The sequence below is a fragment of the Scyliorhinus canicula genome, chromosome 20, assembly GCF_902713615.1.
Source record: "Scyliorhinus canicula chromosome 20, sScyCan1.1, whole genome shotgun sequence".
In the NCBI taxonomy this organism is placed as follows: Eukaryota; Metazoa; Chordata; class Chondrichthyes; order Carcharhiniformes; family Scyliorhinidae; genus Scyliorhinus; species Scyliorhinus canicula.
The window spans coordinates 26,059,246-26,303,038 of NC_052165.1; the positions used below are offsets into that span (position 1 = coordinate 26,059,246).

Consider the following 243,793-nt stretch of genomic DNA (forward strand, 5'->3'; position numbering starts at 1 on the left):
CACTCCACTTCACTCTTACATCCAGCCCAAGCAACACGTTCTCATTGAAGAAATGTTGCTTCATGTCAGGTAGAGGCATATATCATGCCTGCCCTGAGCATGGTGAGTTACATTATTTGATTGTCACCGATGGTGGCTTATTGCACACACAACCAAAGATAACAAAATATGTCACTGGCGCTCATAGTTTGAGAAAGATGGAAGAAAGAGTTCCTGTCTGGCTGTGGCACAAACTAGGGAAGAATATTTGGGCCATTAAGGATGCTTCTGGGCCTTGGTGCTCACTTTTCAGTCACAGAGTGGAGTCAATAGAATGTTTGACTCTTAAGGTTTGCCATCCATAATTTCAGTCATCAGATGAGCAGACAGCTTCCTGCATGTGAACATATAGACATTAGAAAGAAGAAAGAATACACCAAGTCACTAAAATATTTCTGGTTCAGCGATACTGTTAGTCTGCTAAACACTGTGGGTGCAATTATGCGGCCTCATCGCACCTAACTTCATGTCGTTGAATCTCCAGAGAGGCCTCTTGCGAGATTTGCAATGCTCGAAAAGTCTCACGTGATTGAACAAAATCTCGTGTATTGTCGCGATCTGGATCTTGCCCTCACTGGGCATTATCCAGATCAGCATAATTAAAATGAGCCTTATGAGTCATTTAAATGTACGCTCGCCAGATTTACCCAGCATCGGGATTCAACGGCCGTGCCTGGGAGACCTCACCAGGGCGCCGTTTAGTACTGGTCCACTAAAACGTGGACCAGTCGTATTGGCACTTGGGGTGGTCTCCTACACCATTGGAGACACCAGGTGGTCGGGGAGAGGGCAGTGTGACACGATGGTTCTCCAGCTTGGCACCCTGGAAGTGGGGTGGCATTGCCTGGCTGGCAGAGGCACTGATAGGGTGCCAGGCAGACACTGACGGGTGCTCATGTGCCAGGTTGGCACTGCCAGGGATTGGGCCCAGACAGGCATTGCCAAATAGAGAGGGTGTGACGGGGGCTCCTGCAGGCCTCCCCAAGGTTGTTTGGGTGAGGGGGCATTAGAAACGGGGGATGGGGCCTGAAAGCTTTCTGTCAGTCAGCCAATGCTCAATCCAATTGAGTACTCTACCCTCAATCCCCTGCAATCCCACCTTCTGGATCAGTCTTTTATGCGGCACCTTACCAAACGCCTTCTGGAAGTCTAGATATACCACATCCACAGGTTCTCCATTATCCACTTTGCTGGTTATGTCCTCCAAGAACTCAAGCAAGTTTGTCAAGCATGACTTACCCTTCATAAAACCATGCTGACAATGGTGGATTGAGCTTTATCTTCCCAAATGTTCAGTTATCTCCTCCTTAATGATTGATTCAGCAACTTCCCACCACAGAGGTCAAGCTAACCAATCTATAGTTTCTTACTTTTTTGCCTCTCTCACTTTATGAATAGGGGTGTTACATTAACATGTTTTCAATTCACCGGGACCCTTTCAGAATGCAGAGAATTGTGAAATATCATAACCAATGCATCCACTATCTCCGCTGCCACCTCTCTTAATACCCTAGGGTGCAGACCATCAGGTCCCGGAGATTTATCTGCCCTTATTCCCATTGGTTTATTCAATACTGTCTTCCTCGTGATGGTTATTGCACCAAGTTCCTCTGCATTAACTGTAGTTTTTGGGAAATTTTTATTATCTTCCAACATGATGACAGAGGAAAAATATTGGTTCAGAGTCTCCGCCATCTCTGTGTTCCCCATTATTACCTCACCAGTATCGTCCTCTAAAGGGCCAACATTTACTTTAACTATTCTCTTCCTCTTTGTATACTTGTAGAAGCTTTTGGTATCAGTGTCTATGTTTTCAGCAGACCTTAATCCAAATCCGCTTAATTGTGCCCAATATTACTAATGACCTGTGTCACATGTGTGTGAGAAAGAAGAATCTGCCAGAAATTAGAAAGGAGCAAAAGGAGTGCTAGCGATCAGGAAAAGGGATCAGCTGGAATGAATACCAAGAACTACCAGACAGAGAAAGAGAATGTAACCATTGGAAACAATCTAGCTTAGAGTGAAAACCGGTAGCTTTAATGAGAAGGGAGGCGCGGTTGTGCAGTGGGTTAGCCCTGTTGCCTCACGGCGCTGAGGACCCGGTTCGATCCAGGCTCTGGGTCACTGTCCATGTGGAGTTTGCACATTCTCCCCGTGTCTGTGTGGGTTTCACTTCCACAACCCAAAGATGCGCAGGTTAGGTGGATTGGCCACGCTAAATTGCCCCTCAATTGGAAAAAATATAAATAATTGGGTACTCTAAATTTATAACAAAAAAATAAAATAAATACATTTCAAAAATTACCATTGTGCAGTAATGGAGAGGGCAATTGCCCTGCCCCTTTTAGCAACCCCCACTGAGTGGGGGGGGGGGGGGGGGGGGGGGGGGATAGAATGCCTCCCTGGATGTTGCTACATAGAGAGTAGGAAGGGGTTCAATGATAGGACCAGCAGGGACAAACAGTGAAGCCATTACTGGGAATGTTTTGGCTCTGGTTTGATAGATGGAAGTAGAACCAAACAAGGACAGTCCCACTGTGCTGGACAACTCACTCCCGATGCCTCCTCACTAACTGTCTCTACCCTATGAGATACTGTGCTCCCCTTTGCAAGAGAATAACCCTCTACATATGCTTTTCAATCAAAATCAAATCTTTGCATCTTTTTCTGTTTATTAGATCTGGCTGTCTTGTAGCCAAACACTCCTTATTAAAAATGTATCTTCCATGGGTGATCCCTTCGATATTCACTCTGCTGTTCCCATTCAACTTTAAATTCCCTTTAAATTTGCTCCCTTTCCATTCTTCTGTTAAATTATTGCTTTGGGATTCCAAGTCAGTGAAGATCTCCCTGAATGAAGTACTTACCACGTTTCCTTTACCTTGAAGCAGAGGAAGATACAGGCCTGAAGGGAGGGGGAAGGAGGGAGTAAGGGAGAGAGAGAGAAGGAGAGAGAAGAGCAGTTTTAGATTGCTCTAGCAAAATACTAGCACAACCACTGTGGGATAAATGAGCCCTCTTTGTACTGTGAACTTCTCTGGTCATTCCCTTGTTCTGTGCATGGTCGCAATGTAACTCACCATGCTCAGGGCAGACATGATATATGCCTCTACGTGACGTGAAGCAACATTTCTTCAATGAGAACATGTTGCTTGGGCTGGGTGTAATAGTGAAGTGGAGGTGAATTTGATATTCTGAATTCTCCCTCTGTGTGCCCGAAGAGGTGCCCGAATGTGGCAACTAAGGGCTTTTCACAGTAACTTCATTGCAGTGTTACTTTTTAAAAAAAATAATTTTTATTGAGAAATTTTGATTTTATACAACATTGACGCACCTTAGTAAAATACCGAAAATAACAATATTAACAATCATATACATTCGCCCCATCCCCATGAACAACCCAGCATTTTAACAACAACGCATATTAACACACTATAAAGTTACAGAATAAACACTACAATAATGCCCCCCCCCCCCCCCCCCCCCCCCCCCCCCCCCCCCCCAGGGTTGCTGCTGCTATTGACCCAGTTACCTATCTCTGAGCCAGGAAGTCCAAAAAAGGCTGCCATCGTTTATAGAACCCTTGTATTCATCCTCTCAGGGCAAATTTGACCTTTTCCAATTTTATAAATCCCGCCATGTCACTGATCCAGGTCTCCACACTTGGGGGCCTTGCATCCTTCCATTGCAACAGAATCCTTCGACGGGCTACTAGGGACGCAAAGGCCAGGACACCGGCCTCTTTCGCCTCCTGCACTCCCGGCTCTACCGCAACTCCAAAAATCGCGAGTCCCCACCCTGGTTTGACCCTGGATCCAACCACCCTCGACACCGTCCCCGCCACCCCCTTCCAGAATTCTTCCAGTGCTGGGCATGCCCAGAACATATGGGCGTGGTTCGCAGGACTCCCCGAACATCTGGTGCACCTGTCCTCACCCCCGAAGAACCTACTCATCCTAGTCCCGGACATGTGGGCCCGGTGCAGCACCTTAAATTGGATGAGACTAAGCCTCGCACATGAAGAGGAAGAGTTAACTCTCTCCAAGGCATCCGCCCAAGTCCCGTCCTCTATCTGCTCCCCGAGTTCCTCCTCCCATTTAGCCTTCAGCTCCTCCACTGACGACTCCTCCACCTCCTGCATTACCTTATAGATGTCAGACACCTTCCCCTCTCCTACCCACACCCCCGAAAGCACTCTGTCCATCGCCCCCTGCGAGGGCAGCAAAGGGAATCCCTCTACCTGTCGCCTAGCAAACGCCTTTACCTGCAGGTATCTGAACATGTTCCCCTGGGGAAGGCCAAATTTATCTTCCAGTTCCCCCAGGCCCGCAAACCTCCCGCCAATAAACAGGTCCCTCAATTTGCTGATGCCCGCCCTTTGCCACCCCCTGAATCCCCCATCCGTGTTCCCCGGGATGAACCGATGGTTGCCACCCAGTGGAGCCTCCATCGAGCCCCCTGTTTCCCCCCGATGCCGTCTCCATTGTTCCCAGATTCTTAGGGTCGCCGCCACCACCGGGCTCGTGGTAAACCTCTTAGGGGAGAGCGGCAACGGTGCCGTTACCATGGCATCCAGGCTCGTACCTCTACATGACGCCATCTCCATTCTTTTCCACGCCGCCCCTCCCCCCTCCATCACCCATTTACGCACCATTGACACATTGGCTGCCCAATAGTACCCCAGAAGGTTGGGCAGTGCCAGCCCACCTCCATCCCTTCCTCGCTCCAGGAACACCCTCCTCACTCTCGGAGTCCCATGTGCCCACACAAAACTCAGAATACTGCTAGTCACTCTCCTAAAGAAGGCCCTGGGGATAATCATTGCAGTGTTACTGTATGCCTACTTGTGACAATAAAGATTATTATTAAAATTATTTTTGCTTTCTCAAACAGTTGGCATCTCTGCACCTCTATGCTCTGGGATCACTTTTGGAGTTTGCAGGGATTCCCCTTTAGAAAGGCCCATGTTGGTTAACCAGAAGTAGTGAATATTCTGACTAAAGATTGATTAACACGGAGAAAGAAATTAAAGACTTCCATTTATATAGTGCCTTTCATGCCCATATCAGGACATCTGATAGCACTTTATCCAATGAAGTATTGTTTTAAGGACAGAGTATTTGATATAGATTCACAACATAGAAACTTTTGTCCTTACTGGTCTAAACCAGTGTTCATGTTCAAGGTGAGCCACCCACCCCCACCACCGCCCCCTCTTCATTTCACCTGATAAGCATATCCTTCTATTCCTTTCGCCCAGGAAATTTTGCACTTAAACCTGAGTTTTAGATCATCTTTCAAAGAACAAAGAACAATACAGCACAGGAACAGGCCCTTCGGCCTCCAGGCTTCCGCCAACTATGGTACCTGCCTAAACTAAAACCGTATGAGTTTACGGAATCCGTATCCTTCCATCCCCACGCTATTCAGATATTTGTCTAGATGCCCCTTAAATGCCGCTATTGTACCTTCTTCCATCAACTTCCCTGGCAGTGCGTTTCATATATTTACCACCCTCTATGTTAGAAACTTGCCTCCAACATTAGTTCTAAACTTTTTCCCACGCACTTTAAACCAATGTCCCCCAGTACTTGACTCTCCTACCCTAGGAAAGAACACCTGACTATCCACTCTGTCCATGTCACTCATAATCTTGTAGATCTCTATCAGGTCGCCTCTCAACCTCCAGTGAGAACAGAACGTGTTTATCTAACCTCTCCTCACAGCTAATTCTCTTCATACCAGGCAACATCCTAGTAAACCGCGTCTGTACCCTCTCCAAAGCACCCACATCCTTCTGGTAGTGTGGCGACCAGAATTGTACACAATATTCCAAATGAGGCCGAACTGAGGTCTTGTACAGCTGCAACATGACTTGCCATTCTGTAGTAATCCAGGAGACATGGAGAGGAAGGTTTGAACAGATTTATTCTGAACTCAAAAGTAAAGCACCACCCATGGCATACCAGTCCAGTCCGGGACAAAAGGAAATCCTGGTCCGGATCTGGGATAGCATTTAAAGGGCACGGTAACGTGTCTTGGCTCATACTCCCGAATCCCTGGGGAGATCGATAAGTAATTCCCTGTGGTCCTCGTGAGGTTAACCACACATTTCTAGCACGACCATTTCAATACGTTATGTTAACTCTAGATAAAACAACAATATAAATATTTCCGAAACCTCTGCTCTGGTTTTATATTATCACTGGCATGTGTAGTCTGTACTTGGTGCTCCATGACCTTTATCACTATATTTTTGCAATACCATCAGGTTTTGTTTATTTTGACTGTGTTTATCTGCCTCATTCGTGACTCAGTCGCATTATTCATTCTCTGCTTGCTTGTACATTTTTGGAAATGCCAGCTCTCTGCCCTCTTAAGATCCCACAGCACTATTTCAAAGAAGACCAGAGGTGTTATCCTAGCTGTCCTGGAGAATGTTTATTCCTCTATCAACATCATCAAAACAGACTGTCTGCTCAACATCACTTTACAGTTTGTGGGAGGTAACTGTGTGCAAACTGGTCCCCTCATGCTACACTACAATAGTGACAATGCTTTGAAAATACTTAATTGGCTTTAATTTGGCTTTAGGACATCTTGGAGCCGTAAGAAGCACTTTAGCAATACAAGGCTTTCTTTACTTTATCTGTAACTCTATTCTAATCGCTAAACCATCAAGTTGAGAGGGCAAACCAACCGAAAGATTTGTATATATCACAAAGGTTTTTAACTGAAGCAAGCAACCTAGGCCAGGAGGATATTTGTCCTGTGTAACAGTTTGTTCGAATCTGCTTTTGGAAAACCACATCAGGGTGTTTTAGTTCTGTGAAGTCATAGATTGTACCTCTGTTTATAGTGAAAGGCAATTTCTTTATTTGGGCAATATTTCCTAGATTTTCCGGTAATTACTAGCTATGGAAACAGACAAATGTCTGCGAGTGCACCACGAGGTGTGGGAAGAGAATTGGAATTAGTAATGTCTAGTCAAATCTATCTGTCTCAAATTCTATGGGCGGGATTCTCCATTGCCCAACACCAAAATCATATTTGGCGATCAGGCGGAGAAAGGGCTCTGATGCCGAAATCGGAGCTGGCGCAGGTTTGACGCCGGTCTGTTACGCTCCGCCCCTCCGAAATGGTGTCATCATGACGTGCGCCCTGCTCAGGCGCAATGCCGTTGCCGCCTCATCGGCCTGTTCCCTCACGATGCTCCGCCCGATGGGCACAGATCCCGACGGCGCGGGACACGTGTGGTCACACAAATCGTGAATCCGGTGTAGCAGCTCCGGACTGTTTCCAGTGCCGCTACACTTGGCCAGGATCCATGCTGCTGGCCGGTGAGGGCTTTTGCGAGGGCTCGGGGGTGGGCTGCGGAGTTGTGGATGATGGGTTGGGGCCAGGCGCGGCTGGCCCCATATTGTACAGTGCGACCGCTGCAGGTCATCTGGCGTGCGCATGCGTGGCCCGGGACCCAGCCATTCTCCTTCCGTTTTTTTAACAAAAAAAGTTAACTCTCTTCAAATCCAGATCCAGCATTAAATTATCAGCGCCTTTTACAAGTGATGAAAGGCAAAAAAAATGGCCAAGTATGTCTCCAGGCTAAAAAATAATGGCACAGGATAAAACAGAAATGAAGTGATGTGCAGATCACTTTGAGGACAAATTAGACTTAAAACCAACGTTTTTTTTGCAAAATAGGAGAAAATAACTATTAGAACAGCGATAGATACCTGGCGTACTGTTTTTTTTCTTTTCTTTTTTAAATTCAGAGTACCCAATAATTTTTTTCCAATTAAGGGGCAATTTTAGCTTGGCCAATCCACCTAACCTGCACATCTTTGGGTTGTGGGGGTGAAAGTCACGCAGACACGGGGAGAATGTACAAACTTCACCCGGGGCCGGGATTGAACTCAGGCCCTCAGCACCACTGATACCTGGCTTACCTAAGGGCAACAAGAGTGAGGGCCTGCACGGTGGCGCAGTGGTTAGCACTGCTGCCTCAATGCGCTGAGGACCCGGGTTTGCCCCTGGCCCCAGGTCACTGTCTGTTTACACATTCTCGCCTCACCACTACAACCCAAAAAGATGTGCAGGGTAGGTGAGTTGGCCAGAAAAGTTGGGAGTTGGGAAGAAAAAGAATTGCCGCCAATGCTAACCCAGTGCTAACCCCTAACGGTCGGTGAATTGGTCCAGGTGCAGGGTCAGCTTTGCTGTCGTAGAACTCCAGTAATTCTGCCCCGGCATCAACACTTCCTTCCTAGTCTCAGGAACAAAGAATCCTGCCGAAGAAGTGTCAGAAATTGCAGTGTCACTTGACTTGAAGACACTCACACCCATGTTTTCAAAGGAATGAGAGATAAGTGTGCCTTACTTGGAGATACCGTTACTGCTGAGGTCAGAAGGTTCTGAGTCCATTTGAACAAAAGAACAAGACTGATGCCCCAGTGCTGAGGGAGTGCTGCACACTCAAGAGGTGCTGTCTTTTGGATGAGAAGCCTGCTTTGCTGAATGTAGAAGCTCTCATGCACTATTTTGAGGAAGGGCTTTCTTTTTTTTTTTTTTCATTCTTTCTTTCATGGAGTGTGGGAATAGCTGGCAAGACCAGCATTTAGTGCCCAACCCTAATTGCTCTTGAACTGAGTGACTTGCAAGGCCGTTTGGAAATCAACCTCATTTCTGTGGCTCTGGGCAGCACGGTGGCACAGTGGTTAGCATTGCTGCCTACGGCGCTGAGGACCCGGGTTCGAATCCCGGCCCTGGGTCACTGTCCGTGTGGAGTTTGCACATTCTCCCCGTGTCTGCGTGGGTTTCACCCCCACAACCCAAAAGATGTGCAGGATAGGTAGATTGGCCATGCTAAATTGCCCCTTAATTGGAAAAAATAATTGGGTACTCTAAAATTATTTTTTAAAAAAAATTTCTGTGGCTCTGGAGTCACAAGTAGACCAGACCAGGTAAGAATGACAAATTCCCTTCTCAAAAAGAAGGCCATTAGTGAACCAGTTGGGTTTTTTAAACAACTGATTATAACAAATTAACTGATTAACTGATTAAAATGACTGATTATACCCTCACCATTTCCCCCCCTCTCTCCACCCCACCCCACTTGGACCATCTGTCCCCTGTTCCTAGTTGCCCTTTGACACACTGCTTAGCTTTGTTCTGCCATTAACATGTTCTAATCTCTTTATGTGCCACTATCAGCTCCCTTCTTAGCCATGTAAGAAGTCTTACAACACCAGGTTAAAGTCCAACAGGTTTGTTTCAAACACGAGCTTTCAGAGCACTGCTCCTTCATTCACCCGAGGAAGGAGCAGTGCTCCGAAAGCTCGTGTTTGAAACAAACCTGTTGGACTTTAACCTGGTGTTGTAAGACTTCTTACTGTGCTCACCCCAGTCCAACTCCAGCATCTCCTTTTCTTAGCCGTGATCAGCACCATTTACATTCCCTTTTTGTTTTTCTGGCCATGGCATCGTTGTCAATCTCCATCTATCACTAACTCTCTATCCAGCCCCGCAGCCCTCACTCCACCCCACACAGCATTACAAACCTGACCCTATTTCCAGATTTAACAAAGAGTCTGTTGAAACATCTGGGGCAGCACGGTAGCACAAGTGGATAGCACGGTGGCTTCACATCGCCAGGGTCCCAGATTCGATTCCCCGCTGGGTCACTGTCTGTGTGGAGTCTGCACGTTCTCCCCGTGTCTGCGTGGGTTTCCTCCGGGTGCTCCGGTTTCCTCCCACAGTCCAAAGACGTGCAGGTTAGGTGGATTGGCCATGATAAATTGCCCTGAGTGACCAAAAAGATTGGGAGGGGTTATTGGGTTGCGGGGATGGGGTGGATGTGAGGGCTTGAGTGGGTTGGTGCAGACTCGATGGGCCGAATGGCCTCCTTCTGCACTGTGTGCTCTGTTAGTTCCCTTCTCTCTCCACAGATGCTGTCAGATCTGCTGGGATTGTCCAGTATTTTCTGTTTTTGATTATAAAATGTTACTGAAACAAGCTTTATATTCCAAATGTATTAATTACATTTAAATTCCTCCCACTGGTGATATTTGAAACCTTCTTCTTCCAGCATCAGCCTGTGGATGACTAATCCAGTAATATTACCACTACACCACCATCTCCCTGTTAGCCTGGCTAATATTTATCCCACAATCAACATCACAGAAATAGATTATCTGGTCATTATCACATTGCTGTTTGTCAGGGTTGGCCTTTCCTGTATTACAACAAAGATGACACTTTAAAAATAAATCATGTTCTGTAAAATATTTTAAGATATCCAGTCGTCTTGAGAAGTGGTTTATAAATACAGATTTTTCTTTCTTGATATATTTAGTGAGCTCCCAGATTACATATTTAATTGTTCACAAGATACAGGGGTTATTCTCATTGATTGTTTAGGAGGCTTAGGCAGGGTCACATGGAGAAACTCAGCAAAATGTTTCCTCTGTAGATCAGGGTGAGTAGAATTCATGATGGAGTTGATTATACCAACAGTGGCACGGGGGCGCAGTGGTTAGCACTGCTGCATCACGGCATTGAGGTCCTCGGTTCGATCATGGCCCTCAGTCACTGTCCCTGCGGAGTCTGCATGGGTCTTACCCCGACAACCAAAAATATGTGCAGAGTAGGTGGGTTGGCAATGCTAAATTGCCCCTCAATTGGGAAAAAAAATAATAATTGGATACCGTAAATTATTTAAAAAAGAATTGGTTGTACCTGCTCATTTAAATAACTGGCACAATTATACAAGTGACTTTCATTGTTCTATTAACAAAATGATACCTTCCTTTTTCCACAACCTTATCATTTATACCGTCACATTGCATTCTTCTTCTTCAAGAGAAATGCCAGGAGCAACATCAACCCTCTCCATGGCTTTCATCAGTCTGACCAAAGCTTTTGTCTCAGTCAACTGGGAAGTGGATGGAAGACCCTGCCAAAGGTTGGCTGTCCAGAGAAATTCCTCAACGTCCTCTGACTCCTCCATGAAAAGATTTTGCCGACGGTCCTCATCAACGGAATAAGGCGGAAACCTTCAATGTCAAGGCTGGAGTCAATCAGGAACGTGGTCATCGCTGCCACCCTTTTCTCCATCTTCATCACCACCATCCTTCACCTTGTCAAGAACACGTTTCCCAATGGAGGGGGTGGCATGATGGTGCAGTGGTTAGCATTGCTGCCTCACACGCCGAGGGCCCGAGTTGGATCCTGGCCCCGGGTCACTGTCTGTGTGGATTCTCACAACCCAAAGGTGCGCACAGAAGGCAGATTGGCCACACTAAATTACCCCTTAATTGGAAAAAAAAAATTGGCTACTTTAAATTTAAAAGAACTTTTAAAAAAATGTTTCCCAGTGGAGTGGGCATCATCTACAGGATGGATGGAAAACTTTTCAACCTCAACCGATTGAAATCCAAGAAGAAAACACTAACGTTACTCATGGAACTTCAGTATGCAAATAACATTGCCATCGCCATGCTGTCAGAAGACAATCTCCAAGCCATGCTTGACACCTTTGCAGAAACATACCGAAGAATTGGTTTCCGTCTCAACCCTAGTAAGACTCAATTCCTTTACCAAAGTTCCCCAGGGCAAGATCTGGTCTCTCCCTACATCAAGATCAATGGAGAAACCCTACCAAACATGGAACATTTCCCCTACTTGGGGAGCCACCTTTCACCTAAGGCTGACATTGATGCGGTGATCCAACATCATTTCCAATCTGCGAGTGCATCCTTTAGACACCTAAAACCGATAGTCTTTGATGACCCCTACATATGTGCTGATGCCAAGATCCTCGTGCATATGGCAGTCATCCTCCCAACTCTTCTATATGGCGCAGAAACTTGGACTAGTGCAGCCACCACCTCAAGGAACTGGAGAGGTACCATGAACTCTATCGAGGATAGATTCTCCACATCAGCTGGGAGCGCAGGCTTACGAACATCAGCATCCTTGAAGGAGCCAAGAGCATCAGCATCGAGGCCATGATCAGCTCCGCTGGGCTGGCCATGTGCTTAGGATGTTAGAGTTCCCACTGCCAAAGCAAATCTTCTTTGCCCAGCTCAAGGAAGGCTCCCAACAAGAGGAGGACAAAGGAAGCACTTCAACGACACCCTGCAGGCTTATCTTAAGAAATGGAACAGAGGTCAACGCCTGGGAGACCCTTTCTTAGAAGAGACTGACTTGGAGGAACTTCCTGATTGAAGGGTCACAATTCTTTGAGGACACCTGAATGCAAGTGGAGGCCCAAAAAAGGAGCCCGAGAAAGGAATACCAGCAATGTAGCATGCAAAGACAGATCCCATCTCCTGCCAAGTGTGCGGTCGAAGAGGCGGTTTGAGGATCGGGCTCAATAGCCATGCAAGAATCCACAGAACCAAGTCTGCATGGTGGGCCAGTGATTAGCACTGCTGCCTCACGGCACTGAGGACCCGAGTTCGATCCAGGCCCCCGGGTCACTGTCCATGTCGAGTTTGCACATTCTCCCTGTATCTGTGTGGGTTTCACCCCCACAACCCAAAAAGATGTGCAGGCTAGGTGAATTGACCATGCTAAATTGCCCCTTAATTGGGGAAAAAAATAATTGGGGACTCTAAATTTATTTTTAAAAAAGAACCCACAGAACCCATGACCAGTAACACAAAGTTTGTTAGGTGGCCAATCATACTCGTTAGCGAGTGATCACTGAAGAAGAAGTATAAAGTTTCAGTTGCTTACCACAGAAAATTTCCCTTTGCTGGTAAAGTTGATGTTATAACCTTGACCATAGAATCATAAAATGATACAGAAGGAGACCATTTGGCTGGCCTGCTTGAAAGATTATTCCCACTTCCCGGTTATTTTCTCCCAGCCATGAAAATTTTTCTTCAACTTTTTATCCAGTTCAATTTTGAATATTATTTTAAAATGATGTCTCCACCATCCTGTCAGGCAGCTCATCCCACATCAAATCAATTTGCTATGTAAAGGAATGTCTGCTCTTCCTGCCCCGGCTCCTTTGTCAATGATCAGTTTCCTTGGATTACGGACCCTTGTGCTACTGTGAAGAGTTTCTCCTTATTTACTCTTTCAAAACCCCTCATGATTTTGAAACCCTCTCTTTAATCTCTCCTTTGCCTTCTCTGCTCAAAGAAGAACGACCAGACCTACTCCAGTGACTCCATGACTGGTACCATTCTTCTAGATCTCCTCTGCTTTCTTTCTATAGCTATGACATCTTTCCTAAAACCATGTTTCATAAAATATTTCATCTAAGTGAACAATGCTCAACATTCTAGGAAATTTGTCTTAGTTAATCTGCTCCCTTGCATGGTACCAGCCACCTGCTACACTATTTAGGGAATGTTGAAGAGATCACAGGTGGGATTCTCCGTCGACCGAAATCGGGAAACGCGATTGGGCGGATAATTGGTTCCGACGGTGAAATCGCGGCGGGCTCCGATTTCACACCAAATCACAATTCAACGTTGCCTCCACAGTGCCGTCAATGCATTCCAGAATGCACGTACAGTAAACGCCATTCGCCTGACCTGGTATTCTCTGGGGCCTCTGCGATTCTCCGTTTCCAATGGGCCAAAATCCTGACAGTGAGGTTCACTTGTGATTTTGAAAATTATGAAACAGATGTCGCTGCTGTTAAGGGAGAGAGGAAGGGTATGAAAAGTGTCAAACATTGCCATAGTTTGCTGACAGTTGTGCCGCTGGCTGGGAAGCTTCTGCCAGGGCCTGGGGGAGTAGCGGGAGGTGGGCTGTGGAGCCGGGGTGGATGGGCATGGAACACCATTAGCGAAGCCTGCAAGGCAGCCACTCAGCTAGGCACACCATTGATTGTCCACTGTGAACTTAGGGACACAGACCGTGTTCAACAAAAAGCCCCAGAGCAAATGCTGGCAATAACTAACTAATCAAGGATATCTGTCCTTTTGTTCTATTTCATAAAGTAAAAATTACAAGAGTATTTGCTGTTTTGACCTAGGTTTTGACCCAATCCCTCATGTTTAGAGCAAAAAACAAACCTGAGCCAAAATCTACAGCTTCATGGCTATCATGAATAGTATGTTGCAGGACTTCACGAACATAGGAACAGAGGTATAGGTTATTCAACATCTAGGGCAGCACGCAGGCGCAGTGGGTTAGCCCTGCTACCTGAAGGCACCAAGGTCCCAGGTTCGATCCTGGCTCTGGGTCACTGTCCATGTGGAGTTTGCACATTCTCCCTGTGTTTGTGTGGGTTTCGCCCCCACAACCCAAAGATGTGCAGGGTAGGTGGATTGGCCGTGCTAAATTACCCCTTAATTGGAAAAAAATAATTGGTTACTCTAAATTTATTGGGGGAAAAAAAGTTCAACCTTTCAGGCCTTGACCCATTCAATTCTTGGCTGATTTATACCTTAACTCCATTTACCTGGCTTTGCTTCTTATATCTTATTGCTCTTCTGCAGAAAACTAACTGTCTTAATCTTGAAAATGTCAATGAACTCAGCAATTTCAGATTTTTAGTATAGAGAGTTACAGATTTCAACAAGCCGTTGTGTGCAAAAGTACTTCCTGATTTCACTTTTAAATTACTTAGCTCTAATTTAAGACTCATATTCTGGATTCCCCCAACAGAGCAAAAGATTATTTCACTAGCAGCATTTCACTTGCACCTCCTCCAATCTGGTCTGTTATATTCTCTGCTCCCAATGTGATCTCCTCTATCTAGGGGAGAGTAAATGCAGACTGGGTGACTGCTTTGTGGAACACCTCCTCTCTGTCTTGTGTCTGTAAAATCTCAGACACTTTGTGACCAGTTTATTATTCAAACGTTTTACCCAGGTGCCCTTATTTGCAAAAATAACAAAGGACAAAACAGCTTCAGGTTTAATGCAATTTTATTCACAATTCTCTTACTCACACAAAATATGACTCAGACTCACAACTGCGCTCTAGGTATTACCCGTACTTAGTGAAGGAGGCTGGCCAAGTTATGATCACTCGATGTGCATGTCTTCTCTGGAAGTCGAACCCCAGGGTCTCTTTTTCTTGTGATGGTTGTGCCTGGGGTCTCCCAGGTTACCGCTCGAGATCTGTCCCAATGTTCCTTCCTTCATACTGGTCTGCTAGCATTGATGTGGAGATGCTGGCGTTGGACTGGGGTGAGCACAGTAAGAAGTCTTACAACACCAGGTTAAAGTACAACAGGTTTGTTTCAAACACGAGCTTTCGGAGCACTTCATTCACCTGAGGAAGGAGCAGTGCTCCGAAAGCTCATGTTTGAAACAAACCTGTTGGACTTTAACCTGGTGTTGTAAGACTTCTTACTATTGTCTTCTGAAACACCCTTGCCTGACCAGCTTACAGCCCATTCTGGAGCCCGATGGCTTCTTTTGTCTGCCTTTCATCCTGTTGCAAAGTTGATCACCTGTGACTGGAAATTCATTACATGTTTATACTGTAGCATGGCCTTGTTCTTTTGTGTAAACGTGAGTGGGCAGTCCCAAAACCCATATAGCAATAATGGGTTTATCTGTTGACTTGAGTGCTCTTGCAGACAGCCAGTGTCAATTCCGCTGAGGCCTCACGTGGCAGATTCTGTTCCTAGCCTATGTGTCTGGTCAGCCTACTTCCAGTACCACAGTCTGTAAACAGGACCCCATCCTTCCAGTCACTTACCATTTCCACTCAGCATCTTGTTGTCATGCCCACATGTCCCTCCTCGACCTACTGCAATGCTCCAGTGAAGCCTAACGCAAACTGGAAGAATAATATCTTATCCTCTGATTCGGCGTGTTACAGCCTTCTGGGGCTGGTTTAACACACTGGGCTAAATTGCTGGCTTTTAAAGCAGACCAAGGCAGGCCAGCAGCATGGTTCAATTCCCGTACCAACCTCCCTGAACAGGCGCCGGAATGTGGCAACTAGGGGCTTTTCACAGTAACTTCATTTGAAGCCTACTTGTGACAATAAGCGATTTTCATTTCATTTAATTTAATTTTCATTTCTGGACTCAAGACTGAGTTCAACAACTTTACACTGTGAACCCCGCCCCTACCCCTCCATCTTGACTCCCCTGTTTTGATTCCTGTTATTCAATTCCCTTAGTTTGTCCCAACACTACCCACTGCTCCCCTATAGGGTTACTGTCCCTTGTTGTTCCATTTTGCTCCCACTCAACACTGACCTCTGCTCTTCTATCAACACATTCTGCTATCCTATTTTTGCCACTATTAAGACTCTTCAGTCTCTAATGGCACCATTAACAGCCCTTTGCCTCATCTCCATGACATCTTTGTCCATTTCGCCTTAACTCCAATTTACATCTGACTTTGCATTCTGCCCCACCCCCTCCTCTCCAGGTATATAATTCCTCACATTTTTACCCTTCTTCAGTTCTGAAGGGTCATATGATCTTGAAACGCTAGCTCTGTTTCTCTCTCCATAGATGCTGCCAGACCTGCTGAGTTTATTCAGCATGTTCTCTTTTTATTTCTGATTTCCAGCATCTGCAGTATTTTGCTTTCATTTGAAAGATTATTTGTCTCTGTCCTGTTGAATCCCTTTGTGATTTTAAAGACTTCAATAGATCACCTCCCAACCTTCTAAACTCAAGAGAATATAAAATAAATTTGTGTAACCTATGTTCATAATTTAGCCCTTTAAATCCTTTCATGACAGTATAATGTATCTTATTGTCCCTGATTTTAATGCCATGTGAATTTTTGGGAGGGTGGTTGGTCAGATGAATAATAATTCTCTGGTCTACGTCCTGCCTGTCTGCCTGTGTCAGATCAAGTTATGGGGGTATCTTAAGGGTCCTTCCGTTTGGGAAGAGAGAGTGCCCATAAAGTTGAAAACGAAGCTTTTGTCAGAGGAGAGAAGCATTCCTTGCTCTTCCTTGCCTCCCAAATAAGAGAGAAAGAAAAATAGCCACTTTGGATGTTTCTTTTTCTGTCCTCATGGGAATTGTGGCGGAGGCAGATTCAATTGAGATATTCAAGAGGGTATTCGATGATTACTTGAATCAATACAGTATGCAAAGTTATCTGGAAAAGGCAGGGCAATGACACTGAGCCACAATGCTCATCTGCAGAGCCGGTGCACACATGATGGCCAAATGCATCAAATAGGGTCTGAAGGTATACAAAGAAAGACCTGTAGGGTTTGGGTGGGTGTCGCATCAGGTGACCAATTTAAAATCATGGATCGAGGTAGTTCCCAGTCAATTGGGATATTTTAATTGGCCACTGGCCAAGTGGGTAGTGTTAAACTCACCTTCATTATCTGCTGAGTAAAGCACTATTTGGGGCAGAGTGGGATTTCAACGCACCCTTCCATAGTCAATCCCTTTTCGTGGATTGGGCCTCAGAGGGCTGAGTTCAAATGGATCTGGAGAGGAAGGGGTTGGGGTGTGCTGACCACTTACTCCTAGAGTAAACAAGAGTTATAGTAATCTACACCCTACTAACACTAGTCTCTACGCTCTAACTCTAACTGTACTCTAAATCCTCTCTAGATCTATCCTCTGTACTCTACTCCAGCCTTCACTCTCTTCCCAGAAGTCTGAGAGTCAGATCTTTATAAAGTACTGCATCTAGCTCTATCTAGATGTTCCCATCTCCCACCTATTTTCAGGAAGGAGGCTTCAGAGAATGTGTGTGGAGGTTCTTGGCCACCAGCAGTGGGTAACTGGTGGGTAACCAATTAGGTGGGTAATCTAATTGAGGGCACTTCACATGCCATTTGGAGTTTGAGACAATGGTTGGCACCGGATATGACTGGAACCCATAAATGGAATGACACAGCAGTAAACAGTTGAACAATCTAGCTAAATATAACTAAAATGATTTGTAAACTTACCTAGGCGCTATTAGAATTTTTATTGTCCCATTGATCTCACCTCTTCCAGGCACTTGGAATTGGGTTCTTTTCCATTCCTGGAGTTTAGATTGTGCAGCCCCGATAACCCTCACTATGCCAGTAACCTCCTCCAGCCCTGACAATACTCCCTATTGTGGTATTCTTTGTGATGCTAATTGCAGAATGGATGTCGTAGTGTTCACAAAGAGCACAGAAGTTAAGTTCATTAACAAAGCTAACATTTATTTACACTACTTAAATTAAGCTTGACTACTTCTATAGTAAACAAGAGTTGTAGTAATCTACACTCTACTAACACTGGTCACTATACTCTAACTCGAACTGTTCTCTATCCTGCTTAGATCTGTACCTATGCACTCTACTCCAGCCTTCACTCTCTCTTCTAGAAGTCTGAGAGTCAGTGCTTTACAAAGTACTGCATCAAGCTCCATCTAGTGGTTACTTGTAACATGACATTAACTCTTTGTATGCCAAACATTTCTGTAATGTCACACCTATCTCTGTAATTTCCTCCACCCCTCCTTATCTCTGTAACCTCCTCCAGCCCCTAGAATTCTCCCTATCTCTGCAATGCCCTCCAAGCCCCTACAACTCGCCAAAATCTGTGAGCTCCCCCAACTCCATCCTCTTGAGCATTCCCCAATTCCCATCTCTCCCCCATCGATGGACGTGCTAACAGCTGTCTGTGGTCCCAAACTCTGGAATTCCCTCCCTGAAATCTGTGCCTCTCTCATTCTAGCTCAGTCTTGAGCTCCCACTTACTGGGAATGAGACCAGTTCAGCGATCGTCTGAGAGGCGGCCTTCTCCTCACTCGCCGTTAAGGACGGCTGATGCAGGCCCAATCAGAGGGGTCAACAGCCCCACTTGGAGAAATGGACACTGCTGAGGCAGGTCGGCGACCATGGAGGGTGGGTGGCATTTTTAACATGGATACGCTCACAGCAAGGTTACACAGCACTGTCCACTGGATTGAGATCAGTCACAATTGTGGCCTTTCATCCACCCCACCCCGTGAATAGATCATGGAATCATCAACTTTGATAACCTAATTGGGGCCTTAACCAGTGTAAATGGTTCCATGATGTGGGCAGCCAATGATATTCCCAGCCCACCTAAGGAAAGATGTCTGGGATTTGGAATACTGATGCAGTTCCTTCAATTTTTTTATGTGCCCTTCCTCCAAGCCTACCATCATGGGACTGGGAAAATTACTTTAGCTTTGTTTTTCTCCTCAATCTCCCCAGGTCATGTGCTCATTGCACGTGTCTGACACACAACGTGTTATAATTACCACTAACATGAAATGAAAGTCGATTTAACATGTGATTCATGTTTCAGTGACATTTGATTTGGTGGTCATTACCGAACAACACTTATTAAAAAGTAAGTAAATCTGTTACTCAATTTACGTGAATTCTTGGTTTCACTGCAAAAGAAGTATGTCAAACCTTAACAATTGTATCATTTCTTTGGACATGATAGCTGAACTACATTTGAACTAATCATGCTTCATTTCCTTCCTAGGAAATGCTCCAAATTGAATTCACAAGATGCACTTTATCTACTACACAGATGTGGCTCACAGTTACCCATGGTAACAATACCTGCTTTGTGTTTTCGGAGTCAGTTAAAGGTCACTTAAAATTTTAAATCCTGATATGGTACCCTAGTGTCCCCATTCACTTTGCATTCACCATACAAGTGTAAAATTGCTATTTTGCCTGATGTTTGGTGATTGACCCTTTAATTTCTATTATATTTTCTGGATCTACAGCTTACCTCTTTGGGGACAGAAGATCATCATGCATGAATTTAAATTCTATATGCCACAGGATACAAATTGGACAGGCCTGAGAACTATGGCGGGAGCCACAATTTGTGAGCTGCCCATAGCAGTTGTTGTGGAGGTGGACAGCGTGCAGATTTGGTTGGACCAAGTGGCTTCTTTGCTCCTGACTGCCACTGAGGTCAGTCAGGAGCTGAGCAGCATAGTGCTGATAGCACGTGGTGCAGCCAACCTTCTGTTGTTTAAGGCTGTAGAGTCCACCTGAAAGGGGAGCTGCGCTGTAGCTTTAATTCTAAGCAAGGAAGATGGAACAACAGGCAGAGAGGGGGGCTCCAAGTTCACGGATGTAATGCTGGAGGCATTATGGGGCACCTGGGCAGGTGGCGAGGCCCCAAAGATGAGTGGGGTGGAGAGGCGGTCCTCAAGGACCACATCAGAAGGGATCAAGAACAGGTGACTGGAGAGGTCAATTCATTGTGTTTGAATCCAAGGACCTAATCGTAGTGCCACAACACTAATGATCTCAGACAGGCGGTCAAGGTCAGTGACTGAATCTTCACACAATCCCTTCTACCTCCCACACCACAAACCTCTCACATTGCCCCGATGCGCCAGACTCACGTCACACACCCATCAGCTGGCAGCCCATGATACTCGGGACTCACACCTAATATCCAGAAATCCTCACCCTCACATGCATACTGATGCTACCAGTCTCACACCCATATTGTGATGCCTCCATATACCTTCAACTATTCAGCTACGACAGGAATATCTGCCAAGTCTGATCCAAATTTGGTAATGAGTGTCATATCAGCCAATAGGGATGCGTAATATCAGGTCGACACTGGTTCAGTTGCTTCTGGCACACAAGGGAATGCCCGTGTAGGTGTGATTGTCAAGGTGACATGCCATACAGGCCACTGCAGAAGCAGCAGCTAGCTCTCTCAGAGGGGGATAGACTATGTTGCAAAAGAGGTGAGTTTCACACCCATGCCTTTAATGCTAGAGTGTTTTATTCCCTGCCAGATGTCTTGTTGTCACCGTTCTTAATGTCTAAAGGGCGGCATGGTGGTGCAGTGGTTAGCACTGCTGTCTCGGGCGACACGTGGTGCAGCGGATAGAACTGGGACTGCAGCACTGAGGACCGGGGTTCGAATCCCAGCCATGGGTCACTGTCCGTGTGGAGTTTGCACATTCTTTCTGTGTCTGCGGGGGTTACACCCCCATAACCCAAAGATGTGCAGGTTTAGGTGGATCGGCCATGCTAAATTGGCCCTTAACTGGAAAAAACAAATTGGGTACTCTAAATTTAAAAAAGAAAAAAAAAGCTTTGCTGTCTCACGGTGCCGAGGACCCAAGTTTGATCCTGGCCCCGGGTCACTGTCCGTGTGGCGTTTGCACATTCTCCCCATGTCTGTGCGGGTCTCACCCCGCAACCCAAAGTTGTGCAGGGTAGGTGGATTGGCCATATACAAAAAAAAACCAAATGGTACAAGTACTAAACTTTGTGCTGGAGATACCCTTCGCCTTTAGATAGATAGATAGAGAAATACAACACAGAACAGGCCCTTCGGCCCACGATGTTGCGCCGAACTTTTGTCCTAGGTTAATCATAGAATTTTGGACAATTTTTCATGGCCAATCCACCCAACCTGCACATCTTTGGACAGTGGGAGGAAACCGGAGTACCCGGAGGAAACCCACGCAGTCACGGGGAGGATGTGCAGACTCCACACAGACAGTGACCCAAGTCGAAATCGAACTTGGGACCCTGGAGCTGTGAAGCAATTGTGCTATCCACAATGCTACCGTGCTGCCCTTAAGAAGTACCAACAGAAGGGAAGGAGGGGGGGGGGGGGGGGGGGGCGAGAGAGGGGAAAGGAGGTGGTTGGGGTGTTGGTAGAAGGGGGCCCAATAGGACACTGCCTGATTCCTTGGCCACCCTAAATTGCCCCTTAATTGGAAAAAAAAGATTTAAAAAAAAAATCTTTCCTGATGTCCCTTGATTGCTTCTGAGAGTGATACTGAGGATCGAGCTGGAGAAAGAGAAAAGACAGATTTGCCTTTCATGGCATCCCAACACGCTTTCCATTGCATTTGACCCATAATTGCCATAGTAATTTACATAACACTGCAGTCAATCTGCACACCAGATGGGGGCTAGTTAGCTCAGTTGGCTAGGCGACTAGTGTGTGAATCAGATTATCACCAACAGCAAGGTGTTTGATCCCCATTCTGAGGCAGACTTGGCGTCTGACTTTGTGCCCTCCCAGTAGTTAAAATAACCACAACACTTTTCTGTGAATACAGTAATTGCCAAAGACCTTCCGTCTGGCAAAGAACTGAAAACAAAAGGATCAGATAATCTGCTTCTTGATCATATAGGTTGAGGGATAAATATTGAACAAAGCTAACAGGAGAGGCCCTCTGCTCTTCACTAAAATATTGCCAACTCAGAGAGCAGATGAGATTTAAATTTAATGTCTCCTCTAAAAGACAGCACCCCGCCCCCCTCCCCCCTCAAAATTGCAGCACTCGCTTAGTAATGCACCAAAGTGCTGGTTTAGGTTTATGCTCAAATCTGTGCAGTGTGACTTGAACCCGCACGCTCCTGAGTCAGGGAGGGGATTTCTACCACAGACCACAACAGACATGTGAGTCACAATTTTTGTGAGTACTTTTCCATAACCTCAGGACATCCCTATTGCTTTACGATGGAATAAAGTACTTTTGGCGTGGAGCTATTGCTGCAATGTGGGAGCCAGGGCAGACAATTCACACACAGCAAGACCCCGCAAACTGTAAAGTGACAACAAATAAGTAATTTTTGTATGGTTGAGGGATAAATATTGGCTGAGGCACCGGGAGGAACCCTTCTGCTCGTCATCAAAATAGTGCCCTGAGACCAGTTATGTTCATCTGACAGGGCAAAAAGGGCTTTGCCTTAACATGTAATCAGAAAGACAGAACCTCCAACATTAGAGCATTCCTTCAGCACTGCAATGAAGTGCCAGTCTAGGCTTTATGATCAAGTTCCTGGAATGAGATTGTGGTAATCCACCACTGTGTAAATATATGTGTGCCTGTATTAGGGGATGTACAGCAGTACCTGTATTACAGCTTTGTCGGTAGCCCCTGCCGGCTAGCTCTGCCCACAGGCAGCAGTATAAATATTCATGAGTTCTCCTGAGCTGCCATTCTACCAGCTGCAGTCGTAGGATAAACATCTCACGGTAATAAAGCCTCTCTTGTACCGATTCGAGTCTTTATGTGCAATTGATAGCATATCAATTTATTACCGTGATATTTTCCGCATCATGGACATCAGAATAAAACCCGATCGCTTGCAGCTGGATCCGCAATCGCCAAACGCCAGAAAAGACTTTAATCACCGGCTGGCTTGCTTCGAGGCCTACATCACCTCAGCGGACCCCGCACCGTCGGAGGCTCAGAAAATTCAACTTCTCTACTCAAGGTTGAGCTCCAGCGTGTTCCCGCTGATACAGGATGCGCCGAACTACGCACGCGCCATGGAACTTCTCAAAGAAAATTACGTCTAGTCGGCGAACACTCTGTTTGTGAGGCATGTACTCGCCACTCGCGTCCAACTGTCGGGTGAGTCGATTGAGGACTTCTGGCAGGCCCTTATCCCTCTAGTACGGGACTGAGAGTGCCAGGCCGTCATGGCCACGGAACACTCCAATCTCCTCATGCGGGATGCATTTGTGACGGTGATTGCATCGGATCCCATCCGGCAACGACTGCTGGAAGGGGCCGCGCTCGATCTAATGGCGACAAAGACTTTAGTGCTCTCCATGACGGTCGCCTCCTGTAACGTGCAGTCCTACCCCGCCTCTGCGCGGCCCACCCATCCTACCCCTCGTGGACCCCGCAACCGAACCCCCCGACTGGGGCCGCTTCCGCGCAATATGCCTGTGCTGCTCGCCACACCACACACTCTGGGGGTCCCCGCTGCTACTTCTGCGGCCAACAGAAGCACCCCCATCAGCGCTGCCCGGCCCGCGCCGCGACCTGTAAATCTGTGGCAAGAAAGGCCACTTTGCAGCGGTGTGTCAGGTCCGCGCAGTTGCCGCTATCGCGCCCGACCTCTCCCCCTTTCCTCAGCCGATCGCGCAATGGGCGCCGCCGTCCTCTGCTCCCGGGGCCACGTGCGACCCGTGGGCGCCGCCATCTTGCGTCACCCCCACAATGTGCGCACCATGGGCGCCGCCATCTTCCCCCCCCAGGTCCACGTGTGGCCAGTGGGTGCCGTCATCTTGCCCCGCCCCCACAACGTGTGCTCCATGGTCGCCGCCATCTTGCGCCGCCCCCGCAACATGCGCTGCATGGGCGCCGCCATCTTCTCCCCCACAGGTACTTTGGACACCACCGTTTTGTCCTCCCCTCGGGACTGGACCAGGGGACCCGGGTCGATGCGCTCCTCGTCGGACTCCTCGGACGATCGCCCGCTACTCGTCTCCATGACGCTTGACCAATCCCGTCCTCACAACCTGGCTACCGCTTCAACGACGGTGCTCATCAACGACCACGTGACCTACTGCCTACTTGACTCCGGGAGCACCAATAGCTTCATCCATCCGGACACGGTAAGGCGCTGCTCCCTCGCGGTCTATCCCGCCAACCAGCGGATCTCTGTGGTCTCCGGAACCCACTCTGTACCGATCTGGGGTTTCTGTCTGGTCAACCTCATCGTACAAGGCGTTGAATTCAGCGGTTTCCATCTATACGCTCTCCCCAACCTCTGTGCGACACTTTTACTGGGTCTGGATTCCAATGTAACCTCACGAGCCTCACCCTCAAATTCGGCGGACCCTTACCCCCACACCGTTTGCGGCCTCACGACCCTCAAGGTTGACCCTCCCTCCCTCTTTGCCAATCTGACTGCAGATTGCAAGCCCGTCGCCACCAGGAGCAGACGGTACAGCACCCAGGACAAGACCTCCATTAGGTCCGAAGTCCAGCGGCTGCTTCGGGAGAGTATTATCGAGGACAGCAACAGTCCCTGGGGAGCCCAAGTGGTGGTGGTTAAAACTGGGGAGTAACACAGGATGGTCGTGGACTACAGCCAGACCATCAATCGGCACAGGCAGCTCGACGCGTACCCCCCCCCAAACGCATATCTGATATGGTCAATCAGATTGCACGTACCGGGTCTTCTCAGCCATTGACCTGAAATCTGCCTACCACCAGCTCCCCATCCATAAATCGGACCGTCCATACACTGCCTTCGAGGCGGACGGTCGCCTCTATCAATTTCTTAGGTTTCCCTTCGGCGTCACTAACGGGGTCTCGATATTTCAAAGAGAAATGGACCGAATGGTTGACCAGTACGGACTGCGGGGCACGTTTCTGTACCTGGACAACGTCACCATCTGCGGCCACGACCAGCAGGACCATGACGCCAACCTTGCCAAATTTCTCCACACCGCATCTCTCCTCAACCGCACTTATAACAAGGAGAAGTGCGTGTTCAGCACAGACCGCTTAGCCATCCTCGGCTACATAGTCCAAAACAGACTACTGGGGCCCGACCCCGACCGCATGCGCCCCCTCATGGAGCTTCCCCTCCCCCACTGCCCCAAGGCTCTCAAACGATGCTTGGGGTTCTTTTCTTACTACGCCCAGTGGGTCCCACAATACGCGGACAAGGCCCGCCCACTGATCCAGTCCACACAATTTCCCCTCACGGCCGAGGCACAACAGGCCTTCGCCCGTATTCGCTCAGACATAGCCAAGGCCGGGATGCACGCAGTAGACGAGACACTGCCCTTCCAAGTAGAGAGCGACGCTTCAGATGTCGCCCTTGCCGCCACTCTAAACCAGGCAGGCAGACCCGTGGCATTCTTTTCCCGCACCCTCCATGCCTCTGAAATCGGCATTCGTCCGTTGAAAAGGAGGCCCAGGCAATCGTTGAAGCAGTGCGGCACTGGAGGCATTACCTGGCCGGCAGGAGGTTCACTCTCCTCACTGACCAACGGTCGGTAGCCTTCATGTTTAACAACACGCAGCGGGGCAAGATCAAAAATGATAAAACCTTGCGGTGGACAATCGAGCTCTCCACCTATAATTACGAGATTTTGTATCGCCCCGGCAAGCTCAACGAGTCCCCAGACGCCCTCTCCCGAGATACATGTACCAGCGCACAAGTGAACCAGCCTTTGCCATCCTGGGGTCGCTCGGTTGTACCACCTAGTCAAAGCCCGCAATCTGCCCTACTCCGTCGAGGAAGTACGGACAGTAAATTTTAAAAAATAAAGAGGGATAGTCAAACAGAAAAATCAACAATCAGGTAGTATAATTTAAAGTAATGGGTAAAGGTTAAGAAATTGGGGCATCGAGGAGAAGTTCTTTTCACCCTGCGGCTGTTTGAGATCTGGGACTCACCACTTGAAAGGATAACAGTGGTAGAAACCCTCATCACATTTTTAAAAAATACTTGAATATGCGCTTGAAGAGCTGTAACCTACAAGGCAAAAGCTGGGAAGTGGTAATGGACAACATATCTCTTTTCATGGTAATTAAAAAAAAAATTAAAAAAAAAATAAATTTAGCGTAATCAATTAATTTTTCCAATTAAGGGGCAATTTAGCATGGCCAATCCACCTATCCTGCACATCCTTTGGGTTGTGGGGGCAAAACCCACGCAGACACGGGGAGAATGTGCAAACTCCACACGGACAGTGACCCAGGACCGGGATTCGAACCCAGGTCTTCAGCGCCATAGGCAACAATGCTAACCACTGTGCCACTGTGCTGCCCACTCTTTTCATGGAAATGAGGGGCTGAATGGTCTCCTTCTGTGCTATAAATGTTACTGTTTTCCATGTTTCTATCGGAGTTAGAGTCAGAGTCAGGGCTTTGGTGAGATTACACCTGGAATACTGAGTAAAGTTTTGATCCTTTATACTGAAGGAAAGATATGCTTGCCTTGGAATGTTCACTAATTCCTGGGATGGGAAGGTTGACCCATGAGGAGAGATGGATTAGAATGCATCTATATTCTCAGGAGTTTCGTAGAATGAGAGGTAATCTCAGTGAAACGTATAATTTTTACAGGATTTGACAGTTTAGATACCGAGTCTGTTTGCCCTGGCTGAAAACGAGTGGGTAATAGTCTCAGGGTAAGGAATCAACCATTGGGACTGAGCCGAGGAGAAATCTCTTCACAAAGAAGGTTGTGGCTCTTTGTAATTCACTAACCCAGCTGAGCTATAAATGTTCAGAGTACATTGAAAACCTAGATTAATAGATTTTTCAGCCCTAAAATAATCAAGGATTATGGGATAGAGTGAGAAATTGGAATTGAAATGGATGATATGCATGATCTTCTTAAATGGCAGAGTAGCCTTAAGGGGCATGTATAGCTTTTGTTCTCACATTCTGAAGCATCCAGAATTTATCTGTGCTTAAACATTTATCCCTACAGGAATAGTCCAAGGCTTCGACAGAATTATTTTATGGCTGTTGATATTTTGGTACAGAAAGATGCACTTTTGGATGCGACGTTTGAAAGTTAACTGTAATTACAGAGTGTGAGCGGGCCAATAAATGAATGAAAGATTTGTGAGAGCTATGTATCCATTGAAATTTAGCTTTAAAGAGGTTAAATGTTCGAATGACCAAGGCAAGGCCGTATTGCTCTATGTAATTGTTTTTTTTAATAAATTTAGAGTACCCAATTAATTTTTTCCAATTAAGGGGCGATTTAGTGTGGCACATCTTTGGGTAGTGGGGGTAAAACCCACATAGACACAGGGAGAATGTGCAAACTCCACACGGACAGTGACCCAGAGCCAGGATCGAACCTGGGACCTCAGCGCCATGAGGCTGCAGTGCTAACCCACTGTGCCACCATGCTGCCCTTGCTCTTTGTAATTGTTAACAATCATTGCCTTTATTCAAGGATAATGCTCAACCTGGAAGGATAGAAGACCGGAAAATAATTTGTTTGAGAGAGGAAGAGGTGGAGAGTGGGAAGGTGAATGCTGGAAAGTAATCACTTTCTTCTACTGATTTGTTCATCGCTGCATTTAAAGAGATACTGCTATTGTGGGTGAGTAAAACCTGGTTGTTTTAAATTCTAGTCTGCATGCCGAGTTGACCACTGAGCCTTGGGCTGCTTCAATTTCTAAGTTTGCAGATGATCCAAAATTTAACAATCTAGTAATCAATGAGCGGGATAATAGCCATTTTAGGAAGATATAGACTGGTGAAATGGGCAGATGTGTGGCAGGGTAATTTAATGTGCATACAAATGAAATGATACACTTTGGGAGAAACTACGTTGTGAAAGTTATAATCTAATTGGCACTTTGAAAATCATGCATGGAATATGGCCATTTGCTGACAAGACCAGCATTAATAAGGGGACATGGGGTTATGGGGAGAAGGCAGGAGAAGGGGGATGAGAAACCATGACCAGCCATGATTGAATGGCAGAGTAGACTTGCTAGCCTAATTCTGCTCCTATGTCTTATGGTCTTCTTACTGCCCATCTCTAATTACCCCTGAGAAAAAGGAAGTAAGTTCACTTTCTGATTTGCTGCAGTCCATCAATGATGAAGAAATAGTGATATAGTTCGAAGTCAGGATGGTGTGTGACTTGGAGGGGATCTTGCAGATTGTGGGTGTTCCTGTGCACCTGCTGCCCTTATTCCTCCAGATAGTAGGAACTGCAGGCTTGGGAGGTACTGTCAAATAAACTCCAGCGAATGCATATACTGCAGCCACAATATGCCAGTAATGGAAGTGATGGAAGAGTGAATGATCAATGTGGTGGATGGGATGCCAATCAAGTGGGATTCTTTGTCCTGGTTATTATCTTGAGTGTTGTTGGAACTACCCTCAAGGCAAGTGGATAGTATTTAATCGCAAACCTGAATGATGCCTTATAGATGGTGGAAATAAGGCTTTGGGGAGTCAAGAGGTGCATCACTTCGCAGAACACAATCTCTGGCATGTTTTTGTAGCCACCGCATTTGTGTGGCTGGTCAATTTAAGCTTTTGGTCAATGGTGACCCTCAGGGTGTGGATGGCAAGGATGGAGTGACGGTGATGAAGGTGAATGGCAGGGAGAGGTGTTAAACTAGCTCTTGTTGGAGATGGACATTGCCTGGTAGTTCTGTGGCATGAATGCTACTTGCTACTTATTGCCTCAAGTACCAATATTGTCCAGGTATTGCTGCGTGCAGGCACAGACTGCTTACTTACCTGAGGAGTTGCAAATGGCAATGAACATTATATAATCATCAGCAAAAAATTCCTTATGATAGAGGGAGAGTTATTGGTGATCATTGGAATTAGGATAAAACTCAGGGCCGTACCTGCAGTGATGTCTGGGGGCTGAGGTGATTGTGCTCCAATAACCACAGCCATTTTCCCTTGTGCTGGAGTGCTTAGAGAGTATTGCCACTGATTTCCATTGATATCAATTTCACCAAGGATCCTTGATGCTACACTAAGTCAACTACTGCCTTGATGCCAAGGGCAGTCATTTTCACCTCACCTCTCTCTTTCATCCATATTTTAACTGAGGCGTTAATGACATTCAGAGCTGAAAGGTCTTGGCGGAATCCAGACTGAGCATTCGTGAGCAGGTTATTGGTAAGTAAATGCCAATTGACAGTAATTTCAACGAGAACTTCCATCACATTTAATTATTTTGTGTGATGCGAGTATCACTGGCTACAAGGCCAGCATCTGTTACTCATCCCTAATTATCCTTGAGATTTTAGTAATTGAGAATAGACTGGTGGGATGGTAACCCAGCCAGAAGTCGATAAGCAGTTTCCATCTCCAGGAAAACCCTCACTGACCCTGTCAAGACAAACATAATTTTTTCCAGCCTAAGGAACTCCGCAAGATTGCTCACCCACACCCCTGGGTTTTGGCAACCACGAGTCCCTCCACTCCAACAAAATCCGTTCCCGGGCTAAGGCCAAAACGTCGGCCTCTCTCGTCCCCTGGACTTGGGGGCCACCTTCACTTTCAGCACCTCGGTCATTGAGTCTGAGAACCCCTTCAGCTTCATGTGGCCATGTCGCGGGCTTCCCCACGCACCATCCGCACCTGTTTTCCACCCCTTCAAAGAACCTGCTCATCCTGGCCACCGTCATATGTGCCCTATGCACTACTTAGAATTAAATAAGGCTAAGCCTAGCACACGAGGAAGATGAATTCACTCTTCTCAAAGCCTCCTCCCACAACAAAACCTCCATTCCACCCCCCCCTCCCCCCCCATGTCTACTCCCTCTTCCTACTTCCTTATCGGGACTCTCTCCCAGTACATTAAGTACTTGTAAATCTCCGACACCCTATCCTCATCAACTGGTTTTTGACACCACCTTGTCCTGCCGCCCCTCGGGGAAAGGACAGCACCTGCTTCCTCACATAATCCCATACCTAGAAGATTCGGAGCCCATTCCCGCTGGGCAGCTCATAATCCTTCTCCATTCCCTCTAAACTCCAAAAACTGTCCCTCACAACCAGATCCCCAAACCGCATCAAAAATTTAAGCAATTTAGTTAAACATGATTTGTCCTTAACAAAAGCAAAATACCTCAGATGTTGGAAATCTGAAACAAAAGCAAAACATGCTGGAAATATTCAGCAGGTCAAGTCGCATCTATGGAGCGTAAGAGTTAATGGCTGGAACTTTCCGCTCCTGATTATGTTTGGTGGGTTCGGCCCCTGGAGCAGAAGGGTCTTGCGAGAATAGCCAAATCGTGTTTTACATCGATGTGAATGCGTGATGTAATAGTCCCATGTCAGTGACGGGGCTTGTTTCCTGACTTTGAAATCAACTACATTAATTAGAATATCAGTATCAAGGTGGATGAATCATAGACCATGATGCTGTGGGACCTGCCCCTTTGTTTTCTAAATACGTGTCTTATATGGCAGAGAAAGCCGCTGTTGGGGTCAGCAGTATCAATGCTGCTTTTCCCGCCCGCTAGCTGCCTTTGTCGATTTTCAGGAAAATTCAGCCCAACATTTCAGGTTGACAACCTTTCATTTCATTTCATTTCATTTTCATGAAATCTCATAATGAAAAGTAATCGACCTGAAACATTAACTGTTTGTCCCTACAGTTGCTACCTGACCACTGAATATTTCTAGTATTTTTTAATTTATTGCCCTGAACAAATTCAATACCAGACGTTGCATGACTGCAGAGCTTTGATCTGATCCATTGATAGTGGGCTTTCTTAGTTTAATCTATAGCATCCTGCATCTGCTACCTCGCATGCATGTAGCCCGTGTGTTCTTTCTGCAGCAGGTTGGAGTTAGGACTTTTTAGGTATGCCTGATGCTGCCGTGGGAATGCTCATTGTGAACCAAGGGTCGTCCCCTAGCTTGATGACAATGGATAAAGTGAGGGATATAGCCAGCCTTGGGGTTACAGATTGTGGCTGAAATTTAGAATACCCAATGCTTTTTTTCCAATTAAGGGGCAATTTAGCGTGGCCAATCCACCTACCCTACATATCTTTCGGTTGTGGGGGTGAGACCCATACAGACACGGGGAGAATGTACAAACTCCACATGGTTAGTGACCCGGGGCCGGGATCGAACCCGGGTCCTCGACACCGTGAGGCAGCAGTGCTAACCACTGTACCACCGTGCCGACCCTGTGGCTGAAACATTTTGCTGCTCCTGATGATCCACAGAGCTTTATGAATGCCTGGTATAAACTGCGAGGTATGTTTTGAATCTATTCTGTGTGGCCTGGTGGTAGTGCTACACAACACCATGGACGGTGTCACCATTGTGAAGACGGGACTTAGACTTCATACAGAATGTTTGGTAGTCACTCCTACTATTATTGCCATGGAGTGGTAAACTCACTTGGGCGCAATTGAGTATATTTTTCCCTTGTTTGTTCTATGATCACTGGCCGAGGGTCCTATGGCCTTCAGGACACTGCCAGCTGAGTCATGCTTGGGGGTGGACACTGAAATTTCACACCCAGAGTATTTTCTGTGCCCTTGCTATACTAAGGTTGTATCCATCATGCCGGGGTACTGATTCATCAGTTGAGGAAGGGCAGTAGGTGGTAAACAGCAGGATGTTTTCATGCCCATATTTGACCTGATGCCATGGGACTTTGTAAGGGCTGAATCAATGCTGAAGACACCCAGACTCACTCTTTGCCAACTGTGGCCCCATCTCTGGTGGTTCTATCCTCACAGTGGGACAGGACATACCAGGGATGGTGATGGAGGAGTTTGAGCCATTGGCTATATGATCGGACTCTGTCAGTATGATTATGTTCGGCAGTTGTTTGACTAGTCTGTGGGGCAGCACTCCTAATATTGGCATGTGCACTAATATTCGTAATGAGTACTTTGCAGGATTGACTGAGCTGGTCTGAGGGGAGTGCAGGATTGACTGAGCTGGTCTGAGGGGAGTGCAGGATTGACTGAGCTGGTCTGAGGGGAGTGCAGGATTGACTGAGCTGGTCTGAGGAGAGTGCAGGATTGACTGAGCTGGTCTGAGGGGAGTGCAGGATTGACTGAGCTGGTCTGAGGGGAGTGCAGGATTGACTGAGCTGGTCTGAGGGGAGTGCAGGATTGACTGAGCTGGTCTGAGGGGAGTGCAGGATTGACTGAGCTGGTCTGAGGGGAGTGCAGGATTGACTGAGCTGGTCTGAGGGGAGTGCAGGATTGACTGAGCTGGTCTGAGGGGAGTGCAGGATTGACTGAGCTGGTCTGAGGGGAGTGCAGGATTGACTGAGCTGGTCTGAGGGGAGTGCAGGATTGACTGAGCTGGTCTGAGGGGAGTGCAGGATTGACTGAGCTGGTCTGAGGGGAGTGCAGGATTGACTGAGCTGGTCTGAGGGGAGTGCAGGATTGACTGAGCTGGTCTGAGGGGAATGCAAGAGCAGAGACACCCTCGGAATACATATTCTCAAATCCTTGAAGGTGGCAGGGTAAGTTGGTCAGGAAGTTCAGAATATAAGCACATTGAATACAAAATAAGTAAGTTACAAATGACTAGTTAGAGCAGTCATCTATACAATGCTGGGCACCACACTTTAGGAAAGGTGTTAAGACGGTCTATAGGTTTACCAGGATGACACCAGTGAATGGAAAATTCAGCTGATGCGGAGAAGCTGGGATTGTTCTTATTTGCGCAGTTCAAGTTTAGGTGACGGATAGCGTTATACACAATTCAAGGTTTCAACAGAGCAATTAGGGAGAAACTATTTCCTTTGGCAAATAGGTTGATAAGTAGAAGTCATATATTTCAAATAATTGGCAAAAGAACTCAAGGGGAAATGAGGAAAAATGATTTCATGCACATCATTGATATGATCTGGAACTCATTACCTGAAAGAACATTGAAATCAGATTTCATAGGAGTATCAAAAAGCAATTGGACATGTATGCAAAGAGATCTAATTTGCAGAGTTATGAGAAGAAAGCTGTGGGGTGGGTTCTCCGACCCCCCCCGACGGGTCGGAGAATTCCCAAGGGCGGCGTGAATCCCACCCCGCCGACGCTGGCTGCCGTATTCTCCGGCGCCGGTTTTCGGGCGGGGTTGGGATCACGCCATGCCGGTCAGGGGCCATTGGCAGTGGCCCCCCCCCCCCCGGCGATTCTCCAGGCCCCGATGAGCCGAGTGGCCGTCGGCTTCTGGCCAGTCCCGCCGGCATGGTCTCACACGGCGGGACCTGGCAGGGAAGCTGGCTGGTGCAGTCCTCGGGTGGGGTGCGGGGGGGATCCGACCCCGGGGGTGCCCTCACGATGGACTGGCTCGCGTCAGGGGAGTTGGTTGGGTTAGTTTGCCCTAGTTATGAACGAGAAAGTTACCCCCCCCCCCCCCCCCCCCCCCCCAGTTAGAACTAAGCAGTTTTGGGAATTTTTTTCTTACTTTTTCTTTCAACATGGATTCAGAGTATCCCTTTGCCGCCCCGCAAGATCAAGCCACCACGTCTTGCGGGGCGGCTGAGGGAAAAGACGCCAACTGCGCATGCCGGCGTGACGCTTGACGTGCGGCCTTGACGACCGTCGTCAAGGCCGCGCCTCCGTGACGCACGGGGCCGCGCTCCTAGCCCCGCACGGGGGCGAGAATCGGCCCTGGAAGTGGGCGTGAAGGCTGCCGTGGGTCACGGCCTGTCCCATGGCAGCCTTTACGATTCCACACACACACACACACACACACACACCTTTTTGTTAGTTTGGAGAAGTTGCTGTTTTGTTCTGATTACGCTCTCGTCCTGAATATGCATTCGTAACACCAAGGACAAAATGTGCCTCGTTAGATTATGAATACAAACAGAAAATGCTGTAAATTCTCAACAGGTCATGTATGTGGCATCTGTGGAGAGAGAAACAGGAGTTAAATTTTCAGGGCGCTGTCACTGAAACCAGCTTTGTTCACATGACCACTGGGTTAACATTTCTGAGACCCACTCAGTTTAGTCTGGTTGCGGGGGGAGAGGGGGTGGGAGAGGGGTGGGGGGGGGGGGGGGGTGCCCATCAAGTCTGCATGGACTCTTGGAAAGAGCACCCTACCTAGGCCCAAGCCCCCATCCTATATCCGTAACCCAGTAACCTCACCTAACCTTTTGGATACTAAGGGACAATTTAGAATGGCCAATCCACCTAACTTGCACAACTTTGGGAGAAACCAGAGCACCCGGAGGAAACCCACACAGACACAGGGAGAAAGTCCAAACCCCACATTGACAGTCACCCGAGGCTGGCGTTGATCCCAGGTTCCCGGTGCTATGATGCAGCCGTGCTAACCACTGTGCCATCATGTCACCCATGTGAGAAGTACAATTCTTTGGCCCTTTTTAAGTCCAAAGAAGGTTCTGCCAACAACTTATGTTGGGTCACCATGTAGTTTATGTCACACACGAGGCGGTCCCACTGCATCTCTGGAAAGGATGGCCCATAGTCACAATGCTCGGCCAGCTTGTGTGGGTGCGTTAGGAATTCCCCCAGGATTTGCCCAGCTTTGTTGAACCTGTACCTTTGCTAGGGGTCGTAATGGTGTGCTACAGGCTCATCAAAAGGTCTGAATCTGGGGCCGCTGGGTAGGCAAGGCTTTTGATTACATGAGAGGTTTGGGATCCGCAGGTCAGGAGTATTACTTTTTATTGGTCGTCTCCTGTAATTGCAATCACCTGAAAGAAATACCGCATCCATTTGGCACACTGGACCCAATCTTCTACGCCTGTGTCAAAATCCTCAAGTCTCCCAAAAAGCGTCATTTTTAAACTTGCGCTGACCTTGCTTTGGTGCTGAGGAACTGAAACGCAGTCCGGACGTCCAGAATTGCAGGCGTAGTTTTTCCTTGTCGCCTGGTTTATTTCGGTAAACAAAAGTAAAGACCGCAATGCAGCATAAAGCATGTAAGTCCCAGCCAGGACTACCGATCTTGCCGGTTCCAATCTTGGCCGACTTTTAAGTTCAAGCTTCATGAGCCTCAGCCCCTCAGCAAGCCCCATGGGGAGATCAATTGAGTGATCCCAGTGGTTCTTGAGAGTGTGATTACAGTAACTGGTTTATCAAGCTTTCCTGATCTCCTTACAGGTTTTGGTATTGAGTCAAGTTTTGGGTCTTTTGGATTCAGTTCAGGACTCGTAGAAGTACTCCTGATTTGCAGAAGCCATCTCAACAGCTTGTTGGCGTGAAATGCTTAGCATCGACTGAAATTTCATTTTGTGACATGCCTGTACTAAGCACAACACAATATAATTGCAGTACAACAGTTTATTTTTGTGAAAAATGATTAAATCAATAAACTTGCAAGCTGCCGGAAGGGATTAGGTTATCGTGCAGATGCACTCGAACATGACCTGCAATGACTTGAGTCCTCCTTTTCCTTAATGAAAACAAGCCCAATATTTAAAGAAAGATTACAAGATGATTGGATAGAGATGTTTAAAATTATGAAGAGATGGAACAGGGTAGATAAGAACAGTGGCTAATGGGAATGCTGGCACATAGATCTAAAATTAAATATAATTTTTACAACGAAGAAAAAAACATTAATTCAGTGCACCGTATGGCTGTGGAATGCATTTCAGAAGTTAGTAATTGAAACAAGAAACCGGGGAAATGGGAATTAAGCAAAGTGGGGTTTGTGCAGACATCTGGAAATAGGACTAGTGCCTGTGTGAAGGATGAAGACTAACATCGACGAATAAAACCAAATGGCCCGTTTCCAATATCCAATTTTCGAGTTAATTTTATGAAATTCAAAAAATGTGTTCCTATTGCAATGTTTGGCGTTTACAGATTAAAGTATTACATATTATCTCATTTTCATAAGGAAAGCACTTATTTTTGTTTATTAGAGCAGTGGTGTGGTGATATGATCTGCATACCTGTCTGCCATTGGGCCAGAACGTCGGCTTACCATTGGCCCTGGTCGGTCATGTGCCTCTCGACCGATTGGCCGAGAGGCTGAGTTAACCACGCCTCTATTAACAGGTATAAATGGTCAGACGCCTGACGATCGTCCTTTCCATTGTAGACGATCGCAGAGCTGTGTTCTAGTCTAGTAAAGCCGGACTTTGGTAAATCACTCGCCTTGCGTACAATTGATGGTACATCAATTTAATTGACTACGACTTTGAAGATGGAGTTCCGCATCAAGCCCGAATGCCTCCGCATCAGCCCGCAAACTCCAAACTCTGCAGAACTTTTCCAACTCTGGCTGACTTGCCTCGAAGGGTTCCTAGCATCTACAACCACCCCCCCCACCGGGGCACAGAAGCTGCACGTCCTCCACTCCAGCGTGGGTATCGACGCCTACGCAATAATCAAAGAGGAAACGAATTATGATGACGCTGTACAAAAGCTAAAAGGACAATTCATCAAACCGGTCAACAGGGTATTCGCTCGACATCTGCTGGCCACCAGAAAGCAGGTCCCCGGTGAGTCTCTAAGCCAATACGCCCGGGCCCTCTATGCCCTGGGGAGAAGTTGCTCCTGTGTAGCGGTCTCGGCTACAGAGCACATGGAGCTACTGATCAGAGACGCTTACGTGGCTGGGATGCTGTCCCCCGTGATCCGCCAGCAGATGCTGGAAAGAGACGAACTCAGTTTAACTGAGACGCTGACTCTCTCCTCTTCTTGGAGGTCGCAGATCAAAGCGCTCGCTCTTATGACCCTGGCCAGGCCTCCTGGCACGCTTCCCACCCGCCACCCGCCGCTCCCGACCTCCCTCAGGCTTGTGCCGCGGGACGCCCCGATAAATCCGCGGGGCCCCGCTGCTACTTTTGCGGGTACACAAAACACCCTCGCTCGCGCTGCCCAGCCCGCTCCACCCTCTGTAAGAGCTGCGGGAAGAAGAGCCACTACTCCACGGTGTGCCAGGCCAAAACGCTGGCTGCGGCGCTTCTGGAAGCTGCTCAGCACTCCCCCTCATGCAAACCACGACCTTCCCACCATCGACGGAGGCCTGCCAGGCCTTTAGCCGCATCAAAGTCCAAAGTCCAAAGTCCAAAGATGTGCGGGTTAGGTGGATTGGACATGCTAAATTGCCCGTAGTGTCCTAATAAAAGTAATGTTAGGGGGGGTTGTTGGGTTACGGGTATAGGGTGGATGCGTGGGTTTGAGTAGGGTGATCATGGCTCGGCACAACATTGAGGGCCGAAGGGCCTGTTCTGTGCTGTACTGTTCTATGTTCTATGTTCTAAAGCGGACATCGCAAAGGCCACGATGCGCGCCATCGACGAGGCCCTCCCCTTCCAGGTCGAGAGCGACGCATCAGAGGGAGCTCTGGCGGCCACCCTGAACCAAGCGGGCAGACCCGTGGCCTTCTTCTCCAGAACTCTCCAGGCTTCCAAACTCCGCCACCCCTCTGTGGAAAAGGAAGCCCAGGCCATAGTCGAAGCCGTGCGACATTGGAGGCACTATTTGGCCGGCAGGAGGTTTACCCTCCTCACAGACCAATGGTCAGTAGCCTTCATATTTGATAATGCACAAAGGGGCAAGATCAAAAATGACAAGATTTTACGGTGGCGGATTGAGTTGTCCACGTACAACTATGATATCTTGTATCGTCCTGGGAAGCTCAATGAGCCTCCTGATGCCCTGTCCCGCGGTACCTGCGCCAGCGCACAGACAGACCGCCTCCGCTCCCTCCACGCAGACCTCTGCCATCCAGGGGTGACCCGCCTACACCATTTCATTAAGGCCTGCAACCTGCCCTACTCCATCGAGGAAGTCAGGTCAGTAACCCGTGACTACCACATCTGCGCCGAGTGCAAACCGCACTTCTACCGCCCCGAGCGCGCACACCTGATCAAAGCATCCCGCCCCTTCGAACGTCTTAGCATTGACTTCAAGGGGCCCCTTCCCTCTAACAACCGCAACATTTACTTCCTGGTGGTTATCGACGAATACTCCCGCTTCCCCTTCGCCATTCCCTGTCCCGACATGACCACATCGACCGTCATTAAGGCCCTACTCTCCATCTTCTCACTGTTCGGCTACCCCGCGTACATACACAGCGATCGGGGGTCCTCATTTATGAGCGACGAGCTGCGTCAATTCCTGCTCGACAGGGGCATCGCCTCTAGCAGGATGACCAGCTATAACCCTCGCGGTAACGGACAGGTCGAGCGGGAGAATGGTACCATCTGGAAGACCATACTACTGGGCCTCCGGTCCAGAAATCTCCCGATTTCCCGATGGCAAGAGGTGATCCCCGATGCCCTACACTCTATCCGCTCACTCCTCTGTATTGCAACTAATCAGACACCTAGAACATAGAACATAGAACATAGAACGATACAGCGCAGTACAGGCCCTTCGGCCCACGATGTTGCACCGACATGGGAAGTCAAAAACTAAAGGCCATCTAACCTACACTATGCCATTATCATCCACATGCTTATCCAATAAACTTTTAAATGCCCTCAATGTTGGCGAGTTCACTACTGTTGCAGGTAGGGCATTCCACGGCCTCACCACTCTTTGCGTAAAAAACCTACCTCTGACGTCTGTCCTATATCTATTACCCCTCAATTTAAGGCTATGTCCCCTCGTGCTAGCCACCTCCATCCGCGGGAGAAGGCTCTCACTGTCCGCCCTATCTAACCCTCTGATCATTTTGTATGCCTCTATTAAGTCACCTCTTAACCTTCTTCTCTCTAACGAGAACAACCTCAAGTCCATCAGCCTTTCCTCATAAGATTTTCCCTCCATACCGGGCAACATCCTTGTAAATCTCCTCTGCACCCGTTCCAAAGCTTCCACGTCCTTCCTATAATGAGGCGACCAGAACTGTACGCAATACTCCAAATGCGGCCGTACCAGAGTTTTGTACAGCTGCAACGTGACCTCATGGCTCCGGAACTCAATCCCTCTACCAATAAAGGCCAACACACCATAGGCCTTCTTCACAACCCTATCAACCTGGGTGGCAACTTTCAGGGATCTATGTACATGGACACCGAGATCCCTCTGCTCATCCACACTGCCAAGAATTTTACCATTAGCCAAATATTCCGCATTCCTGTTTTTCTTTCCAAAGTGAATCACCTCACACTTCTCTACATTAAACTCCATTTGCCACCTCTCAGCCCAGCTCTGCAGCTTATCTATGTCCCTCTGTAACCTGCAACATCCTTCCACACTGTCTACAACTCCACCGACTTTCGTGTCGTCTGCAAATTTACTCACCCAACCTTCTGTGCCCTCCTCTAGGTCATTTATAAAAATGACAAACAGCAACGGCCCCAGAACAGATCCTTGTGGTACACCACTCGTAACTGAACTCCATTCTGAACATTTGCCATCAACCACCACCCTCTGTCTTCTTTCAACTAGCCAATTTCTGATCCACATCTCTAAATCACCCTCAATCCCCAGCCTCCGTATTTTCTACAATAGCCGACCGTGGGGAACCTTATCAAACGCTTTACTGAAATCCATATACACCACATCAACTGCTCTACCCTCATCTACCTGTTCAGTCACCTTCTCAAAGAACTCGATAAGGTTTGTGAGGCATGACCTACCCTTCACAAAACCATGCTGACTATCCCTAATCATATTATTCCTATCTAGATGATTATAAATCGTATCTTTTATAATCCTCTCCAAGACTTTACCCACAACAGACGTGAGGCTCACCGGCCTATAGTTACCGGGGTTATCTCTACTCCCCTTCTTGAACAAAGGGACCACATTTGCTACCCTCCAGTCCTCTGGTACTATTCCTGTAGCCAATGATGACATAAAAATCAAAGCCAAAGGCTCAGCAATCTCTTCCCTGGCTTCCCAGAGAATCCTGGGATAAATCCCATCAGGCCCCGGGGACTTATCTATTTTCACCTTGTCCAGAATTGCCAACACTTCTTCCCTACGCACCTCAATGCCATCTATTCTAATAGCCTGGGTCTCAGCATTCTCCTCCACAACATTATCTTTTTCCTGAGTGAATACTGACGAAAAGTATTCATTTAGTATCTCGCTTATCTCCTCAGCCTCCACACACAACTTCCCACCACTGTCCTTGACTGGCCCTACTCTTACCCTAGTCATTCTTTTATTCCTGACATACCTATAGAAAGCTATTGGGTTTTCCTTGATCCTACCTGCCAAAGACTTCTCATGTCCCCTCCTTGCTCGTCTTAGCTCTCTCTTTAGATCCTTCCTCGCTTCCTTGTAACTATCAAGCGCCCCAACTGAAACTTAGAACTTAGAACATAGAACATAGAACACTACAGCGCAGTACGGGCCCTTCGGCCCTCGATGTTGCGCCGACCTGTGAAACCATCTGAAGCCTATCTGACCTACACTATTCCATTTTCATCCATATGTCTATCCAGTGACCACTTAAATGCCCTTAAAGTTGGCGAGTCTACTACTGTTGCAGGCAGGGCGTTCCACACCCCTACTACTCTTTGAGTAAAGAAACTGCCTCTGATATCTGTCCTATATCTATCACCCCTCAATTTAAAGCTATGTCCCCTCGTGTTGGTCATCACCATCCGAGGAAAAAGACTCTCACTGTCCACCCTATCTAACCCTCTGACTATCTTATATGTCTCTATTAAGTCACCTCTCAGCCTTCTCCTCTCTAACGAAAACAACCTCAAGTCCCTGAGCCTTTCCTCGTAAGACCTTCCCTCCATACCAGGCAACATCCTAGTAAATCTCCTCTGAACCCTTTCCAAAGCTTCCACATCCTTCCTATAATGTGGTGACCAGAACTGCATGCAGTACTCCAGGTGCGGCCGCACCAGAGTTATGTACAGCTGCAGCATGACCTTGTGGTTCCGAAACTCAATCCCCCTGCTTATAAAGGCTAGCACACCATATGCCTTCTTAACAGCCCTATTAACCTGGGTGGCAACTTTCAGGGATTTATGTACCTGGATGCCGAGATCTCTCTGTTCATCTACACTACCAAGAATCTTGCCATTAGCCCTGTACTCTGCATTCCTGTTACTCCTTCCAAAGTGAACCACCTCACACTTTTCCGCATTAAACTCCATCTGCCACCTCTCAGCCCAGCTCTGCAGCTTATCTATGTCCCTCTGTATCCTATAACATCCTTCAGCACTATCCACAACTCCACCGACCTTCGTGTCATCTGCAAATTTACTAACCCATCCTTCTACACCCTCTTCCAGGTCATTTATAAAAATGACAAACAGCAGTGGCCCCAAAACAGATCCTTGCGGTACACCACTAGTAACTGAACTCCAGGATGAACATTTGCCATCAACCACCACCCTCTGTCTTCTTTCAGCTAGCCAATTACTGATCCAAACCGCTAAATCACCTTCAATTCCATACTTCCTTATTTTCTGCAATAGCCTACCGTGGGGAACCTTATCAAACGCCTTACTGAAATCCATATACACCACATCAACAGCTTTACCCTGATCCACCTGTTTGGTCACCTTCTCAAAAAACTCAATAAGGTTTGTGAGGCATGACCTACCCTTCACAAAACCGTGTTGACTATCGCTAATCAACTTGTTCTTTTCAAGATGATTATAAACCCTATCTCTTATAACCTTTTCCAACATTTTACCCACAACCGAAGTAAGGCTCACAGGTCTATAATTACCAGGGTTTTCTCTACTCCCCTTCTTGAACAAGGGGACAACATTTGCTATCCTCCAGTCTTCCGGCACTATTCCTGTCGACAAAGACGACATAAAGATCAAGGACAAAGGCTCTGCAATCTCCTCCCTGGCTTCCCAGAGAATCCTAGGATAAATCCCATCTGGCCCAGGGGACTTATCTATTTTGACATTTTCCAAAATTGCTAACACCTCCTCCTTTTGAACCTCAATTCTATCTAGCCTGGTCGACTGAACCTGAGTGTTCTCCTCGACCACATTGTCTTTCTCCAGTGTAAACACTGACGAAAAATATCCATTTAACGCTTCCCCTATCTCCTCTGATTCCACACACAACTTTCCACTACTATCCTTGATTGGCCCTAATCTTACTCGAGTCATTCTTTTGTTCCTGATATACCTATAGAAAGCCTTAGGGTTTTCCTTGATCCTATCCGCCAACGACTTTTCGTGTCCTCTCCTCGCTCTTCTTAACTCTCCCTTTAGGTCCTTCCTGGCTAACTTGTAACTCTCAAGTGTCCTAACTGAGCCTTCATGTCTCATCCTAACATAAGCCTTCTTCTTCCTCTTGACAAGTGCTTCAACTTCCTTAGTAAACCACGGTTCCCTTGCTCGACAACTTCCTCCCTGCCTGACAGGTACATACTTATCAAGGACACGCAGTAGCTGTTCCTTGAAAAAGCTCCACATTTCAATTGTACCCATCCCCTGCAGTTTCCTTCCCCATCCTATACATCCTAAATCTTGCCGAATAGCATCATAATTGCCTTTCCCCCAGCTATAATTCTTGCCTTGCGGTGTATACCTATCCCTGCCCATTGCTAAAGTAAACATAACCGAGTTGTGATCACTATCACCAAAGTGCTCACCTACATCTAAATCTAACACCTGGCCGGGTTCATTACCCAGTACCAAATCCAATGTGGCCTCGCTCCTTGTTGGCCTGTCTACATACTGTGTCAGAAAACCCTCCTGCACACACTGCACAAAAACTGACCCATCTATAGTACTCGAACTATAGTATTTCCAGTCAATATTTGGAAAGTTAAAGTCCCCCATAACAACTACCCTGTTACTCTCGCTCCTGTCGAGAATCATCTTTGCAATCCTTTCCTCTACATCTCTGGAACTATTCGGAGGTCTATAGACAACTCCCAACAGGGTGACCTCTCCTCTACTGTTCCTAACCTCGGCCCATACTACCTCAGTAGACGAGTCCTCAAGCGTCCTTTCTACCGCCGTAATACTTTCCTTGATTAACAATGCCACCCCCCCCCCTCTTTTACCATCTTCTCTGTTCTTACAGAAACATCTAAATCCTGAAACCTGCAACAACCATTCCTGTCCCTGCTCTACCCATGTCTCCAAAATAGCCACAACATCGAGATCCCAGGTACCAACCCATGCTGCAAGCTCACCCACCTTATTCCGGATGCTCCTGGCGTTGAAGTAGACACACTTCAAACCAGCGTCCTGCTTGCCGGTGCCCTCTTTCGAACTTTTAACCCTATCCCTGACCTCACTACTCTCAACATCCTGTACACTGGGACTACAATTTAGGTTCCCATCCCCCCGCTGAATTAGTTTAAACCCCCCCCGAAGAGCACTAGCAAATCTCCCCCCCAGGATATTGGTACCCCTCTGGTTCAGGTGAAGACCATCCTGTTTGTAGAGGTCCCACCTACCCCAGAATAAGCCCCAATTATCCAGGAATATTATCCAATTACTTCACGCCTCATCTTCACATAGGCCTCCTTCTTCCTCTTAACAAAAGATTCCACTTCTTTGGTAAACCACGGTTCCCTCGCTCTACCCCTTCCTCCCTGCCTGACTGGTACGTACTTATCAAGAACACGCAATAGCTGTTCCTTGAACAAGCTCCACATATCCAGTGTGCCCAACCTTGCAGCCTACTTCTCCAACCTACACATCCTAAGTCATGTCTAATGGCATCATAATTGCCCTTCCCCCAGCTATAACTCTTGCCCTGCGGGGTATACTTATCCCTTTCCATCACTAACGTAAAGGTCACTGAATTGTGGTCACTGTTTCCAAAGTGCTCACCTACCTCCAGATCTAACACCTGGCCTGGTTCATTACCCAAAACCAAATCCAATGTGGCCTCGCCTCTTGTTGGCCTGTCAACATATTGTGTCAGGAAACCCTCCTGCACACATTGTACAAAGAACGACCCATCTAATGTACTCGAACTATATCTTTTCCAGTCAATATTTGGAAAGTTAAAGTCTCCCATAACAACTACCCTGTTACTTTCGCTCTTTTCGCTCATGAACGTCTTCTCGTTTTCCCCAGGAAGTCAGCCTCCGGATCCCCTCTCCCGACGTGGCTGGTCACCCCCGGGCCCATCTTGCTCCGGAAGCATGTGCGGGTGCCCAAGTCCGACCCGTTGGTGGAGCATTTCCAGTTACTCCACGCTAACCCGCAGTACGCGTATGTGGAGTACCCCGCCGGTCGGCAGGACACGGTCTCCCTCCGGGACCTGGCACCCGCCGGCGTGCGGGCCCCCCCCCCCACCACAGACCCCCCCCTCCCCTTTTTCACCCCAGCACCCCACTCAGCTTCCCCATCCCTCATCCATGGCGTCTCCGCAGCCAGCTCAGGTGACAGAGACTACTCGAAGTCCATCGCTCCCGGACTCCAGGACCATCGGCCGATCCGACGTCAACTCCTCCACTGCGGCGCTCTGCCAGGACGTCAAGGACCACCAAAAGACTGATCGAATCCTTCTAGAGTTCTACAGCCCCATGGACCTTTTTTTTGTAAATATCGTTATGTCTGGGCCAGTGGGAAGCCCCCAAATTCGATAAGGGTAAGGAGAGAAAATTTATTCTCCCGACGGCTACTCATATCACCAGTTCTCCCCCCCCCCCACCCTGGGTCTCATTCACACCCCCCCGCCTTCCTTCTCCGCAAGGGGTGAATGTGGTGATATGATCTGCATACCTGTCTGCCATTGGGCCAGAACGTCGGCTTACCATTGGCCCTGGTCGGTCATGTGCCTCTCGACCGATTGGCCGAGAGGCTGAGTTACCACGCCTCTATTAACGAGGTATAAATGGTCAGACGCCTGACGATCGTCCTTTCCATTGTAGACGATCGCAGAGCTGTGTTCTAGTCTATTAAAGCCGGACTTTGGTAAATCACTCGCCTTGCGTACAATTGATGGTACATCAAGTGGTGTTGGTTATTTTCAAAGAATATCCAATTGAACTACTTAATTCATTACGAATGGAAGTTGAATATAAGATGATGAAAGGTATTGACAAAGTAGACATAGAATGGATGCTTCCTCTGTGTGGCAATCCAGAATGAGAGATTACAGTTTTAGGATAAGGGCTAGCAGATTTAAAACAAAGTTGAGGAGAAACTACTTCCCTCAAAGGGTCGTGAATCTGTGGAATTCACTACCCCAGAACATGGTGGACTTTGAGTAAATTTAAGGAGGAGATCAACAGATTTTTAATTAGTAATGGGTTGAAGGGTTATGGAGAACGGGTAGGAAAGTGGAGTTGAGGCCAAGATTAGATGAACCATGATTGTATTGAATGATGGAATGGGCTCAAGAGGCTGAATTGTCTACTCCTGCTCCTAGTTCTTATGTCATTAACATGCAATGGATTGTAATTTACGCAGTTAGCAGTTGGATTAAACTTTGCATTATTGACCGTTGATGGAATGGAAAAGTCATTTGCGCTTAACTGCGTGAACTGTCTAAAGTGCATCACTATACAGGGTAAGCTCAATTGATTCTTCCAGTTATCAAAAGAACTTGTGTTCGCTAACTTTAGCCCAGATTTAGCCATTGCGCAAATTAGTTTCGTTACTTCTTTTAACAGCTGTCCTTTTGAATCACTGACAATGTGTTAACACAATTTTCTCACCAAAATGGAATGACATAATAGGAAGCTGGATGACCTACATTATGGCTTGGGTAGGAAAACACGTGATTATGTCTCATTTGAAAATAAGAAGTACCAGAATGTTCAAGCTGATAAATATTGTGAAATGATTGCAGATTTCATGGTTTCAAAAGAAAGTACGTATGGAAGGCCATCAAAAAATATGAGTAATTATCTTCCTTAGTTAGACATGAGACGAACAAATAAATATCAGTGGAGAAGAACAAATAAACTGGGAGTAAGAGGTTGAACATTTGGCGTAGAAGAGGTTTGGCAACACATGGAAGACAATGCAGATTTCTTTAACAGACATGTTCTGTAACTAATAGCATCCCATCATTGTGTCAGCTCGGGTTCAAAATCTCTCAATCTCATAAAATGCTGAAAGACTTAGAAAGTCTTCAACGGAAATTCTGACCTGAAGGAGGCTCTAAACTGAAATGGAGGATGCAGAGAAAATTGGCCAGAAAAAAGCCCAGAGCAAAGAGCCTGGAAGCTGAAGGAAGAGATTTTACTGTAGTAAAAGGCTTCATAAAACCTTGTTTGAAAGTCCAGTTTCAGCACACAGAATCCAGAGCCTGCAAAGAAGAGCTAAGTCTCTTTAACTTCCAGGCTCCAGCAGTACTTTAAAAAAAAGTAAATTTAGAGTACCCAATTCATTTTTTCCAATTCAGTGGAAGTTTAGCGTGGCCGATCCAACTATCCTGCACATCTTTTGGATTGTGGGGGAGAAACCCACGCAAACACAGGGTGAATGTGCAAACTCCGCACGGACAGTGACCCAGAGCCAGGATCGAACCTGGGACCTCGCCGCTGTGAGGCAGCAGTGCTAACCACTGCACTACCGTACTGCCCTGGCTACAGCTGTCCTGAGAACCCATTTTACCAGTCCAGAGTCAGAAATGCTGTTTGAATGAAATTCATTGCAAAATCCAACTCCCAATTCCCATCTCCAAGCCTCAATATGTGGCCTCCAAGTTTGAAAAATAAAGGAAATTAATTGAATTATTCAGCCAATCGGGATTGTTGCGGCCATCTGATTTGTAAAACAGCAAGCCTGCGCTGAATTTGAATGCCTTGCTACTCGCAACAGTAAATTGCTGAACGAAATAAGTCAGCAGATAGCTTACCCATGCAGCCGTTGTTAAAAGGTTTTCTCCCAGGAGTGCTCCGTCGCTATTTCGTGGAGCCTGCCGAAACTGGAAAACATGGGAAGTCCTTTGTACTGCAGTGAATGGCACCCCATCTTTAAAGGCAAGCTATTTTAAACATCTTTAACATGGGTCATAGTTCCACACTTCTTTATTTTAAAAAATAAATTTACAGTACCCAATTCATTTTTGCCAATTAAGGGGCAATTCAACGTGGCCAATCCGCCTAGCCTGCACATCTTTGGGTTGTGGGGCAAAACCCACGCAAACACGGGGAGAATGTGCAAACTCCACACTGTCAGTGACCCAGAGCCGGGATCGAACCTGGGATCTCGGCATCGTGAGACAGCAGTGCTAACCCCTGCTCCACCGTGCTGCCCAGTTCCACACTTCTAACTCCACTTAACTCACCCAAGGCCCTGACCAGTCAGAAAATTGGGGTCTTTGGAGGAAAAGATCTTTAAGATGCAGCAACGCTTCTGGTTTAAATAAAAAGCCAGAAAAAGAGCAAGTAAATACATTTTACTCAATAGGGCCAATTGCAGATGACATAATCACACATGACAGGATATTATTAATGAGCCATCCACCAAATTTGATGAGGTTTTAAAATCTTTTGATTTTGTCCTTTCAACTTACGTTGGGTTTCAACCTCACAGTGCTGAGGAGCCGGGTTCGATCCCGGCCCCTGGTCACTGTCCGTGTGGAGTTTGCACATTCTCCCAGTATCTGCGTGGGTCTCACCTCCACAACCCAAAGCTGTGCAGAGTAGGTGGATTGGCTATGCTGAATTGCCCCTTAATTGGAGAAAAAAAACAATTGAGTAACCCAAATTTATTTTTTAAAACTTGCGATTCGACGAAATATTGAAAAGAGCTAAATTCAATGAGAGAGTCCAGATGCCTGGGGAAATCTATTAATTGATTCATAAATCATCTATCCAGGGTGGCTGAGGCATTTGAATATGACGATTTGAGGTCTGACCTTGGTGACAGAATAGCAGTAGGTGTTGCAGATAATTTATTCTCTGACTTCGTACAGCTCAAAATGATCTAACCCTTGATACGGCAATCCAGCTAGTTAGACTGACTGAGCCACATGAAAAAGACAGGGCAATCCTAAGGAGAGAGAGAATACAACTTGGGAATGAAGCCAGTTTTCAGTTCAGCTTATCGGGTCACAAAGATGCGGGGACAATTCAAGTCGGGAAATCAAGTCCCAGATCATCCAGAAGAATAACCTTGCCAGCGCTGTGGCGTGAAGCATCCTCACAGGAGAGATCAGTGTCCTGTGAGTACAGACCAATGCTTCCACTGCAACAGACAGATAGCTTACCACTTTGGTGAGCTTTGCAAATCAAAACCCCAGCCCTGCACAGATAACCCAAAGGTAATCCATGAGGTTGAGACTGAAAACCCAGAAGACATACAGCCATTCTTCTTGGGTGAGGTCAAAGATTGTGGTTCTTCATTTTGGAATGCTGAAATCCTGGTAGATAGTCATCTAAAAAAAATTCAAGTAGACTCAGGTGCCAGTATGATAATCCTGTTAGACAAAGAACAGAGACTCAAAGACCTCTGGCTTTGAACAACGGAAACTACTCCGTTGAATCCAACTCTCGGTCATCGGCATGGTACTGGGCCTGCTGTTGCATGGCAGCAAACATTCCTTTGAGCTGATGTACATCATTTGTAGCCAGCCTCTCTCCCTCGAGTAGGGAAGACTGCATCATTCTGGATCTCCTCCAGGCAGCAGAGGATGTAAGGATTACCACTATCGTTAGCCAGCCAGAACAACATGCTCCTGAGTGCTCAAACGCTCCTGAGCACCCAATTATTTTCCCCCAATTAAGGGGCAATTTAGCGTGGCCAATCCGCCTGTTGTTAAAGGTTGCCCTGCTTTGTTGGTCAGCTGCTTTTGTCTATTTGTCTCTCTTATCCTTTGATCACCTTTATGAATCCCATCTGTTATTTTGAATAATCTAACTTGCAGGCGGGTCAAGGGATCAGAAAGCATAGCGGCAATAAATGGACCATGGGTAAGTGGGCGTATGGACATCTACACCATACATGGAGGGCGCTATTCTCCGGAATGATTTCTAAGAGCGGTAGCGAGTGGAAACTGCCGCAAGCTTCCCGCTGCTCGCCAGGCAACGCTATTCAACACTCTTCCACTTAACAAGTCCCACAGACTTCATGTCGCAAATGGAGACTCGCCAGCCGATTTTCCGGGACCACGCTCAACAGTCTTCCATCCAACCTTGTGCTGGAATATGGGCACACAAGCACATACGCTACGCTCATACTATGATGATCTTTAATGTGGTTCCTTTTGCTCTTCAACACCAGTTCTTGCAATCTCAAGGCCAGGCCATAGCCAAAGCAGGAATCTGGAGATTCCACCTCAGGGACAAAGACATCACTGTCCCAGAGGATGCAGCATGCACTTCCTCTTCCACAGCGTCTACCAGCACAGTTCACCCACGTGGGTTGCGGAGGCGTACATTTAGAATTGGGATCACATTCTGGTGATCAAACACAGACACCTCCCCGCAACTGATTAAGAATGTGACAGCTAACTCCCCTGACACTGGACTGCTGGGAACCAGGCCACTGCCGCTGATGTGCCTTTGGTTGTAGCCACAAGAAGCCTGCTGGAGGTGCCATGTAACAGAGGAACATATGGCCAGAGTTTATGCACAGCTTTGTGGGGGAAATGGAGGGGTTCATGCAAGCCATGAGGTCTTCCATGGCTTGGCTATGTGAGCGCATAGCTTTAGTACAAACCCGGACTAGACCCGAGACAGTGGCTAGGACACTGGTCAGAAACCCCAATATTTAAATTTTGTAAGATTGTGAGGAGAGGATATCTCCCTCCAGGAGTGATTTCACACAAAATAAGGATATGGTATATTAAAACAATCTTTATTACTAAGGCAGTATTAAAATATCTTTAACGTCACACAAGAAAATAGCTTCCAATTACCCCTTAGACAATGCTAATAAATAGTGACACAATAACCCTTAACTGCTATCTTTACTTTCACTCAAAGAACAATAACCATCTTGGGTTACAATCCACTTTTAAATACAGTTAGCACTCATGAATACTTGTAGTACAGATGTACCTTTTGAGACTGTTTGAAAAGATAGACCTGAACCCTGTCAGAACAAGGCAGAATCTCTGGCTGTATTTCTTCAGAAACTTCTCAGCTTGCCTTCCAGTCACAAACCAAAACTCTGAACCTCAACACCTGTCTGCTTCAACCCTTGGCTCCAGCCCATTAATTACATCATCTTGCTAAGCTGAATACAATGTATAATTAACTATTCCACAGGCAATCCTCTTAATATAAATAAAAATCCATTAGCCCAAAATTTTTACGGTGCTTTAATTGTACCTCTAGCTCCAAAAAGCTTAAATGACTTGCAAAACAGCACTTTTGTTTTAAATACACTATCGCAGCAGTCATATCACAGCAGTCATACACATACTAACCCAGGCATTTAGCCATTACTGCACTCAATGTTCACAATCAGTAAGGTGATTTCTTGATTAATGCAAAGGTCAGGGGTTACGGGGAGAGGGGGGAAGAGGGGGATGAGGAACATATCAGCCATGATCGAATGGCGGAGCGGACCTGATGGGCCAAGTTTCATAATTCTGCTCCTATATCTTATGAACAAGGTCGAGCAGCACTTAGACAACACCTGCACAGCCAGCCCCACTCAGCCCGCAGCCCGCAGCCCTGGCGCCGAGAAGACAAGACCCAAGATTTGGAGATGCGGGCCTGGGGAGGCTCCTAGATGCGGCGGAGGCCAGGAGTAATGTTCTGTTGCCCTGAGGGTCCCAGAGATTGAGCCACAGGGCGGGCAGTGCTGCCTGGGACAAAGTGGCAGCAGCCATCAGCTCGGGAAGCATGATAGGAGTAACGGCTGGGCACTCGTCTTTTCCGATGTGAGCACCTGAGGGACGGTTCGACCCTTTCCTCCGACGGCAGGGGTACAGCTGCGGCATCATCCACGGTGTCCATATCCGAGTCCGACGTCCTCACCAGTGATGTCGGAGGGGCGTGAATAGTTTGTCGGGGAGGACTCGCCACGGTCCTTGGACTGCTGGTCTGAGTCAGCTCCAAAGGATGAAACAAATCTGAGGCCAGGTGTTTCTTTATTACATGTATCTCATACGACACAGGTCCTGTCCTGGCCTTGACATTTCCTGCTAACCATGTGGCGCCATTCGCATCATTTCTGACCCATACATTTTCACCCGTGTTGAGCGGTCTTTCTTGGCGATTGTTGTTGTGGCCCCTGCATTGGGCCTCTTGGTGTCGCTCTATTCTGCCACCTAAATATGGGAATAGTAGACTCAGCCGAGTTCAGAGTCATCTGCCCATGAGTAGCTCCGCCGGTGCTATTCCCGTTGTGGCGTGTGGGGTTGTTCTGTAGTCAAATAGCCAACACGACAGTTTGGTGGGCAATGATGCTGCTGACTGTTTCTTCACCCCGACTTTTAAGGTCTGGACGGCCCTCTCCGGCAAACCATTCGATGCCGGGTGGTATGGTGCCGTCCTTATGTGGCGAATGCCATTCGACTTCATAAATTTTGTGAAGTCCTGGCTGGTGAAAACCGATCCATCATCAGAAACTAACACCTCTGGGATACCATGAGTTGCGAACGAGGTGCGGTGTTTTTCCAATGGCAGTTGTTGAATTTGCAAAATTCATTTTGTAGACGTGCAGCCGTTTGGAATGGGCATCTACTATTATAAAAAACACTGAACCCATAAAACGGGCCGGCAAAATCGACATGAAGTCGTGACCATGGTCTACCTGGCCATTCCCATGGGTGCAGCGGTGGCACCTTCTGCCCTTGTTGGCATTCTTGGCACTGACCGACCAATGCCGCTATGTCTGTCTCCAGGCCCGGTCACCAGACATAGCCCCTGGCCAGCATCTTCATTTATGAGACTCCAGGGTGCCCATGATGTAGTTCAATCAGTATGGCTCTATGGCCTTGAGTTGGAAATAATACCAGAGCCCCCACAGCAGGATCCACGGTGATCTGCTCTCTTCTGCTCCAGTAAGGTGGAATTCCGCCTGGACAGGTCTTTCCATCTCCCCAGTTATTTTATTTTTGATAAAACCGGGTCCCTTTGGATTCAGAAATGAATGTTTTATGCGGCCACGGGAAGGGTGTCCAGGAAATGTAATGTCATTACAGTTTCATCTAGCAGGACGTCCGGTCATGGAAGCCTGCTTAGTGCATCGGCGTTTGCTACCCGGGTTCCTGGCTGATGCTCCAATTGATACTGGTACACCACCAGTAGTAGGGCCCAGCGTTGGATCCGGGCTGAAGCTATTGGTGGTATTGCTTTGTCTTCTTTCAACAAACCCAGCAATGACTTGTGGTCTGTAATTATAGTGAATTTCCGCCCGTATAAGTACTGGTGAAATTTCTTCACCGCGAAGATCACAGCCAGTCCTTCCTTTCCAAAGGTTTGGATCATTGCAAAATGGGAATTTTTTAGGGCTGCTTGAGCTCATAAGCCAGTTTGATCCATTTTTAGCAGGCCACATTTTGAAATATGGAAATTCTGGCAAAGGAAATCCTTCTTACCTGTCCAAAACCACCTGTGAGGAACTCATTCAACTAATGGCACAAAAGGTCCATGCGCTCATTGTTGATGAAGTAAAATCTTCTGGTTATTTTAGTTTGTCAGTTGATTCAACACCAGATCTATCACATATCGATCAGTTAAGTGTTGTACTTAGGTACTTAAAATATGGACAGCCTATTGAACGCTTTTTAACCTTTCTGGAAATGAAAAGCCATACCGGTGAGGAAATGGCAAATCAGGTGTTGCAGTACTTACGTGAAGCTTGTAGGCTAAACTTTTCAAAATGTAGGGGTCAGTCTTATGACAACGCTGCTAACATGTCTGGGCGTTATAAGGGGATGCAGCAAAAATTTTTAGAAACAAACAAGTTTGTTATATATGTGCCCTGTGCAGCTCATTCACTAAATCTGGTAGGCCGAAGTGCTGTTGACTGCTGTCAAGAGGCAGTTAATTTCTTCTCTACAGTGCAGTTACTCTATACCTTAATTTCAGCCTCAAGCAGCCGGTGGAAAATTCTTAAAGGTTGTATTGGAAATGAAAGTGTCTTAAAATCCCTCTCTGATACCAGATGGGAGGCACATGCTATGGCAACAGCAGCAATTTTGAAATCTTTCCTTAAAATTTTAGAAGCATTAGAATGTATAGCCGAAGACCAGTCACAAAAGGGAGACGCTAGAAGAGAAGCAAATAATATTGCAGATAAGATGCAAGAGCTAGAATTCGTTTTTATGTTGAATTTTTGGAATGAGATTTTGCAGAATTTTCATAGAGTAAGCCAAGTTCTACAAAATGAGGATGTGAACTTAAAAACATGTGCAGATCTGTATGTATTATTAGCTGACAAACTGTGCACTTCACGAGATGAATTTGAAAGATATGAAGCAGCTACAAAGGAAATGCTACCAGATGTTGATTGCAAGGCAGCTACAACTCGCAAACGTATCAGAAAGAAGGTACCCAATGACGGAGATGCACCAGAAGTATATCTGAATGCCAGAGATAAATTTCGTATCACCACCTTTTACACAATTGTTGACAAACTTGAAACTGAGATGAAAAGAAGAGGAGAGATATACAAAGAAATAGCAGAGAGATTTTCTTTTCTAAGTGATGTGCCACATAATGTCACTTCATCATCTACTAACATTGAAAGGTATTCTCAGTGCTGTCAAAAGCTGATTGATGCTTACCCAGAGGACTTCAACAGTAATTTCTCAGCTGAGCTTCAGCAGTTTCATTCATATGTGCGCCATAAGTTCAGTGCAACAAAAAATGTAAAAACAAGATTCAGTCATGCTGAACTTTATAAAATAATTGTAGAAGACAATATTGAGTGTGCCTTTCCAAATGTAGACATTGGCTTTCGTATATTTTTAACATTAATGGTCACAAATTGCTCAGCTGAGCGTTCATTTTCTCAGTTGAAGTATATTAAAAATCCCATCAGAACAACTATGCAACAAGGCAGGCTGGATGCCTTATCTCTATTAAGTATAGAAGCAGATGTGTTACATAAGATTAGTTTTGAGGATCTGATCAAAGACTTTGCAATTAAAAAAAGTAGGAGAAAACTTTTCAAATATAAATAAAGTGGAGGTATACAAAAATAAACATTACTTTCCATCTTACTGTAAGTTTTGTTTAATTTCGATAAATAAAATTTTATTTTATGGCTTATTATTGTTTATATTTTGTATTACATATATATGGGGGCACCAAAATCTTTTAAGTGCTTAGGGCCTCTAAGGGTCTTAATCCGGCCCTGGTTGAAGGGATACTGGTGGTGTTGGTGAATGTTTACGCCCTAAATTGGGATGAAACAGTTGCCGGCAACGATACTGGATCAAGACACCCATCAGTTTATTATGGGAGGAGACATGAATTGTTTGCTCGACCCAAGGGTGGATCGTTCTAGATAGCTGGCCTGATGGGGCATGGCAAAAGTGTTAAATGCTTTTATGGAAAAATGGCGGGGAACGGGGGTTGGGGGGGGGGGGGGGGGGGGGGGGGGGTACAGACCTTTGGCGGTTCAGACACCTAGCGGAAAAATAGTTCTCGTCCTTCTCCTTGGTGCGCAATGTTTATTTCAGAATTGACTATTTTGTCATCAGCTGAGCTCTAGTGGCAGAGGTGAAGAAGTCTGAGTATTCGGCGGTGGTTATTTCTGACCAGGCCCCACATTGGATGGACCTTGAGTTGGGGGTAGGTAAGAGGCATTGAAAGGGGTGGCGCCGGATGTGGGTCTGCTAATGGACATTGGGTCTGTGCAAGGATCTCTGGGGCTATCCAGGATTATATTTTGAACAATGACAATAGGGAGGTCTCTCCCTCGATACTATGGGAAGCACTGAAGGTTGTAATTAGAGGAGAAATATTTTAAAGCCCATGTAGATTGGAGGCAAGGAGGGAGCGGGAAAAGTTAATTGACGATATTATAGAGGTAGATGGTAAGTATGCAGACAGCCATCCCAAGAACTATTGGCAGAGAGGAGAAAGCTGCAAACGCAGTTTAATCTGAATACTACAGTTAGGGCGGTATGACAGCTGAGTTGAGCTAAAGGGGCTATTTATGAATATGGGGAGAGGGCAAGTCAGCTCCTGACATATCAACTGAGGAAACAGGATGCTGAGAGGGAGATTGCCCAGATCAGTGTTATAATATACACCAGTATATCATGGTGCAGACACACACTGATGGACACACACAGGGACCAATCAACATGTACAAACACCGCAGCCAATCACCAGTTAGAATACACACACGATAAAGGCAGAGGGCACCACGGTTCCCGCCCATTCTGGGTGCTGCCTCTCAGCGTAACAGGAACTCATCCAGCCCAGCACAGACTTACAACACGTGCTGAGAGAATCAACTGGTTCGGACAAGGCTTAGGTCTCTAGTTTAAGTTAGCATCATTTAGACGTCAGGGCTATCCAGCCTGCCATCAATGAACCTACTCCAGACCTTGATTCCGACTGTGCCCGCAATGACCCACAGGTCCCGTTCCAAGTTGGCATCGTCACCACGAACAGGATGTCCCCCAAGCGTGGCTACAAACCCGTCCACTTCCACAGCGCCGAACAGGATGATGAGTGGTGTGCCACCCTTACGGTCAACCGGTCCCCTGTCAGGTTCCACCTGGACACTGGCGCTTCTGCCAATCTCACCGCGTCGTCTGATTTTCACAAGCTCTGCGTACAGCCTGCTGTCCTGCCATCTGCGTGTAAATTGCTGGATAACAATGGCAATGCCATCGCTGCCAGTGGCTCCTGCCGCCTTGAGGTGACACGTTGTGCTCACACAGTCATTCTCTCGTTTGAGATTGTTGCTGCATCAAAAGCCTCCTTGCCTGGTGCGCAGGCATGCAAGCTGCTCCACTTAGTGCAGAGAGTCCACTCTCTCTTCAAACGATGTGTCTGCATCTTCAGACACAGACTTCAGGGAGCAACTCGACTCCATCATCCAGCAATACCATGATATCTTCGAAGGCATGGGCACGCTCCCGTACACGTATAAAATCTTACTCAAGCCCAATGCCATGCCTGTCGTTCACGCACCTCGCAGAGTCCCAGCGCCCCTTAAGGAATGCCTCAAGCAACAGCTCCAGGACCTCCAGGACCAAGGAGTCATTTCTAGGGTCACGGAACCCACAGACTGGGTAAGTTCCATGGTCTGCGTTAAGAAACCATCCGACGGAGAAGACTTCCGGTCGGCGAGCAGAGCGGTCGCACGGAGAGGGGCTCCCGCTGGGTAACAAAGTCGGGGCCTTTCTCTCCACAGCGGCAAAGAGCAGGGAAGGTCTCCCCCCCACCCCAACAAACCTGTTGGCGGAGGATCCTCGGCGGCGGCGGCAGCAGTGGCGGTGGCAGGTCCACCTCCCCCCCCCAACGCAGGCCAGGAGCGGTGCGGCAGCGGGTGGTGGGGACAGTGTAGAGGGTGGTTGGATCCAGGGTCAAACCAGGTTGGGGACTCGCGATATTTGGAGTTGCGGTGGAGCCGGGAGTGCAGGAGGCGAAAGAGGCCGGTGTTCTGGCCTTTGCGTCCCTAGAAGCCCGGCGGAGGATCTTGATGCAGTGGAAGGATGCGAGGCCCCCAAGCGTGGAGACCTGGATCAGTGACAAGGCGGGATTTATAAAATTGGAGAGGGTCAAATTTGCCCTGAGAGGATCAATACAAGGGTTCTATAAACGGTGGCAGCCTTTTCTGGACTTTCTGGTTCAAAGATAGGTATCTTGGTCAATAGCAGCAGCAACCCGGGGGGGGGGGGGGGGGGGGGGGGGAATGGAGGGTGTTCTTTACTGTTTCTATTTTTTCTTCTTTGTTTTTCTTCCTATGGTTATTTATCTTAATATTGTGTTAACTTAAGTTGTTGTAAATATGTTTTGTTGCTCATTAAGGATGGGCGAATGTTTATGACTGTTATTATTATTGTTATTGTTGGTATTTTATTGCGGTTTGTTGTTATATAAAAACAAAATTTTTCAATAAAATTTATTTTAAAAAAGAATATTCTTTATTGCGATCGGGGCAGCCCTCTAGGTATTCCAAAGAACCACCTCGGAGAGTGCCAAAGTATTGCTCAAAACATCCTTTCTTTATATGTTTTTTTAAGGGGCTGTCTCTTACATTCACTTGAGCTCGCCCCCATTACAAAGCATAAACTTGTTTTTGCCATAGTTTCGATACATGATTTTACAGACTTTGAGGTTATCTATTGGCACATGAGTATATAGTAGTTTTAGCAAAAACAGCAGGTTTTTAGCCACAGTATCAACGGCTCCCACATTTCATATTCCGTCATCCAGCCATCGTCCTTGTTTCTCAAGGCTGTTCGGCTTACAGTCATGAGTCGGCTCACAAATTCAATAACAACTCCCTTATTTATAACTTTCCACTAATGTGTCCCATTAATTCTGGCTTGTTCTAGCTATTAACCCTTGCTTCACATTCTCACCCATATCTGAGTGGGTCTCACACCCACAACCAAAAAAGACATGCAGGGTCACGGCGCCGAGGTCCCAGGTTCGATCTCGGCTCTGGGTCACTGTCCGTGTGGAGTTTGCACATTGTCCCCGTGTTTGCGTGGGTTTTGCGCAGGCTAGGTGAATTGGCCACGCTAAATTGCCCCTAATTGGAAAAAATGAATTGGGTGTTCTAAACTTTTTTTTAATTAAAAAAGAGGTGCAGGGTAGGTGAATAGGCCGCGCGAAATTGCCCCTTAATTGCGGGGGGGGGGGGGGGGGGAATTGGACACTACATTTTAAAAGGCGTTGAAGAACTTTCTGAGAGGTCATCGACCTGAAAAGTTAGCCCTCTTCTCCCAACCCAGCACCCGCTGTCTTTTAATTTTTTTTTCTGAATACAGTGTGCACTATGCCAGCATTGGAATTTGTGAGGAGCAGTCAGTCCCGCTGACTGGACCCACATCTCTCTCACTGACACACCGACACCCACAGCAAGTCCCAAGGGCAAAGCTGACGTGCCATCTCTGGAAACAAAGGCGGTTTGTATGCGGGGGGCTGGCGGGAGAGGAGGGGGGGGGGGGGGGGGAAGGAGAGAGAGGCTCGGGTTTGTTATTGGCCGGCAACCTTCTGCAACCCCCATCTATGGTCACTTGTGCTGTCAGTCAGACGGGAGGACAGCTGGTTGGTGAACTGTGGCGCCGCCGCCTGCCTTCTGAAGAAAATAAAAGCCCTTCAGTAACGTGAGATGCTGTTTGCTGGAGGCACTGCAGGAGAATCGCCAGGTAAGGAATACTACCCCCTCCTCCCCGCCCGCCCCACCACACACCCCAGTCAGCCTTCTCAATTTAGTCCCTTAAAATAAATACTTTAAAGGGACATTTCTCCCTCAGCACTGGAGTTTGACAAGCTTACCACAGGAACTTGCCTTTACCACAGCAACTTGCTTTAACCACAGCAACTTGTCTTTCTGCTCCTTCAGACATCCCGCTGGAAGATGTTCCGCAGCATAAAGCTTCTGTGGATCTGGGCAATCCTCCCCGACCTGATCGCGCTGAAATTTCAATACCACAGCACCCAAGAACTGGAAGGGTTTTTACACGACATCAACAGAAAGTACCCCTCAATCACACACCTTTACAGCATTGGGAGATCGGTGACTGGTGGGTATCTCAGCTGCTCGCTTTGAATGAATGTGGTTCTTGTGTGAAACCTGCCACTGCTGTGCCATGTGCAGGATTTTCGGTTCTCCGGGGCGGAAAGAAACTATCTTCTTTACAAATTGCCTAATCTTACGAAATACTGAATTAATGCCCGCTCTTTAAAAGCTGCTTGCGAATATTCTTTTATTTAACGACACCCGCTGATTTGTATGCAGGGTCAATCTTCTTTATCTCACATCTCGAGAATGTTCTTTGTGAACCGCAGACTATATAAATCGGTGCTCGCACAAAAAGGTTGCTCCCTGTTACCTTCAGGTTTGCAATTCAACACACCCGAAGCTTCTCACTTGTAAATTGCAACCCTGGTATGAATGCAATTCAAACGAGCTTGGAGTTTATTACACTTAAGACAATATGACCTCTTAAAAGGTTGGGGTCAACCGCCAGAAAGGTAAGATCATTAACTGGCAGGTGGGCTAATTTAGCTAAAGAACTGAAGACTGCAGTTATTCCAGTAAAATATATATTATTCATGTGGTTTCCCCAGAATAAAGGAAAACATTGGGAATTTAAAAAGCTGTTCCTTTGCATTTCTACCAGGAAACCAGGCCATGCGTGCCACATTACCACGGAGATTGGTGGAACTTAGTGATTCTTCGCTTGAGCTTATTTCCATGAATTGAGTTTGGACGGAGGTAGCAGGCAGGACTGGTTAATGTTTGGGAAAACAGTGAAGAAACTGCCATCTTTGGGTCTTCTGCAGTTTTTAGCTCCTTGGAATTCGAGAGTTAAAGCCAGATCTACACCTGAAGTAGAATAAATGTTAGATCTATGGTCCATGGTGCAGCCTGTTGAGTATTCAGTATAAGACCAATTGGAAAGGGGAAAAATGACTGAATGAGTTATATAACTGGAAGTTATATCCTCAATAAAAGGAAGCTAACCTGATTGCAATTGAAATTCTGGAAGCAATCCATTTGGTTGCACTTCGGCAGCCTGCAGCTCAGAGAAGATAGCCAAAGCTGTGAAGCATTGAGAAGGGAACAGAGACATGGGACAGAGACAGTCCATGGTCAAGAGGTTTAAGCAGGGCAGCTCGATGGTGGGGTGGTTAGCACTGCTGCCTCACGGCGCTGAGGATCAGGATTCGATCCCGGCCCCGGGTCACTGTCTGTGCGGAGTTTGCACATTCTCCCCTTGTCTGCATGGGCCTCACCCCCACAACCCAAAGATGTGCTGGGTAGTTGGATTGGCCAGGCTAAATTGCCCCTTAATGGGAAAAAAATAATTGGGTACTCAAAATTAATTTTAATAAAAAGAGGTTGAAGCAAAGAGTCTTACCATGAAGAATAACTGTAACTGAGGAGAAGTAAAGTAGATTCCAGTATATGTTTGGGTAGTCCCAACAGAAGTAAATAACTCCGCTTGATATCATAAGGGACCCCCACTTATAATAACAATAAAAACTGAGCGCATTACATATGTAGTTATAAACCATATTGTTACGTTAATAGTCTTGTCTTAATTAGTTTTTTATATGCAATAAAGTTTATTTTTGTTTGCAAACTTGAAATATTGTGGTGTAATTCTATTGGGCAAAACAAGGGCCGTAACTTTCCGGCTGTTCATATTGGGATCTTCCAGCCCACTGCTATTGAAAAAACAACAACAAAAGAACAAATTGTAATATGCAGTGAAATCACTTCAAGATGAGCAGCAGCAGTCAGTAATCCATATCAGTGGACAGGTGTAGATCAGAGGCAAAATAACATTTAAAAGAGCTCCTGCAGGTTTATAGAAGTAGTTTACTACTGTAGTTGAAAATTATTGGGAAAATTATATATTCCCTTTAGAGGCAATTGTGTCTCAAAAAGGATAAAAGAATAGAGTAAGTTTTAAATATGTATGAGATCAATGCAAAGTGACGAAAGCTCAATAATGGTAAATCAATTAACCTGGCCAGGTTAATCCATTGGCACCTAAAGGTCAATGAAATGGTCTTAGGTCAATTAATAGACTGATATTTCTCTAGAAGTGTACAAGCGATGAGCTGGATACTAATATGCTGCCCGAACAATCCCAATGAGCCAATGATGCTCGGCAGTTCTATATTTTAGTTATGCTTCTATCTCTTGTTGCTGATCTGTCCTTTTGAATTTTGTGGGCCTGAATACTTGGACAGACTGTTAGGGCTGGAGCCTTTATTGGTCAGTAAATCACAATCCTAATATACATTAATAATAAACTTTATTGTCGCAAGTAGGCTTACATTAACATTGCCATGAAGTTACCGTGAATAGCCCCTATACATACATTTGTGTTTCTGCTGGTTTGGTCAAAGCTTATTTGTTTTAGGGGCAGCGCAATGGTTGGCACTGGGACTTGTGGCGCTGAGGACCCGGGTTCGAATCCCGGCCCTGGGCCACTGTCTGTGTGGAGTTTGCCCATTCTCCCCGTGTCTGCGTGGGTTTCGTCCCCACAACCCATAGATGTGCAGGGTAGGTGGATTGGCCACACTAAATTGCCCCTTAATTGGAAAAACAAATAATTGGGTACTCTAAATTTATAAAAAGAAAAGTCTTTTTGTTTTGAGGAATTTAGTGTGAGTATGTTAAATCTTTGGATATGTACTTGCTGATCAGAAAATATATCCCAACGGACAATTGACCAGATTGTCAACAGGGTGAGAGGTTGAGGAAACAAAGAGATAATTTGAATTTAGACCAGCATTTTTGAAACCGAGGGTGTCTCGAGGATTGCGAGGCAATCAGTCACGGCATTCCCGATTGTGGGAGAAGCGCTCAACGGCTGCGACCGGCTTTTAAAATGAGAATGGCGGCTGCGACCAGCTCTTAAAATGGAACAATGCAGTTTTCGGGCCAGAAGCTGCGCCAAGAGCAGGTCAGGCGCCCTGTGCGTCTATGCTTTTGTCGTGAAATCGCGGAGGAGAGACTCCTCCATTTTCTAGCTGTGAGCAAGCAAGGCGACAGGAGTGTGAAGAAATGAAGATGGATTGTTTTAAACAGAACAAAATCTGAAACCGGGCACAAAGCAGTATAAAGATGATTCCTTGAGGCTTTGTTAATTGTGCCAATGCAAATCAGGATGCAAAGCCCATGTGTTCCAAATGCAGGGGAAATACCGGCAAATGAGAGTTTAAAGCACTCAAAACTTCATAGGCATTTAAAGACTAAGCATGGCGAGTTCTCTTGGTTTTCTTCAAAGGATTAATTAAGAACTTAAATCATCAGCTGAAGTCCTGAGCGGAACTGTAATATTGAATGACTAAGCATGTGAAATTGTGAGGAACAAGAAGGCTCATCTGTTGCATGAAAGGTAAGAGAAAATGGCATCGATTGCGAAGGTCGGGCGGTTGGTAAAAGTGGGCCCCAGAAAAACAAAAATTGAAGAACACTGATTTAGACAACATTTTTCATGTCTGGCCGTCCTGAAGAAGATTAGATTTAAAAACCCAAATCAATTTGGGTGGGAGGGGCTCCATTGGGCGGGGGAAGAAATAGAAATTTATTTTCTGACTGTTTTGGGAAATCAAAACTAATTCTGTAGACCATTCTAACTCTAAATAATATTGTGCATACCTACCATTTGTACAAAACTGACCTACGCTCAATCCAGAATCTGGTCCAATGCTTGCTTCAAGGTGCCATCTGTCTTCTTCATCACACTTAGATGGTTACACAAAATAAATTTATGTTCTTTCCATTATTCTCACAGAAACTCCGAAAAACCTAGCTTCTATATTCACAAATGTAATGTACAACAGGGTTAATTGGTCAGAACCCAGTGGAAATAATTACTGATAACTTTTTTCCGAGGTTTTTTTGCCCTTTATCTCCACCCTCCTGTTGTTTAGCTAATCCTCAATCCAACAAATCAGTTTGTCATGTCTTCCATGATTCTTAACTTTCCTACTTGGAACAACTAAACAACATCTGCTGGAACAGCTGTCACATCTGCTCTGTCACTAGACTGCTCCTATTCTCTTTCCTATTCCTCTTCCAGTAAACTTCAGAATAAGGTTCGCCGGTCTGTCATTATTAGGTTAATGTAATACTGAAACTACCATTCGTTATCCTCCAACCCTTGGGCATTATTCCAGCATTTATTAAAAACTCTGAAAACTATCAAAAGCATCATTATCTTCATTTAGTATAGTAAGAAGTCTTACAACACCAGGTTAAAGTCCAACATGTTCGTTTCAAACTTCACTTAGTCCACTTTCATTTAGTATCTAAAGGATTCTAGGATATAAATAGATCTCCACTTGGTGCAAGAGTTTTGGGGATATTTATTACTTCCAGTTTTTCCAGAGCATATTTCTAAGTTAGGTCCACATGTTATGGGCTACTTTTTGTTTAGTTATCTTATGGTGAAAGTGGGGAAAAAATATATATTTTCTATATCCTGATCACCTGCAAACTTGATGCTTGAATTGCATTGTTTCTTATTCGTGCAAATTAAAACATCATAATTGCAGCATGGTAAATTTTTAAAACATTTATAGGGTCTGAGGAAATATTTACTTTAACTTATTTCTTTACCACATGTGGGCACTGAAGGCTATTGCCCTTGAGGAGGAGACGGTGAGCCACCTTCTTGAACTGCTGCAGTCCATATTGTGTAGATAAACCCACAATGTTGTTAGAGAGGGAGATCCAGGATTTTGACCCAGTGACAATGAAGGAACGGCGATATATTTCCACTTCAGGATGGTGAGTGACATGAAGGGGAACTTGCAGGTGTGTGGTGTTCCCATGCATCTGCTGTCCTTGTCCTGTTTAGATGGGGAAGGTCACGGGTTTGGAAAATGCTGTCAGGAGCCTGGGTGAGTTTCTGCAGTGCATCTTATAGCTGCCACTCTGCATCAGTGGTGGAGAGAGTGAACATTTCAGAGGACCTATGGTGTGCCAATCAAGCGGGCTGCTTTGTCCTGGATAGCGTTGAGTTCCTTGAATATAGTTGGATCTTTACTCATAAAAACAATGTAAATATATCGGCACTGGCACCGGATGAGCATATGGGAGTGTAGTGCTACTCAGTAGAGAAGACGTGTGAAGAGATCAGTTCAGTTCATAAGAAAGTCATTCAGGAGTATCAGCGGGGAAGAAACTATTTTTAAACTTGTGCCTGTTCTCAGACTTTTATATCTCCTGCCCGATGGAAGAGGTTGGAAGAGAGAAAAACCCTGGTGGGAGGGGTCTTTGATTATGCTGCCCGCTTTCCCAAGGCAGCGGGAGGTGTCAACAAAGTCATTGGATGGGAGACGGGAGACAGATGGGAGATGTGATGGACTGGGCTGAGTTCATGACTCTAGTTTCTTACGGCCTTGGGCTGAGCAGTTGCCATATCAGCTGTGAAGCAGACGGATAGGATGCTTTCTTTTTTTAAAATTAATTTAGAGTACCCTGTTCATTTTTCCCAATTAATGGGCAATTTAGCGTGGCCAATCCACCTACCCTGCACATCTTTGGGTTGTGGGGCTGAAACACATGCAAACTCCACACGGACAGTGATCCAGAGCCGGGATTGAATTGCACCACTGTGCTGCCCCAGATAGGATGCTTTCTATGGTGCATCTTGTGGTAGTCGGTATTAGGTGTATTACGGTACCCTGGACAATGCTGTAAGACCATTGGTGTGGGAGGTACCTGAGACTGCTGTATCATTGGTGAAGCCTTCATGCTGGTTCCGCCCAGTAAGGCGGAGTATAAGAGCCCGTGTCTCCCCAGCAGCTGCATTCTGTACCTGCGCTGCTGGGGGAAACATCTAGTACAATAAAGCCTTCAATTGTCGTCCAATCTCGCTTCTGGAGTCATTGATCGAGCATCACATCTCTAAAAATTGGTAAGAGTCAACGTGGACATGCCAAATTTCCTTAGTTTCCTGAGACCATGTCGGCACAGTTGTGCACAATTCTGAGTTGCTGATGGTGGACAGGCTTTGGGGAATCAGGAGGTGAGTTACCGCCGCAGAATTCCCAGCTTCTGACCTGCTCTTGTAGCCCCAGTAGTTATATGGAGGAGTCCAGTTCAGCTTCTAGTCAATGGAAACCCCCAGGACGTTGGTAAACACGCGATATGCATATAATTTTCAAACCGATCAGCTTTGCTTTCAGGCACTGAACTTTCAGGGAGTCCGGAAGGCAGGAGAGTTCCTGAAAATACAGGTGCTGGGTGAAATCTCAATTTCAAGATGCTGATTCCAGTGCCAGCACTAGTAATCAGGGTGGCGAGGGCAAGGACCTGAATACCGTGCTCACCTCATTTGAGGCTGATTTAAATCAATTTTTAAAAGTTATTAAAGAGTTTGTCAAGTTTTGTTGTGGGGAATTGGATCATGAGGGGCCCCTCCAGCCACAATCATTAACGAAATATAACAGTTATCCTACATGCTGGTCCCGGTCAATTATTAGAAAAACCTGAAGGAAAGTAAAAGTTTGGGAAGTAATATACTGGGGACGTTGGACATCTGAAATAAAAACAGTTAATGCTGCAAATACACAGCAGGTCGGGCAGTATCTGTTGGAAACAAGTGATATTGTGCTTATTTTTTATATTGCCAAATGATTCCTGTTTTGACCCAACTGTTCTGGCTCAAAGCCGATATTTTACTTAACTATATTCTACCGAGGAGGTCCTGTGGTACAGTGGGTAGCATCCCTGCCTCTCAGCTGGAAGCTCTGGGTTCAAGTCCCACCCCAGGACCTGATGGCCAAGGAAGCTGCGTCCATAACGCGGCCAAACAGCTTGAGTGTGTCAACCTGCAATTCCTTGCAAACATGCCAAAGGCTGGCGATAAGAGTGGGAGAGAATCATTTTTTTTCAAATTTTCCTTTAAAAAAAATTAATTTAGAGTACCCAATTCAGTTTTTCCAATTCAGGGGCAATTTAGCGTGGCCAATTCACCTACCCTGCACATCTTTTGGGTTGTGGGAGTGAAACCCACGCAAACACGGTGTAGCCATCTGGGATGGCCACTTCCAGAACACAAAATGGATGTTTGCAAAGACTGTAGGGAAACATGGAGAGTGCTAAGAAAGCAGTCAGGCACAGAGCCTGGATGCGTATTGAGAAGGCAACTCCCAGACGAGGCTGAAATTGTAGGTCAATTAGCATATTGATGGCCCATCTCCGGGAACAAAGGAATAACATTCAAGTAACCGGTACTAAGGCAGACACCCCGGCGCCAGAAAGACACAAACAAAGCAAGGCCAACGGCCACCAAAGACACGCCCAGCCACCAGGGCACCCACCCCTTTATTGGTCGAGATTAATACCAGTGATCAGGATGCGGTCCAATTAATTGGGGCCAAGTTCAAGGCCCGCCCAAAAGCGCACAAAGCCCCCTTTGAGTATAAGAAGAAGCCCCCAAGAGAGAATCGCTCTCTTGGACTCGGCTCTCAAAGCTGAGAGACCCGCCCAACAGCTGCATCAGAAGCAAGTAAGTCCAAGGTCAACGCTCGCCATCAGACGGACGACCTTAGCTGTTCTCCTGTTACACCTTCGCACCCAACAGCCTCAGATCCGAACAACGGCCATTGTTCCTCTGACTGAGTGGCCACCCGAAGTTAAGTATCGGCGTTAGCGTTAGAGATAGTTTAGTTTATGGTATTTTGTGCATGAGTAGATATTACTGTGTGTGTAAATATATAGTATTGACTTTGAACTAACTAATTGGTGCATTGGTTCTTTGATCAGTATTCGGGTTTGAACCTTCTGGCGGTATCGTAAGATACCTGGCGGCTGTAGAGCAAAACATAATTAGGATTAAGGAAGGTGACCATATTTAGAACCAGATAAACAGAGCAACAACGGGGAGAATGTGCAAACTCCACATGGACAGTAACCCAGACACGGAATCAAACCTGGGACCTCAGTGCTGTGAGGCAGCTGTGCTAACCACTGCACCACCGTGCTGCCCTAAGAGTGGGAGAGACTCCTGGTCAGCAACACTTGATGTGGAGTGGCACCCCTCAAGCTGTAAACCCCTGGCAATAGACTAGTGATCTGTTCCGAGAATTACTAGCTATGGAAAGTCTGCCTTGGTGCACCACTAGGTGTGGGAATTGGAATTGGAGCTTGGAATATTGTACACATTGTCAATCAAAAGTAAACTTGCCTTCTTTTTGGCCAATCTACAAGTTGTTAGTGAACGTTCAAAATAATCAAAAAATAATTGAATTTAGTTTGAATAATTTAACCAAGTGTGATGCAAGAGCATTTTATCTGTTAATGACCTGGGTGCTGGTAGGTGGTCCTAAGCTCTGAATCTTTCTCTTGATTGCCTCCCATGTGGGGAGATGTGCACATATTCAGGTGAAGACAGATGATAGCACTCAATGCTAAATTGACTTTTGGAACTGTCCAAATCCAGTCATGATGAATAAAGTGGGGGATGGATGACTAAAGGTCATTAACCTAAAACATTAATGGTCTATAATGCCCGGTGGAGCAATTGAGTCAGATTGCTACCCTGGTTGTGATTTCGTACCTTTAAATTCAGGTGCCCCTATCCCACCCAACCTTCCGCCTCAGGTCAAGTGAAATCCATGACGTACAGCGAGGGCTATGGAGTTGAAGCTAAGTAAACCACGTTGCATTCCTTTGGCATTAGCTGCCATAACCAGGTAAGTTTAAAGGTCCAGGCAATGGAGAACATTGTGCATACAGTAAGTGGGTAGGATTAGATGCCTTGAAGCTCAGAAGTTACGGACCATTGACTTGCTTTCTTTATCCACAGATACTAGCTGGCCTGCTGACTATTTCCAGCATTTCCTTTTTTTAAATTTCAGATTTCCAACTTTGCTTTTATCAACATGGATTATAGTTTGCGGGAGAAAAATCAACCAGGGCTCATATTCTGACCAGGCCTGGTAGAGAGGGATTCACGCAGTGCCTACGACTGGGGCTCAGGCAGCTCAGCCCACTCTTCCACATGGCCACTCCATGTCTCAATCCACTCTCTCCTCACAGATGAGGCACACAGTGAGTGCTCCCCTCTGGGACAAAGTTCTGTTCTTGGAGGAAGAGCTTGAATTTGCACAGCCCTGTGTTTTGACCACCATAGTGCATTCTTGCTACAGTTGTCCAACCTTGGCTGTACTCTCGCCTTCCCACGCCAACGCACTGAAGGACTACAGGAGTCAAGGTGGCAGAGTGAGCCAGACGAGCCCTGTGGAACAAGTTATACAGAATGTTCGAGCACCCTCAAATAGAAAGGATAACAAAGTAATAGGAAAAGGGGCATTTGTGGGTTTGTTGAGATATTGAGGAGGTAGATTAAGTAAGAAGTCTTACAACAGCAGGTTAAAGTCAAACAGATTTGTTTGGAATCACTAGCTTGTGGAGCGCAGCTCCTTTATCAGGTGAGTGAAGAGGTGTTTGTGGTGTTAACCTGGTGTTGTAAGACTTCTTACTGTGCCCACTGCAGTCCAATGCCGGCCTCTCCACATCGAGACATATTTAGGGAGAGAAACCTGAGACGTTTGTTTTTTTTCGCTAAAAGTGTGCATGTGTTTTTTTAATTCATTCATGGGATGTGGCTAGCATTTGTTGCCCATCCCTAATTGCCGTTGAATTTCAGAGTTAAAAGTCAACGGTGTGTAGGGATAGTGTGGGTGTATGTGAAGTATGCACGTGGGAGGGTGTGAGCCACACACACACTCTTCCTTCTTCCCAGAATTCCTGTCCACACACTGGGCCAGGTGAAGAAGAAAACCCAGACTGAAAGGCAGCCAGCATCTGATCCCCACTTTCATATGAATTCTGCCAAGATCAGCTCCGAGTGTGCGCCACCAATGGTGAATGCAATGTCTGTGTTAGTTAAGCCCAGGTTCCTTCCCCTTCCGTGGTGATCAGGAATAGGGGGCTTGTCTCTCTCTCTCTCTCTCTCTTAACATGAAATGCATGTTTAATGTTACGCCAAGCCAGACCTCAGGCAGCTGCTGAAGAGGAAGGAGAGTCTGATTACTTTTTGGGAGGGCTGACAGCAAAAGGGAATATTTTTGCTCCAATAAAATGGGAAATGTTGGAAATACTCAGTATGTAATTTCTATTAATTACTATTTTTTAATTAACAATTTATTGCTTTGACATTGATTTTATTTTTTGTTCAGCAAGTCCTGTTTTCTTCATACCTGAACTTTTGTTCATGTTTAGTATGCCAAATGTCAGATCTCAGGAAATTGCTCCTAGGTTTGTTGCTGAAGGGAAATGAGAGGATCACAAGAAGTCAGATTTCCATTTGAAGGGCAGCACAGTGGCACAGTGGTTAGCACTGTTGCCTCGCAGCACCAGCGACCCGGGTTCAATTCTGACCGTGGGTGACTGTCCGTGTGGGGTTTGCAAGTTTTCCCCATGTCTGCGTGAGTTCCTCTGGGTGCTCCGTTTTCCTCGCAGTGTCCAAAGCTGTGGACGTTAGGTGTATTAGCCATGATAAAATGCCTCTTAGTGTCCAAAATGGTTACAAGTCGGGGTTACAGGGATAGGGCGTAGGCCTGAGTGGGGTGCTCCTTCAGAGGGTTGGTGTGGTTAGTTTCAATTTTAAATGGGAATTCTGTTAACAAAGTGCATGTGTGTAAATAGAACATTATTATTTTAAAAAATAAATTTAGAGTACCCAATTATTTTTTCCAATTAAGGGGCAATTTAGCGTGGCCAATCCGCCTACCCTGCACATCTTTGGGTTGTGGGGGTGAAACCCACGCAGACATGGGGAGAATGTGCAAACTCCATACGGACAGTGACCCAGGGCCGGAATTCGAACCCAGGTCCTCAGCGCCATAGGCAGCAATGCTAACCACTGTGCCACCGTGCTGCCCTTAAATAGAACATTATTGCTGATGAATTGTTTGGCGCAAATTTACTGGAGGGCCTTTCAATTTTTAAACTTTGAAGTGAAACCAGGAGTCATGTACCAATAAAATATTTCCCTGTTCGATCAAAGTATTCTGATTTGTACACAGGATTGTTGTTTGTGGTGCTTGAGGTTCAAGCGTTTTGGATGTTGCTGCCTGGATATTGCATGGGGCCTGGTTTGTAATTGTCTGACAAAGTTTTGCTTGTAAAGTGTCAATGGACTTTGTAAATAGATGCATAAGGTGGGATTTTCTAGCTGTTCCTGCTTGTGGGATTTTCTGGTCCTACCAACGGCACTCCCTGTTGCAGGTTCCCTGCTGGCGGAGGATGCGAATATCAGGAGACTCCCATTGACAGCAGGGGGATCAGAAGAATCCGCAGCCTGCCAATGTCAGGTCACCTCTGTAAAACATGCCACAAGGGTGCAGAGAAGTCCGCCTATAAAATACAAAAGGCAATAAGTTTAGCTAAACCTGTATGAAACAGTTTGACCCACTGTGCATGGTTGCTAATGTGATGGGGAGGGCATAAAGAATGGGGGTGCTAGGGGGTTGTGGGAGGCGGTGGGTACAGAAATAAAGGGCCCAGAACCAGGAGAAGCATCTGGGGCCCATGATTTATCTCGCTGGTAGAGGTGCACATGTACTGATGTCAGTGAGGAGGGAGAGGATCAGGCAAATCAATAGTGCTCTGTAGCTGAATAGCTGGAGAATAATCGTGGTCATGCCTCACCTGGGAATACTGGTCAGTTGGTTGAGGGCACTGGTGGGGTGACTAGTGCCTGCAGAAGCATACCCTAACTATGGGTGAGTATTTTCAAAAGGAAGTTGGGAACTGAGCAAAATATTCTTGGCGTTTTTGAAGAAAACAAATTAAAAAGTTGAATGCCCAGTTTGTTTTCCTCCCTCTCCTTCCAGAATATTATAAAAATAGGCATTCCTGAAAAACTGAATAAATTGAGCTGTGCTGCCCAAAAATAGGCAGATTTTGCTTCAGTGCACATTCCAAATACTGGCTTTGCTATAGATGTGTACTCGATTTACTAATGGGCTGGCAAAAACAACAACAAGCAGTTATAAAGCACAGTTAACGTTAAAAGGAAAATCCCAGGATGCTTTATTGGGAGAAGGGGTGAAAAGGAGGAAAAAGCATTAAGGGGATAGAAAATTGCTGTCATTTGTTTTCTCTTTAAAGAATGCGTCTTAATGGATGAAGGATTTTCATTTCCAACTTTCTACTCAATAAAGGCTTTTTTTGTGCTCCTGATATAGGTATTAATCTCTGGGTTCTGGCAATTGGAAAATATCCAGAAGTACACACTGTAGGGATTCCAGATGTGAAGTACATTGCTAACATCCATGGTGATGAGGTAACTTGTTTTTCTTAATGTGCTCCATACTGTCCAATATACTTTACATCAGTGCTTCACTGGGCATAATCAAATATCAAAAAAGCAATTTGGAAAAGATTTTCAAAACCCTTTGGAAAAAGTCACACCTGGTAATGAGGGGTAAGTTCATTTTTAACGTAATAAGTCATACCCACTCCTGACCAACCTCCCTGGCCCTGAAAACTTACTTTATAATTGTATAATTTCAAGTAGTTTTTATTATGATAATACCATAGTTTTAAATTATTTTGAAAGTTTGAAATTTCAGCTTCTCATGTGTATGTTCCAATCTTCATTTTGACAGTTAAAATTTGTAAAAAAGTGAAGGGTAATTGGTGCATTTTACCTCCTGGTTTCTGTCTGTACGAGTTTGTCAATGCGATTGGTTCTTTATCTTGCTTGATGACACTGTTGCTGGACACCACAAAATCCCTTTGCCTTGCTCCTAAATTCAAAACGATGCCAGTAAAGTGGAAAGCCATGCCTCGGGAATTGCTAGATCGCAGTGGGAAGCTTTCTTTGAGGCCAATGGCTATTACTGTCCCTTCACCTCTAACTGTACAATCCAGGTTAATGCTTTTAATAATTGTCACTCCCAGTGGGTTGACCAAATTTTATTTCTTTGTGTTCTATTCTTTAAAGCGTTCATGTTGCAGCCTGACTTACACTATATTCACCAACTAACAAGAGAAAGGAAAAAATAACGAAGTAAATAGTTAAATAATTAATTGGAAGCACAAAGTCCAGAATTACTGGGCCAAATATGAATGGAAGTTATTTGTTGCCACATACTCTGTTACTTTAGGAAACAGTTTAGTTAGCCAGCTTTCCATGTTTAGCCTAGATTTAATCATGAAAGAAATACACGTGGACTAAATTACTACTGAAAATTCCAGTTAATTGTTTTCATTGGACCATCCGGAAAGCTGCATCAAAGAATTTCTGTAGATTTGTGATGCAAGATTCTATCACCGAAGCCGGATGCGTTAAGAGTTTGTATTCCAGCATGTTTTTTTCCTGTTTTGAAATTTTACATTGGCTTGGATCGTCTGGTGGAAATAACAGGGGGGCCAACAGCAAGCACCATTATTAATGTGGAAATTGGAGAGCAGCATTAATTAACCGCGCATGTTCAATTAAATATGTAAATCCGGAAGCTGCTATCGGAGATGCTCTGCTCCTCCAGAAAATAAGCAATCCTATGAAGTTGCTGTACTTAATTGATTTGACGCCCCAGGTCGGTGGCACGCAAAACTAGCATTCGCATTCATTTAAATGTGATGAGCGGGTTTGACCCACGATGCTCCAGGCTTCTGTGATGCTCTGTCCCTCTCACGTGGGCGCCGATTACTACAGGTGGGGACTGGGCTCCATGGCTGCTGAGGGGGAGAGAATGAAAAATGTTAAAAACTGTGCTACTTGCTGGGGGGGGGGGGGGGGGGGGGGGGGTGTGACCTGGCTCAGGCTGCTATTGCTGGACTATTGCTTTTAAATGCAGCCATTTGGTACAAGTTACAGGTCCCTGGCTGCTCCCTCGGCTGACTGCTCAATATGTCCTGTAAATTTTCACAACCTCAAGTCATTTGAGAGCCCGTCCAGGCCACCCCTCTGGAAATCCTCAGACCCCAGTGACTCATGAATGGAATGGGTGTGGCCAAACTCAATCAGTGGCCCACCAGCTGCTGCCACTCCCCAGTGCACTCATCAGTAGCGCTGCCTCACTGCAGGGAAGTAGGGGAATAGCAGAGCTCATCCCAAACAAAGAGACATGCACCGTGACCTTTAGCACCCTCCCTGGCTACACTGCCCCTCTCAGGGTAACACTGGGCTAGCCGACTCCACAGGACTACCAGCTGTCTCCAAGCCCTGCCTGCCCACCGCTGCCGGCCCATCGTGCCCTGGACAGCTTGTCACAACCTGTGTGTCACACCCAGGACCCACATCACGCTGCACCTATGCTCCCAGCAGACACACACTTCCCTCACTCACCACCACCCTCGCTCCCCCCCCCCCCATCTGTAGGACCTGCCCACACCCAAACCTGGAAGCATGGAGGCCATTGGTGGCACACTGATCCTCCACCGCATAACCAGGTGCCACCCTGGGTATGGGATAACACATGATCAGCCCAATGAGGACACCCACAGTAGGCCCCACTGGGGAGACAGGACAGGGACCGCAGAGCCTATCACTGACGGGGGTTGCAGCAGCCACCGGTGCCTAAGTTGACACGGACGTATGGTGAGGATAGCGGATCCCCACCTCTAGCCTACGTGCTGCACCTGTGTCAAGTTACCTGGTGTCTAACTTCCTTATTTTAAGTGGTCTACCGCTCCTTCTAAGTGTGACCCCAGACAGTACATCAGACTCTGCTGCGTATCTCGCTGTCTGACCTGAGATGACTTTGCTGTCCACTGGAGGGCCTAGACCTAGATAGGCCAAGCTGACTTTTGGTAGTCACAGATGACGAGCTGCGAGATGGGCCCTGGGCTACTCCATTGGACAGAGGTAAGGCCGGAGTGAGCTCCACTGTCACCTGCTGCTGCCAGTCCTGGAGGCCCACTCTCATCTCAACCATGGAACACAGAGACTGGGCCACGTCCTTCAGTGAGTGAGACACATCCTTCTGTGACTGGCCCAGGTCAGTCAGCACTCGTCCAATGCTCACAATACCCTCAGCCATGACCCTTTTGTGACTTGTAACTGGGCCAAGTTTGCGAACGGCAAAACAATGGGCCTGGTACATGGCTGCCTGTGACTGAACTCCCCTGTCCTGAGCCTCAGCCATCGACCCACATTCGTGGGCTGCACGCAGCATAGTGGGTAGCACAGTTGCTTCACAGCTCCAGTGTCCCAGGTTCGATTCCCGGCTTGAGTTACCGTCTTTGCAAAGTCTGCACGTTCTCCCCGTGTCTGCGTGGGTTTCCTCCGAGTGCTCCGTATTCCTCCCACAGTCCAAAGATGTGTGGGTTAGGTGGATTGGCCATGATAAATTGCCCTTAGTGTCCAAAAAGGGTAAGTGGGGTTACTGGGTTACGGGGATAGGGTAGATGCGTGGGCTTGAGTAGGGTGCTCTTTGTAAGGGCCGGTGCACACTCGATGGGATGAATGGCCTCCTTCTGCACTGTAAATTCTATGATTCTATGCTTGTGCCCCAAGCCTTGGATGCCTTGACCCATGGCTGTGACTTTTTGACCCAAGGCTTCCACTGCGGATGCCATCCATACCATGTTGGCCTGGGTGCCACACATTGTTGCCACAATCTCCTGCACCTGAATGTAGTTGGACACTTCCAAGTGCACCTGCAGGTGCTGGAATGTTGCTGACACCTTTCCTGTAGATCCTGGCCCTGCGCCTGCGTCTCGCTGGGATCATACTTTCCAGAAGCCCTCTTACTGTCCGCTCCCTCGGGGGACCCTACCTCCATTCTGCAGCATGTGCAGCGTGCGTATCAGAAGGTGACCCCAACTTGGGGTGGTGGTGTTCCCATGCGGCTCTTCACTAAAATGCTCTACCGAGGTGATAATCACTGCAATGGTGAAGGGTGCAGGTGAATGCAGTGGTACCTGGACTGATTCTCCAGGGTGTGCTGGGGAGTGGCTGGGGGCAAGGTACCCCCGATGGGCTGCCCTGGTCTGTTGGTGATCCTGCAAGACAAAAGACCAGACAAATGGTGAGATCTTGGTAAGGAGGCTGAGGGAGAGTGGCAACTCACATTGCTGTGGGGGACATCATTTTGCTTTAGGGACTCACTTGGATGTCGCATGCCGACCTCCGCCTTGGAGATAGTCCTGTCCTGCACCTGCCCGGATTATACCATGGCCCTCTGCTCAGCAGGGGTGAGAACCCAGAAGTCCGGGACTCCCCTTCCGGTCTTCTCCTGCTCCCTTCTGTTATGGGCTGTCTTTTCCTAGGGGACATATAAAGGACATGGAGGTGAATTACATTGGGAGTCTGTAGCTGGTGGCAAGGCACCTGGCCAAAGAGGACGATACAGGTGTTGGGGATTGATGCAGGGTCGAATGTGGGGGTGATGCAGTCAGGTGGGTTTTGATCGGCCTCTAAGGAAGTGGGTGGGGTGATGTGCTGAGTGAGGGACAATGTGATGCCAGGGGAACAGAGATGGTGGCTCTTCCGAGCTGTCCTAAGGAGATCATTCATCTTCCTGTGGCACTGTGCGCCAGTCCGTCTGCTGAGGCTCACTGCACTGAGCGCCTCGCCCACCTCCGCCCAGGCCTGGTAAATAACCACAGGCCTCCTGCCCACCCTGGGCAAGTGGGTATCCCGCCTCCTCCACCACATCCAATATTCCCGCGAGCTCTACATCAACAAAGCGTGGTGCTGTTCTTCGTGGAACAATCTTCTTGGCTGGAATGAGTTTGTGGGCCTTGTTAAGTGCTTGTAAGCAGCTCCAGCTTGCCAAGCTCTCCAGCACCAATTCCGTCCCCTGTGAACCTGATGCCGGCGGTAATGAGAATTGCTCCATAGATTCACGTGGACAGTTTTAAAAAATAAATTTAGAGTACCCAATTATTTGTTTTCCAATTAAGGGGCAATTTAGCGTGGCCAATCCACCTAACCTGCACATCTTTGGGTTGTCGGGGTGAAACCCACGCAGACACGGGGAGAATGTGCAAACTCCACACGGACAGTGACCCGGGGCCGGGATTCGAACCCGGGTCCTCAACGCCGCAGTCCCAGTGCTAACCAGTGGCTCCACATGCCGCCCCAAGAGTGTTGGCCCATTAACATGTTCAGAATTGCTCCGGAAATAGCGTCCCTACCAGGAAGCAAACCGCATGCAACTCAGTCCTGACGTCAACACTTAGGCTCGATCTATCGCATTGCCCCAAAAATTCAGCACTCTCAGCTGATGCCGCGAGATCCCTTTTCTGGGAACCATCCAGCTCGCCTTGTGAGATCTAATGCAATCTTACGTTCAATCTGAATCTTGCCCATTGTGGGCGGGATCAGTATTTTTCAAATCTGCATATCTAATACGCACTCCCTAGATCTTCCTGAGGTGTTGAGATCTAATCCAGGCGAGTGCCGTTCAGTGTTGGTCCCCACAAATGGGTCCCCACTTGGGGGGTCTCCCAGGGGATCAGACGCCACCAGGTGCTTGCCCTATGGCCAGGGTGGCACACTGGCTCTGCTGGTACCACCTAGGTACTGCCAGTCTGGCTCCTGGGAAAGGGGTCCTTGGTAGTGCCAACTTGATAACAGCCTGGCACTACCAAGGTTCCCAGGTGGTCTTGCCAGGGGCACTGCCAGGTTGACAGTGCCAAGGTGCCAGGCTGGCATTTTTCCCGTAGCGGGGATGGGGCCCGGGATTCCCTGTGCTTGTGATGTGCGGTGCGGGGGACCCGGGGACCCCATTATAAGTTGATTGAGCTTCGGATTGGTTTGCGGTTCGCATCAGGGGGTCGAGAGATGAGGATGTGCAGAGCTCCTCAATGCAGGAGGCAGGACTAAGTGCAGCCTCGGTGAGGCAGGCCCCAAATTGAAAATAGAGTCCCAGTAGATAGCATGGTGTTTCTCGGTGCTGCAAGCACCAGGAAAAACACAGCTAAACGTGTTAGTCAGGGGACTCCTCATTGCTTGCCCTGTTCACAGGTCTCAAAGACTCTGTATTGAAAATTTATAAGCGTGAAGATTTTAAATATTGGAAACTTAAAAAAAAACTTTTTAAACTTCCATTTCATTTTGTCTCTCTCTTTTGCTTTTAATACTCTATTTGATATTGAATTAACTGCTCTGACGAACACTTGCTGGTTCAAACACTGGGCTACGAGTGAACGTTTCTTCAACCTGGTTGGTTAAAGCCATACATCATTGCTTGCCCTGTTCAAATTGGTCACAAAGACACGTAGAGAAATTTACAGGGACCTTTCGTACAATAGTTTATGGGGAAGTGTAAATGCAATGAATAGCTAACTATTGGTTTGCTGCTGTTTGCAAAATCTAATCCAATGCAAATTTAAAATGGAAGTCTTGTTCGCTGATTTCTGAAAATAATTCTCCTGTTCTGTGTGGGGAATAGACATTGCAATAATCTGAATTCTCCTGTTCTGTGTGGGGAATAGACAGTGCAATAATCTGAATTCTCCTGTTCTGTGTGGGGAATAGACATTGCAATAATCTGAATTCTCCTGTTCTGTGTGGGGAATAGACAGTGCAATAATCTGAATTCTCCTGTTCTGTGTGGGGAATAGACAGTGCAATAATCTGAGTTCTCCTGTTCTGTGTGGGGAATAAACAGTGCAATAATCTGAATTCTCCTGTTCTGTGTGGGGAATAAACAGTGCAATAATCTGAGTTCTCCTGTTCTGTGTGGGGAATAAACAGTGCAATAATCTGAATTCTCCTGTTCTGTGTGGGGAATAGACAGTGCAATAATCTGAGTTCTCCTGTTCTGTGTGGGGAATAGACAGTGCAATAATCTGAGTTCTCCTGTTCTGTGTGGGGAATAGACAGTGCAATAATCTGAGTTCTCCTGTTCTGTGTGGGGAATAGACATTGCAATAATCTGTCCATTGGCAGCTGGGTTTCAGGAGTTTGTTCCATTCTTTTTTTTACAAATTTTAAATTTGTTTCTCTTGACAACAGCAGCACTAGCCACATCTGTAAGCAGTCCAAACATCTTGCATTCAGGATTATACTGGTACTGCCCAGTTATAGTAGTTGAAATGCTAGTGCCCTCATGCCCAGACAATGTGGATTTTGGGGAAAAAAACAACAGCTACATGTGTAACCAATCGAAGCTGGTCGGCACTTATTGATTCATTCCCATTAATGAATGAGTTGTTGGCAGAAAATGGAAAATCAAATGTCGATTTGTTCTTTCAAAGTCATTATTCACAAACCACCATTTGTCACAAAACAGCCAAACTGTTCAAATTTCTGGTCAATTGCACCCTTTACTCAAGTGAAAATTCGTAAATATTATAAATAAATCACCAAACTTGGCTCATACAGTTGGTTAGTTGATATAAATAGCTGCAAGAACTTTTCCCAGTCTCAGACTACTGTTTCTTCCAAGTGTTTTCTTCGTACTGATTCAGTACTGAACAAGCTCTATGTGTGTGCATCACAGCCAATAATATTCAAAGGTAGAGCCTTGCCTTCAAGGTTACAAAACTTGCTTCTAGTTTTGTGCGTGTAAACTCTTGTTTATTCACAGGATACAGGCATTGCTACCAAGGGTGGCACTTATTGCCCATCCTTAATTGCCCTTCAGAAAGTGATGGCGGGCCGTCTTCTTGAACTGCTGTAGTCCCTGTGCTGAACGCACACCATTCGGGAGGGTGTTCCAGAATTTTGACCACCCTCCTCCCACCCCAGTGTTTGAGTTGAAGGGGGACTTGGGTGTGATGGTGTTCCCATGCGCATGTTGCTCTTGTCCTTCTAGGTGGGAAAGGACGTGGGCTCGGCAAGTGCTGCTGAAGTCTGGGCAAAGAAAAATCAACTGATTCAGAATTTGCATTTTGCTGTGGAAGAGAACATGCTAACAAACACATTTTCTGGACTTCATATGTTTCAAAATCATCCTGGCATGAAGGAATTCCATTTCATGCCAAAATTAATGAGAGGATTGTATAATGAATGGATGATTTGTCGAGATTGACAAACCATTCTAAACAAAGACATAGTCGGCATATTCTCATCCAAGTCAAACCCACCAACCTGACTTTGAGCTCTATTGCTGTTCGTTCATTTCTTTACAGAATATGATTTTTATAAAAAGGGTGCTTCAGTTTAAGTTGGTATGACATTTAAAAAGAGTTTCCATTTTATCTGTGCCTCTCCACACCCCTTTCCTCCTCACAACCTACCTCCAAGGATTTGATGAACTTCTCCCTCCCCAGTCTCCAACAATTTGCCTTGTCGCCCATTTTACTCATACTTCTGTGAGGAGTCTTGAAAAACGTTTCCATATTTCTGAATGTGCTACACGAATGGCAGTGGTTTTGGGAATTATTGCAGTTGGTATACTTAATTTTCTCTCTTTATAAATGTTTGATGGCTCTAATACCAATGAAGGAGGAAGCACAAAGACAGTGGGCGCGATCTAACAGAATGAATTTCTGTTATTTCTGGCAGGTTTGGCTGGGAGTTTCTCCTCGGCTCTGCCAGTGAGATCCCCATCCCTATCTAGCCACACGTAGTCACTAATTTGGACCATGGGGAGATTCTCTCCGGGTTAGCCCACACAATTATTTTCATCAACTGGAGAGCTGAACTCGCTGGCCAGGACGACTCCTTCGAGATGATGCCGCCATTTTAAAGGGTGCCCTGACCTCTAAGTGATCCTGAGGGTCCCCATACCCCCCACCCAGGGGCTATGTCACCCCCAACATGCATGGGTAATATACCACACTTCCCAAGTAAAGACGTCCTGCTATGGGGTCACTGAGGGCCCCTCCTTTGGACCCTCAACCTTCCAGAGGCTCCCTCATACTCACCCTTCACCCGCCCCCCCCCCCCCCCCCCCCCCCCCATTTCGTCATAGCCCCCTCACTCCTTCATTCATGAGCATGGCCACCCTCAGGCCCAGCCCTTGGCAGTGCTACCAAGGCACCATGGCCAGGGTGGCAGTGCCAAGCTGCCATCCTGGTTGTGCCAAGATGCCTAGTGCCAGAAGAAGAGTCAGGGTGCAACACTGCAATGTCCCTGACCACCCAGGTGGTCTCCGATGGCTTGGAAGACCCCCCCAAGTTGCTGTGACGTCCGGTCCAAGTTTGTGTGGGCCAGTGTTAATCAGTGCCCGCGTGACCTCTCACTGGAGAGTCGGTTAGATCACGGGAGGCCGTTGGATCTGGATTCCATCTTGCTAATGAGATGGAAATTTCCCTTAATTGCCTCAATTAGCTTTGTGCCATGTCTAGGTGGGTTCCAGATCTCCCCCCCCCCAATGGAGCAGGCATGCTAGACTGCAAATCGCTCGCCGCCTCGCGGCGCGGTTCATAATCTGAACCTCTCCCACAATCTAACCGGTCAACACGCGTCCTCGCCAGGTGCAACGTGGTCATTTAAACATGCCCAGTATGACATCAAAGATGTTCTCACTTCTCTCTTTGAATCTGGGCTGTACTGAAATTGTTTGGACAGACGCTTAAGTGTCCAATTCTGTAAAATAAAATAAAAACTGCTGAGTCAACAGTCTAATTCCTGTTTTGAAATCATAATGGACAGATGCCAAGTAAAATAAAGTAAACTGATCCATGACTTTATTCCTCAACAGCAGCAATGATTATATTGATATAATTAAATGAAACAGGTGTCATTGTTTGTTTGACTCATGTCTTGGGGTGTAAACTTCATTAAACTTAATAGGATGACAATATAGCACAGACAGCCCTGCCTGGAAAGATGCTAAGCAGGGTTGTTTACTGTCCTAAAGGTACTTAACAACATGTTGAACAGTTCCTTTTATAACTATCTGGCAGTTAGAAATATTGGCCACGAAAATTTAGAAAGAACAATGTTCCTCTGGTTCAATATTAAAGATATTTGAATCTGATATCAAAAATGGTTGCAACATTTCAGCCAATCCCCTGACATGCAAAATCTCAAAGCAGTAAAAAACAAATGCATTTTTTTGTGGGAGATGTAGCTTTCATCAATTCTTTCTATTTTGACTCTATAAATTGTCACGGAAAACGCAGATTCTTTGTAGGTCTCTAGTCATGCACACCATCCTAAATTATTCATCAAGTCCTGACAACAGGCATTGTGAAAAAGATCCTCAATTGAGCTGGTAGTGATCAAGAAAACCATGTACCAACTTGTTTATTATCTGGCACGTAATCTGGGATAAGGGAAGGTGGTGGTGGTTGAAGGGGGGGGGGGGGCGTGTTTGGAGAGGCTGGGCCTTCATCTCTTGGGTTTCAAAGGGTGAGAGGTGATCTTGTTGAAACCTCACCTCAGACACCCCCCCCCCCCCCCCCCCCCCACACACACCAGCACCACCACCACAAAGCAGGCCGCCCCCCACTCCTGGGGATCCACCAAGACATAACATTAGGGCTCATAAGGCCAGAAAATTAGACATTAGTTATGTTTGCTACACAGGTGCAGGCCACAGTTTAGTGATAAAGGCTAAGGCACAAATCTGTACACAAGCTGTCATATTAAACGCCTGTTCACACTGTTACAATAGGCCTTGGTGCTCTGTTAGATGGGTGTGAGGGGTGGGCTGGTCTGGGCTGGCCAGAGAGAGGGTGTGGGGGCGGGGGGGGGGGGGGGGGGGGGAATGGGTGGCCTGGCTCTCCCCCCCCCCCCCCCCCCCCCCCCCCCGCCCCTGACCATTCCCACCGCATCACCCCAGGGATTTAATGTGGTGGAATGGCCAGCTTGCATGCAGGGATCACCCAGGTGGACAGTGGAAAGTGCTACTGTGGGCAGGAGTCAGACATTGTCAAATGATGCAGACCACCAGAGCTCATCGCAGAGCAGGTTATCATCATCCTCCATCCATTGGACCAGATCTGGTGTTAAGGCCACCCTGCAGTGCGGCAGATATGTATCATGGAGGGGGTTGCAGGAGGGATGTGGTGTCTGTGACCATGGCCAGATTCCCCCCAGGTACCTGAACCGCAGGTTCAGGAGGCTGAAGCACCGCTTGATAACGGTCCTGGTTGAAATGTGGTGTTGAGGCTACGAATGGGTTGCTCCTGCTCCTAAGTGATTTGTTGGTATGTGTGTAACCAGATTTTCCAGAACCCATGAACTAGCATTGAAGCAAGTTATCATAAATCCCAAGGGACTGTCTAAGAAGAAAGTCATCCTGAGCTCATTGGCTTCCGGCAATCTCTTTTCCCAATATAATGACCAATCTCAGAAAAAGGAATCACAAAGGAATCACAAATCCTGCATCCCAGTAGCAGAGTCAGCTATATTTCACACTGATGTGTCAAACTCTAAAGCACCTGGCCAATGGACATGTTGGCCAATTTCTTTATTTCTAGATACAATACAAACCCACAAATTATTTATGAAATAAAAAGGCAAAAACCCATATCATATGAGATGCAATCAAATGATAATCCAATATATGTATACAGAACTGTCGCGCCTTTATAAAAAATGCTGCCTAAATGTCCTGCTGAGTGATAATGACATGAAGGATACCAGGGTCAGTTCCCAGCCTGGGTTAGGGAACAGTCTCACAATACCTCATTTGTCAAGTGACCACTGTTGGGATATGTAGATGCAGATGGCAGGTGAATGTAGGATTTGTCTGATGCCCCACAAGCTGTTAATCATCCTCTGACTTGACACAAAATATAGTCAATTGGGTGAAAGGTGCCAAAACCCTTTCCTCTTCTTGTGATGGTAAATGTGTGTTTTTTTCTCTCACTGACCGTTAGTTTGTACAAAACACAGCCCTCATTGGAGTTGAAGTGCCTGACGTCTCAGATCTAACCAGTTCCAACCAGAACTGGCTGGCTTCTTTCTTTTGTTGTTGCTCCACTTGCTCCCAACAGTTTGCTTCCTCTTCAAGACTTTGCTGCTGATAAAGAACTTGTACTTCTTTGAAACAATCCGCTCCAAACTGAACTTCTGCTTTCTGCATCTTGAGTCACCAGTGGCAGTTAATACCCTTTTGCGATCCGGAGAAGCGTCTAAACGACAAGGATCTTGCACTGTTTTCAGTTTGGCTCCTAGCAAAGATTGTTGGAGACCGATTATAAAAACTCGTGCATTGAACCAGTGTTTGGCAGCAGATGTGGATTAATACAGCCCCAGAAGTGAAAGTGCTGTGTATTACACACTGACTAGGTGCAGGAGTAGACTACGCTGTCCTTTAAGCCTGCTTGACTATTCACTAAGCTCATGACTGATGGTAACCTTTCACCCCTTGTTTATCAAATTCTGTCATGAAAAGGTTCGCAGACATTGCTTCCACAGATATTATTTGAGAAAGGGAGTTTCAAAGACCCTCTGAGAGAAACAAAAATCCTCTCACCTCTGTCTTAAATGGGCAACCCCTTATTTTTAAATTGCATGACAATTGATATGGCATGACATTTAGACTGCCGTGAGTAGCAGCATTGTAGTGCTTTCTCCCTCTTCGAGATAATGGGTGCTCTGGTCATCATGTGAGCTTAACCAGTGAACGTCGACATAAAGTTTGGGTTCTTGATAGTACCATAGCAACGCTAAATTATATTCACAAGAGAAGGTCCAACAGAGGCCTCCCTTCCTCAAAAAGACCAACCCAGCCGCCCACCAGGACTAATTTCATATAGATGAGGCTAATCAAATTTGGAAATGGCAGGAAAATGAGCTCCAGTGTATTCAGGGTAATTCTTTGGGGGGAGCAATGTGTTATGGGGCCAACTAGGAACTGTGGTGTTCTTTGTGTAGCTTATTAAGGATGGTTGGCGCGGTGTTCCACAAAGATCACAGTATAGCTTTTACTTAAACACAGCTATGATTTTATTTACATTACTAAACTGGGTTTCAATACTTACTCCATTTCAGAATACAGGATTGATGATCAATAACATCTAACTACACTCACCTACTGCTAATCTCACTCACTGGTATAACTTTAATCTAGCTTTCACACACTAACTGCTCTGATGACCTCGCTCCAGCTACCTCCTGCTTACTCCTCCGCTAAGGTCCAGCATCACTGCTTTATACAGTGCGCAGGGCCGGCTCAAGGCACCGGCAACTCGGGCAGTCGCCCGGGGCGCCATGTGCTAGGGGGCGCCAGAGACTCGGGTCCCGCGCATGCGCAGTTGGGCCGGTGCCAACCAGCGCATGCGCGGTGGCCGCCCTCCCCCAGGGCGGCCCCCCTCGGTCCGCTCCCCCCCTCGGGTCCGCTCCCCCCCTCGGGTCCGCCCCCCCTCGGGTCCGCCCCCCCCGCGGGTCCCCCCCGGGTCCGCCCCCCCTGGGTCCGCCCCCCCTTCGCCCCCCGCCGGGTCCGCCCCCCCTCTCGGCCCCGCCCCCCCCTTCTCCGCCCCCCCCGGGTCCGCCCCCCCCTCTCGGCCCCCCACTCGGCCCCACCCCCCTCTCGGCCCCGCCCCCCTCTCAGCCCCCCCCCCCCCCCCCCCCCCCCCCCCAGGGCGCCGAAGTTCAGCTTGCCCGGGGCGCCAGCAACCCTCGGGCCGGCGCTGACAGTGCGGCTCCCTCTAGTGGATATTCTTGGTACTACATTAACCCTTGTAATGCTGATAGTTATGATAATACCACAGGAATCAGACTATTTTGAATGTGTAATGAGATAGGTTTAATAAATGATCTCAAGGTTAAGGATCCCCTCAGAAGTAGTGATCACAGTATGATAGAGGGTGTGATTCTCGCAAAAGGGAACAAAGTCCCCTAGCGAGTGCATTTAGCCGTGTGTTTCCCGGCGTTCCAGTGCTGAGAAAGGGCTTGAATGGGGAACGCTCAGAAGAGGCCGCACATAGCCCCATTTTGTACAGTGGGGAGCTCGGCTTTCCGGAACTCCACAGTGTAGCGTAGTCCCAATCTCCGAGGCCCCTGAAACGATCCCCAACCCCCCCGGCCTGAACGCACAATAGGAGTGTCCCCGCCTGCCCCTGCACCTTCCCAACGCTCACGACATGCACCCTGGCCGGATCACACGCACACACAAAATGCCAGCTTGGTGTCTTAAGCAGTGCCAGCCTGTAGTGCCCATGCAAGCTGGCAGTGCCAGGCTGACACCCAGGTTGCACTGCTAAGGTGACAGGCTGGCACTAGGGTACAGGCTGGCACTGTCAGGTTACCCAGATGGCACCATCCTGCCCAAAGGACATGCATCTGGGGGTCTCCGATCCCCTGGGGGACCCCCACAAGTGCCGTTCCGCCTGGACCCCGTTTGTGGGGAACAGTGTTGAACAGCGCTCACCCACGGGGCGCGATTTTCTGACCCCGCTGGGGTCGGAGAATCGCCGGCAGGCCGTGCGAATCGCGCCACGCCGCCCCGATGGCGATCCGCAGAACCGAGAATCGCGTCCCACCATCTGGGCCGGCACAGTGTGGTTGGGGTATGCGACGACTCTCCGGCCAAGATGGGCCAAGCAGCCGTCATCAGAAAGCCGAGTCCTGCCGGCACCATTCTAACATCCTCTGAGCCGGCGGGACCTCAGAATTGAAGGGTCCGGGGACGGCCTGTGGGGGGTAAGGGGGGTTCCGACCCCAGGGAGGGGGGGCCCTCTGTAGTGGCCTGGCCCGCAATCAGGGCCCACCGATCGGCGTGCCGTCCTCTCTGATCCCCCGCCTCCTTTCCTCCGCACTGGCTCCTGTAGCCCTGCACCAAATTGGGGCCGGCGTGGGGAAGAAGGCCACTGTGCATGTGTGCCAGGTTCAGGCCGGGATCGGCAGCTGGAGTGGCGTTGGCCACTCCAGCACCATGCTAGCCCCCTGTGGACCGCAGAGTGGGGTCCCAGAATGGGCACTGATGCCGGAGTAAAACACTCCCGTTTTTACACCGGCATCGGCTCTTAGCCGCCCGATGGGAGAATCCCACCCAAGGTCTCTGAGGCAAAGGGGATGGATCCCAAAGCCTCAGGTACCTCAGGAATCTGCACATTACAGTGAGACTCACTGACTCTAATGTGGAGATTTGCCATAAAGTGATCGCGCCCATCGCAACGTCTCACAAGGTTGCGTTGGATCTTGTGAAGCGTGCAAGCCGGGTAGATCCCAGGTGCGGGGTCTCCCGGCTTTCATCAGCCACGGCAAGATGCTTTTCCGGTGCAGGGTGGCCATTGGATGGTGCCCAGAATTGAGAAAGTTGGGACTGAAATAGCAGTGTTAAACCTAAGGAGAATTACTAAGCTCTGAGCATGGAATTGGCCAAAGTGGATTGGGAAGGCAACAGACAAGCAGTGGCAGACATTTAGGGAGGTCATTCATGACTCCCATCAAAAATACATCCCAATGAAGAGGAATACTACGAAGAACCTACGTTGGATAATGAACAAAGTTAAGGAGGGCATTAAGCTCAAAACGGAAACTTGTATACTGGTAAAGGTTAGTGGTAGGCCAGAAAAGTGGAATTGATTCAGAATGCAGTAAAGGTGAACTAAAAAAATCAGGAAGGAGAAAATAAATAACTAGCGAGAAATATAAAAACAGACAAGTTTTCTAAAGTACATTAAAATGAAGAGAGATGTAAACAAAAACATAGGCCCCTGAGAGAATTAAACTGTCAAAAGTAATTATGGGGAACAAAGAAATGGCAGAGGATTTAAATAGATATTTTGCTTCCGTCTTTACTGTAGAGGACGTTACGACAAACATCCCAAAAATAGTTTTAAAAATATGCGGGAGGAATTAAATAGAGACAGCCACAATCACCAGAGAATTCTAATGGGGTTAAAGGCTCACAGATGTCCTGGACCTGGATGTTAAAGGAGGTAGCCACAGCGATCATGGATACATTCATTGGTAATCATTTTCCAAAAATCCTTGTTGGATTCTGGAACTGTGCCAAAGGATTGGAAAACTGCCAGTGTGGCACCCTTCTAAAAGGTAAGGAGGCAGGCAAAATGCAGGCAACTACATGCCAGTTAGTCTAACTTCAGTTATTGGGGGAAAATATTAGAATCAATTGTTAAGGAAAGAATAGTGATAGTGGAAAGTCATAATCTGGTCAAGAAGCGCCAGCAGGGTTTCATGAGGGGAAATGATGTCTGACTCAGGAGTTCTTGGAGTAGATGGAGGAGAACCAGTCAGCATTGTATATTTGGATTTTCAAAAGACATTTGATAAGGTGCCACACAAAAGGCTACCACGCAAGGTAGGAGTTCATTGTGTTGGAGGGAATATTCTGAGATGGATAGGGGATTTACCAGCTAACAGGAAACAGCGAGTAGCGATAAGGGAGTCTTTCTCAGGTTGGAGGGTGGTAACCTGTGGAGTGCCTCAGTGCTGGGACAGCAGTTCTTCACAAGATGTATTAATGATTTGGAGAAAGGAACAGTGAGTACTGTGGACAGATTGACAGATGTTACAAAGGTGGGAGGGAAGGCAAATTGTAAGGCGGAAATAAATAATTTACAGAGGGAGATTAACACGTTTAGTGAGTGGGCAGAAAATTGACAAATAGAATTCAATGTGAGAAAATGTGAGGTGGTTCATATTGGAAGAAAGAATGAGAAGGCGGATTATTACTTAAATGGAGAGAGACTGCAGAAAGCTGTAGCACAAAGGGACTTGGGGGCCCTTGTTCATGAAATCTAAAAAGCTAGCATAAGTGCAGAAGGTAATGGAAGGCCAATGGAATGCTGACTTTTATTTCAAGCGGGCTGGAGTATTAAAGAGATGTTGCTGCAACTATGCATGGTCTTAGTGAGGCCACATTCCGACTGCTGTGTACAGTTTTGGTCCCCTTATTTAATGAAAGATTATCACTGGATGCAGTATAGAGGAGGTTTACTAGGATGATCCCGGGTATGGAGAGACATGGCAATGTGAGGAAAGTCTGTACAACTTGGAATGTGGTGATATGATTGAAACATATAGGCCGGGATTCTCCGAAATCCCAGCCAAGTGTTGATGCCTGTGTCCAAACTGGCGTGAGCGACTCCGGCATCAACGGGCCTCCAGGCCCAGGCATTCACCTCTTCCTAAGGGGCCAGTACGGTGCCGGAGTGGTATCCGCTGCTCCAGCGCTCAAAAGCTGGCGCGTCATGGCCAGTGCGGGTCTGCGTCTGCGCACCATGGCCAGCGGGGATCCGCGCATGTGTGTGGGCTGCGGTCTCCGCACTGGCCCCCGGACAATATGGCGGAGCCCAACAGGGGCCCGGCGCGGAGTAACATAGGCCGCACCCGTAATTAGCCCACCCGCCGGTCGGTAGGCCCCGATCGCAGACCTGGCCACCGTGGAGGCCCCCCCCTGGAGTCGGATCTCCCCACCCCCCCACCAGGATTGCACCCGTAGCCAGAACTCCAAGGTCCCGCCGGGTTGGACTATACGTAACCCACGCCGGCGGGACTCGGCCGTTGAGGCACGGAGAATCGCTTGGGGGGGGGGGGGCGCTGCTTTCAATGGCCTCCGACTGGCGCGGTGGCGACTCCGCGGGCGCGATTGGTGCTGATTCTCCGGTCGCTGGAGAATCGGCGGCCTGGCGTCAGCATGGCACCATTCCCGCGCCCCCCCGGCGATTCTCCGACCTGACACGGGATCGGAGAATCCCAGCCATAGTGGGATTCTCCGTCGGCATGATCCTCTGCCCAACCAGCAGCACACCCATACCTACCCATTTCCCGACGGCGTGGGGATGCCCACAATGAGACACCCCATTGGTCAGTTGTGGGACGCAGAATCCCGCTGCCGGCAGGGGTGCGTGTGCCAGAAAGCGGGGCTGGTGGGATGGAGAATCCCACCCATAAGATGCTGAGGGGAGTTCGGCAGGGTAAATGTTGGGAGAGTGTAGGACCAGAGGGCATAGTCACAGGATAAGGGAATGCTCATTTAAGATAGACTTGAGAAAGAATTTCTTCTCGCAAAGAGTGGTAAACCTTTGGAATTCTTCACACGGGAAGCTGTGGGGGCCGAGTCCTTGAACATTTTCAAGGTTGAGATTCATTGGTTTTTCATCCGTTGAGGATTTGAAGGTTACAGAGATAAGGCAGGAATGGACGGAGTGAATATTAGATCAGTCCTGATCTTATTGAAGAGCTGAATGACCTCGCCCTACTCCTATTCCTGTTTATTATTGTCTCTGCCTTCTAGAAGCCTCTCCACCCCTTCAGGAATTCTTCCTGAGAATATAAATGACACCAAAGTGTGTTCACTGATTCAATTGGTGCATTTGAAATGTTCCTCTTGGTATTGGTACTTCCACTGTACTCAATTGGTTGTTTCATTTTACATTTTCTGGTCACATGATTTGCATATATCCTGTTGCTTCAGTTCTGATCAGCCTCTGCCATATCATATTGAGTCAAACAGCACAATGTGACTGCAAAATGTTGACATCTAATTAATATTCACATGTCTGACTGATAAATGTTGGCAAGTAAAAATAGGGTCCTGCAGCTAGTGTACACCTGCTTGTCACACTTTAGACAGTGCACCTTAGCTGTCATACTTTAAATAAAAAATGCATCTCCTTTTTCCTCAATTGCTCGAAATTTCATTTTAAGAAAAGCAAAATCACAACAGACGAGAATGGTCCTTCGTTATCCAATATGGAGGAATAAAAATCACAGAATGGTTAAAGCACAGGAAACCATTTGGCCTGTCATTACAGTTGGCGCTCTGAAGAAGCAATGTATCGAGTATCACTCTCTGGTCTTCATCCAGTAATAATAATAATTGCTTTTTGTCACAAGTAGGCTTCAATGAAGCTACTGTCAAAATCTCCTAGTCACCACATTCCGGTGCCTGTTCGGGGAAGGCCGGTTCGGGGAATTGTTGTGCATTACAAGCCAGCTGTGTTGCCCACTGTGCTAAACTAGACCTGCACATTCCTTTCTTTTTCAGATAACAATCCCATATTCCCTTTTGAAAGCTTCAGTTGACCTGTGTCCATCACAATTTCTCCAGCAGTGCATTCCAGATCCTAACCACTCACTGCAATATAAAAATTGAAATCCCTTCCTCTCCATGGAGAATAGTCCCAGCTGTAACTGAAGTTCCTCATCCCTGAAACCATTCTCATTAATCTTTTATGGACCTCCTCTAGTGCCTTCACATCCTTCCTAAAGTTTTGTGCCCAGAACTGGATGTAATACTTTAGTTAGAATGTAGATCATACAGTGCAGAAGGAGGCCATTCGGCCCATCGGGTCTGCACCAACCCGCAAGTCCCCACTTCCACCCTCTCCCCATAACCCAATAACCCCTCCTAACTTTTTTGGTCACTAAGGGCAATTTATCATGGCCAATCCACCTAACCTGCACATCTTTGGACTGTGGGCGGAAACCGGAGCACCCGGAGGAAACCCACGCAGACACGGGGAAAACATGCAGACTCCACACAGACAGTGACCCAGCAGGGAATCAAACCTGGGACCCAAGGCCAAACCACAGGTTCAACGTAACATCTTTGCTCTTGTACTCTGCCTTTATTGATAAGTCCCATGATATGCTTTATAGACCACTCTGAAAAAAGGCCATTCACCACTACACTTTATATCTTTGTTACAACTATCCCTTTTATTCCACGAGTTCTAATTTTGCTTAAACGTCTGTTGTGCAATATTTCATCCAATGCCTTTTGTAAGTCTACGTACACCACATCAAGAACATTGCCCTCATCAACCTTCTTGAAGAACCTTAGCAGGTCACCTGTCACTCTTCATTTTTCGAGTGAAAAAATCCTCAGCCTGCTCAATATTGCCTGATGTGTACAACCTCTTCGTTTTTGGTATTATTCTAATTAATCTTTCTTGCACCTTTTCCAGTGGCCCTATATTCTTTTTCTAATTTGTAGAGTTCATGGTGCTCCAAGCGTAGTTGAACCAAGGTTCCAAACAAGCTTAAGATAACTTCTCTGCTTTTCAATTCTATCCCTTTAGAAATGAACCCTACAATTTGTGTTGTAACTTGACCACAAAAAGGTAGTTGAAATACATTGTTAATAAAGTTAATAAATAAAGTAAATCTTTAATACATAAAAAAAAGTGAAGTTCAAAATTCAAAAATGGGAACAGCAGGGCGGCATGGCGCAATGGTTAGCACTGCTCCCTCGCGGCGCTGAGGAACCGGGTTTGATCCTGGCCCCGGGTCACTGTCTGTGTGGAGTTTGTGAATTCTCCCCATTTCTGCGTGGGTATCACCCCCACAAAACAATGATGTGCAGGATAGGTGGATTGGCACGCTAAATTTTCCCTTAATTGGAAAAAAAAGAGTTGGGTACTTTAAATTTTTCTTTTTTAAATGGGAGTAGCTAGCTAATCATCAAAATAACAGTAACGGAATAGAATTAGAACTTACTGTTAAATATGAATATATGCGGATAACAACTAATGATGTTACAGCACTTACTGATGACATCAGCAATGGATTTAAATGAGAAGTTGTATAATAATAAAACTCTATAACATTTCTCCCCCCCCCCCATTAAATTTTAATCCCTCTAAAGACAAGCAAGCTAATGCCTTAATTATCCTAAACTCTTAATGAATATAGGGCAAAGGCAGATATGTGGAATTAAGTTGCACATCAGTCATGATCTCATCGAATAGCAGGACAGGCTCAAGGGGCTAAACGGCCTATTCCTGTTCCTATGTTCATTGAATCACCCCAAATCACTGTGGTGATATGCATCACTGTAAATACACAAGGGGTTAATGTAAATACACTAAGACTAAGTAAACACTAGAGGGAGCACCAGAGACATCATGACATGCAGACATACAGCTAATGAACATATAGAATAGGACACGACCAATGGACAGTCAAGACACCAGAGGTGACATTACCACAAGGGGGCATTACACAACCCATATAAAAGGACAGGGCACACATAGGGCGGACTTCTCCGCTCCCGCGCGGCATCGGGAAGGCCGTCGTGAACTCGGCCGAGTTTCACGACGGCCTCGGAGGCCGTTCCTCGCACCCTATTCATTCCCCCCAGGGGGCTAGGAACGGCGCTCCGTAAATCTCGGCCGCCGGGCCTTGAGCGCTTGCGTCAAGGTGGCGCGCCGAGAATGACACGATGGCGGCACCTAAGTGACGTCAGCCGCGCATGCACAGGTTGGCCAGCTCCAACCCGCGCATGCGCGGCTGACGTCACGCCCGCTGCCGGCTTCAACCCGCGCATGCACGGTTGCCGTCTTCCCCTCCGCTGCCACGCAAGACGTGGCGGCTTGATCTTGCGGGGTGGCGGAGGGGAAAGAGTGCATCCCTTGGAGACGCCGGCCCAACGATCGGTGGGCACCGATTGCGGGCCAGTCCCCTCCCGAGCACGACCGTGGTGCTCACTCCCCTCTTCGCCCCCCACAAGCCACAAATGAAGATTTGGCGCCATGTTCACAATGGCAGCGACCAGGTATGGTTGCCGCCTTCATGAACCGGTTGGGAATGTCAGGCCGCTCGGCCCATCCAGGCCGGAGAATTGCCAGCCACCGTGAAAAACCGGCGAGGGGCGATTCATGCGAGCGGGGGTTAGGAGAATCGCGGGGGGTGCCAGGGCGGTGTGTCGTGAGTCGCCCGGCCCTCCCACGATTCTCCCACCCGGCGTGGGGAGCGGAGAATCGCACCCATGGTCTTTCTCTTTTCCAGAGGCGACACTCAGAGAGAAGGACGGGGCAGATTGGAAGCATCACACCCACTGCATGGCTTAGAGCAGACTGGTTAGTTAGACTGAGTTACGGTAGCAAGATTAGCAGGAGAGTCAAACTCAAGTAGGAGAATTGTTAACTGTTCAATAAATGTGTTAAACCTATCTCCAAGTCTGAACCTTCCTTTGTCAAAGCGTACATCAAGGAAGCAGCTTATGCTCCATGAAGAAGCATAACACAACAGTCACCATTTTACTAAGTAATTGCTCCCTGTATCTCAAATGGTGCACTGGAGGAAAAAACAATTAAGACAGTGGGTGAGATTGATAGGGCATTGTTAGAGGGACATGGACAGGATATAGATCCAGAAACCAACGAGTCACCTTGACCATGTCCTCTCCAATCTCATTAACATAATTTTCCACATTGTAATTGTCATCCTTGCTCCTTTCTACTGGGGGAATGATAAAATTTATTGTTGCCTTCTTGCCTAATTTGTGCTGCTTTACCGCCTAATCTGAAAAGAAAATCCTGACTTCCTTGTTGAAACTTAGGAAATTTTAAGAGTTTAAAAATAAATTTCCACCATTTTTATTGTTGCTAATGTTGAGTTGAAAATAATGTGCTGTCGCGTGGCACGGTGGTTAGCACTACTGTCTAAGGCGCTGAGGGCCTGGGTTCAATCCCAGCCCCAGGTCACTGTGGGGAGTTTGCACATTCTCCCCATGTCTGAGTGGGTTTCACCCCCACAACCCAAAGATGTGCAGGTTAGGTGGATTGGCCAGGCTAAATTGCCCTTAATTGGAATTAAAAATCGGATAAATTTATTTTTAAAAAAATAACGAGCTGGACTCTTGCATTCATAACAAAATGTACCTATACCAGAAAGCAAACCAGAACCTTCAGTGATTTAAATGTCAGCCATAATGAGGTGTAGTTGAATTGAAACAAAACTGTGATCTAATACAGGTGGTGGGCAGAGAAATGTTGCTCCAATTGATCGAACGTCTGGTTAAAATGTATAAACATGATGCCACTATAACAAGGTTAATAAGCAATGCTCGGATTCACATCATGCCATCCATGAATCCAGATGGATTTGAAATCACTCAACGTGAAGAAAGAAGCTGCACCTACTCTATTGGCAGGTAAGAAAAAAATTTCAACCATTCTATGTAGCTGGATGGTGCAATGTATTGAAAGTTGCGTTGTGCATTTTGTCCACGTAAGGCTACCACATACACATGTACCAGCGCAGGGATTTGAGAGGGAGGATCATATTCCAGGTTTCAACAACATGTTATGCTTTTTAGCGAATCTCACGGTTTCTTCCCAAGAATTTCACAATGGTGTTAAGGGTAATGATGGTAAATGGCAAGTTGTTCAGGTTCCTGAAGGAAAACTTGGGCTGGATATCTGCGATCCCAGTTCGCCCCACTACCGCTACTAGCGAGAACGAAGAATTTGGCACTCAGCCAAATCTCCATTCACTACAGCAGGACTGGAGAATCCTGACGGCGTGAAGGAATGGCAAATTCTGCCTCAAAACAATTACCCTCAACTGTGTTTGTGTAGTATATGGCAAGGTTTAAAATTCAGAAATCATGGGCGCGATTTACTGGCCTCGTCGCACCTGACTTGGTGGCGCAACGAGATTGTTGAATCTTGGGAGAGGCCTCCCCATACGACTCACCATGCCAGTGCTTTCTGAAAATGCCAGGACCAAGGGGCACTGTCAAGATGCCAGGGGACAACACCCAGGCATTACCCAGGCATGTCCCTCCACCCCCGGATCTTCAGGCACCTCTGCGTCCCCGACATCATCACGACTGATTTGCGCCTCTGAAAACCAGCAGCGTATTGCCCTGGTGTGAAATCATGCTGCTGGGGGGGGGGGGGGGGGGGGGCTATGATGCAGCAACAGACATTATGGCATCAAGCTCTTTAATAATATGTTAAAATATTATGATGTATATAAATAAGGTTCACTCCTTTTCTGAGTGTGAATTTGTTCACGTCATTGGGGGGTGGGGGGGGGGGGGGGGTTTGGGGAAGATCTCAAACTAGCCATTACCAGATTTGCGGCCATTACATGATTCACGTCCACAGCTAGTGGGGCGGCTAGATCACGGCCTTTGAGTCTTACCCATACAAGTCATCGAGAAACCCCAGGGCGAGAGACCAATTAGAATTTGCTCTGATATACCGTCACCAAACCAAGCCATACAGCAAGAAAGACATTTGACACTCATGATTAAGGACATCATAGAGAAGTATTCTCTACTCATATTGAAGGGGGATGGGAACCGATGCAGGAAGTTGGAAGGTAGTAAAAAAGGGACAGAAGCAAAAGGAAGTAAGGGGAAAAGTGCAAGACAGAGAAGACATAGTCAAAAATCAAAAAGGGCGACAGTACAAGGTACAGTGACTGAGGGGAGCTCAGTGAATAGGCCCAGTAATACTAAAAGGAATAAAACTGGAGATGTTAAGATTCAAAACAGAGGTAAAAAAAAGCTCAACATAAGTGTACTTTACCTGAATGCTCGCAGTATTCGGAATAAAGTAAATGAGTTGATGGCACAAATCATCGTGAATGACTATGATTTAGTGGCCATTACTGAAACATGGTTAAAGGACTAGGAGTTAAATATCCAAGGGTATCAAACTATTCGGAAGGACAGAGTGGATGGTAAGGGAGGTGGTGTTGCTCTGTTATTTAAGGATGCCATCCGGGCAATAGGAAGGGATGACATCGGTGCTATGGAGGACAAGGTTGAATACATTTGGGTGGAAATCAGGAATAGTAAGGCGAAAAAGTCACTGATAGGAGTAGTCTATCGGCCACCAAATAGTAACGTTATGGGGGGGCAGGCAATAAACAAAGAAATAACTGATGCATGTAGAAATGGTACAGCAGTTATCATGGGGGATTTTAATCTACATTTCGATTGGTTTAACCAGGTCGGTCAAGGCAACCTTGAGGAGTTTATAGAATGTATCCGCGATAGTTTCCTAGAACAGTATGTAATGGAACCTACGAGGGAACAAGCGGTCCTAGATCTTGTCCTGTGTAATGAGACAGGATTGATTCATGATCTCATAGTTAGGGATCCTCTCGGAAGGAGCGATCACAATATGGTGGAATTTAAAATACAGATGGAGGGTAAGAAAGTAAAATCAAATACTAGTGTTTTGTGTTTAAACAAAGGAGATTACAATGGGATGAGAGAAGAGCTAGCTAAGGTAGACTGGGAGCAAAGACTTTATGGTGAAACAGTTGAGGAGCAGTGGAGAACCTTCCAAGCGATTTTTCACAGTGCTCAACAAAGGTTTATACCAACAAAAAGGAAGGACGGTAGAAAGAGGGAAAATCGACCGTGGATATCTAAGGAAATAAGGGAGGGTATCAAATTGAAGGAAAAAGCATATAAAGTGGCAAAGATTGGTGGGAGACTAGAGGACTGGGAAATCTTTAGGGGGCAACAGAAAGCTACTAAAAAAGCTATAAAGAAGAGTAAGATAGAGTATGAGAGTAAACTTGCTCAGAATATAAAAACAGACAGTAAAAGTTTTTACAAATATATAAAACAAAAAAGAGTGGCTAAGGTAAATATTGTTCCTTTAGAGGATGAGAAGGGAGTTTTAATAATGGGAGATGGGGAAATGGCTGAGGAACTGAACAGGTTTTTTGGGTCGGTCTTCACAGTGGAAGACACAAATAACATGCCAGCGACTGATAGAAATGAGGCTATGACAGGTGAGGACCTTGAGAGGATTGTTATCACTAAGGAGGTAGTGATGGGCAAACTAATGGGGCTAAAGGTAGACAAGTCTCCTGGCCCTGATGGAATGCATCCCAGAGTGCTAAAAGAGATGGCTAGGGAAATTGCAGATGCACTAATGATTTACCAAAATTCACTAGGCTTTGGGGTGGTGACACCACTGTTTAAAAAAGGAGTAGGCAGAGAGCAGGAAATTATGGGCCAGTGAGCTTAACTTCGGTAGTAGGGAAGATGCTGGAATCTATCATCAAGGAAGAAATAGCGAGGCATCTGGATAGAAATTGTCCCATTGGGCAGACGCAGCATGGGTTCATAAAGGGCAAGTCGTGCCTAACTAATTTAGTGGAATTTTTTGAGGACATTACCAGTGCAGTAGATAATGGGGAGCCAATGGATGTGGTATATCTGGATTTCCAGAAAGCCTTTGACAAGGTGACACACAAAAGGTTGCTGCATAAGATAAAGATGCACGGCATTAAGGGTAAAGTAGTAGCATGGATAGAGGATTGGTTAATTAATGGGTGTTTCTCTGGTTGGCAATCAGTAGCTAGTGGTGTCCCTCAGGGATCCATGTTGGGCCCACAATTGTTCACAATTTACATAGATGATTTGGAGTTGGGGACCAAGGGCAATGTGTCCAAGTTTGCAGATGACACTAAGATGAGTGGTAAAGCGAAAAGTGCAGAGGATACTGGAAGTCTGCAGAGGGATTTGGATAGGTTAAGTGAATGGGCTAGGGTCTGGCAGATGGAATACAATGTTGACAAATGTGAGGTTATCCATTTTGGTAGGAATAACAGCAAACGGGATTATTATTTAAACGATAAAATATTAAAGCATGCCGCTGTGCAGAGACACCTGGGTGTGCTACGCATGAGTCACAGAAAGTTGGTTTACAGGTGCAACAGGTGATTAAGAAGGCAAATGGAATTTTGTCCTTCATTGCTAGAGGGATGGAGTTTAAGACTAGGGAGGTTATGTTGCAATTGTATAAGGTGTTAGTGAGGCCACACCTGGAGTATTGTATTCAGTTTTGGTCTCCTTACTTGAGAAAGGACATATTGGCACTGGAGGGTGTGCAGAGGAGATTCACTAGGTTAATCCCAGAGCTGAAGGGATTGCATTATGAGGAGAGGTTGAGTAGACTGGGACTGTACTCGTTGGAATTTAGAAGGATGAGGGGTGATCTTGTAGAAACATTTAAAATTATGAAGGGAATAGATAGGATAGATGCGGGCAGGTTGTTTCCACTGGTGGGTGAAAGCAGAACTAGGGGACATAGCCTCAAAATAAGGGGAAGTAGATTTAGGACTGAGTTTAGGAGGAACTTCTTCACCCAAAGGGTTGTGAATCTATGGAATTCCTTGCCCAGTGAAGCAGTTGAGGCGCCTTCATTCAATGTTTTTAAGGTAAAGATAGATAGTTTTTTGAAGAATAAAGGGATTAAGGGTTATGGTGTTCCGGCAGGAAAGTGGAGCTGAGTCCACAAAAGATCAGCCATGATCTCATTGAATGGCGGAGCAGGCCCGAGGGGCCAGATGGCCTACTCCTGCTCCTAGTTCTTATGTTCTTATGTTGGACTTGTATAAAAAAGAGGCTCTGGCGTGAGTTGAGCAGATGAAGTATTTCGAGCATAATTCAATCTGCACTTGAAGGAACACTGAAAATCAGAAATGACATTCTCATCTACTGCTGCACTGAAAGTGAACTCGTAACATGCTTACGTACATACGTTGAATGTCTTAGAAAAATGTAACCTCACCTTGAACAAAGACAAATGTTCAGCGCTGAAGCAGTATCACCTGATCCAAGGCAAGATTGAAGCAATTGCAAATGCTGTGGATACGATATAATCATGTACTGTGTTCAGTTCATTCCTGACCTCGCTATGCTATCCGCCCCACTATGCGATTTTAAAAAGAGATCACCAAGTGGGAGTGAACCAAATCTCACAAACAAGCTGCACGTATCAAACGGTGATAGTCAGCAATTTGCTCAAATTCCCATTTTAGCCCTGAGAAATTGCCGCAGCCGGTCATGTTGGCAGTTATCATGCAGAAAGTCAAGGCAGGCAATCCATCAGTCATTGTGATGAATGTGTTGTCAATATAGCACATGAAAGGGAATCTTTGTTGTGGGGGGGGGGGGGAGGAATGTATTACTGGCGTTGAGCACAAATCAACCAGTGTTTGCCGTGCCTAGCGACCGCAGTGTCAAATCTTCGTGATCTGCTCAAGGTGTCTGAATTACCTCCAGGACAATGAATTGAAGTTAGTGTCCATTTCACAGATTTTCACTCTGTGAACATCTTCTTCTTGACAGTGACTACAGCGGATTTTCAGTTGTGAAGGTAGTTTTGTCAATGGCAACAAAAGCAGTCATCCTGAAGCTTGACCAGATTTTGCTTTGTTTGGAATTCCTCATGCAGCGAGAAGAGACAATAGACCCCCATTCAACAGCGATGAGTTCAGTAATTTTGTGAACTTTTCATATAATTTATGGTGCAGAAGGAGCTGGGTTTAACTCATCAAAAAGTCACACCCAATTGACTCGGAGCTAATGGGGAAATCCAGAAATTTGTATGTACTTTGAAAACATTTGAGGTGTGCAGCAACAACTGTGCAAGTCAAGGAAACGGGAACTGCATCACTCTCTTCACAAATACAGTGACCCCTCACGCCGCTGGGGGGAAACCTCCAGCTAGCCTCATTTTTGCACACCTGCACATCTTGAGCTATGCCACGGAGCTAATAATCAAGATGTATGTGAACGTAACCAAGAACAGAAGGATCAAATGAGCGAAACTAAAAATTCAGAGTTGCACCACTTAAAACGAGGAGATAGAACATAGAACATAGAACAGTACAGCACAGAACAGGCCCTTCGGCCCTCAATGTTGTGCCGAGCCATGATCACCCTACTCAAACCCACGTATCCACCCTATACCCGTAACCCAACAACCCCACCCCCTTAACCTTTATTAGGACACTACGGGCAATTTAGCATGGCCAATCCACCTAACCACAGATAAAATGCTTGTGAAATTAAAAAAAAAAAGAAATTTAGAGTACTCAATTCATTTTTTCCAATTAACGGACAATTTAGCGTGGCCAATCCACCTAGCCTGCACATCTTTGGCTTGTGGGAGGGCAGCACGGTGGCCTAGTGGTTAGCACAACCGCCTCACGGCGCTGAGGACCCAGGTTCAATCCCGGCTCTGGGTCACTGTCCGTGTGGAGTTTGCACATTCTCCCCGTGTCTGCGTGGGTTTTTCCCCCACAACCCAAAAATGTGCAGAGTAGGTGGATTGGCCACGCTAAATTGCCCCTTAATTGGAAAAAATAATTGGGTAATCTAAATTTTAAAAAAAAATCTTTGGCTTGTGGGGGCGAAACCCATGCAAACACAGGGAGAATGTGCAAACTCCACACGGACAGTGACCCAGAGCCGGGATCAAACCTGGGACCTCGGCGCCGTGAGGCAGCAGGGGTAACCCACTGCGCCACCGTGCTTGTGAAATATGATGGTCGAGTTGGAAAGCAAAAAAAACCTGAATGGCATCCAGTCATTTGTTATGACCAACACAAAAGGGTCAATGGTCACTGCAAAGTTCACAAATCACATAAAAAAACACCATTTGCAAGCACTGAATCCGATTTAGACATTTACATCTCAGATGAACATAAGCTTAAATGAGACCGCACCTGATGTTGGACGATAACCTGCTTGTAAGTAGATATCCACCATGCTTGTAATTATGTTACCAAGTGAACAAATCATTCAGCTCATTGTACATTATTGAGTGCATTGTTACATTAATAGAAAAGTTAACATGTGTAAGAATGTTATTGGTGAAATTTTATATTCATGCTATGCTTAAGTTTAGTGTTTACACTTTTGGGAACAAGCTATTTAAACTCACTATGCTTCTCATTTACTAGGAAGGGTAGTGTATTGAAAATTGCATTGTGCATTTTGTCCACTTAAGGCTACCATACACATGCGCTGGAAGATATTCTAGAATGGGAATTAAAATAATCCAGCATGTGTGCCCAGGGGGCACGGTGGTGCAGTGGTTAGCACGGCTGCCTCACAGTGTCAAGGACCCGGGTGCAATTCCGGCTCCGGGTCACTGTCCGTATGGAATTTGCACATTCTCCCTGTGTGTGTGTGTGGGTCTCACCCCCACAACCCAAAAAGATGTGCAGGGTGGGGTGGATTGGTCACGCTAAATTGCCCCTTAATTGGAAATTATTTTAAAATAAAATTACCGGTCCGTGCAGCTATTCTTTTTGTTTACCACATTTTACAGTTTCTCCCCAAGAAACTTACAGATGGACTAGTTTTAAACTGCAGCTCGGCTTTTGTTCTTGTAACTCTTCAGATGCAACACTCTCCAAAGCTGAAATGGGTTATGTTAAAGAAGATATTTTCTCTGGTTCAGTAGTCAAATGATTAAGCTTAAATTAATCTGTAGAATTTTGTGTGTGTGTTCATTCCTGGATTTTCATTTATGGTTCCCTATGTTAAGACGCACAACGTAAAAATTTTGCTTTGGGATGGGAAACTGGGAACAAACAGTTACTTGTTGGAATTTTGACCGGGGTGCCCCTCAATTGGCATGGAGACAGGTTCCCTGTTCAATTAAACTAGGGAGCGGGGTTGGGGTTAATCCCTCCACAATCTGTTCCCTGGCTGCACCCCCACCTAAGCAGGCAGGGATAGCCTGCAGGAGCACTGCCTTCCCATCTAATAGCACTGCTATTGAGTGTGGAACTCGTGAAGACGGATGTCTCCGGTCATCAAGGGTCTCATGAGGTCTCAGCTGATTCTGATGCTTCAGCGATGCTCCGTGAGCCTCAGCAGCATTTAGGCTGGTCACGCAATGGTGTTCTGCTGGCGTGCGTTGCAATAGGCTGCATACTAACCAGATGCCGAACATGGAGGTCGCCTCCCATAAGATTAGATCAGAGGGTGAGCGACTAACACGAGTGGGATTGAGAGTCACAATGCCCAAAGATTTTAGAAGTCCAGAAGATTCCAGCCAACGAATTAAACATAGAAACATTAAAATCGGAAGAGTAGGCCATTCGGTCCTTCGAGATTGCAGCACCGTTCAATACGATCATGGCTGATCACCCAACTCAGTAACCTATTCCCGCTTTACCAACACATTCATTGATCCCTTAAGCCCCAAGAACTACATCTACATTAGAAAGGAGACACGAATAGCAGCACAGTGTCGCAGTGGTTAGCACTTCTGCTTCACGGCGCCGAGGTCCCAGGTTCGATCCTGGCTCTGGGCCACTGTCCATGTGGAGTTTGCACATTCTCCCCGTATTGCGTGGGTTTCGTCCCCACAACCCAAAGATGTGCAGGGTAGGTGGATTGGCCACACTAAATTGCGCCTTAATTGGAAAAAATGAATTGGGTACTCTAAATTAATTTTTTTTGAAAGGAGACACAAGCTGAAACAGTTGCGTGAGGAAAGATACATTTAAAAAAAAAATTTAGAGAACCCAATTAATTTTTTCTAATTAAGGGGCAATTTAGTGTGGCCAATCCACCTAGCCTGCACATCTTTGGGTTGTGGGGGGGCGAGACCTATCAAACATGGGGAGAATATGCAAACTCTACATGGACAGTGACCCAGAGCCGGGATCGAACATGGGCGCCGTGAGGCAGCAGGGCTAATCCACCACCATGCTGCCCAAGGAAAGATACATGTTATTATTTTTTTAAACTATAAACTTGGATTACCCAATTCATTTTTTCCAATTAATAACAAAGAAAAATACAGCACAGGACCAGGCCCTTTGGCCCTCCAAGCCTGTGCCGACAATGCTGCCCGTCTAAACTAAAATCTTCTGCACTTCCGGGGTCCGTATCCCTCTATTCCCATCCTATTCATGTATTTGTCAAGATGCCCCTAAAGGAGCAATTTAGTGTGGCCAATCCAACTAGCCTGCACATCTTTGGGTTGTGGGGGCGAAATCTACGCAAACACGAGGAGAATGTGCAAACCCCACACGGGCAGTGTAATTTTATTACTTTATCCCTGAACAAACCTATGGGAAACTTAACTAATACAAATTGAACTTTTTTTGAATCATTTAACTTTTGAGTCAAATTATATAGCACTGAAATCCTGGTGTACTTTATCGATGGAATATTTGTTTCATTTACATAATCCGTTTGTCTTCAAAATGAGGAAACTTAATTGATGACAATCTTCTCCGCATTCTGACCTATTCTCCATTAGAAATTGTGTCATACTCTTAATATGTGCTTGTCTCAGTAATGGTGACCATGAAACTATTGCTGTAAAAACCCACCTGGTTCACTAATGTCCTTTAGGGAAGGAAATCTGCCAACCTTGTCTTCTATGTGTCTCCAAGCACACAGCAACATGGCTGACTGACATTGCCCTCCGAAATGGCCCAGCAAGCCACTCAGTTCAAGGGCAATTAGGCATGAGAAACAACAGCTGACTTTGCCAATTGCACCCACATTGCATGAAAGAATAAAGAAAACAGAAAATAGCTTTGGATTCTCACCAATGATTTTCATCATCGTAGATAATCATTCTGGGATTTAACATTTTGTGTTTAGGAGCCTCTTGTTGTGGTAATTTTAAGAAACCAAAAGCTCTTAACTGAACGTGTGAAAGATGTTACTTAACCCTACGGTGGATATAGTTTATCCAGAAGAAATCAATCGTGCTGTATTTAACTGAGTGTTGCTTCTAACTTTTGACCCCACTCGCCAGATACAATAAAGAACAGGTCGATTTGAATAGAAACTTTCCTGATGCCTTTGAGAGTAGCACCTCAACAACACAAGTGGAAACCACGGCAGTGATGAACTGGATTCTGAATGAAACTTTTGTTCTGTCCATAAGTTTACATGGAGGGGCTGTTGTAGCCAGTTACCCATATGACAACAAGCAATCAGGTAATGCTGCTGAAACATTTCCTATTTTTTAAGGCTGCATTTGCTGCCAACACATACACAGTTTTGTGTTTCTCTGACACAATTACTGTTTTACAAGCTCATACAGCCCTGATTAATTGGGGCGGCCATCTTTGAGACTGGCACATTGTACAAGACTGAGGATTTCAGAGTACTGACAGTGCTGGGTGGAAATTCATTCAGTATCATAGAATCTCTCTGGTGCAGAAGCAGGCCATTCAGCCCATCGAGTCTGCACCGACCCTTGGAAGGAGTACCCAACCTGCCCTGAGAGTGTCCCGTCCCTCCCCAGCCCACTCCACGACCATATCCTTAACAACCAAGTGACTTGTTCAGCCTCTTCCGAAGTCAGCTGAGAGTTAAACAATGGAGTAGGTCAGCAGTCACATTTATGACGGACTGATTTCCTTCCCTAAATTAGTCAATCAGTTTCGTTATTGCAACAATCCGACATTCAATGGGCACTTTTAACTGATATTTTTCCATAATCTTAAAAGCCAATCAAACTTGCTCTCTGGACAAGTAAATTGATCACTTAGGTCAGAGACACTCTTAACTAAAACTCCCCAGTGTGGAGAAGAATCTCAAATGGCGGCTCTGCCCCCGGTGGGAGAGCCTGTAAAAAGATTCTGCACTTGCTGTTCAAAAGGCTGGGAGGACATTATGGAAACTGAATTCTGCCAGCCATTCAGAAGGAGGAGCAGATCTCTTAAGACCAGAGGAAATAATAACAAGACTAGACCATTCAGCCCTTTGAGCCTGCTCTACCATTGAATAAGATCAGGCTTGATCTTAAAATTCACTATGTTCAAAGGCAGCACGGTGGTGCAGTGGTTAGCACTGCTGCCTCACAGCGCTGAGATCCCAGGTTCGATCCCGGCTCTGGGTCACTGCCTGTGTGGAGCTTGCACATTCCCCCCCCGTGTTTGCATGGGTTTCACCCCCACAAACCCAAAAGATGTTCAGCATAGGTGGATTGGCTACTCTAAATTGCCCCTTAATTTTAAAAAAATGAATTGGGTACTCTAAATTTATTTTTTAAAAATTCACTACGTTCAATTTTCTGCTTTATCTCCGTAATCCTTAATTCCCCTATTGCTTAAAAACCTATCTATCTCGGCCTTGAAAATGTCCACGGACTCGGCCTCCACAGCTTCCTGGGGTAAGGAATTCCAAAGATTCAGCGTTCCGAGAGAAGAAATTCTTCCTCAAATCAGTCCTAAACGAGCACCCTCTTATCCTGCGATGCTGCCCTCTGGTTCTACACTCTGCCCTGAGTGGGAACATCCTCCCAATATTTACCATGTCTAACCGCCTCAGAATCCTTTTATGTTCTTTTTTAAAAAATATAAATTTAGAGTACCCAATTCATTTTTTCCAATTAAGGAGCAATTTAGCGTGGCCAATCCAACTAGCCTACACATCTTTTTGGGTTGGGTGGGCAAAACGCACGCAAACACGGGGAGAATGTGTAAACTCCACATGGACAGTGACCCAGAGCTGGGATCGAACCTGGGACATCAGTGCTGTGAGACAGCAGTGCTAACCACTGCGCCACTGTGCTGCCTTAATCCTTTTATGTTCTTGTTTTATGTTCTTGTCGGGCCAAATCCTGGGAATGTAAAGCAAGATGACTGACAATTGCTTCTGGCTTTGTAAGAACAACTACTTTACTAGTTTCTGTATTTGAACTACCAGATCCAAAATTACAAACTCCCTGATGAGCTGTTGTCTCTTGACGGAGACAGTCAGATGTGCTTTAAATCCACCTTCAATTTGAAAAATGTTTTTGGTTATGCTGCAAAATATTTGCAACCTAATTGCTTAACTTTTACAATGTATCAATGGGCTGAATACGCTCAGTGTGTTTGTTCTTAAAGTTATTCAGCTTCACTACTAAATTTGAGTTTATGTCTGCAAAAGACAAGCAACCTGCAGGCTACAGCAAATGCCCCGATGATGACGTCTTTGTGTATATTGCAAAGAATTACTCGTATAACCATTTAAGCATGTTCAATGGAGATGAATGTGAGAGGACCCCAAATTTCCAGGACGGAATCACCAATGGAGCAGAATGGTATCACTTTTCAGGTAAACTTTATACGGATAGTTTGTGAATTCCCTCTACCTCCCTCCTAGCCTGAAATAAACGCAAAGAACCGTGAAGGAGAATTGTTAGTTTGCAGATTGATAACTGGCTAATTATTGAAGAAATGTTCAAAATTCCTGCTCAATCTCAATGCTGCATCTCTGTCACTTGCAAATTATCCAGAAACAAATCATGTTTTATGATCCGTTCAAATCTGGTTTAGCTCACCAGGCTAAATCGCTGGCTTTTAAAGCAGACCAAGCAGGCCAGCAGCACGGTTCGATTTCCGTACCAGCCTCCCCGGACGGGCGCCGGAATGTGGCGACTAGGGGCTTTTCACAGTAACTTCATTGAAGCCTACTCGTGACAATAAGCGATTTTCATTTCATTTCATTTTCAAATCTTATTCAACTCGGAAGGATTATTTGGTGATTTTCTTTCATTTTGGGCATAAAGACTGTGTGATAAGTTTAGAATTGCAAAGGCTGAAAGGCAATTTGGTTGTGCACAGTGCACTGCTAAGTTTAAATTGATTTCTGGTCCCATTCATCTAATTGATCTGCCCAGGTCCAAGCAGGCACCAGCCAGTTAGCCCAGCATTACCTACCTGGGACCCAGTGTTTCAGTGGTATTGTCACTGAACAGAGACCCAGGGCAGCATCTGGGGTGGGTTCGAATCCCACCATGTCAAACAAAATCTGGAATTAAAAGTTTAATGATGACCATTGCCGGTTGTTGTAAAAACCCATCTGTTTCACTAATGCTGCCATCCTTACCTGATCTGAGGGCAGTATGTGGCGCAGTGGTTAGCACTGGGACTGCAGTGCTGAGGACCCAGGTTTGAATCCTGGCCCTGGGTCACTGTCCGTGTGGAGTTTGCACATTCTCCCTATGTTTGCCTGGGTTTCAACCCCACAACCCAAAGATGTGCAGGTTAGGTAGATTGGCCATGTGGTGATTGTAGATCTGAGTAGATGCAATACAACTGAGCAAGAACTAGAGGGAGCACGGGAGAGCTATATATACACAGGGACAGGAAGTGACGACACACTTCACGGAAGGCAGAACTCGTAGCAGGACACAGAACAGGCAGGCAGCATTTGAGGTAGACATACGTTAAGCTCTGAAGAGAGAACAAATTCACAATAAAGCATCTTCTCCACCTTTGAGACTACGAGCTTTATTAAGACACGAGGAACAACACATGGTACCAAGGGTGGCTTCAGGCGCTTACTTCAGGACAACTCAGCTGCAGATACAGAAAGACCAAAATGGCATGGAAATCTCCTACTGGACATTGGACTTGGGAAGACATCGCTTATTCGAGGATGTGGCTTGGAACCCCACCTCAGCTGGACACGACCGGCAATGTAAGAAATGTCTGGAAAATGTTTAAACAAATGTTCGATTTTTATATCATAGCTAATGATGTAGCAACAGCCTCAGACGAAATTAAAATAGCAATGCTCATCGCAGGACATGAAGCTAGGAAAGTATATAATGGATTTAAATACTCAAAAGATGAAGACAGCAACAACTTACAAACAATACTAAACAAATTTGAAGAGTACTGTAAGGAATTTGAACAGCACGGTATGCTCAGAGGCCAAACTGCACAGAGACTGAGTGATGCAAAACTTAAACAATCACTAAAACAGGAAAGGTTCAGTCAAGAAATCGCGAGTGAAAAGTACAGATCAAAAAGAAGAAATAACTTGAATTTTTCACAAAGCCAAAACGTTGAAATCCAGTACAGATCGAGAGGAAAAGGTAACTTACAACTTTCAGAAAGAAAAAATGCTGAAATCCGTGATAAAATGGCGTCGGAGCACATTTTACAGTCTCGGGCACACAAAGAACAAAAAAACTGCGTCTGCGCATGCGCAGGAAACGGAAGCCGCGCTGCGCAGTTACAATCACCCATTTATCATTCTGCGCATGCGCCAGTCGCGCATGCGCAGTTTAAAAAAGTTCTTGTTGCTGGTCGTTATGCGCATGCGCGGTCTCAAAACATTTTGGTCGCGGATCGTTATGTGGACACAAAACCTCACAGTAAAGGAAGGCCGATTTGCGCATGCGCAATTGATTCCTACGCATGACGTCACGAGCGTCATGACGTCTGAGCATCCGGACCACGTCTACTTAAAAGGGAAATGCCCGATAATTGAAAACAAGATACTTAAAGCGGTAAAACCAAGCTTTCTTGCCTCAGAAGACAAAAAAACGCCTGAACTTAAACCAGTAGTTGAAAACAACTCTCACAACACCCTGGAAAAAGCAGTCTGCATCACCCAAAGTGAAGAGAAGAAAAAGAAATCCGAAACAAAAAAAGATGATTTGGTTTTCGAAGACTACTACTCAGACATGGCTGAGTTATTCAGATATGCAAAAAATGATGAAGACAACGATACCAAATCCGAAGCAAAAAAAGATTATTTGGTTTTCGAAGAATACGACTCAGACATGGCTGAGTTATTCGGATATGCTGATCACAGCATCAGCGACACGGTCGCAAAGCTCAACACGAATCTACTCATGGTAGATGAATCCAACACCATGGTGCCATGGCAGATCGTCGATACATTGGATGACAGCAATACCCAAGAAGAAGACAACGCCACACAGAGAGCACAGAAATCTCCACAGAGAGAGCGATGATAGGCTTCACAGTGAGAGTGATGAAAGATTCCAAAAGGGAAGCAAGCAAACACTCCCTGGCGAACACCATGCATGAACAAGACCATGAAGGTCAAGCCGACGTATCTGAGCAACCGCAAGCAGACTATGAAAGTCTACCAAGCTCACATAATCAAAAAGAAGACAATGTATATCTACCCACTGCATGCAAAAACAGTCACAAGGTGATCACATTCGACATACAGGAGGTACAGGATCACAGCGAGACTGACAGTTCTCAGCTTGTCTGTACAGAAGCACAGAGTAGGGCCACCCAAGAATCCAGTGAGACCACATCAACAGAGATCATGAAGATTTTGACTCCGGAAGAGGAGCACCAAGAGTCCAGAGAGACCGCGTCAAATGGAATTGTGAAGAATTTGACTCCAGAAGAGGAGCACCAAGAAAGCAAAGACGACGAATCAAATCCACTACAAATGACTGATGTCACCAGCATCAATGCAACATCAGATCATTCTCACCATTCTCGAGACGAAACGTTCAATGACTCAAATTATCCACACGGGACACTCATTGAGCATAACAAGAAAAACAAAAGCCAAAAGAAGCACAGCAGAAACGAGAACAACAACAGCAAGAACAAAAGCAACAGGAAGCGCGACAAGAACAACAAAAATCGCAAGAAGCACTGCAGAAACAAGAACAACAGCACCAACAGAAACTACAAGCACAACGACAAAAACTACAAGAAGAACAACAAAACCAACAAGAAGCATAACAAAGATAGCGACAACAACAGACAGAAATGACAAAAACAGCAACAAGAACGACAACGAAAACAACAAAGACAAGAACGACAGAAACAACAGCAATGAAACAACGACTTGTACAAAATGGTACAACTCTGCACATGAAGGACAATGCCACAGCACACTGAAAAACAATGACAAGACTACAAACATGCCATGGGATGACAACGAATCGCACAAACTCACATCTGCTCCAGAACAAGCAAGCACACCAGATTTCAAGGCGGATGACATAATAAATCGATACCACAAGCACAGAAAAAAGTCCATGTCAGTCAACATCAGTGGTTCGACCATGCAAACACCTTGGGATAACGCATTGGGTACTTAAAAGAACAAGAACACCGACAACATTCACCACGTCAACAGAAAATATGTAAAGAAAAAAGGGGGGATGTGGTGATTGTAGATCTGAGTAGATGCAATACAACTGAGCAAGCACTAGAGGGAGCACGGGAGAGCTATATATACACAGTGACAGGAAGTGACGACACACTTCACGGAAGGCAGAACTCGTAGCAGGACACAGGACAGGCAGGCAGCATTTGAGGTAGCTGTAAGTTAAGCTCTGAAGAGAGAACGAATTCACATTAAAGCATCTTCTCCACCTTTGAGACTACAAGCTTTATTAAGACACGAGGAACAACACAGGCCACACTAAATTGCCCATTAATTGGAAAAGAAAAATAATAGCCTACTCTAAATTTATTTTTTAAAATAATCACATTCAGCAAGTGGCTAATGTTCGATGTTAGCTGTGTACCCTTGACAAAGCTCATTTGGTTTGCTACCACATCAGGTATGCAGTCCTCCAGCCTTTTGGCGAGGATCTTGGTCAGTATTTTCACGTCTGCGTTTAACAGCGAGATGGTTCTGTAGGAACCGCATTCTGTCGGGTCTTTGTCTTTCTTAGCTATCAGCGAGATTGAGGCTTGTACTAACGTAGGAGGCAGGGTGGGCCTTGCTAGTGAGTCTATGACAATCTCCCGCAGGTACGGGGCCAGTGCCATCACAAATCTTTTGTGGAAGTCCACCGGGAAATCATCCGGTCCCAGCGCCTTGCCCACCTGCATAGAGCTAATACTCTCCATGACTTCTTCCAGTTCATGCGGTGCTTCCAGACTCTGGGCTGAATTCTCCGCTCCCGGGAAAAATCGTGAAGGCCGTCGTGAACTCGGCCGAGTTTCACGACGGCCTCGGAGGCCGCTCCTCTCAACGTACTCACCCCCACCCAGGGGGCTAGGAGCGGCACTCCGTTATTCTCGGCCGCTGGGCCTTGAGGCGCGCCGAGAATGACTCGACGGCAGCGCCTATGTGACATCAGCCGCGCATGCGCAGGTTGGCCGGCTCCAACCCGCGCATGCGCGGCTGACGTCATGATGGCTGATGGCTCAAAACCGCGCATGCGCGGTGGCCGTCTTCCCCTCCGCTGCCCCGCAAGACGTGGCGGCTTGATCTTGCGGGGTGGCGGAGTGGAAAGAGTGCGTCGCTTTGAGACGCCGGCCCGACGATCGGTGGGTACCGATTGCGGGCCAGTCCCCTCCCGAGCACGGCCGTGGTGCTCACTCCCCTCTCCGCCCCCCACAAGCTTCAAACGGGCCTTTGGCACCCATGTTCACGACGGCAGCGACCGGGTGTGGTTGCTGCCGTCGTGAAACGGTCGTGAATGGCAGGCCGCTCGGCCCATCCGGGTCGGAGAATCGCCGGTCGCCGCGAAAAACGGCGAACGTCGATTCTTCCGAGCGGGGGGTGGGAGAATCGAGGGGGGAACCGGGGGTGTGTGAAATTAGTCGTCCTGCCCTCTCGCCAACTGTTTCCTAGCCTCCCTCTCTTCCCTATCTCTCCGTGCTTTATAAGCTATTATTTCACCTCTGATCGCAGCCTTCAGCGCCTTCCAGAACATGGAGATTGAGACCTTCCCATTATGGTTATTAATAACATACTTGTCTATGGCCTGTGACATTTTCTCGCAGAAGGTCATGAAGACCATGAGGGCTGTGTCCAACCTCCATGGGAGGCATTGGGCACGACCCATCTCCAACCTCACATACATATAGTGTGGAGCCTGGTCAGAGATTATGATTGCGGAATATTCCGCTCTTACTAGCCCTGGAAGCACCAATTTTCCCACTACAAAGAAGTCGATCCATGAATAGACATTATGTACTTGTGAGAAGAAGGAGAATCACCATGGGTCCACTACCCCTATCTGCTCCGTAAATAGGCTGAGTTCTTTTGCCATGTTGGAGGTCTTTCCCGTTTTGGGGTTCGACCTGTCCGTCCGTGGGTCCTGTACACAGTCTTCCCCCATGATCAGTCAGTGTGTGTCTATGTCGGGGATTTCTGCCATGGTCTTCTTTACAAACTCCGCATACACGTTCACCAGGACTAACCGTGCTCCGTGAGAACACTGCTGACCATGACTTACTGTCTCCCCCCTGGGTCTGTAACTGTTCTTGTCACCGTAAACCTGGAGCAGGAGCGGTAGGTCTGTCCCACTCAGCCCTTCCTTACCCACAATCGGTCCTTCTCTCAGGTGCGTCTCTTGGAGGAAGAGTATGTCGGCTTTCATACTTCTCAGGTGGGCCAACACTCTGGATCTTTTCACTGGGTCATTAAGTCCCCCCGACATTCCAGATGACTATTCTGATGGGGAGCAGATGTCCCTCTGCTCCTGCGGGATCAACCATTGGATTACCTGGTAACACGCACAAACAGATTCAAAAACCATTACTTCTCCGCTGTTACCAGACTCCTAAACGACCCTCTTATGGACTGATTAATACTACACTCCTGTATGCTTCACCCGATGCCGATGTCTATGTACTTGCATTGTGTACCTTGTGCTGTCCTATTATGTATTTTCTTTTCTTTTCATGTACTAAATCATCTGTTTGAGCTGGTCGCAGAAAAATATTTGCACTGTACCTTGGTACACATGACAGTAACCAAACCCAATCCACTGGTGGATGCACCTTTGCACTCCAGAGTTTCCTTTTGTTAGGGGCCCATCGAAGATGGCCGTGGGCTCTGTTCCCCCAATGAGATCAGGTCCCTGTGGTCTGAGGTTTCCCTTTGTTTGGGGGGGCACCCAACGTGGCCGCCAACTGTGAGTTCGCCATGACTTCCGTTGGCGGCTACGAAGGAGTAAGTCGCACATTTGGCTCCCGCTTGGGTCAGACTTTTGGACCTTTTCCCCCAATTTTCTACCAGACTTGAATTGAATTGAATTGAATGACAGAGGCAATTGTGTATTGAAATCCCACATCGGTGCATGGAGAGGAGGACTAGGAGTGCTCGTAAAGGCAGAAACAGAAAGACAGAGAAGACTTGGGTTGAAGCTGCAGCGGGAGATAGCATGGCGGAGGACCGGACCTCTGGTTTGTCGACCCAGCGGTCAACGGAGCAGCTGATGCAAGTTATTCAGGAAGGCGTCGCTAAGCAGAAACGAGACTGCTTGGACACGATAAAAGAGTCAATTGAGCGGCTGGAGCTCAGATTGGATGCCCAAGATCGGGCAATCCAGAAGGTAGAGAAGGCGCTGGCTGATCAGGAGGAACATCAAACTGCGGTGGAGTTGGAGGTGGGGATGCTGTGAGACCAGCAGAAGAAGCTCCTGGAGAAGCTGGAGGATCTAGAGAATAGGTCCCGCCGGCAGAACTTGAGGATCGTTGGGCTCCCGGAGGGGTCCGAACGTGCGGACGCTGGGGCATACATGGTGGACATGTTTGAGAAGCTGCTGGGGGATGGGGCATTCTCCCGACCCTTGGAGATGGACATAGCTCACAGAGCACTCGCAAGGAAGTCACGAATGGGAGACTCCCCGAGGGCAAGTGGTGAGATTCCACAGGTACTTGGATAAGGAACGCATTCCACAGTGGACCAAGCAGACACGGAGCTGTAAATGGGACAACAGTATCCTGAGGATCGACCAAGACCTGAGTGCAGAGGTGGCCAGGAGAAGAGTGGGCTTTAACCACATTAGGTCGGCCCTTTTTAAGAAAAAGGTGAAGTTCGGACTGTTGTATCTGGCCCGTCTCTGGGTCACGTACGAGGAACAGCACTTTTATTTGAGTCGCCTGAGGATGTGCTGGACTTGGCGAAAAGGAAAGGACTGGTGGCGGGCTGAGAAATTTCGAACTTCGCTGCAATGTTCATGTTTTTTTAAAAAGTTTCTCATTTTTCGTTTTGTGCAAGCTGTCTAAGGCCCTGTATCGATTTGGGACCAGTGACTGAATGAGTTACGGTTTACATTTATACTGCTGGGGGATGGAGGTGTGCTTGTTTAGAATTTGAATCTCTTACTTGATCTTTGTCAATGTTTTTTTTTCTTCTTCCTGTTTTTCTGTCGGTTAATTGCGTTGGGATTGTTTGTCATTGGAATATGTATGTATGAGAAGGAGGGAGGCTGGGGAGGGAACAATAGTTGGGAGACTTTTCAGCAGCAGGGGTGGGGGCCACCAAGCTAGCTGGGCGGGATAGCTCATGGAAGCGCAGTAGAGGGTGTGCATATGTTAGGTTTATCAAAGGGGTTGAGTTATATTGTGTTGTTACTGGGGGTGGGGGTGAGGGGGGGAAATGTTCTGCTGACGAGGGAGGGACTTGTGCTAAGGGACAGAGACGAGGTTGGGGGCGGAGGCTGCCTGGGGGCGGACGGTGGAGACGCGGAGCACAGGCTGGAGGCTGGCCCAAAAGAGGGGATGGCTGATCGGCGAAGCGGGGGGGGGGGGGGGGGGGGGGGGGGGGGGGGGCAATAAGCCCCCCAACTAGACTGATCACATGGACCGTACAAGGGCTAAATGGGCCGGTCAAGAGGGCACGCGTTTTCACGCATCTGAGGGGACTGAAGGCGGACGTGGTAATGTTGCAGGAGACAATAGAGTAGCTGACCAGATTAGATTGAGGAAAGGCTGGGTCAGTCAGGTCTTTTACTCGGGACTAGATTCAAAGACTAGAGGTGTCGCGATCCTGACCAATAAGCGGGTGGTGTTTGAGGCGGGTAGAATAGTCTTGGATGAATAGTACGATAGTACATAGAAGCAGGATGAGGTACATCTTCCTGAAAGTTGGGTTGCAGGGAGCTGCAACCTGGAATATAAAATTCTGACGATGGTGGAGGTGGTATTAGTAATGTGTATGCGCCAAATTGGGATGATGTGGAGTTTATAACGAGGATGCTGGGGAAGATACCGGACCTGGACTCGCACAAGTTGGTCATGGGAGGGGACTTTAACAGTTATTGACCCTGGTTTAGACTGATCAAACTCAATAACGGGCAGGGTGCCAGCAATGGCAAGGGAACTAAAAGGGTTCATGAACAGATGGGGGGTGGATCCATGGAGATTTGGGCAGCCGAGGGTGAAGGAGTTCTCCTTCAGCTCACAGTGCATAAATTTATTTTTTCTGAGCAGGGCTTTACTGACGGGGTGGTGGACACGGGGTACTCGGTGATCACAATCTCAGACGATGCTCCACACTGGGTTGACCTATAGGTTAGTAAAGACAGTAACCAGTGCCCGCACTGGAGGTTAGATGTGGGACGTTTGGCTGACAAAGGGGTGTGTGAGCAGCTGAGGAAATGTATTCAGAACTACCTGCAGGTCAACGACATGAGGGAAATTTCAGCAGCGGTGGTCTGGGAAGCACTGAAGGCGGTGGTCAGAGGGGAGCTGATCTCGATACTGGCCCACGGGGAGAAGGTGGACAGGGCAGAGACGGACCAACTGGTGAAGGAAATACGACAGATCAACAGGAGATATGCGGATACCCCAGAGGCAGCGCTTTTAAAGGAATTGCGGAGGCTACAGGCGGAGTTCAGCTTGTTAACCACAGGGAGGGCGGTGGAGCACCTGAAAGAGGCGAGGGGGGCGAACTATGAGTATGGAGAGAAGGCCAGCAGAATGCTTGCACAGCAGCTCAGAAAGAGGGAGGCAGCCAGGGAGATAGGGAAAGTAAATAATGGAGATGGGAACCTGGTTGGAGATTCAACAGGGGTGAATAAGGCGTTCAGGATTTTTACAGTAGACTGTGTGGGTCGGAACCCCCACCTGGGCCGGAGGGGATGCAGAACGTCTTAGGGGGTCTGAATTTCCCAAAGTTGGGAGGGTAGCTGGTAGAAGGGCTGGGGGCCCCGATCGGGTTGAAAGTGATAGCGGAGTGTCTGAAGGCCATGCAGTTGGGTAAAGCCCCGGGGCCAGACGGGTACCCAGTGGAGTTTTATAAAATGTTCTCTGGGATATTGGGATCGTTGTTGATGAGGATGTTCAATGAGGCAAGGGAGAGAGGGGTGCTCCTCCTGCCGATGTCACAGGCCACGATTTCGCTGATCCTGAAGCGGGCCAAGAACCCTGAGCTGTGTGGGTCCTGCAGGCCGATATCCTTGTTGAATGTGGAAGCCAAACTGCTGGCCAAAATGTTGTCCTCCAGGATTAGTGATCGGAATGTTATTGTGGAGGACCAGATGGGGTTTGTCAACGTAAATGTAATCATGAAGGTAGGGAGGTGGAGGTAGTGGCCGCAATGGATGCAAAGAAGGCTTTTGATCAGGTAGAATGGGAATATCTGTGGGAGGTTGGGAGGTACTGGGACGCTTCGGATTTGGGCGGGGCTTTATTGACTGGGTCAGGTTGCTGTATCAGGCTCCTGTGGCAAGCGTGTGGACAAATAGGACAACTATTTTAGACTGCACCAGAGGACGAGACAGGGATATCCCCCTCTCCCCACTGTTGTTCGCGTTAGCTATAGAGCCGCTGGCAATTGCTCTGGGAGCCTCAAGGGGCTGGAACGGGCTGGTCTGGGAGGGGGGGGGGGGGGGGGGGGGAGTGGAACACAGAGTCTCGCTTTACGCAGACAACCTGCTTCTGTATGTATCGGACCCAATAGAGGGGATGGAAGAAATCATGAGGATTCTAGGGGAATTTGGCCGGTTTTCGGGGTGTAAGCTAAATATGGGGAAAAATGAGATGTTTGCAGTCCAGGCGAGGGGACAGGAGAGGCGATTGGGGGAGCTGCCGTTTAGATTAGTAGGGAGAAGCTTCAGGTACCTCGGCATTCAAGTGGTGCGGGAATGGGACTGGCTGCATAAATTAAATCTGGCCTGACTAGTAGACCAAATGAAGGACGATTTCCGAAGGTGGGACGCGCTTCCGTTGTCACTAGCTGGGAGGGTGCAGACGATGAAGATGTTGGTCCTCTCGAGATTCCTGTTCGTATTTCAGTGTCTCCCCATTTTTATTCCGCAGTCCTTTTTTAAACAGGTCAACAAAGTGATCACTGGCTTTGTTTGGGCGGGAAAGACCCCGCGAGTAAGGTGATGCTTGAGTGGAGCCGGGGAGAGGGCGGGCTGGCGCTGCCAAACTTCAGTAATTACTATTAGGCGGCAAATATAGCCATGATCAGGAAGTGGGTGTTGGGGTAAGAGTCGGAACTGTGCCTCTGCCATTCCCGCTGGCACGGTACTCCATTAGCCCCTTGGTGGTGGCGGCCCTGAGCGTCTGGGGGAAATTGAGGAGACATGTGGGAGCAGAGGGAGCATCGGTCTGGTCCCCAATCTGTAATAATCACCGGTTTGACCAGGGAAGTATGGATGGGGGGGGGTTCCGGATATGACGGAGAGCAGGGATCGAGAGGATGGGGGATATGTTTTAGAAGGGAGCTTTCTGAGTATGAGGGCGCTGAAGGAGAAGTTTGGGTTGGCGAGGGGAAACAAATTCAGGTACCTGCAGGTGTGGAACTTCCTACGTAAACATATGTCAACCTTCCCCCTTCGACCACCAAGGGGGATTCAGGACAGGGTAGTTTCCAGAGGGTGGATAGGAGAGGGAACATTTATAAGGAACTTATGGGGTCAGAGGAGACGCAGACCGAGGAACTGAAGCGCAAGTGGGAGGAGGAGCTGGGAGGAGAGATAGATGGTCTATGGGAGGATGCGTTGAGTAGAGTCAACGCATCCGCAACATGTGCCAGGCTCAGCCTGATACAATTCAAGGTCATTCACCGGACTCGTATGGCAGCAGCCCGGATGAGCAGATTCTTTGGGGTGGAAGACAGGTGTGCAAAATGTGCGGGAAGACCAGCGAAAAATGTCCGCATGTTCTGGACATGTCCGAAGCTTAGGGGATTTTGGCAGGGGTTTGCAGATGTCACGTCCGCAGTGTTAAAAACAAGGGTGGCGCTGAGTCCAGAGATAGCGATTTTCAGGGTGTTGGAAGACCCGGGAATCCAGGGGGAGAAAGAGGCAGACGTTCTGGCCTTTGCTTCCCTGGTAGCCCGGAGACGGATACTATTAGCTTGGAGGGGCTCAAAGTCCCCGAAGTCGGAGACCTGGCTATCGGGCATGGCTAGCTTTCTCTATTTGGAGAAAATCAAGTTCGCCTTGAGGGGGTCACTGTTAGGGTTTACCCGGAGGTGGCAACCGTTCGTCGACTTCTTTGTGGAACATTAATCGTCAACAGAAGGCGGGGGAGAGGGGGGTGTTAGTTTAGCTTAGAGTAGGGGCAGCACGGTGGCCTAGTGGTTAGTACCACCGCCTCACGGCGCTGAGGTCCCAGGTTCGATCCCGGCTCTGGGTCACTGTCCGTGTGGAGTTTGCACATTCTCCCCGTGTCTGAGTGGGTTTCGCCCCCACAACCCAAAAACGTGCAAGCTAGGTGGATTGGCCACGCTAAATTGCCCCTTAATTGGAAAAATGATTGGGTACACTAAATTAAAAAAAAAAACAGTTTAGCTTAGAGTTAAGGGTTAATAAAGGTGGGACCTGTAGGGAGACGGCTTTTGCACTATGTTTATAGATTCATGAACATTGTTTATTTTGTTGTTGTTGTATTACCAAAAATACCTCAATAAAATGTTTATTTAAAAAAAGCGTGAGTTCTGTGTGGGGGTCGTCTGAGGGTGTGAGAGTGTGAGGGTGTAAGAGTGTGAGGGTCTGACGGTGTGAGGATGTGAGGGTGTGAGGGTGAGAGAATGAGGGTCTGAGGGTGTGAGAATGTGAGGGTGTGTGAGTGTGAGGGTGTGAGAGTGTGAGGGCGTAAGGGTGTGAGAGTGTGAGGATCTGATGGTGTGAGAGTGTGAGGGTGTGTGAGTGAGAGTGTGAGGGTGTGAGAGTGTGAGGGTGTGAGAGAGTGAGAGGGTGTGTGGATGTGATGTGAGGGTGTGAGGGTGTGAGAGTGTGAGGGTGTGAGAGTGTGAGGGTGTGAGAGTGTGAGGATGTGAGGGTGTGAGAGTGTGAGGGTGTGTGAGTGAGAGTGTGAGGATGTGAGGATGTGAGGGTGTGAGAGTGTGAGGGTGTGAGAGAGTGAGAGGGTGTGGATGTGATGTGAGGGTGTGAGAGTGTGAGGATGTAAGGGTGTGAGAGTGTGAGGATCTGATGGTGTGAGAGTGTGAGAGTGTGAGGATGTGAGGGTGTGAGAGTGTGAGGGTGTGAGAGAGTGAGAGGGTGTGTGGATGTGATGTGAGGGTGTGAGGGTGTGAGGGTGTGAGAGTGTGAGGGTGTGAGGGTGTGAGAGTGTGAGGGTGTGAGGGTGTGAGGGTGTGAGGGTGTGAGAGTGTGAGGGTGTGAGAGAGTGAGAGGGTGTGTGGATGTGATGTGAGGGTGTGAGGGTGTGAGGGTGTGAGGGTGTGAGGGTGTGAGGGTGTGAGGGTGTGAGAGTGTGAGGGTGTGAGAGTGTGAGGGTGTGAGGGTGTGAGGGTGTGAGAGTGTGAGAGTGTGAGGATCTGATGGTGTGAGAGTGTGAGGGTGTGTGAGTGAGAGTGTGAGGATGTGAGGGTGTGAGAGTGTGAGGGTGTGAGAGAGTGAGAGGGTGTGGATGTGATGTGAGGGTGTGAGAGTGTGAGGGTGTAAGGGTGTGAGAGTGTGAGGATCTGATGGTGTGAGAGTGTGAGGGTGTGTGAGTGAGAGTGTGAGGGTGTGAGAGTGTGAGGGTGTGAGGGTGTGAGAGAGTGAGGGTGTGAGAGTGTGAGGGTGTGAGGGTGTGAGAGAGTGAGGGTGTGAGAGTGTGAGGGTGTGAGAGTGTGAGGGTGTGAGAGTGTGAGGATCTGATGGTGTGAGAGTGTGAGGGTGTGTGAGTGAGAGTGTGAGGATGTGAGGGTGTGAGAGTGTGAGGGTGTGAGAGAGTGAGAGGGTGTGGATGTGATGTGAGGGTGTGAGGGTGTGAGAGTGTGAGGGTGTGAGGGTGTGAGAGTGTGAGGGTGTGAGAGTGTGAGGGTGTGAGGGTGTGAGGGTGTGAGAGTGTGAGAGTGTGAGGATCTGATGGTGTGAGAGTGTGAGGGTGTGTGAGTGAGAGTGTGAGGATGTGAGAGAGTGAGAGGGTGTGGATGTGATGTGAGGGTGTGAGAGTGTGAGGGTGTAAGGGTGTGAGAGTGTGAGGATCTGATGGTGTGAGAGTGTGAGGGTGTGAGGATGTGAGGGTGTGAGAGTGTGAGGGTGTGAGGGTGTGAGAGAGTGAGGGTGTGAGAGTGTTAGGATGTGAAGATGTGAAGGTGTGAGGATGAGCCCCATATATTGTGTGGTTTCCCTTTGTTCAGGGCCCCTCCAATGTGGTTGCTTGCGGCGCCATTTTGTTCCAAGTCGCCATGTGTGGCCTGTTGTTGTCAGTCTAAAATCCTCCGTCTTTCTTTACCCGCATTTCCCTTGTGGTGTTTTCTCTTTGCCCCCGTCCTCTTTCCCCCCTTCCCCTGTAGCTGTCCCCTCCCTTCTCCCTTCCCCCTTGCGGGGATGCACCACGGCCTCTCCTGCACGCTTCCCGGTGCTAGCTACCCCGCTAGTGTGCTGGCCCCCCTCCCGGGGATAGTTGTGCGTCGTATGATCCCTGGGCTCCCTATAAGCCAGTTAGGAAACTATAAGCCAGTTAGCCTGATCTTTGTCATTGGGCACAGTAAGAAGTCTTACAACACCAGGTTAAAGTCCAACAGGTTTGTTTCAAACACGAGCTTTCGGAGCACGGCTCCTTCTTCAGGTGAATGGAAAGGCTTGTTCCAGAAATGTTTATATAGACACAGTCAGAGATGCCCGGAATGCGAGCACCTGCAGGCAATCAAATCATCAAAGATGCAGAGAGAGAGGTAACTCCAGGTTAAAGAGGTGTGAATTGTCCCAAGCCAGTTCAGTCGGTAGGCCTCTGCAAGTCCAGGCTTGTTGGTGGGGGCCGAATGTAATGCGACATGAATCCCAGATCCCGATTTGTCATTGGGGAAATGCTAGAATCCATTACAGTGCAAAGGAAGTAGCAACCGGATATTTAGGGATTCATAAGACAATCATGCAGGGTCAACATGGTTTTATGAATGGAAAATCATGTTTGACAAGTTTATTAGTGTCCTTCGAGGATGTAATGAGCAGGGTGAATGAAGGGGAAACAGTATATAAGAAGCGGGATTTTCCGCACAGCAGAGGATCAATGGGGGATTCCCATTAAATGTAGCCCTCGCCACTGGGAAACACACGGCGGGAGTGTGCCATCGGCTAGCCCGGAAGATCCCACCACGTGAAGGGCAGAAAGTACATGCAGTAGTATATTTGGATGCTGAAAAATCATTTAGTTACCTCCCCTGTAAACGTTTGATCTTGCATCCACATTCTCTGGTCATTTAGGTAAACTGATCACAAGGATTTTTTTTGAATGAAGGAGAGAGCATTGAATAGTAAACTTGAGTAAACTTGAGATTTATTTATTATGGACCTATTGGGAATGGATAATGTGATGAGTTTGATATTTACTCAGCTTGCTTAAGAAGATGAAAACATCAGAAATAGGAGCAGATGCAGACCATACGGCCACTCTAACCTTCTCCATTCAGTAAGGTCGTGCTGGGTTAGTGCACAAAATGAGAGGTCATTGGATTTGTTTATTGTCACGTGTAGCGAGGTACAGTGAAAAGTATTTTTTTGCGAGCAGCTCAACAGATCATTTACTACATGGGAAGAAAAGGGAATAAAAGAAAATTCATAATAGGGCAACACAAGGTATACAATGTAACTACATAAGCACTGGCATCGGATGAAGCATACAGGGTGCAGTGTTAATGAGGTCAGTCCATAAGAGGATCATTTAGAAGTCTGGGGACAGTGGGGAAGAAGCTGTTTTTGAGTCTGTTCGTATCTCCTGCCCGATGGAAGGAGTTGGGAGAATGAGTAAGCTGGGTGGGAGGGATCTTTGATTATGCTGCCCTGCTTTCCCCAGGCAGCGGGAGCTGTAGATGGAGTCAGTAGATGGGAGGCAGGTTTGTGTGATGGACTGGGCGGTGTTCACGACTCTCTGAAGTTTCTTGCGGTCCTGGGCCAAGCAGTTGCCATACCAGGCTGTGATGCAGCCCGATAGGATGCTTTCTATGGTGCATCTGTAAAAGTTGGTAAGCGTTAATGTGGACATGCCGAATTTCTTTAGTTTCCTGAAGAAGTATAGGTGCTGTTGTGCTTTCTTGGTGGTAGTGTCGACGTGGGTGGATCAGGACAGATTTTTGGAGATGTGCACCCCTAGGAATTTGAAACTGCTAACCATTTCCACCTTGACCCCGTTGATGCTGACAGGGGTGTGTACAGTACTTTGCTTCCTGAAGTTGATGACCAGCTCTTTAGTTTTGCTGGCATTGAGGGAGAGATTGTTGTCGCTACACCATTCCACTAGGTTCTCTATCTCCCTCCTGTATTCTGACTCGTCGTTATTCGAGATCTGGCCCACTATGGTCGCATCGTCAGCAAACTTGTAGAAGGAGTTGGAACCAAGTTTTTCCATGCAGTCGTGTGTGTACAGGGAGTAGAGTAGGGGGCTAAGTATGCAGCCTTGCGGGCCCCGGTATTGAGGACTATTGTGGAGGAGGTGTTGTTGTTCATTCTTACTGATTGTGGTCTGTTGGTCAGAAAGTCAAGGATCCAGTTGCAGAGTGGAGAGCCAAGTCCTAGGTTTTGGAGCTTTGATATGAGCTAGGCTGGGATTATGGTGTTGAAGGCGGAGCTGTAGTCAATAAATAGAAGTCTGATGTAGGAGTCCTTGTTTTCGAGATGCTCTAGGGATGAGTGTAGGGCCAGGGAAATGGCGTCTGATGTGGATCGGTTGCAACAGTACGCGAATTGCAGTGGATCAAGGCGTTCTGAGAGTATGGAGGTGATGCGCTTCATGATCAACCTCTCGAAACACTTCATTACAACTGAAGTCAGGGCAACCGGACGGTAGTCATTGAGGTACATTGCCTGGTTCTTCTTTGGTACCGGTATGATGGTGGTCTTCTTGAAGCAGGTAGGGACCTCAGAGTGGAGTAGGGAAAGGTTAGAGATGTCTATGAATACCACTGCCAGCTGGTCCGCGCAGGCTCTGAGTGCACAACCAAGGATCCCGTCCGGGCCCGTCGCCTTCCGAGGGTTCACTTTCAGGAAGGCCGATCTGACTTCAGAAGCTGTGATGGTGGGTATGGGTGAATTATGGGCTGCTGGGGCAATCGACAGCGGATTGTTGGTTACCTGCTCGAACCGAGCATAGAATGCATTGAGTTAATCGGGGAGGGGTGCGCTGCTGCCAGAGATACTGCTCGCTTCGCTTTGTAGCCCGTTATGTTGTTTAGTCCTTGCCACAACCGCCGAGAGTCTGTCTGTGACTCTAGCTTGGTTTGATATTCTCCCTTGGCATCTCAGATGGCAAGATGTTTGGGGTAGCATATTAGCATGGTTAATGGATTGGTCAACTGACAGAGAGCAGAGTTGGGATAAATGGGTCATTTTCAGGTTGGAAAGCCGTAACTAGTGAAGTGTCACAGTTATCAGTGCTGGGATAATTTGGATAAAGGGGCAGGCTATATTAATGACATGAATGAAGGGACTAACTATTGCCAAATGTGCTGCCTATACAGAGATAGATGGGAAAGCAAGTTGTGAAGAGGATATAGAGTCTGCAAAGGGACGTAGATAGGTTAATGAGTGGGCAAAAAATTTGGCAAATGGAATATAATGTAGGAGAAAATGTGAGGTTATCCACTTTGGTAGGAAGAATTGGAAAACAAAATATTATTTATATGGAGAGAGACTGCAGAAGGTGGGGTAGAGAGGGATCTAGGATGTTCTCTTGAAAAAAAGGTACATTAGGACGGCAGATAGAATGTTGACCTTTTATTACAAGAGGGATGATCTCTAAAAGTAGGAGTTTTGATACAACTAGACAGGGCATTGTTGAGACCATTGTGCACCGTTCTGGTCTCCGTATCTAAGGAGGGATAGACTTCCAGTTCAGAAAGGTTTACCAGTTTGATTTTTGTGATGAAGGAGTTGTCTAACGAGGAAACGTTGAGCAAGTTGGGCCAATACTCATTGGACTTGAGAAGAATAAGAAATCAGGGATGGGATTCCCTGTCCCACCAGCCCCGTTTTCCGGTGTGCTGTGCCCCCGCAGCTGGCCTAAAGTGTTTCCTGTTGTGGCCATCCCACGCCGTCGGGAAACCTGCGGGCATGGGTGCTTTGCCGGTGAAGTGGAGGACCCTGCCGACGGAGAATCCCGCAGCAGATTTTCTAAAGGTTTAAGATTCTGTGCGGTTTAACAAAGTAAGCGCTGAGAGGATGTTTGCCCTCATGACGTGGGGAATCTCGAATTAGGGGCCACCATTCCAGAATAAAGAGGTTGCCCACTTAAGATGAAATGAAAATCGCTTATTGTCACGAGTAGGCTTCAATGAAGTTACTGTGAAAAGCCGCTAGTCGCCACATTCCGGCGCCTGTTCGGGGAGGCTGGTACGGGAATTGAACCGTGCTGCTGGCCTGCCTGGGTCTGCTTTAAAAGTCAGCGATTTAGCCCAGTGTGCTAAACCAGCCCCTGGTGGAGATGGAGATGAGGAATTTCTTCCAAGTGTCTTGAATCGTTGAAATTCTTTACCCCGGAGAATTGGGGAGACTTTCGTTGAATATATTGACGGTTGAGATAGACTGACTTTTGAACTATAGTCGAGGGCTATGGGAACAGGCAGGGGAGAAGACTCGAGTGGCCGTGTGCTTCTTCTTCTTCACCATATTCCCAACAAATTTACTGATTAATACTATTGATTGCTATGTGGGGATCAGCTTTCCTAAATGGCCAGAAAATTGTACAGGGGCAAGGGTTATATCCAGGGCCAATGGTTACAAGGGGCCATGAGAATAAATATAAACTTCCTGAATCCAATTTTGACAGTTGCTAGGTGGTAGTGGGGTGTGGGGGTAGGGGTGTGGGCATCGCAACTGACCTTGAACTTGTCCTCAGCTGGACAACCGGAATACTGGTCAGGAGCAGGAACTCTGGTTAATTATCCGCTCTTTAACCTGGGGGACCTGAGGCCAATTTTAGCAAAGGTTCATATCAGCTAGCTCAACTAAATTTCGGATTTTCTTGCTCTTTATGACTTATTGTCTCCTTGAATTCACTCACCGAAACTCTCTTTTACAAATAAATACTTAGTGATCCTAGTTGAAGGATGGCACTTCTGTCTTTATTGGGGATTATTATTGAGCAGCCAACATATCCATTTACCACTGATGTATTTACAATTGCAGAACTACTTTACCGTTACTATTGATAAGTCCTCAGGATGAAACATGAGCACAAAACATCATTTGCTGGTTTTTAATGTACATTTAAATAAATATTTTTAAGCATACAAAAGACTAAACAAATATTCAAACCATGATTGAACTTGTATTATTAACTACTGAAATCGGTCATTAAACCTTTTCCATTAGGTGGAATGCAAGACTTCAACTACATTTCGGGACAGTGTTTTGAGCTAACTGTAGAGCTGTCGTGTTGTAAAAATCCACCGGAAACATTTTTGATGGAATACTGGAATGAAAATCAGGAGTCGCTGATTAATTTCCTCAAACTTGTTCATCTAGGTATGTGCAAAGTTCTCATCCTATTATTACACATTGGCCCTTCGAGCCTGCTCCGCCATTTATTATGATCATGGCTGATCATCCATCTCAGTAATCTGTTCCTGCTTTCCCCCCATAGTCTTTAATCCTTTTAGCCCCCAACAGCTATATCTAACTAATTGAAATCAATCATACAATGTTTTGGTGTCTACTGCTTTCCGTGGTAGTGAATTCCACTGGCTCACCACTCTCCAGGTTAAGACATTTCTCCTCTTTCTAAATGGTTTACCCCATATCCTCAGACTGCGCCCCCTGGTTCTGTACTTCCGCACCATCGGGAACATCCTGTATCTGTCTAGTCCTGTTAGAATTTTATAGGTTTCTGTGAGATGCCCTCTTCATTCTTCTGAACCCCAGCGAGAACAATCTGAACGTAGTCAATCTCTCCTCGCATGTCAGCCCCGATATCCCAGGAATTAGTCTGGTAAACCTTCACTGCACTCCCTCTATAGCAAGACCATCCTTCTTCAGATAAGGAGACTGTAAGTGCAGACAATATTCCAGGTGTGGTGTCACCAAAGTCCTGTATAATTGCAGCAAGTCATCTCTGCTCCTGCATTCGAATCCTCTCGCTATAAAGGCCACCATACCATTTCCCTTCTTCACCGCCTATTGCACCTGCATGCTTATTTTCAGCGACTGATATAAAAGGACACACAGGTCTCGCTGCATATTCCCCTCTCCAATTCTATAGCCATTCAGATAATCTGCCTTCCTGTTTTTGCTACCAAAGTAGATAACCTCACATTTATCCACATGATACTGCATCTGCCATGCACTTGTCCACTCATTTAACTTGTCCAAATCACACTGAAGTATCTCTTCATCCGCCTCTCAGCTCACCCTCCCACCATGATTTGTGCTATTGCAGACTTGGGGACATTGCACTTAGTTCCCTATCTAAATAATTTATATATATTGTGAATAGTTGGGGTCCTTGCACTAATCCCTACAGTAGCCCACTAGCCAATGCCAGCAAATTTGAAAAAAGGCCGTTAATTCCGACTCTTTGTTTCCTGTCTGCCAACCAGTTTGCTATTCATTTTGATACACAACCCCCAAGCCCATGTACTTTAATTATACACGCTAATCTCTTATGCGGAACTTTGCCGAAAGCCCTTTAAAAGTCCAAATGAATCACATCCATCAGCTGCCCCTCGTCAAATCTACTACAGTAGTTACATTTTTTAAGAATTTCAGTAGATTTGTCAAGCGTGATTTCCCTTTTGCAAATCCATACTGACTCGATCGGATCCTCCCATTGATTCCAAGTGCGCTGCTATAGTGGATGGAATTTAGCTGCTATTCACGCCGGCGGGATATTCCAGTCCCACGGGTTTCCTGACGATGATGGGTGCAGTCAACGGGGAATCCCGTTGACAATGGCGGGACCAGAAAATCCCACTGGCGGCTCCTCCGCTGCCAAAAGCACATGGCGGGTTGGTCGGTAAATCCCGCCCTACATCTTTTATAATGGACTCTAGCATTTTCCCCTTGTTGGCGTCAGGTTGACTGGTCTATAATTCCCTGTTTTCTCTCGACCTTCCTTTTTAAATAATGGGGTTACATTAGCTACCCTCCAATCTATAGGCACTGTTCCAGCGTCTGTAGAATCTTAAAAGACGATCACCAATGCATCCACAATTTCTAGGGCGACCTTCTTAAGTCCTCTGGGATGTAGATTATCAGGTCCTCAGGATTTTTGTCCCATCAATTTCCCAATACCATTTCTCTACTAATATTAATTTCTTTCAATTCCACCCTCTCCGCTCTGTGTTGCGACGGTTAAATGTTATGTTACTGAATAGTATGGGTTGGATTGTTGGGTTTGGTTTTTTTCTCTCTCTGGGACTGGGTGGAAGGGGATGATATGTCTTGGCGATGGGGGAGCCACCCGCACTAACTAGCTAAAGTCAGCTAGTGAACGGAGGTGAGAGGAGAGGAGGGCTGCGGACATTGGAGCCTGGATAGCAGGCGTCAATGGGCCTACGAGGCGAGTGAGAGGGTGGGGGAGGAAGGGTTGGATGCTGGGGGATGTTGTTTCTGGGGGAAAGGTAGGGGGGGTTTCCGGGAGGGGGGGAAGGGGTTCGGTGTTAACAATGGACAGGGGCGGGTCAGGCTTATGGGGCAGGGCCCGGCAGTATGTTGATGGTGGATAAGAAAGGTGGGGGGGGTAAGAGACGCCCAGTAAGGATAGTTACGTGGAACGTGAGAGGGCTAGGAGGTCCGATCAAGAGGTCAAGGGTGCTTGCGCATCTTAAAAGTCTGAAAACCGATGTGGCAATGCTGCAGGAGACTCACTTGAGGGTGAAGGACCAGGTGAGACTTTAAAAGGGTTGGGTTAGCCAAGTGTTTCACTCTGGATTTGATGGAAAGGCTCGAGGGGTAGCAGTGTTGGTCAGCAAAAGGGTACGCTTCCAGATGGAGAAGGTGGTGGCAGATCAGGGGGTAGATATGTGATTGTGGCCAGGGAGCTGGAGGGGGATTAGTGGCACTGGTAAATGTATACGGTCCCAACTGGGATAATGCGGGATTTGCGAGGAAGATGTTTGTAGCAATTCCCGACTTGGACACACACCAGCTGATTGTGGAGGGGGAACTCGAACCTGGTGCAGGAGCCAAGGTTGGACAGATCACGGCCGCGCTCGCTGGTCCCATCGCGCGGGGGGGGGGGGGGGGGGGGGGGGGCAAAGGTGCTGGCTGGGTTAATGGTGGAAATGGGAGGGGTGGACCCTTGGAGGTTCCTGCACCCAGGGAAAGGGGAGTACTCGTTTTTCTCAGCAGTCCATAGGGTATACTCGCGGATTGACTTTTTTGTGGTGGGAAAGGCTTTGCTGGCTGGAGTCAAGGGGTCGGAATACTCGGCAATTGCTGTGTCAGATCACGCACCATATTGGGTGGATATGGTGCTGGAGAAGGGGGTAGTGCAGAGGACGGTGCGGAAACTGGATGTGGGGCTTTTGGGGAACCAAGTATTCTGTGAAAAAATTGAAAAGGTAATTAAGGAATATGTAAGATTCAACTGTACAGTTAAGGTGTCAATGGCAGTCGTCTGGGAGGCTCTAAAGGCGGTAGTGAGGGGTGAGGTAATTTCGTTTAAGGCCAGGGTGGACAAAGAGGAGAGGTCGGAGCGGCAGAGGCTAATAGATGAGATGTTGGAGGCAGATAGGAGTTATGCGGAGGATGGGGACCCAGTGATGCTGGGAAAGAGGAAGGAACTACAGGCGAGCTTCGACCGACTGTCCACCAGGAAGGCGGTGCGCCAACTGAGACGAGCGAGGGGTGCAGTTTATGAACAGTTTATGGACCTGTTAGCAGGTCAGCTCCGGAGGGAGGCAGCAGCAAGGGAAATTCTTCACGTAAGGGATAGGGCGGGAAGTTGGTGGTGGCTCCGGAGCTGATTAACAAGGTTTTTGAGGAATTCTACGAGAGGCTGTACAGGTCAGAGCCACCACGGGGAGACCGTGGGATGCTGGAATTTCTGGATGGGTTAGAGCAGGGGTGGGCAAACTACGGCCCGCGGGCCGCATGCGGCCCGACAAAGGTTTTTATGCGGCCCGCCAATGAGGTGCCCGGAATCGTAACCGGCATTTTTAAAAAGCCGCCGGGGAAAAGCCGCTGAAGTAAATGCGCTTATTAGCGCATTTACTTCAGTGGCTTTTCCCCGGCGGCTTTTTAAAAATGCCGGTTACGATTCCGGGCACCTCATTGGCGGGCCGCATAAAAACGCGTGTAGTGGAGTGGATGAGTGGGGCTGTCTCATTGGTCGATTTATTTGGGTGTGCGACCAATAGAAGTCCAGGTTACAAACAATAATGAGGCTTATAGTTTGTAACCTGGACTCCAATTGGTTGCACACCCAACTAACCCGACCAATGAGACAGCCCCACTCATCCACTCCACTACACGCGTTTTTATGCGGCCCGCCAATGAGGTGCCCGGAATCAAAACCGGCATTTTTGAAAACCGCCGGGGAAAAGCCGCTGAAGTAAATGCGCTAATAAGCGCATTTACTTCAGCGGCTTTTCAAAAATGCCGGTTTTGATTCCGGGCACCTCATTGGCGGGCCGCATAGAACCGGCATTTTTGAAAAGCCGCCGGGGAAAAGCCGCTGAAGTAAATGCGCTAATAAGCGCATTTACTTCAGCGGCTTTTCCCCGGCGGCTTTTCAAAAATGCCGGTTACGATTCCGGGCATCTCATTGGTGGGCCGCATAGAACCGCCATTTTTGAAAACCGCCGGGGAAAAGCCGCTGAAGTAAATGCGCTAATAAGCGCATTTACTTCAGCGGCTTTTCCCCGGCGGCTTTTCAAAAATGCCGGTTACGATTCTGGGCACCTCATTGGCGGGCCGCATCAAAACGCGTGTAGTGGAGTGGATGAGTGGGGCTGTCTCATTGGTCGGTTTAATTGGGTGTGCGACCAATAGGAGTCCAGGTTACAAACAATAATAAGGATTATAGTTTGTAACCTGGACTCCTATTGGTCGCACACCCAACTAAACCGACCAATGAGACAGCCCCACTCATCCACTCCACTACACGCGTTTTTATCGTTGACTCAGCTAGGCTGTTGGCTTCCCGCGCGAAATGAGTTGCTCGAGGTTATTGAAAAAGCGCAAAATTGAAGACGAATGCCGTGTTTTCAACAAAGAGTGGACTGAAATGTATTTCTTTACTGATGTTGGAGTTAAAGCTGTATGTTTGCTTTGTAATGAAACAGTTGCTGTGTTCAAGGAATACAATTTGAAACGGCACTTTCAAACCAAGCATGCTAACTTTGGACACAATTCATCAAAGCAAGAACTGCAAAAGAAAGCAACTGATCTGGTAAAAAGTTTGAAGCAACAGCAAACTATGTTTGCGAAAACTTCATCTTTACAAAGGAAAGCGACAAAGGCAAGTTTTATATTGGCCAATAAAATTGCAAAGCAAAACAAGTCATTTGCAGAAGCAGAATTTATTAAAGATTGCATGGTTGATGCTGTCAGTGTTGTGTGTCCTGAAGCTAAGTCAAAAGTAGAAACCATATCTCTCTCACGAAGAACTATTGTTCGTCGCATGGATGCAATTGCAGTGAATATTCAAGAACAGCTGTTGACAGCCAGTGGTAGTTTTCAGTGGTATTCTATTGCTTTAGATGAGAGTACTGATATTCAGGATACTGCTCAGTTACTCATTTACATCAGAGGAATTGACAAAAACTTTGAGATTACAGAGGAATTGTTATCTATGGAGTCTCTCAAAGACACAGTTACTGGAAAAGATTTGTACAACTGTGTCATTAACAGTCTAATCAGGTCTGGATTAAGCCTGGATAAACTGGCAAGTATTACAACTGATGGAGCTCCTGCACTCATAGGTAAACATTCTGGCCTTGTGAGGTTGATGAATGATAAAATCAAAGAAGAATTTCCACTACACAGTGCGTTGTCTTTTCACTGCATCATACATCAAGAAAGCCTCTGTAAATCTTCTTTAAAACTCAAACATGTTATGGATCCAGTGGTGCGTGCAGTGAATTTAATAAGAGCACGGGGAATGAAACACAGGCAATTCCGAAGTTTCTTGGAAGACATCGAGGCAGATTTTACTGATGTGCTGTACCACACAAATGTCCGCTGGTTAAGCATGGGAAAAGTACTAAAGAGGGTGTGGGACCTCAAAGCAGAGATTGTCATGTTTTTCAATATGAAAGACATCTCTTGTGACTTTTCAAAGGAAATGGAGAGTGACGAATGGGTTTGTGATTTTTCATTTGCTGTGGACATAATGCAAAAGCTGAATGAGCTAAACACAAAACTACAAGGCAAAGCTGTATTTGCTCATGAATTGTACCTGGAAGTGAAAGCCTTTCAAGCGAAACTCGAACTTTTTACCAAGCAGCTGAATGAGCAAAACTTTATTCATTTTCCTCTGTTGAAAACACGAGCAGTTACAGAAGCATTAGCGCACAAGTACAGTTCCCAGTTGATGGCTTTAAAAGAGGAATTTACCAGAAGATTTGCTGATTTCAAGGCAATTGAAGGACAGTTCGGTTTGCTCAGCTCACCTTTTGCCTGTGACATTGAAACAGCTACTGAAGAACTGCAGATGGAACTGATTGATTTGCAAGCCGACAACTCTTTAAAGGCGATGTTTGAAAGTAAACCACTGGTCGAGTTTTATGCATCTCTGCATTCAGAAAAGTTTCAAAATCTGAGAACATTTGCAAGAAAGATGTTTGTGCTATTTGCATCAACTTACATTTGTGAGCAGACTTTCTCTATAATGAAAGTTAACAAGTCAAAGAACAGATCACTTCTCACAGACTCAAATCTTCAGTCAGTGTTAAGGATCAGCACAAGCAACTTGACACCTGATTTCAACAAACTGGTAAATGACTGCAGTCAGATGCATCATTCTCATTGACATTGTTCTGTTACTTACTGAGTTACTTTATTTTTCAAATAAATGTGCTTTTTTTTCTTTAAAGACCTTTTATTTTGGCTATTTAAAATATTAATTATTTTACTTAATATACTATGCGGCCCTTTAAAATTGTGAATTTCTGAATGCGGCCCTTGCACGGAAAAGTTTGCCCACCCCTGGGTTAGAGTACCCGAGGCTAGGGGAGGGAGACAAGGCTACATTAGAAGGAGCAATACTGGAGCAGGAGATAAAAGACGCGATTGGGAGGATGCAGTATGGGAAGGTGGCAGGGCCGGATGGGTTTCCGGTAGAATATTATAAAAAATTTAAGGGATAAGTTGGCACCCCTGATAGTAGGGATGTTTAAAGAGATGAGAGGGAAGGGAGTGCTGCCGCAAACCTTGGGGCAGGCATCGATTTCACTGTTGCTTAAAAAGGATAAAGATCTGACAGTGTGGGTCATATAGGCCCATTTCACTTCTTAATGTGGACGCAAAGGTATTGGCAAAGGTACTGGCGGGTAGGCTGGAGGGGTGCCTCCCGAAGATGATAGGTGAGGATCAGACAGGGTTCGTGAAAGGGAGGCAGCTGTTTTCGAATATTAGGAGGGTCTTGAACGTTGTTATGGCACCGGCGGAAGGGAAGGAAACAGAGGTGGTGGTGGCACTGGACGCCGAGAAGGCGTTTGATCGGGTGGAATGGGGGTACCTGATGGCAGTGCTGGAACGGTTTGGGATTGGACCAAGATTTGTGAACTGGGTAAAGTTATTATATAAGGAGCCGAAGGCAAGTGTCTGCACGAACAATATCAGTTCGAGATACTTCTCTCTCCACCGTGGGACAAGGCAGGGATGTCCTATGTCTCCATTGAGCTTGAGATTGAGCCATTGGCCATCGCATTAAGAAGTTCGGGAGCATGGAAAGGAATAGTGAGGGGGGGGGATAGAGCATAGGGTGTCCTTGTATGCCGACGACTTACTGCTGTTGTGTCGGAGCCGAGTGCGTCGATAGGAGGAATATTGAAGTTGCTGCGGGTATTTGCGTGTTTCTCGGGGTACAAGCTGAACTTAGACAAGAGTGAGGATTTTGTGGTGTCTCAACCGGGTGGGGGCAGGGGTGGTGGGGCTGCCATTCCGTAGGGCAGGGACTCACTTTAGGTATATAGGGTGCAGTTTGCCCGGGAGTGGGGAAGGCTTCGCAGGTACAACATCACTAGTTTGGTGGGGAGAGTGAAAGCCGACCTGGCGAGGTGGGATGGTCGCTCTCTGTCACTGGCGGGTCGGGTGCAGGCGGTTAAAATGAATGTGTTGCCGCGATTTCTGTTTATTTTTCAATGCCTACCGATTTTCCTGCCAAAGTCTTTTTTCAGGGAGATTGAGGGGAGGATTACCTCGTTGATATGGGGAGGGAAGGTGGTCAGAGTGAGGAAGGTGCTGCAACAGAGGGGCAGGCAGGCAGGGGGTTTGGGTCTTCCGAACCTGATGTACTACTACTGGGCGGCGAATGTGGAGAAGGTGCGGAGCTGGGTCAGAGGGGTTGATTCCCAGTGGGTCAGAATGTAGGAGAGTTCGTGTAGGGGGTCGGGGCTGAAAGCACTAGCAATGGTCCCGCTCCCGATAGCTCCGGGGAAATACTCAGGGAGTCCGGAATAATAGCTTGATTGAAAATCTGGAGGCAGTTTCGCCAACACTTCAGGCTGGGGGCAGGGTCGAGGGAAATGCCGATCCGGGAGAACCACAGATTTGAGCCAGGGAGGTGAGACGGAGGCTTTCGGAAATGGGAAGAGAAGGGGATTAAGACGCTAAAAAATTTGTTTCCTCGGGGTCGATTTGCAGGATTGAGGGAGCTGGCAGCGAAGTATGGGCTGGAGCAGAAGTGTTTAGGTATATGCAGGTTCGGGACTTTGCCAGGAAAGAGATACAGAGCTTCCTGGAGGAACCGGCCTCCACGTTGTTGGAGGAGGTGCTGACGGCAAGTGGACTGGAGAAGGGGACAGTGTCAGTGGTATACGGAGCCATGTTGGAAAAGGATAAGGCACCACTGGAGGGGATCAAAGCGAAGTGGGAGGAAGAATTGGGAGAGGTTATAGAGGAGGGGGTCTGGTGTGAGGTGTTCCGGAGAGTGAATGCCTCCACCTCGTGTGTGAGGTTGGGGCTGATACAGCTGAAGGTGTTGTACAGGGCACACCTCACGAGTGCGAGGATGAGCCGATTCTTTGAAGGGGTAGAAGATGTGTGTGAACGTTGCGGGGGGCGGGGGGGGGGGGGGGGGGGGGGGAGGGGGGGCGCTAATCACGTTCATATGTTTTGGTCCTGTCCAAAGCTTGGGGATTACTGGAAGGAGGTGTTCAGGGTAATTTCCAAGGTGGTGCATGTGAAGCTGGACCCGGGTCCTCGGGAGGCCATATTCGGGGTGTCGGATCAGCCAGGGTTGGAAACGGTTACCGAGGCAGATATCATAGCCTTTGCCTCGTTGATCGCCCGAAGGCGGATCCTGCTGGGATGGAGAGCGGCCTCTCCACCCTGTGCCCTGGCGTGGCGAGGGGACCTGTTGGAATACTTGACCCTTGAGAAGGTTAAGTTCGAACTGAGGGGAAGCTCGGAGGGGTTCTACAAGTCATGGGCACTATTTATTATGCACTTTCAAGAACTGGATAACATCGAACATTAGTTGGGGGGGTGGGGAAGGGTGGGTGGAGTGCGGGGGGAGGGGGGCTGTGTATGTTAAAGATGGCTATGGGTAATCCCTGATTCCTTTTTTTTATTTGTCATTTGTTTATGTTAACATGCGGGCTGATGTCTGAGCAGAGTGGGAGGATGGGATCATTGTTACTGTTATGGGGTTTGGGATATTTGTTGTTGGTTATTGATTGTTGTTGGGTGTAAATTCGGGAGAAAAATTGTGAAAAAGGAGGAGAATAAAAATATATATTTTTTTTAATTCCTCCCTCTCACTGAACCCTGTGTCCCCCAACATTTCTGGTCAGTTACTTGTGTCTTCCTCTATGAAGACAGAACCGAAATATGTATTTCGTTGATCAGCTATTTCTTTATTCCCCATTACGAATTCCTAAGATTACTACTAGTGGACCTTTGAAGTCCAACTTTTCATTTTATTGCCTATATTCCGATTGTTGGACTTCATCGCTTTTTTTAACTCTGGTGTTTGTACCAATGTGTACCACGACCGCTGGCTGTCCACCCCCTCCCTCCAGAATGTCCTTGAGCTGCTCTGAGACATCCTTGACTCGAACACCAGGGAGGTAAAATACCATCCTGGAGTCTCGATTGCAGCCACAGAAAAGCCTATCTATTCCTCTTACAATTGAATCCCCTATAACTATTGCATTCCCACGCAGTGTAATGAGTTTGGCTGTTGCTGCTTTCCACTGAGAAGCCATTCTCCCGAACCGCATCCAAAGTGGTATATCTGTATATCCACTTGCCTCACATCACTTTTGAATCCTGACATCACCTCAGGAGCTCCAAACTCCGGACTAGCACTCTGCTCTCAGTCTTTCTCACGCTCTTTTATCTCCCCAGCTCTGCTCTCAATCTCGCTTTTTTATCTCCCCTGCTCCACTCACATGCTTGCACATGCTTGTGGCAACAGTAATAATATAGAAAGTATTGACTGTGTAAATAACAAATTTACTTTGTCATAAACTGTATGTCCAGTAAGTTCAAAGGACCACATCAATACATCATTTAATAGTCCCGGTCATTTTTCTCATACTAGTGACCAATTTTGTGTGTACTCATCTTTATTAGTTATGGTCCTAAAGAGCACTCAATATTCAACCTATACCCCAAGACTAAGTGGAACCCCAATGGTCTAGTAACATTTAGTTGCCTATACTCAGACCTATATGTACTTAGATGCCATTCACTCATTATTTTTCTGCGTAAGGTGGGCAGCACGGTGGCGCAATGGTTAGCATTGCTGTCTCACAGCGCCGAGGTCTCAGGTTCAATCCCGGCCCTGGGTCACTGTCCGTGTGGAGTTTGCACATTTTCCCCGTGTTTTTCACCCCCACAATTCAAAGATGTGCAGGGTAGGTGGATTGGCCGTGCTAAATTGCCCCTTAATTGGAAAAAATGAATTGGCTACTCTAAATTTAAATAAATATTTAAAAATAAATAAATAAATAAAAATTCCTGTGTTAGGCATCTATCTTACTGTTCTTGTGAGGTACACATTTGTCATGCAACATTGTTCAACTTGGCTTCATGCACATTTGGGCTTGAAACAAGACATTTTGCCTCTTGAATAATGTTATTGTGCGGTATATGATGATCTTATCCTGCTCCCTGTGGGGGTACAGATGTGCTGCTCTTTTGACATACCATGACCTGGATTTTTCTCTACTATCACTTTCAATTATTATTACTATTAAGTAGTGGCAGAAGTAGTGGGTAAATTGGCTGCCTCGGCCGAGCAACCACGCCAACCTGGGCCCACATTTCACAACTTGTGGCACAGTTGGTCAAGTCTCTGCCTTTGAGCCAGAAGCTCTGGCTTGGGGTCCTACCACTGGACTTGATGGCGGAGGAAATTGCATTCACAATACGGCAAAGAGGTTGAGTGACAACCTGCAAATCCTTCCAACACGCCAATGGCAGATGGGAAGAGCAGCAGAGACTCCTGCTCAGCCACACTTGATTGTGTGAGGCGACAGACTACTGACCTATTCCAGGAATTACTAGCTATGGAACCAGATAAAAGTCTGCCTTGGTGCACCACTAGGTGTGGAAGAGAAGCCAGAAACGAAACTGTTCATTTACAACAAGGCAAGATGTGTTGTGGGTTTGAAGCTTTGTACCAGATTGTCAGCATTAATCCATCGTTTCAAACTGGCATTTATATAATTCAGCCGCAGTAGCGGGAAGAAATGTTTGGAAGATCCCAAGTGAGCGGGAGATACTATACCAGAGCTGTAGCTTTTTCCTTAATAAACATCATGGGCGTGATTCTCTCAGTGGGGCCCGTGCCGGAATATCCCCCCGACCGGCGCGAATCGCGCCCCGACGCCGGCACACGATTCTCCGCAAAGCAGAGAATCGGCACCATTGGCACCGGCGTGGTTGGCACGCCGCCAGTCGGGGGGCCGCTCTATGCGGTTGGCCTGCCGATTCTCGTCCCGGGATGGGCCGAGCGGCCGTCATAAAAACGGCGAGTCCCGCCGGCGCCTTTCACGCCTACTCTCAGCCGGCTAGACCACGGCGTTGAAAGGTCCTGGGGTGGCCTGTGGAGGAGATGGGGTGGTCCGACCCCGGGGGGGGGGGCTCTCCGATGTGGTTGGCCCGCGATCGGGGCCCACCAATCGGTGGGCCAGCCTCTCTCGCTGGTGGCCTCCTTTCCTCCACGCTGGCCCCTGTAATCGTACACCATGTTGCGTCGGGACCACGCGTTGATGGAAGCCACTGCGCATGTTGCGTCGGGACCACGCGTTGATGGAAGCCACTGCGCATGTCCGCGTTGGCTCCGGTGCCACTGCGCATGCGCGGTTCCGCGGTGCCCAGTTGAAGCCAGGATCAGCAGCTCGAGCGACATGAACCGCTCCAGTGCCGTGCTAACCCCCTGTAGGGGCCAGAATTGCTGATCCTGAGACCGTGTTGACGCCGTCAAGAAACGCGACGTCAACACTTCGCCTCAGGGTCACAGAATCCCGCCCCATGCATAGGACTGTTTTGGATTGAGTCTACAGGATTCTTAAGGGGGAGGGGGAGCAACCAGAAGTCGTGGTGCACATAGGCACCAACGACATAGCTAAGAAAAGGGATAAGGATCTAAAAACTGATTTTAGGGAGTTAGGTTGGAAGCTAAAGAGCAGGACAAGCAGAGTCGTGATCTCAGGATTGCTACCGGTGCCAGTGATGCAAGGAACAGAGAGCGAGTGCAGCTGAACACGTGGCTACAGGGCTGGTGCAGGAAGGAAGGCTTCTAATATGTTGATCATTGGGATACCTTCTGGGGAAGGTGGGACCTGTAGATGAAGGACGGATTGCACCTAAACTGGAGGGGCACCAAAATCCTGGGTGGGAGGTTTGCTGGAGCTCTTTGGGAGGGTTTAAACTAGTTTGGCAGGGGGATGGGAACCAGAGCTATGGATCAGAGGATAGGGTCGCTGTTGAACAGGCAGAAATAGTATGCAGCAAGTCTGTGAGGAAGGATAGACAATTGATAGGGCAAAGTTGCACTCAGTGGAATGGGTTAAAGTGTGTCTGTTTCAATGCAAGGAGTGTCAGGAATAAGGGAGATGAATGGATCAGTACTTGGAACTACGATGTTGTAGCCATTACGGAGACATGGATTTCACAGGGGCAGGAATGGTTGTTAGATGTTCTGGGGTTCAGATGTTTTTAGAAGAATAGGGATGGAGGTAAAAGAGATGGGGTAGTGGCACTGTTAATTAGGGAGTGCAGCACAGCTGCAGAAAAGGAGGTAGTTCAGGAGGGTTTGTCCACTGAGCCAGTATGGGTGGAAGTCAGAAATAAGAAAGGAGCAGTCGCTTTATTGGGAGTTTTCTATAGACCTCCCCAATAGCAGCAGAGAGATAGAGGATCAGATTGGGCGGCAGATATTGGAAAGGTGCAGAAGTAACAGAGTTGTTATCATGGGTGACTTCAACTTCCCTAATATTGACTGGAACCTCCTTAGTGCAAATGGTTTGGATGGAGCAGATTTTGTCTGGTTTGTACAGGAAGGATTCCTGAGTCAATATGTAGATAGGCCGACTAGGGGAGAGGCCATATTGGATTTGATGCTCGGCAACGAACCAGGCCAGGTGTCAGATGACTCGGTGGGAGAGCATTTTGGTGACAGTGACCACAACTTCTTTACCATAGTCATGGAGAGGGATAGGAACACACAGTATGGGAAGGTATTTAATTGGGGGAGGGGAAATTATACTGCTATTAGACAGGAGCTGAGGAGCATAAAGTTGGAACAGTTTTTCTTGGGGAAATGCACAACAGTAATGTGGGGATTGTTTCAGGAGCACTTGCTGCGAGTGCTGAATAGTTTTGTCCCACTGAGACGAGGAAGGAATGGTAAGGTGAAGGAGCCTTGGATGACAAGAGAAGTGGAGCTTCTAGTCAAGAGGAAGAAGGAAGTTTACATAATGTTGAGGAAGCGAGGATCTAACTCGGCTCTAGAGGGTTACAAGGTAGCTGGGAAGGAACTCAAAAATGGACTGCGGAGAGCTAGAAGGGGGCATGAAAAATCCCTGGCGGGAAGGATTAGGGAAAACCCCAAGGCGTTCTACACTTATGTGGGAAATAAGAGGATGATCAGAGTGAGAGTAGGGCTGATCAGGGATAGTGGAGGGAGCCTGTGCCTAGAGTCTGAGGAGATGGGGGAGGCCCCAAATAAATACTTTGCTTCAGTATTCACTAGAGAGAGGACATTGTTGCTCGTGAGAACAGTGTGAACCAGGTTAATAGACTCAAACAGGTTAATATTAAGAAGGAGGATGTGCTGGAAATGTTGAAAAGCATCAAGATAGATAAGTCCCCTGGGCCTGACGGGATATACCCAAGGTTACTACGGGAAGTGAGGGAGGAGATTGCTGCACCTTTGGCGATCTTTGCATCCTCACTCTCCACTGGAGTAGTACCGGATGATTGGAAGGAGGCAAATGTTGTTCCCCTGTTCAAGAAAGGGAATAGGGAAATCCCTGGGAATTACAGAGCCATCAGTCGTGCGTCTGTGGTGAGCAAAATATTGGAAAGGATTCTGAGAGATAGGATTTATGAGTATTTAGAAAAACAGAGTTTGATTAAAGATAGTCAGCATGGCTTTGTGAGGGGCAGGTCATGCCTCACGAGCCTCATTGAATTCTTTGAGGACGTGACGAGACATATTGATGAAGGTCAGGCAGTGGATGTGGTGTATATGGATTTCAGTAAGGCATTTGATAAGGTTCCCTATGGTAGGCTCATTCAGAAAGTTAGTGGGCATGGTATACAGGGAAATTGGCTGTCTGGATACAGAATTGGCTGGCCGAAAGAAGACAGCGAGTGATGGTGGATGGAAAGTATTCCGCCTGGAGGTCGGTGACCAGTAGTGTCCCGCAAAGATCTGTTCTGGGACCTTTGCTCTTTGTGGTTTTTATAAATGACGTGAATGAGGAAATGGAAGGGTTGGTTAGTAAGTTTGCCAATGACACAAAGGTTGGGGGAGTTATAGATAGTGTTGCGGGTTGTTGCAGGTTACAATAGGACATTGACAGGATGCAGAGCTGGGCTGTGAAGTGGCAGATGGCGTTCAACCTTGATAAATGTGAAGTGATTCATTTTGGAAGGTCGAATTTGAATGCTGAATACAGGGTGAAAGGCAGGATTCTTGGAAGTGTGGAGGAACAGAGGGATATTGGGGTCCACGTACATAGATCCCTCAAAGTTGCCACCCAACATTGATACGGTTGTTAAGAAGGTGTGTGGTGTGTTGGCTTTCATTAACAGGGGGATTGAGTTTAAGAGCCGCGATGTTTTGCTGCAGCTTTATAAAATCCTGGTTAGACCACACTTGGAATATTGTGTCCAGTTCTGGTCGCCTCATTATAAGAAGGATGTGGGGATTCTTTGGAGAGGGTACAGAGGAGATTTACCAGGATGCTGCCTGGACTGGAGGACATGTCTTATGAAGAAAGGTTGAGGGAGCTAGGACTTTTCTCACTGGAGTGAAGAAGGCAGAGAGGTGACTTGATAGAGGTGTACAAGGTGATGAGAGGCATGGATAGAGTGGATAGCCAGAGATTTTTCCCCAGGGCGGAAATGGCTGTTACGAGGGGACATAGTTTTAAGGTGATTGGAGGAAGGTATTGGGGAGATGTCAGCGGTAGGTTCTTTACACAGAGAGTGGTGGGTGTGTGGAATGCACTGCCAGCAGAGGTAGTGAAGTCAGAGTCATTAGGGACATTTAAGCGACTCTTAGACAGGCACATGTACAGCAGTAAATTGAAGGGGTATAGGTTAGGTTGATCTTAGATTAGGATAAATGGTCGGCACAACATCATGGGCGGAAGGGCCTGTACTGTGCTGTGCTGTTCTATACCGTAAATAGTTGAAATTGGTTATGACCAAGGGGATCTCAACAGTTATTCCCCCAAATCTATGTTATAATTTATTGTTAAAATTGTTTCATTTACACAGGTATAAAGGGGCAAGTCCTGACCATGGATGGTGCTCCCATAGAAAATGCAATAGTAGAGGTTCAAGGCAGAGAAAACATCAATCCTTTTCGAACGAATAAATGGGGAGAATATTACAGACTCCTATTACCTGGAACATATATCCTGAATGTAAGTTCAATTTACTGCAATTATTAATGTGCTCAGCCACATTTACTGTCTTGCAGTGATTATGAAAAATGCATAAATACAATACAGTTCACCTTGTGTAATAATGAGCTATCACTCAATAGATAATAATCATTTCCGGGCAATGTAGCATTTCCGCTGAGATGCAGCACAGACTTTCTCCTCAAGTCATTTTTAGTTTTTAAGAAGTATCAAAGGCTGCATATCCTGAGACCCTCTGTCCCTGGGAAGACTTTCCAGGTGAAAAAGTCTGGATGTACTGCCAGTGACATGGGATCTCACAATACCATACCCAAAATGTTGAAAACGTATTGCTAATACTCTTACAAGCACTCAGGGACTGAAGAATTGCTTTGAAATAAAATCTGAGTAGAATCTTGACACACAGAAGGAAACCATTCAGCCTGCTGGGCTAGCTTTTTGAAACATCAATTCCATAATGTTTCCGTTGAAGAAAGAGGTTTACAAGATTGACTCCTTCTTTGCAGAGCTTTCAGTGCTGTGAGCATCAGTGAGCTATGTTGATTCTTTGGTTTTTGAAAAAGTTGCGATCCACACAAGCAGACAGCTATTGAAAGCAAACTAAAACATTCACCCGTCTGATGAAGATCTTGAGATTAATTGCAGCGAAATAAATCTTTAAGGTCCAATTTTCAGTTCTCAGTTTTTTTTATTGCCCGGGGTGGGGGGTGGGGGGGAACAGAAATTGCCTGATAGCAGTTTGAGCAAAACATTTGAGCTGGATTCTCTTGCTCGGCTATTTTCAGTTTACAGTGGGTTGGACTGTAGGCAACCGCAGCATTGCCAGCACACACGATCATGGTCGGTCATGATGTTAACCATTATTGCAAAGGGATACGAATGCAGGAATAGGAAACTCCTGCTGCAGTTGCTGGATAGAGCCTTGGTGAGACCACACCTGTGCATTATTGCTAGAATATCTTTCTTTTGAACCATAGAATCCCTACAGTACAGAAGGAGGCCATTTGGTCGATCGAGTCTGCACATCCTTGCACACTAAGGGGTAATTTTTTTAAGCATGGCTGATCTATCTAAGCTGCACATCTTTGGACTGTGGGAGGAATCTGGAGCACCCGGAGGAAACCCACACATTCTCACCATGGCTGGGATTTTGGAGAAACCCGGCCATGGTGCGAATGTGTGGGTTTTGACGCCGGCGTCATAACTTGGCCGGGATTTCAGAGAATCCTGGCCAAGTGTAGATGCCGGCGTCAATGGGCCTCCAGGACCAGTAATTCTCTTCGGGGCTAGAACGGCGCCGGAGTGCTGTGCGCTGCTCGAGCACCGAACGCTGGCCCTACAGGAAGGCGCAGGTCTGTGCATGTGCGCCACAGCCATCACCGCGCTGGTGCAGGCGCATGGTTACCGTCTCCGCACCAGCCCCCGGGCAACATGGCGGAGCCCTACAGGGGCCTGGCGCGTTGGAACATTGGACCCCCCCCCTCCCCAATCGGGGGACTGGCCACCGTGAAGGCCCCTCCCCCCCAGGAGTCGGATTCCCCCCACCCCCCAGCAGGACGGCCCTCGCAGCCAGAATGCCGAGGTCCTGCTGGGTGGGACCATATGAAAACCACGTCGGCGGGCACTTGGCCCATCGAGCGCGGAGAATCGCCGTGGGGGCCGCTTTCAATGGGCGCGATTGGTGTTGATTCTCCGGTTGTCAGAGGATCGGCAGCCCGGCGTCGAAGTGGCGTGCTGGGATTCTCGCGCCCGCCCCCCCCCCCCCCCAAGCGATTCTCTGACCTGGCGCGGGCTCTGAGAATCCCGGCTCATGTCTATGTTGGTTTCCTCCAGGATAAATAAAAATTGCCCCATACAGTGCAGGGATGTATAGGTTAGGTGGGGTTACAGGGATAGGGCAGCGGAGCATGCCTATATAGTATGCTCTTTCAGAGGGTCGGTGCAGACCGATGGACCAAATGGCCTCCTTCTATACTGTAGGGATTCTATGGTTCCATGGTTCTAAGGAAGAATATACTGGCCATAGAGAAAGTGCAATGAAGGTTCATCAGTCTAATCCTGGGTTGGCAGGATTGCTCTGTGAGGAACGATTGAGGTGATTGTCCCTGTATTCTCCAGGGCTTTTGAGAGGGGATCTCATTGAAGTGTGCATAATTCTTACAGGGCTCGACAGGGTGGATGCAGGAAGACTGTTTCTGCTGGTTGGGGGTGGTGGTGGAATCTAGAACCATGGGACACAGTTTTAGAATAATAGGTAGGTCAGTTAGGACAGAGATTGGGAGGAATTGCTTCAGTCAGAAGGTGGTAAATCTTTGAAATTCTCTACCCCAGAGGACTGCGGAGGCTCAGTCATTGAGTATGTTCAAAGCAGTGATCAATAAATTTCTGGATACCAGTGACATTAAGGGATGTGGGAATAGTGCTGGAAGGTGGTGCTGAGATCGGAGATCAGCCATGATCTCGTTAAATGATGGAACAGGTTTGAGGGGCCGAAGGCTCCTATGTTTACGTGATCTGAAAAAAAACACTGGCTGAATTTTGGGGTTTTATCTCTTTAATGATGTTGAACATGTTGACACACAGTCTATAAAATCCTACGTACAAAAACAGGAAAAAAAGAATTAATCTGTCCAGTATGTCTTATCCAGCTTCTGTGTGCCATCAAACTGCCACCACCACAACCCTCCACAACCCCACAAATCAGGCAAATCTCGGGATAAACAGAACCAAAATTGCAGGGAAATTTAAGCCCAACAAAGGAATTCGAGCAGGTTTCAGAAGTCAACACCAAATGTCTGACATAAAACGATCAAGTGACCTCCCATTCCATGTTTCAATTCTTTCATTAACTAGTGTCCTTAAAGTGTACCCATCTGAAACAAAATGGTGCAAACTGAGCAGTTGAAATTGTTCTAAATTACATGTGGAGTGCTTGATCCGAAAGGAAAGGTTTATTTCTTGGTGGTTGTGATATCATAGAAAACTAACAAACCGAGTCTTGTAACTTTTTCTCTTCAAGGTCACTGTGCCAGGATTTGGATCAAACACAACTGAGTTTCAAGTTTTGAATGATGTGGAAAATTTCTCTGCGTTGGTCCTTAACTTTCACTTCAAATTCAATGCTACTGATGCACAATCAATGAAATATAATTTTCATCAACAACATGGCACTGCTAGCAACAAACAACAAAATGCAGTTTTGTTGATCTCAATTGTGATTTGTTCAGCTTTAATTTATTAGTCAATGGATAGAGATGTTCTGGTGCTGTAACTATAATCTACAACCAAATCCTGTTGCATAAAATCTGATCAGACTTTTGTATCCTGCTAATTATAAATATTAACATGACAATCAAAATAAGTCAGCATTGATGACATTTGAACGAGTATATTTAAAAATCTGGGTAAGATCGAATTTCATCTGAAAGAAAGAAGTAATGGAGTTTTACTTTACTGCAATATTTTCACTTGTTTTATTTGTTCGTGGGATGTGGGCGTCGCTGGCTGGGCCAGCATTTATTGCCCATCCCTGTGAGCATTTAAGAGGCAACCACATTGCTGTGGATCTGGAGTTATGTGTAGGCTAGACCAGGTAAGGATGGCAGATTTCCTTCTCTAAATGGCATTAGTGAACCAGGTGGACATGAACAATCGACAAGAGTTTTATGGTCATAATTAGTGTTTTAATTCCAGATTTTTATTGAATTCAAATTTCACCATTTGCCATGGTGGGATTCGAACCCGGGCTCCCCGGAGCATTACCTTGGGCATTTGGATTAATAATTGTGGTGAATGTATTATGGCAGCCATTCACCACTGTATTGCATTCTACTATGTTGTTGCCCTTGTGGGCTCCACCTATGGACCATTTTATTGTATTACACCGCATTGTATCATGTTGGTGCCCTTGTGGGCTCCGCCCCCTTGAGGGAGGTATATAGAGCTGTTGCCCTGCAGGTGGCTCTCGGTGCAGAGGAGTCGCAGGCAGGCACTGTTCTAGCTGATGAAAGCATCAATAGTCCAGTGGCACTACCACTATGCCTCTGTTTTCTCCAATCAATGGATTTATCATGTTAGTTTACTTTAAAGTTTCATTGGTCGCATTGTTAATTCTCAGTTATCTTAACCAAACAACAATCGCACGATCTATAAGCATCTGATTGAGAAGTTTGAGAGTAAAGCCATGTGCCCCCACCAGAGTTTGTTTGAAAGGACATGAGAAACTTATCATTTAATGTTTGACGTCATGGCAAAGATGCTTTGTTGAACATGAGAATGTTTAATGCTAACAACAGGCCATTATATTAGAAGCGAGTTCCTTTTATCATTGAGCACCAAATTTGCAAACATTTACAGCACAGAACAGGCCATTTGGCCTCACTATTCACCAAGTTTTAATCTGTATGTTGTCTTGTGCTGGGAATGCGCAGTGCAATGAAAAGCATTTTCACAAAACAAATTGTCATGGCAAGAGGAGTATGATGTAATCCAGGAGAGTTTTGTCATGGAATTAAACAATTTCCTTCTACTTATTCTCAGGATCTGCTTGTGTGGGCATTCCTGCTAAGAATTTCGATCCTGGCCGAGCACAAGTTGGTCCCTTTAGTTTACCTCTCGGCTATTCAAGAACCATTTCCAGGCCTGCACACTTAAAATGAATAGGCAGCGCGCACAACAAAAGGGAATTGGAGGGGATGGTAATTGTGGGGAAACCCTGAATTTATTAGTCACTCCTGGTTGCCCTGATGTATTGGTTTGTTAAAACAGTTACTAGTCCGCTTCAGAGGACAGTTAAGAGTCAAGGTTGTTGTGGGAGGCATGTCTTGGTCAGACCAGTTAAGGGACAGCAGCTTCCTTCCCAAAGAATGTCACTGAACCAGTTGGGTTTTTACAACAATTACAATAGCTTCACAGTCATTTTTACCACCGCCTCTCTCACTCCCTCCACCGTCTCTAAATTGTCAGTCTGCTTATCCAACATCCAGTACGTACTACGTCAGCAGGTAATTCCTCCAATCCAGGACAAAGCAGCCCGTTTGATTGTCATCCCCATCCACAAAAATTCCCTCCCTCCACCACTGACGCACAGTGGCAGCAGTGTGCACCATCTAAAAGATACAGTGAAGGAACTCACCAAGGCTCCTTAGACGGCAACTTCCAAACCCACAACTGCTGCCATCCAGAAGAACAGGTCAGCCGACACATGGGAACATCACCACCTAGAAGTTCTCCTCCAAGCTACTCAATAATAATAGTCTTTTATTGTCACAAGTATGAAGTTACTGTGACAAGCCCCTAGTCGCCAAATTCCGGCCCCTGTTCGGGTAAGCCGGTATGGGAATTGAACCCGCGCTGCTGGCCTTGTTCTGCATTACAAGCCACTGTCTAGCCCACTGAACTAAACTGGCCCATCCTGACTTGGAAATATATCGGAGTTCCTTTACTGTCGCTAGGGCAAAATCCTCGAAATCTCTCCCGAACAGGCATCTCCACATCATAACAGCACTGTGGATGTATCTACACCACATGGACTGCAGCGGTTCAAGATGGCAGCTTACCGCTACCTTCTTGAGGGCAATTCAGGATGGGCAATAAATGCTATCCAAAACATCCACACCACGGGAATAAATGAAAAAGAAAATCAAATATTGGGAAGACCATTTTCTTTGGTCCCCACCAAGAACTCCATTCATTAGCCTCTGGTTCCATTCCTCATCCTGGCAACTGACTTGAGGCTGAACTAGTTTACAATCTTGGCATCATATTCGACCCCAGGATGAGGTGCCGGCCACATATCTGGGTCATCACTAAGACCGCCTATTTCCACCTCCATAACATCAGGAGCTTTTGCTCGTGTGCTGCTGAAATCCTCATCCACGCCAAATTGAATTAAATAGATTTTGTCATTTGAGGATTTGTCACTCAGAAAAAGAATACCCAAATGGTTCATTAATGTCATATCTGAACAGGATAGCATGTGACTGTAATTTTACACTATCCATTTGATACTCATTCCCTTTGAAATGACCAATCAAACAGTGCAGTTGGAAACTAGAGATGTGCAATAGAAATGGGTTGGCCAATAATGCCTGAAACTGTTAAGAAATCAAAGGATAGTTTAGAGAGGATCTATGCAATAATTACGACTGCTCTTTCTGCAGTTTAACAAAGTTAATTTTTTGTGCTGGGATGGGATGCCTGTTATGAAGAAATGAGGATTGTGTGGATATCTGTTTCTTAAAATTCTATATCCTTTTGTGACAGGTATTGCATCAATTTGAGCATCAAAGTCCAATATGATAGTTCTGTTCACGTTTTCTTCTTGGTGAAAATGTTCATGATTGTTGGGCTACAGATCATTAAAAAGGCATTAAAATGTTCATTAAAAGCCATTAAATTAAACAATATTTATGTATTTGAGAAAACCACAATTTCTGATCTAGTTAAACCCAAAAGGGTAAGAGAATATATTCGACTGCCATATATATCAAACTAGAACCATTAATCTGATGTTTATTTACTCAAACGTTTGCAGCCCATGTGCCCAATCTTACCAACATTGCCAAAAATGATTGCTGAATTCGGACCTTGAAAACCTTCTAGAATAGTTTCACTCAATCCAAGGATTGTGGGGAAGGATCATTCTCCTGGCCAGCTCATCAGTACCATTCAGTTTGTGATGCCACCTAGAGTTTATGAAGAGAATAGAAAGAGAGGAGCAGCTTCTGTTTTAATAATGTGGAAGGCAATCAGTGTCAAAGTTCATCTGGCATGTATCAGCTACTGGCAGTTCTTAATTTGAGGAACACAAAGTATACGCAAAGATTTGTGGTATCACTTAAAAGTAGTCTTGAAACTATTGTGAGTATTTAACTTTTAAACTTTAGCCCAGCAATACCAACTCGTTTTACACTGGTAAAACCTTATTACTGTGGACAGGGACCAAGTTACAGTGGTTTACTTGTAGTTCCCTAAAATCAGAGGAAAAATGTAGACCCCTGTGTGTATCTTTTGCTACCTATGCAGATTTTGGCTTGTTTAAGTTTAGCTGATAGTGATGGTACTGTTAGGGAAGAACTGACTGTCATGTTGGCTCTTTCCTAACATTAGCACAGCAGCACAAGTGGATAGCGCCAGTGTCCCAGGTATGATTCCCCGCTGGGTCACTGACTGTGCGGAGTCTGCAGGTTCTCCCCATGTCTGCATGGGTTTCCTCCGGGTGCTCCGTTTTCCTCCCACAGTCCAAAGACGTGCAGATTAGGTGGATTGGCCATGATAAATTGCCCTTCGTGACCAAAACGGTAAGGAGGGGTTATTGGGTTACGGGGATAGGGTGGAAGTGAAGGTTTAAGTGGGTTGGTGCAGACTCAATGGGCCGAATGGCCTCCTTCTGCACTGTCCTATTAATAATTTCACAATGTCGAGTAGATTGTGTTTTTAAGCTTTAAAGTTAGCAGTTGCAGTTACTAAAGAGATGTGAAACTTCCTTCTTGATGGAATCTTACATCTATTGTCATGTGAGAGTACCGTTAAGAAATGGGTGTTTATAAATAGGTGTGTATATAAATATTTGTAATGAGAGTACCTTTAAGAAATGGGTGTTTACTACTGCAGTGATGTCAGAGTGTGGGTGGAGCTGGGCTGTCTGTCAGCTTTTTACTTTTGTTTTTGAGCAGGCTGCACGGTGTGTTTTAGTTTTGTTTTCAGTGTTGGAGCTGAAGCCAGACCAAGCAGCTGCACTGCTGTTCTCTCTGCCATCAAAAGACTATCTCTTGATCATTTGGTGAATTCAGAATTATAAATGTTCTCAGTAGTGAATGTAAACCTAATGTGCTTCTGTTGAAAGGTTTTCCTTCTGTCTTCAGGATGTTGTTTGGGAAGTTATTAAGGATTTACTTAGTGTTGTATTCTTTGAGGGTTGTATTTGAATTGATGGTTGCTAAGATGTTCACTGTTTTGAAAAGGTTAACTTGAGTTCATAGAATAAACATTGGTTTGCTTTTAAAAAATACTTTTCCATTTCTGCTGTACCACACCTGTAGAGTGGGCCGTGTGCTCCCCATACCACAATCTATTAAAAGTTGTGGGTCAGGTGAACTCCATGATACACTTTGGGGTTCTCTAAACCCTGGCCCATAACACTATCACAGACTTCTGAACTCATCCTAGTTCAGCTGCACTAAGTGTTTCACATTTCACATAGATTAAGCTGCTCTCCAAAATGTATGGTGTAAATGCTCCATAATATTAGAAACATTTTGTGTTAATAGACCTGGTTGGTACAGTTTGAATTCAATGTTCTAATTTGTGTCACAATGATTAACGTCTCAACTTTAATGGTATAGAAGCTTTTATTGTATGAATTCATTTTGCCAATTATAATCTTTATGCAGCATATGTTATCAAAAAGATGTGATTCTGGTTTCAATATGTTAATTTTTATACATAATTACCTCACTGATTTGAAAAGATTAAAGTTTTATTTTTTAAACCTAAAATAAATATTCATACTTTAATGTAGATCGCCTGTACCGAGAAAATATATATATTTTTTGGAATAGATACATTGGGTGGTAGTTGATGGGGGCGATAGGGGGTCCTGCCTGCTATCTGGTGAGTTGGCAAGAACCCCATATTCCTAACCATATTAAGTGGACAGTGGCGGGCTTTCCTTGGGATAGAGGACCCTAGCAGCAGATGTTTCACCCACCAAGACCAACGTATCAGAGGACAGTAACTCTTTTGTACAGCAGCGCCATCACAGCAGGTGTGGCAGCTCCAGGCACTACACCCACATTCCAGACCACAGGTGAGTGATGGCAGGAAGGTGAGTGCAATGGGGAGGGGGGGGGGGGGGGGGGGGGTGCGGTCAGCAGCAATGGAGGAAGTTCTCAATGGCACCCCATCCATTCCCAGTTTCACATTCCTTGGTAAGGCACCGAATGCCCTTTAATGAGAAACTGCTCACCGCAGACCACAAGCAACAACAATGTGGAAAATTGGCCAGTACGTTCTATCAACAAAATGCATGTCCAATCCAATCTGGCCAATTCCACCCCATCAGCCTCCTGCCAATTATCAGCAAAGTGATGGAAGGCATTGTTGATTGTTCTATCAAGTGGCACTTCCACACCAATAACCTGCTCACTGATGCTCAGTTTGGGTCCTTCCAGGGTTACCTGACTCCTGACCTATTTTCAAATTTTTGTCCAAAGATGGACAAAAGAATTGGAACACAACAGAGGGTGAGAGTGACTGCCCTTGACAGAATGGTAGCATTTGACCAAGTGCGGCACCATTGAGCACTGGTACAATTGGAGTCAATGCGAATCAGGGGAAAACTCCACTGGAGGAATCCTAATAAGCATAAATGAAGATGGTTGTGGTTGTTGGAGGCCAATCAACTCAGTCCCAGGACACTGCACTTCAGGAGTTTATTAAAGTAGTGGGCAGCATGGTAGCATTGCGGATAACACAATTGCTTCACAGCGACAGGGTCCCAGGTTCGATTCCCGGCTTGGGTCACTGTCTGTGCGGAGTCTGCACGTTCTCCCCGTGTGTGCGTAGGTTTTCTCCGGGTGCTCCAGTTTCCTCCCACAGTCCAAAGATGTGCAGGTTAGGTGGATTGGCCTTGCTAAATTGTCCTTTGTGTCCAAAATTGCCCTTAGTGTTGGGTGGGGTTACTGGGTAATGTGGAGGTGTGGGCTTGTGTGGGGTGCTCTTTCCAAGAGCCAGTGCAGACTCGATGTGTTGAATGGCCTCCTTCTGCGCTGTAAATTCTATGAACTAAGTACTCTAGGCTCAATTTCATGACACCTTGGGCTAGTGTGCAGTCATTTACAGCCTCGCTTGGCCCAGAGTCGCAACACAGGTAAAATTGGATTTTATTTAAAATACCCGAGGTCCTAGCTTGATCCCAATAAACTGCAGTCACCAGGTTTGTAACATCAGTAACCTTTAATTATGTACAGTATTAAAATTAACGGGCGGCATGGTGGCGGAGTGGTTAGCACTGCTACCTCACGGCACTGAGGACCCGGGTTCAATCCCAGCGCCGGGTCACTGGCCATGTTTAGTTTGCATATTCTCCCCGTGTTGGTGTAGGTCTCACCTCAGAAACCCAAAGATGTGTAGGGTAGTGGATTGGCCAAACTAAATTGCCTCTTAATTGGAAAAAAATAATTGTGTACTCTAATTTTATAGCAAAAAGTATTAAAATTAAATGGACAGAAAATGTAACTGACCATCTAATACCCCTTTCCCACCCCACCCCCCTCCTTTTTTATAAATGTTTTTTTATTGAGTTTTCATATTTTATATATGACAAATTACAAGTTATTAGAGAGAGAAAAAAAAAGGAAAACACAAAAATTTAACATGAATATTTACAGGTAAGCATCTTCATAACAATAATTGTGGCCGCCCCCTTTAGCCAGCATACATATTTTACATTCCCCAATATGGCCGAGGCACATGTTTATAGGCATTTATTTATAGTTTGGTTTTGGGCCTTGGCTTGCCATCAAACCCCCATACCGAGCCCGTAGCCCCCCCCCCCCCCCTCCCCCCCGGCTACCTTCCCCCGATTCCCGTCCATTTTCCCCTGGTTCTTGGCCACCCGACTATTCTTCCTCATGTACGTTGGCCACAAACAGGTCCCGGAACAGTTGCATGAATGGCTCCCACGTTCTGTGGAAGCCGTCGTCCGACCCTCGGATGGCGAATTTGATTTTCTCCATTTGGAGAGATTCCGAGAGGTCGGACAGCCAGTCTGCAGCTCTGGGTGGTGCTGCTGACCGCCAGCCAAACAGGATTCTACGGCGGGCAATCAGGGAGGCAAAGGCAAGGGCGTCCGCCCTCCTCCCCAGGAATAGATCTGGCTGGTCTGAAACCCCGAAGACCGCCACTATCGGGCATGGCTCCACCCTCACCCCCACCACTTTGGACATAGCCTCGAAGAAGGCTGTCCAGTACTCCACAAGTCTGGGGCAAGACCAGAACATGTGGGCGTGGTTGGCCGGGCCTCTCTGGCACCGCTCACATTTGTTCTCCACCTCCGGGAAGAACCTACTCATACGGTTTCTCGTTAAGTGGGCTCTATGTACCACTTTTAGTTGCGTCAGGCTGAGCCTTGCGCAAGTGGAGGTGGAGTTGACCCTATGCAGTGCTTCGCTCCAGAGTCCCCACCCTATCTCCATCCCCAGGTCGTCCTCCCATTTCCTTCTTGTTGCGTCCAGTACGGTGTCGTCCCTATCTACCAGTCGGTCATACATGTCACTACAGTTCCCTTTCTCTAGGATACTTGCGTCCAGTAGGTCTTCCAATAGTGTCTGTCGTGGCGGTTGTGGGTACGTCCTTGTCTCCTTTCGTAGGAAGTTTTTGAGCTGCAGGTACCGTAGCTCGTTCCCCCCAGCTAGCTGAAATTTCTCTGTCAGTTCGTCCAGTGTTGCGATCCTGTCGTCCGTGTATAGGTCCCTGACTGTCAGTGTCCCCCCGTCCTGCCTCCACCTTTTGAAGGTGGCGTCGGTCAGTGCTGGTTTGAACCTATGGTTGTTGCAGATGGGAGCCTTGTCCGACATTTTGTACAGGCCAAATTGCTGCCGCAGTTGGTTCCAGGATTGGAGGGTGGCTGTCACCACTGGGCTGGTGGAGTGTTTTTTGGGTGGGGATGGGAGTGCTGCCGTGGCGAGGGCCCGGAGGGAGGTTCCCATGCAGGAGGCCTCCTCCGCACGCATCCCCACCCCCCTCCTAACCACCACCCATTCTCTACACACACAAATAGCACAGAGGGAAAAGGGTGATTCAATGGGAAATAGAATTTTAATAAAAATTACAGGATAAGGATCTTTAATTCACCGGGATCATTTCCAGTTAGTGTCTTTCTGAAGTTCAGCTTTTGTTTTGATACTTCTTCCTTCTAGGCTTGAGGTGGTTTTCTCTGGCAAGTTTGTCTACCTTCTCTGCAGACTCCACGTCATTTCTGGTTTACAGCAAATGATGGGCCGGGCACTCACTGCTTTCAGAACAATAAAGCAGTTCTTTCACTTCAGCAAGCAAGAGAGAGAGGGAACACTTTTTCCCAGTTCTCTGCAAAATCATCATGCAGGAACCAAGCACTAGAGATTGTCAGGCAGAACACGGTCCCACCGGTTATCAGCCAACCAAGCGATCCGGCTACCTCGAAATCTGGTTCCTAAGAGCCACTCGGTGCTGAGGAGTCTGGCTTCTCCTCTCCAAAAACAAAACCTGGGAAAACAGAGAGCTGGCAAGCAGCCTGCTTCAAACTTGTGTCTTCCTCTTAAAGGTACATCCTGATTATGGGTTCATGGACCAAAATAATAAAATAAAGTAAATGGGAACAAAGGAAATAAACAGGAAGGGCTCTTGCATAAACCACCTTCTGCTGCTTCCTTCCATCACAAGGTCAGAAGTGGGGATGTTCGCTGATGATTGCACAATCTTCAGAACCATTCACATTTCCTCAGATAGTGAAGCAGTTTGAGATGGTTCCCAGTCCAGAGCAATTTCTGGAAGCTTGCACCCTGGGAAATTACCATGCAACCCTTACCTGGGAAGGTCCGGAGGACTGTGGGGTGGGATTGTCCAATCCCGCAGTAGAGTGTCCACGCCGTTGTAAACGCGTTGCGTTTTACGACGGCGTGAAAGGGCCGATCCTACGTCTAATTCAGGGGGCCAGCACGGTGCTGGACGGGTTCACGCCGCTCCAGCTGCAGATCCCAGCATGAACTGTGTGCCGCGGGAGTCATGCATGCGCAGTTGCGCTGGCGCCAACGAGGACATGTGCAGTGGCGCAGTCACCAACACGCGCATGCGCAGCGGCCTCCTTCAACGTGCTGGCCTCGTCGCAACATGGTGCAAGGCTACAGGGGCCAGCCACAGAGGCTGACCTGCTGATCTGTGGGCCCCGATCATGGGTCAGGCCCCATTGAAAGCCCCCCCGGGGTGGGAGACCCCTCCCGCCTCCACAGGCCGCCCTCCCGACCCTGCGCGCAGAATTTCCACCGGCTGCGACCAGATGTGGACGGCGCCGGCGGGACTCTGTGTTTTTTGAGCAGCCGCTCGGCCTGCGACCTGCACCGTGCCAAATGCGCCGGCGCCAGTGGCATCGGGGCGGAATGGCGCGGTTGGGGGATTCTCCGGTGCGGGGCTGGGAGAATCCCGCCCATGGTTCCCCAGCGCAGCTTTAGGGTACCCCCAGTTAAACTGGCCTAGAGCTCAGAAGTTCTGATTAAATTACCCCACACATCAGGAAAATGTCATTACAAAATAATGTTTTAAATTAGCTCGCAGTCTGCAGTTCTGAATGTCCTTTCTAGTCAAGTTCTCCATATTCACAGTTACGACACGATCAATTTGACCACACTGAAAATGTTAAATCATCTAGTTCTTCATTTTAAATGTTGGCCAATAATTGTTGGAAGGGTTTCCTTGTTTCTTGTGAATAAAGAATATTGCAGAAGGAAATTCTTCACTCCACAACAATTCTACATTTCTTTTGACAATTTTAACCAAATGACACTGTAGTTAAGAATGAGCTTTATAATTTCAGCAGTCAGAATAAATTTGTAAATGTAATAGTTTGCCATCCATTTTGAAGTACTTAATTTTCTTTGTTTTACTTATGTTGATGTGGCCCTGTCTCTCTCGTTCCACCTAAAAGATTCTAAACATGGCTGCCCATCCCCTCAATAGGCACTGAAAGGGTAACCCATTGAATTAAATGCAAGTATAAGAACCTTGGACTGTTAGTCCCCTTAAAATTAAACACCTCTAAAGGGATAAATGCAGGTATGTACTTAGGTTTTAACTGTGCAAATCACTAGAATGTTTAAGCTGCAGGATTTTGTAGCAGTTTTTTATTCAGCAATATTACAATTATGTTTAAAGAGAGGGTACAGTTGTGTTAAACTAATGGCATAATGGCACAGCCAAGATGCTTCAACTGCACTCTTATGAAGCAAGTCAATAAATAAAACTTAAACTCCGGATAAAACTTTGGATGCTGGAAATCAGAAATGACCAGGCGCCGGAATGTGGCGACTAGGGGCTTTTCACAGTAACTTCATTGAAGCCTACTTGTGACAATAAGCGATTATTGTAATAATTATTATTAAAAACAGAAAATCCTGGATAATCTCAGCACATCTGGCAGTAACTGAGGAGAGAAACAAGTGTTAATGTTTCAGATCTAAATGACCCTTCCACAGAAAGCTTAACTCTTGAAGAGTCACAGACATGTTCTCACCCAGGCACAATCATACAATTGGCATCACAGCTAACTCTTCAAACTGGAGTAGCTCTCGATTTGGCTTGAGAATATCATGTTAAAGATCAGTGTGCAGGCACGGCAGAGATCACCAGGGCAACCTTTGTAGTCTTCGGATTGGAATTGTCCAGAAATAATTCAAAGGAAACTTGCTTGTGTGCTGGCAGTCCTTCAGAGTCTCTTCCACCATCAGACATTGGAAATTCTGGAAAGAGGATTATTGCTTAAGCTTTTGTTAATTGAAAAAACTGGGAGTCAGAAAGCTCCGCTCATGGAATCCCCACAGTGCAGTAGGAGGTCATTTGGCCGATTGAGTATGCACTGACCCTCCGGAGGACCATCCTACTTAGGCCCCACTCTCCATCCATTTCCCAACCCCCCACATTGATCATGTCAAATCCACCTAACCTGCACATCTTTGGACTATGGGAGGAAACCCGAGCAACCGGAGGAAACTCATGCAGACACGGGGAGAACGTGCAAACCCAGCACAGTCACCCTGGGTCACTGGCGCTTTGAGGCAGCAATGCTAACCACTGTGCCATCGTGCCGCTTTCATGTTCCTCTCCATGTTTGATAGCAACAGATTTTTTTTGAAATAGATACATTTTGCAATTCAATGCATACTTTTTAAAAATAAATTTTAAGTACCCAATTCTTTTTTTTCCAATTAAGGGGCAATTTAGCGTGGCCAATTCACCTACCCTGCACATCTTTTTGGTTTGTGGGGGTGAGACCCACACAGACACGGGGAGAACGCGCACACTCCACATGGGCAGTGGGCCCAGGGCCAGGATTGAACCCATGTCCCTGGCGCTGTGAGGCAGCAATGCTAACCACTGCACCACCGTGCTGCCCCCAATTCAATGCATAGTTATCTGTTTACGTACTGTGATCATAAAAGAGTTACTTGAAAGTGAGCAGCCGAGAGTCAACACTGAGGGAGGGAGCGCCTAAGGGAGACTGATGAGAATGGGATCCAGAGCATCCAGTCTGCTTAGGGAGGAAGATAGCTGAGGAAATTATGGAGGCATTGGTGGTGAACTTTCAGGAGTCACTGGAGGCAGGAAGGGTCCCAGAGGACTAGAAAGTGGCTAATGTAACACTACTGTTTAAGAAGGGAGGGAGGCAGAAGACAGGAAATTATAAGCCGGTTAGCCTGACTTCGGTCATTGGTAAGATTTTAGAGTCCATTATTAAAGATGCAATCATGGCCTGATGGGATATATCCAAGGATTCTATGGGAAGCAAGAGATGAAATTGCAGAGCCGTTCGTTGGCAATGATCTTTTCGTCCTCACTGTCAACAGGGGTGGTACCAGGGGATTGGAGAGTGGTGAATGTCGTGCCCCTGTCAAAAAAGGGATAACCTGGGAATTACAGGCCAGTTAGTCTTACTTCGGTGGTAGGCAAAGTAATGGAAAGGGTACTGAGGGATAGGATTTCTGAGCATCTGGAAAGACACTGCTTGATTAGGGATAGTCAGCACGGATTTGTGAGGGGTAGGTCTTGCCTCACAAGTCTTATTGAATTCTTTGAGGAGGTGACCAAGCACGTGGATGAAGGTAAAGCAGTGGATGCAGTGTACATGGATTTTAGTAAGACATTTGATAAGGTTCCCCATGGTAGGCTTATGCAGAAAGTAAGGAGGCATGGGACTGGCTAACCGATAGAAGTCAGAGATTGGATTGGATTTGTTTATTGTCGTGTACCGAGGTACAGTGAAAAGTATTTTTCCGCGAGCAGCTCAACAGATCATTAAGTACATGAGAAGAAAAGGGAATAAAAGAAAATACATAATAGGGCAACACAAGATATACAGTATAACTACAGAAGTACTGGCATCGGATGAAGCATACAGGGTGTAGTGTTAATGAGGTCAGTCCATAAGAGGGTCATTTAGGAGTCTGGTGACAGTGGGGAAGAAGCTGTTTTTGAGTCTGTGCATGTTCTCAGACTTCTGTATCTCCTGCCTGATGGAAGAAGTTGGAAGAGTGAGTAAGCCGGGTGGGAGGGATCTTTGATTACGCTTTCCCCAGGCAGCGGGAGGTGTAGATGGAGTCAATGGATGTGATGTTGGTGGCAAATATTCAGCCTGAAGCCCAGTTACCAGTGGCATACCGCAGGGGTCAGTTCTGGGTCATCTGCTGTTTGTGATTTTCATTAATTACTTGGATGAGGGAGTTGAAGGGTGGGTCAGTAAATTTGCAGACGATACAAAGATTGGTGGAGTTGTGGATAGTGAGGAGGGCTGTTGTCGACTGCAAAAAGACATAGAAAGGATGCAGAGCTGGGCTGAGAAGTGGCAGATGGAGTTTAATCCTGAAAAGTATGAGGTTGTCCATTTTGGAAGGACAAATTTGAATGCGGAATACAGGGTTAACGGTAGGGTCCTTGGCAATGTGGAGGAGCCGAGAGATCTTGGCGTCTATGTTCATAGATCTTTGAAAGTTGACACTCAAGTGGATAGAGCTGTGAAGAAGGCCGATGGTGTGCTACCGTTCATTAGCATACGGGTTGAATTTAAGCGCCGTGAGGTGATGATGCAGCTGTACAAAACCTTGGTAAGGCCACATTTGGAGTACTGTGTGCAGTTCTGGTCGCCTCATTTTAGGAAGGATGTGGAAGCTTTGGAAAAGGTGCAAAGGAGATTTACCAGGATGTTGCCTGGAATGGAGAGTACGTTTAATGAGGAAAGGTTGAGGGTGCTAGGCCTTTTCTCATGAGAACGGAGAAGAATGAGGGGAGACTTGATAGAGGTTTATAAGATGATCGGGGAATAGATAGAGTAGACGGTCAGAGACCTTTTTCCCCGGGTGGAACAAACCATTACAAGGGGACATAAATTTAAGGTGAATGGTAGAAATATAGGGGGGAATGTCAGAGGTAGGTTCTTTACCCAGAGATTAGTGGGGGCATGGAATGCACTGCCTGTGGAAGTAGTTGAGTCGGAAACATTAGGGACCTTCAAGCGACTATTGGATAGGTACATGGATTACGGTAGAAACGCGGGGCCCTGTACGAACACGGAGACGAAGCCAGCCGCCTGTTGGCACACCAGCTGAGAAAGCAGGCAGCCAGCAGGGAAATTGCGCAAATCAGAGGTACCAGAGGCACGTGGGAAACAGAACCAGAGAGGATTAACGAAACCTTCAAGGCCTTCTACCAAGAGCTATACACCTCGGAGCCCCCAACGGGGAAGGCTGGGATGAACCGGTTTCTTGATGGACTGGACATACCAGTCGTGGGAGAGGGCAGAAAACGGGATCTGGAAGCACCACTAGCACTGGGTGAGATCATGGACAGCATTAGCTCCATGCAGACGGGGAAGGCGCCGGGACCGGACGGATTCCCGGCGGACTTCTACAAAAAATACGCGACAGCGCTGGCCCCGCACCTGCGGGAGATGTTCACAGACTCGCTAGCTAGGGGCACACTGCCACCCACGTTAGCACAGGCCTCAATCTCGCTGATACCTAAGAAAGACAAAGACCCAACGGAATGTGGGTCACACAGACCCATATCTCTGCTGAACGCAGAAGCCAAAATACTGGCCAAAATCCTAGCCAAAAGGCTAGAAGACTGTGTACCTGAGGTGGTCACAGAGGACCAGACGGGCTTCGTCAAAGGTAGACAGCTTACCGCGAACATCAGGCGCCTGCTGAACGTGATAATGACCCCCTCCGGGGAGAGAACACAAGAGGTGATCGTCTCCCTGGACGCAGAAAAGGCCTTCGACAGAGTCGAATGGAAATACCTCATAGAGGTACTGGAGCGGTTCGGGCTTGGAACAGGGTTCACCGCTTAGGTAAAGCTCCTATACAACGCTCCCATGGCGAGTGTACGGACCAACAATACCAACTCCCAATACTTCCAGCTGCACAGGGGCACCAGACAAGGATGCCCACTGTCCCCGCTGCTGTTCGCACTAGCAATCGAACCGCTAGCAATCGCGCTCAGGGCAGCAAAAAATTGGAGGGGGATCCGAAGGGGAGGTAGAGAGCACAGAGTCTCACTCTATGCGGATGATCTGCTCCTCTATATCTTGGACCCACAAAGCAGCATGGACGGAATCTTGGCGCTCCTGAAAGAGTTTGGAGCCTTCTCGGGCTACAAACTCAACATGAGCAAAAGTGAGATCTTCCCAGTACATCCGCAAGGGGGGGGGGGGGGGGGGGCAGCACTAAAGGGGCTGCCGTTCAAACAAGCCCGAAATAAATTCCGCTACCTGGGGATCCAAATAGCCCATGACTGGAAAGGGATCCACAAATGGAACCTCACCAGCCTGACGGAGGAAGTTTAAAAAGGACCTGCAAAGATGGAACACACTCCCGCTCTCCCTCGCGGGGAGAGTCCAGACGATCAAAATGAACGTACTGCCCAGGTTCCTTTTCCTGTTTAGATCCATTCCGATCTACATCCCAAGGCCTTTTTCAAAGCGCTGGACAAACATATCATGGCGTTCGTATGGGGGGGTAAAAATGCTAGGATCCCAAAGAAGGTCATACAAAAAACAAAATCCAGGGGGGGGCTAGCCCTCCCGAATCTACAATTCTACCACTGGGCGGCAACAGCCGAGCGAGTAAGGGGATGGATCCAGGAGCCAGAAGCCGAGTGGGTGCGTGCGGAGGAGGCCTCCTGCATGGGAACCTCCCTCCGGGCCCTCGCCACGGCAGCACTCCCATCCCCACCCAAAAAACACTCCACCAGCCCAGTGGTGACAGCCACCCTCCAATCCTGGAACCAACTGCGGCAGCAATTTGGCCTGTACAAAATGTCGGACAAGGCTCCCATCTGCAACAACCATAGGTTCAAACCAGCACTGACCAACGCCACCTTCAAAAGGTGGAGGCAGGACGGGGGGACACTGACAGTCAGGGACCTATACACAGACGACAGGATCGCAACACTGGACGAACTGACAGAAAAATTTCAGCTAGCTGGGGGGAACGAGCTACGGTACCTGCAGCTCAAAACTTCCTACGAAAGGAGACAAGGACGTACCCACAACCGCCACGACAGACACTATTGGAAGACCTACTGGACGCAAGTATCCTAGAGAAAGGGAACTGTAGTGACATGTATGACCGACTGGTAGATAGGGACGACACCGTACTGGACGCAACAAGAAGGAAATGGGAGGACGACCTGGGGATGGATAGGGTGGGGACTCTGGAGCAAAGCACTGCATAGGGTCAACTCCACCTCCACGTGCGCAAGGCTCAGCCTGACGCAACTAAAAGTGGTACATAGAGCCCACTTAACGAGAAACCGTATGAGTAGGTTCTTCCCGGAGGTGGAGGACAAATGTGAGCGGTGCCAGAGAGGCCCGGCCAACCACGCCCACATGTTCTGGTCTTGCCCCAGACTTGTGGAGTACTGGACAGCCTTCTTCGAGGCTATGTCCAAAGTGGTGGGGGTGAGGGTGGAGCCATGCCCGATAGTGGCGGTCTTCGGGGTTTCAGACCAGCCAGATCTATTCCTGGGGAGGAGGGCGGACGCCCTTGCCTTTGCCTCCCTGATTGCCTGCCGTAGAATCCTGTTTGGCTGGCGGTCAGCAGCACCACCCAGAGCTGCAGACTGGCTGTCCGACCTCTCGGAATCTCTCCAAATGGAGAAAATCAAATTCGCCATCCGAGGGTCGGACGACGGCTTCCACAGAATGTGGGAGCCATTCATGCAACTGTTCCGGGACCTGTTTGTGGCCAACGTACATGAGGAAGAATAGTCGGGTGGCCAAGAACCAGGGGAAAATGGACGGGAATCGGGGGAAGGTAGCCAGGGGGAGGGGGAGGGGGGGGGGGGGGGGGGGGGGGGGCTACGGGCTCGGTATGGGGGTTTGATGGCAAGCCAAGGCCCAAAACCAAACTATAAATAAATGCCTATAAACATGTGCCTCGGCCATATTGGGGAATGTAAAATATGTATGCTGGCTAAAGGGGGCGGCCACAATTATTGTTATGAAGATGCTTACCTGTAAATATTCATGTTAAATTTTTGTGTTTTCCTTTTTTTTTCTCTCTCTCTCTAATTTTTTTTTTTTTTAAATAATTTTTATTGAAATTTTTCGATACAAACATTTACCCCTACTACATTTTAAATTATAACACAACAAATCCCCCCTGGAAAATCCTCCCCACGCCCTCCCCCGCGCGAACCCCCCCCCCCCCCCCCCCCCCCGCGCCACCAGTCTAGCAACCAAACCGTTTCTCCCTTTCTGCCGATGGCCTCGGGCAGTCATTGCCCGCGACCCCCCGCTGACGTGCTCCCTTCGTTGCTATCCCCCCCCCCCTCCCTTCCCCCCCCCTTTCTCCCCGGGTTGCTGCTGTTTCGGCCTCCAGTTCCTATCTCTGATCCAGAAAGTCAAGGAAGGGCTGCCACCCGCCGGAAGAACCCCTGTACCGACCCTCTTAGGGCGAATTTGATTCTTTCCAATTGGATGAAGCTTGCCATGTCGTTTAACCAGGTGTTAACACTTGGTGGCCTTGTGTCCCTCCACTGAATCAAGATCCTTCTCCGAGCTACCAAGGACGCAAAGGCCAATATTCCGGCCTCCCCTGCCTCCTGTACTCCTGGCTCCACCCCAACCCCAAAAATCGCTAGCCCCCACCCTGGTTTGACCCTGGTTCCCACCACTCTCGATACCGTCCCCGCCACCCCCTCCCAGAACTCTTCCAGTGCCGGGCACATCCAGAACATATGTACATGGTTCGCAGGGCTTCCCGAACACCTAACACACCTGTCCTCACCCCCGAAGAACCGACTCATCCTAGTCCCCGTCATATGGGCTCTGTGCAGCACCTTAAATTGGATGAGGCCCAACCTTGCGCACGACGACGACGAATTGACCCTCTCTAAGGCATCCGCCCATGTCCCATCTTCTATCTGCTCTCCCAGCTCCGCTTCCCACTTGTCTTTCAGCTCCTCTATCGATACCTCCTCCACCTCCTGCATTATTTTGTAGATGTCCGAGACCTTCCCTTCTCCGACCCAGACCCCTGACAGCACCCTATCACTCACCCCTCTATCGGGAAGCAAGGGAAATCCTTCCACCTGTCGTCTGGCAAATGCCTTCACCTGCAGGTATCTAAACGTGTTCCCCGGGGGGAGCTCAAATTTCTCCTCCAGCTCTCCCAGGCTCGCAAACCTCCCCTCTATGAACATGTCCCTCAGTTGCCTGATGCCCGCCCTGTGCCAGCTCTGGAATCCCCCGCCAGTGTTCCCCGGGACAAATCTGTGGTTCCCTCTCAGTGGCCGCCGCCATCAGACCCCCCACTTCCCCCCTGTGTCGCCTCCACTGCCCCCAGATTTTAAGGGTGGCCGCCACTACCGGACTCGTGGTATACCTTGTGGGGGGGAGCGGCCATGGTGCCGTTACTAGCGCCCCCAGGCTTGTATTGCCGCAGGACGCCCTCTCCATACGTTTCCAAGCTGCCCCCTCCCCCTCCATCACCCACTTGCGCACCATCGATGCGTTCGCCGCCCAGTAGTATCCGGAAAGATTGGGTAGCGCTAATCCTCCACTGTCCCTACTCCGTTCCAAGAAAATCCTTCTCACTCTAGGGGTGCCATGTGCCCACACATAGCCCATAATGCTGCTAGTTACCTTCTTGAAGAAGGCCCTGGGGAGAAAGATGGGCAAGCACTGGAACAGAAACAAGAACCTCGGGAGGACCGTCATTTTGACTGACTGCACCCTCCCTGCTAGCGACAGCGGTACCATGTCCCACCTCTTGAACTCCTCCTCCATCTTCTCCACCAGCCTTGAAAAGTTCAGCTTGTGGAGGGTCCCCCAGTTCCTTGCCACCTGCACCCCCAAGTACCTGAAGCTCTTTACTGCTCTCTTAAAGGGGAGCCGCCCAATTCCCTCCCCCTGATCTCCCGGGTGTATCACAAAGACCTCACTTTTACCCACATTTAATTTATATCCCGAAAAGTCCCCAAACTCCGCTAGTATTTCCATTACCTCCGGCATTCCCCCTTCCGGGTCCGCCACATATAACAACAAATCATCCGCATAGAGTGATACCCGATGTTCCTCCCCTCCCCTTGTCAGTCCTCTCCACCCCCCTGAACCCCTCAGTGCCATCGCCAACGGTTCGATCGCTAATGCAAATAGTAAGGGGGATAGGGGGCATCCCTGCCTGGTACCTCGATGGAGCCCAAAATACTCTGACCTCCTCCCGTTTGTAACCACACTCGCCATCGGGGCCGAATACAGCAGCTTCACCCACTTGATAAATCCCTCCCCAAACCCAAACCGTTCCAGCGTCTCCCACAGGTATTCCCACTCCACCCTATCGAATGCCTTCTCCGCATCCAGTGCTACCACTATCTCAGCCTCCCCCTCCACTGCTGGCATCATAATCACATTCAACAGTCTCCGGACATTTGTGTTAAGTTGTCGTCCCTTTACGAACCCCGTCTGGTCCTCATGGATTACCCCTGGCACACAATCCTCTATTCTGGTTGCCAGGACCTTTGCCAACAGTTTGGCATCTACATTCAAGAGGGAGATAGGCCTGTAGGACCCGCACTGTACAGGGTCTTTGTCCCGCTTCAGGATCAAGGAGATCAGGGCCTGTGACATTGTCGGGGGCAGAACCCCCCCCTCTCGCGCCTCATTGAAGGCTCGCACCAGCACTGGACCCACCAAGTCCACATACTTCTTATAAAATTCCACCGGGAACCCATCCGGCCCCGGCGCCTTCCCCGCCTGCATCTGGCCTATCCCTTTAACTAGCTCCTGCAGCTCTATCGGCGCCCCCAGCCCCTCCACCCGTTCCTCCTGGACCTTTGGGAACCTCAATCTATCGAGGAAGTTCTCCATTCCCCCCCTCCTCCTGGGCGGCTCAGACCGGTACAATTCCCTGTAGAAATCCCTGAAGACCCCGTTCACCTCTTGCCCCTTCTGCACTACGTTCCCTCCCTTCTCTCTCACTCCCCCAATCTCTCTGGCTGCATCTCGCTTGCGCAGCTGGTGTGCTAGCATCCTGCTCGCCTTTTCCCCGTACTCATAGACCGCGCCCTGTGCCCTTCTCCATTGCGTCTCCGCCTTCCTAGTGGTCAGTAGGTCAAACTGGGCCTGTAAACTGCGCCGCTCCCTCAACAGCCCCTCCTCTGGTGTCTCCGCATATCTCCTGTCCACTTCTATAAGTTCCCCCACCAGTCTCTCCCTCTCCTGCCTCTCCTTCCTTTCTCTGTGTGCCCTTATGGAGATCAGCTCTCCTCTGATCACTGCTTTCAGGGCCTTCCAGACTACCCCCACCTTCACCTCGCCCGTGTCGTTCGTGCCCAGATATCTCTCAATGCCCTTCCGGACCCTTCCGCACACCTCATCGTCCGCCAGCAGCCCCACATCCAGGCGCCACAACGGGCGCTGGTCCCGTGCTTCCCCCAGTTCTACCTCTACCCAGTGTGGTGCATGGTCCGAAATCGCAATGGCCGAGTACTCCGTGTCCTGCACTCTCGAAATCAGCCCCCTGCTCAGTACAAAAAAGTCTATTCTGGAGTACACCCTGTGGACGTGGGAGAAAAAAGAATACTCCCTCGCCCTTGGCCTGCCAAATCTCCAAGGGTCCACCCCCCCCATCTGCTCCATGAACCCCCTTAGCACCTCTGCCGCTGCCGGCCTCCTATTCGTCCTGGAACTCGATCTGTCCAGCCCAGGGTCGAGCACTGTATTGAAGTCCCCCCCCATGATCAGGCCCCCTGCCTCCAGACCCGGAATGAGGCCCAACAGGCGCCTCATAAAACCCGCGTCATCCCAATTCGGGGCATACACATTCACCAGCACCACATTCTCTCCCTGCAGCCTACCCTTCACCATCACGTACCTACCCTCCTTATCTGCTACCACCTGCGCCGCCACGAACGACACCCTCTTTCCCACCAAAATCGCCACCCCCCCGGTTCTTTGCGTCCAAGCCTGAGTGGAACACCTGTCCCACCCACCCCCTTCTCAGGCGTACCTGGTCTACTACTCTCAAGTGAGTCTCCTGCAACATTGCCACATCCGCCTGCAGTCCCTTTAGGTGTGAAAAAAACCCTTGATCTCTTGACCGGCCCATTCAGCCCCCTCACGTTCCAAGTAATCAACCGGGTCGCGGAGCGACCCGTCCCTTTCCCCTGTCTATTAGCCATGTCCTGTCCCCTGTTCGCCCCGGGTCGACCCTCCCCTTCTGACCCGTTCCCCATGGCGATGGCCCCCCCCCCCCTCTCCTCCCGTTCTTCCCTTCCCGTCCTCGGCCTTTCCAGCAGCAACCCGGTATCCCCCCCTAACCCCCCTTCCCCCCCCCCCCCCCCCCTGGCTAGGACCCCTCCTAGCCGCGGTGTATCCACCATCGTACTCCCGAGAGTCAGCTGGTTTTCGCTGACCCGGCTGCCCCTGCCACACTCCGACTCCTCCCGATGTGGGGGGGGAGGGGCCTCCCCCCCCCTTGCCATCCCTCTCTGACCCCGCTTCAGCGCGGGAAAAGCCGCCATTGCTGGCCACACCCCACTCTTCTCTCCTCCCCCTTCCTCCGTCCCGCGCGCGGGAAACAGGGGAAAGCCCGCGCTTTCGCCCGGCCACACCCTACCCCCGCCATCTTCAATTCCACCCCCGTCCCCATCCAAGCCCATAAAAAAGCCCCCTTAAAACGAGAGGAAGAAAAAAGAGAAAAAGAAAACACGCATAACCAACTTGCACCCCCCCCGTCCCGCCTCCCCAACTTAACAATATAACAATATAAATAACAAATCTCAAATAAATACATAAATACATAACTATGCCTGCATAACTAAATAACTACCCAATAATAACGTATTTAACCATCACCCTCCATCGAACAGAACAGTAACCATAACCCTTAAAGAACAGATCAAAAAACAGTAAAAAAGCCCCCCCTACACAACAATAATTAAGGGAAGTTGGCAACGGGAAGAGACACACAAAAAGGAACAAAGAAACCCCCCATAACACAAGTTTCAAAGAAACCAAACGATCCAGCAACTTTAACCAAGTTCCGACCTGGCCTAAGAAAGACATGGGCCACTTGATCAGTCAAGGGTACTCGGGCGGCCTCGACCGCCGGCGTTCCCAAGTTCTAGTTCAGGTCCAGCTTTTCCTCCCGAACAAAAGTCCATGCCTCCTCTGGGGTCTCAAAGTAATGGTGCTGGTCCTTGTAGGTGACCCACAAGCGCGCTGGCTGCAGCATTCCGAACTTGATCCTCTTTGCGTGCAGCACCGCCTTCGTCCGGTTAAACCGGGCCCGCCGCTTTGCCACCTCCGCACTCCAGTCCTGATATATCCGCACCGTCGAATTCTCCCATTTGCTGCTTTTCTCCCTCTTGGCCCACCTCAGCACTTTCTCCCGATCACAGAAACGCTGGAATCGCACCAGCAGCACCGCCCTCGGGGGCTCGTTCGCCCTAGGCCGCCTAGCCATGACCCGATATGCTTCTTCCAGCTCCAGGGGCGATGGACCGGCCCCCTCTCCCATCAGGGAGCTCAGCATCTCCGCTACATATTTCGGGAGATCAGGCCCCTCCAGGCCTTCTGCTAGGCCCAGGATCCTCAAGTTCTTCCGCCTCATTCGAGTGTCCAGCTCCTCAAAGCGGCTCTGCCATTTCAGGTGGAGTGCCTCGTGCACCTCCACCTTTCCCACGAGGACCGTGGCCTCCTCCTCCCTTGCAGTCATCTCCTGCTGCAGCTCTCTTATCGACGCCTTTTGGGTCGCCTGGGCCCCCATCAGCCTTGTGGCCGTCGCGTTCATAGACTCTAAGAGTTCCACTTTCAGCTCCGTAAAACACCGGAGGAGAGCGGCCTGCTGCTCCTCCGCCCATTTTCTCCAATCTTCTAGTGCACCACCGGCCGCCATTTTGGTCCTCTTCCCCCGCTTTTTTCGGGGAGCTGCTGCCGCTTTTTTTGTCGCCCCACTCCGAGTACCGACCATAAAGTTGGTCTCACTCTCCTCAGGGAGCCTTCCCCCACCGGGATTCGTCTTTACAGTACCGTCGGGGCCCTCCAATCGGCCCTTAAACACCTTTGTCGCAGGAGCTGCCAAATGTGCGACTTAGCTGGTCATAGCCGCAACCGGAAGTCTCCTCTCTCTCTCTAATAACTTGTAATTTGTCATATATAAAATATGAAAACTCAATAAAAAAACATTTATAAAAAAATGGATTACGGTAGAATGATGGGGTGTAGATTAATTTGTTCTTAATCTAGGACAAAAGTTTGGCACAACATCGTGGGCCGAAGGGCCTGTTCTGTGCTGTATTTTCTATTTTTTCTATGTATGTTCTATGTGCTAGCACAGTGGAATGAAGGAAGGGATGGGGCACTTCCAGTATCGTAGAGCTTGAATTGAGTTTTACACACAGACGAAGAACCGGTTATTTTACTGTCTTGTTGAGTGCTCCAATAATTCAAAGGCCCATTTGTGCCATGGAGCACTATGCACATTCCTGGGTCTTGCTGTGGAACTGCAGGTTTCTGTCCATGTTAGGCACACCTTCGTCTGACCTTGATCTCATGTGGGGATGCCGGAAGCCTGAAGACTGTGTGGCGCTCTAAAGGGCAGCCCTGCTTCTGTATGTTCTGGCTGAATTTTTGAGGCTCGAGGTTTCTTTCCTAAACTGTCACCATGATTGTCGAGTCTGGAACCCAATCAAATCCCAAGCTTTTGATTGTGTGCCTTTATTGGGTTCCTTTTGGGTATCCATTCTTTTGTAGAGGGGTGGTGTGGGAGAGTGAAACCTTTCAGCAAAGAGCCAAGGACAGAGAAACTGCCCAAGTTGTTTGCCCCCCCCCCCCCCCCCCCCCCCCCCTAAGATACATGGGAAAAGCTGAACCTTTTCCCATATGAGGACTGTGGGAATGATAACCAGGCTGGTCTGATTGAGCTGAATGCAATGCAAACTGTTGAATGCCTGTGACTGACTCACTGGTACTGTGTAGAATTATATTGTTCTGTCCTGAATTGATCCTTCACCTTCCCTATGAGAAGAATATCTGTACATTTCATAAATAGAATTTAATCACCTTAATCCTGAAAAAAAATAAAAGAGTGACTTGAGTACTTCAGTTTAACAAAGAAAGAGAGGCAGCACGGTGGCTCAGTGGGTTAGCCCTGCTGCCTCACGGCGCTGAGGTCCCAGTTTCAATCCCGGCTCTGGGTCACTGACCGTGTGGAGTTTGCACATTCTCCCCGTGTTTGCGTGGGTTTTGCCCCACAACCCAAAGATGTGCAGGCTAGGTGGATTGGCCATGCTAAATTGCTCCTTAATTGGAAAAATGAATAGGGTACTCTAAATTTATTTTAAAAAACAAAGAGGTTAGCTTTATTATACTTAAACCAAGGTAAATAAAATAATAAAATAAACTCCAACTTGAGCACACACCAACTTGAAGCCCAGACACACACAAATACAGATTATAGAGTGAGGAAGAACAGGTTGGCCAAATTAAAGGCCATATAAAGGAATATACAATATGTAGTTTAGTGACACGTAGTGTGGGTCCTTAATTTGGTAGGATGTGAACTTTGTTTGAGCCTCTGGATTAGTCACTCAGTAACATAACAGCTACTGAACCCAGTAAATACCCATTCACACTACCTGCTTCTTTCAAGCATCACTCCTTGACTGAGTGCTCTAACCGATGACCAGGCTCGGCCACTCTTTCATTTGTTTGAGGTGTGAGAAAGCTGATTCTTGTAACTCACCTTATCAGTGTTTCGCTGCCTCGTCTGGGGAAGTGATTGGGCTCAGAAAGAGACAGCAAGACTGTTCGCCCACCTAAATAAAAATAAAAATACAATTCAAAAGGCAATATATGTTGCAAAAAAAGAGAAAAGACATGACGGCAACATGAGATCTATTGACAGGTGGGAGGAAAGACTGACATTTTAGTTTGCACATCCTTATATTTTGTGTGGCAATAATATTAAGCTCAAGAAACATTAGAGTCAAGTTCTGAGACTAGTGAGATTCTGTGATGGCTGATGTGATGGATGTTGTCAGGCGCGTAGGCAGGACGGTGGCACAGTGGTTAGCATAGCTGCCTACGGCGCTGAGGACCCGGGTTCGAATCCTAGCCCTGGGTCACTGTCCATGTGGAGTTTGCACATTCTCCCCATGCCTGTGTGGGTTTCACCTCCACAACCCAAAGTTGTGCAGGTTAGGTGGATTGGCCACGCTAAATTGCCCCTTAATTGGAAAAAAAAATTGGATACGCTAAATTTATTTCATTTTTTTAAATAACAAATAATAACAAATAATAACAAAGAAACCAATCAAATGTTGGGACCAAGATATTTAGTTCAACTTGATATTGATCCTCCACGTTCTATTCTTTGATGGGACACGAGCGTGCTGACCAGGCGATTATTTGTTGCCCATCCCTAATTGTCTTTGTGATGGTGGGGAGCCATCTTCTTGAATACAAGTGAATGGCTTCTGGTCTACTTCAGAAGACAATTAAGAGCAGCCCCATTGCTCTGGAGTCATTTTTTAAAAATAAATTTAGAATAGCCAATTTATTTTTTCCAATTAAGGGGTAATTTAGCATGGCCAATCCACCTACCCTGCACATTTTTTTTTTATAAATGTTTTTTATTGAGTTTTCATGTTTTATATATGACAAGTTACAAATTGCTAGAGAGAGAAAAAAAAAGACACAAAAATTTAACATGTATATTTACAGGTAAGCATCTTTATAATCCTGTTTGGCTGGCGGTCAGCAGCACCGCCCAGAGCTGCAGACTGGCTGTCCGACCTCTTGGAATCTCTCCAAATGGAGAAAATCAAATTCGCCATCCGAGGGTCAGACGACGGCTTCCATAGAACGTGGGAGCCATTCATGCAACTGTTCCGGGACCTGTTTGTGGCCAACGTACAAAAGGAAGAATAGCTGGGTGGCCAAGAATCGGGGGGAAATGGACAGGAATCGGGGGAAGGTAGCCGGGGGGGGGGGGGGGGGGGGGGGGGTTACGGGTTCGTTATGGGGGTTTGATGGCAAGCTAAGGCCCAAAACCAAACTATAAATAAATGCCTATAAACATGTGCCTCGGCCATATTGGGGAATGTAGAATATGTATGCTGGCTAAAGGGGGCGGCCACAATTGTTGTTATAAAGATGCTTACCCTGCACATCTTTTGGGTTGTGAGGCGAAAACCCATGCAAACACAGGGAGAACGTGCAAACTACACGCAGACAGTCATCCAGAGCCGGGATCGAACCTGGGACCTCGGCGCCGTGAGGCAGCAGTGCTAACCACTATGCCACCATGCTGCCCTGTGGGCCTGGAGTCATAAGTAGGCCAGACCGGTTAAGGATGGCAGATTTAATTCCTTAAAGGACATTAGTAAACCAGAAGGTTTATTTCGACAATCGGTGATAGTTTCACAGTCACCATTCATAGGATCATAGAATTTACAGTGCAGAAGGAGGCCATTCGATCCATCGAGTCTACACAGGCCCTTGAGAGAGGACACCTTATCCTAGCCCCGTAACATCACACAACCTTTGGACACTGGGGCAATTTAGCGTGACCAATCTGCCTAACCTGTACATTTTTGGACAGTGGGAGGAAACCAGAGAACCTGGAGGAAACCCACGCAGACATGGGGAGAAAGTGCAAACTCCACACAGACAATCACCCGAGGCTAGAATTGAACCGGGGTCCCTGGAGCTGTAAGGCAGTAGTGCTATCCACTGCACCACCGTGCCGGTGACTAGTTTCATATTCGAGATTTAATAATTGAATTCAAATTCCACCAGCTGCCATGGTATCAATGCCGCTAATGAGTGAAAATTCCATGTGTTCATCCTGATCCCAAATCCCTTTTTCGCTCCTCAACCACCAATCTAACCTATTCCTCATATCTTGACCAAGGATGTACCATGACAATAAACTGCCTCCTTTATTGTCATTATGAAGCTGAGCTACTAAAAGCACTTACCTTTTCAACTTCACTTGTTTTCCTAGGTTACATCAGTTAAGTCACTGTTCAATATCCATTTATTTATATTTATTTTTGATCAGTCATAGATTGGCTGATATGGGATGGGATTTGCCACCTCGCTGTGGTGTTTTCTGTGGCGGCAGAGGCAGCCGCCATTAGCCGGCAGTGGCATTTAGATTACATTTAGATTTATTGTCACGTGTACCGAGGTACAGTGAAAAGTATTGTTGTGCATACAGTCCAATCAGATTGTAAATACATGAAAAATATAGGACATCCGATAGAAACACAATGTAAATACATAGACACCGGGTGAAGCATACGGAATGTAGTGCTATACAGTAGGGAAGATGCGTGGAGAGATCAGTTCAGTCCATTAGATGGTAAATCAGGAGTCTGCTAGCTGCGGGGAAGAAGCTGTTTCTTAATCTGTTAGTGCGTGTTCTCGGAGTTCTGCATCTCCTGCCTGATGGAAGAGGTTGAAAGAGAGAATACTGGGATGGGTGGGGTCTTTGATTATGCTGCCCGCTTTCCCAAGATAGTGGGATGTGTAGACAGAGTCAATGGATGGGAGGTAGATTCACGTGATGGTCTGGGTGGTGTTGACGACTCTCTGTAATTTCTTCTTTTATAAAGTACCCAATTATTATTTTCCAATTAGGGGCCAATTTAGCTTGGCCAATCCAGCTAACCTGCACATCTTTGGGTTGTGGGGTGCAGCTCATGCAGACACGGGGAGAATGTGCAAACTCCACATGGGCAGTGACCCGGGGTGGGAGCGAACATCGGTCCTTCGCGCCGTAGGCAGCAGTACTAACCACTGCCACCCCTTGACTCTCTGTAAATTCTTACGGTCTTGGGCCGAGCAGTTGCCATACCAAGCTGTGATGCAGTCAAATAGGATGCTTTCTGTGGTGCATCTGAAAAAATTGATAAGAGTCAATGTGGACATGCCGAATTTTCTTTGTTTCCTGGGGAAGTATAGGCGCTGTTGTGCTTTTTTGGTTGCAGCGTTGACGGGGTGGACCAGGACGGATTGTTGGTGATGTGCACACCTAGGAATTTGAAGCTGTCAACTATCTCCACCTCGGCACCATTGATGCAGACAGGGGTGTATGCAACACTTTGCTTCCTGAAGTTGATGACCACCTCCTTAGTTTTGCTAACCTTGAGGAAGAGATTGTTGTCATTACACCATGTCATTAGGTTCTCTATCTCCCTCCTGTATTCTGACTCATTATTGTTTGCGATCCGACCCACTACACTCATGTCATCAGCAAACTTGTAGATAGAGTTAGAGCCAAATTTTGCCACACAGTTGTGTGTGTATAAGGAGTATAGTAGAGGGCTAAGTATGCAGCCTCACAGGGATCTTCTGGTCCCGCTGATGTGAATGGGTTTTCCAGATGTTTCCACCCTCCGCTGCTTGGGAACCAACGGCGGGGTAGGGGGGCTGGGGGGGTTCAACGTTGGTGAGACTGGAGATCCCATCCATAATTAAAAGATTTCCCTGAAATGTTTTCGTGGAGCAATTTCCATCAGGCAACAAGCATAAATAAAATAAAATGTCTTCATACTGTATTCACTGGTCACAATATGGTTTTCTCCACAGTGGGGCCTGCAAACATAGACTGGGTGATTGCTTTGTGGAACATCTCCGTTCAGTATGCAGGTAGTGCATTCCAGGCCTTAGCCACTGGCTGTGAGAAAAAGTTCCCCCTCAGATCACTTTTGCTTCTTTTGCCAATTACATTAAATTTATGCCCTCTCGTTCATGGGTGGGAATAGTTTCTCCCTATCAACTCTGTCCATCCAGATGTTTCAGGATTTTGAAAATGGTATTACAAGTATTATAAATTGCTTATAGTTTTAATCCTCAGAGAATTGAACATCAAGAATATGCAGGATGCACGGTGGCGCAGTGGATAGCCCTGTGCCTCATGGCGCTGAGGTCCCAGGTTCAATCCCGGCTCAGGGTCACTGTCCGTGTGGAGTTTGCACATTCTCCCCGTGTTTGTACAACCCATAGATGTGCAGGCTAGGTGGATTGGCCACGCTAAATTGCCCCAGGCTTGGGCTGAAAAATGGCAAGTACCACACAAGTGCCACACAATGAGCATCACCGACAAGAGAGGATTTAACCATGGCCACCTGACATTCAATGGCGTTACCATCGCTGAATCCCCCACTATCAACATCCTGGGAGTTACCATTAACCAGAGCCTGAACTGAACTAGCAACAGAAATACAGCAGCCACAAGAGTGGGTCAAAGGTAGGAATCCTGAGGCCAATAATCCTGACTCCCCAAAGCCTGTCCATCATCTACAAGGTGCAAGTCAGAGGTGTAATGGAATACTCTCCACTTGCCTGGATGAGTGCCGATCCCAAAATACTCGAGAGGTTTGACACCATCCAGGACAAAGCTGCCCCTTGATTGCTACTCCTGCCAAAACAAAGTTCACTCTGTCCCCCACCGTACCATCTACAAGATGCACTGCAGGAACTCACCAAGCCCATGGGCACTACCACCTTGAAGGACAAGAGCAGCAGATACCTGGGAACCCCACCACCTGGAGGTTCCCCTCCATGTCACATACCATCCTGACTTGGAAATATATCGCTGTTCCTTCAGTGTTGCTGGGTCAAAATGCTGGAATTCTCTCTGTCACAGTACTGTGGGTGTACCTCGACACCGCAGAGCCTGCAGCGGTTCAAGAAGGCACCTCACCGCCATTTTGTCAAGGGCAACTAGGGATGGGCAATAAATTCAGGCCTAGCCCATGATGCACACATCGTGCAAATGAATTAAATGGCCTTCTTCTGTGCTGTGAGATTCAGTGTTGGTTTTAAAGAACGTGTGTTCAGTCAGGGCAGAGGAAAGCAATGTTATGAATTTGGAAGAATTGCAATGGAGCAGACGTGGGGTCAGCAGCTCAGTTTGGGGACTTCCGGTGACGGTGGGCGGGAGGCAGCTGCACACTGGAGGGTTCCCGCTCGGGAACAGGAATTTTGGAGTTTTAACGCCTGGTCCCGGGGGCACCGGAGGCTGTAAAAAGGCATAGGGAGGAGAAATGTCCGAGTTTGGGAGAAAAACGGCCGTGAAAAAGGGGGTTAACGGAAGTCCGCCGGTGAGTGGAAAAGTCAGCGCAGGAACTGTAAGGAAAGCGGAGGCCTGGGCACCAGGGGAGGCCGCATTGCTCACAGCAGAAGTAATGACCAAGGTGATGGCTGTGGAACTCGAAAAACAGTTCACAAAGCACATGGAAGCGATGAAGAAGGAGAGGGGGACGGTATTGAAAGTGCTGGTGGAGGAGGCGATTGCCCCGGTGAGGGCGGGGGTATCAAGCACAGTGGCGGATGTGCAGGAGCAAGGTGAGACATTGAAGGAAGTGGAAGAGGTATTATCGCAGCACAGTGATCAACTCACCTCGATGGGGAAGGAGTTGCGGAGCGTGATAGAGATCAACAAGGCCTGCGAGCCAAAATGGAAGACCTGGAAAACAGATCCAGGCGGCAGAATCTGAGGATTATGGGTCTGCCCAAAGGGGTGGAAGACCCGAGGCCGACGGAGTATTTTGCCATGATGTTGGCAAAGCTATTGGGTAGGGGGACGATCCCTCCCGATATGAACTGGATCGGGCTCATCAGTCGTGGAGGCCTATACCAAAGGAAAGTGAGCCGCCAAGAGTAGTAACTGTTTCCATAGGTATAGCGTAAAGGAGAAAGTCCTTTGCTGGGCAAAGCAGAAGCGGGAGGTGCAGTGGGCTGGAGCTGGTATACATATATACCAGGACTTTACGGTGGAACTGCAGAGAAGGCGGGCTGCCTTCAGCTGTGTGAAGAAGGCACTGTACATCAGCAAGGTGCAGTGCGGCATAGTATATCCAGCAAAGTTGAGGGTGATCTACAAATCCAAAGACTTTTATTTTGGGACGGCGGAAGCAGCGGAGGAGTTTGCGAAAGCAGAAGGATTGTGGCAGAATTGAGAAATGGTCATGTACCGATGTAGCCTCATGTAACTTTATTTTTTCACTGCGTGTTAATGTATGTACTAAATGAGTCGATGCCGTTTTTATTTGGACAAGGGAAGAGATGGGACTTTCATTTGCATTTTGGGGCTTGGGTGTGTATGCGGGGGTTGTGTGCTAATGGGAATTTCTTGATTTTCCTGGAACCGGGCAAGGGTGAAGTAGACCCAGGCTTGGGCCTCCATGCTGGCCGGTTTAAGCCGGCCAGTGAACGGGTGTGAGGTGGGGGGAGGGGCTGAGGCCATTGGAGCCTGGCAGAACAGTTGTCAGTGAGTCTAGCTGGGCTGAAAAGTTGGGGGAAGGAACCGAAGTTGGGGGGAAGAGTTTACAAGAGGAAGTGGAGGGGAGGAGTCTGGGAAGTGGATGGGGGGGAGGGTGTCTACAATTCATGGGTGTCATTCATGATACTCTTTCGGGGATTGGATGGCATTGAATATTAGGGGGGAGGTTGAGGGGTGGACTGTATATGTCAATGGTGACCATTGGCGATTCCTGATTCCTTTTTGTTTTTTCCTTTCTTTTCCCACCTTGTGAGGGTTTGTTTTATTTGATGCTTATATTGTCAGGTGGGCCGTTGTTTGGGGGGGGGTGGTGGGATGATGGGATCGTTGTTGCTGATAAAGGGATTGACATTGTATTTGTTACCGTTTACTGTTTGTTGGTGGGGTGTAAATTCTGAAGAAAATGTGAAAATGGAGAATAAAAATAGTTTTAAATAGCAGCTCAGTTTGGATTTGTGTAGGATTCCAATTCACTTCCCATGCCTACTTGTGCACCAAGGCAGACTTTTGCCTGCTTCCATCGCTAGTAATTCATAGCAGGTCGCTAGTCTGTCATCAGGGGCTTATAGCTTGAGGGGTGCTACTCCACATCAAGTGAGGCTGACCAGCGGTTTCTCACACTCTTACCATCAACCATCGGTGTGTTTGGAAGGATTTACAGGTTGACACTCAACTAGTTTGTCCTGGTATGAATGTACCTTATTCCTTGGCCATCAGGCCCTGAGGCGGGACTTGAACCCAGAGCTTCTGGCTGAGAGGCAGGGTTGCTACAGACTGTGCCAGAAGACCTATTTGTAAAGGATACTGAGTTTGCAAACAGTCTGATTCAACCTGAGTCAGTGATTGGAGAGAGTGTTGGTGATAAGAATATGGAATTTGTGGTGGAGGAAGTTTAGCTTTAGGAAATTAGACCTCATTCAAAAGTGGATGTTGAATAGTGTGACAACACAGAAGGGCTAGAGAGATGGAGCTAGTTGTCATGAGCATATATGTACCAACTGATTGCGTGGGCTGGATTTCCTATTTATGCTTCCTATTATCCCTGACATCAGGGTCAATTGCGAGTTCTGGCCCTGCAATGTGTCGGGCATAATCACCTGACATTTCTGGCACGTTTGGCTATTCGTGGCCAGAGGGTAGGCTCCTGAGGCTGGAGGGACGAGACAGAAATTAAATTTAATGCCCACAGCTGCCTGGCTGTGATCGTGGAGGAGCAGCTGATGGCCACGACGAGTGAAGTGTGGGGTATCCCACTGGGAGGCTGCCTCGACTAACTTGTCGTGTTTCAGTTGTGATATGCAGCCCACTGGCTGACTGGAAATTTCCATTTGAACTGAGAGAGGCATTTGTAGGCCCCTTAATTTTCTCAGTTGACTACCCACCACTTAGAGACAAAGTAGCTGTTCCATTCTGAATAAAATTATCTTGGGGATAGGAGTGGGGTTGCAGAATACTGTTGGCAAATTGGCACGCTGGCCATTGGCCAGCAAATTCGGTGTCTTTCACTATTGCAATGGAGAGAGATATGGCCATACGGCAGGGCAAGGTTTATAATTGGGGGAGGGATAATTCTGATGCGATTAGGCAAGAATTAGGGAGCATAACATGGGAACAGAAACTGTCAGGGAAAGGCACAAATGAAAAGTGGAGCTTGTTCAAGGAACAAATACTGCGTGTCCTTGATTGGTATGTCCCTGTCAGGCAGGGAGGAAATGGCCGAGTGAGGGACCCATGGTTCACAAAAGAGGTTGAATGTCTTGTCAAGAGGGACAAGATAGCTTGATTTTGGTTTCGGACAATGCTCGGCACAACATCGAGGGCCTGTTCTGTGCTGTACTGTCCTATGATAAGAAACTACCTGCTTGGTTTCTAGTCCTGTCCAGTCCCCATCATGCCACAGAAACACTCTCCCGGGTGATGTGGATAATGCCACCAAGGGGCAGAGTATGGACATGAATGAGAAAGTCGGGGATAGATTCTTCTGGAATAACTGAGCAAAACTGCAAGATCAGAAGAGGTATTATTGGTATAATGTTCCCTAAAATGATTGGTTGGGCAAGAGTGGAACTAATCAATGATAGGCAAAATGAGTGAATAATGGAGCTCTGCATTGAGGAGGATGGGCTGGTTGCAGTGGTCAAGGAAGAGGGACAATGCGCTATGAACACAGCTAAATGTATTCAGGGCCAGTTTGGGCCTGTGGGAGGAGTAAAATTCTAATTACCCATTTAAACAAGGTATTCTGTACAAATTTGTGATACAAATCAGTTCAAGAATCTCCGAGAGGATAGGGTAATTGGACATATTTTTTTTGTTGTAGGATAGAGGATTCAAAGGAGCTAAAAGGTAGAAGGGATTAGAAAGTGAGGTTTAAAGGGGGCAGCTGATGGCAGATAATGTAGCAAGAGTGATTACATTTGTTTTCTGAAATGATCCTACAGCTTGATGTGGTCAGATCCAGCAGTGGATGGCTAAATGAATTATGTCTCAGATCTGCAAACACAATTTAAGGCGAAACATAATTCCTTAATAGCCATACGTGAATGAAAAATGGATTTAAACATGCAAATAGGTTTACAGGTGGAATTGTAGGGGAACCCCTGCAAGTTTAAATTTCAGTTGAAACCACTGTTTGATCAAAGGCCTTTTGGCAGGTTGGTGGCCGGGGAAGAACTGTTGGGGAAAGTATAGACCAAAATAAATAAATAGATACAAAAGAATTTTCAAAGAATGTAGAAATCCAATCTGGTCAGAAAGGTGATTACCTGGAAGTATTTAAAGGCATTAGAGTAACTGAATCAGGACAGCAGCTTGGTACGGTTGAAGCCTAGTCTGTGCAATTAAACAGACTGACAACAGCAATTATCACAGGATGATACAACGCAGGAGGCTATTTCTGCCAAGGGAAGATCAGAAACAAAAGGAGATCATTCTACATAATGTGCCTCTGTCAGTTCTTTCAAAGAGTTTTCCCAATTAGTCCTGCCTTGGCATTTCCCCCAAGCTCTGCAAAGGTTTCAACTTTGAATATTTATCCAATTCCCTTTTAAATATCAAATCCGCTTGCACTGCCGGTGAATTCCAGATTGTAGGTTACTGGCTGTGATTTTCCAGCCCCATCCATGACGGGTTTTCCCGGGCAGAGGCGGCTCGCCATTGGCTGATGGTGGGATCTTCCAGTCCTGGCGAAGTCAATCGCCATTGGCGTTGCTTACCGGCTGCGCTACCAACGAACCCGCCATGGAGGGGGTCACCTTTGGCGGGGTCGGAAGATCCTGCCAGGAGGAAGGGTTGAAAAATCCTGGCCAATGTGTGAGGTTCTCTGATGACTCTTGCTGAAATCCACGTAACTCCTTCAACTGAAAACTTGCTTCTTATTTACTCGATCAAAACACTTCATGCTTTTGAACACCTTTATCAACATCTCATTAATCTTATCTACTCAGAGGAGACCAATTCCAGTTCCAGCAATCTCTCTCTTTTAGTATCATTCTTGTAAATCTCTGAACCCTAGAACCCTAAAGCACCCAATGCCTCTTCTCCTTGAAAGCTAAATTCTCTGAAATTTTGTAGAACGGGCCTCTTAATTTGTCCTGTCCTTTTCAAAGATGTACACCTACAAGTCTCTGGTGTTGCATCCCATATAAAATTGCACCATTTATTTTATATTGCCTCATTTTTTTCCCATTGGAATGTATAGGTTGGGATTCTCCAAGCCTCCACTTCGGAATCGCGCTCGGCGTGGGGCGGAGAATGGGCATCAAACCTGCAAATCGGGCGCGCATTGTCGATGTGGCGCCGGTTGGGGGCCATTGAAAAAGGCCCCCGTGGCGATTCTCCAAAGTCAACTGGCCGAGTTACCGTCGGCGTCGATCTCTCGAGGTTCCACCCGGCGGGCACACGGAGTGGAAGTGGAGGGCAGAGGGAGGGCCTCCAGGACGGCCAGGGTTCCGATCGGGGGCCACCAATCAGCAGGTGCATGTGATCTGGGGGGGCCTATGTTGTCGGTGCCGGTCCACGGTGTGGGTCGGCCATGTCACGCGGCATAGCCGACTGAGGCCGCCGCCGTGCGCATGCGTGGACTCCTGACCGGAAGTGCAGCGCCCCGTATTGGCAGCTGGAGCTGCGAGGAGCACTCCGGGGCACTGCCAGCCCCCTGGAAATCGCAGAATCACCCTAGGCTTATTCCAGGTAAGTCCAGAGTGATTCACATGTGTTTTTTCACGGGCGTAGGGACATAGCCCCATTACTGGAGAATTGCACCTATAATTTCACACTCATGTTGGCTCATAGGTTGGCTCATATCACCAATCTAGTGCTCCTGGTTTGTTACCATCCTCCTCAAAATTACATTTCCAAGTTTTGTGTTATCGGCAAATTATTAAGCTCTGATGCTTATAGTCGGGGAGAATAAATTACAGGCGTGGGGCAGTCCATGTGTGTTGTAGCTGATGGGCAACTAGCACAGGTTGGGAATGTGTTTTTGACTTCACTTTCAGGCTTGATAGAATGTAAATCTTGCCATCTGACCTACTCAGCAAGCAGACTCCTTCCATGGCTGCAGGAAAAGTTCAGAATGAACACCCTGCTGGAAATGCTTAGCAAATTTTGCTATCTAATAATAATAACCTTGATTGGTGTCACAAGTAGGTTTACATTAACACTGCAATGAAGTTATTGTGAAAATCCCCTAGTCGCCACACTCGGCGCCTGTTTGGATTGGATTGGTTTATTGTCACGTGTACCGAGGTACAGTGAAAAGTATTTTTCAGCGAGCAGCTCAACAGATTATTAAGTACATGAAAATAAAAGGAAATAAAAGTAAATACATAATAGGGCAACACAATGTAACTACATAAGCAGCGGCATCGGATGAAGCATACAGGGGTGTAGTGTTAATGAGGTCAGTTCATAAGAGGGTTGTTTAGGAGTCTGGTAAGAATATCGAGTTCAGAATATCCAATTCACCGAACAAGCACGTCTATCGTGACTTGTGGGAGGAAACCGGATCACACGGAGTAACCCCATGCAGACATGGGGAGAATGTGCACACTCTGCACAGACAGTGACCCAAGCGGAAATCAAACCTGGCGCTGTAAAGCAACTGTGCTAACCACTGTGCTACCATGCTGCTCGCAGTCACTGGTGACATTCTGTCCCTTGAAACAATCACAGGAAAAACAACCCATTAAATAATATCAAGCTGGACCTGCAGGTCAGTATGGATAGCAAACAGCGCCCGCAATGGAGGTTGGATGTCGGGCTGTTGGCGGACGAAACAGTGTGCAAGAGGCTGAGGAAATGCGTGCTGAACTACCTCCAGGTAAACAATATGGGGGAGGTCTCAGCAGCGGTGGTCTGGGAAGCGCTGAAGGCAGTGGTAAGAGGAGAGCTGATCTCGATCCGGGCTCACAGGGACAGGACGGATAGGGCAGAAAGGGACCGACTGATAAAAGAGATTCTACGAGTTGACGGGGGGTATGCGGAGGCTCCAGAGGTAGGGCTTTTAAGGGAACGCCGGAGGCTGCAGGCGGAATTTGGTTTGTTAACCACCGGGAGGGCAGTGTAACAGCTCGGAAAGGTGAAGCGGGCGATTTATGAGCACGGGGAGAAGGCCAGCAGGATGCTTGCACAGTAGCTCAGAAAGAGGGAGACAGCTAGGGAAATAGGGAAAGTTGTTGACGGGGTTGGGAACTTAATTGGGGACTCGGCGGGGGTGAGCAAGACCTTTCGGGACTTTTATAGCAGGTTGCACAGGTCGGAACCCCCTGTGGGGCCAGAGATGATGAGGCACTTTTTGGATGGGTTGACTTTCCTGAAGGTGGATGGGGAGCTGGTAGAAAGGCTGGGTGCCCCGATTGGGCTGGAGGAGAGTGTGGAGGGTTTGAAGGCCATGCAGTCGGATAAGGCCCCGGATGGGTATCCTGTTGAGTTCTACAAAAAGTTATCCGGAATATTGGGGCCGGTGCTGATGAAGGTCTTTAACGAGGCCAAGGAGAGAGGGGTTCTACCCCAGAAGATGTCACAGGCCTTGATCTCACTCATTCTGAAAAAGGACAAGGACCTGGAGCTGTGTGGTTCTTATAGGCCAATTTCCTTGCTGAACGTAGATGCCAAACTTCTGGCCTCTAGCATTGTGGACTGTGTACCGGACGTTATAGTGGAGGACCAGACAGGGTTTGTTAAGGGTAGGCAGCTGGTGGCCAATGTAAGAAGGCTGCTAAACGTGATCATGATGGTAGGGAAGTTGAAGTGGTGGTTGCGATGGACGCGGAAAAAACCTTCGACCGGGTTGAGTGGGATTACTTACGGGAGGTGCTGGAGCGGTTCGGGTTTGGAAGGAGCTTTGTTGACTGGGTCAGGTTGCTGTACCGGTCTCCGGTTGCTAGTGTACGGACAAACAGGACGACTTCGGACTACTTGAGGCTACACCGGGGGACGAGACAGGGATGTCCCCTCTCCCCACTGTTGTTTGCGCTGGCGATAGAGCCGCTGCCATTTGCTCTGAGGGCCTCAAGGGGCTGGAAGGGGTTGGCCCGGGGGGGGGGGGGGGGGGGGGTGGAGCACAGAGTCTCACTGTATGCAGATGACTTACTGTTGTATGTCTCAGACCCAATGGAGGAAATTATGGGAATCTTGGGGGAATTTGGCCGGTTTGCGGGGTATAAGCTTAATATGGGGAAGAGCGAGTTGTTTGTGGTTCAGGAGAGGCGACTGGGGGAACTGCCGTTCAGAGTGGTAGGGGACAGATTCAGGTACCTGGGTATCCAGGTGGCGAGGGATCGGGACAGGCTACATAAATTGAACTTGGCCCGGTTGGTGGATCAGATGAAGGAGGATTTCCGGAGATGGGATGCGCTCCCGTTGTCTCTGGCGGGTAGGGTGCAGTCGGTTAAAATGACGATCCTCCCGAGGTTCCCATTTGTTTTCCAGTGCCTCCCCATCTTCATCTCGTGTTCCTTTTTTAAGCATCTCTATAAGATTATCGTGGGCCTTGTGTGGGGGGTGGGGGGGGGGATGAGCCCCCGCGGGTGAAGAGGGCAATGCTCGAGCAGAGTCGGGGGATGGATGGCTGGCGCTGCTGAATTTCAGCAATTATTACTGGGCGGCTAACATAGCCATGGTTAGGAGATGGCTGGTGGGGGTTGAGCCGGCGAGGGTGCGCCTGGAGGTGGCTTCTTGTAAGGGCACAGTTTGGGGGCATTGGTAATAGCGTCCCTGCCGTTTCCGCCGGCGCGGTACTCCACCAGTCCAGTGGTGGTTGCAGCCCCGAGAGTCTGGGGGCAGTGGAGGAGATATGTGGGAGCAGAGGGGACATTGGTGTGGACCCAATTTGCGATAACAATTGGTTTGCCCCCGGGAGGATGGACGGCGGGGGTTCCGAATTTAGCAGAGAGCGGGGATTGAGAGGATGGGGGACTTGTTCTTGGAAGGTAGCTTCCCAAGTATGAGGGCACTGGAGGAGAAGTTTGCATTGGCTGGGGGAAATGAATTCCGATATTTACAGGTATGGAAGCAGGTACCAACCTTCCCACTCCTGCAGCTAAGGGGGATTCAGGATAGGGTGGTCTCTAGAGGATGTATTAGATTTAGAGCTTATGGGTTCGGAGGAGATGCAGACTGAGGAGCTGAAGCGGAAGTGGGAGGAGGAGCTGGGAGGAGAGATAGAGGAGGGCCTCTGGGCGGACGAGTTAGGAAGGATCAATACTACCGCAACATGTGCCTGGCTCAGCCTGATCCAATTTAAAGTTGTTCACCAGGCTTACATGACAGTGGCCCGGATGAGCAGATTCTTTGGAGTGGAGGATAGGTGTGCGAAGTGTGCGGGGGCAGCGAACCATATGTTCTGGACATGCCCAAAGCTGAGGGGATTTTGGCAGGAGTTTGCTGACGCCATATACACAGTATTAAATATGAGGGTGGAAATGAGTCCGGGAGTGGTGATTTTTGGGGTATCGCAGGACCTGGGAATCCAGGAGAAAGAGGTGGACGTTCTGGCCTTTGCTTCCCTGGTTGCCCGGAGGCGCATATTGCTGGCATTGAGGGATTCCAAGCCCCTGAAATCGGTGACCTGGCTTTCGGACATGGCAGGCTTCCTCTGCCTTGAGAAAATTAAGTTCGCCATGAGAGGGTCTTTGCCCGGAGGTAGCAACCATTCGTCACTTCCTCGCAGAGAACTAATCGTCAGCAGAAAGGGAGGGGCGGGAAGGGAGGGGGTTAGGTTAGCGTAGGTTATGGGGGTAAGTAATGTCAAGATCTGTGGGAGAGGGAGGTGGAATTTGCACTATGATTATATTTTCCTTCTTATGTATATTGTTGATTTTGTTGCTGTTAAAATGCTAAAGAAATACTTTAATAAAACGTTTATTAAAAAAAAATCAAGCTGACCCTTAGGACCAAGCTGATGGTTCATAAGGCTTGTGTTCTCTGCACCTTGCTGTATGGCTGTAAAACATGGAAAATTTACAGCGATCAAGAAAAAAGGAACTCAATTTCCATCATTGCTGGCGGCAGCACATTACCTGTATAGCCTGGCAACACACAAATCTGAAAGACGGAGCTCCTGAATTTGTTAGCATTGAGGCGGCCTCATTGGCTTGGGCAAATCTGCAGGATGGAAAATGGTCACATAACCAGGAACCTCTGTATGGTGAGATACCCTGAACCAGACAACTCATAGGACGCCCAAAGCTTCACTTCAAGGATGCTTGTAAACGGTGACACAAAGGCCTTAACCTAATTATTGCACCTGGGACTCATTGGTTGAGAGGAAAATGGTGATGCCTGTGAGTTCGTATGTACCATCACCTCGCAGTTGCATGTGCAGCACTTGTGGCTGAACTTGCCTCTCAAGGTTTGGTCTCTTCACTGAACAGCAAAGTTATGCCAAATGAAGACACCCACCAAAAATATATTGTTTGCTGTATGTCTGTCATCTTTCATAGCTGGAAGGATGTCAAAGGGATCGTGCCCCAACTACCCAAGTCCTAGCTATTAATACATAGCTAAGAGCCAACATGGGTATTTAGGGGCCACCACTGTGTATATCACTCCAGTTTGAAATAAAACTGTTCACTGCTCTCTACTTTGTCCTCGACAAATTCGATATCGCACGGGCTTCAATTTTACTAATAAGCTATCTAGTGTGTGGTACTTTTAGCAAATTCTTATGAGTTATGATATCAAGGACAAGTTAATGGCCACACTGCACCCGAAAAGCAGCGCACCACGGCACAGCATGGCCGATAGAAGCCGCGGTCTCGTGAGACATAAATCCTGCCCATTGTGAACAAATCTGCATATTAAAGCGAGACAGCTAGTCTCACTTTAGGGTGCAGATTCCAGAGTTACCCGAGGGATGAGGTCATTCTCCCTCACCTTGGAGACCTCGGGTGAGCGTCGTTCGGTACCGGTCTACCAACGGGAACGAGACTGAACAGCACTCGTGGGGGTCTCCCAGGGGATTAGCGCCCAGGTGCCAGCCTGGCAGTGTCAAGATGGTATTTTTTGCATAGGTGCAGTGCATGGATGCTAGCGGGTGGACAGGGACCCTCCTTTAGTGCGTTGGGGGGGGGGGGGGGGGGGGGGGGATCTCAGAGATCAGGATGCCACTTAAAATGACTTCCCTATCTCTCGCTACACTGAGGAGCTCTTCAATGTATAAAACAGGGCTATGTGTGACCTCGACTGCTCGTTCCTCGTTGAGGCTCCTTATCAAGCACAAGTTGCTTCTCAGCTCTGCGAGCTCCGGGAAACATGTGGCTAAACACGCTATGAGACTTTGTTCCCATTTAGTAAAATCGTGCCCTTCATATTAATTTTCCAGAATGCTCTCGAATTTGGAAATATTCAGTCAGACTGGAAAGTGGGAAATATGACCCCATCTATTCAAACAAGAGAAGCAGATAACAGGTTAATAGGCAAGTTAGCATGATTTCTGCAATGGGGAAGGTGTGCCCATTCATTATTAAGATTATAGCTGGGCACTTGTAAAACTCAGCAGAAGAGGCAGCTTGGTGTTTTGAAAGGGATATTACGTCTAACCAATTTATTAGAATTCTTTGAATTAGTAACATGCACTGTGGATAAAGGGAAGCCTGTAGAAATGCTGTACTTGGGATTTCCAGAAGGGAAAGTATCACATAAAAAGTTATTATGCAAAATAAAAGCTCATGGTGTAGGGGGCAACATGGCTGGCAGAAAACAGAGTACTGTATTTCTCTTTTTCTGATTCGCAGCATGTAGCAAGTGGAGCAATTTATATCAATGACTTAGAAGAGGGATCAAAGGGATGGTAGCTAAATTTGCAGACGACACAAAGATAGGTCAGAAATATGGTGTGAAGAGGACATAAGGAAGTTGCAAATGGATAGAAAGGGTGATTGGGCAGAAGAGTACGCAATTATCTTTTCCAATTAAGGGCCAATTTAACGTGGCCAATCCACCTATCCTGCACATCTTTTGGGTTGTGGGGCTGAAACCCACGCAGACACGGGGAGAACGTGCAAACGCCACACGGACAGTGACCCAGGGCCGGGATTCGAACCTGGGTCCTCAGCGCCGTAGGCAACAATGTTAACCACTGTGCGACCGTGCTGCCCAATTGGGCAAAACTTTGGCCAATGGAATACAATGTGGGAAAATGTAAAGTTGTTCACCGTTGCAGGAAGAATAAAGAAAAACAGTTGGGGTATTTTCTAGCCACGGGTTTCCTGGTGGCGTGGGGTGGGCTCAGTGGGAAATTCCATTGACAAAGACAGGGCCAGAAGATCCTGCCGCCCACCACAGAGAATCATGTCAACAGGGTGCGGAAGTCTTCCCCGTATTACTTAAATTGAGAACCGCAGAATTCAGAGGTGCAGAGGGATCTGGATGTTCTTGTGCACAAGTCACAAAATTAGTATATAAATAATTAAGACAGCTCATGAAACGCTATCCTTTATTACGAGTGGAATTGAACATTAAAGGATTTAATACTTCAGTATACAGGGCACTAGTGAGTCATAACTCTTGCATACGGTGTGCAGTTTTACACAGAAACAAGAGTAGACCATTCAGCTCGTCGAGCCTGTTCTGCCATTCAATACGATCATGGCTGGTTAGACACTTTGATGTCTTTTACACACAATGGGCTGTATTCTCCACCCCATATTTTGGTTTCACTCCACCGGCGGGATGCTCTGTTACACCGGCTGGTCAGTAGGGTTTCCCATTGTGTGGCAGCCCCACGCCGTCGGGAAACCCCTGGGCCGCCGGCGGAGAATCCAGCCCAATATCTCCATATCCCTTTACGTTATTGTTAATCGGAAATCTATCAATCTCTACTTTTGGTCTCTTCATTTAACGAAGGATATAAATGCATTGGTGGCAGTTTAGAGGTTTACTGTTTTATTTTATTCATTCATGAGGTGTGGGTATCAAGGCTAGCTTTTGCCCATCCTTAATTGACCAGTGGCATGTTGGGCCATTTCTGAATCAACCCACATTGCTTTGGATCTAGAATTACATGTAGGCCAACTAGTCCTTCCCTCAAGGACATTGATGCCTGGAATGAGCAGGCATGAGGAAAGGATGGACAGGCTGGATTTGTTTCCATTAAAATATAGAAGAGTGGGGGGTAATTTGAAGTATAGAAGATTCTGAACGGATTTGACAGCTGGTTTAGCATAGGGCTAAATCGCTGGCTTTTAAAGCAGACCAAGGCAGGCAAGCAGCACGGTTCAATTCCCGTACCAGCCTCCCCGAACAGATGCCGGAATGTGGCGACTAGGGGCTTTTCACAGTAACTTCATTGAAACCTACTTGTGACAATAAGCGATTTTCATTTCATGATGGACATGGAAAGTATAAAAACTGGCAAGTCATGCTAGTTGTATAGAACCTTGGTACGGTCGCATTTGGGAGTATTGCGCACAATTCTGGTCGCCACACTACAGAAGGATATGGAGGCTTTGGAGTAGATGCAGAGGTTTAGCAGGATGTTGCCTGATCTGGAGTGTGTTAGCTATGCGGAGAGGCCGAATAGACTCGGGCTATTTTCATTAGAACGACGGAGGTTGAGAGGTGACCTGATAGAGGCCTACAAGATTATGAGGGGCATGGATAGAGTAGATGGACCGGCACTCTTTCCCAAGCTGGAGAGTTCAGTCACCAGGGGACGTAGGTTTAAGGTCCATAGGCAAAGTTTAGAGGTTTTCTACAGAGGGTGGCGAGTGCCTGGAACGCGTTGCTAGGGGAGGTTGTGGAAGCAGATTATATAAACAGCGTTCAAAAGGCATCTCAACAAATACATGGATAGGATGAGTATGGAGGGAAACAGCACAAGGAAGTGCTGAGGGTTTTAGCCACGGGTTTTGGCCATGATCTGTACAGGCTTGAAGGGCTGAAGGGCCTGTTCCTTTGCTGTATTGTTTTTACGGGTGCATCCAGAACTAGGGATACCTTTTAAAATCCTTTAGGACAGACATGAGGAGGATTTTGTTTCCCTCAAGGAGTGTTGTGCAACTTGGAACTTCCTCCCTCTGAAGTCATTCAATATTTTTAAGAGGTTGATAAGATTCTTGTTAGGCATGGAAATCAAGGGTTATCGGGGTGGAGGGGAATGTGGAATTGGAAACACAACAGATCCACCCTGATCTTAATGAATGGTGGTGCAGGCATGAGGAGCCGAATGGCCAATTCTGCTTCTATTTCACATGTTCTACTCTTTCTCCATTCTTGATCAGTTAAGCTTATTGGGCAAGGAGGTATACCGGTGTGTCTCTGTTGACCAAGTTTCCAGATGTCTGGTTGCCTTCCTTGTGTTATTGGCTTGCACTTACAGCAATGCAAACCTAAATGTACAGAATCAAGTCCAACAGGGCTATCTTGAGCAATTTCTGGCTTGATGATTCTACTATTTAAACATTTACCACTGAAACACCTCTGTATGTTATTGGTTAATGGGTAAAATAAATCAAGCAGTTCTTTTCTCCCTCAAAATCAGTTTATTCAACTCAACTACTGCATTGAAATTTGAAAATAACTTAAACAGCACCTTCCTTACCAATATATTCTATTATGGTTTATATTAAATATATTTTTGAATATTGTTTAGAAAATGGTTCTATCATGCACAAAAGTGTTTTTAATAAAACAGTTAAATGTCAAATTTTTTAATCTTACAACACCAGGTTAACGTCCAACAAGTTTGTTTCAAACACTAGCTTTCTGAGCACTGCTCCTTCCTCAGGTGAATGAAACATCAAAGTTTTAAATGACCACCAACCCTATTTTTGTTAAATGGTTGCCATTTTACCAGCTTACGCAACTTTTATCTGCATCATGAAGCTGCGAAGATAGTTATGAAGAAAACAAGATGGATAGGATACAAATTGTCCACTCAAAATATGGAAAATAAATCTTTGTCAAGGTAAGTAAAACTGCAGAGGCTCCTCAAAGCAAGAGATATTTTAGGTTGTAATAGTCTATAGCCAAATTCTTTCTTGGTGAGACGCAACATGTAGCCAATGGGTTAATTTCTAAATCAACATGCTTCCTGTACAATGTTTATATTTTCAATATTGCTGGCGCATTGGGATTAACATTTGAAGCTAGCAAATGTATTTAATAATGCTCGAATACTATTATAGCTATCAATTAGAAATTGTTTTTTTGTTACAGATGGAAGATCAATTGTTATGAATGCTTCTGGCTGACAACCAAGTAAATCCTTGTATCCAAGTGCCTTCAGTTCAGACAAACCGTCACAGACAGGGGAGGGAAATAGAGACAGCGAGGGCAGCACTCTGCTCACACTCCTCATGTTGGAACATATAAATGTCTAAAATACTCAAAACGGTCAGATTCTCTTTTAAGTTGCATATACTGTGCAATACTTTTACCACCAGAAGCTTGCAATTCAGAGTTTTGTTGTTGAGGTGTTTAGGCCTATAGTCTGTTGCGTTTAGAAGAAAAAGAGAGGAGATCTAATTGACGTACATATGATAAAATCTATTGGCAAAATAGAATTAGAGCAGATGCTTCCTCTTGTGGGGAAATCTAGAATGAGAGGTCATAGTTTTAGGATAAGGGGTAGCAGATTTAAAACCGAGCAGAGGAGAAATTATGTCTCTCAAAGGCTTATGAATTTGTGGAATTCACTACCCTAGAGTGCAGTGGATGCCGGGACATTTGAGTAAATAGATTTTTAATTAGCAATGGGTTGAAGGGCTGTGGAGTACGGGTGGGATGAGATCAGCCATGATCGTACTGAATGGTGCCACAGGCTCGAGTTGCTGAATTTCCAACTCCTGCTGCTGGTTCTTAAAATAACCGAGGTTGCAGTGCTTACTCTTGGAGGTTGTCATCTAAAACAGGGTTCCCTCCATCCCCCAATCAGAACTGCTAGCGAAAACATTGCATTGGAAACAGTCAGTCGCTTCATAGGTGGATGTTTTACCTACTGGCCACCTGAACTATTTGGATCGAACCCAGGTTCTCAGAACTGTGATGCAGCAGTGCTAACCACAGTGCCACCTATGAAGTTCTCTCTAATCCCATCCAACTCTTACTCTTCGGAAAAATCTTTAAAACTTTTTCTCACTGTAATTCATATCTCAAAATTAGTTAACAGCAGTTGATTGCCAATTCAGGTTCCATCGATTTATTACTAACCCTGTTGGACAATAAAACTTGACAATACGGGGCGGCACGGTGGTGTAGTGGTTAGCATTGCTGCATACGGCACTGAGGACCCGGGTTCGATCCTGGCCCCGGGTCACTGTCTGTGTGGAGTTGGCGCAGTGGTTAGCATTGCTGCTTACGGCTCTGAGGACTCGGATTTGATCCTGGCCCCGGGCCACTGTCTGTGTGGAGTTTGCACATTCCCCCCCCCCCCCCCAGTATCTTCTTGGGTTTCACCTCCACAATCCAAAGTGCAGGTTAGGTGGATTGGCCATGCTAAATTGCTCCTTAATTGGAAAAAGGTAATTGGGTAATCAAAATTTTTTTAAAACTGATTTCTCAATCCATACTACAGTACTTTGATCTACTTCAGGAAACAATTTGGAATGATTCAAGTTCAACAATTGTGGAGGGGATAATACATGCGAAATAAAAGCCCATAAATCAACTTGCGCTGCTTTCCCCAAATGAAGCACAAAGTCACACAATTATAATTAAGTAAATTGTGTAACTGGAAATTGAACAATAGAGAATCTGAACAAATGTTTTCCACATGGCCAGTTTGGAAATTGGTGCTACTTTACTTGCTAACTCCCTGACAATTCTCTCTCTCTCTTCCCCCCCCCCCCCCCCCCCCCCCCCCCCCCCCCCCCCTCCCCCCCCCTCCCCCCCCCCCCCCCCCCCTCCCCCCCCCCCCCCACCCCCCCCCCCCCCCCCCCCCCCCCCCCCCCCCCCCCCCCCCCCCTCCACACTCCAAGGCACTGCCTGCTGCTCAGATACATTTCCATTTGCTCTCTTGTACCTTGCTGAAGTGGCCATTTTTCATTCAACCAAAATAAATGGAGCAGTTTTGGAAGATTACTTAATCAGGGGCCTAGAGCTCCTGTAGAGTACAGATTTGGATGTTGGTAACATCGGAAATTACAGCCAATTTTTCATGAGGATCAAGTCTAGCAATTAGCTAAAAATATTTCGGTCAGAGCAGACAGAGGACCTGGATTCTCGTCCCCGTAACAGAATTACATGCTAACCTTACAAACATTCAGCAGCTCAAAGATATTAACATATATCTGTATTTTATAATATCATAAATATCCTAATGTATACAGTTTAAGCAACTGACTGGTCCCTCGGCTACCCATGGATTACATCACAAGGAAATTTGTATGAGCAAAACCAGTGTAACCACATCAGCGTTGACTTCCTGTTTCAAACGGAAACAGCTACGTATTTGATTTAAATGCAAGTATATTGTGACAATGCAACAGTTATTAAAAATTACAAATTTATCAGGGTAAAGTGCAGGTGGAAAAAAAGTCATCTTTCAGGACCATGACCTGGATTACAGACAAAAATTCTATTAAATGCTCTGCGCGTGGTAATACAAATATCTAATATAGTTGTTAAAAAGACTCCTCAGATAGTTTTTTTCTCTTAGTTCTCTCGTACCAGGCAATTCTTACTGTGGCAATGTTGTTCCAGTCAGCAGTGAAAACAACTCTTGTGCAAAAGTAGTCCAAGAGAAGACTCATTTACTTCAACGCACAAGGAGCATCAGTCCTTCCGCCAAAGCATGGTCAACATTTTTAAAAATTCTACTAACATCTCATTTTGTGGAGTACAATTATCAGCACCTCTCTTGATTAAATTCTAGTGTAGTATGGTGCTTTTTCCAAGGGAATTACCCTATTAATGAAGAAAATCACATTTTTCCAGAAAGTTCTTATAATAGTTGAGCACAAATTGGACGTTAATTTTGAATGTTTTAAATATCAAGTACATCCCTTAACACAAAGAACACGTAGTTAGAGGGTGATCTTTAATTAACTTAACAGAACAAAGAACGACATTTCCTGATCATACCAATGGCAAAATTGGTTACCATTATGATCATAAAGCTAATAAATTTATATGGAGTACTACTTAAAACGGTAGTCATCCTAAATTTTCTTTTTTTTGAAGTTCACTCCATGAAATTAAATCTCAAATCATTTATAAATAAATATATTTAACTAAAGTAAGTCAAGACAACCAGTTGGATTGGTTCTCTGCACAAAGGACACGGTTTGTTTCTTTTTTTCAGCTTCTTTGCACAAGAGTAACAAGCGAGAAGATGGCCAGTCCTACCATGAACAATACAACCATTCTTTGGTCGTGCCTGACATATAACACAAGCTTCCAGAGGTCCGAAAGTGTTCGACTCGCCTTTCTCTCCCTTGTCTGCATTTTCTTTTTCAGATTCCTGGCTGCAGCAGTTGAAGCTACCAGACGTCGAAGGTTGCGAGCACTCAGTTTCTTGTGACTCTGAACAATGAGACGTCTCGCTGAACAAATCTGAGCAGTTTGATTCTTTCGACTCCAGTGGCGGTTTCTTGCAATCAGGAACATCAATACCATCATCCTGCTCCTTATCAGACTGCTGAAGTTTAGGTTTATCAGGAAGCCAATCTTGGCGGATAGACCAGCATCGATGACAGTGTCGTGGCAGTGGAGGATTCAGTTCTTCGCATTTGGAGCACTTCCAATAATCCTGCAATTGAATTTTATTGCTGTAAGGCTATTGTTTGAAGTACAAACAAACACAAAAATAGCATTACTTAATTACTGAGACAATGCAGCAGGTTGGCTATTTAGTTGATGATCTCTGCTGCAGTGCAGTATGTAGGGAGGGAAATAAAAACAAAGATAATTGGACTACTTTATTGCAAAATGCTTTGCACAGACTTGGAAGGCCATGCAATGTGGCACAGATGGCCTGCTGCCCAGATGGTTCAGTACTAAAGGAAGTTACTCAATTGGGACACAAAACATTTCACCTCTGTTAAATGACACAGCTGTGATCAGAGTCAGATCAGTAACCTGTTGAAATCACTGTTACTGCAGGGCTTTTCAAAAAAAAAAAGAACGAACTATTGGCAGGGGTTATGGTGTGTGGACATAGTATGAAGAAAGAGTGTGACCCATGTAGAGAGAACAACACTGCAATATAGAAACGCCTGCCAACCCAAACTCCAAAAAATACTAACTTACAGCTTCAGATATTTCTGGATCAATTTCTTCAATAAAGGTGCCCTCGTCACTGTCAGCGGCTTCAAAAATTGCAACTTCATAAATCTGCAAAAAAGTTACCCTTAGTATCTTTTAAATCAAAGCATATAGAAAATGAAAGAATATTTTCTTTGAAGCTTGCCTCTTTGTCACTTCGGTCTTGTGAATCCTCACTGAATTCACTATAATCTTCAGAGTGAACGGATTCAACTTCAAACTCAACGCTGAATTTATCACTGGAGTCTTCACCTTCTGTAGCAACATGAATATCCTAAACAGAAAAGCAGACAAATTAAGAGTCCATAAGAAAAGCAAAGAAAAACACTATCTAAAATATCAGAATTCACAAAGGAAAGCATAATCTAGCTACTTGAAAATAAATGCTCTCAGACAATATTAAGTGCTACATGGGATAGATCAGATCTGGCAACTGAAAACTGGGTATCCATGTGGTTCTTGGGGCCATCAGCAGCAGCATACAACCACAATCTCATGGCCTGGTATGTCCCCCAATTTACCATTATCACTAGGCCCCCGGGGATCAATTCTGGTTCAATCAAGAGTGAAGAATGTGCCAGGAGCTGCAACAGGTATACCTAAAAATGAGCTGGCAACCTGGTGAAGATATAACACATGACTACTTGCATGTCAAACAGCAAAAGCAGTGTGCAATAGATGGAGCCAAGTGATCCCATTGCTGACAGATGAGATCTAAGCTCTGCAAACCTGCCATTAATAACGGTGAAAGGTAATGGACAATTAAACAACTAATGAGATGAGGCTTCACAAATATCCCCATCCTCAAATGATAGGGGAGCCCAGCATTTCAGTGAAAAGACAAAGTTGAAGCATTTGCAACAAGCTTCAGCCATATTTGGGGGTCCTCATGCATAAATCACAAAAAACTAGCGATGCAAGTTCAGCAAGTAAGAGGGATGGCAAATGGAATGTTTGCCTGCATCCCAAAACAGAGAAGTCTTGTTAAAACTATACAAGACACTAGGTAGACCACACCAGGAATATGGTGAACAGTTTTGATTTCCTTATCAAAGTAATTGTGTAAACACATTCTCCCAGTGTTTGCGTGGGTTTCGCCCCCGCAACCCAAAGATGTGCAAGGTAGGTGGATTGAACACGCTAAATTGCCCCTTAATTGGAAAAAAGTAATTGGGTACTCTAAATTTATTTTGAAAAACTAATTGTATAATGGCATTGTAGGCTGTCCAGAGAAGTTCACCAAGTTGATCTTAGGAGGGATTTTCTTATGAAGTGGGGTTGAGTAGGTTGGGCCTGTGATCATTGGAGTTTAGAGAATGAGTGGTGGTCTAATCAAGACATACAGGATTCGCAAGGATCTTGACAACTGAATGGTAGATGCTGAATGGTAGAATCTAGGGCCAGAAGGCATAATCTCAGAGTAAAGGATCACCAATTTAAGACAGATGAGAAGAAATTTCTTCTCTCAAAAGGGTAGTGAACTTATGCAATTCTTCACTGTAGAGGCTGGGTCATTATGTATGTTCATGACTGAGATAGACAGATTTTTAAATCAGTAAGGGAATTAAGTGTTATGGGGACAAGGTGGGAAAGTGGAATTGAGGAACATCATTTCAGATCAGTCATGATCTCATGGAATGGGGGAGCAGACTCGATTAATCCAATGGCCTACTTCTGCTCCTACGTGTCATGGTCTTATAGTTCAAGTGCAGCGAGGATAATCCTCTTGTGGGGAGTCCAGATTAAGAGGTACTGCTTCAAAACTAGGGGTGACCCCTTTAGGACAGAGATTTTTTTAATTTTTTTTATTTAGAATACCCAATTCATTTTTTCCAATTAAGGGGCAATTTATTGTGGCCAATCCATCTACCCTGCACATCTTTAGGTTGTGGGGACGAAATCTATGCAAACAGGGAGGATGTGCAATCTCCACACGGACAATGACCCAGAGCTGGGATCGAACCTAGAACCTCGGCGATGTGAGGCAGCAGGTCTAACCACTGTGCCACCGAGCCTTTAGGACAGAGATGAGGAGAAATTTTCTGTCGCGGTTTGTCAGACTTTGGAATGCTTTGCCTCGGAAGGCAGTAGAGGCAAGGTCATTGGATATTTTTTACGGCAGGTGTAGACAAATTCTTATTGGGTATAGGGATGATCATTTCAGATCAGTCATGATCTTATTGAATGGCAGAGCAGGCTCAAGGGGCTGAATGGCCTACTCCTGTTCCTATTTTGTATGACCCATCATGGCCCCCTCACGAGGTCCCCAGCATCACAGAGGCCAATCTTCAACCAATACAATTCACTCCATGGAAAGGGCTGAAAGCACTGGATACTTCAAAAGCCACGGGTCCTGACAACATTCCAGAAATAGTATTAAAGACTTCTGCCTCCAGAATTAGCCACACTGTTACAGTACAACTACAACACTGGCACCTACCAAATAATGTTGAAATCTATTGTGGTATTACGCATACACAAAAAAGGACAAATCCAACCCTGTCAATTCCAGCCCCATCAGTCTACTCTCGATCATCTGCAAAGTGATGGATGGGGTAAATAACTGCGTTCAAATGGCATATACTTAGCAATACCCTGCTCACTGAAGCTTAGTTTGGGTTCTGCCAGAGTCCCTCAGCTCATTGACCTCATTATAGCCTTTGTCCAAACAAAAGAGCTGAACTTGAGAGGTACAGAGAAAGTGTCTGCCCTTGACATCAAGACATTTTACTGAATTATTAAGGAGCCCTAGCAAAACTGGAGTCAATGGGAATCCGGGGGGAACCCTCAGGTGGTTGGAGTCATACCTAGCACAAAAGAAAAATGGTTGTGGTTTTTGGAGGTCAATCATCTGCCCCAGGACATCACTGCAGGAGTTCTTCAGGGTAGTGTCCTGGCCAAATCATCTTCAGCTACCTCGTTGCCTCCATCATAAGGTCAGAAGTGGGGATGTTTGCACAATGTTCAGCATTAATCACGACTCAGATACTGTCCAAATGCAGCAAGACCAGGATAACATTCAGGTTTGGTCTGCTAAGTGGCAAAGTAACAGGCAATGACCACCTCCAGCAAGAGAGAATCCAATGATCTCTCCTTGACATTCAGTTGAATTACCATTACTGAATTCCCCCACCAACACCACACTGAGGGTTACCATTGACTAGAAACTGTACTAGAATAGCCATATAAATACTGTGGCTACAAGAGGTCAGCGGCGGGAAACTTTCTGAGTATCTCACTTCCCGACCCCCGACCCCCCCCCCCCCCCTATAAGTTTTTGCTCGGCAATTCTGCGTTGTCGCATGTCCTGAAGGCTGCCTTGAAGAACGCTTACCCGGAGATCAGAAGGTAGAGGTCAGAAGTGTGATGGAAAGGGCAGCACGGTGGCCTAGTGGTTAGCACAACCGCCTCACGGCGCTGAGGTCCCAGGTTCGATCCTGGATCTGGGTCACTGTCCATGTGGAGTTTGCACATTCTCCCCGTGTCTGCGTGGGTTTCGCCCCCACAACCCAAAAATGTGCAGAGTAGGTGGATTGGCCATGCTAAATTGCCCCTTAATTGGAAAAAATAATTGGCTAATCTAAATTTATAAAAAAAAAAGAAGTGTGATGGAATACTCTTCCACTCAACCTGAACCAAGCAGCCCGCTCAATTTGCACCCCATCTACCACCTTCAATGTTCATCACCGATGTAGTGGCAGTAGTGTGCACCATTTACAAGATCCATTACATAAACTTACCAAAGCTCCTTAGACAGCACCTTCCAAATCAGAGACCTCTACCTCTTAGGACAACAGCAGGGAGACAGGAATACACCCAGCTGCATCTTCCCCTCCAAGCCACCCACCACCCTGACTTGGAAATATATCACCATTCCTTCACCGTCACTGGGTGAAAATCCTGGAACTCAATTCCTAATAGCCGTGTGGGTGTACCTACAACACATAGATTGCAATGGTTCAAGAAGGCAGCTCACCACCACCTTCTCAAGGGCAATAAATGCTAGCTTAGTCAGCCATGACCACATCCCACGGAAGAATGTATTAGTGAGAGGCAGCAGTTTTGTGAAGGGAAGGTCGTGTCTCACTAACTTGATAGAGTTTTTCGAAGAGGTCACAAAGATGATTGATGCAGGTAGGGCAGTGGATGTTAGTCTATATGGACTTCAGTAAGGCCTTTGATAAGGCCCCTCATGGCGGACTGGTACAAAAAAGTGAAGTCACACGGGATCAGGGGTGAGCTGGCAAGATGGATACAGAACTGGCTATTTCATAGAAGGCGGAGTAGCAATGGAAGGATGCTTTTCTAATTGGAGGGCTGTGACTGGTGGTGTTCCGCAGGAATCAGTGCTGGGACCTTTGCTGTTCGTAGTGTATATAAATGATTTGGAGGAAAATGTAACTGGTCTGATTAGTAAGTTTGCAGATGACACAAAGGTTGGTGGAATTGCGGATAGCGATGAGGACTGTCAGAGGATACAGCAGGATTTAGATCGTTTGGAGACTTGGGCGGAGAGATGGCAGATGGAGTTTAATCCGGACAATGTGAGGTAATGCATTTTGGACGGTCTAATGCATGTAGGGAATATACAGTGAATGGTAGAACCCTCAAGAGTATTGACAGTCAGAGAGATCTAGGTGTACAGGTCCACAGGTCACTGAAAGGGGCAACACAGGTGGAGAAGGTAGTCAAGAAGGCATACGGCATGCTTGCCTTCATTGGCCAGGGCATTGAGTATAAGAATTGGCAAGTTATGTTGCAGCTGTATAGAACCTTACTTAGGCTACACTTGGAGTATAGTGTTCAAATCTGGTTGCCACACTACTAGAAGGATGTGGAGGCTTTAGAGAGAGTGCAGAAGAGATTTACCAGGATGTTGCCTGGTATGGAGGGCATTAGCTATGAGGAGCAGTTGAATAAACTCGGTTTGTTCTCACTAGAACGACGGAAGTTGAGGGGCAACCTGATAGAGGTCTACAAAATTATGAGGGGCATAGACAGAGTGGATAGTCAGAGGCATTTTCCCAGGGTAGAGGGGCCAATTACGAGGGGGCATAGGATAAGGTGCGAGGGGCATGGTTTAGAGGAGATGTACGAGGCAAGTTTTTTTTTTTTTACACAGAGGTTAGTGGGTGCCTGGAACTCACTGCCGGAGGTGGTGGTGGAAGCAGGGACGACAGTGGCATTTAAGGGGCATCTTGACAAATACACAAATAGCATGGGAATAGAGGGATACGGACCAGGAAGTGTGGAAGATTTTAGTTTAGACGGGCAGCACGGTCGGCACAGGCTTGGAGGGCCGAAGGGCTTGTTCCTGTGCTGTACTTTTCTTTGTTCAAGAATAAAGGTTCTTTTTAGAAATCTCCAAAATATATATATTTCCATCAATACAGTTTGATCCCATTTGCCTTCAACCCTTCTCTTTTAAAAAAAAGAGCTTACATAGCTTTTGTGAAGAGACAATCATTTTGTGAAGACGACAAATGTTTTGGTCAATATGTGAAGGTTCAAGAACTACACAAACGCATCAAGTTCATAAGAGTACAGGGAGCGAAAAGCTGTGAAACATGACAATAAGATGACTATGTTCAGCAAGGCACTCCGCATTTTGATTGCAGACTGTTCTTCATAACGAAGAAGGGCCAGAATTATCATTTGCTGGTTCCCTTCACAGATACAGGCAGTGTTTTGATAACTTTCAGTTTATGTTTCAGATTTCCAGTATCTGCAGCATTTTGTTTTTTTACTTATGTACTCTATCAATTTAAGTACAGTGTTAATTACACTACACAGCAAGAGATTTAAAATTTTTTAAATGTAGTTTCATCTTAAAGCTATAGATCTGACAAATTCCAAAATTTTAATGTTTTACATACCAGATGACTGGGAGAACCTGATGATTCACTGTTTCCACGTTCACGACGCAATTTGCTTATCAGACACAAAGACAAATCATCCCAATGGAGGGAGATGCTATCTGATCGATGCCGTTTCCGCCGTCTACTGTAAAATTGCTCGTCAGATGAGACGTCATTATCTAAAGTATCAATTACACACATCAGTTTTAAGAAGAGCAGCTGCAACAATAACCCAGTGGATGTGTCCACTTTGTGGAGCAATGTCACAATATTGTCACAGGGATAATTTTATTGTCAAGACTTTTGCACAAATATTACCTATTGTACTATATTGCAAAAAGCAATGGCAAAATAAGTCAAACAGAACTACATCAATAAGTGATATTGTTTCAGTTTCCATGCTATAGATTAAAGTATCACCCTGAAATATCAAAGCTCGTGAGCATTCCTTCTCCCAGCTCATATGTTGGTGGGTGTATATTTGGGAGAAAATGTGAAAAAGGAGAATAAAAAATATTTTTAAAGAAAAAATGAAATTGAAGTACAGATCAGCCATGCTCTAACTGAACAGTGGAACAGGCCAAAGATGCCGTATAGTCTAATCTTATTCTGATGTTAAGAGACTCAACTGATCCATGTGAACTGCTCAGTCGGTAAACACTACAATTTGCCTTTTATTGGTCAGCTCATGTCAGATTTTGTGTATCATAGCCAAGTGTACTAAAGGCTGTAGCTCACTGAGCCAGTTTGAACTATTTTTGGTTGGACTTGTAAAGTGTTGAATTAATAAAATCACCTAGCATAACGACAGGAGGATTGTTTCAGGATGTTACTTGAAAAACAGACAGCACTCTGAATGACTGTATTTCTGTCCCTGTTTTCAAAGTAGTGCTTTCAAACTATGAAACCTTGTACTGGAACCAATGTCCCATACCTCAGCAGAAGAGCAGCAAAGATGATCCTATTCAAAAATATCCAGATCACAATTTTTTTAAACTGTACTTTTCACAGCTGCTTGCACAATGTGGGATAATTATCAATATTTAGATTTGCAAAGATTTGAAGTTGGATGCATTAAACATGCACAATTTATTCCACTGTACAATGTATGTGTATCACACTTTATGGTTAATTCATCATTTGGCATGCTCTTTTCTTAAATTATCTGGTAATATTGTTCACACTCGCCATTTACTCCCTACTGAAGTATGGTTTCAGCTATCTTACAAATATCCTGCGACTGTAGGTCATTCAATTGTATTCGAGGTGGGTGGGGACGGGAGAGTTAAAAAAAACTGCTTTACACTTCAATCCAATCCTATCTTTACTATTTATCTAATCATGCACTGGATCAAGAGTTTGAACCCATGGCAATTAAGGTAACTGCAAGGCCATCAAGAAGTAACATAGTGAAATTAGCTTACACCACACAGGCCAATGATCTAATAAGTTCAGTGATTCACCTTAGCCACCAAGGTACTTACCAGAGTCACTGCAGTTGGATCTTCTACCTACAGCAGGAGAATAGGAAACATTGCATGATGTACATGCATTCCCATCATTTGGCATTACTGTCTAAAAAGTAGAAAACATTGCTTAGTAATACAATACATGACAAAAAAGTAGAATACAACATTGAACTATGTGGCAAGTTTTAACACTTGTAATTTAAACTAAAAATCACTGACATATTTTGCATTGGGTTTTACCAGGACAATTTAAAAGTAATAAATAGGAATTAGGTCTTGTGAATTATGGTGGAATCAAGTCATTTATTTTACTTCAGGTTGAAAAGTTAATGCTAGCCTTCAAAACTTACAAGTACTTTAAAATTGCATCACAACCAATAGATATTGTATCAACAATGTACTGCTATTGGGAAATGTGCCCAGAGCTTTCAACAAGACAAGAAAATCTTACCACGAGACAATCTTCACCCCCAAGTTGGTTGGTAATCTTTCCAAGATTGAGATCATTTATAGAATCTACATCACACAGAAAAACTTCTCAACACGTGCTTATAAAAGAATGCTTTATTTAATACAAGGGTGTTTTTTCAAAATTAGAATTAGGCCAGAACATCAAAGCAACTGTATTTCTGGGAGTTCATAGCAGTTTCCATAATATTAGTAAAAGCACAAAGACATTATGACAATAATTAGAGAAGGGAAGCAAGTGACTCAAGAGGCCCAGAACAGAAACAAAGATTGGAGGAACACATTTAAGGTAATCAGAGGGATTATCGAGGCCAGTAAACAAGTCCCAGGACCTGTGTATCCATAAGACAAGTTAGGAGTCGATAAGAGTCTCAACAGTTAAATGATTAGGGCAGCACGGTGATGCAGTGGTTAGCACTGCTGCCTCACGGCACCAAGGTCCCAGGTTCGATCCTGGCTTTGGGCCACTGTCCATGTGGAGTTTGCACATTCTCCCAGTGTTTGCGTGGGTTTCGCCTCCACAACCCAAAAGATGTGCAGGGTAGGTGGATTGGCGACTTGGGATAGGTAGATTGGCTAAATTGCCTCTTAAATTGGAAAAAATGAATTGGACACTCTTATTTATTTATTTTTTAAAGAAGTTAAATGATTGAAACAGAATGAATTTTATTTTTTGAAATAGAATGGGAAATTGGCGAGAATTGGGAGTGAAAAGACTTACTTCTGCAGCTCACCACAACTCAAAAAATACTTCAAATAATTTATTTTGAAGCATTGTTGCTATATAGGTATGCACAGCAACAAGATTCCACAAACTATGGAATTAATGATCGGTTAATCTGTCAGAATCAGATCATAAGCAAAGCTTTCCGCTCTTTTAAAGATTTCATCCTGCTATTTCAAGTCTGTATAAAATTGCTGTAGCAATATGAGAAGATTTTAATTAATGCTGTTTTTCAGAACCCTGTGATTTAGAAGTGACTGTACTACCAACTAATCAAAGTTGAAATAAATCAGAAAGATCTGCTTACTCTTTCAGAGTAGTAACAGTACAATCAGGAAAAAGAAAGGTGGAATGAAAATTTCACAGAAGTTTGATTTCCAGATTCTGGAAAGGTAGAAAGACTATTAAATTGCATTGCCATTGGTATGCAGGAGACACAAGCACAGACAGTTGGCTTCAGATATCATAGTTCATAAAGCAACGGGAAGGCATTGACAAGACCGCAATATGGTTGGTATGATAGAATCAAAGTAGAATCAAAGTAGTGCCAGATCTGACTAAAAGTGCTATCATACAGGGCTTTACATCATACTAATGGTGAAAATCTATTACATTATTGAAAGGAAGCTCAGACTCAAACAGCTGTGGATTAGATGCTGAATACTAGAGAAATGCACTGATGTAGGGATAAAGGTGTCTCACATAATTAAGCTAAAGAGGCTGTAACTAAAACTTTGCAAATTAAATGACAATACCACTATGGGGTAAAACATATTCAGGCTGTGAATATCAAAGTTATGTCTCAGCAGCACCAGGTAGATGTGCACATTTCCAGCTCTTTAAGTGCCAATTGGAGACTACCATCTTTTTTGGGAAAATGTTTCTCTCGCTGAAAAGATGCGGTTGATAAAGATTGGTTTAGAGTTATTATGTAATCAACTTAGTAATCACATCTCGTACTAGAGAAAGTATTGCAGCACATGGTTGATAATGGACTAGGCAACCTGCCTCAAATGAAATCTGGAGGAAGAGATCTAATCCTGTAGGCTGGAGCTTTTTTATTCCAACTCTGCATCAGATAATTGTGTAAACCAATGTAGTAATAGGTAGGGTGGTCTACATCAACCAACACTTTTGGGGGTTCCTAAGCCTGGGCCATGTCAATCTGCACAAACTCTCATGTAAGCTGTAACAGCAGTTTTATGCATGTAGATTTCTCAATAGCGTGAGTTGTATCGTGGAAAACAGTTGCAGGTATCCAGCCATTTCAGACACCCAACTAACCAAGAAGATGGAGGGAGGAACAGCCTGATAGTCATAGTCATACTCAGATCTCTCTTCTCCATGAGTGTCAATAGGAGTGACCATCCCACAGTTCTTATGGATATCCTCCATTGTGCTGTGTGGTAATGCTACAGTTAAATGGTAAAGATTTTGAACAGATCTAGCAACTCAAGATTTGGCATCCATGAGACACTGTGGGCCATCAGCAGAACTGTACTCAATCACAGTTGTAACCTCATGGTATGGCATGAAATATCAGACACTGCCATTACCCGAAGGTAAGGGATCAACTCTGGTTTAATGAAGAATGCAGAATGTTGATGTGCCACGCCATGAGGCAATAGTGCACCACCGTGCCACTCTATGGTCTCTCAATTAAGGTGGTCGCCTTAATGCCACAATCGTGCAGCACAGCGGCGCAGTGGGTTAGCCCTGCTGCCTCACGGTGCAGAGGTCCCAGGTTCGATCCCGGCTCTGGGTCACTGTCCATGTGGAGTTTGCACATTCTCCCCGTGTTTGCGTGGGTTTCGCCCCCACAACCCAAAGATGTGCAGGCTAGGTGGATTGGCCATGCTAAATTGCCCCTTAATTGGAAAAATGAATTGGGTACTCTAACTTTTAAAAAAAATGATGCCACAATCGAGCCTGAACGCCTAAAATAATTTTCTGAATGCAGAGGGGTGAAATTTGGAACTCATGGGATATCCAAAAGGGGGTCTGTGATCCATAACAAATGACTAGTCATATAGCTGCTTTTGGAATGCCTCGATAGTGCGTATAATCCATAGAAATAGACTAGTTGGGGGGGGGGGGGGGGCGGAATAGTGGTTAGCACTGCTGCCTCAGAGCACCAAGGACCCGGGTTCGATCCCGGCCTCGGGTCACTGTCCATGTGGAGTTTGGACATTCTCCCAGTGTCTATGTGGGTCTCACCCCCACAACCCAAAGATGTGCAGGGTAGGTGGATTGGTCACGCTAAATTGCCCCATAATTGGAAAAATTAAATTTAAAACAAAGTAGACTAATTGGGAAGATACAGGCAAACTCTATAGTCAACCCGGAGTAGTATTCTATAGTTCTCTTGTGCATTGACCTAGAGGGATCAGAATGGGAATTTAGCAAAGACAAACTGCGTCAAGGGTTTAAAGAGTTAATCTCCTCTTCCGCAGGTGCAACAGGGCAGAATCATCGCAACTCAGCCCCGATTACTTCCCGTTTCCTTCGGCTGAGTCCAAGGGTTATAAAAGATTTTTCAGGCACCAGGTAGTAGGTGACCAGTTTTAAAGGCTCTGACATTATGTCATTCAAAAGCGAACTGTGGTATGAAATTTTATGAAAGGGCCTTGAAAACAGATGGCCTGATTGTAAGATGTTTGGAAATAAAACTAGAGGGGCTGGTACCCTCTAGAACTGAATTGTTGGAGACAGCTGCAGATGAATTAGACAAAACATTTAGTGAAGTACAAAAACCCATCACAGTGGCTTGTGCAATCAGAGTCTCTGCAAGAAACGGAGAAAATAAGTGATAATTTAAAAATGGAAAATGAAAGTCCAAAAGACGGAATTACAGAATTGGAGAAATAATTAAATTCTGAAATAAAGACGGGAGTGTTAAATATGATACATTCGGACATCTACACGGTCTACATCCAGCTGTACGGTGACATTGTCAAACTGTGCAGACCATATTTTGGGATCTGACTTTACGCAAGAATACCAACTTTCGTTCGACTCCGCCTTTGCAGCACACAAACACGATTGTGGTCGTTTGGGACCAGACCCCAAGCACCTCCAAAAAAAAAAAACAATATGGGCTTTCTAAATTCACCTAACAAGAAATAGCTAAGGTTATTGATAGGACTCCCTGACTAAGGAGATGATGTCCAGTAGCCTCCACTCATATTTCCCCTATTTGGCCAGTCAAGAAACCCGATGGGTCCTGGCAACTAACAAGTGACTGTCGTAAACTGGACAAAACTACTCCCCTCATTGCCCCTACGGTGGCTGCTAGCCCTGAAACCATGATCCCAAGGGATTGTTTGTGCCAAAAATAAAAGCAGGGAATGAGAACATGGAGACCACCTCAGTGAAAATTTTTATTGGCAGTTCCTCAGTGATAGGAGCTCGGGAAACTGGATGCGGAATATACATAGAAAACTCAAAGGGGTGGATTGGGTCTAGAATTCGACTTAAAATTACCATCTATAGCAAGTGCTTAGGGAGCTTAGTTAGCAGCTGTAGCTCAAGTAGTCAGCTATCTGGAAGGTTTTCCCCCGCCAGTCATGATTTATTCAGATAGCAAGTACATCAGGAACAGCCCGGCGGAGTTCTTACCCCTGTGGGCCAACAGAGATTTTGTGTCAACCGATGTCATACTGTTGCGTTCTGGCTCCTTGTTGAGAATAATTTTCGGAAAGTCGGGTAATAACCAATATCAAATCGTTAAAAAGTTAAGGCACATCACAAAAAACGCACCACAGGGAAATAAAAGGGCGAATGAACTAGCGAAATGGGGAGCTAGGGAAGGATCCATCAAATCGGGGAGGAAATACCCAGCCTATGTGCATGGTAACCACCAGTCGGATAAAACTAAGTGATCTGGTGGAAGCCCAACAAGCAGATGATGATCTAAAATAACTTGTATTGGGAGTAACGTCCACCTCATATCATAGATAGAAAGAGAAAATGAAAGAAAAGAACAGGCTAGCATGAAAGGATGGGAAATGCATTGACCCAGCCCAAAATCAGAACTAGGTTATAAATCAATGCCATGACATGCAAGGGCACCAAGGGATGAAAAACTAGAACAAGAGGACACAATCTCAGACTAAAGGGCCGATCCTTTAAAACAGAGATGTGGAGGAATTTCTTCAGCAGAGGGTGGTGAATCTGTGGAACTCTTTTGTAGCAGAAGGCTGTGGAGGTCAAACCACGGTGTCTTTAAGTCGGGGATAGATAGATTCTTGGTTAATAAAGGGATTAGGGGTTATGGGGAAATGGCAGGAGAATGGGGACGAGAAACATGTCAACCATGATTGAATGGTAGAGCAGACTCAAATGGGCCGAATGGCCTAATACTGCTCCTATGTCTTATGGTCTTATTCTAATCAGCATTCCTCTACACCAGTTACCATCTTGATTCCATAACAGGTCTGAAATTGGGTAAGAAAACAAAATTGGGTGATTTTTGGGACTCATGGAGTAAGCGCATCAACAGAGATAACTGTCTACAGGAGTGACATCAAGATGTCTGGAAATCACGAGGCGTTAACCCATAAGGCACCGAAGTTCAGACCATTCCTGAAGCCGCACATAAAATTCAAAGGACCCGACAGAATGTTTACTTAGTGTACTGATATAAATTTGTATATGATCATCAAGATGCCTTTAAAGAGAAGTATGAATCAAATGTTCCCCAGAGTTTCCAAAACTCATATTGAAATGCCACCACAGTATGGGAGGCATTACATGAAGGAGCCAGAGTACCATATGACTTTGACAGCCAATACTTTGGCTAAGTGCATGCTTTTGAAGGGAGAAGTTAATATTAATTATGGGTGTGCTGACGCTGAATCCAATCAAAAGAAAGCAAAACAGAACTTAGAATCAGCCAAGGATCTTGGTATGCAAGCACAATAGTATTTATAGAATTGGATGAGAAGATAGAACCTACTTCCCCACAACCACAGTCACCATTCCAACCCATCAGACTACTATGAAAGTCCTGAAATGTTACTGTACATATGGAAACAATTGACACAAATATAGTGTACTGAACAGAAAGAGGGGCCTAGAAATGGGCTAGTCCTAGGGGAAGCAGATTTAACTTTGTATGATAATATCCAACATGATTTGGTACCTGTTGTATCACACATTTGCAACTCATGTATGGTGTCCTGCTTCACGAAGGGAGAGTATATGGAAAATGGAACATATTGTGTAAACATTAATGAGGACGAGATTCATTGTGGCTATAGAATGTGTTACATAGTCTATTCAGTATTTCATTTCAAACCAGAACTTTCCAGCTAGGATTGGTCAAGTAGAATTTGTAGATATCCATTGCAAATAACAGGTTGCCATGGATATAACTGAAGAGTTGGCTAACATACCAGAATTGGATGAAAATCTAAAAGAATTACAACAAAGTTTAGGAAAGTATTTACGACATATGTAGAGGTTAAATAAAAGATAAATAAAGTAACTGGTGAGATACAGACAACTAAGGAGACCACATGGTGGGGAAGTATCTGGAATTGGTGAAATGATGTGCAAATTCATCCATGGATACATTTGTCCTCATGTGGCAACTGTTATAATGTATCAAGTGGTTGTGACTATTGCATTGCGGATGATGGAAACGTCAGATAAAAATAATGACGGGAAGACAGATTATTGTACTTGACTAATTGCAAATTAAAATCATCGTTATACATATGCCATAATGGTATTCTGATGTTACAATCACTGCTAACATTATTTTTATATCACTGAGTCACATTGGTGGCTCTATGCAAACATTGGCATAACAAGCTAGGAGCTCAACAATGTGTCATTGCAGATGATTGCAGTTGCATCAGAACATGACCTAATAACTGAAGTAACGAGATCTTGTCTGATGATAACCCGATTAACTGGAATAATGACATAGTGTCAGCTAAAATCATAACATTTGGTGGCTTGCTACATGCAGGCACCAAGTAACACATCTCCTTGAGAAATAAAGTACAAAAATATACTGGAAAGCTGGTAGTGACAACTGGAGAACAACCATTGCAAAAAGAACCCTGTGCTTGAAGCCCCGGAGACTGTGAGCTAGAGCCCAGAGACCATAGTGACAGTAGTCAACCACCGTTCACATCAGGCCAGCGTGATTCAAATTTGACTCACTTTACCTTATTTGAGCAGATAAGTATAAGATCTATTTCCCAAATAAGAGATAATGCTGCAAAGACCAGGAAATATAGTTATTTCAGCTCATTAAGTAAAGATTGATTAAACAAATTCTGTAAATCCTGTGAGTTTGTGTTCACCGAATAGATGGAGCACCAGAGTCTCAGTCAACACCAGTCTTCAGCCAGCTCAGTTTGTTGCACATCGTATTAAGAAACTCCTGAAGGCACTGGATAATGCAAAGGCAACAGGCTCTGACAATATTCCGACGCGAGCTCCAGAATTTGTCACAACCCTAGCCAAGCAATTCCAGTTCAGCTGCAACACTAGCATCTGTCAACAAATGGGAAATTTCCCAGTACATCCTGTACACAAAAACAGGATAAATCTAAACTTGCAAATTACCGCCCCATCAATCTACTCTCAATCATTAATAAAATCGAGTGAAAACAAAGCAGCATTTGATCTACTGTGGCACAAAGGAGTCCCCCATCAATCTACTCAATCATTAATAGAAAGCGAGTGACATCAAATCAGCATTTGATCTACTGTGGCATAAAGGAGTCTTAGCAAAACTGGAGTCAATGGGAATCAGGGGGAAAATCTTTGCTGGTTGGAGTCATACCAGGCACAAAAGAAGATAGTTGTGGTGGTTGGAGGTCAATCACCACTGACAACTCCTCAGATACTGAAGCAATCTCTGTCCAAATGCAGCATGACATGGATAATATCCAGGGTTGGGCTGACAAGTGCAAAGCAATGAATATCTCGAACAAGAGAGAATCTCCATTGCCCCTTGACATTCAATAACATTACCATTGCTGAATCCCCCACGATCAACATCCTGGGGGGGTGGGGGGTTACCATTGATCAGATACTGCACTGGATTACCTATATAGATACTATGGCTAGAAATGCAGATCAGAGGCTAGGAATCTTGCAGTGAGTAACTTACCTGCTGGCTCCAAAAAGCCTGTTCACCACCTACAAGGCACAAGTCAGCAATGTGATGGAATACTCTCCAACAAGAACTGGAGTGCAGTTCCAACAACATTCAAGAACTGTAGCAACATCAAGGACAAAGCAGCCTGCTTGATTGACACCTCATCCACCAACATTCATTCCCTCCATCAATGAACAGTGGCAGCAGTGTATACCCACAAGATGCACTACAGGAACTCAACAAGGTTCCTCTGGCAGCTGCTTCCAAAACCACACCACTACCACCTAGAAAGACAAGAGCAACAGGTACATGAGAACACCACCACGTGGAAGTTCCCCTCCAACTCATTTACCATCTGGAGTTGGAAATATATCGCTGTTCCTTCACTGCAGCTGGATCAAAATTCTGGAACTCCCTAACAGCACTTTGCAAGTACCCACACCACAGAGACGGCAGTGGTTCAGAAGGTAGTTCACCATCACCTTCTCAAGGGCAATTAGGGATGGGCACAAATGCTGGCCTAGCCAGTGACATCCACATCCCATAAATAAATGTCATAAATCATTCCCATTATTCAGCTAGTCTGAACTTTTGCTAACCTCCAATCCCAACTCAAACCTAAAGTCTTACCTCCCCGCTCTTCTAACCACTCTTTGGTTCTTAAAGCCCATTCAGAATTATCAAGAACTTGGCATTTGGAGAGGAATCAAGGCATTAGGAAAGGAATCAAAATAGTCAGTAGCAGAGATTTCAACATTATCACTACAAACAAGTTGCCGAAGGCAACTATGCACATCCTTCATTATGCATCCCAGATGCGAAAGATACACAACTAGTGTATTTTCAAAGGAATTTATTGAAAAGAATAACACTTTTGAGGGGACAATACCTCTCTCACTGCCCATCCGTTTCCTTAGGTGATCTTTCTTGAGGTCCAGTGATTTCAGCTAGGGATGGAGAGGTAGTACAGGCAAAAAACCTACTTAATTCACAGAAGCATAACGATTTGCTCTACCCAATAGAGGATTGGTAATTGAACAGCATGTAGACAGAATGTGCAGCTTGTGGTGCCTCAATATATACTATATATACTATGCAACAATGATTCTTGGCCTTAAAAGCACATATCTACTTCAAGAAACAACGCTCCATACTGAAGGTGGAATTAATTATAAAAATGAAATTCAGTGATGAACTTACCATTTTGTTCTGTTGTCCAGAATTAAAAGTAGATTTTTCCTCCTGAATTTGCCCTCCCAAAACATTCCCTCAAGGAAACATACTATATCAAGTAGCTAATATAGAAAGATTAATGCAATTGGAACTGCCTACCTTCATGGTTCACAGATGTCAAATTTTTTGATAGCATGGCATACAATGTCCTATAAAATATAAACGCAGTTTATATAGGTTGTGTTAAGCCCAAAATTATTCATTCAACAGTATAACTGATACATTGGGATTAAGAAGCTAGTTGACAAGCTTTACTTTAACTTTTCACCATGCCAGGGGAGGCATGTGGCACAATGGTTAGCATTGCAGCCGAGGGCGCCGAGGACCCGGGTTTGAATCCCGCCCCCGAGTCACGGCCATGTGGTGTTTGCACATTCTCCCCATGTCTGCGTGGGTTTCACCCCCACAACTCAAAAGATGTGCAGGGTAGGTGGATTGGTCATGCTAAATTGCCCCTTAATTGGAGAAATAAATAATTGGGTACTCTGACTGATGGAACCAAATGTGGCTCTTGCTTGATACTACTGTTTTATTCCAGGAATGGTTAATCTTTCCTTTGCTGAAGGAGAAAATTCCTGATTTGGAAAAAAAATTGTTGGGACAACAAAATTCCTCCTGTAGCACATCCTATCCTAAAGTAAAGCAACACAAGTAGGCAAACAGTAGGGAGAATACCTATTTATCATAGGAATTAGGAGCAGGGGTAAGCCACTCAGACCGTTGTACTTGTTCCACCATTCAATAAGATCATGGCTGATCAGATTGTAACCTCAACTCCACATTCCTGACTATCCCCGATCATGCTCTTGTCAATCAAGACTTTATCTAGTTCTGCCTTGAAAATATTCAGACTCTGTTTCCACCAAGTTCCAAAGTCTCATGGCCCTAAAGACAAAATATTTCTCCTCTGTCTTAAGTGAGTGACCCCTTATTTTTAAAACTGCTGACCCCTCGTTCCAGAAGAAAATATTGGGGATGGGGGGGGGGGGGGGGGGGGGGGAGCGTGATGTGAGGCAGAAAATGCAAACATGCCAAAGACGTCAACATTTAAGCTGGGAAATAACAATTGTACAAACATTGAATGCATTTTGTGATATATCTTTGCTTCTTTATTTCACTTGGGAGAGCAAATATGGGTATATTAAATAGATTAATGTTGCTAAACTAGCAAGAAGAATTTGATAAATGCACTCAGGGTTCATGAGCCAACCGGATGGTGATGGTGTGGTTTTGATTTAATTATCATTTTTATGTAATGACTCTTCCTGCTTTCCTTAAATTTTGTTTGTCAATTAATTTTGGTATCCTTGCACTCCTTGTTGACAGATTGGATTGAGAGCAACCATTAAGTTGGCCCGGTCTTTCAGGCATTAAAAAAGTAATCTTTGATTAGATTATTCAAGGGTCTGCACTTTGTGGTCGAGGCACAAATATGTTAACAGTTATACACATTGCTTTACAAAACATGATGACTACAATTGCGATCAAGAAAGACAATCTTAGACTTCCGGTTGCGGCTATGACTAGCTAAGCCGCACATTTGGAAGCTCCTGCAACAAAGGTGTTTTTGGGCCAATTGGAGGGCCCCAACGGCGCTGAAAAAACGAATCCCGGTGGGGGAAGGTCCCCTGAGGAGAACTAGACCGATTTTATGGTCGGTACCCGGAGTGGAGCGGCAAGAAAAACGGCAGCAGCTCCCCAAAAAAAGCGGGGGAAGAAAATCAAAATGGCGGCCGGCGGTGCATCGGAGGAGTGGAAGAAATGGGCGGAGGAGCAGCAGGCCGCTCTCCTCCGTTTTTTCACGGAGATGAAAGTGGAGCTCTTAGAGTCCATGAACGCGACGGCCACCAGGTTGGTGGGAGCCCAGGCGATCCAAGAGGCGTCGATTAAAGATCTGCAGCAGGAGATGACCGCGAGGGAGGAGGAGGCCACAGTCATCGGGGCAAAGGTGGAGGTGCACGAGGCACTCCACATGAAGTGGCAGAGCCGCTTCGAGGAGCTGGACACTCGGATGAGGAGGAAAAATTTGAGGATCCTGGGCCTGGAAGAAGGCCTGGAGGGGTCGGATCTCCCGGGATATGTGGCGGAGATGTTGAGCTCCCTGATGGGGGAAGGGGCCGGTCCGGCGCCCCTGGAATTGGAAGAGGCATACCGGGTCATGGCCAGGAGGCCTAGGGCAAACGAGCCCCCGAGGGCGGTGCTGGTGCGGTTCCAGCGGCTAAGTGATCGAGAGAAAGTCCTGAAGTGGGCAAAAAGGGAGAAAAGCAGCAAGTGGCAGAACTCGACGGTAAGGGTGTACCAGGACTGGAGTGCGGAGGTGGCAAAGCGGCGGGCCCGGTACAACCGGACAAAGGCGGTGCTACACGCGAAAAAGATCAAATTTGGAATGCTGCAACCGGCGCGCTTGTGGGTCACCTACAAGGACCAACATCATTATTTCGAGTCCCCAGAGGAGGCCTGGACCTTTGTACAAGAGGAAAAGTTGGACACGAACTAAAACCTGGGAGCACCGGCGGTCGTAGCCGCCGGGGGACTCTTGATTGAGCAAGTGGCCCTTTTCTTTTTCAGGCCAGGTCGGAACTGGGTAACAGTTTCGTGGATTGTTTGGGGTGTTTTTTCTCGAACGGTTGACTTTTCTGAATATCTTGAAGGTTTCGAGTTGTTGGGTGTTTCTGTATATTTGTACTGTTGAAATCTCTATTGTGGGTCGTTGGCTTCTTATGGGGTGTTTCTTCCCGTTTCCAATTTCCCTTAGTTATTTACCCCTCTTACCCTTTTTCTTTGGGTGCTGGGGGGGGGTTTTTTGTTCTTTTTTTTTTCTCCTTTTCGGGTTATGGTTATCTGCGGTTATTTATACTGTTTGATGGAGGGTGATGGTTGGGCACACTGTTAGTTGATAGCTAGTTAATTATTTTGTTATTTAAGTATGTAGTTAAGTATTTATGTATTTAGTTGCCATTGGGTATTTATATCGTTAAGTTGGGGAGACGGGACGGGGGGGAGCGGGTTGATTATGCGGGTCTTTCTCGGGGGTTTTAAGGGGATCTTTCACGGGCGCAGATGGGGTGAACCGGGAGGAGTCGGAATGTGGCAGGAGCAGCCGGGTCAGCGGAGACCAGCTGACTCTCGGGAGTACGATGTGGGGTGCATCGCGGCTAGGAGGGGTCCTAGCCAGGGGGGGGGGGGACACCGGGTTGCTGCTGGAAAGACCAGGGACGAGAAGGGGAGAGCTGGGGGGGGGGTGGGGGGGGGGGGGGGGGGGGGGCATCGCTATGGGAAGCGGGTCAGAAAAGAAGGGATGACCCGGGGCGAGCAAGGGACAAGACATGGCTAATCGACAGGGAGTAGGGACGGGTCGCTCTGCGACCCGATTGATCACGTGGAACGTAAGGGGGCTGAATGGGCCGGTCAAAAGATCAAGGGTCTTCTCACACCTGAAGGGACTGAAGGCTGACGTAGCAATGCTGCAGGAGACTCATTTGAGGGTAGCAGATCAGGTCCGCCTGAGAAGGGGGTGGGTGGGACAGGTGTTCCACTCAGGCTTGGATATCAAGAACCGGGGGGTGGCGATCTTGGTGGGAAAGAGGGTGTCGTTTGTGGCGGCAGAGGTGGTGGCAGACAAGGAGGGCAGATACGTGATGGTGAGGGGTAGGCTGCAGGGAGAGAATGTGGTACTGGTAAATGTGTATGCCCCAAACTGGGACGACGCGGGTTTTATGAGGCACCTGCTGGGCCTCATCCCGGGACTGGAGGCAGGGGGCCTGATCATGGGAGGGGACTTTAATACGGTGTTAGACCCTGGGCTGGATAGATCGAGTTCCAGGACGAATAGGAGGCCGGCAGCGGCAGAGGTGTTAAGGAGGTTCATGGAGCAGATGGGAGGGGTAGACCCATGGAGATTTGGTAGGCCTAGGGCGAGGGAGTATTCTTTTTTCTCCCACGTCCACAGAGTGTACTCTAGGATCGATTTTTTCGTATTGAGCAGGGGGCTGATACCGAGAGTGCAGGACACGGAGTACTCGGCCATTGCGATATCGGACCATGCACCACATTGGGTGGACGTGGACATGGGGGAGGCGCGGGACCAACGCCCGTTGTGGCGCCTGGATGTAGGGCTGTTGGCGGACGAAGAGGTGTGCAGAAGGGTGAGAACGGGCATTGAGAACTATCTGGGTACGAATGACACAGGTGAGGTGCAGGTGGGGACGGTCTGGGAGGCCTTGAAAGCAGTGATTAGAGGAGAGCTGATCTCCATAAGGGCACACAGAGAGAGGAAGGAGAGGCAGGAAAGGGAGAGGCTGGTGGGGGAGCTCCTAGAAGTAGATAGGAAATATGCGGCGGCACCAGAGGAGGGGCTATTAAATGAGCGGCGTAGCTTGCAGGCCAGGTTCGACCTACTGACCACTAGGAAGGCGGAAATGCAGTGGAGAAGGGCGCAGGGTGCGGCGTATGAGTACGGGGAAAAGGCGAGCAGGATGCTGGCACACCAGCTTCGTAAGCGAGTGCAGCCAGAGAGATTGGGGGAGTGAGAGAGAGGGGTGGGGACGTAGTGCAGAAGGGGCAAGAGGTGAATAGGGTCTTTAGGGACTTCTATAGGGAATTGTATAGGTCTGAACCGCCGAAGAGGAGAGGGGGAATGAAGAACTTTCTCGACAAATTGGGGTTCCCAAAGGTACAGGAGGAGCTGGTAGAAGGGTTGGGGGCGCCGATAGAGCTGCAGGAGCTAATTAAAGGGATAGGCCAGATGCAGGCGGGGAAGGCGCCGGGGCCGGATGGGTTCCCGGTGGAGTTTTACAGGAAATTTGTGGACTTGGTGGGTCCAGTGCTGGTGCGAGCCTTTAATGAGGCGCGCGAGGGGGGGGTTCTGCCCCCAACAATGTCGCAGGCCCTGATCTCCTTGATTTTGAAGCGGGACAAGGACCCGGTCCAGTGCGGGTCCTACAGGCCCATCTCCCTCCTGAATGTTGACGCCAAGCTGTTAGCAAAGGTCCTGGCAACCAGGATAGAGGACTGTGTGCCAGGGGTAGTCCATGAAGACCAGACGGGGTTCGTGAAGGGACGCCAACTTAACACAAATGTCCGGAGATTGTTAAATGTGATTATGATGCCAGCAGTGGAAGGGGAGGCGGAGATAGTGGTAGCGCTGGACGCGGAGAAGGCATTTGACAGGGTGGAGTGGGAATACTTGTGGGAGACGTTGGAAAGGTTTGGGTTTGGGGAGGGATTTATCAAGTGGGTAAAACTGCTCTATTCAGCTCCGATGGCAAGTGTGGTAACAAACGGGAGGAGGTCAGAATACTTTGGGCTCCATCGAGGTACTAGGCAGGGATGTCCCCTATCTCCCTTACTCTTTGCATTAGCGATTGAGCCGTTGGCGATGGCACTGAGGGGTTCAGGGGGGTGGAGAGGACTGACAAGGGGAGGGGAGGAACATCGGGTCTCGCTCTATGCGGATGATTTGTTGTTGTATGTGGCAGACCCGGAGGGGGGAATGCCGGAGGTAATGGGGATACTAGCGGAGTTCGGGGACTTTTCGGGATATAAATTAAATCTGGGGAAAAGTGAGGTCTTTGTAATACACCCGGGAGACCAAGGGGAGGGAATTGGGAGGCTCCCCTTCAAAAGAGCAGTTAAAAGTTTTAGGTATTTGGGGGTGCAGGTGGCAAAGAACTGGGGGACCCTCCACAAGTTGAACTTTTCCAGACTGGTGGAACAGATGGAGGAGGAGTTTAAGAGGTGGGACATGGTGCCGCTGTCGCTGGCAGGGAGGGTGCAGTCAGTTAAAATGACGGTCCTCCCGAGGTTCTTGTTCTTGTTCCAGTGTCTGCCCATCTTCCTCCCCAGGGCCTTTTTCAAGAAGGTAACGAGTAGTATCATGGGGTATGTGTGGGCACATGGCACCCCGAGAGTTAGAAGGGTCTTTTTGGAGCGGAGTAGGGATAGTGGAGGGCTGGCGTTACCCAACCTTTCAGGATATTACTGGGCGGCAAATACATCGATGGTACGAAAGTGGATGATGGAAGGGGAGGGGGCAGCCTGGAAGCGCATGGAGAGGGCGTCCTGCGGCAACATAAGCTTAGGGGCACTGGTAACGGCACCATGGCCGCTCCCTCCCACGAGGTATACCACGAGCCCGGTGGTGGCGGCCACCCTCAAGATCTGGGGGCAGTGGAGGCGACACAGGGGGGAAGTGGGAGGTCTGATAGGGGCACCACTAAGAGGGAACCACAGATTTGCGCCGGGAAACACAGGAGGGGGATTCCAGAGCTGGCAGAGGGCGGGTATTAGACAACTGAGGGACTTGTTTATAGAGGGGAGGTTTGCGAGCCTGGGAGAGCTGGAGGAGAAATTTGGGCTCCCCCCGGGGAACACGTTCAGGTACCTCCAAGTGAAGGCATTTGCCAGACGACAGGTAGCGGGGTTCCCCGCGCTCCCCGACAGGGGGGTGAGTGATAGGGTGCTATCAGGGGTCTGGGTCGGGGAGGGGAAGATCTCGGACATCTATAAGATTATGCAGGAGGTGGAGGAGGTACCAGTAGAGGAGCTGAAAGATAAGTGGGAGTTAGAGCTGGGGGAACAGATAGAGGACGGGACATGGGCAGACGCCCTGCAGAGGGTCAACTCGTCGTCGTCATGTGCGAGACTAAGTCTCATTCAATTTAAGGTACTGCATAGAGCCCACATGACGGGGACAAGGATGAGTCGGTTTTTCGGGGGTGAAGACAGGTGTATTAGATGTTCGGGAAGCCCTGCGAATCATGCACATATGTTTTGGGCATGTCCGGCGCTGGAGGAGTTCTGGAAGGGGGTGGCAGGGACGGTGTCGAGAGTGGTGGGGTCCAGGGTCAAGCCAGGATGGGGACTTGCGATCTTCGGGGTTGGGGTGGAGCCGGGGGTACAGGAGGCGAGGGAGGCTGGAATATTAGCCTTTGCGTCCTTGGTGGCTCGGAGGAGGATCTTGATTCAGTGGAGGGACGCAAGGCCTCCAAGTGTTAACACCTGGTTAAACGACATGGCAAACTTCATCCAATTGGAAAGAATCAAATTCGCCCTGAGGGGGTCGGTGCAGGGGTTTTTCAGGCGATGGCAACCCTTCCTGGACCTCTTAGATCAGAGATAGAAACCGAGGTCGTGACAGCAGCAACCCAGGAGGGGGGGGGGGGGGGGGGAAGAGGGGGGACAAAGACGAAGGAAGTACGGTAGCGGTGGTGGCACGGGCAAGGCCTGCCCGAGGACGCTGCTAGAAATGATAAGTTGGTCTGACTGTCGGTTCGCCGGTGGGGGGGGGGGGGGACGCGCGAGGAGGGGGGGGGGGGGGGGGACTTTTTTTTTTTTTTTTTTGTTAAGTAGGGGGGTTTGACTTTGTTTTGTTATAATTTAAATGTAAATGTAGGGGGGGTTAAAATGTTTGTATTTTGTAAAATTTCTTCAATAAAAATTATTTAAAAAAAAAGAAAGACAATCTTAAAGGCAGAGTGAGGTGTTACGGTTTAAGGATTTCAAGCTCAGGGCGAGATATAGTTGCCAAGGTGGAGCAAAGGAAATGGGAGCTGCACAGAGGGCCAGAGTTAGTTTTTCGCATCCTGACCTTCTGGGCATAAACAATTATTTTATTGGTAAATTTACAGTAGCTACAAGGTTTTAATGCACAAGCATGACAGGAAGTTGTCATCCTTTCATAATTACAGCAGCTTCTATGCAAAAGACCCATGATTTTTTTTTATTGTATTCTGGTACTTAAATACTGATGCAGTAACAAAATCTTATTTAAATATACTGTTTATGAAAAATTCCTAATTTTGTATAATTGAGGGCAGTGGGAAAACAGATATGATAAGATTAGTAACTACTGCTTTGGTCACTTGCCTACTATCGCGATTAATATGTTGTGAGGGTCTTTAACATACAGGTACTGGCAAAATTTTAAGAAGTCAAACAAGAAGCACCTTTCTAAAGCAGCTACACATGCGATCGCTGCAAAAGTAGATTTAAAATGTAATTTTAAAACGAAGGCATCGGGAAACCTCTTGAGCAAAAAGCAACGGGTGAGCAGCAACCTTTTGGATGAAATTAGCCATTACATGACAGTACTAAGTGAGCCAAACTGATAGTTCCCTGGGCATGCAGTATCATGGTGGTGGCCATGGAGTGAGTCGTCACGCACAAGGTGACCTGTGCCCGAGGTCTGATTTTTGTTGGCCCTTTCTGCCCATTTTACAGGGAAGTTGCAGGTGGAAAAAGTGGAAATACTAAAGAGCAAGATATTCTCCTTTGGTGGGGAATGTCAAAGGGGTACCCGACGAGGGGTTTGTCAAAGGGGCATTCTTCAGATCAGGAGACGTGCACAGCACAGCAGGGAAAGTATGGTGAAGGGACCTATGGCATCATTGGCCGCACAATGGTCCACAGAGCAGTTGGTTGAATTCCTTGTGGCCAAGTTCAAAAGATAAAGAGACAGGCGGCCTCAGAAGACCAGGCGAAGCAGTCAGAGTCAATGCAGACTGCCCTGGAGAGAGTGAAGCAGAGGCTGGTGGCGCAGAGTACATTGATCCAAAAGATGAAGGAGACTGTGACCGGATGGCCTCGTAGGAGGACCGTATTGCCTCGTTGCAGGCAGAAAGGCTGATGATTGCAGAGGGCCAGACAAGTCTTCGACTTGGAGAAGAGCCGACACCAAGGACCCGAGTTTGATCCTGACCCCGGGTCACTGTTCGAGTGGACTATGCACATTTTCTCCTTGTCTGTGTAGGTCTCACCCACCAAACCCAAAGATATACTGGGTAGGTGGATTGGCACGCTGAATTACCTCTTAATGGGAAATTAAAATAGACTTGGAGAACCACTCAAGGACCGATGGGCTCCTGAGGGTATTGAGGGACCATGGAATATATGGCTAAGATGTTCAAGAATTTGCCTGCGAGGTGGACTGGGCATACCAGCCATTGATGAGGAAGCTGAGAGCGGGGGAGCTGCCGCATCAATAATGAAGCTGCACCGGCATCTGGTCAAGAAGAAAATTCTAAGCTGGGCGCAGGAGACACGGGAATGCTGCTGGGAAGGCCATAAGGTATGTATTTACCAGGACTTGGGAGCGGAGCTGGCCACGCGAAGGGCCGAGTTTAATAGGACAACGGCGACCCTATTCAGGAACAAGGTGAGGTGTTAAAGGGGAATTGGACATTCTGAATTCTCCCTCCATCTACCCAAACAGGCACCGGAGTGTGGCGACTAGGGGATTTTCACAGTAACTTCATTGCAGTATTAATGTAATCCTGCTTGTGACAATAAAGATTATTATTTTTGTATTAAGGCAAGTGTGTAAGGATGTAAGGTGTGTAAGTTTTGTATACAAGTTGAAAATGCCTTGAATAAAAATATTTTAAAAATTAAATTAAAAAGAACTGCTCCTTATGCTGTTAAATCACAGTTAATAACCAATTTCAAAGTATAACTGGCAGAAGCAACACAATGCAAACATGGGAATACAGGAAAATAGTGAAGCATTGTCCAAACTAGTGGAAAAGTAGGTCTTTCAACACTTTGTGCCTGCTAGTCATTCAATGGATCAAGGCTAACCTCAACTTTATTTATCCATATTTGAACATATTCTTAGTTAATAAAATCCTGTCATTCTCAGTCTTAATTTCGAATGACACAACACTGGCTTTGGGGTGGGAGTGGGGGAGAATTCCATAATTTCAATTACGTTCTGTGGAGAAGTGCTTCCTAATTTCATACTTAAATGGTCTAGCTCAAACTTTGGATCTTATCTCCATCATCCCTGCACCTATACTATTGAATGTTTTATAAGTTTAAACACCTCAGTCAGGTGAAAGCTCCCAAAACTGTCATCTGCAAATGCGCATAACTCAGTTTAATTAACAATTAATCCATAAAAAAGTCTTTCAACCCTCTTATAATATTTTCACAACACATTTTGAAACTTTAGTCTTCAAAATTTACTTTACCGTGGCTCTTTAATTGAAAAGCTCTGCACTCCAAATAAGTGACTCAGCAGATCATCGGAACAATGAACTATATGTTGCTGTTTTTCATCATACAACTGTTTGGTTATTATGTATTGTCCCAAGAAGTGCATTACCTGTCAACAAAAAAACCCCAAAAACATCAATTATCGGTCCAAGACTTGAACATAGCAATTGGTAAATTACAGAAGCTTATTTAATGAGAAGACTAAATGACAAAGAACAAGCGTTGTGCAGGCAAAAGAATACCGTGGACATTTCTCAGGGGTCTGTACTTATTAATAGAACCACTGCATGCTTCCATAGGTTTTGCAACAGGATAGAGATGAATGCGTGGCTGAAAGACTGGTTTGGGAGGAATGCGAAGACCAGGGATGTACTTCTGAGGCTATACAAGGATCTGGTCAGACCCCATTTGGTGTACTGAGAGCAGTTTTGGGCCCCGTATCAAAGGAAGGATGTGCGGCCTTGGAAAGGGTCTAGAGGAGGTTCACAAGAATGATCCCTGGAATTAAGAACTTGTCGTACGAGGAATGGTTGAGGACTCTGGGTGTGTACTCGTTGCGAGTTTAGAAGGATGAAAGGAGATCTTATTGAAACTTACAGGATACTGCGAGGCCTGGATAGAGTGGACTGGGAGAGGATGTTTCCACTTGTAGGAAAAACTAGAACCACAGGACACCATCTCAGACTAAAGGGACGATCCTTTAAAACAGCAACGAGGAGCAATTTTTTCAGCCAGAGGGTGGTGTATCTGTGGAACTCTTTGCCGAAGAAGGCTGTGGAGGCCAAATCACTGAGTGTCTTTAAGACAGATAGTTAGGTTCTTGATTAATATGGGGATCAGGCGTTATGGGGAGAAGGCAGGAGAATGGGGATGAGAAAATATCAGACTCAATGGGCCAAGTGGCCTAATTCTGCTCCTTTGTCTTATGGTCTTATGGGTTCTGACTTGTGAGGTACTGGTAAAAGTACTGAGGAAAGTGGGGGACGATCGACATTTGAACAGTGAGTGGGCCGCCACCTATCTAGGAAAGTAGAGAGGGTTTTAAACTAAATAGTCGGGGCAAGGATCAAATTTAGGAAGACGTGGTGAATCAAACAGTAGAGACAAGACAAGAGAGAAAAGTATTATTATGGGAAAAAGATAAACAAACCTTGACATGAAAGGACAGAGAGCACAATTCCAAAAGTAAATCAGCAGACAAGGTTAGAGGTTACAAAAAATAATAAAAAAACAAACTAAAGCTTGGTATCTGAATGCATGTAGCATTTGAAACAAAACAGATGAACGGATGACGCAAATAATACAATCTAATAGTTATTACGGATAGTTATTACAGAGACATGGCTGCAGGATGACATAGATTGGGACCTGAATATTGAAAAGTATATGACATTTACAAAGGTCAGAATGTCAAGAAAAGTTGGAGGGGTGACTGTTAATTAATGATGGTATTAGCACCACGGGGAGGAATGACCCAAGTTGAGGAAACCGGGGTGTTGAAGCAATTCGAATAGAGGTGAGAAAAAACGAAGGTAAGAAATCACTTGTGGGACTGGTTTACAGACCCCCTGACAGTAACCACAGGGTACTAAATAAATAACGGGAGCTTCTCAAAAAGGTATGGAAGTAATCATGGGGGATTTTAATCTACATAGTCTGGAACAAAAATCAAATGGGCAAAGGTAGCTGAAATGAGGAATTCATAGCTAGTTTTGGGATAGTTTCTTAGATAGCACTGGTCACCCAGGGAGCAAGCTAGACTAGACCTGATGTTGTATAACAAGATATGATTAATGACATCAGTGCAGGCACCCCCAGATCATACATAATATGATTCAATTTGAGGGAGAAAGAGTGGGTCTAAGACTAATATTTTAAATTTAAATAAGGACAATTATGAGGGCATGAAGCAGAGCTAGCCAAGTGAAATGGCAAATTAGGCTAAAGGATAAGTCAATAAAGATGCAGTGGCAGACATTTAATGTGAAATTTCAGAATACACAGGATACATTTTGAATGAGTTGGAAACATTCCAAAGAGGACTCACCATCCGTGGTTAACTAAAAAAGTTAAAGATGGTATCAAACTTAAAGAAAAAGCATATCATTGCACAAAGTTTGTTGGCAGGTTAAAATATGACCCAGAGCCGGGTTTGAACCTGGAACCTCAGCGCTGTGAGGTAGCAGTGCTATCCACTGCACCAATGTGCTGCCCGAAACAAGGTAGTTTTAAGGGCTTTATATTTGTATTGGTAAACATTAGAAATAAGGTATAGTTTTAAACGGGTTTCATTTAATCTTTCTGTGCCCGAAAGGGTAAATCCTATAGTTAGATTCATGCTGGATGTGGGTGTATGTGGAGGCTGGTCAAATGTGTTTCTATTGGGCTTGAGCATAAAGAATAAACCAGCAGTGGTTGCTTAGCAACTAGAGCCTTGTAAGGTAGCGAAGCTTAAGTTTAGCTAATGTGATTGCAGTTGGAGATAGGTACTGAGGGAGATGGCAACTCTTGCAGCTATACGAGAAACAGTTGCTTTGGACGGCTAGAGGGAACTTCTCTCTCCGCTTTGCTAGAAGAAAAGCCATACCATGCAGTAATGGTTAAGAAAACAAGTAGAGAGATCTGAAGAGCAGCTAGTTGAGGAAACTAGAGAAATTAAGAGAACTTTCCAAGGGCCGGGACTCTCTCAGCCTGGGCCGGAGAATCCCCGTGATCGACGCGAAACGCGCCACACTGCCGGTTAGGGGCTGCTCTACGCCCCCCCTGCCGATTCTCCATCGTAAAAAAAACCCGAGTCCCACCGGCGCCGTTCACACCTGCTCTCAGCCGGTGGGACCTCCGCGTTGAAGGCATCCGACCCTGGGGGCGGCCTCCGATGTGGCCTGGCCCGTGATCGGAGCACACCAATCAGCGGGCCAGCCTCTCTGGCTGGGGGCCTCCTTTCTCTCGCGCCGACCCCTGTAGCCCTGCGGCATGTTGCGCCAGGGCCGGTGCAGAGAAGGGAGCCAGAAAGGTATCCAAAATGATTTTCACAAATGTAAGATTTTACTGTGGAACGTGACGTGAAATAACTATGGAAATCGGTGGCTGGGTCTCTGAGTTGGTTTAAAAGCAGTTAAGACAGATGAAACCTTGGGAGAGGGTATGGTGGAGGGGTTCTGGTGTGAGGTGCTCCACCTCGTGTGCGAGGTTGGGGCCGATACAGCTAAATACACCTCACAAGGGCGAGGAAGAGCTGGCTCTTTGAGGGGATAGGAGATGTGTGTGACTGTTGCGGGGGGGGGGTTCTACAAATCATGTTCATATGTTTTGGTCCTGCCCAAAGCAGGAGGATTACTGGAAGGAGGACTTTAGCGTAATCTCTAAAGTGATGCACATGAAACTGGTCCCGGGCCCTTGGAAGGCCATATTTGGGGTGTGGGACAAGCCGGGGTTGGAAACGGGCGCGGAGGCAGATGTTGTAGCCTTCGCCTCATTGATCGCCCGAAGGCGGATCCTGTTAGGGTGGAGATCAACCTCGCCACCCTGTGTCCTGGCATGGCGGGGGGACCTGCGGGAATACTTGACACTTGAAAAGGTCAAATTTGAAATGGGGGGTGGGGGGGAAATGGAGGGGTTCTGCAATTCATAGGCATTATTCATTATGCACTATCGAGAATTGGATCACATCGAACATGGGGGAAGTGTATCAACATGGGTTGATAGTGACTATGGGTGATTTCGGATTCATTTTTGTCATGTTATTATGCGGGCTAATGTTTGGGGTTTGGTGGGTGGATGGGATTGTTGTTATTGATATGGGAATTGACATTACATTTGTTATTGATTATTGTTTATTTTTATTGTTCGGTGAAATTTGGGAGAAAATGTGAAAAAGGGAGAGAATAAAAACATTGATTTTTAAAAAACAGATGAAACTTTAAAAAAGGGGCGATGTTAAATCCGGGACTGGAGCAGAAATTTTGTTTTAAAAAAAGTGTTGTTTGGGAAAACTGGACTAGATTTCAAAATGCAAACCTCTTAAGGGAAAGCATTATTATGGGAGGAGATTTTTTAAAAGTGCATTTTTGGGAGTGGAGTTTGAAAACTCTCACATGACAATCAGCTGGAAGGATTCTGAGGAGACAGCCACAAACATTCAATGGGGCTCAGAGTGTAGAGTGTATTTGCCTAGTCATCTTGTGTGCTTAAAATGGACCACTGTAGATTCAGTGCTTTGTAATCCGTATTAACCCCAAAACCGGTATGTAATTTAAACTTTTGGGGGGGGGGGGGGGGGGGGGGGGGGGGGGGGCGGTAAAGGAGTATTGCATCATAATCTAATAATAATTGACTTTTGCTTATTGACAAAACTAATTAGCAGTTTTGTGACTCTGTTCCTCCACATTTTATTTTTTGAATTAGTCGTTTCAGCCAGAGTTCTATTCTCGAATCTTCCCGCCCAGTTATATCAATTGGGATCATAACAACAGTAACAAATGACTAAAAGATTAATAAGGAAGGAAAAATTATGAGTACAAGAAAGGGGGAGCACGGTGGCTGTGGTTAGCACTGCTGCCTCACAGAGCAGAGGACCCCAGTTTGATCCCGGCCCGAGGCCAGTGTGCGGAATTTGCACATTCTTCCCGTGTCTGCGTGAGTCTCACCCCCACAACCCAAAAAGATGTTCAGATAGGTGGATTGGTCACGCTAAATTGACCCCCAATTAGTAAAATTTAAATTTAGAACAGTACAGCACAGAACAGGCCCTTCGGCCCTCGATGTTGTGCCGAGCAATGATCACCCTACTCAAACTCACATATCCACCCTATACCCGTAACCCAACAACTCCCCCTTAACCTTACTTTTTAGGACACTACGGGCAATTTAGCATGGCCAATCCACCTAACCCGCACATCTTTGGACTGTGGGAGGAAACCGGAGCACCCGGAGGAAACCCACGCACACACGGGGAGGACGTGCAGACTCCGCACAGACAGTGACTCAGCCGGGAACCGAACCTGGGACCCTGGATCTGTGAAGCATTGATGCTAACCACTATGCTACCGTGCTGCCCACGGTAAATTATTAAAGATATTTTAGTGATGTAGTTAAGATAAATTCATTATTAGGCAACGTCAATACGATCTTTGAGAAAGGGAAATCGTTTTTAACTCATTTATTGGGAATTCTTTGAAAAACTAACATGCTGTGGATAAAGGGGAATCCATGAATGTATTGTACTTAGATTTCCAGAAGGTATTTCAGAAGGTGCCACATCAAAGGCTAATGCAGAAAATAAAAGCTTATGGTGTAGGGATAACATAATCGCCATAAATAGAAGACTGGCTAGCTAACGGGAAACAGGGCATGCATAAATGGATGTTTTTCTGGTTGGCAAGGTGTAAGGAGTGGTGTGCCTTAGGGATGAAGAAGGGAACTTGTGTGTGGATGCAGAGCCTGTGGGAAGGTTTAAAATTAATATTGTGTCTCTGGGTTTACAAAGGAAATGGATGATGCAGATATAGTAGTCCAGGAGAACACGGAGGTATTCAACGGGATAATCATAAAGAGAAAGAACTCGAAGGATTGGAAAGCAGATAAGTCGCCAGGGCCAGACGGATTGTTGTCGCTACTGAAGGTGGTCAGGGAAGAGATAGCAGATGCTCAGGATGAGTTTCCAATCCCCACTAAATACAGGGGAGGTACCAGGAGGACTGAGAAATGCAAACGTGGTTTCATTGTTTTAAAAGGATCGAAGGAAATGCCAAACAATTACAGGCCAGTTAGTCTTACGCGGTCATGGGCAAATTAGTAGAATCAGTCCTGAGGTATGATTAATTGGCACATAGAAAAGGCATGGACCAGTCAGGGATAGGCAGAATGGATTTATTAAAGAAAGGTCTTGCCTGACAAATTTCACTGAATTCTTCGAGTGAGGGACAAGAAGGGTTGATGATGGTAGTGCAGTGGATGTGGTGTACATGGATTTTAGCAAGGCATCTGACAAAGTCCCATATGGCTGATTGGCCAAGAAAGTGAAACCCATGGGATATAAGGCAATGTGGCAAACTGGATAAAAAGTTGGCTTAGTAACAGGAAACAAAGGGTCAATGGATGCCCTGGCAAATGGAAAGTTGTTTGAAGTGGTGTTCCACAGGGCTCGGGTTTGGGACCCATCCTGTTTATGTTATATATTAACGATTTGGACATCAACATAAAAAAAAGTAGGGAGCTTATATTTCAGTTATACAGGTCAATGGTGAGACCACATCTGGTGTACCACATAGTACTGATCTCCTTATTTCAGGAAGGATGGAAAGGCGTCAGAAGCAGTTCAGAGACGATTTACTAAACTAACTGGGAATGGGCGGGTTTTCTTATGAGGAAAGGCTGGACAGCTGCTACAGGAGAGTACGCTAGAGTAAGCGGCACCTTGACTGAAACATACAAGATCCTGAGAGGTTTTGACAGGATCGATGTGGAGAGGACATTTCCTCGTGTTGGAAAATCGAGAACTAGGGATCACTGCTTAAAAATAACAGGTTGACCAATTAAAACAGATGAGACTATTTTTCTTCCAGGAGTGACGCGAGTCTTTGGAACTCTCTTCCTCAAAAGGGTGGTGGAAATAGAGGGCTGGATTCTCCAAAAATGGGGCTATGTCCCCACGCCAGCTTAAAAACACTGGAGGTTTAGTCTGCCGATTTCTTTAAAATATTAGCAGGTATTTTCCTACCTGCAGGGGGCTGGCAGGGCCACGGAATGCTTCTAGCAGCTGCGGATACGGGCCCCCGCACTGCTGGTTCCGGATCCGCGCATGCAAATGGCCTCAAGTGGCCATACCGAATGCGATGGCGGAAAAAGCTGGCAGAGGAAAGAAGGTCCCAACGATCAGCCCCGCGCCGCCACATACAACGCGCCACCCCGGCCGCCCACAAGGCACCCCCAGTACTTGATCCCCCCCCAACCAGGACTGCCGCCCATCACCCGAGGTTCCCGACCGACAATATGTGGTTGGAACCATGCCGTAGGGAACTCGGCCAATTTTGCCCGGAGAATTTCTGTCAATGGCCCCCCAGCCATGCCGCGTAATCCGCACGCGAGCAATTTCTCCGGGGACTGGTGAAACGCGGGAGCGACACCGGCTATGATTCCTGCATAAAGATAGGTTCCCCACCCCCGCGCCAAACACAATTTTGGCGCAGGGTTGCGGAGAATCCAGCCCGGAATCTTTGAATATTTTTAGGCAGAGATAGATTCCTAATTAGCACGCGAGCGAAAGGTTCTTGGGGGTAGACATAAATACGGGGCGGGATTCTTGCAGTGCGGAGAATCGACGCCATTGGCACCTGGGTGGTTGGCGTGGCGCCGGTCGCTCTACACGGCCGGCCTACTGGTTCTCCGGCCCAGAGGAAAAGAGCAGAGTCCCACCGGCGCCGTTTTAACCTGCTCTGGGCCAGCAGGACCTCGGCGTGTAAGGGTCGTGTGGCGGCCTGTGGGCGGGGGGCCTCCGATGTGGCCTGGCCCACAATCAGGACTGGCCTCTGTGGCTGGGAGCCTCCTTTCCTACGCGCCGGCCCTTGTAGCCCTGCGCCATGTTGCACCAGGGCCGGCACTTTGAAGAAGGCCACTGCGCATGCGAGTGTTGGCGCCAGCGCATCCCCCAGTTTGTGCCGGGATCTGCAGCTGGAGCGGCACAAACCGCTCCAGCGCCATGTTTGCCCCCTGTAGGGGCCAAAATTAGACGTGGGAGCAGCCCATTCATGCCGTCGTAAAATGTGACGGCATGGACATTCTCTGCGGGATTGGAAAATCCCGCCCATGGAGTTGAGGAAGCAAGTTGATGAGAGGTTATCAGGGGTAGACAGGAATGTGGAGTGGAGGTTGAAATCCGATCATCCATGGTCTTATTTAATGGCAGAGTCGGTTCAAGATGGGCTTCTCCTGCTCCTGAATTTGCATGTACTAATTGCTGCAGCAAATAGTGAGCGAATCAGTTTTGTTATGGTCCAGCTGCCCTTAACAAAATCACAAAAACTGGTTGTCTATATCTCACTTGCTATTCACCATACATTTGCCTATAGAACAATGCACGTATTTCTAAAAGTTGGTTGTTGAATATTTTAGCATGTTATTTTGAAATAATGGACTGTACAATTATACCATGCGTGTTTTGATATTGGTTTTGACATCGGACAGTTCAGAGCTTCCTTGGTACCGCAGTTAATGTCAGCCTGGATTACACACTGAAACCTCTGGGGTGGTCTTGAGTTTGCAACTTGTCTCAGGATTACTAACTAGCTTGGAGCAAGGTTGGCGCTTGTTAGTGGCAACTATTGTACACACACGAGCTCAGCAAATACACTTGACAACCCCAAAACATCTCTCTTAGAATAAAACTAACATTTGACTGACCTCCTTTACCGTGAAAGTTTCACTCTGTGCACCCGCAAAGCGCAGCAGCTTAAGTAAGAGTGGCTTCGGTTTCACCTAAAGCAAATTTGCAAGTAGGAGACAGAAAAAGAATCAACGTTTGCTGAAAACAGTACAGGTTTAAACAGAATTCACACGACCATTCAAAAAAAACATACTTGACTTTCCCGATCTTCATTTAGTGCGTGGTCATCTCGTGAAGTGCCGAGGCAGGTTGCCGATCTGTTGGTTGCCATATTTCCAATATTCCTTTCAAGCAAAGATGTGTCCCTTCTACACCTTTCAAAGTGGGGGAAGAAAAGGCGCGTCAATCAAGTGGCTTTAAAGCACAGGGCGCCGTGTTAGCCGAACTCCACACAACATGTCGCGGCTTTCCCCCTTTTAAAGCCAGCCTGACAGAAGGAACGGGACAGAGGCGGGCAAGTCGGGGCGGACTCCCTCTGCGGGAGGTTTGGCCGGGCTGACATGTCCGAGCATGACTGGGCCGGCACCAGCAGCCGCGTCACCGGGGGCTGTGCCCGGGCATGTCCCGACAGCGCGAAACCCAGCAGCGATCAGAGGCTCGCAGGGAGGTGACTCAGACTGACCCGAGTGCTGGGATAAACATACCAGGAGAGAGAGGGCACGATTCCCGCCCTCCCCTTTAGCCAGCCCCTGCCGCGGTACCACCCCCTCCCCCCTAAGGCCGGAGTTTGACGATGCGGGGCCTGCTCCAAAGGGGCTCTCGGACCGCCCAGCGATCTCGATTGACGCTGCCGACCCTGCTCGACGCCCCCCGGTCTCGAGGTTCAATCGGAGCACCCACCATCGTAACCTGGTGCGGAGCTGCAGCTGCAACAGCCCCCACTTCCCCCGGGGGGACTCAGGCTCGGTTTCGCCCTCCCCCCTTTCGGGTTTCCTCCATTTTAATGGCACGCCGAGACTCCGGCACTTTACCCTTTCTTGGCAACTTTACAAGCATGGGGGTGGGGAGGCCCAGTTACCGTGGAAACCGGGTGCTAACGGCCGCACGTTCCAGCAAGCTGATTCAAACTGGGCCACATTCCAGTTTAGAATCCTGGCGGCGTTCCAATCGGAGTCTCGCGATAACTGCGGAGGGCAGGGGCTCAGACCCATGGAACTGGACCGCGTCACCGAATGGGAGGCCAGTTGGCCCCTTGTTTCTGTGCTGGCTCACTTCCAGAGCAACTCGGATGGGAGGCCATTTGGCTCCTTGTTTCTGTGCTGGCTCACTTCCAGAGCAACTCGGATGGTCTCACTCGCTGCCATTTCCCCACAGCTCTGAAAATTCCTTCGACTCAGGTTCTCATCCAATTCTCTTTTAAAAGCCACCTCTCTGCACCACACGCTCAGGCAACGCCTTCCAGAACCTCAGCATTGTAAAAATGTTTTCCTCGTGTCATCCTCGATTCTTTTGTCATTCACCCTAATTCGGTGTCTGCTGGTTCTCGACCCTTCTGACACTGGGAACAGTTCCCCCCTATGTTCAGACCCCTCATAATTCTGATCACCTCTTCCAGATCTTCAATCCACTCACGTAACTGAACTTCAATCCTAAACAATTCTTGTACATCTTCCCTGCACCCTCTCTATAACACCTTCACATAGTTCCTTAAGTGCGTCATCCAGAATTGTACAAAATGCTCTAATTGAGGCCAAACCAGTGTCTAATAAAGGAATGTCATAATTTCTGTGCTTTTGTAATCTATGCTGTCATGATATAATGTGTGCATGTGTAATAATCTTTAATTTCATTGGCTGGTCAGATACATAGAACTTTAAAAGGACTTTAGTGAGCAAAGACACAACATAAGATGGCTGCCACAGGGCACCTGACCGATCTGCAATAACAAGTAGTCAAGTTGGGAGGAAGTTTCCAATGTGGATTCCAATTAGGACATGCCAAAGCAAACCACCTGTAGAATCTCCTATCTGCTGATGTCAAAAATTACCTCAAAGATGATCTGGTGTTCAGCATTTGCTTTTCTATTAAGTTACCTTTCAGGCAGAGGCAGAAAGTCTATTGGGACAATGGCTATATGGATGTTGATATGTTATTCTAAGCTTATCACAGGGAAGAATGGTCCACCAGCAGTGATGGCTGGGATATTGAAGAAACTAATCACCTAGGCCATAATACAATAGCCAAGGTCTGTCCAAACAGGATTTTATCTTCTGTGGAATACTCATCATCGAGAGCGACGTCATGTAGAATTACTATTTTTGAAATGTCTTATTGCAACACCTTGGTTGAGTTTGAATGAAGAAATCTGCAAATGGAGCAGTGAGACCATTTCCCTACCTATCCTGCTTCAAGTTTATAGCCCTATACATTTAAGAATATATCACAGAGATAGAGAATTGCAATCAAAAGGAACTTTGTCTGGGGTCAACAGACAGAGAAGTTCCAGAGTGCACTGCAAAATCCCCAAGCAGTGTTTCTTTACAATCAGCACGTAAAGTTAAGTACAGATACTGAATTGATAACTTCATCCTTGTAACACAAAAGCCTGTTGCAATCGTTCGAGGAGTATGATAGAATGACAAGTCCTGATGTCTGTCCCCACCCAGTCGTAACAATGCTTAAAGTCCAGGATCCCATATGCATTTTAATCACTCCAAGAATCAATGCTTTCTCTTGGGCAAAAAAGAGGAAATGAAATTCCAGAAAAAGGCAAATCCATCTTATATTGATCTATTTAATTGTTTAAAAATAGATTTTTAAAAATGCATAAGCCAGTACTGACCAAGGGAGGCAATAAGATGAGTTGGGAGGACTGAACGCAAAGATAATTGTTATTTTTCAGTTCGTTTTATGGGTATATTTACGTCTTAATTGCCGTTCATGTGAATGCTAAATAGGATCATGTAGGGAGATGGTCTCTTGTTCCAATCAATTGTTAGTGTCAAATTCTGTTTGATCTTATCTGATGCACCTTGGGATCTTTCATTGAGTTAAAAGAAAAAAAAACAGTAAAATGGGGAAATAGGAATACTGGTTCGAAATGGTCTTGAATACTTTAAAATGGAACATTAGTAAGAAAGGAAAATAAGAATAGTGCTCTGAACTTTTTTTCCTTGTGGGAAGTTTAGGGGAACAACATGTGATACAAAATAATATTAGAGTGTAATTTATTTTCAATATTGTGGTTTAAAATGTTAAATTTCTCATCAAAGAAACCTTTGATACAGATTCCTATCCTTATAGGCGGCATGGTGGCACAGTAGTTAGTACAGTAGTTAGTTGCCTCACAGCTCCACGAACCTGGGTTCAATTCCAGCCTCAGGTGACTCTCTGAGTGGAGTCTGCATATTCTCCCCGTGTCTGTGTGGGTTTCCTCCCACCGTCCAAAGCTGTGCAGGTTAAGTGGATTGGCCATGCTAAATTGTCCCTTAGTGTCCAAAAAAAAGGTTAGGTGTGGTTATGGGGATAGGGTGGATGCATGGGCTTCTGTTGGGTGCTCTTGAGGCAGCACAGTGGCGCAGTGGGTTAGCCCTGCTGCCTCACGGCACCGAGGTCCCAGGTTCGCGTTCAGCTCTGGGTCACTGTCCGTTTAAAATGTTAAATTTCTCATCAAAGAAACCTTTGATACAGATTCCTATCCTTATAGGCGGCATGGTGGCACAGTAGTTAGTACAGTAGTTAGTTGCCTCACAGCTCCACGAACCTGGGTTCAATTCCAGCCTCAGGTGACTCTCTGAGTGGAGTCTGCATATTCTCCCAGTGTCTGTGTGGGTTTCGCCCCCACAACCCAAAGATGTGCAGAGTAGGTGGATTGGCCATGCTAAATTGCCCCTTAATTGGAAAAAAATAATTAGGTATTCTAAATTTTAAAATAGGAAAAAAAATGTTGGGTCCTCTTTCCGAGGGCTGGTGCAGACTTGATGGGCCAAATGGCCTCCTTCCGCACTGTAAATTCAATATGGATCTCCATATTGTTCTGGAATGGTATAATCCTGGGACCATCAAACTAAACAAAACGTGGCAGTTCAGATACCTGAATTGCCAGGATGGCACTGCAATAACTCTCAGGCTGGCTTGAAGTCACTCTAACCCCGGCAGAGTTATTTACTAGGGAGTCCTTCCATATATTCCCTTCAATCACTGGAACAGCCTCGCAGTGCAGGAGATGTGACTGAAATAATTTCTGCTTCGATTGTTTTCTTCTAGAAAATTGGTGTGTACTTCAAAAATAAAAGTGGTCAAGAAAGTGTCTGCAGTTGGTCAGCAGGCAACTTAGGTAAAATAATCACGTCCTTGAAAAAATATTTCTTAAAGACATTTGTAGAATGCGTCGAACAAGGTTAAAACAATCTGCTTAATTAAATATTAATGTGTCTCTGACAGGAAGACTAAAACATTACAGAAATCAATTTTCATAGAATCCCTACAGTGTAAAAGGAGGCCATTCGGCCCATCAGGTCTACCCAAGCCTCCAAAAGAGCACCCCAACCAAGCGCACTGCCCCGTCCTATCCCCATAACCGCACCTAACCTTTGGACGCTAAGGGGCAATTCAGCATGGCCATTCCACAAAACCTGCAAACCTGAGCATCCGGAGTTAACAGGCAAAGTCCGTGTGGATTTGTTAACAGTGTGGTCTTAGCTTCTAACCTCTACCAAGGAATTCTCTGAGCGATTATTGCCTGCTTTCCTGAAATTTGTCTTATTATGGCTCATCTTGGGCTGGATTCTCCGATTCTGGGGCTATGTCCCCACGCCTGTGTGGGAACAGTGGCGTTTTATGACAAAACAAAAAGGAGTAAAACGGCCACCGATGCCCCGTTTTGCTGGGGGATAGCATGCTGGTCGCGGAGAGCACCTGACTCGAGCTGCTGATACCGCCCGGAGAATTGCCAGGGCCGGGACTGCACATGCGCACGGCGGTGGCCTGCAGCGGCCGCGCCGTGCTACATGGCAGAGGCCGCTTGTGGAACCGGCCCGTGAAATAGTGCCCCCGTTTTGGCTGGCTTGCGCGCCCCAGACCAGCCCCACCCCCATTGGACTGAGTCCACAGACGCCACGCTGAGTTCCCGACGGATGAGACGTCGGGAACTCAGCTGCTCGGGGCCAGAGCATCGTGGGCGCGGCGTACTCAGAGAATACGTCCCTTTGGAAGAGGCAGAGCGGCACCGTTCACGATTCGGTCAGGAACTTTGATTCTCTGGCTGATCGCCGAATGTGATTTCGGCATCAGCGACCGGAGAATCCAGCCCCTTGGTAAACTTCTGATATTTGCTACAATGACTGGCCTCTCTGGAACAACAAAATAATACATGGACTTCTCTTAAAGGCCTTCTGCATCAGCAAAATCAACATCAAAGGAATAACCAAGATGAGCATAATCATTAATTGCTCCTATTTTTAAATCATCAGCCTTTTCTTGCATTATGCATTTAAAACCATCAACAAAAGTATAGTGGCTTCTTTCCAGACCAATTAGCTTCAATATACAGAAAGTTTTAGGTGGATCAACATTTCATGCCGTTTCTACCCATCACAAAACCTATTTGAGCATGGAAAATTTATAGTGCTATCATTATTCTTCATAAGTCAAAATCAAATCTTTATATAGTTGGTGTCGCTACCAAAGTCAATCCAACACAGAATAAACAATGATACAATTTGTTTAATTTTGGTAAAAGGTCATTGACCTGAAACATTAACATTGTTTGTCTATAAATAGATGCAGCCTGACCAGCGGATTGCAATATTTTCTATTTTCATTCTGACTTCATTCGTTAAATCTCTGCTAACCTTCCAGGAATAACTAGAGAAAAGCCAGGCTTCTCAGCTCCCAACACTCCCTTTGCACCAAAATCCTTTATATTGCAAAGTTATAATCAAATACTTCATAAAAATTCTTAACATACTGATAATCCTGATTTTAAAATTTGATCTTGGTTAAATAAAAGCAAATGATAAAACTTGTAATTTTTGAGGTGCAAGTTGAAGGCCTAATGCACCCAAGTTCTGATCGCAGTAATGCCAACCCTATCTTCTCATAACTTGAGGATTTGATTTTGAATTCAGGTTCAGGAACTCAACATCCGGATAATTTCTGGAACCTGAACCTACTGCTCAATCTTCAATAACAGTGCTGGAGAAGGTCTTGCCCAGGCTTGTCCAATCAACTCTCACACACTGTCCCTCTCTCTCACACCTCACACACACTATCTCTCACACCCTCTCCCTCTCACATCAGCGTACACACACTCTCCCTCTCTCAAACACACTTTCCTTCTCTCTTTCTCACACACACACACATACACACACACTCTCCCTCCCTCTCTATCTCTCATATGCACACACATATACACACTCTCTTATGCACACACCATCAGCCAGTTCCTCTCCCTCCCCATCAGCCAGTTCCTCTCCCTCCCCACCATCAGCCAGTTCCTCTCCCTCCCCACCATCAGCCAGTTCCTCTCCCTCCCCACCATCAGCCAGTTCCTCTCCCTCCCCACCATCAGCCAGTTCCTCTCCCTCCCCATCAGCCAGTTCCTCTCCCTCCCCATCAGCCAGTTCCTCTCCCTCCCCACCATCAGCCAGTTCCTCTCCCTCCCCATCAGCCAGTTCCTCTCCCTCCCCATCAGCCAGTTCCTCTTCCTCCCCACCATCAGCCAGTTCCTCTCCCTCCCCACCATCAGCCAGTTCCTCTCCCTCCCCATCAGCCAATTCCTCTCCCTCCCCACCATCAGCCAGTTCCTCTCCCTCCCCACCATCAGCCAGTTCCTCTCCCTCCCCACCATCAGCCAGTTCCTCTCCCTCCCCACCATCAGCCAGTTCCTCTCCCTCCCCACCATCAGCCAGTTCCTCTCCCTCCCCACCATCAGCCAGTTCCTCTCCCTCCCCACCATCAGCCAGTTCCTCTCCCTCCCCACCATCAGCCAGTTCCTCTCCCTCCCTCCCCATCAGCCAGTTCCTCTCCCTCCCCACCATCAGCCAGTTCCTCTCCCACCCCACCATCAGCCAGTTCCTCTCCCTCCCCATCAGCCAGTTCCTCTCCCTCCCCATCAGCCAGTTCCTCTCCCTCCCCATCAGCCAGTTCCTCTCCCTCCCCATCAGCCAGTTCCTCTCCCTCCCCACCATCAGCCAGTTCCTTTCCCTCCCCATTATCAGTCAGTTTCTACCCAGCCCTGTACTTCCCACCACTCATCCGGGTCACATGTCGGCCAGACTGGGTAAGGACGGCAGGTTTTCTTCCCTAAAGAACTAGGCGGGTACAACAATCGATGATAGTTTCATGGTCATCATTACGGAGGATATCTTACATTTCAGATTTATTAATTAATTTTTTTACTTGTTCATGGATTGTGGGTGACACTTGCTGGTCCAGCATTTATTGTCCATCCCTAATTGCCCTTGAACTGAGTAGATTGCTAGGCCATTTCAAAGGGTTTTTTTTTAAATTTAGATTAGCCAATTCTTTTTTCCAATTAAGGGGGCAATTTAGCGTGGCCAATCCACCTACTCTGCACATTTTTGGGTTGTGGGGGCAAAACCCACGCAGACACGGGGAGAATGTGCAAACTCCACACGGACAGTGACCCAGAGCCGGGATCGAACCTGGGACCTCAGCGCCGTGAGGCGGTTGCGCTAACCACTAGGCCACCGTGCTGCCCTTCAAAGGGTTTTTAAGGGTCAACCACATTGCTATGGATCTGGTGTCACATGTAAACCAGACTGGGTAAGGACGGCAGTGACAAACACAATGGAGAGATAGCATGAAAAACAATACATACTGAAATTCATATTTGTAAAATATTTTGCCAGATATAAAAAATGGTTCCAGTTTTTTGTCTATTTGGTATGAGAAGGTACAATTGATTTACTACAGACAAACTAATATATACCAGAAAGTAGCATTTTAATTTATTTAGCTGCTTCACAGTGATCAACATTGTGCTTTTTAATTAAAAGGCCAGAGCAGACTAGTAACAACTTAATAATATTCATCTTTATTAGTGCCACAGTCCGGCGGCTGTTCAGGTACACACAGAGAGAGAATTCAGAATGTCCAATTCACCTAACAAGCACGTCTTTTGGGACTTGTGGGAGGAATCCAGAGCGCCCGGAGGAAACCACGCAGACAAGAGGAGAACATGCAGACTCCGGACAGACAGTGACCCAATCCGGGAATCGAACCGGGGTCCTTGGTGCTGTGAAGCAACAATGCTAACCACTGTGCCGCCCACATTTAAATAGTACAGTTAATGTAAAACAAATCCCTTGGTGCTTTACGGAGTTACAATTGACATAATAATAATCGCTTATTGTCACAAGTAGGCTGCAATGAAGTTACTGTGAAAAGCCCCTAGTCACCACATTCCAGCACTTGTTCAGGGAGGTCGGTACAGGAATTGAACCCGCGCTGCTGGCCTTGTTCTGCATTACAAGCCAGATGTTTTAGCCCACTGTGCTAAATCAGCCCCGAAACCAGAAAGCAAAGTACTGTACACACCCCTGTCAGCATCAATGGGGCCACGGTGGAGATGTTTAGCAGTTTCAAATTCCTAGGGATACACATCTCCAAAAATCTGTCCTTGTCCGCCCACGTAGACGCACCACCAAGAAAGCACAACAGCGCCTATACTTCCTCAGGAAACTAAGGAAATTCGGCATGTCCACATTAACTCTTACCAAGTTTTACAGATGCACTATAGAAAGCATCCTATCTGGCTGCATCACAGCCTGGTATGACAACTGCTCGGCACAAGATCGCAAGAAACTTCAGAGTCGTGAACACAGCCCAGTCCATCACACAAACCTGCCTCCTATCCATTGACTCAATCTACACCTCTCGCTGCCTGGGGAAAGCGGGCAGCATAATCAAAGACCCCTCCCACCTGGCCTACTCACTCTTCCAACTTCTCCCATCAGGCAGGAGATACAAAAGTCTGAGAACACGCACAAACAGACTCAAAAACAGCTTCTTCCCCACTGTTACCAAACTTCTAAACGACCCTCTTATGGACTGACCTGATTAACACTACACCCTGTATGCTTCACCCGATGCCGGTGGAACTTGTGTTGCCCTATTATGTATTTTCTTTTTCCTTTTCTTTTCATGTGCTTAATGATCTGTTAAGCTGCTCGCAGAAAAACCCTTTTCACTGTACCTTGGTACACGTGACAATAAACAAATCCAATCCAATCAGACAAAAATAGATGAAGGAGATATTAGAAGTGGCAGCCAAAAGTGAAAGAGCTGGGTATTAAAGAGGATCATAAAAGAGCAGAGAGAGGCGGCAAGGCTTTGGGACAGCATTCCACGCTGAGGTCATATGGTTGCTCGATCATCTTCCAATGCACTATTTTGCTTTGTATCATGTTGTGGTGAAGTTGTGTCATTTTACAGCGTGTTTTGTACTAGGAACTGCCACCTTTCTGTCTTCAATTCCTTAAAATCTGAATTACTAAACCTTTCTGATATCAAACATTTGTTCACCCAAAGGAAAACACGGTAGATGCTGGAAATGTGAAATAAAAACAGGAAATGCTTGGTTGACCGTGCAGGCTCTGTGGAGAGAGAGTTAATGTTCAGGTCACCAGATGAAAGTTCATTGATTTGAAAACCCGAGATGCAATTTTCCCCAAAGGGTTTCGGCGTATGGTGTCCACCGGGAAACGAGGTGCGATTCCCGCTGACTGGTCGGGCACGATCCACATCACAATCCACCCACACTTAGAAATTACTTTTGAAGGGGGTTTTGCACCGGCACTGAGACGGGGAGCCTCAACATGCTGGGAGAATTCAGAATGTCTAATTCACCTAACAAGCATGTCTTTAGGGACTTGTGGGAGGAAACCGGAACGCCTGGAGGAAACCCACGCCAACATGGGGAGAACATGCAGGCTCCGCACAGTGACCCAAGCCAGGAATCGAACCAGGGTGCCATTTTTAAAGGGCGGCCTGATTGGCTTGCCCACCCCTCCCGCCCCCCCCCCCCCCCCCCGGCATCGGGGCCTGGCCAATGGGTCTCCATGCAGGCCCCCTCCCGTAATCAACAGCCGTCAGACTTGCTGACCATTTCCAACATTTTCTGTTTCCATTTGTCTTATCCAATCAAGTTCGGCTTCTTTTTCAAAATTGAAGCAACTAATTATTACAAAGTAAACATATCATATGAAGATTAAAAAATTAACATTCATGCGGACTTCATGTCAACTTTTTGCCATATTAATTTCTATGTCCAAATTTATAATGAAAAGTGCTGCAGAAACACACCACACTGTAATTAATATTAGGAACATAAGAAATAGGAGCAGGAGTAGACAAGACAGCCCACCCAGCCTTCTCTGCAATTCAATACGATCATGGCTTATCCTGGGCTTCAACTCCATTTTCTTGCCTGCTCCCCATATCCCTTACTTCCCTCAGAGACCAAACATTTGTCTATCTTGGCTTTGAATGTATCCAACGATGGAGCATTCACAACCCTTCGGGGTAGAGAATTCCAAAGGTTCACAATCCTTTCAGTGAAGATATTTCTCCTCATCTCAATCTGCAGTGAAAGACCATATTTTCTGACACTGTGCCCCCCGTGTTTTAGATTCTCTGACCAACTGAAACAATCTCTCAGCATCGGACCTATCAAGCCCCTTCAGAATTCTGTAGCTTTCAATGGGTTCGCCACTCATTCTTCTAATAGCCAGAGAGTATCAGACTAATTTAGTCAGCCTCTCACCAAAGGATAAACCCCCTCATCCCAAATGCCGCCTCACCAAAACCACGCCCCAATTTGTTTGGAGCCAGTTCCTGGCTCCAAGAGGCCTTTCACAGTAGCACAGTGGTTAGCATTGTTGCTTCACAGTGCCAGAGACCCCGGTTTGATTTCCGGCTTAGGTCACTGTCTGTGCGGGGTCTGCATGTTCTCCCCGTGTCTGCGTGGGTTTCCTCCAGGCGTTCCAGTTTCCTCCCACAAGTCCCGAAAGACGTGCTTGTTAGGTGAATTGGACATTCTGAATTCTCCCTCAGTGTTTGCGGACAGTGCAGCACGGTGGCGCAGTGGATTAGCCCTGCTGCCTCATGGCGCTGAGGACCCAGGATTGATCCTGGCTCTGGGTCATTGTCCGTGTGGAGTTTGCACATTCTCCCTGTGTTTGCATGGGTTTCGCCCCCACAACCCAAAGATGTGCAGGCTAGGTGGATTGGCCACGCTAAATTGCCCCTTAATTGGAAAAAATGAATTGGGCACTCTAAATTTTAAAAAAATGAAGTTGGGTCTGTATTTCACCACTGGCGAATGGCAAGTTGAGCAAAGCAGATGCGCTTCTTCAAACCCCACAGTGGAGAACTTGCTGAGATGAATAAAGACAATAATATTCACAGGTGTCCTGAGAAGGTTTAATCACACAGGTTTATTCTGTTCAAGAATACTGTCCCAGCAACCCAGTAATCCCACCTAATCTTTTGAACATTAAGGGGCAATTTAGCATGGCCAACCCACCTAACCTGCACATCTTTGGACTGTGGGAGGACACCAGAGCACCTCTTCCTAAAACCACCTCAACTGAAAATCATCGTGTGTCTGGACGGTCGGGAGCCTGGGGGTTGGTGGCAGCGGCCTGATCTATTGAATATTCCTCGCATTTTCTGTTTTTACTCTAAGTATTGAATTTGGCAACATCAACTCCAGAAAATTATTAACTGAATTTATATAACTGGGTTCAGAATTTGTAGACCTTGGAAATCAGAAATGTTCTTCCTAATCTCCTACTTGTTGATGCAAACCTGCATTTTATTCTGTACTGATAGTCGTTTAGAACACATTCTTGTGTCATCACCCTAGACTAGCATTATTGAATAAGTAAATCATTCCGTCTCCCAGGACCTCCCTTTGTCCTTAAAGCTTTTAATATTGAACACCATTTCCTCCAAACATTAATTAAATGCCTAGACTCATCTACCCTGTAATCAACTGTAATTAACACTCTTGCATAAAAAATTCCTTCTGTAGTCCCACCAGTTTTTTTAAAAAAAACAGTTTACTGATGTCAGAAATCCTGGGTGCCTATGTTCTTTACCAAAATGCTGTTGTGGAGCTTAAATGCTTTCCTGTTCACTGGCAAATTAACTAAAAACTACACCCTAGAGACAATTGGAAACATTGGAACTCTGATTCATTTTGATTGAAGAGTGCTTCATGCCACTCACTTTTATATTGAAAATCTACTCTTCTGCATTGTGTATACCACACTTCATTCTTTCCGATTGTGAGTCCTTGCATCTGCCAAAGGTGGACCGATCAGAGCCACGAGGAAAGTTTACCTGTGTATGCAAGAATCCATGTGGCATATCAGCCTTGCAGCCACTACCTTCAATTGTTTGAGTCCGCATTAAACAATAAATCTACTTACAAAGCCTCGTAAGATGCTGATAGCTGAACTCATATAGAATGAGCTTTCCAGTGGGTCCGTGGCAACTGTTTTAGTTCTCCATATTGACACTGAGTTCCTGTCAGTGGTTGAGCACAGAATGTGTAAACATTTCCCTGAAGGCTGCAGATTGTTGTATTGTTGAATGAAGAGCTCTGTGATTTGATACCTGGTTCAGGCAAGAATGCGAGCCATTCCTGATTGGCTAGGAGAAATATAATGATCCTTAAGAATGATGAGGTGTTCATTGATTGGTTGACTATTTCCAAAGGTGAGCATGCCACCTGGTGCCAATCTGCACTGTGCCCATGTTTAAAAAAAGTTTAACTTTAAAAACATGTTGAAGTTTATTGTTTTTTTTTAAAAAGCAAAAGCTTACTTGTAATAATACTTATCAGGTCACACAACGTAGTGTATGATTTTACCTGAATATGTTTTATATAGTTTTAGAATGATCTTTATATGGATGTGCTCTTAAAACTGTGTGAAGAAAAGCTATTTTAAAATACCCTCTCATTTCTCTAAATTCTGTTTTCAAAAATCAAATAGGAATTTGCTGACATTATAGAGCCCAGGGCAGATACAATGTTGTTTAGAAACATGTGAATAACCATCATTAATGTCTGTGTTAAATTTGGTGCTTTGGAAGAATCTTTGCACTGGATCATAAAATGAATAGAATTTAGAAAAACAATTCTGATAGGGATTGCTTATCACAATTATGTTTTGTTAACTCTTATTAGTTATTTTCAAAACTCCAGTTAACCGGGCGTAACAACACCGTTGGAAGTTGAAATTTGCATTTAAATGATGTATCCCCAAAAAGTGCTGGGATTTTATGGCTCCATAGCAATTAGCATTGGAGACGGGTTGGGAATAGGAATCATGTGGGGTGAAGACAGAACCCACGACTGCCGTTATGAAGCTAATTCTAGGTCAACACAGTGGCGCAGTGGTTATCATTGCTGTCTCACGGCGCCGAGGTCCCAGGTTCCATATCCGCTCTGGGTCACTGTCCGTGTGGAGTTTGCACATTCTCCCCGTGTTTGCGTGGGTTTCGCCCCAACAACCCAAAGATGTGCAGGCTAGGTGGATTGGCCACGCTAAATTGCCTCTTAATTGGAAAATATTAATTGGGCACTCTAAATTTAAAAAAAATGAAGCTGGGTCTGTATTTCACCGCTGGCGAATGGCAAGTTGAGCAAACAGGACATGCTTCTTCAAACCCCACAGTGGAGAACTTGCTGAGATGAATAAAGACAATAATATTCACAGGTGTCCTGAGAAGGTTTAATCATGCAGGCTTATTCTGTTCAAGAAAAACAAGGCCGCAGCAGGCAGTGCATCAGTCCCAACCGGGACCATCCGAAGTACCATTTCCAATCCTGGGTGGCTTTTAACTGCCTGGTTCATCGAGCCCCGTTATTAGACCTCTGCCCCAGTGTGGGAGCTCATATTTCACGGGCCCATGGGGAGATCAATTGATCATCCCCTTGGGTCTCGTGAGGATTATTACATCCCCCCTCCCTTCCCGGAAGTCCGCAAGTCCCTCTGATATTGAGAGTGGAGGAGGTCTCTTTTGTCGCTTTGCCCACGACTGTGTTTCCAGCGATGGCGAGGCTGGGTCGGGTGTGTAACGCGTCGGGGAGCGTCACTTCCACGACGACCATCTGGGGGGCGCTGTCAGCAGTCTCTCCCTGCCAAACTATCATCTGAGACTACGGATGCTTCTGTCTCCATGTCTAACCCAGAATCTTCCATTTCGCGCATCTCTGCATCCTGGCCCTTGTGGAGTCTTGCTCCTTGGCCACTGGATGATGAGCAGAAGGGATGAAGAATTGACTCATCTGGTTGGGCTGGTCCTGGTATGGGCTCCCTGCCTTTAAGGTGGTCCATATGTTTTCATACCATGGCACTTTTTAATGGAAATCCTGTTTTCTCTCCACCTTCCCGCCAATATTAGGAAATGACAGGTTAAGGCGGATCCTTAGTCTTTGCCCATCAGAAATTCTGCTGGTGCTACGCCAGTCATTATATGTGGTGTAGTCCGATAGCCAAACAGGATCTGCGCCAATTTTGTCTCAATGGACCCTGCCCGACACACGCACTGCCGGCCACAGCAGAGGTCACTGGACGGCAGACCCCAGACCTAAGCCGGGAACATAACTTGAACTGGGCTCAGTACATCTCCCCAACCAACACAAACACCCTCTGGTCACGGCGATATGCCCAATGCTGAGACCCAGCATACGGGTGTTAGATTGTTGGCTGCTGCCTCTATGGTGTTGACACCGCCAATGTTCAGGCAAATTGTCCAGGCCTCACAGTCTGAGTAGGGCGACATGGTAGCACACTGGCTAGCACTGTTGTTTCACAGCACTAGGGACCCGGGTTCGATTCCCAGCTGGGTCACTGTCTGTCCGGAGTCTGTACATTCTCCTGTGTCTGGGTGGGTTTCCTCCGGGTGCTCCGGTTTCTCCCACAAGTCCCGAAAGAATGCACTGCTCAGCCCGATCCGTGACCTGCAGCAGCTGCGGGAAGAAAGGCCACTATGCTAGAGTGTGCCTCGGCAGAAGGGCCCCAGCCCTCAACACCCCAGCAGTCCAAAAACATTGCCCCCAGCACCAGCAGGCCCGCGGGGCCCAAAATGCTGCGGCCTATGCTCAGGCTCCACCCCCTCCCGCCATGTGCGATCCATGGGGGCCGCCATCTTGGCAAACCTCCACCATGCGGCCGGCCACGTGCGATTCATGGGGGCCGCCATCTTGGACGCCATCTTCATCACCACCCTCCACGTGCAATCCACGGGCCCTAGCTGCATCTCCAGACTCAAACAGCTCATCGGAGGAGTACAACCTCCCCGGGCAGTCACCATGGCCCGCAACTCAGCGTAGTGTTCCTGCATCAAGCTTGCCAGAACGCAGCGGCATCTACTCGACAGGATGCCCGATTGGAAGAATTCGACTCCCCCGGGCACCCACCACGCGGCCCGCAACTCAACGCGGTCACCCTCGACCAATCTCGCCCCAAGCATCTGAGAAATTCGATGACGGAGGTCCAGATCAACGGGTACAACACGTCGTGCCTCTTCGACTCCGGTAGCACAGAGAGCTTTATACACCCAGAGCTGGTAAGACGCTGTTCCCTCCCTATTTATTCCATCAACCAAACTATCGCCCTCGCTTCGGGCTCCCATTCCATCCAAATCCAAGGCCACACTACAGCAACGCTAACGATTCGAGGCGCTAGCTATTCCAAATTTAAACTGTATGTCTTGCCCGACCTCTGCGCGCCACTCCTCTTAGGCTTGGATTTCCAATGTAATCTCAAGAGTCTCACCCTCAGCTTCGGCGGGCCCCTGCCCCCACTCACTATCTGCAGCCTCGCCACGCTGCGCATCGCCCCCCCGCCTCCTCTCTTCGCCAACCTCACCCCGGATTGCAAACCGGTAGCCACCCGCAGCAAGCGGTACAGCCTGCAGGATAGGGTATTTATCAGAACGGAGGTCCGAAGGCTGCTCAGTGAGGGGATCATAGAGGCCAGTAACAGTCCCTGGAGAGCCCAGGTGGTGGTCGTCAAGACCGGGGAAAAATTCCGCATGGTCGTCGATTATAGCCAGACCATCACTCGCTTTACGCTCCTAGACGCGTATCCCCTCCCCAGAATTGCAGACATGGTTAACCAGATCGCCCAATATCGGGTATTTTCCACGGTGGATCTGAAGTCTGCATACCACCAGCTCCCAATCCGCCCGGAGGACCGCCACTGCACGGCGTTCGAGGCCGATGGCCGCCTCTTCCATTTCCTCCGGGTTCCCTTCGGCGTCACTAACGGGGTTTCGGTGTTCCAACGAGCAATGGACCGAATGGTAGACCAGTACGGGCTGCGGGCCACGTTTCCGTATCTGAATAATGT

The 243,793-nt window shown here is 46.9% G+C and overlaps 3 protein-coding genes across 10 annotated transcripts; 2 read left to right on the forward strand and 1 right to left on the reverse strand.

Annotated features, from left to right (window-relative positions):
* Positions 1-11,493: 11,493 nt before the first annotated feature.
* Positions 11,494-54,091, forward strand: LOC119955295 (zinc finger MYM-type protein 1-like). Its single transcript, XM_038781375.1, has 5 exons — positions 11,494-11,938; positions 14,059-14,110; positions 19,692-19,884; positions 27,631-27,719; positions 52,363-54,091. Exons 1-5 carry the CDS (start codon positions 11,494-11,496, stop codon positions 54,071-54,073), a joined length of 2,490 nt encoding a protein of 829 aa, XP_038637303.1. The 3' UTR covers positions 54,074-54,091.
* A 4,017-nt stretch (positions 54,092-58,108) lies between these two features.
* On the forward strand, positions 58,109-143,316 carry LOC119954863 (carboxypeptidase M-like). Its single transcript, XM_038780458.1, has 9 exons — positions 58,109-58,231; positions 58,429-58,609; positions 70,758-70,855; positions 93,043-93,221; positions 102,625-102,809; positions 104,751-104,918; positions 124,054-124,206; positions 139,810-139,958; positions 142,978-143,316. The coding sequence occupies exons 2-9, from the start codon at positions 58,444-58,446 to the stop codon at positions 143,197-143,199; spliced, it is 1,320 nt and encodes a 439-aa protein (XP_038636386.1). The 5' UTR covers positions 58,109-58,231; positions 58,429-58,443; the 3' UTR covers positions 143,200-143,316.
* mdm2 (MDM2 proto-oncogene) lies at positions 143,174-239,995 on the reverse strand. 8 transcript variants are annotated; one of them, XM_038780455.1, is made up of 12 exons: positions 227,653-228,083; positions 227,477-227,551; positions 219,055-219,188; positions 209,186-209,235; positions 199,993-200,057; positions 199,557-199,647; positions 198,091-198,251; positions 192,360-192,488; positions 192,200-192,283; positions 191,375-191,699; positions 167,954-168,026; positions 143,174-146,644 (listed from the first exon to the last, which is right to left on the reverse strand). In XM_038780455.1, exons 1-12 carry the CDS (start codon positions 227,728-227,730, stop codon positions 146,569-146,571), a joined length of 1,341 nt encoding a protein of 446 aa, XP_038636383.1. In that variant the 5' UTR covers positions 227,731-228,083; the 3' UTR covers positions 143,174-146,568. The 8 variants fall into 8 exon arrangements, with proteins under 8 accessions (XP_038636383.1, XP_038636384.1, XP_038636381.1 ...); XM_038780456.1 differs by lacking the exon at positions 143,174-146,644 and adding an exon at positions 153,819-154,450 and having other exon boundaries at positions 227,653-228,082; XM_038780453.1 differs by lacking the exons at positions 143,174-146,644; positions 167,954-168,026 and adding an exon at positions 239,861-239,995 and having other exon boundaries at positions 190,438-191,699; positions 227,653-227,773.
* Between the last annotated feature and the right edge of the window lie 3,798 nt (positions 239,996-243,793).

Bases quoted from the DNA above. Each gene is read 5' to 3' on its own strand.
- LOC119954863 (XM_038780458.1), top strand. From the start codon at position 58,444: ATGTTCCGCAGCATAAAGCTTCTGTGGATCTGGGCAATCCTCCCCGAC. The intron at 58,610-70,757 runs GTGGGTATCTCA...CTCCTGATATAG, and splicing joins CATTGGGAGATCGGTGACTG to GTATTAATCTCTGGGTTCTG. The intron at 139,959-142,977 runs GTAAGTTCAATT...TTTCTCTTCAAG, and splicing joins CTGGAACATATATCCTGAAT to GTCACTGTGCCAGGATTTGG.
- LOC119955295 (XM_038781375.1), top strand. From the start codon at position 11,494: ATGGAACTTCAGTATGCAAATAACATTGCCATCGCCATGCTGTCAGAA. The intron at 11,939-14,058 runs GTACCATGAACT...CCTCATGTTTAG, and splicing joins CACCTCAAGGAACTGGAGAG to AGCAAAAAACAAACCTGAGC. The intron at 19,885-27,630 runs GTCAGTCAGGAG...CCTTTATTCAAG, and splicing joins TGCTCCTGACTGCCACTGAG to GATAATGCTCAACCTGGAAG.
- mdm2 (XM_038780453.1), bottom strand. From the start codon at position 227,730: ATGGCAACCAACAGATCGGCAACCTGCCTCGGCACTTCACGAGATGAC. The intron at 198,252-199,556 runs GTAAGTACCTTG...TTGATACTTTAG, and splicing joins ATCCAACTGCAGTGACTCTG to ATAATGACGTCTCATCTGAC. The intron at 192,284-192,359 runs GCAAGCTTCAAA...ACTTTTTTGCAG, and splicing joins AAGACCGAAGTGACAAAGAG to ATTTATGAAGTTGCAATTTT.